The sequence below is a fragment of the Megachile rotundata genome, chromosome 6 (assembly GCF_050947335.1).
Source record: "Megachile rotundata isolate GNS110a chromosome 6, iyMegRotu1, whole genome shotgun sequence".
NCBI lineage: Eukaryota > Metazoa > Arthropoda > Insecta > Hymenoptera > Megachilidae > Megachile > Megachile rotundata.
Genome location: NC_134988.1, coordinates 18,596,438 through 18,809,716, shown reverse-complemented (window position 1 = coordinate 18,809,716; position 213,279 = coordinate 18,596,438). Strand labels below are relative to the sequence as shown.

At 44.1% G+C, this 213,279-nt stretch overlaps 23 protein-coding genes across 68 annotated transcripts; 14 read left to right on the top strand and 9 right to left on the bottom strand.

The window, feature by feature from the left end:
* Positions 1-16,474: 16,474 nt before the first annotated feature.
* arm (armadillo) lies at positions 16,475-22,985 on the top strand. 9 transcript variants are annotated; one of them, XM_012287282.2, is made up of 7 exons: positions 16,475-16,671; positions 17,500-17,563; positions 17,638-19,274; positions 19,344-19,508; positions 19,625-19,927; positions 20,861-20,957; positions 22,231-22,985. In XM_012287282.2, the coding sequence occupies exons 2-7, from the start codon at positions 17,527-17,529 to the stop codon at positions 22,413-22,415; spliced, it is 2,424 nt and encodes an 807-aa protein (XP_012142672.1). In that variant the 5' UTR covers positions 16,475-16,671; positions 17,500-17,526; the 3' UTR covers positions 22,416-22,985. The 9 variants fall into 9 exon arrangements, with proteins under 9 accessions (XP_012142672.1, XP_076388425.1, XP_076388427.1 ...); XM_076532310.1 differs by lacking the exon at positions 16,475-16,671 and adding an exon at positions 16,714-16,760; XM_076532312.1 differs by lacking the exons at positions 16,475-16,671; positions 22,231-22,985 and adding exons at positions 16,791-16,925; positions 21,459-22,214.
* A 524-nt stretch (positions 22,986-23,509) lies between these two features.
* Positions 23,510-34,125, top strand: LOC100883589 (atrial natriuretic peptide-converting enzyme). Of its 6 annotated transcripts, XM_012287290.2 has the most exons (13): positions 23,513-23,941; positions 25,075-25,366; positions 28,395-28,578; positions 30,375-30,588; positions 30,903-31,274; positions 31,356-31,588; positions 31,701-31,907; positions 31,987-32,200; positions 32,276-32,421; positions 32,495-32,666; positions 32,733-32,980; positions 33,370-33,488; positions 33,551-34,125. In XM_012287290.2, exons 2-13 carry the CDS (start codon positions 25,319-25,321, stop codon positions 33,722-33,724), a joined length of 2,331 nt encoding a protein of 776 aa, XP_012142680.1. In that variant the 5' UTR covers positions 23,513-23,941; positions 25,075-25,318; the 3' UTR covers positions 33,725-34,125. The 6 variants fall into 6 exon arrangements, 5 of the variants coding, with proteins under 5 accessions (XP_012142679.1, XP_012142680.1, XP_012142683.1 ...); XR_013038328.1 differs by lacking the exons at positions 25,075-25,366; positions 33,551-34,125 and adding an exon at positions 33,068-33,238 and having other exon boundaries at positions 23,510-23,941; XM_012287289.2 differs by lacking the exon at positions 25,075-25,366 and having other exon boundaries at positions 23,512-23,941.
* Positions 34,126-34,266: 141 nt separating this feature from the next.
* Positions 34,267-35,833, top strand: LOC100878894 (pyridoxine/pyridoxamine 5'-phosphate oxidase). 3 transcript variants are annotated; one of them, XM_012287288.2, is made up of 6 exons: positions 34,366-34,505; positions 34,815-34,963; positions 35,034-35,133; positions 35,210-35,284; positions 35,347-35,549; positions 35,636-35,833. In XM_012287288.2, exons 1-6 carry the CDS (start codon positions 34,503-34,505, stop codon positions 35,763-35,765), a joined length of 660 nt encoding a protein of 219 aa, XP_012142678.1. In that variant the 5' UTR covers positions 34,366-34,502; the 3' UTR covers positions 35,766-35,833. The 3 variants fall into 3 exon arrangements, with proteins under 3 accessions (XP_003704265.2, XP_012142678.1, XP_012142677.1); XM_003704217.3 differs by lacking the exon at positions 34,815-34,963 and having other exon boundaries at positions 34,267-34,505; XM_012287287.2 differs by lacking the exon at positions 34,366-34,505 and having other exon boundaries at positions 34,512-34,963.
* A 307-nt stretch (positions 35,834-36,140) lies between these two features.
* Positions 36,141-51,119, top strand: rudimentary (carbamoyl-phosphate synthetase 2, aspartate transcarbamylase, and dihydroorotase rudimentary). Its single transcript, XM_003704260.3, has 26 exons — positions 36,141-36,420; positions 37,060-37,198; positions 37,261-37,543; positions 37,631-37,947; positions 38,006-38,576; positions 38,639-38,872; positions 38,937-39,581; positions 39,645-40,197; positions 40,266-40,641; positions 40,721-41,147; positions 41,216-41,414; positions 41,503-41,654; positions 41,718-41,822; positions 46,427-46,675; positions 47,010-47,261; positions 47,338-47,502; positions 47,631-47,792; positions 47,864-48,035; positions 48,135-48,250; positions 48,548-48,938; positions 49,021-49,361; positions 49,451-49,592; positions 49,677-49,747; positions 49,831-50,009; positions 50,082-50,286; positions 50,437-51,119. Exons 1-26 carry the CDS (start codon positions 36,300-36,302, stop codon positions 50,632-50,634), a joined length of 6,765 nt encoding a protein of 2,254 aa, XP_003704308.2. The 5' UTR covers positions 36,141-36,299; the 3' UTR covers positions 50,635-51,119.
* Positions 41,849-45,472, bottom strand: LOC105662709 (uncharacterized). Of its 3 annotated transcripts, none has more exons than XM_012287295.2 (4): positions 45,219-45,472; positions 44,779-45,077; positions 42,947-44,709; positions 41,849-42,685 (listed from the first exon to the last, which is right to left on the bottom strand). In XM_012287295.2, the coding sequence occupies exons 1-4, from the start codon at positions 45,437-45,439 to the stop codon at positions 42,083-42,085; spliced, it is 2,886 nt and encodes a 961-aa protein (XP_012142685.1). In that variant the 5' UTR covers positions 45,440-45,472; the 3' UTR covers positions 41,849-42,082. The 3 variants fall into 3 exon arrangements, with proteins under 3 accessions (XP_012142685.1, XP_012142687.1, XP_012142688.1); XM_012287297.2 differs by having other exon boundaries at positions 44,779-45,128; positions 45,219-45,356; XM_012287298.2 differs by having other exon boundaries at positions 44,779-45,087; positions 45,219-45,340.
* A 121-nt stretch (positions 51,120-51,240) lies between the features above and the next one.
* On the bottom strand, positions 51,241-54,991 carry LOC100880009 (uncharacterized). The gene is made up of 3 exons (XM_003704227.3): positions 54,286-54,991; positions 52,241-52,385; positions 51,241-52,171 (listed from the first exon to the last, which is right to left on the bottom strand). Exons 1-3 carry the CDS (start codon positions 54,341-54,343, stop codon positions 52,012-52,014), a joined length of 363 nt encoding a protein of 120 aa, XP_003704275.1. The 5' UTR covers positions 54,344-54,991; the 3' UTR covers positions 51,241-52,011.
* Positions 54,992-55,216: 225 nt separating this feature from the next.
* sing (MARVEL domain-containing protein sing) lies at positions 55,217-57,057 on the bottom strand. Its single transcript, XM_003704232.3, has 4 exons — positions 56,196-57,057; positions 55,941-56,123; positions 55,720-55,860; positions 55,217-55,650 (listed from the first exon to the last, which is right to left on the bottom strand). The coding sequence occupies exons 1-4, from the start codon at positions 56,346-56,348 to the stop codon at positions 55,573-55,575; spliced, it is 555 nt and encodes a 184-aa protein (XP_003704280.1). The 5' UTR covers positions 56,349-57,057; the 3' UTR covers positions 55,217-55,572.
* A 140-nt stretch (positions 57,058-57,197) lies between these two features.
* On the bottom strand, positions 57,198-59,991 carry LOC100881243 (uncharacterized). 2 transcript variants are annotated; one of them, XM_012287307.2, is made up of 6 exons: positions 59,833-59,991; positions 58,737-58,790; positions 58,450-58,586; positions 58,078-58,260; positions 57,899-58,015; positions 57,198-57,792 (listed from the first exon to the last, which is right to left on the bottom strand). In XM_012287307.2, the coding sequence occupies exons 3-6, from the start codon at positions 58,567-58,569 to the stop codon at positions 57,718-57,720; spliced, it is 495 nt and encodes a 164-aa protein (XP_012142697.1). In that variant the 5' UTR covers positions 58,570-58,586; positions 58,737-58,790; positions 59,833-59,991; the 3' UTR covers positions 57,198-57,717. The 2 variants fall into 2 exon arrangements, with proteins under 2 accessions (XP_012142697.1, XP_012142698.1); XM_012287308.2 differs by lacking the exon at positions 58,737-58,790 and having other exon boundaries at positions 59,833-59,990.
* Positions 59,992-60,211: 220 nt separating this feature from the next.
* LOC100882406 (plasmolipin-like) lies at positions 60,212-70,916 on the bottom strand. 3 transcript variants are annotated; one of them, XM_012287305.2, is made up of 5 exons: positions 70,551-70,916; positions 69,831-69,980; positions 61,715-61,882; positions 61,533-61,646; positions 60,212-61,343 (listed from the first exon to the last, which is right to left on the bottom strand). In XM_012287305.2, the coding sequence occupies exons 1-5, from the start codon at positions 70,719-70,721 to the stop codon at positions 61,260-61,262; spliced, it is 687 nt and encodes a 228-aa protein (XP_012142695.1). In that variant the 5' UTR covers positions 70,722-70,916; the 3' UTR covers positions 60,212-61,259. The 3 variants fall into 3 exon arrangements, with proteins under 3 accessions (XP_012142695.1, XP_003704297.1, XP_076388423.1); XM_003704249.3 differs by lacking the exon at positions 69,831-69,980 and having other exon boundaries at positions 70,551-70,910; XM_076532308.1 differs by lacking the exons at positions 60,212-61,343; positions 69,831-69,980; positions 70,551-70,916 and adding an exon at positions 62,283-66,321.
* Positions 70,917-71,088: 172 nt separating this feature from the next.
* LOC100883401 (syntenin-1) lies at positions 71,089-74,073 on the top strand. Of its 3 annotated transcripts, none has more exons than XM_012287302.2 (8): positions 71,089-71,226; positions 71,974-72,039; positions 72,112-72,309; positions 72,382-72,492; positions 72,576-72,811; positions 72,902-73,055; positions 73,129-73,238; positions 73,314-74,073. In XM_012287302.2, exons 1-8 carry the CDS (start codon positions 71,191-71,193, stop codon positions 73,366-73,368), a joined length of 966 nt encoding a protein of 321 aa, XP_012142692.1. In that variant the 5' UTR covers positions 71,089-71,190; the 3' UTR covers positions 73,369-74,073. The 3 variants fall into 3 exon arrangements, with proteins under 3 accessions (XP_012142692.1, XP_012142690.1, XP_012142693.1); XM_012287300.2 differs by lacking the exon at positions 71,089-71,226 and adding an exon at positions 71,397-71,765; XM_012287303.2 differs by lacking the exon at positions 71,089-71,226 and adding an exon at positions 71,409-71,682.
* Positions 74,074-74,222: 149 nt separating this feature from the next.
* On the top strand, positions 74,223-79,016 carry brun (trafficking protein particle complex subunit brun). 3 transcript variants are annotated; one of them, XM_003704267.3, is made up of 12 exons: positions 74,228-75,383; positions 75,485-75,758; positions 75,829-76,027; positions 76,103-76,314; positions 76,392-76,590; positions 76,672-77,086; positions 77,162-77,382; positions 77,463-77,820; positions 77,915-78,071; positions 78,140-78,317; positions 78,391-78,614; positions 78,685-79,016. In XM_003704267.3, exons 1-12 carry the CDS (start codon positions 74,446-74,448, stop codon positions 78,871-78,873), a joined length of 3,564 nt encoding a protein of 1,187 aa, XP_003704315.1. In that variant the 5' UTR covers positions 74,228-74,445; the 3' UTR covers positions 78,874-79,016. The 3 variants fall into 3 exon arrangements, with proteins under 3 accessions (XP_012142701.1, XP_003704315.1, XP_012142702.1); XM_012287312.2 differs by having other exon boundaries at positions 75,235-75,373; XM_012287311.2 differs by lacking the exons at positions 78,140-78,317; positions 78,685-79,016 and having other exon boundaries at positions 74,223-75,383; positions 78,391-78,556.
* Positions 79,017-79,128: 112 nt separating this feature from the next.
* On the bottom strand, positions 79,129-83,031 carry Pif1 (Pif1 DNA helicase). The gene has a single exon (XM_003704261.3). The coding sequence runs from the start codon at positions 81,105-81,107 to the stop codon at positions 79,308-79,310; it is 1,800 nt and encodes a 599-aa protein (XP_003704309.1). The 5' UTR covers positions 81,108-83,031; the 3' UTR covers positions 79,129-79,307.
* A 156-nt stretch (positions 83,032-83,187) lies between these two features.
* On the bottom strand, positions 83,188-104,103 carry LOC100876875 (uncharacterized). Of its 6 annotated transcripts, none has more exons than XM_012287319.2 (9): positions 103,925-104,059; positions 101,341-101,421; positions 92,477-92,637; positions 89,644-89,801; positions 86,565-86,721; positions 86,193-86,489; positions 85,810-86,120; positions 85,342-85,667; positions 83,188-85,226 (listed from the first exon to the last, which is right to left on the bottom strand). In XM_012287319.2, the coding sequence occupies exons 2-9, from the start codon at positions 101,376-101,378 to the stop codon at positions 84,497-84,499; spliced, it is 2,178 nt and encodes a 725-aa protein (XP_012142709.1). In that variant the 5' UTR covers positions 101,379-101,421; positions 103,925-104,059; the 3' UTR covers positions 83,188-84,496. The 6 variants fall into 6 exon arrangements, with proteins under 6 accessions (XP_012142709.1, XP_012142706.1, XP_012142708.1 ...); XM_012287316.2 differs by having other exon boundaries at positions 85,342-85,691; positions 103,925-104,054; XM_012287318.2 differs by lacking the exon at positions 101,341-101,421 and having other exon boundaries at positions 85,342-85,691; positions 103,925-104,103.
* On the top strand, positions 99,257-101,857 carry LOC100883921 (uncharacterized). Of its 2 annotated transcripts, none has more exons than XM_076532316.1 (7): positions 99,257-100,224; positions 100,294-100,423; positions 100,501-100,614; positions 100,694-100,958; positions 101,047-101,232; positions 101,335-101,483; positions 101,560-101,857. In XM_076532316.1, exons 1-7 carry the CDS (start codon positions 99,978-99,980, stop codon positions 101,720-101,722), a joined length of 1,254 nt encoding a protein of 417 aa, XP_076388431.1. In that variant the 5' UTR covers positions 99,257-99,977; the 3' UTR covers positions 101,723-101,857. The 2 variants fall into 2 exon arrangements, with proteins under 2 accessions (XP_076388431.1, XP_076388432.1); XM_076532317.1 differs by having other exon boundaries at positions 99,257-100,228; positions 100,301-100,423.
* A 54-nt stretch (positions 104,104-104,157) lies between the features above and the next one.
* On the top strand, positions 104,158-106,898 carry LOC100879008 (uncharacterized). Of its 2 annotated transcripts, XM_012287313.2 has the most exons (7): positions 104,158-104,292; positions 104,365-104,578; positions 104,640-104,809; positions 104,888-105,136; positions 105,211-105,371; positions 105,447-105,536; positions 105,601-106,898. In XM_012287313.2, the coding sequence occupies exons 2-7, from the start codon at positions 104,454-104,456 to the stop codon at positions 106,675-106,677; spliced, it is 1,872 nt and encodes a 623-aa protein (XP_012142703.1). In that variant the 5' UTR covers positions 104,158-104,292; positions 104,365-104,453; the 3' UTR covers positions 106,678-106,898. The 2 variants fall into 2 exon arrangements, with proteins under 2 accessions (XP_012142703.1, XP_012142704.1); XM_012287314.2 differs by lacking the exon at positions 104,158-104,292 and having other exon boundaries at positions 104,440-104,578; positions 104,705-104,809.
* Positions 106,899-106,973: 75 nt separating this feature from the next.
* Nfs1 (Nfs1 cysteine desulfurase) lies at positions 106,974-109,561 on the top strand. 4 transcript variants are annotated; one of them, XM_012287323.2, is made up of 10 exons: positions 106,974-107,090; positions 107,182-107,408; positions 107,484-107,563; positions 107,632-107,743; positions 107,864-107,976; positions 108,067-108,394; positions 108,468-108,625; positions 108,699-108,970; positions 109,041-109,130; positions 109,368-109,561. In XM_012287323.2, exons 2-10 carry the CDS (start codon positions 107,291-107,293, stop codon positions 109,429-109,431), a joined length of 1,335 nt encoding a protein of 444 aa, XP_012142713.1. In that variant the 5' UTR covers positions 106,974-107,090; positions 107,182-107,290; the 3' UTR covers positions 109,432-109,561. The 4 variants fall into 4 exon arrangements, with proteins under 4 accessions (XP_012142713.1, XP_003704357.1, XP_012142715.1 ...); XM_003704309.3 differs by having other exon boundaries at positions 107,632-107,748; positions 107,839-107,976; XM_012287322.2 differs by having other exon boundaries at positions 107,015-107,076; positions 107,632-107,748; positions 107,839-107,976.
* RabX6 (RAS oncogene family member RabX6) lies at positions 109,520-110,810 on the bottom strand. The gene is made up of 3 exons (XM_003704316.3): positions 110,449-110,810; positions 110,063-110,307; positions 109,520-109,985 (listed from the first exon to the last, which is right to left on the bottom strand). The coding sequence occupies exons 1-3, from the start codon at positions 110,626-110,628 to the stop codon at positions 109,787-109,789; spliced, it is 624 nt and encodes a 207-aa protein (XP_003704364.1). The 5' UTR covers positions 110,629-110,810; the 3' UTR covers positions 109,520-109,786.
* Positions 110,811-111,186: 376 nt separating this feature from the next.
* Positions 111,187-113,322, top strand: CSN8 (COP9 signalosome subunit 8). Its single transcript, XM_003704326.3, has 4 exons — positions 111,187-111,386; positions 111,494-111,564; positions 112,179-112,357; positions 112,569-113,322. The coding sequence occupies exons 1-4, from the start codon at positions 111,330-111,332 to the stop codon at positions 112,826-112,828; spliced, it is 567 nt and encodes a 188-aa protein (XP_003704374.1). The 5' UTR covers positions 111,187-111,329; the 3' UTR covers positions 112,829-113,322.
* A 21,196-nt stretch (positions 113,323-134,518) lies between these two features.
* Positions 134,519-174,491, top strand: Hr38 (Hormone receptor-like in 38). Of its 4 annotated transcripts, none has more exons than XM_076532761.1 (8): positions 134,519-136,589; positions 163,601-163,821; positions 165,454-165,692; positions 165,803-166,306; positions 166,397-166,727; positions 166,815-167,123; positions 167,631-167,865; positions 168,572-174,491. In XM_076532761.1, exons 1-8 carry the CDS (start codon positions 136,334-136,336, stop codon positions 168,826-168,828), a joined length of 2,352 nt encoding a protein of 783 aa, XP_076388876.1. In that variant the 5' UTR covers positions 134,519-136,333; the 3' UTR covers positions 168,829-174,491. The 4 variants fall into 4 exon arrangements, with proteins under 4 accessions (XP_076388876.1, XP_076388877.1, XP_076388879.1 ...); XM_076532762.1 differs by having other exon boundaries at positions 134,520-135,604; XM_076532764.1 differs by having other exon boundaries at positions 134,522-135,654.
* Positions 174,352-187,402, top strand: Fs(2)Ket (Importin subunit beta Fs(2)Ket). Of its 3 annotated transcripts, none has more exons than XM_012287339.2 (6): positions 174,352-174,491; positions 175,058-175,116; positions 175,204-175,386; positions 175,467-175,820; positions 175,884-177,895; positions 187,262-187,402. In XM_012287339.2, coding segments are annotated over exons 1-6 (2,670 nt in total). In that variant the 5' UTR covers positions 174,352-174,430; the 3' UTR covers positions 187,263-187,402. The 3 variants fall into 3 exon arrangements, with proteins under 3 accessions (XP_012142729.1, XP_012142728.1, XP_003704389.1); XM_012287338.2 differs by lacking the exon at positions 187,262-187,402 and adding an exon at positions 178,693-184,954; XM_003704341.3 differs by lacking the exon at positions 187,262-187,402 and having other exon boundaries at positions 175,884-177,899.
* Positions 187,403-187,432: 30 nt separating this feature from the next.
* Positions 187,433-191,741, top strand: CarT (Carcinine transporter). Of its 3 annotated transcripts, none has more exons than XM_076532765.1 (11): positions 187,433-187,572; positions 187,997-188,218; positions 188,534-188,707; positions 189,067-189,170; positions 189,253-189,407; positions 189,495-189,663; positions 189,778-190,026; positions 190,315-190,529; positions 190,805-190,986; positions 191,067-191,245; positions 191,489-191,741. In XM_076532765.1, exons 1-11 carry the CDS (start codon positions 187,516-187,518, stop codon positions 191,697-191,699), a joined length of 1,917 nt encoding a protein of 638 aa, XP_076388880.1. In that variant the 5' UTR covers positions 187,433-187,515; the 3' UTR covers positions 191,700-191,741. The 3 variants fall into 3 exon arrangements, with proteins under 3 accessions (XP_076388880.1, XP_076388881.1, XP_012142723.1); XM_076532766.1 differs by having other exon boundaries at positions 191,067-191,357; positions 191,489-191,627; XM_012287333.2 differs by lacking the exon at positions 187,997-188,218 and having other exon boundaries at positions 187,436-187,572.
* A 142-nt stretch (positions 191,742-191,883) lies between these two features.
* Positions 191,884-198,605, bottom strand: LOC100876283 (uncharacterized). 2 transcript variants are annotated; one of them, XM_076532768.1, is made up of 9 exons: positions 196,776-198,605; positions 196,529-196,679; positions 196,135-196,242; positions 195,829-196,038; positions 194,644-195,138; positions 193,697-193,766; positions 193,461-193,623; positions 192,156-192,386; positions 191,884-192,090 (listed from the first exon to the last, which is right to left on the bottom strand). In XM_076532768.1, the coding sequence occupies exons 2-9, from the start codon at positions 196,544-196,546 to the stop codon at positions 192,063-192,065; spliced, it is 1,323 nt and encodes a 440-aa protein (XP_076388883.1). In that variant the 5' UTR covers positions 196,547-196,679; positions 196,776-198,605; the 3' UTR covers positions 191,884-192,062. The 2 variants fall into 2 exon arrangements, with proteins under 2 accessions (XP_076388883.1, XP_012142722.1); XM_012287332.2 differs by lacking the exon at positions 196,529-196,679 and having other exon boundaries at positions 196,718-198,605.
* LOC100877401 (uncharacterized) lies at positions 195,273-205,120 on the top strand. 4 transcript variants are annotated; one of them, XM_076532767.1, is made up of 10 exons: positions 195,273-195,294; positions 200,446-200,793; positions 201,774-201,981; positions 202,139-202,308; positions 202,656-202,851; positions 203,039-203,193; positions 203,264-203,447; positions 203,518-203,846; positions 204,097-204,292; positions 204,446-205,120. In XM_076532767.1, exons 2-10 carry the CDS (start codon positions 200,551-200,553, stop codon positions 204,526-204,528), a joined length of 1,764 nt encoding a protein of 587 aa, XP_076388882.1. In that variant the 5' UTR covers positions 195,273-195,294; positions 200,446-200,550; the 3' UTR covers positions 204,529-205,120. The 4 variants fall into 4 exon arrangements, with proteins under 4 accessions (XP_076388882.1, XP_003704418.1, XP_012142717.1 ...); XM_003704370.3 differs by lacking the exon at positions 195,273-195,294 and adding an exon at positions 198,802-198,967 and having other exon boundaries at positions 200,475-200,793; XM_012287327.2 differs by lacking the exon at positions 195,273-195,294 and adding an exon at positions 198,802-198,967.
* Positions 205,121-213,279: the final 8,159 nt, after the last annotated feature.

Sequence of the window (213,279 nt, the reverse complement as noted above, 5' to 3'; positions counted from 1 at the left end):
CTGCTCGTGGACCGGGCCCTCCGCCCCGATACCGATGCCGATGCTGATGCCGATGCCGATGCCGATGCCGATGCCGATCCCGATGCCGATGTTGCTCCTGCTGCTGTCCCTGCTCGAGAAACAAACCTTAAGGGAGACGAAGACGAAGACCGAGAAGAGGTAAGAGCGCGCGGACCCATAACGACGTGTCCCGATCTTGCGGCGATTCGGGGACTCGGAATTTCCTTGGCCGAGGGGAATCCTACGGCCTACTCCGACACGACCACGAAATTCGCGTGCGTTACTCTTCGAACAAAGGGTCGAGTTTAAATCTTACGAAGCTCTCGCGACGCAGGTTTTCGTGGCATCTCGTCTCGTCGAATCGCGAAACTCGAAATGATAGATACCACGATCGTCGAATAATAATCGGACGACGATCCGTAAAAAATCGGATCAGGATCGGAAGGTAGTTTGAGAAAGAAAGTCGGCGATGCGCGGCTCTTCGAGCGCGTTTATTGCCAGTTTATCACGGGAAACAAGGAAACCGATACGCAGAAAGAAAACGTAACGCGAAATTAGTGTGAACTGCAAAGTGCTAAGAAGTCGCGACAGGATGGTTAGGTACACCGCTTAATGAAGATATAACGAGCCTGGCGCCCCGTGGGGTTGGCACGACGACGTCGGCACCGAGACGCCCCCCACCTTCATTCCCCAACGCGTCCTCGTCGTTTCTGCGGCAGCCCCTTCTCGCAACGAGTCTGCTGCGGGCCTCGGGTTACGCCAGAACACTCGTCCTCTTTACGATCGTGGCTGGGCATCGTGGCTCGCGAAATTCCGCTGACTTTATTCCCCTAATTACACTCGGGAACTTATGTCACTGCCAGCAAGATTCCTTCTCGCGCGATGCCGCTCCACCGCGTCATTTATTTAGACAGTTAATAACGTTCAACGAGCAAAGCGTTAAGAGCGACGTAACCGGACCGATAATTATCGAATGATCCGCGCGCCCTCGATCCCATCCGACGCGACGCTACGACCCGAAACCTGACACTCGTCTTATCCTTTTCGTCCAGCGGGACAATTTTCGGTATAGAACGATCGCGTCGCCTTATCTCGTTCAAAGAAAAACGCTATAAATTAGGTCGTACGACTTCGATTTCGAAGGCAGTTTGGTTAATCGCGAGGTGATTGATCGCGCCGAGGTTTATCCAGATGAATCCACGCAATACTTTCTACCGTGACAGCGGAGTTCTCGCGTACGGCACGGTCGGTTCGCGGCTTTAGCCTCGGTTTCGCTTTGCTTCTCTTCCCTTCGCCTTCTCCTTTTCTCCTTTTCTCCTTTTCTCCTTTTCTCCTTTTCTCCTTTTTTTCTTCTCGTTCGTCCATCCGCAACCGAAGGAACGAAACCTGGACCTTCTGCCCATTACGATATTCAGTGTCCCGAAGTTGGCGAGAATCGCTGGAATTCCACGCCGCTGAACGGCGTAGAGAACGAAGAATCGAAACGGAATGGGCCGAGGGCGGGCGATATATTTTCCCTCGGTGGCTCGGACACGGCCTCGCGTGTCTACACGCGTGAGCTCGATGTCACGTTGCGAGGAGACAGCGGGTGTCGGTTCGTACACGCACAAGCGCCGAAACGCCGTCTTAATTATCGACCGCGATTATTTATGTCGCGTCGAATCGTCGCACCGTCGTACCGTCGCGACGCGTCGTACCGAGCGGCGTCCGTTCGGCAAACTCGATCGTTCTCCGTCGTCGAAAGATTCTCGTCGGCTCTCTTTTGACCGCGAAATTTGCGAACGACGCTGCTCGAGACGGTGGATCGTGCCAATTAATACCACCGAGAAGCCGTATCGCGTGGAAGAGCCGCATGGTCTCGGAGACACAGAGATACCGCGTAGAGAAGACAGGAGAGGATAGGAGGAGGCGAGTTGCCAGGACTGGAAAAGGGGACCCACGGGGATTGATGGCCACCACCTTTAATGCCGTTTGTATGTAGCGGCGCGCGTAAGCGCCTCGCCTTACAGTAATTAGCTCAACAAACGCGCCACCCTGTCCCATCAATTGCTACCCTACGCTTTCGGTTCTCTCGCCCTCTCCCCTCGCCCCTTTCACTCTCTCTCTCTCTCTCTCTTTTGCTGCCCCCTTTCCTTCCTATGCGTCTCCCTCTGTCCCTTTTTCTCGTTTGCTCGAACTCGCTTGTACGCACGCAACTTCTGTATCTCTGCTCCCTTAGCCCGTGCTAGAGTATCTCTCCCCTCTCCGTTTCACGGGCTCAACACTCTCACGTATCTTGAATTAAACATTCGATGCCTCCTGTCTTGTCGGCGTGCGCGCACCTCTTGCGTCGGGAATGCAAATGCAGAAACGTGGCCGATTCGCGTGTGCGTGCTTACACGTACGATCGAACACGCGTGTAACCGACTGGTCAAGAAGGGGAACGGGTGTTATCCTCGAGCGACGAATTAAAGGATATGCCGAAACCCGATTGAAAAACCACGATGCGCGCATTCGTGCGTGTATACCAGCCTCTTCTTTCCTCTTTCTTTTTCTCTCTCCGTATCTCGATTTCCTCCTTTCTCCGCTTTGACCGGCCGAAATTTCTGCTGCTTTCGGAGGCGTCGTCGTTTCTCGGGGATTTAAAGGCACGTGCGCGCTACACCGAAACCTTTCATCGGCAAGATTGCTCTTCTTATTGCAAGAGGTTCGAACGCGCATAAATTTCTCGGCATAATCTCGTAGCGGTGAACCCAAATGACGGACGGCGCACGAAAGACGCAGGAGAAGAAGCGGCGGTGTATGGTCTGGTCAGTCCGTTCGCGGAGCGGGAGCAATTATTGCAAGCCGGTAGGATGCGACATCGCGCGCGTGTTTGCACGTAATGTACGTCCTGTGACGCGAGGCCGCATCGACGTCACCTACGCGACGACCCCTCCGAGAAACAGCGAGCCATATTGCGCACGGTCTTGATATTTACGATTGAAACAAATCAAACGTTATCAAGCATTCCGGGCTGGTGATAAAGAACACAGAGGGGACGCGGAGGCATTTGCTGCTCCCAAGGGAGATGTCATCGGAAAATCTTCCTCCTGGCATCCCCAGTTAACGCGCCATCATATTTGCTCTGTATCCTATCGATCTTGCCCGTTCTCGGCGATTACATTTTTCGCCTCGACCACCCTTTCCCCTAATTCCTCGTGCACTGTCCCGTCGATACTCGTTAAATCGTTGGCATTCTTTTCGACCACGAACGATTAGCTGGAACGCGCGTATCCGATACGAGCGGTATCGCGAGTCCGCGACCACGATTCGCGGACCGAACAATCAGAGAAGAGGGAGAATCCTCGAAACTCGAAAGCCTAGACTGTTCTCGGTTCCTTATAAATCCATCTTTCCCTTAGACTTTAGACCCTCCGGTTAACTCGATGCACCTTCTGCGAAGCAATAGGAAGAGACCGGACGGGTAAGGAAGAGAAAGGAACGAAAAGGTAAGGCAAGCTAAGCGAAGGAAAGGAAAGGAAGGACGAGGCGTTCGGGCCCGTGGTGATTTAAGGGCGTCGCTTTACGTGTATCACACCGCGGCCCGTCCGTTACGAGAGACCACGAAGAAGACGAAGGTTCGGTGTTGTCTCTGGGACGGTTCATTCGTATCTATCCGTGAACGTTCGTTTGTCTTGGTGAAGTAGCGCGAGACCATAGGTACATTCCGACAGATATAGCCTGGCTACACCACAGACCGCTGAAACACTGGGCCCAAACGATCCAGTTGAGTTGATTTGTGACTACCAGAGAATCGCGGTCGGATGCTTTATGAACCGATCAGCTTGCTTCGAGCGACCACCATATGGGCCCATAAACGTCACGGCATTCGGCTACGAGAAGCGCCGAGCGAACAACGTTACACGCGTCTCGTATTCGATACTTGGCCTCTTTCCCTTCGAGTTCTTTCGAGTTCCGATATTCAACTTTTCTCCGCGCTGCTGGACGCGAAACGACGCGTTTTGTCTAAACGCGTCAGGGAAACGAAAGAATCGCCCGAGTAAATTCGCGTATTCGCGGATGGAACGTTTTCGGAGTCGAATTAGAGCCAATTTAGCATCCTGGTCTCGGTAAGGAGGTATCTTCGCCACGGAGTCGATAATCTTTGCTCGAGACAATTCCACGGTACCTAGCGGGGAACCATCCGCGACAGCCTCTGCTCGATAATATATGCGCCAAAGATTCAGGAGACGATTCGTAGTGCGATACCAGAAGCCGAAGGGGCTGACTGTTCGAGAGTGGTTAAGTTAGGTTAGTCCGGCTCGTCGGTAGAACGCGGATTTCTACGTAAACTCGCTCGCTCGGAGATACGATCTGCGAGGCCCTGGTGCGTCCGATTCTCGTGAACTTCGATGCTCGACCACCGTATACGTGTGTTCCACGTGTGCACGGTAACGTATCGTTTTAGGTCGCTCTCGGGACTTTGCGCATCGACGCGGCGTTTACCTTAACTCGGTTGTACCTCTCGTCGTTCTGGAAAATTCGGCTCTCGATCGATCCTCTTTCCATGATCGTTTCGTAGATGCAACGTTCTTCGCGAGCACGGTGCTCGCGAAGAAAGATGCAGCGAGCGCGGAAAAAGAGAGACGCCGTACATGTCCGAGCAAGGGTGTGCGTGGTCTCGTGACAGGATGGTCACGAACCGTACCGTCTCCGCCCGTTGTCCAGGATCCAGAAGCAACGAGGTAGGTATCTTATTATCCTATCCCGGCAACCACGCTGACAACCCTTATAAGGGCTGTCCTCCTGTGCTCCTCCTGTGCTCCTCCTGCTGTACACACCCGCGAGTTCGAATCAGGTAGCTGCAACACCGACGGCAACGAGAGTACCACCGATCGGGATGTAACGTTACCATCGCGAAATTCGCGTCGATACGCGTATCATGCATTCGGATGGACCGGGACGTTACGTTCTCCTCGATTCGGTTCGCGCGCGAACAATTAACTCGGCTGTCGAAGAAAAAATGCTCGATGCTCGTAATCACGGATGTTCGCGCGAAACGCTAACGTCGCTTTGATCGGCCATGGGTCTCCGAGACGACCTTGAACCTGCTGCCGTCGACACTCGGGTCGACGTATACGCGAGCCGGTGTTTCTACTTTCTTGGGTGTTAATCACAGCCAAGGTCACCCGGACTTCGCTCGCACGGCCGAAAGAAGTTGGAGAGAACGAAAAGAGGGATATGGCCGGAGTCGGGAACGGAAACGGGAACGGGTACGGGTACGGGAATGGGGGCGGGTGCGGAGAGACAAAAAGGGACAACAGACGAAGGATCGTCCGAGAGGAATACGCAGCGAGTTCCTCACGGACGCGGTCTTGCGACGAACGGCCGATCCGTTACGTCGAACACTCTAAAGACCCACTTTAATCATGATCGCTGGAAAGATCGGCGCGATCGTGATCCATCGATCGCCCGGTCGGGACGTGTTTACGTGCTCGTTGGCGTCGTTACCTTATGCTAATCGATGCCTACACCTGTCGGGCGACGTGCTCCGACGTTTAAACGACTCCCCCGTCTGAATTATTCGCGGCCAAAAGTGCCATCGCCGTCTTCCTTTTTCCACTCGGCGCCTTCTTCGCTCTTCTCGCTCTTCCTTCCCGCGACTTCGTGTCCTCCTTTTCTCTCTTCTCGACCGACCATCGGTGGAATCGATGTTTCTCGCCGCATAAAATACAATGACAAATCAAATAAAATTCGTGAAAAAACTGCACCGGCCGAAAACGAAAGTATCCCGGGATGGAATCTTTCGGTACCTCGGTCGCGGTCAAAAAGCTTACCGCGACGCGTACGTTAACGTTACAAAAATAGCTTATAACGTAATGGCGACGCGTCACGTTCGAACGTAAATTCGTTGAAGCGATTGCTCGTTATCGTAAACTTAGCTAACATTCCGACCATGCGTCGTTCGTTGTTCGTTGTCCGTGAAAGGAAGGTGAATAAACGTGCTCGATCTTACCCGAAACGTCGTGGCAACGATCTAATTTACAAAAGCGACGCGAGCCGCGCGTGTTTGGAGAACCGCTCCTAAGCTAGCTTATCGGCTCGTTAGTTTTCGGTAGCCGTGCCGGCATTTAAACGAACGCGGACCTTCCCATGCTGGCTCTCTCTTCGGAGAGAGGCCGAAAGAGGATGCATCGAGGTGCCCGTTGGCTCGGTAATGATCCTTTCGTGGATCATCAACGTTACGCCGGTCCGCGGCGGTGGACGTGCATGTGCGGAGGCGAGTCGTACCGGAGCGGCGTAGGAGAGTAGCAAGAAGGAAGCGGGGCGGAGAACGGTGGCCGGTGCATTATATGCAGAACAGGGTGCACCATAGTGCGCTCGAGCGGCCAGCAGCGAAGTGGCGAAGGGCGAGAAGGGAAAGCAAAGAAGAAGATGAGGGCCGCAGATACGAGAGGGACGGAGGAAGAGGCAGTGCGGCATTGCGATCCACGAAGGAAAGAGATGGAGAACGGTGAACGAAAACGAAAAGATAGAGATAGAGATGAAAATGGAGCCAGAGAAGGTGGAGAAGGATAGAAAGACGAAGGTAGCCACTGGGCAGTCTCCTCGAGCGAGGATTTATATCACGGTGCCTCTACTCGCACACGGATACACCTGACTTATGCAAAACGAGAAGCCCACGTCCCCTTGCACCCAAATAAATGTCACTGGAAAACAAAAACGTTCCTCCTCCTGTCTTTTCTGGCCGTAGGCCCACGCGAGTTCGTACCAACGACCGTTCGGATTCCGCATCGCGTACGATCCCCCTTGCCTTTGCAACCCTTCGCGTTCGACCGCTTCTTCGTAGTCCGTTACTGCTCCGACGAAAAAAGGCCAACCATATTTCAATGACGTCACTGGTACAAAAGCACGCGTGTGCAGGATGCGAGCCGTTCCACTCGCAATCTGGAAGAACCGTCCCAGAACTCTCCGGATTTACTCGCACGGTGACAAAGCACCTGCTGTACTTTCCTGCCTCTTCCTACTTCTTCGTTCTTCGTTCTTTCCGCGAACCGAAGCCGAACCTTTTTTCCTTCGTCGCGTCGTTTCTATTCTCGCTGTTTTTACGAGTCTTTCCCTCTTCCTCGGTTCGGAATTAGCTCTTTCTTTCGAACGTTGCGTCCTATCTTTCGATTCTTCCTCCACTTTTGCCAAGTATTTTTTTTTTTTTATTTTCCTTTCGATATCGTGTACCCGCGAGACGCGGAATCCCGTACCCATAAGAACGTTGCTCGTTCGCTTCATCGCCGTGACGGAGTAATCTATGGAATTTTCTTTCCATAAGATCGAAACTAAAAGACCGGCTATTACGAAGAAAGAATATCGTCGAAAAAATGTAAAGATCTTGCGGGAAAGGAAGAGATGGAAAATTTCCGCCGGATTCCAGAGTACCATTGGCGCCATCTTCTCGAAAGCTTGCCAACCGGTGGATCTTCGTGGCTTACTCGCCTGATGTCCGTTCCTCTTTTACCATGGGTAACTCCCACGTCGCTTTGCCCTCCGTTGCTCTTATTTTCTACGGCTTTACCTGATTCTGACGGGCGATCGAACAGCCACGTAAATATTGAGTATTTCCACGAAACGGCTGCCAAATCCACTCGCATCTTTCCCTTATCGACAGATCCCGAATTCCCGTTAGGGAAACGTATCGCTTCTCGCGACAAGGATCGCGTAAAGAATACGATTTTGTATTTTAACGCCTTCGGAACAGAACGATCGTGTATTACGTTCGCCAATCTTTTATCGATATTTCTTTCGTTAAATAACCGGTCGATTTACATTCTCGATCTTACGCGAAACAAACGTTTTTTTTTTCTTCATCGAACGAGCAGCAGCTATCGAACGAATGGTTCGACGAACGTACGTACGAACGAACGAACGAACGAACGTAGGTACGAGCGAGCGAGCAACCGAAAGACGTACGGGAGCTTCTAATGCGAGCGAAGTTGAGCATCGCGAGGGCTCACGCGGTGTTCGGTACGAGCCGGTGCATCCTCTGATGAAGATAACGCCAGCCTCGTTTGAATTACGAGCCAGGCCCGGCAATAATAAATTCCAGCAAACATTCATTTTCGTACACGCAACTTTATGCCGTCCTTAGTCGGACTAAGCGCTCTCCACCAATGTCATTTAGCATCCCGCTGATGGTCCTAATAGCCGGGTCCTCCCGGTTCAATGGACGGTCCTTTAGAATTTACAGTACACCACCGAGCGCCGGTACATCTCTCGTCGATGATACTTTGTTTGCTTTCCGCTGTCTGTTTGTTCGCCGCTTGCAAAACTTTTTTCGCGAATATCTTAACGATACGAAGCGACGCGACGCGACGCGACGCGACGCGACGATAGGCAGGTGTTTACGCAGCGCGTATGTATTACGCGTTGAGCGTATTGCGAAGGATAATCCCGGCGCGGCGACCGCGCGTAATCGTACAGATCGATGGCTCTATCTACCTCGGGATCCTCCGCCTTTTCGGTGGCTCGAGGGACACCCGGACGTATCGGTGTAAAACGATCGCAATTGGATTTCGATGGATAGCGGAACGAGCCGGTCTCGTTCCTCTGGAAACACGTTACGGGAGGGTCATGGGAGTTAGCCGAGGTCACGAAACACTGGTTCTTAAGATCGTCCAGATCGAATTCTCTGCTCGGTAGTCGTGCATCCGCTGCAAAAAACAGCGGAGAAATGTTTTCGCACTAATTGGAGAGCACTTATCGAGCAAACCGCGGAATCGTTTCCAGGGAATCGTGGATCTAGCAAGAGCCGTTTAGTAGGCTAGCTAGCCGAGCGCAATGAAAAGCGCAACGACGCCTCCCAGATAATGCCCAGATAAAGGCGACCGCGCGCGGGGTTAGCGAGGGAGAAAGCCGGTCCCGATTTTAATTGAGCCCCCAAGAATTAAAAGAGAGATCTTCGGGATGCCGAAGGAGGAGAACGCCAACGGCGACCGAGCAACGAAGGATAAGAGGAAAGGAGTAACCGACTAAAGAAGTAAAGGGGTAAAGGAGTGTAAAGATGCAAGGGAACGAAAGAGGGAAGGAGGAACGGAGGAAAGGACGAAAAGGGTATAGGACCAGAAAGCGTCGGGAACACCCGTGGCTACGGCCAATCGCCTCCGCGGATGGAGGCCTGGCACGATGGACGAGCCAGAATTATGGGCTCCGCTCACGAGAATCGCGCGCGATCGCTCGCGAGACGCTTCAGCTTTTGCGCCAAAACGATTTACGTTCTCCTCCGGATACTTCCGCGAAGATTGATCGATTAACGTCCTTCGAACGCTCGTTCCTTCTCTTATTTCTTTCGGGAGTTTACCCGATACACACGGCCCGATAAATAGAGACGTTCTCTTCCGTTTTTTTTTTTTTTTTTTTCTCCTCGTCTTGGTCGTTCGCGTTATCGTTAGACTCGCGCGGAAACGCGAAAACGAAGAAACGCGACGAGAAGAAAGCTCGTTAGCGCGTTTATTAAATTCGAAGATACGAGCACGCGACGACAGGACGATGCGACGATACGACGACGCGACGATAGGAAGCGCGAGAAAAAGTGGAAAAGAGGTAAAACGGTGGAGAACGGGTGAATCTCGACCGGGCCGAAAATTAAAAGCGGACCGGCACGTACGGTCGACGTTTTAAAGGCATATTACATCGTTGAGAAGAAAATGCAAAGTCACCGAGTAAAGTAATAAAAGAGGTCGAGTGCGGGGCAATCCCGTCGAAACAAACGTTTTAATCCAGAAAACACGAGGGACTTCTCGAATGGAAGCAGTCTCGCGCGCGTGAATATCCCGGGGTAGGTACGCGTGGGTGTTGGCGACGACGTATAATTTAAGGCTGCGAACGCAACGATTCAATTTCACAAGACCACGAAGTACGGCGCGGCGTATAAGCAAAACCAAGGTCCAGCGAGGAGGAAATAATCTCTTGATTTGTGCCGCGAATAAAATCACTCGATTCATTTTCGTCCGTGCTGGTCTTATCTTCGCGCACGCTGGGAAAACGGTCGGAAGTCTGACGTTGTGGTAACTTTTGTATTCGCGATATTGTCAAAAATATTCTTATTCCCTTTACCGCCTACAGCTGTCTTAAATTCGTATCGGCTTTCGACGTCGGAGATATTAACGCGTAAGCGTATCTACGCGCGTACGTGTGCGTGCGCCCGTGTACATGCGCGTACGCGTTTCTCGTATTAGGGAAACATCTCGTATTAGGCGCGAATCGTGGCCAGCTATTCTTTATATTCTCGATCGTTCGCGATCGCTCTCGTAAGACACGCGAACGAGTCTCGGTGCCTTTCGGTGACGTACGAACAAATGGCGCGATCGTTTCGGGGTACGCGTGATCGAGACGAAACGCGCGGACAACGTAGAAAAATAAGTAATTCGATTGGCAGCGGATTCGATTTAACGTGAGAACCGCACCGGTTGCGAGGAAGGTGAGGCATCCGGGGCCGAAGGATCATGTCATACATAGATAGAGGCGGGCGGGCGTGCGAGCTCGCGCGCGCGCCACTCCGTCGCCGCACGCGTGTATAGACAGGTACAGGATATAGGTGTATACGTACGTATACCCAACGAGGCGCTCCACCTCGTCGGAGCTCATATAATTGCTGGCATCCATAACGCTGATGTATTTATGGCATTAACTCGCCTCTTTCTCGTACGCTGCCGCCCCCGACCCACCCCGCCGTGGCCGTGCCCGTACCCGTCATGCAACCACAAGTAGAAATAATTGGTTGAAAACAGCGCGCTCTCAGGCGGCAATATATCCAGCTTACTCCCCGCTGTCGCATCGCTTAGATCACTTCCCCGCCACCAAAACTCGCTGCCAGCCCGCCTCCTTCCTTCGTTCTCCACCTTCTTCGACCGATTCTCTCTTCTTCCCCCTTCCCAGATTCTTCTTCTGCTCCTAGGACGCTTCCCTTTCCCTTTGGCTGCCTTTCTTCTTCGTCATCGTCGTCCTCGTCTCTTTCTTCGTTTCCCTCTCGTTCCTCCTTGCTCTCCTCTTTTGCTCTTTATCCGGCTTCGCTTCACCCCGCTCATTTGAATAGCTCTTATTTATGAAAATTGAATTGAATGCTTCTCATTTATGAAGGTAATTGGTACCTGTCACGAGTCCTGCCGTAGGATATCCTACTTTATACGCGGATAAGCGGCGATAATTATTCTTGCAATTGAATTTATTTCTATAAGTCTCGTTTTCTTTCGTACGCGGTCACCGGCGCGGCGTTCCTGCGTGCCGATCGTTCAAACCGAAGTCGCGAAACGTCGCGTCGCGTGCTAGAGGACCGACCGATGCGCACCGAGAGTACCACTTTTTACGAGGAGGAGCCGCCTTTCGTGGCCGTTGCCTTACGCCCCGCGCTCTCGATCAACGAGAACAACGGAACTAATACTAATCTCCGATAAATTATCGCCAACTAAGCAGTATTTTCTCCTAGCCGAATAATCGATGGTGCGTAATCAATTTCTAATACTATCCCGATAATTTATCGTTAACTATTCCAAGTTTGTCCAACGCGTACATCCCCCGTTTCGTAGCTGTACGCGTTTTCGTACAGATGTGCTCGATATTATTGTACGTCGACGAGTGCAAACGAGAAACGAGGGCAAACAAGAAAGAGAATTCTGGACCGGTAAGCTTAGCATCGAATATAGACATTCGGTGTCGTTCGAGAGCCTTTCCATTTTTTCCTCTATTCTTCGCGTTCGCCGCGTTCTCCTGTTTCGCGATTCTAACCTCGTACCGTAACGCGAAGCGATCGAGCGTAGATCATTACCGATCTTGAATTTTCATGGATAATCATCGATCTGTATCGATTCGCCTCGTTACGCTTACGTAGGTGGAATCGCGATCGGCACGGTCAATTAGGCTCTACGCGGCGCGGCGCGGCGGTTCGATAAAGTAATCTCGAGCATCCGGAAAATCTGTACCTTTCTCGTCGCGATGGCGATTTCTCGACAACACGAGGAAAAGGACACGAGTCGAACGTGACGGCAAAATTTTTGCGAAGGTTTTTCGAAGGTTACGGACGCGGTGGTCCGGTTCGAAGAGAATCGACGAGAACGCAATTAAGGGTAGAAAAGGATAGAAAACGCGTAGCTGGCGCGGAGTTGGCGATAGGGCGTCAAAGAGGATCGAATGGCAGTAGAAGCGCTCGTCCTGGCGTCATCGGGACTCTTTCGTCATTAAGCACACCGGTCGGCCAGTGTCTAATTAAGCGGGACGTTAAGTGGGGGTGTTCGATAAAGCCAAGCCGTCCGATAAATTCGATTCGCCGGACAGCCGGTTAATACCCGGTGTATACGGGGGATACCGGAGGCCAAGATAAACCGCGCGTTTTTCAGGAAGGTCTCGTTTCGCGGACAGAGGCAGAGGATGACGAACCGAGGTAAACGGAGTTCTTCTTCGAGGGGAGGATGGCGGTGAATCGTCCTCTCCTGGCCTTCTCCTCCTCTTTCTTCTCTTCATCCTCCTCCTCCTTCTCCTTCTCCTCCTTCTCGTTCTCCTCCTCCCCCACGAGCCGTCATCCTCCTCCTCCTCCAGTTCTTCTTCTTCGTCCTGTTCGTTCCGCCGGTTCGACTCGTCTCCCTCGAAGACGTTGGTCCGCATAGGAGAGCGAAGGAGCGAAGATATGCAAACGTCTTGCCGCGAGACGGTTGAACATAACTCAGGCACACGTACGCGGCCGAACGACGCACACAGGTTCGTACCACTGAGGACACTATAAACCTCGATACCGGGCGAATAAAATCCTGGATTTACAGTCCTGATACCGAGCGAGACGGTCCTGTCCTGTCCCGGTGCTGTCCTGTTTGTCGCTGTCGCACGGTGTGGGTTGGCTCATCAGTGATGGCCACGTCCCGCAGTATCTTTTCCCTCGGCATCGAGTAGACCGGCCAATCTCGAACTCGTACAGACGCGCGTGCATTCGACTTACGCACACATTCGCGAACGACCGAGGGAGAGTCGCGGGTATTGAAATCGACGTACGTTCGAGACGGTCTCGGATCGTGGCTAGCAGAAACGCTCACACTCGCGTTCCGATGCTTAGCCGGTGGTACGTGTGGTGCACGGCCGCGGCCGACCGCGTGTGCGTACGAGCGGATCGTATGCGTGGCTTTCGCGATACTTAGAGAAACCGCTCCCTCTTATCACCCCTCCCGCGCGCCCCAGCAGAACCTTGTTCGATACCATTTGAGGACCTCCAATAACCTATCCGAGCCATTCCGATAGGAGCTGTCAGCCCGCACCCACATGCTGTGCGCGCGAGGAGCCGCTCCGCGCAGACCGGATAAGCCCGAGCGCAGGTGTGCCGCACAAAATCGTCTGATCGACGTGCCGAGTGCGCTGATCTCGATGACCTTCGCCAAGGGTTTCGATTCGACGACGCCACGGTACACGAGGCACGCCCCGGATACCATCTCGACGAGTTGCTCCGGTACACCACGCTACACGGCTATCCTCTTCTATCCCCCTCTGTATCCCCCTCTGTATCCCCCCTCGGCCCCTCTCTGCACCCAGCTCCTCGCCGATCCACGCTTTCTCGGACACTTTACCACTCTTTGCTATTAGCGTCGCGAATCGCGCTCTCCTGTCCGAGAGGTTCGATCGCCGCGGTCGCCGCGGTCGGCGCGAACAGCGCGATCGACGAACACCGTTGCCCTCTGTTCGATATCGGTGAACAATGTCCTCCGACAAAGGATGATTCGCGCCACTAGATCGCGCGATCGCTGAATTTTTTCCTCGACCGCGATCACACGCGGCACGACTCTCTCGATTCGTTTGCGTCTTGGGAGTAGAGTCGAGTCCCTTTCGTTGGTCCAGATGATGAATCGGATATCGTTCGTCGTCCTCGACGCCGAGAACGTGGTTGCCACCCTCGCTCGACATTAGCCACGAGACTACTCCATCAAGCGCGCCAGACGATACGACTGCGTCTGCGAAACTTCTCCGGATGACTCGTTTCCTTCCCTCGGGGCAAGAATGCTCGTTTCCACGTTTTCGCTGCCCGATTCCTCGATCATCGTCGACGAAAGTTCCGGTAAACTTTGACTTCGCGAAGCCACGACGGATCCACGGGATCGATTCCTGTCCGAAAATCGAATAATCGCCGGAGGAACGGAAGAAAGAAAATAAGCGAGAATTTTTTCGAAGAAGAATTCTTCGTGTTCCGGTTATCCCGGGTTGGGGCGGTAAACGAGGCACCGGTGACTCTCCCCTCGCTCGCCGCGTAAACACGGAGCATCGCGGAATACACGGGCATTAAGCGGAGGAGAGCAGCGCGGATTCTGAGAATGCATATAATTAAGCACGCTACATCTCGAGAATCTTGTGTACGTGCGTGCGTCCACAGCTTTGTGTAGCGACTCGTTCGAGAGGCAACGTGCTCGTGTGTACCTTATATAGATACGCATAAATATATGCCTAGCCATCGTTGCTCCCTTCACCCCTGCGAACCTCTCAGCCCCCGAGTTTCTACTCCCCTCTGCCCCCGTCGAGCAACCCTGCCCGACTCTTCCCCCTTTTCTTGCCCCGCGTTCAACGGTGATCTATGTATCAGCCTGTGCTCGCCGAACCGGGCAACGCGTGTCCGTCCCCCTCGTGTGCTTACTTTATTATCGGGGCTCAAATGAGAATTTATGCAGACATAAACGCTCGTGTCAGCAGCATGCCGCGTAGGTGGGGAGACACACCGTTCAACGGGCATCTGTCACCCTCTATGCTCTACCTGGTCCGCCTTCAAGACGGTACCGTACCTTTTTTTCTTTCTTTCGCGAGATCCTTCGCGAAATTTACGAAATCGACCAAACGACCGAGCGAAACGAAAGCACGCCACGTTTTCTCTCCTTTTCTCCGCTTTCCTTCGCGCTTTCCTTCGCGCTTTCCTTCGGAACGTCCGTTCCGTCTTAGCCGATTTCGTCGATCGTCTTTACTAGGGAATACGAAACGCTCCTTTTTGCCGAAGAAGGCCGGTATCCTCGATACAGCGAAGCGTGGGCTACGCGAGCCAGCCCCTCTCTTAGGCTCGTAAATAAATGAAACCTACGGGAATACGTCGCGGTCGGCTCTCTTACGCGAAAAAAAAAAGAAATACGCGTACTCTCTGCGACGATTGATCGTCGTATAGGTAGGTGTTCGTTCGTTTCGCGTTCGAAAACGATGATTCCGTCGTCGAAACACAGGCTTGATTTGTTTTCTCTTTCGCGATGCGCGTTTCTGTAAACGTATCGTCGGGTTTTTTAAAGTACCGAATGCGCTTGTCACGCGCATCGTTCGAACGCGAAAATTTTCCTCACCGCGAACGAGAACGCTTGATCGATACGCTGTCGATTAAAAATTGATTAAATCGACCAAGGTTTTCTATCCCGGCGACGATAAGCGCGACGAAGAGCCGCTTCGTTGTCGCCCGTTCAAATTATGCGAAACGCGGCTATTACTCGTTATCAATTAAAAAAACGGATATAAATTTATACGAGAAAGGTTCGCACCGATATTTCAATATCGGCACGATGATGTATTTCAAAGCGCGTTTTCCTTTTTTCCGATTATCCGTTCAATATCAGCGTTGACATAAAATGTATCATCACTGTACGGAACGGAAGGAACGGTACCGCCATCACGCATCCGAAAATTAATCGGCGTGGGCGCAGCCGATAACGAATGGTGTTCCCGCCAAACGGCCAGTATATTTTACTTTGGACTCCAGTGTCTGTTATTTTGTGCGCATTCTAGCTGTCCAACTGCACGATTTACTCCCGAACTCGATCAGAAATTCTCGGCTACCGTGGATGGACAAATACCCACGAATCCATTAAAAAATTGCCATGTCCTGGAGAATTGTCTTTTAATTGAAATTCATCTCCTCGACCGCGCGATATTATCTTCCGACCTTCCTATGCGAAAGATATTCGGACATTATTGGCTGCATTGCTAGTTTCATCGTTCAACATATATTCTTATGACGTATCAGCGGTTCGTTCGAATTTCTTTTATTTTATCAAACTCGGTCGAAACGTTCGTTATTCGCACGGCCTTATCGCGATATCGTGCGAACTGCAAAGTAATTCGTTCTAATCTCGAACCGATTGAACGCTGCATCGATTACTTCGTAATAATTGTTTCCGACTCGATACGTGACCCGTAACCTTAAAATCAGTACGTACGTATGTACGTGAATATAAAAGGTGCGGCTTGCGCCGTGCATCGTTGCAATTTATAACGATTTAGTTGCGGGCTAAAAGAAAAGTAGGAAAATGGAAAGAGACGCGTTGCTGACGGAATAAATTTTCGCCGCGAAGGATCGAACATTCGCACGGGGTAAAAATCGATAAATACGCGTAGTACGTAGTTTGCTCGGGACACGTTCAGTTCGGTGCGTCGTGCAGAGTGCACGCGACTCGTGGTGGACGGTCCGCCGCTTGAGCACCACTGCATACTCGGATCGGTGCGGACGACAGGTGGCGGTAGGATCGAAGGTTCCGCGTCGTTTTCCGCCATCTTTAGTTGACGGATTCGAGGCAGGAAAGGCCAAGTGTTCCGTGCGGAGAAGCGATAGGTGGATCGAGCGTCGAAGACAAAAGAGAAATTAGTGGATCGAGCGTAAGGTAGTGAGTCATTCGTGTCTTCGAAGCACGATTCACGAAATCGCCTTCGGTCGATCCTCGCGATACGGTAAGCGGAACAGAATTTTATCATTCGCCATTACATCGACGAACAGGGGAAAAAAATTGTCATTTCCGCGACGGTAGTGTTTACGCTGGGTGTGTCAAAGTGTTTCTTCTCTCTCTTCTTTTCTCGTTCCCTTTCTCTCTTCCATTAACGGATATACCAGTTGTCAGTTGTCTCGTCCCTTTCCGTTTTCGCTTCCCTGCCATTCTCCGCTCTCCGCACTCCGCTCTCCACTGCTCTGGGATCCTCGGAAAATGGTGATGCATTGCATTCTCAGAGCCTTTGTTGTGCCGCACGCCCACGCGCGTCCCTCTACCTTCGGAAATCGTGCATCGTTCGTGCCTCGTGCGTGTCTCTAAATGCGATTTCCTGTCGTATTTGCTCGAATCAACGCGTCCTCGACTCGTGTTCGAAGATAAAAGGTGGAAGCTGCAAGAACGCTTAGAGGAATCCTTCGATCGTGCCCATATTCCGTGCGGTTGCATACTCCTTCCATTCTTCGCGATACACGGTGCACTGACCCTACGCGCATCGTGGCGTCTTCGAAACTGTTTTAACGACACGATCGACCAATACTTTTTTCTCGCCGTGCTTTTTCGCGACTATTCACCCACTCGCGTTGTACCTTATACCATGTTTTTCAACGTCATCCCGACATTCGACACTGAACGCTATTGAAACACCAATATTTTAAAATTCGAATCTTTTTTTTTTTTCTTTTTTACACATACTCGAGCAAGTTCAACTCGTATTTCTCTTATTCTTCGACAGACTTTTCGTTATCAGAAAAAAAGAAAAGAAATTATTTCATAAATTATTCTTTTTTCTCAGGTGTGGATAGACTCTCCCGTAGGAGCCATGAGTTACCAAATGTCTTCGAATCAGACCAGACCAAGTGAGTAGCCTCGTGGAAATTGGTAGAGCAGACGGGCGAAGGGTTTATGTTATTTTGTTCTGTTAATTTTGTAGTGTCTCACGGAAATTATCAAGGTTTGGGCGATATGCCGATGGGTTCTGCCAAAGAACAAACATTGATGTGGCAGCAAAATTCGTACATGGGCGATTCAGGAATTCATTCAGGTGCCGTCACTCAGGCACCGTCTTTGTCAGGCAAAGAGGATGACGAAATGGAAGGCGACCAATTAATGTTCGACTTGGACCAGGGATTTGCTCAGGGTTTCACGCAAGACCAAGTCGATGAAATGAATCAACAATTGAATCATACCAGATCTCAGCGTGTTCGTGCAGCCATGTTTCCAGAGACACTGGAAGAGGGAATAGAAATTCCCTCTACGCAATTTGATCCTGCTCAACCTACGGCTGTACAGAGATTGGCAGAACCGAGTCAAATGTTGAAACACGCTGTTGTCAATTTGATAAATTATCAGGATGACGCGGATCTCGCGACACGTGCAATACCAGAATTAATTAAATTGTTAAACGACGAGGACCAAGTTGTTGTGTCAAAAGCGGCGATGGTAGTCCATCAACTTTCTAAGAAGGAAGCGTCGCGTCATGCTATCATGAATAGTTCTCAAATGGTAGCTGCATTGGTACGTGCCATTTCGAACAGTGACGATCTCGAATCGACGAAAGCCGCGGTTGGCACGTTGCATAATTTATCGCATCACAGACAAGGCTTGTTGGCTATATTCAAAAGCAGTGGAATACCGGCTCTGGTAAAGCTGTTGAGCTCTCCGATGGAATCTGTACTTTTTTACGCCATAACCACTCTTCATAACTTATTGTTGTATCAAGATGGATCGAAAATGGGTGTGCGACTTGCCGGAGGTTTGCAAAAAATGGTTGCACTGCTTCAGCGAAACAATGTAAAGTTTCTAGCTATAGTAACGGATTGTTTACAAATTCTGGCATTCGGTAATCAGGAGAGCAAGTTAATTATATTGGCTTCTCAAGGACCAATAGAGCTAGTACGCATTATGCGTTCATACGATTACGAGAAGCTTCTGTGGACGACGTCGAGAGTCTTGAAAGTGTTGTCTGTTTGTGCCAGCAATAAACCGGTAATAGTCGAAGCTGGTGGTATGCAAGCGCTCGCGATGCACCTCGGTAATCCGAGTCAGAGACTCGTCCAGAATTGTTTATGGACGTTAAGAAATTTATCGGATGCCGGTACCAAGGTTGACGGATTGGAGGGCTTGCTACAAAGTCTCGTACAAGTTCTCAGTTCCACCGACGTGAACGTCGTCACGTGTGCTGCTGGTATCTTATCGAATCTTACTTGTAACAACCAACGCAACAAAGTAACGGTATGTCAAGTGGGAGGCGTCGACGCCCTCGTACGTACCATCATTTATGCGGATAGTCGAGAAGAAATCAGCGAACCCGCGGTATGCGCGCTTCGTCATTTGACGTCGCGTCACGCGGAAGCAGAAATGGCACAAAATTCTGTTCGTCTAAATTATGGAATTCAGGTGATAGTGAAACTTTTACACCCACCTTCACGTTGGCCACTGGTTAAAGCGGTTATAGGATTAATTCGCAACTTGGCTCTGTGCCCCGCGAATCACGGTCCGTTACGTGATCATGGGGCAATTCATCATCTGGTTAGGCTCCTGATGCGCGCTTTCCCCGAAGCACAAAGGGTGAGTGAAAATCCGCGAGAAAACCGTCGCAGGTCTTTCGAGCAACAAAAGTAATCGATTCTTATTTAGCAGCAACGATCGTCCGTGGCGAGTACCGGAAGTCAGCAAACGGATGGCGGAGTTCGAATGGAGGAAATAGTAGAAGGCACGGTAGGGGCGCTTCATATACTCGCGAGAGAATCGCATAATAGGGTCGTCATCAGAAATCAAAACGTGATTCCAGTTTTCGTACAGGTTCGTAAATTCGATTACGTATTCGTGCATCGATCGTGTTTTCTCTTTAATCCTTTAATCGATATATCGCGCCTCACCGTCCGTTCGTACTAGCATTTATTTCTCTTTCTCTACAGTTATTGTTTAACGAAATCGAGAACATTCAGCGCGTAGCAGCTGGAGTGCTTTGCGAACTTGCCGCTGATAAGGAAGGTGCCGAGATGATCGAACAAGAAGGTGCTACCGCTCCTTTAACGGAGCTGCTTCATTCTAGAAACGAAGGAGTCGCGACGTACGCGGCAGCCGTGTTATTCCGTATGAGCGAAGACAAGCCACAAGAATACAAAAAACGACTTTCCATGGAGCTTACGAACTCGCTGTTACGCGAGGACACAAATCTCTGGAACAACGCTGATTTCGGAATGGGTCCAGATCTACAGGTACCGTAATTCGTTGTTTCGATGCATGACCTGCTTATGCCGTGGCTAAATTTATTCCTTTAAAAACACTTTGTAACACAGCACATTTTCTCGTCTGAAAATCATCCTTGTACAATTCGTTACTTTCGAATAGACGTAAATAGATTCCAGCAGTAGTCAGGTTTGTAACTAAACGAATTCGCGAGAAATTCAACGTTAGCTCTTCTACTCTTCGAACTTCGTACGTCCGATTACATCGTGTTTGGTGAATTGAGCCACGGGAATGTACTAGCGATATGGCAGTTTTATTCGACTAGTAACAGGTACTTTGCCCACGTAATCTTCCCGTTCTGTAAGTCTAGAACTGTATCGTTAGATAGTTGCAAATATGAATGTCGTTATCCATTATTCCAGTTCGCACAACTTAGTTACGTTCGACGTTTGATTATTCTTCGAACTAAGTAATCGTATTAGAAAAAAGAAATCAATTATTAAGTTTTTGCCCGTGCGTCGCGATTATCGAACAGACCCGAGTTAAAGTTTCAACGATTCGCGAGATTCGAGTAGATCGTAGGGTCGTGCCTAATGGAGCAATGGAATCATGTAATAAATGTACAGCGATTACTTTATTGTCACCCTTAGTTTGCAACGTAACGTATATGCATGAGAATGCGTTTCATCGCTATTCGTGTTTTATCCCCTATAGGTCGAATAACGAAAAGAGCAAAATTGCGAACTCGAGATTACGTTTCGAACCGTAGAAACATGAAAAACGTGTCGAATACGACGCATATTATGATAGGTTTATATAAAACGTAGTTTTCCTCGCGAGTTATCTGTACGATGCCGCGACAAGTACGTATTTCGATGTATGTACATTCACGCTGGCTGTTAAAGACACGCCTTCAAAAGAAGATACGTTTTGTGTTGATCTGAGCTACCTAATCTCTTCAGGACATGCTTGGCCCTGATCAAGGCTATGATGGTATGTATGGACAAGGACCCCCTAGCGTACACAGCAGCCACGGAGGTCGAGGGTATCAACCGCAAGGTAAGTTTTCAGCTTTTATCCGACTATATTGCTTTCGAACAATCGATCCTGTACATACGCGCGTATGTACGTCGTTGGATTTAGAAAGATGGATTCGTGAATTGTCTTTTATCGCGCGATATTATCGAAGGTCTTGATTTTTTTTTTAATCCTACGAACGATCGACTCGAATTAAAATTTTTTTTTCTTTATCTTCACTTTTTTGTTTCTTCCGTTTCTCTCTCTCTCTCTCTCTCTCTCTCTCTCTCTCTCTCTCTCTCTCTCTCTCTCTCTCTCTCTCTCTCTCCCTCTCCTTTTTTTCAAAATAAACGCATATCTTCGCCGTTTATGCATCGACAATCATTTGACATGGTAATGCAAACTTTCGTGTTCGTGTCTTGTTTCTTCTTCTGCTGGTACAGGGTCTACGTAATTAAAAAATCGTTAGTAACCCGTTTGTTTGTTAATACTCGTCGATAACAAAATGAAAGCAATGCATTTAATTGTATGTTATTTTAACAGCAGCTTAACCCAAGGACTTGTATTAAAGTACAGGCTATCAACAGTAATCTCGCAGTAACATAGGTGACACACACAGTTCTTACGTACCGTTCTTTGCTTTGTTATTAATTGCCAAATGTGTAATGTTTACACGCTTTTATAGTTGTTACTATACTCGTGACGCAATAAGCGTAATTACCGAATTTGTTACATGTACCTATTACGCGCGATGCACGTTTCACGAATGCTTTTTCCTTTGAAAACATAGCAAATGCACCATAGCAAATACTCTTTGTTCCCTTTTTCATAGATTTGATAACTTATTAACTTATTAATCGTGAAATTTGATGCATGCCGTATCTGTGTATTCGTCGTCTTTTCTCTAATTGAACGTACTTTGTGGCGCGGAAAGAAGCATAGACGAGTATTCGTAAGTAATTAGATAAGATGTTTTCTCGAAGGCATCGAGCACGCAGTACCGCGAAGAGAATTTCCTTTTTCGCGCGATTAGTCGACTCTAAATGATATACGTATATAGTAAAGAGATTCGTTTTCGCTTCTCCTTTTCCGTAAGATTTCAACGATTTCGAATTACATCCGACTCGTTTTTCTTTCGTGGGACGAACAGTTGCGTGACGGCGAGATAACGCATATCGCCGAACACTTCGCAAAATTGTGCTTCGACTGGTTGAGAAGGTGTTTTAGCAACGTAGTTGTTGTCGATTGACCGTGGTAATTATAACGTATTTTGAAGGGAACACGCTTGGTTGATCGTAAATTTTCTGCGAAACAGGTTATGACCAGATACCAGTAGATTCGATGCAAGGGTTGGAAATAGGCGGAGGGTCGACATATGGCGCGATGGACACTATGGACGTAGCGCACGAGGGTGACCTGAGTTTCGATCATCTGGAGGAGCTTCCTGCACCGCCGCAAGATAATAACCAGGTTGCAGCTTGGTACGACACCGATCTCTGAAACCGTGCCAGCACCGAAATCTCACCGGAGAAACGGACTCGTGAGGCTCTCAAGTAATTTCAGTACAGACTAGTATCCTCGTTTTACTCTCGCCCTGTTATCGATCTAACTCGAAAGAACTTTGACGAAGAATCGTGGAACAAGAGGTTCCTAGAGTAATCGTAAGCTAGAAGAAATCGTACACGAGCGCGGAGCAACTTTAAGCTTGTTTTTACGCGAAAGAGACAGGGTACGAAAACGTGAAATATATATATATAAATATAAATTACTACGGAATTAATATCATTCTCGAGTATCGGTGAATTACAATCACGTATAAATATAAACGAATATCAATGAACTTTCGCATTACGTATTTTACAGGGTAGTTTATACTTAATTTTTATTATTATCATTAACGTAGTTACGCAATCGTGGCGAGATACCGTGCATCGTGTTCGATGCCCCCGTATGCGCCTCCGATCGCTGTCGATGTATTAGACCTAAGAAAGAGACACGTAATTCGTACACACCATGTATATGTATCGTTTAATTGTCCATACGAATAAACTGAGCGATTAAGTACTCGAATTGTTCATTGGCCGTTCTGTTCTCACACACCCGTATTTTCCTTTCGACGATCGAAATCGCGTACTCGAGTCGAAGCGTTCTTACGAGTTCGAGTCGAACCGAATTTCTCCGTACGATTTCTACCGGTTAGATCGGCTCTCGAGAACGTCCGTCTAAGATCCAACTGCCGTACAAGGCGTTTTCTTCGATAGGCGACGCGAATACGCTTACCTGTTTATGGAAACGCGTGAAATCTTGCGGGATTGGAAAAGTTTTAATTGACGCGCGAGCGAATCGAGAAGAAAGTAAGGCGACACGTTTGTTTGGCTCGATAAACGAAGGGAAATTAACGAGAATAAAGATGCTTTCGATACCGATCGAGATATCGCGTGGAAGAAAGAGGGAAGCATTGCGTGGCGCGTTAATAAAAAGAGAAGAGGTGAAAAAAGAAATGGTTGTAATGTATGTAAATGTAAACAATTAGTCGGTGAACCGGTAAGCGGTATACTTGGAGTGGATGTTGCGACGGAGAAGGGCGCGTGGAACGTTCACCGGGTCATTAATCGACGGTCGACTGTCGAGCGGTGCACATTCGTGCGTGTACCTCGCTACCCGAAGGTTCGGCCGTCGTGGTTTAACGGTTATTTCTTTCTGTGACACGAAGAAAGAGGATCGCCTTGAGGAGAGCGAAGCTGAACTGTCTCGTAGAGTGTGAAAGGCCAACTTAACGTTCCCGCCAGTCGAACAGGGAAACACTTCCGATGCAACGGCAACAGCTGTCATCGCGCGAAAAGATAATAAAATTCTCCGAGTGAAACGAAACGGTGATATCGCAAAAACTGAGGTGAACGTCGTGAATCGTTAAATCGGACAGTGACAGAAGGAAAAGAGAAATGGATGTTACAGTGACGTAAATAATGCCAAGTTATTTTGATCGAGCATCAAAAAAGGTATATCGGTGCAACAGAGATACAGAGGTAAGAGTCAGAGATCGAGCACTTCTCTCTCTATTCGATCGATTTTATCTTTTATTTTATTTTCTTTTTACCTTTAGCCACGTTTTTTACCTACGTTACGTGTTCGTATCGCTAACTAAAATTTAATATATAATATGGGTCACTCGATTAATCGACAAGTATTCGTCTCGGACGATAAGAAAGTCAGTAGCAACGTTATTCGATGGAATCCAGATTTAAACTAGTTACCCTTGAAAAAGTTGCCTCGAACGAGTCGTTTCGGTTGCAGTCAAATTCCTCGAGAAAAGTTGAGGCCATAAGCGGCGTTTGGTCGAACATTCTCTTTCTTGTTTGGATAATCGTACGCTCGAAACGTGACCCGAATTTCGATCGAACGCATCGTCTGCATCACGAGTTCCGAAACTCGTGAGACTACGACATTTATTCGCGCTTTGGAGTTTCGTGATCGCGTTATCAGAGTTTTTTTAGCGAAATACGATGCACGAGAGGCGATACGACGCGGAAACAATAGATGTCGAGGCGTCGCGTCGCGTTGCACAGCGTCGAATCGCGTCTCGGAGAACCGGTAATGACGTGAAAGTGCATCCAGGAGCGAGGGAGCGATCTAGCAAGCGGGCCTCCGTTCCCCCGGCAATCTCTCTTCGTCCAGGACAATCTCTTTGCCTCGCAGACGGTGCCGACTTGCTCGGAGAAATTGTTTTTCTAGAACGATTTTCCGATCGAACCGCTTAATGTGTGGATCCTTGTTCGAATTAAACGCGATTCGCGGCCTTCGCTAGTCCGATCGGAATAAAGCTACCGACGTTCTCTGACACGCTTTCGTCGTCGACGGACCCCGAAGATTACTTAGGAAAAGTGTAATACGCGAGTTTCCATAGATGACGGATTTGCGTGTATCGCGTAGTCGACGTAGTTCGAAAGGACGAAATCACTCGTCGAACAACGTTAAGCGTAGCAGTGTCAAGTGCTTCGTTCGAATCGAGTTTCGAGATATCGCGTTACTTCGTGTCTCGTGCAATGATTTTTTCTCGTCTTTTCTAACTACGATACACGCGATACCGCGTTCCGCATCGAAAGCACTCGAGACTCGTACGAACGCCTCTAAAATACGATCGTTATTTTCTGTTGAACAGATATCGAGAAGCGAGCCGTATCGAGTTTGAGCATAAGGCGACAAACGGTGGAAGCGAAATTATTTCGTTGGAGTGCAGTGTAATCGAGGCAAACGTTTCGACGTAATCGGTGTTAGAGATCGTCGAGAAAGACCAACGACCGACACGAAATTCTGGTTCGCGATGGTGTTCGTGCGTGTTCACGCGGCAAACATACCGAAGGAGCGTTGATGGAGCAGAAAGAAATCGTTTGAACGGCTCGAAGATGACTGTCGCGATGGAACACAAGCGGAAGAGCTCGTGGGATTCGAAGGTGAGACGAATGTGGCGCACTTTCCCCCTGTGTACGCGTTTTCCTCGTTATCTTTTCTCGTTCGAGTCTCGCGGTTAATTAACCGGTTGGCCCCCGTGTGAAATCGGCCGCGAATGAAAACGTAAAATCGACGCGAAACGGTGAACGTCCACAGAAACTTGTATTGTTTTTCGAGCAAATTCTTATTCCTTTCCTTCTCGCCGCGATCCTGTGTTTTAGAAAAGGCAACGGCGACCTAAAGACGATCCGCGATGAAATCGTAAACCGATTCCGCGGGACTCGTTTTTTGCGGTTGCGTCGCAACGATCATTAGCTAAATTACTTGCGCGTACTGCGGCGAGTTCCCGACCGATACGTTGCGCAAACGGGCAAGTTTCGATTCTCTCGGACATCGATTTCGCGGATAGCTATCGCGATGCGCCGTTTCTCCGCAGACGCGTCGACCTTGTTCTCCGTTGACCCCGAATAGCGTACGGATATCGAATAGCTACGCACTCGACGGAGAACTAGGTTGACCGTGGAACAAGAAACGATGCGTTGGCTGGGTTGGATTAGCTTCACTTGGCCCGTCATCTGGTCTTTTCTCGATATACCGTTATTCCGTTATTGGCTCCCGATCACGCGATCGGCATTCCGCTCGAATTACGTCCAACGACAATTATCGCGCGACTCCCCGAAGCCTGCTAAAGTTTCGATTCGTCTTCTATAGTCGCCCATAATCGGTTAACGATGACATTTCGATCGCGAACTTCGAGACGCGTGTTCGCGACTGGAGAAAACTATCGACAACGACGACGCGTTACGATACGAATACGCGCGTACGTGCACGCGATCCATGTATCGGCTCTGATCTAGCCATGAAGTGAGTTAAGGCGAGCAGAACTCGTTCCTAGATTCTTACTCTTTTGGAAAGGTAGTCCGACGTTTGGAGTAACGGTAATAACGGTCAAGAAAGTGACGAGGAACCGGGCGAGCCAATGAAACTTGGTAGATTCTTTCCGTGGGTCGTTGACACCGTTTCGTTCCGCGATCGACGCCCATTCTTCTTCCGAAGAAATTCGATGAATCTGTTCGCGGGGAAAAATGGAACGGGATTACGCGTGTCGGTTAAAACCGGACAGTTCGCGCATCGGTTTTACGAGCCGTTCTTACGGTTGAACGGGTCGCACGAGTCTGTTCCAGCAATAACAGGGGGATAAAACGATCAAAGAGTCTATTCGAATACCGAAGAAATCATCGTCGGTGGAAAACGCTTATTCGACGCGTGCTCTGAAAAGTCTTAATTTTCCACGGACTCCGCGGACAAGGTTTTTTACTTCGAATCAGTCAGAGCGCGTGTCGATCTCTTCGAACGATCTCTATCGCTTTCCTCGTCGTTTACCGACATCGAATTCTAGTTTTCTGTTCGACGCGTTCACCGACCGTTGCCGTTCCGTTAAACAAATCGTCCGATTCGATTCGAGATTTCTCGCTTTGAGAAAACGACCAGTCGTCCCCTTCTCTCGCGAATCGCCTTCTTGCGGCTCGTTTCGTCAGAAACTTGCCGTTCTTCTTACGGGAAAATATCGAGTCCGCCGTGACCTTTTGCGTCCTACGTTGCATCGCTGGCGAAAGAATTACTTCTACCAAACGCGGTTTTCGTTGCAACCGTGTAATTTCGCGGTCGCCTATCTTTCACGATTTATCGCGCGCGATTAAAAATGCTATTAGCCGATTGCGTAACCGGGGCTCGTTAAACGAGCATTTCCTACGAAAAGACCCGGCGAAGACTATTATCGAACCAGGTTGAAGGAATACAAAGGCTTCGTGTTCGAACTTTCATTTGACTTTCGTAACACTCCTGGTCGCCATTGTTCGTCAAAGACACCCCTTCTTGCGTTTCTATCGCGATCGCTTGCATAATGCGCGGTAACCGAATCTCGATTCGCCGTTCGCGCCGTTCGGGGTGAGCTCGAGTCTCCGTTATTCCGAATACCGTTGGCGAAGATTAGTACCGTCGTTAAGAGAGAGAGAGAGAGAGAGACATGGACGGCGAACGAAAGGAAGAATGAAAAACACGGATAGCAGGGTACGGTTCGGTGATTTTGTGCGGGTACGTTCGCGTTAAACGAACGCTTACGGTTGCCGAGAATCGAGCCGATTCGACTTTTAGTCTCGAGATTGGCGAATCCGATCGCCGCGACGCTGCGATTCACCGATTCTTTGCTTCGGAGCGTGTGCCGAGTGTAACATTTGAAAGAGGGCGTAGGCCTGTTCGCGCGCCGCGCCGCTCCGAGCGGTCGAGCTCGTATCGGCGAGGCGATTACACGGACCTCTTACACGCTTAGATGCGCAAACGTCGCAAAGAATAAACTCGTTGCGCTCGACGCTGAACGCGGTTGTTTAACTCCCGTTCGTACACGATGTCTTTTATATCGTGTCACGGTGTTTACCTCGCGATATCTTACAAAGCGTACTCTCGGCCGAACGGTACGCACGCCGTAAATTGCACGCAGCTCGAACGGTGACCGATGCTCGATGCGTGGTGGAACTCGCTTACGTAACTCGTTTCGAGAATTATACGAATCGGTTTACAATTTTGATCGTCGTTGCAAGCTACGAATTCTCGTACGCGTTTAACTTTTCTTCGTTATCGACCGATGCAACGGCTAATTGGGCCGAAACGTATTTCGTTACCACGTACGGCTTAATCGGGATTAAACGTCTTCGACGTCGATTTCTTTCTTTCCACCGAAGCGAAATGCTGTCGCACAGTTCGATTGGGTAAAATCGCGAAACTAACTTGACGAAAAGCGAATTGGCTGTTCGTAATTGTGAATAACCGAGAAATTTGTAGTTCAGCTTCGATTCGAATAGTGCCTCGACGAGAAACCTTTGCGATATTCGATGTTTCGTACCGAAACGAATCTAGCGGCGAGAAAGAAGAGGGAGAGGCACGAAGGATTCTCGACGTCTCTCGAAGCTTCGATCGACCTTTCTTTCGTTCGTTTTGTAATCGACGATCCACGAATATTTCTATTCTTTCCAGATCTCGGTGAGCACCGTAAGCACCCGAAGATTTAGCCGTGCCGGAACACCGAGCTCGATCCTCTCGTCGGACAGCGACATTCGATTCACGAGAAAACTCGGTGGACAATATCGTTGCGGATGCTGCGTGCTGGCTGCGTTTCTGCTCTTTCTTCTGTTTTCGGGGGTATCCATATACCTTGGCTGTAAGTATGACGTCTTCGATCGTAAGTATTTATCCTGAGGCGAAATGGAACGCGAAGATCGTTGGAGCAAAGAACTTTAAACGCGCTCGGCGTTTCTCCTTCCTAACGCTTTCTCCGTAAACTTGTGCGCGTTTTATCGGGCGTGCCGCAAATGAAATTACACCACGGTTAACCGACGATCGACTGTCTGGCAGGCATGAAATTACTTAGAAATACAACGTGATCGCTGTCCGAGACGGATCGGGTCACGGTGCATGAACGTTCCACGGAGTGTGAAGTGCGAATCGACGCGTACCTTTGTTCTCGCGAACATCGGTTCCTCTTTCGCGAACGCGCGTACTTCACCTTGAGATCGAAATTGCGCTCGATCGCGTGGCTAATCGACGCGAGTAAGTAGGTACGCGCTGGTCAGGGTTTTGAATAAAATGCGAAAAGATTTAGAGAGGTTCGCGGTGTACGGAGCGACCGGGAAGAAACGCGAAGGCGAAGGGAAGTACGCACCGGTACAGTGCGTGACGCGTATAAAAAATATCGGTCGGCCGAGCAGGTAGACGCGTGAAACGGAACGTCGCGTTCCGTTGCGTCTCGTCGCGCCTAGCAGATATTTATTTTCGGCCGAAAGAAAAAAAACGAAACGATAGGTGCGCGTTTTCACGGCATTCTTCGCGAACGAGAGAAACGAAGGAGGAAGAAAACGATGCGGCCAGAGCCCATTGAGGTCTTTTCCGCGCGCAAACATAACGGTTCGACCGAGTTACCGACAAAACACCTTTGCCTACTCCGAACGACCGTTTCGTTCGCGCAGCATTTAAACGCGTCGCGTTAAAAGTTACAGCGACCGGCGAGCGAGTTCTATTTCGAGGCAGAAGAAAGCGAACACGGTCGTGGCGAGACTCCTCGAGCTATAATTCATGCTTTACACGGGCAAAGAGAAGCAGAGGTCGTGGAAGATGCAGGATCGCGTTGGGGTCCAGCAAAGAGGCCTTGAAAGTAGCAGAGTTAACGGTCTGACCGAGTTGTCGAGCCATCCTTGCTGTCACCCCCCCAACGTTCTCGACCTCAAAGGGGGGATTCGTGTCCTTGAATCATTTCGATGCCTCGGCGTCGCCGTACTAACCGAATTCCCATTTCGAAAGTATCCCGCGCGCGAACAATCACCGATTCGTCTTATTTTATCGTTATCGTTTGTCCTCCTTTTTCTCTCTCTCTCTCTCTCTCTCTCTCTCTCTTTGCCCGGTCGAATCGAGTCTCGTCGAAAACAAGCAAAAGGAAAAACGAGTCTCGCTGAAGTAAAATGTGTCGAAGTAAAAGCGATCCGCTCTCGCGTCGATCGATGATTCGGCGAATTTCTCGCGAAATTGATCCGCGAGTAGCGAGAAACTGTATCGCGAATCGAAGAAGTAAAGTTTGCGGTGCAAAAATGCTTAACCAAAGGCACGGTGAAAGGTGAGCCCGGAGCCGACTGCCCTCGATTTCGTTGTCGGTGTTTAGTTTATCCACTGATATTTATGTCGAAAATGCATAGTCTCGATCGTCGTTGTTTCTTGCGTCGCGCCGTTATTTTCCTCGCGATACGCTCGAGAAGCGTTCGCGATCGAGCATTAGAAAGTATCATTTAGAAACGCGAGTGACGAATAGCGTTTCTCCGAAGTTCACGGCATGAAAATTGATCGATCGTTTCGAGGTGAAATCCATTCTTTTCCGAAGCCGGTGGGATCTTTGCCGAATAAGCGGTAACATCGTTTTCGTATTCTATAAATCGATTGTTTATCTAATTATTATTCTATCGTTTTCAGACACGTTCCTAACCTCGGATCCTCCTGGTGATCAAATTTTCTTAGCAACGTTTCGAGTTATCGAGGGAGATTCGTTCGCTTCGGAACTGGCGGATCCCTCTACCGAAGCCTTCAGGATACGATCTCGGGAATATCGCGATCGATTGAATCTTATCTTCCGTCGCAGTTGGATGAAAGTCTCTTTCCTCGCCGCGGAGGTATTAGCGTTGGACGGGTAAGCGATCGAACAATTAACGAGTGACGAGGTGCGAACACGAAAAATCCGTGGAGGAATCTTTACGGAAGATATCGTCGAAAGCGGAGCTATCGCTTTGGAAATAATTCTCGATTCCCCTCGAGAAAGACCCTCTCGGGGCTGCCGACGACGATCTTTAAACGGATTCCCCGTGATTTCACGACACGTGTTCTTTTAACCGTGATTAGACGATGCACTCGTTCCTTCCACAGCGATATGCTCGCATGTATCTACGACGTACATTCTACACGCGTATGTGTAATTAAATCGCTCGTCGTTGATTGGCTGCGCAGATCCGAAGGCAGCGATTTGGTAGTGCACTTTGACGTTCGATTCGATCCACGTTACCAAACCGTTACCACCGGCGACGTCGTGGACATCCTTTCGCGGGAGATCAATCGCGAAACTTCCAAGTACTTGACCAACTTGACGATTGATTCGCAAAGTCTCGAAGTTCAGGAGAGCCTGAAAGCTCTGAACGCTCAGGTTAGCATGCAAACGACCGTTTCGACGGCCTCGCCGACGACCACGTTGCCTCCTCCCAGAAGATGTAGCAATTTAGATTTGTCTTATTGCAAACACCTCCCGTACAACGTTACCTCCTATCCGAACGTATTGGGACATCGTTCGTTGGCCGACGTGGAAGAGGACGTGATCGCTTTCAGGTAAAACTTTTTCATCGATTTTGCTTGGTTCCGAGCGAAACGTAGCGGAAATTTATATTGTAAATGTTATTTCCGTTTCAGGGAACTGGTCGACGCGGAATGTTATCGATTGGCATACGACTTTGTGTGCCAAGTGTTGCAACCGGCGTGCGTACCGAATCAACCGGAAGATCTGTTACAGTTACCGTGTAGAAGCTTTTGTAGAGAATTTTGGAACGGATGCGGTAGCAGACTTCCGGATCGAATTAAACGATTGTTGGACTGTTCGAATTTTCCGGAGTACGCGGACCAAGGTGGCTGTAGAGCGAAACCAGGTGAACGAACGCGACCTTTCGCTTGCCAACTTACGCTGAAACGATAAAGATCTAACCCGAACGGGGATCGACTTACGAATTCTCTACGATTAACGAGCACCTATTGTCCTAGGATGCGTGCAAGCGCTTCAAGCGAAAGCCCTGTCGCCGAGAATTTGCGACGGCGTGATCGACTGCCCTGACCTTTCGGACGAGAAGAATTGCGCTTATTGTCGCGACGGTTACATGCACTGTGGCGTAGGTAGAACTTGCATTCCGCGCAGCGAAAGATGCGATGGAAAGGTAGATTGTGCCAATGGCAGCGACGAAAAAGATTGCCGTGAGTATGGTTGTATGGTCGTCGGAAACGACGCGTCGTTTCCGTTTCGTTTATTACGTACTGCTGTTGTACATTTCAGTGTCTTTGGCGCCAAGTATTCGAGCAGCGAAAGCTCAACCCTCGGATACACCGCACGCTGCCAAGTACAACGACGAAGGTTTCGTGATTTTCAACGAGAAAGGTATGGTCGGCAAACTTTGCACCGCTAATTTGAATGCTACGCTACCAGGAACGGAAATAGACGACGTTCTTCAAACTGCTGCTGGTTCACTCTGCAATTTATTAACGTATACGTGAGTACATTCTTATTTTGCTCGCAATAAATGTAATCGCGATCTTTGATTTACGCGTGATCCTGTTTCCCGCAGAGGCGTGAAATCCGTGGAGATTCGAGTTGACGACGAAGAGGACGTTCAGTACGTGCACATGGAGGATCCATCGGCCACGGAGATTACTTTCGTCAGAGCGCCTTGCCCGAGCAAAGAAGTTATGTACGTCCGATGCGGCGAACTCGGTAAGAGAATTGTCCTGGCGTTCGCCTCGCGTCTCGCGTTCGCTCCTATCGCCGAAACACGATTTATGTTTAGAATGCGGAGTACAAGCATTGCGGGCAAGGAGTGGCACGCGAGGCCTTAACAAGATGGCCGAACCAGGCGATTGGCCCTGGCATGTGGCGCTTTTCAAGGAAGAGGTGCACGTGTGCGATGCCACTCTCGTTGCTGCCAGTTGGTTAATCGCCACGGCATCTTGTTTTCAAGGGTAAGTATCGTTCGCGTTAGGTCGCGTTACCGCAAACGAGTTTCGCTAGACAACGTGTAATTGCAGTCAACCAAAGGCGGAATGGTCCGCGAGAATGGGCACTGTACGGCTCTCGAGCACGTCGCCGTGGCAGCAAGAACGTAGGATCGTGGGCATGATTAAGTCACCCGTGGAAGGAAGTACCACGGTTTTGTTGAAACTGGATCGACCCGTAACCACCTTCTCGGATTTCGTGAGACCCGTTTGCTTGCCCTCGAACCAAGATCCACCGGTGAACACGACACAGTGTAACGCTCTCGGATGGGCCAGAAATCGTAAGTAGCGAGTCCTCGCTTCGTCGAACGCCCTGAAACATCGAGGTTACGTTATTTATCCCACGATACGTTATATAACGTATGCAGTTTGCAGTTTACGCTCTCGCGCTCTCGTCTTCTCCGCGCGTTGCATCGGCCTTACGAACTTCGTAACGCATAAGGATGCTTAAGCGCGGCGGGTTATACAATCTCGGTGACAACTTTCTCGACAGCTTAAATCGAAGCGAATATCCTTGAAGCGTTATAAATAGACGCAACGTAAGGTCACGTTGGAATTGCTCGTATTTGTTCGATGGGATGATAGAAAATTGTTGCGTTCGCGTCGATTTTCGTGATGTCGTCGACGCGTAAGTTTTCATCCTTTATAAAAAGAAATTTTCCTCGATTAGGCGATCTGCTCCAGAGGGTACAGCTCAGGCACAGCGCGATGGAGAGATGCGAGAATATTAGTATCGCGTCGGTAAATAGCGTTTGCACGGAACCAGCTTATTCCACCGACGATTGCAACGTAAGTCGCTTGTACCTGGTTCACGCGTTCCAAATGACTAAATTGTCGTTTATTATCCACAGGAAGAAGAGGTTGCCGGCAGTCCTATGTTGTGCCTTCGATCAGACGGCCGTAGATGGGCTCTAACTGGTGTTGGTAGTTGGCGAATAGCGTGCTCGAAAGCCGGCGTTGAGAGGCCTCGATTGTACGATAAAATTTCCTCGAATATCGCTTGGGTGAAATCCACCATCGAATGATCGTGATATTTTCGAAAACGTTTTACGATCGATAAACGTACTTTCATCGACACAGAAATCGGTTGAACGCCGCGTTGTCACCGAACCGATTAGAGCTGAAATCGAGATATCCTGATACTCGACGTAAGATCGTTGGTCTTTTCGTACCTTTTTATACGCCATCGATAGTTTTTTCTTCGTTAGTTAAGTTGTTCGTTTACGCGATTGTAAAATACGTGAAAGTGAAAATAACGCGCAGTTATCGTACTGTATCCTAAGCCACGTATCGTTTCCCGTGAATCGAATGTAAAGTTTGTCGATATTTGTTGTTGTATCGTTGCGCTCGTATAGAATATATGTATAACACGCGTACGTTAACGGCGTTGTAAGGAGAAATGTTTTATTAAAACGTGAACGTCGAATGATTGCGAACGATTTATTTATCGAGCCCTAAGAAATTTGATTTTCTGCCTGTAGAACGAACGATAGGTTCGCCGCGAATCGCGTCTCCGTTCATCGTTGTTACGTAAACGGAGATACCTTACATCAAGTTCAGATTCGACAAGAAACAGTGAATGCACGGACGCGCACGGCCGGTACATTCTATACGTATCTCTCAAGTTGTTGTAAAGGAACAGTCGCGCGCACAGCCTGGTAAAGTTGGTGGGAGGTTTCGAGGAGGGTTACTTAATAAATGTCGAACGCTCGCATACCAGCCGTTGGTTAAGCGAAAACGCTGCTACAACGCGCGACGAGTCGTAGACGCATTGGGTTTGTCCGGCTTAACGGAAGCAAAACTATGGTAAGAATACCTTAACGTAGATCCATCGTTTTCAACGAACCGATCCCTCTGACCATTTCGCTCTCGGTCGCATATACTGTTACGTAACTTTATAAAAACATTCTTTCTTTGAGATTTACAAGGGTGTCGCGTTTCGAATAAACGCAATCGCTCAGGAACGCGTCGTACGTTCTAATTACGAGCAGACGCGTTGATCAATTTCGTTTTCGGCGTTTTATTCGTTTTATATCGTTATCAATGATTGGGCTGGTGCACTGTTGTCGACGCGTCGTTAAATCGATTCTATTACGAGAGTCGTGGTTTGTCAAGGGCTCGAAACAGGGAGTGGATTTGTCGGACTTGGCAAAAATCGAAGAGGAAACGGACAATCCGATCGAATTGTTCCGAATCTGGCGCGACGAAGCCCGAAAATACAATCCCAGAGCGCCGGATGCCTGTTGCTTGGCTACCGTTTCAAAGTCGGTACACGATCGATCGATTCTTCTAACTTCCGTTCACAACCTCTCTCATCTAGGACCTTTATTTCAGGAACTGCGAGGTATCCGCGAGAAACGTGATCCTTCGAGAGTTCGACAACGACGGCTTCGTGATCGTGACTGATAGTCGCAGTAAGAAAGTTCATAATATAGTAAGTGCGTTCGCGTTTCGGCTTTGTCGCGGATGCGACACAATGTTCTCTGATCGATTGATCTTGTTCGTTTTAGGAAAGCGTTCCCCAAGTTGCCATGTGTTACATGTGGTTTTACGTAAACGAACAAGAACAGGAGATAACGCGACAGGTAGGTGAACCAGACGATTCTAATCGATCGCCGACTTAACGTTAACCATCGAATGTTAACAGGTGAGAGTCGAAGGTACCATGATAAGGTTGAAAAAAGAGGAGTTTCAACATCTGTACGAGAGAGAACCGCTTTATTGTAAAGTTCGGGCTCATTTGTGCCATCAAGGGCGCGAAGTATATTGGGAGGAACTGAAACAAAGACACGACGAGATATTAGATTCGGTTCGCAGAAACGATAACGATTTGCGAATGCCGGATCATTTGTAGGTGTCTCGCGTAATTGTCACGATTACATTCGCAACGTTTGCAACGATAGCAAACTCTTTGTGTATTTGTATTGTTTTTTCAGCGTTGGATACAAGTTACTGCCGACAATGATGGAATTTTACTTCGCGAGGGATCACCTCATAGGCGATCGATTACTTTACCGCAAGGATACGCCGAGCGGTTCGTGGCAACATCATCGGATAGCGGCTTAATACGGAAAATTCATGATCGCGAAAATAATCTTGTACTTGTTTTTCGTAATAAAAGCCCTTGAAACTGATTCGAGTTGCTTTCGATTCGCTGCAACGCACTTGTTTCGTTATACATTCCTAAGGCCCTTTCCGAGTTTCGTGTTAGAGCGAAGATTTCGAAACGATACGAACAACTAGTAGACGAGCGGTATATACGTTGAAACCGAAAGCGGATATCGTAAAATGGCGCGTTATCGGATATCGTCGGTTTGCGAAGGAAAGCCAATGCATTCAAACCATATTTTCCACGTGACGTGCGCAGACGTTTGTACGCACAAAAGCGAGTAGCAGCGGCACGCCTATCGGCTGGAGCCGCGTTCACGATGCTACGCGCAGGCTCGAGCCGAATCCGGCAACCTCGTGGGAGCCGCGCACCGAAGATCGACCATCGTTGCGTCGTGCATAACGTGTTCTCGACACACAGTGTAAGTGTAAGCGGTGACACCGGGCCGAGAACACGTTCGCGGAGAGAAGGCCGTTAATCGCTTGGACAAAATGCACAAATATACGGCCGCTCTTGACGCTACATCGAGAAACGTTTATCTCGTGCTCGAAGATGGCTCTGTCTTTCCGGGAAGGCATTTCGGCGCGGAAAAACCGGTCGATGGTGAAGTAGGTGAGTGTTCGCGGAACACGTGCTCCTCGTCCGTCGCAAAGTAGTTAGTTCAGCGCGCGTGTACGAATCCGTTCGCAGTTTCCTGCGAATGGTTTCTTTCGTTTGCAAACGAATTCGCTCGAGCATAAATCGTTGCGTCGTTTCTTGGACGTCGTCATTTTCCGAGATAACGTTTGATGCGTTCGGCGAGAATCGCGTGAACATTCGGTTAGTGAGCACGCGCGATCGGCCAACGAGCCACGTGGACTCGATGTTCTTTCGTAAAATTTTTCACCGCGCACCGTCGATCGCGGAACGTTACATGTACTCTCGAGTTCCGCGAAAAAAAAACCAACACTTTTTTCCGTCTGACTAAAATGAATTGACGTTATCGGTCGTCGATACCGTGTCGATTATCGTTCCACCGACAAACGGTCGTTCATGTTCGTTGAACCGATTTTGACGTTTACGATGGCGTCAAATCGAAACGAATCCATACCCAATGAAATCGTTGCGACGCGATGACGCGATAACTCAGTTTAAATCGCGAACGGGATCAAGTTGTTTCGCGTTCGATAATTAGGTAAATGTCGAAGGAGCGTCGCGCACGTTTCCGCAACGCGTGTACAAATTGTTCACGCTTATAAATTTTTTGCACAGTGTTCCAGACCGGTATGGTGGGTTATCCGGAATCGCTCACAGATCCTTCCTACCATGCTCAAATTCTAGTGCTCACGTATCCGTTAATCGGAAATTATGGCGTGTTTGGCAACGAACTGGACGAACATAAGATCCCACAGTAAGCTTTCGCATGAAAAGTAATGTTTAGAAATTACGAAGCCACGACGCGTTTCTTTGCAGTTGGTTCGAGTCGGATCGAATTTGGGCCGCCGGTTTGGTGGTCGGCGAAGTCTGCGAAACACCGAGTCATTGGCGGGGAACGAGAACGCTGTCCGAATGGATGAAACAACAGAATGTTCCTGGTATATACGAGATCGACACGAGAGCATTGACGAAAATTATTCGCGAAAAGGGTTCTATATTGGGTAGAATCGTTTTCGAGCAACCGATCGCGAATTCTATCCCTTTGGATCCACCGATAACAGATCCGAACAAGAGAAATCTCGTCGCGGAAGTTGTTCAGGTAGCTGATTATTGAATCTGTCTCGATTCGAGTCCGAGCGTAATATTCGTCTTGTCCGTTTGAAATTTAATCCGGTGAAATTTTCAGAGCGCGCAAAGGACGTACAATCCCACTGGTTATCCCCGCATATGCGTGATAGACTGCGGTCTAAAGTACAATCAATTGAGGTGCTTGATTAATCGTGGTGCTCGCGTGGACGTCGTGCCGTGGAATCGCGACGTAAAGGAACTCGAGTACGACGGTCTGTTTCTTAGCAACGGACCGGGCGATCCCAGCAAATGCGATGCGACGATCGCGAACGTTCGATCCGTTCTCGAGCAAGGATCGAGGAAGCCGATTTTCGGCATTTGTTTGGGTCATCAGTTGCTCTGCATAGCTGCTGGTTGCGTAACATATAAGATGAGGTAGGTATCGTCGGTTTAACGACGTTGCCGCAAAACTTTCTATTACTCGTATCCACAGTTACGGAAACCGTGGTCACAATCAACCGGTCACGCATCACGGAACTGGTCGTTGCTTCATGACGTCGCAAAATCACGGGTTCGCGGTCGACGCGGGTCAATTGCCAACCAATTGGGAGCCGCTGTTCACCAACACCAACGACGACAGTAACGAAGGCGTCGTGCACTCGAGTCTGCCTTATTTTTCCGTTCAATTTCATCCCGAGCACACTGCCGGTCCTCAGGATTTGGAATGCCTGTTTGACGTGTTCTTGGACGCTGTGAAAGACGAAACGAACGGAACGGCCGAGATTTCGATGAAGGAGAGATTGACGCGAAAATTGAGCTTCCACGCGAATCTGCCGAACGGCGTGGCCACCCGGCCGAAGAAGGTATTAATTTTGGGCTCGGGCGGTCTCAGCATCGGCCAAGCGGGCGAATTCGATTATTCTGGATCGCAAGCGATCAAGGCGTTGAGAGAAGAATGCGTGCAAACGCTTTTGATCAATCCGAACATCGCTACCGTGCAAACGTCCAAAGGCATGGCCGACAAAGTTTACTTTTTACCGATTATTCCAGAATACGTGGAAGAGGTAGGTTTTTTGCGCGATTCCTTACGATCTCGAGTCGAATATATAGAAAATTTTCGATTCAGGTAATACGCTCGGAGCGTCCTGACGGTGTGCTGTTAACGTTCGGCGGACAGACCGCTCTGAATTGCGGCGTTGAACTCGAGAAGAACGGCGTGTTCGAGAAGTACCGCGTTAGGATCCTAGGAACGCCTATACAATCGGTGATAGAAACCGAGGACAGAAAATTGTTTGCCGAACGTATCGCTCAGTTGAACGAAAAAGTAGCGCCGAGTGCAGCTGTGTATTCTATCCAAGAGGTATTTGTACCGAGTAAATCCTCGTTCCATGTATAATATTTTATAGCTTTCTTCTGGTCCGTAGGCATTAGACGCAGCCGAGAAGTTAGGCTATCCCGTAATGGCTAGAGCCGCATTTTCCCTCGGAGGTTTAGGATCCTTCTTCGCGAATACCAAGGACGAGTTACGTACTCTGGCGCAACAAGCGTTTGCTCACTCTAACCAATTGATCATTGATAAGTCGTTGAAGGGTTGGAAAGAAGTCGAGTACGAGGTGGTTCGAGACGCGTACGACAACTGCATTACGGTCTGTAACATGGAAAACGTCGATCCTCTCGGTATTCACACCGGCGAGTCGATCGTCGTTGCTCCGAGCCAGACGTTATCGAATAAGGAGTACAACATACTTCGAACGACCGCCATCAACGTCATCAGGCATTTCGGCATCATTGGCGAGTGCAACATTCAGTACGCGTTAAACCCAAACACCGAGGAGTATTACATCATCGAGGTGAACGCCAGATTATCTCGAAGCTCCGCACTAGCGAGCAAAGCTACCGGTTATCCGTTGGCTTACGTGGCCGCCAAGTTAGCGCTGGGTATTCGTCTGCCGGATATTCGCAACAGCGTTACCGGTAAAACTACGGCATGCTTCGAACCTAGCCTCGATTATTGCGTAGTCAAGATACCGAGATGGGATCTGGGGAAATTTCATCGGGTCAGTACGAAGGTACGTAAGATTCGCGATCGCTATCGATTCTCGATCGGGTACTCAATCGGTCATCGGTTTCAGATCGGTAGCTCCATGAAGAGCGTAGGAGAAGTGATGGCGATCGGGCGGAAATTCGAAGAAGCCTTTCAGAAAGCTCTGAGAATGGTGGACGAGAACATCAACGGATTCGACCCTTACGTGAAAGCACCGAACGACGAGGAACTGGAAAAACCGACCGACAAGAGAATGTTTGTTCTCGCTGCTTCGATCAAGGCCGGATACACGATCGATCGATTATACGAATTGACAAAGATAGATCGATGGTTCTTGCACAAGATGAAAAATATCATCGACTATTACGTGGTACTAGAGAATACCGATCACACGAAGCTGTCTCACGACGTTTTACTGCGCGCGAAACGGATCGGTTTTTCGGACAAGCAAATTGCAGCGGCGGTCAAAAGCTCGGAATTGGCAGTTAGGATACAGAGGCAAGAGAGCAATATACGACCAATGGTAAAACAAATAGATACGGTAGCAGCGGAGTGGCCAGCCACGACCAATTACCTTTACATCACGTACAACGGGGCTACGCACGACGTCGAGTTTCCTGGCGGTTACACGATGGTGATAGGTGAGTTACTTCTCTCTCGAAGCTTCGTTTACGAAAAGGAATCGCGATTTCCTTCCGTCTTTCCACAGGTTCCGGCGTGTATCGAATCGGCAGCTCTGTGGAATTCGATTGGTGCGCGGTCAGCTGTCTACGCGAGTTACGAAATTTAGGGAAAAAAACGATCATGGTGAATTACAACCCAGAAACGGTCAGTACCGATTACGACATGAGCGATCGATTGTACTTCGAAGAAATATCGTTCGAAATCGTGATGGACATTTACGATCACGAATGTCCGGAGGGAATAATTCTATCGATGGGTGGTCAATTACCGAACAACATCGCCATGGATCTTCACAGGCAGCAAGCTAGGATTCTTGGAACTTCGCCGGAGTCCGTGGACGGTGCCGAAAATCGATTCAAGTTTTCTCGCATGTTGGACGGTATCGGAATTTCCCAACCCAGGTAAGGCTCTCTCCTCTCGTATAACGTTTCTTTTTTCGTTCACTGCACGATTTGATCGCGTTACGATCAACACCCGCAGGTGGAAGGAATTGACGAATCTGAAGTCTGCTATCGAGTTTTGCGAAGAAGTTGGTTATCCTTGTTTGGTACGTCCATCTTACGTGTTGAGCGGTGCCGCGATGAACGTGGCTCACTCGAATCACGATCTCGAGTCGTATTTGAAGAGCGCCAGCGAGGTGAACAAAGAGCATCCAGTGGTCATTTCCAAGTTCATCCTCGAAGCGAAGGAAATAGACGTGGACGCGGTAGCCTACGATGGCGTTATCCTCTGCATGGCGGTGTCGGAGCATGTTGAAAACGCTGGTGTACATTCGGGTGACGCTACCCTGGTTACTCCACCGCAGGACATCAATGCCGAAACTTTGGCGAAAATAAAGATGATGTCGAAAGCGATCGCGGCTTCCCTCGGCGTAACTGGTCCCTTCAACATGCAACTGATAGCGAAGGTAATTGAACGTCGCGTAATCTAAAACGATCTTCCATCTTCTCGAGCGATCCGTTTCTTTCTCGATAGGATAACGAACTGAAAGTCATCGAGTGTAACGTGAGGGTGTCCAGATCGTTTCCTTTCGTCTCGAAGACGTTGGATTACGATTTCGTAGCTATGGCCACGCGGCTAATCGTCGGAGAGTCCGTCGAGCCCGTGGACGTTCTCACCGGCTGCGGCAAAGTCGGCGTGAAAGTGCCACAATTTTCCTTCTCGCGCCTTGCCGGTAAAAGAAGCCTGTTCGAAAACGTACACGATCGCTAGACGACCGTTCGTCGAGAATCTTAATCTATAATTTGCTGTCGAACGCGTAGGTGCCGACGTGATGCTAGGAGTAGAAATGGTGTCCACCGGGGAAGTTGCCTGTTTCGGAGACAATCGATACGAGGCTTATTTGAAAGGAATGATGAGCACCGGATTTCACATACCGCAGAAGGGAATTTTACTCTCGATCGGAAGTTTCAAGGTAATATCGTTAATTCGTGATCGAAAGATTTCGTTGTAACGTTTCGCGTTTTTCGCTTTTCAGCATAAAATGGAATTGTTACCGTCGATTCGAAGCCTCCATAAAATGGGATACAAATTATACGCCAGCATGGGAACAGCGGATTTCTATACGGAACACGGAGTGGAGGTAAGTAGAATTTTACAAATCCTGTATAATCTTTTATAAACGTAAAATATATTTAAATAATTACATAGAAATTGCAACAGGTTTAAAAGCAATTAACGCTAAAGTAAAACAATAAATTACAAATGATTTGTTCAGGTATGAGCAATTTATTTACGAATGATCGAACGAAAGAAAGTATAGAACAACGGATTGAAATGGTCGAAATGTTTCGGTGGGTTCGACGAGTTTACTAAACTCTATGCGTCTTTTCCGATAAATGTTCAAATGTACGTTGATTCGTCTCTCGGTGATTCGGACAATTTGATGCGCGGCAGAATCGATTGAGGAGATTCGCTTTCGCCGCTCGAACTCGAACGCGTCGTCGCTGAATTCGAGGTTATCGTTTCGGTTATTGGGGTTAATATTCGTTCTTTCGAATGTCGATTACGCGTCTCGTGAACTACTGCTGTGGTAACGTTTCGATCGTGATCGATCTCTCCGTCCGATCGTGGTTCCACGTCGCTGGTCCGTGGCGAAGAGTAAATTTGCTCCGACGATTCGGATACGAAGCGATTCTTCAGCGACGCAACGTATACGGCAGTTTCCGCGTTTCTCTTCGGCGTTACCGGAACGTCGTCCCGAGGTTCCGATTTACCCATCTTTTTCCTAAGGACTTTGATCTTGTCGCGGTAAGCTCGCGCATCCTCCTTGAATCTTTGCTGCTCGAACAGCAGGATGGAGAGTCGATCGGCGTGATCGAGGTAAACGGTTTTTTGTCGATAGGCACGGTATTGATTACAACGTTCGGCGATTTTGATGAAGTGCCGCACAAAGAAGTCTAGGAGAACGCATAGCCTCGGCCCTTCCAATTCCTCGCATCGTGTCTGAAAAATAACGGGCGAATGAAACGCGTTTCGTACCCATCGTTATTGGAGATAATATACAGATCGTGTATCATAGATCCATAATTAACAAATCGTGGATCATAGAATATAGATAACACGTATCGTAGATAAGATTAGAGAACGTTCGAGCAGAGATACGAATCGATCAATTTCTATCAACCTGTATCTCGCGTGAAAACTGATAAAATTGTTTCGTTCGGTTTTTCGACAAACAGAAGAGAAAAACATAGAGATACTTACCGTGATTTCGATGATGCAGTCGGTAGCTTTGCGCGGATTAATTAGCATTTTATGGTTGACCGATTGAACGGAATGTTTTTTCGGTTGGTTCTTGACGGTATCCCAAAATCCCATTTTTGCGTATTTGTCGTCGTGCGCGGCTTGTTCGTTCCTGGGTCGCGGCATTGGCCGCGAAACACGTTGAGTTAATGCCGGATTGACCAACGTCAGCGTATCCGCCGTCAATATTTTTAACAACATCTCGTAATCTAATCGGGGGAAAAAGTTGTCGCTATGACGAATGTTTTCCATCGCGTGGAAAACGTACATCACCGGATTCTCGATGATACGTTTCAATTGCTTTTGCGTGTGCAGCAAATGTTCGCAGGGTACGCGTTGAAAAAGGTTCCTGTCCGAGATAAAGTAATCCTTGAGCGTAGGTTCGTTTTGGCTGATGTTATGATACAAGGAGTTCAAGAGGAACAGCAAACACTCGCCCATTCTGGTATCGGGCCATTTCGACGGTCTGTCGTTCTCCTCGATCATCCAGAACAGTTTGTGTCGAATGTGAGCAGCCGTCATACCGAACATGGTGTCGAAAACGGGTCTGATAAAAGTCTTGTGAAGCATCAGCGCGATGAAATACACTTGTACCTGAGACTGAGTCATGCAGGTTTCGAGATATCGTTCGGCCGTTGGAAACGTTAGCTGCCATTCGAGATCCGCCATGATATTACTGTTCCCTTTCTTCGGTACGAAGCCCTCCGGCACCACGTAGCATCCAAAGTCTTTGATTTTTTCGACGTCGGCGTAGTCGGGCCAAGTACTTCGAGGTCTGTCCAGCCATTCCTGAGCGCAGTTGGGCCATTGCAGCCAAATCGAAGGCATGATCTCGTATTGCTCTATTCGCCCGTACTTGAACTCGTTCGAAATCATAATTTGGTCGCAATAGAGAACGCAACCCTCGCGTCTCGTGTCCTCCAGGGACTCCTTGTCGAAGCCAAAAGATTCGCCCAAACGATTCACGAACACGTTGATAAAGTGTTTCATGAATTCGGTGCTGCTCGCGTAAAACAAATCGTAATTGTGACGTCTGAGAGCCAACTTGATCCTTCGTTGTTTACTGTTCACCAGCTGTTTCTTTTCTTCCCTAGGATCGTAAAGCTTCCCATCGGCCGAGTACGTGACCTTTTTGAAGCAATGATCCGGTAATTTGGCGCTCGTGATCAATTCCTCCAGCTCCTCGTCGTTCAAAGTTTGAGACAATCGGAAGTTTCGGTTCAGATTGAAACTGCTGTCGCTGTCTAAATTGTCGGATCGATAACCGGAACTGTTGCTACTGGTCGTTGGTTCTTGGACCGAGGATTCTTTCGTTCCGATTTGCGACGATTGTTTGTTCGATCGTCGATTCGCCCGTTTGCTAGATTCTCCCTTCGACCATGCTCTCTTGTTTCTCGAGGTTCGTTCGTCGTTCGAGGAATCGTTCTCGTAATCGGTCTCGGCTTTCACGCTGCGATTGTCGGACGGGACTTGTTCCTCGTGCAAATTAGGCAACGATTTCGCGTGTCCGTAGTTGGAACCTTTGTGGAATTCCTGCTGGGATTTTCCGGAGGACATCGAATAGTTGGACGCTTTCGGTCGTAATCTCAAACCGTAAATGCTCTCGCCGTCGCTGTAAAATTCGTCGTCGTTTTCCGCTATCGAGGATAAATCCATCTCGTCCTCGTTTATCGTCTTTCTCTTCGACATTCCGAAATCGTCGAGAAGCTGCAGCTGCACGTACCCTAACAGCGTAAGCGTGTTTCGTTAAATCGCGCGATTAAAGGAAACTTTTGTCGCGAACGTTAACTTACCTTGATGATCAGTCGGTTTCAACAGTATATTGTACATGGTCGAATCGTTCACGTTGCTATAGTGCGACGAATAATTCTGCTCCGTGATATCGATGTTGTCGTGAACCGTGTAAATTCGAACAGGATGAAGCGGTTCGATGATCGGTCGAAAAGTCTGTCTACTCGAGGTAAAGCCGACGTTTCGCGAGATGTGTTCTTGAAGAACGTCCGGCAGTAGAACGTGTTTTTGCGGTGGCAGACGTTCGTTCAGTTTTGCCTCCTGGGACGAGACCATCGTCTCCTTCACGTGCTCGATTTCTCTAACAAGTCCTTGTCTCGTTAATCGCGATAAAAACTCTTAGATCGTGATACTAAGACGGGGATGGGTGACAAATTATGACGTAAACGATGCGAACGATTCGAAAGTAAAGAAAAGAAGGAAAAAAAAAATGATATCTTACTCTTCGTAATTGCCGAAAAACTGAACACACATCATTAGATTGTTGAGCACGAAACTTTCCGGATCTCTGTCGATCGCTCTTCTCAACAACAGTAGTTCCGTGTCTTCGTATTCCTCGCCTTGATTCCTTTGATGTTCATCCGCGAATCGACCATTGTGTCCCGTCTTTCCGCGAATTTTCCCCCGCGAACCAACCTTGATCTTCGACTTTGAATTTCCCATGTCGATTAAGTTTTCCGTCGAATCGGCTTTCTAAAAACTATTCACAACGTTCGAGTATCACCTGTCGAGTAACATTTCCTTGCGCGAAAAATTGATTCACCGACGAACGTAAGGGGCGATCAAAGTACGCGAACATGACACGTAGAAGCGCGAAGCTACGCGTGTAGCTCGATCAGTCGGACAGTATCTACCTATGGTCTATTACAGTCCGATAAATACCTACCTATCGTTATCGTGCCACAAGGCAGAATGTTTTAATCGGTACTCCGCTATCGATTATCGACGAATAAGTTGGCCATGAAGAGTTTTCGTGTTGGAATACCAGCACCTCTACGATCGAACTACGATAACGTTCTTTGTCATTTTCGCTAACTGAACTCTCTCTTTCCGATCAATTAAATATCATGTATGACGAATTTTAGACCACTTCGAATCGACGAAAGTGTTTTTGATAATTTGCGACGGGTCATAACGCGACCGCGAAATAAGTAAATCCGTTTCATAAACTTTCATTTCTATTGCACTTATATTATCTCGTGTATAGTCGATTCACAGGTTTGACGTCGATGTCAGAGATAATATCGTGTTGAAGAAACTTCATCTGTATCTAATCTGAACGATGAACAATGTCGACGTAATCGCGAATCGATTCTTCCCTCGTAATAACATAATGGACAATATAAAATTTGGATCGAAAAGACTTTGTACATTTAGAACCGGTAGGCGCACGTTTCTAAATATGTATTAGCTCATGAATTATATCTTCTTTATCTCCTTCGATATAACCTTACGGAATTACTAATACTCGTTCGAAGATATCATCGGATAGAGATACGAGAAATTCCACGCTCCGAGGGAACGTAACGTCCGGAACGATAAGTGAATTGGGGAACGATAGCGACCTAATTTTTCGGATCTAGATAACTGGTCGAAACGACAGATCTTAAAAAAAATAATATTCGATCAATAAACTTTTTCGATGTACAGGTAGAACCGGTGCAATGGACCTTCGAGAACATCAGCATGAACGAAGATTCTAGTCCGAGCGAGCTTAGACATTTGGCCGATTTTCTCTCGAAGAAGCAATTTGATCTCGTGATTAATTTGCCAATGAGAAACGGCGGTGCACGACGAGTCTCGAATTTTATGACTCACGGATATCGCACCAGAAGACTCGCGGTCGATTATTCCGTTCCTCTGATCACGGATGTGAAATGTGCTAAATTGCTCGTCGAAGTGAGTATCGCGCATAATTGTTCTTTCAAAAACTTTTTATAAATTCTGCTCCCTTCGTAACGTCGTTAATCATTCTACCGATTATTAATCATCGAACATTGTTTTCTTATCGTGAAACGTGTTTAGTCACGTTATCCGCAGAAATAGTCGCAGACTGAAATGACGAAGTTGATGATGTGTCTCTGAAATGCATCTTCGGAACAGGGGTAGATACGTAGTATTTTTATTTCGACGATTGTTCTCGGTCGAACAAATATTCTAACGCATCGTCGAACCGACGTGTACTCTTAACGATCTAAATGTGATCGTAAACTGACAACGATTTATCGCGCAGGCTATGAGGATGCTCGGTGGACGAGCACCTCGCATGAAAACTCACACGGATTGCGTATCCTCGCGAACGATGATCAAGCTTCCTGGCTTGATCGATGTTCACGTACACACGCGCGATCCTGGAGCAGTTTACAAAGAGGATTTTGCTTCTTGTACCGCGGCCGCGCTCGCCGGGGGTATCACGATGATTTTCGCGATGCCCAACACTTATCCTGCCGTCGTCGATCACCAATCTTTCACTCTGGCCAAGGAGGTAAGAAAGTAGCTTTTCTTTTTCAACGATATTTCCGCCTGTCTTTATTTTTTTCTGAAATTCGCTGTCGCTACAGCGTGCTGTTTCCAGCGCGAGATGCGATTACGCAATTTTTGTCGGTGCTTCGTCGGATAATTACAACATAACAGCCGAATTGGCTCCGTTGGCAGCGGGGCTTAAAATGTATCTCAACGAAACCTTCACTACCCTTCGATTGACCGATTTAACCATATGGATCAAGGTATATCGCAAAAGACCGAATTGAACGTATAGAAACAACCGTACACCACGATAATATTTTTGATATTCGACTATTTGAACAACGTTACGTTTTACGAATACGATTTACGAAATGCACGTTCGTTTCAGCATTTTCAAAGTTGGCCAAAACGTTATCCTCTTTGCGTGCACGCCGAGGGACAAACCACGGCCGCTATACTTTTGCTTGCCGGTTTGCACAACAGACCGATTCACGTGTGTCACGTAGCCCGAAAAGAAGAAATTCAAATTATACGCGCTGCCAAGGAAAAGGTACCTAACCGCTGTCGGTTGCAAATTTTCTTATCGTTAGAACTCGACCGATCTTTTCCCGATCTTTTCAGGGAATGGCCGTTACCTGCGAAGTATGTCCTCATCATTTGTTCTTGTGCGAGGAAGATCTCGAACGAATAGGCCACGGACGAGGCCAAGTAAGACCGATATTGGGAAGCAGAGAGGATCAGCAAGCACTCTGGGATAATCTCGACGTGATCGATTGCTTTGCCACCGATCACGGTAAGATGCGCTTTCGACTTGCGTGCTCCACGATCAAAATCTTTCTGATGCGTTATGATAGATTCGTCATCGACGTTGTCTGCGTTTTTAATGTTCCAGCACCGCACACGATACAAGAAAAGTCCAGCGAAAAACCACCGCCTGGATTTCCTGGACTCGAGACCATGCTTCCGCTTTTATTGACAGCGGTTCACGAAGGAAAATTAACGATAGAGGTATAGTTCGCGTCTAGATTCTCTAGTTTTCGCGAGAATCGGAGTGTGCCCCTATCACTCTGATTCCTTCCGAGATACTTTTTGCTGAGTAGTCGCGGCAGTTTGACCGATACAAATCTAAATAATGCCTACTTGTATATCGAACGAGTCGTATATCAAATGTATCGATAATTTATGATTTTCACTTAAATGAGGTAGCGACGTTTCCTTATCTGTTCGTCGTATTTACGATAAGCGTCGACACGATTACGAAATAATGATTTACATTAGTTTTACGAAATACGTGTGCGTTTTCAGAACGTGGTCGACAAGCTGTATAGAAATCCGAAAAAGATTTTCAATGTGCCTGATCAGGCAAATACCTACATCGAGGTAGATCTCGATGACGAGTGGGTGATTCCGGAAGCGATGCCTTTCAGCAAATCGAAATGGACTCCGTTCGCTGGAATGAAAGTTCGAGGGTCGGTTCACAGGGTAGTTTTACGAGGAGAAGTCGCTTACGTCGAGGGGCAAGTTTTGGTGAATCCTGGCTTTGGACAGGATATCAGAGAGATTCAAGCGAAAACGAAGCATCAGGTCGCGACAACTGCACCGGCCGCGATCGTCGACGTCGTCGTTAGTCGACCAAACTCTGCTTTGGACGGTTTGTTGTCACCGAATTACGACATGTCCGAAGAAGAGCAGAACGGTAGGCAAACACTTGTTCGATTTACGATAGAACTTTCTTATACCGAATTCGAAAGATGGAACAAGTTCGGCGTTATTTTCAGAACCGTACGCGCAGTTGCTACAGTCGACGACGCAAAAGTCGAACGTTCACTTTGCCGTCGACGTGGAATCTCGGGACCACCCGAAATTTCCAACGATTCAACGAAACGTTTCGCCGCTTCCCATCAGCAACGCGACCAGGTATAAAAGCGACAGCAACCCTAATCTTCTCGTGACAACCGTGGCACCGGTTCCTTCGGTTCACACTAGCCAAAATTTAGTCGGCCACAACGTTTTGTCCGTAGACATTTTTACGAAAGAATCGTTGAAGGACGTATTTAATCTTGCCGAAGTCCTGCGCGGTGCGGTTAGAAAGGAACGATCACTGGACCATATTTTACGGGTAAGAATATTTGCTTCCGATCGCGACGGGCTTAAATCGTAGAAACGAAAACGTACGAAACGTAAGTAATCAATCTCGTTCTCGAATAGGGAAAAGTGATGGCGTCGATCTTTTACGAAGTCAGCACGAGGACTTCTTGTAGCTTTGCGGCGGCGATGGAACGACTTGGCGGTCGAGTGATATACATGGATGGCTCGACATCGTCCGTAAAAAAAGGAGAGACCCTGGAAGGTTCATAATCTCGAGCATTAAACATTCGTTCGCGGTTAAAAGCGATTGAAATTAAAACGATCGAAACGTTTCCGTGCATTGCAGATTCCGTGGCGGTGATGGCTGGCTACGCGGACGTCGTGGTACTTCGTCATCCAGAACCAGGAGCGGTATCGGTGAGTGTTTCGCGAATATCTTATAAATTATGGGAAGTATGTGAAATAAACCTGCTTATCGCTATCGCGGTCCATTCGTTCAGAAAGCCGCGCAACACTGTAGGAAGCCGTTACTCAACGCTGGCGATGGTGTCGGTGAACATCCGACTCAAGCGTTGCTCGATATTTTCACGATCAGAGATGAAATTGGTACGGTGAACGGCCTTACCATCACCATGGTTGGAGACCTGAAGCACGGTAGAACGGTTCATTCTTTAGCAAGGTAAGTACCCTTCGTACGCTGTACTTTTTATTTGCTCCGAATCGATGTAATCGAATATACGCCGTCTTACAGATTATTGACATTATACAACGTGGAACTTCGGTACGTATGTCCTCCTAGCCTTGGCATGCCCGACCATGTGGTAAAATACGTGTCCGAACGTGGAATCCCGCAGGAAAAGTTTAGCACGCTCGAAGATGCTCTTCCAGACACGGACGTCCTTTACATGACACGCATTCAGAGAGAACGTTTCGCAACACAGGCAGAATATCGACAGGTAACTTGTTTCGACGAATCAAATTCCATTCGGTTCGACCGATTTGGAACGCGAAACTTGATCGCGTCAAGCATGTTCTCGTGACCGAAAGAATAGCGTCCCTGGACGTGTAACAAATACGTAATTTTGAATCATTTCTACGCGTTGCAGGTTTGCGGTCACTTCGTAATTACCCCGCAACTGATGTCTCGAGCGAAAAGGAAGATGGTGGTGATGCACCCGTTGCCCCGCGTTTTCGAGATCAGTCCGGAATTCGACACGGATCCTCGTGCCGCATACTTCCGACAGGCCGAAAACGGTGTCTACGTTCGAATGGCTCTGTTGGCAATGGTCCTTGGACGCGTGTGATTCCTAGAGAATCCGCAAACTATACGTATATGCACACGGCACATGTGGATCGACATCATTTCGAATTTGAAAAGAAATAGAACGATGCAGGAAATACGGCTCGATCCGAACCTATTTCCAGTCAGACTGTGATTCAAGTACGTTGTTTTATCTTGGATGAAAGGAGCAAAGAGTCGAAACGTATCTCACGGATGACGATAAAGCAGCTGTGGTAATAATATGGTTACACGAAATATTATCCGTCAGTTTACGAAGCAAAATTTTTTCATTCCTTTATAAGATAAAAGAACGATTTTTACGAAACATTTGACGCGCACCTAATTTCATACGAATACTTTTTGATCAAATTTTATCGCTATGTAGCATAATGATCGTAATGATTAAATATACGTCACGCGACGCGATTACCTGTTTGTTCCTTTACGGGAGAACGACGTATGAAGTCGCTCGTGTGCAAGAAAATAAAACTTGTTATTTTTCGATAAGTCCAACTGTATATACTGTTCTCTGTACCTATGCGTATGATACACGCTTACACACGAATACTGGTGTAAAGTTGATACGAAATTTTTAACGAAAAATCTTTAGGATTATAAAGCGTTCGCGTTTAACATCCAGAACTTCCTTTATTCGAAGTTTGTAATCGTGTCACGAATATCCTTAGCATCGAACAAATTTCGACAAAGGATTCACGATACAATTACTTTTCTGTTAACACGGTGTTCCAACGTTCGCTGATCGTTACAAGGACGATGTACGATGACTAGACGTTGAAATTGTCGTCGTGGTCGCGAATTTGGCGAAACATGTACGTACACAGCCGTTTTCGCAGACTCGTAAACGCGCGTAATTATATGCGCGTACGTTCGTAATTATTGTTCGAACAAAGATTCAAGCTTAGGTTCGTGATCGTGTTACTGTACGTTTCCATTGCCTGAGAAATAAGAAATATTCTGATTAACGATATATACGATATCCGATCGATACAATCGGGAAATTCGAACGATTCGTAGAATGAATAGGAATAGGTGAATCGAGGTCGCGCGAACAGCGCTAATCTCTGGTAAAGGAGAAAAGAAAAGGGAACAAATTGTTCGCGATGACGTTCGTGATGTACCGGTTTATACATATAGTTTCGTCGTGTAATCATCGATGTCGCGATCGTGTTCGCTATTGGGTCGAGGCCATTAACGCGAACTACCGTACCGCTTCTTTTCGCGTTATCGTTACAAAAACCATGTTCGAACACTTTGTTTGCCCAGTTTCTTGAACGTTATCTAGAAACCACTTCCTTTCAACTTGACGAAGAAGTTCGATAAAATTCACCGATGTTCCCAGACTCGTTTGCCCGAAGAATGCACGGTATCGTGGACGATGTCAAACTATGGCATCCCTTGCGCGGAAACCAACGTCGCTGGAACCATTTGGACACATGTCCGATGCTAACGATTTCGCATCCTCCTTTTGAACTTTCCTCGCGCGAGACAACGGAGGCATCTTCAGTTTCAACTTCTTTTTCTTCAAAACGTTCTTCCTTCTGTAACGAAATAAAAGATCAGCTATCGTTTCAACTTTTAAGAGAGGTCTTTCACGTCTTTACGCGTACTGAAGCTTGCAGTCGATGAAGATTCCCATGGAGAACAGTATTACTATAGCGGCGATTACACCGATCACGACTACTACCAGCGTCACTATCGCATCCTCTTCTTCCGGAGTAAAGGGTTCCTCTGTCGTTGACCACGACGCTTCTCCTGCGACACGAATCAGAAAGTTCTCAGATATCGATAAAAACTCGCGATGAGATTAATTTTCGTGGTAACGAAATAGTTTTGTTATGACGAATAGTTTCGTAATGGTAAAATATTCCGCGCGATTTTAGGTTCGCTTTGCAACAGAGTTCGACTTACATAAATTTGTGGTCAACGACCCAATGGTGGTATCGCAACCTCGTACCGTGTACGTTCGCAAAAACAATGTCGTCAACGTATTCGAATTCTACCCGACGGATATCATTTTGGACAGAGAAAATGAATATGAAAAAATGAATCGATCGTTTTGTCGATTGACGTCATTGCACGTTACGCGTTCTTCCTGAGAAACCATGGGTGACGTTCTTCGCGGCACGTACGGACACCCCGTTGAACGTTCCGTGACAGCGCCAAACAGGAAATGGGAAGGGTTTCAAGTATTCACGAAGCCAGCCCTACGAGCGTCGATCTTTAAACGAAAATACTTACGCTGCATAAAAAACGATTCGTGAAAGTTATTTGCAACGACAAAGATCGATCCACATTTTTCCAATAACGCGTTCGCAGTACAAATCGAAGCGCGAATGAAAGAAAAAAAATTTGTTGCGGAAAAGTTTGTTATACCCGTTGAACGGTTCGCCCTAATCGGTGATCAACGATTTAATGCGAGAGGCGTTGACGATGCGCGTCATTGATATCGCGTAAAGAAGATAATAAACAGCAACAATTACAGTAACGATAGAAAACGTTATGTAATTAATTTTATACGTATAAATATTTGGCGCGGTGATTTTATTTGCCCGTTCGCGAATAAACGGGACACTGTTTGTCGTCGTGACGATCGACGCATTTTATCACAATCGCACATGCCTTTAATTCGTACGAAATTACCTGTATATTCGATTCAGTTAGGACGATAATTCCCGTTTGATCGCGTCGCTTGCCAATTTCATCTTAACAGGTTCATAAACTTGAAGATTTTATCGACACCTGTTACATACCAGACCTCCCTCGTCCTTTCATCGAAGCAGGAGTTAGTACTGTATAGTAAACGGTGTACGGCATACGGTGTTCGCGTTACATCCTTTCTCGTCTGTCGCAAAATCAATATTGGCTCTCGAATTATCACCAACTAATCTGTCGTACCGCCTCGTTCTACCGTCGAATTAAATCTAATCAATTTCGTTCTCAAAAATGATTTAATTATCGTAATTACAAATGCTAATCGGCATAGAAACTATCGCGATAAAGGCGATTAAATGGATTTATATTAAGAGTGAAATCGGTCAGTTGCATTCGCGTTGTAACTCGGAGAAAGTATCGCGCGAATTCGGTGTACCGGTATAGATTGCTTTTTCTTTCGCAGTTACATTGCAACGAATTACCACGTAATACCTAGTCTGTACTATCGCGTTGCGCAAAATCCAGAATAAAACACGGTGCAACGGCGCGACGGTGTACGAGGAACGAGAGAAGAGGGACATTCGTGACTGGCACCTGTTGAATTTCACGCGAGACATCGGAGAATACGCTATAGAAACGCGTTTAGAAGACACGCTAAACAAAACCGTACGTTTAACCAATTCGAGGGTGAAATTTGTCGCTTCGCGTCCTTCCCGCCGGAAACAGCTAATGAATAGAAGCGTTGTTTAACCCTTTGAAAGTTCTACGATTTTTGCAAAGATCCAATGTTACGGAATTCGCTGTTCGTCGCTTGGTTGCCAGAACAGACGAAAGAGATATCGTGCAAAAGCTTTGTTTGGACACCTTTCGCTTCTCAAGTAATACTTTGAAACAACGATTCGTTTTATCGCGTTTACGCCGTTATTTTTAACACGAGCAACGCGAGGCAAACGGTTAAAGCCGCGTATATAAGGTAAAGAAAGAAGAGAAATAAAATTACCTTTTATCGACGACGCTATTCTCGAGGTATCGTTGATGCTTCTGTCGTGCAACCCCATATTATAGCAATAAGGATTTTTCTTGCGCTTTAATTACGCTTGATCGCGAGCAGTGTTCGAAATTGTCCGCGAATCGACCGGTTCGAGATCCCGAAGTAAACTGTCGTCCACATGCCTCTCGGTCATGTGATATGCTCGGTGAGGCTTCTACGAGAGTAACAGAAACCGCACGCGTGAAACAAAGACAGAGATTAAAGGCCAAAAGAAGAAGAGAGGAAGAGAGACCTGGCTACGCTTCAGGGATCACGGGAAGGGGAAGGTGGGGCAAAGAGGAAAGAGAAACCTCACGGTCTCCGTCGAAGAGTCCGTGAGGACCGACGCGTATAACTTCCATTCACTATTCACTGTCCGGGATCCACGTATACCCTGGTACGTATTGAAACGACTTGCACAGTTTTTGTACAGTCCTCTTCAAAATTGTACGTCATTTACGTTCCAATATCGCTCGTCTATAAGGATCGTGAATATCGCGTCGAAATCGAGAAGCAACTTTCGCCAACCTTTCTTAATATCGTTACATCTACGTATTCGTTTTGTTAGAGTTTTCTTTTTGCGCCTTCCACACAGAAAATTCCTTTTCGTCTAACTTTACCTGTACCGAACTGAACGCGTAGTCGAGCGCCTTTACCTACCCTACAGTCGGGTCAAAATACAGTCGTTTCAATTTTTGTTTACAGTATCGTACCAGTGTGGAGCGTCTAACTATTTCGAAAACTGCACGAGACACGGGTAAAATTGTTTATACGAATCGTAAAAGTAAAAGTACACGAAACAGCGGGACACTCTTTTTCCGCGACGCGTGCAAAGGACCTTAAAATAAATTTGTGTTAAATGCAAGGTTGTTCCGCAAGAATAACGCAACGACGAATCAACTAAATTTCGTAAATGTTTATTGAAAAATACTGTTATATGCATATCGCTGTTAATGAAATTACATAAAGATTAATTAAGCATAAAATCATATCGATTCGATGCGCGACCTTGAGTATCTGAATCGTGATCAAAATAAACCGAACAAAATAATGTTTACCTCTATTTGTTAATTGGTCGTCGAAGCTCTAGTTTTATCACGGGGTCGATTTTATCGACCTATCTCGCGCATCTTTGCGTCTTTTCAGATTTAACAATGGGTTGGTCAGCATACTTATCGAATATTGTACGCAACGATACGCGTTGCTTGCCTTTTATCTTTTGATCGATATTTTCCCGAATCCGATATCTCTTCTTCTTCATCTTCCGGTTCGATAATGAACGTAAGAGAAATATGCATCCACACCGTGTAGTACTCCCACGAAGCCGCTCATAATCTGTGCAAATGAAATGAAACTATAAAAATCCAAAAATCAAGTACAATGACTAGAAGTAGGCGCGCGTACGTAAGCCGCAGTCATTGCGGGATAGACGTCGAATCCTGGTCTAATATAATAGTCAGGGAGAAGAAAGATCTTCGTAGAGAACGCCAAATAAGAGGCTGAGCTTAAATACAAGAAGGAGGCTAAAGCGTTAAACATCATTTCCTGCAAAAGTAAAACGCGAAAATAAAATTCTGATAGCCAGACACGACGTACGTCGATCGATGATAACAGTTTTTACGTACGAAAAGAGAGGATCTGATCATCCTGTATGATTTTTCGGATACAATATAGCAAGCGAGTAACACCGCTGACGTCAAGAAACAAGCGGACGACGTGGTCAGAGATCCTTCGAAAGCCGAACCAATCGTTGTACTGTATTTCAGACCGTAATTAATTAGCAAGCTTTGTACCAGACCACTGATAATCTACGCACAAATATATGACCCGTTATTTAAGCCGTGCATTCTTTATACAGTCGTTTAACCGGTCGAACTTACCGTTTCGCACAGCTTCAATACTCCGGGCATAGTTTTCAGAAATTCGATGTGTATGCACGTGCAACACCTACAGAAGCAACATTCGACGCCTCCGGCAGCATGAGTGCTCGCAGACGACATCCTGATCACAGGACCGACTCCGTTTCTACCCATGAGGTCGTGGATTCGTTCGAATCGGTTTAAGTCCGCTTATTCGATTCTGCGTTCGATTGTCGAGAATTTCGCGAAAACGTATCCGCTACCAAAGCGTAGGTGTCCGTCGAGTTCGTTAAACCGTCTCGTGTGCAGACCCCTTGATACGATCGTTCTAATTGATTAAACGACGATTGATTCGCATCGTTACGAGGTAGACGTTGGATCGACTCGCACACACGGAACAGAGACCGACGATTACTCGACGAATAATTTACCGAACGCTTACGGGAGAGACAACGATCGCATTCGACGAACTCGTTCGAGCAAACTGAGGACCGAGGGTGTTGCACCAGCCGATCCAGAACGTTTAAATGTCGTTACACCCCCTGCGTCGCGTCCGAAACAAGGGATACCGTCTATTTCTGGCACGTGCCGCATCGGAACATACGCCCGGTTGCCGGTAGACAGGAAATATAAGAAAAAAGAACGAAGGAAACGGGAATTGTACGCGCGCAGATATCTACGTTGGACCGCGATAGGAAGCAAGGGAAGCGAACGTTTCAATTTCGTACGTCACCATATGATTCGATCATGGTTCAACCGATGGACGAACACGAAACGAACCGATCGCGGAAATTCTGCGTAATGCAATTAGCATTATCCTATCTTCTTTGTTTGTTCGGCTTCGTCCAAACTCCTCTCGCGCGATACGTTGCTACGCGCGAATCCGCGCTATGACAATGGTCGTGCGAGACTCGAGTGTTCTGTCCACTCAAATTTTCTGACTCATAATAATTACGTCGGTCTATCGATGACGTACATAAAAAACAAGGAGCGGTAGGACATTGTTTTGAAAATAAATAATCGTTCGGAATTCGGGTAACGTTTATTTCATCGTGTGCCATTGCATATCGAGTTACAATAATTAACACTGTGTACGACTACTTGGTATATTTTTTTCGTATAAACGTTAGATATATGTCAAATAAATACATGTACATATAGACGCGTACATACACGCTTTTTTGTAAATACGCTTCAGAAACAATTTGTGCGAGTAAATGTATATGTATAAAGGAACCGTATAAAACACGCGATATCTGTAAAACATACGATCAGGCATTCGATTAAGCGTAAATTGTTTGTTGCGTTTCTGTTTGTGTCGATGTTACAAAAATTTCATAAAAATAACAAGTACAGTAACAAGTACACGCGTAGAAAATATAGAAAATACAGTAAATAGTCTCGAAAAAGAGTTTGGTACAGTCACCAGTTAGATAAGATGTACGATCCATGTCCAAAACTTGAATGGTTCGCGAGATACGTAGAACGAACAATAAATACGTACGATTTAAGAACGATCATGAGAACGAACATTTTCGGGAACTCAGATTCCTCTGTATGTCCGAAGGGCAAAGATAGTGCTTAGAAGATACAACGTGGAATTTACCAATCCGCATATCTAAAAAAACAACACGATAAACGGACAAATTATTAGTAAATATAAAGAAAAAGATACAAGTACATCCACTGATTGTGAGTGCAATGCTCTCGTTCGCTCGACTTACCGCAGCAGCCATTAATACTTCGTACTCTTTGGAACGTCTCATATTCGAAACGTGCACTATAAAAGTTAACGATGCAGCCAAATATAATCCAAATGCTATAGCATGAAAAAGAAGTTCCTAAAAAAAAAACGTGGTTACGAATATCTTGTTATATTTGCGAATATCTTCCTGATACTTACGAAAATGGTTTTCGCTATAATAGACGACGTCGAGAGAGACGCTAAACAGCTTACGAGTAGAATAAAGCTGGAGATCATAAACGTCGTCGCTATTAAAAGGAAAAGTAATTCTTCGGTATTTCCGTATGAAGCGTAGGTAGCGAATCGATTGCCAATTATTGACACGCAAACGATTCCCAATGCCTGAAAAACGGTTGCTCGATGGAGAGGGAAGCAAAGAAAACATAAGACGAGATTAAAACCAACTCGTGTATCGCGCAGACCGCAATTTGTTAGCGGAAACGGAACAATGTATCTGATAAGAGAACCTTGCTGTGTATATACGGTTTTTCGAAAGGTTCATTTAACGTTACGATATACGATAAAGCTTACCACTTCCAATAGTTTTAAAAGACCGCTCCACGTTTTCAAGTAACCGGTGTTAACGATGATCGCCGTGGAGCCACTAGTCACGGTTTGCGTCCTGATGGTTACCGAATGCGACATTGTCATTTCCTTCGTTGTCGGTTCTGAAACGAGCGCGTTTCAGCGCGTGAAAGTAGCGCGTTACAACGAAGGTAGAAAACTGTGATATCATCCGCGAACGATGCAACCATCCTTTTTCCACTTGGATGCTGATACAAGTTCTCGATAACTGTTGTACGCTGCCGTAAATTTACCTTATAATCCAGGAGTGGTTCAACGTTTCTTCTTTTTTAACGAAAGATCTTGTTCTTAATAGGAAAAAAAAATTATCAACGCGTTGCAACGAACATACTCGATAGAAAGCGACTCCAGTACGAGGAAGAGGGCCAAGGCCAAGATTTCAAGGCGTGGCCTACATTTTGCGAACTACCTCCTCCGGTTCTCGATACCCAAAAATAGTCATCGAGTCTCACGCGTTTTATTTTCACGAGAGAAACTTTAACTTCCGGTCTCGATTACCATCTCAGGTTTCTCGCGTCATATACGTTCGTCTAAGCGTTCGAAACCGAACGAAAGATGCAAACACGATGTTTTGACGTACGAGCACGATTCGACGAGAGGAAAGTCGTGAACGTTTTCGCTTTCGTTTAGTGTACATATATTGCCGCGCCCCTGAACTTTGTCGCGGATCGATAACTGGAACAGTCGTCTGTAATCACTTTCTCCTTCTACACAACGACGAAGAAAGTATAGCAACGAAGCAACTAAAGAAGTATCGCCTGACTGATTATAACGAAGATTACGATAGCTTATCGAATAAGCGGAAGCAATGTTTTATACCGAGATCTATATGCATATAATAGATCGCGAATCTCGGGAAAATTATTGTAAAACTTGCCGGTATATCGTGAATACGCATTAACGATCCTGTGTACAAACTGGTATCACGAATATCCCAGAATTAGTGCGACGACGAGGTAACAAACACCCCCGAAATGTCGTCACTGGTTATTTTTAAACGAAAGCATATCTTCGAATAGAATCAATAAGAATACGCGAGACAATCGTGCTTTGATAACGCGTTTGTGCCCTGTTCATTGATAGGCGGATAAATAGCGGTCAAACGCAAAAAATGCGAATGAACAATTTACTTCGAAAACAAACTCGGACGATAAAACAAACGCGTATCGATGTAGTTTTTTCGTAGTGTACGCGTCGTAGAAATTTCGATGAAGAATTCCAGGATATTGATCGAACAAGTATTCGGCATCGTAAGCGTATAACACGGTATACGATGGATTCTGTCTACCGACGAAAGCAAGCAAAAATCTGTACCGGCTTTAAACTGACCTTTTCGAGGTAGATGGTCGCGCGGCGAGCGTCTGCGACTGACTGAGGCGTACGCTTGCGTTTCGAACGCGGTGCCATGAATGACGTCACTGGTGATATCATTGTCGAATACACACGTTTTCCATGCAATATCCTCTTCGCAGAAACGCGCAAGAGTTACTCGTAATCATCCAACGAACTCATAAACAATCTTTTCGTTTATCTAAATGTCGTTATTAATCGTTCCGAACAATTCTTTATCCGCTCGTTGTCAATTAATCATCTTAATTTTACGATCGTAAACCACATCCGACATGTTCTTACCTTGTATCGCTCTCGTGCGTACCGCGATACGGTCGTTGCAAAAAGGATAAACCGTGAATCGTAAGCGAACGCAATGTCGAAAACGAGCATATATTTCCATGGTAATGTGTACAGAAGAAATACAATGTATTTAAACACGTTTACGTACCAACGAACTGTCCTTACGTTCACGAACGTGAGTCGTACGCGAGTCCTCTTACGAAACAACGAAAAATATTAAAAAGAAAAGAAAAACGAAAGAAACAACAATGCGCTGCATCTGAAATTTGTGCAAATATATTATCTATATGAGACAGATACGTACATGTATATATTTACCAAGTGTATACATATAAATATAAAAAGTCGCGACAACGCGGAAAGGTACAATTAGAAAAGTGAATTGGACGGGAGAGTACCGTACGAGGTAGGTACGGTAACACGACCGAGAAACTAAACGCGACTGTAAGAAAGTTGGGAAGATTGACGTCCAATATGGATTTGATCGACCCTGAGCCGCGATTCGCTCTATCGACGTGATCGCTGTCAACGTTCTTTTGGTACTGATATCTTTGTCCGTATCGCGGTAAAATTTAAAAGGAGAATCTACGAATCTCTCCCTCGAAACGAAAAGTTGCGGAGAGTCGTTGGTATCTCCTATTGGGCGCGCGACGCGATCCGTTTCAGGTTAGCCATTCCTGCATATTTGGCTAACGAGCGATCGTCGCTATCGTAGTCATCCGGAATGCTTGGTCATTCGAAACTTGGTTTGAAATATAAAAAAAAAAGAGGCGTCGATAATTTCTATCGATCGTAACCTCGAGAATTCGCGAGGATTCCAGACGACGACGGGAGCGATCGAAGAACGATCGTCGATCGAGCAAACTAATTTTAAGGCACATAAATTACAGAGTCTCTCTGATCATAAGCTACGATACACGATTGGGAAAGGACCTCGCTGGACTAGCTTCGACCCATCGATCTCGTTTTCTAGCCTGGTGCTTATTTTTGCGATCGAACTCGATGATTCGGCGACGGTGTATTGTGGTCTCGAGTAGTCGTCGAATGAAGGGAACCCAAGTGTAGTAGCTTCGTCGTAGGTGCTCTTCAGGTACCTAGATTTCTTTCGATACCTCCGATCTTCTTCACTGCGTGTCGCTGCTCTTCCACTCGACGTACAGGAAATACGCTCCAGCGGCGTACGCTAGCGTGTTGAATATTCCGAATACCTGCGCATAAACGGTAAGAGAGAGATTTTAACGATCGTTTTTTCGCGATATCGCTTGAACGCGTTCCCGAAGAGACAAGGAAACGAACGTTCGTCAACTTTAGTCGAAACGTTTCGTTCGCGTCCTGTATTGTTTTACTTGACGCGATTAAGTCGAGACCGATAATACGTAAAACCCGTTTATTCTTACCCCTGCTGCGATGTTCCTCGAGACGGACGGATAGTTCACCGCGCTCCATACCGACAATTGCGCTATGAAGGCTATCATGTAGAGTATGGCGAACACCGTAGTATTCAGAAGTTCCTGCAAAACGCGTGTTCGATGAGTAATCGAATATCGTTGCTTTTGTGTGATCGCGATTTTTCGCTTACCGTCAAAATCCAATTGATGGGTAGTTTAAGCGCCTCTCGAATCGACAATACGTAAACGAAACACCATAATAAAGAGGCGATGAAAGCTGTCACTGCGACGAAAAGAAACCAGTGGGTTGCTGCTAGCCACGCAGGAGACGCGCATGCCATGCATATTATACCAAGAACCTGAAACGTAAAAAAATGCATTTCATTATATACATATATTTCATTTTCTCGATATCCTTAACTGTGCCGTCGCAAATACTTTCTTGCGTATAAATAGAAGAAATATGTCAATCGTTCAAAAACTTCGAATTGTTTGCAAATATCTCGTTAGCTCGATCGCGTATTTCATTGAATTTCTCTAAGTAATCGACTACGGATTTCTCTTGTTCGACCGGTCCTTTGAATTTCGACGATTCGTCCTTCGTTTCGAACAGTTCCGGAAAATCGACGAGCAGTTCGTTCGAAAAGTATACTTCCTGATTGGCAACTTTGTCTCGAGCTTTTTTCAACTTTGCAGCCCTTTCGGTCTGCGCTACAACGAGAGGCAGTCTTTGCGCTTGGAGCACGTCAGGAATCAAACCTTTTTTACTCAACAGAACACTTTTCATTCTGTGATATTCCTTCGATTTCCATGCAACATCCTTCGGCAGCGGAGCACTGCGCACCCTTTTCTCGGCTTTCGATTTCAAACGCGTTTCCCGCTCTCTCCGAAGCCTTTCTCTCGCCTTTTCCTCTTCTCTCTTGCGTTCTTCGTCGTGCCTAGTTGCTCGCTTCGCTGTCATGACCGGATCATTGGCGAGAAAATCCTCTTGCCAGCCGCTGAAAACTCTCTTTCTACGTACTTCTCTCCATATGTATTCCTCGAACCAATCCATCCTCTCGACCGATGTCTGACCGCTACGAAAGATCTGTGGTTCTTCGAACACGCGAAAATGTCCATTTTGATCGCCTGCGCCGATCATCTTCGAACCTTTAGACGCCGAGTAATCCAACGTGATCAAGCTACTGATCGATCTGGACGATACGACTCGTGAGAACACCGGCTGATTCGGTTCGTTTTTTATATCCCAAATTTCGAGTATACCATCGACAGTGCCGAGCACGAAAACACCGGGTTCGTTGGCCCAACAACAAGTCGTATACTTGCGAGCTCTTCTTCGAAATACGGGAGAATCCAAATAATCGTCCCTCCAAATGGCAAACACTCGACCACCGATCGTTAAAAGAACGTCTTGATGATGAGGAGACCTCGTGATTTCTGTTACTGGGCCGTCGTGCGCGTACGAACGACTCAAGATTTTACATTCGACCGTTTCTACTGTACCCTCTGGCTGCTCTTCCCATCTACACTTTATCAATCCTTCCGTGCAACCTATCCACAAACTCTTCGTGTACCGTGTTCCATTCGAATTCGACCGATCGTGCGAGATTTCTCGCGAAGTTTCGCGAAGATCGCGCTCGTCCAAAACTTTGATCGATGGAAGGCACAAACATAACAGATTAAAATTCCGTGGTTCTTGACTCGAGTTTGGAACTCTTAAACGAAAAACGGGTTGAAAAATCTCGTCGCCGCGAACGATGTGTTTCGAGCGAACAGAAAGATTCCAAAAGGCTACCGTGCCGTCCTCGGAAGCGGTTAGAAACTGCGCGCTCGAGGAAACAGATGATTTTGTCAACTTTCCATTTGGCTCTATCCTATAGTTGGCAGGTATCCATCGAATCGTTCGAACAGGTAGGCAATGAGAACTATGTTTATCCGAAACAATAATTGGCCGAACTACTGGCACATTGTTTCGCGATGATCTTCGAAATTTTATATATTTATCCGTTCGATCGTTGCTCCAGTACTCTCCGATATTCCAAACGATCACCTGACCGCTAGAACAGCCTCCTATCACTAAATCGTCGTCGTACGGGCAAAAACATACACGGTAAATCTCTCTGTGGTCCTGAAGACTGAGACGCGGACGAAGCGGATCACGAAACGTCCAAAGAAGCACCCTAGACCGAAATTCGCGTTCGTTCATCATTTCGTTTACCGAAATTCGAGTAGAAGCGCTGATGTACGAGATCGCTAGGTATTCCGTTAGCTCGGAACGCACGCAAACGTCCGAGATAGTTTTGTCGACGGCGAGATCGAAGTCGCTGAACGAACAACGTTCCTGGAAGGTATTCGTTTCGGAAAGCGTTTCAATTTTATGTTCGAACCGGGATAAACTTTGAACGTCGTCCACGTACAAATTCATTGCAGCGTTGTACCTGATAACATCGATCATCATCGGCGATCGACTCTCAAGAAATAATTCCAGTGGTGATTTGTCTCTGATTGCTTGTTCGATGTCCTTGTCTTCTCGAGATCGCTCGTCGACGTTCTTATCCGATTTATCGTCCGATTCTCCATCCTCTTCGAGACCTTCTTCGCCGACAAGTGCATCCTTCAAGATGTCTTCGTACACGTACTGTGTCCACGCGTTTCTAGGATTCTCCAGACACGTTTGAACGAAGGCCTCTCGAGTCGGAAGATGCGTTTGAACGACTCTGTCTATGCATTTTCTTTCGACATTTTCGAAATTTTCGTTCGCGTTCACCAGTTGCGCGTAGCTATCTCTAGAGTCGTTCGAACTTCTGTCGCACAATTTTCGATTCGTACCCAACAATCTCCCTGGTAATACAATTTCCACTTCGAACAATTCTCTAGTATTTTTCACGAACGTTTCGTCTACTTCAAACTCGCTGCCCAAACATCGCCACGGTTTCGCCTGTTTTCTCACTTTATTTGCAACTTTGTTCCAGATATACTTGGAAATATCTCTGTTTCGTTCGGAAACCACGCGCTTCGCGTCTTCGCTGAGGCAAATCACGAATTCGTCGGAAATCAGTCGAGTCGAGGAATAACCTAGAAGAAAAGTATCGGCTTTGTACGAATGAATTCTTTGTTGAAACCTTGCTAAAGACGATTCCGAGAGGTTTGAGAGATACGTAACGAGATCTCGTTTCACGTACGCCCACGGGTATTCGAGAAACACGTGCTCGCCAACAAAACAGCCCAGTCCTCGTTGCATTTCGGGATCCAGCTTTACATGCTCCACATTTTCGATATTTTCGTCGACCAACGTCCAATTGGACGGACATTTTCTCGACATCTTGCTTTTCTTTACTGCCGTGTCGTTAACTTCGAACATCACCGACATCGATCAAACTTTCATCCTAGAAACGGTCTCGTTGTTCCAGGCACGCGTTCTCGATTTTCCTTTCTCGCGACAAATTCTGCTAATAGCCACGCGTCCTTGCGCGTTTCTCCGAAATATTCAAACGTATTCAAAATGTCGAACGAAACGTGATAAATCAGCGAATGCAGATAAAACGCCGAGAGACAGGAATGCATGAAAGAGTGAACGGGCGCGAAAGTGCGAACGATTGGAACGCTAAAACCGTGTACCGAAGATAGAATTTCACTTTCACCGTTTGAAAACGTCGTCGACCGCGATAAATGCGCCGCTAAGAATTTCTAGCGTCAATGGTTCGTGCAGTGTTACACGAATTATCAATAGTTATCGAAGTAGTTCGAACAGTATAGGCATTGACGAGACATCGCTTTCAGCGAACTAATCAATTTTGTCCGTACTCGCTGTGTCTCGAATACTCGCGTACAACCTAGGTTACTTACAATTTATCTCTCAATTATTTTTCCTCTATAAAATTACTGAGTTAATTGACCTTTTGACGGCAGCACGTTTAAGCTAACTGTTCGTACTCGTCGCTAAATATACGCGCGTAAAAGAGCTGATGGAAATCGCTTCTTCTGACCAGCTAACAGGCGATGTCGCGTACAAAGTTTGTCCACCGTTCTCCCGATTCGAGAGCAGAGAAACGACGGTGCCTAAAATAACTTTATGGAGGAGAAATAGCCGCTCGAAAATATAGGTCGGGGTTCTGCGTTATTCATGGGGGGCAGTATACGTATCCGTGTGTCGCGCCGATGCATCGCTTCTAATATAACTTTAACGACCGTAATAATGACGATAGTCGAATGTCGTTCGCAAATTGCCCGTAGAATCAGGATCGTAAGCGAAACGAAACACGATAGATATTGTTGATCTTCGATCTCGTTTTCGGATGTTCGTTGTAACGCATTCGATCGAGTTACCCGAAGCACAGAATGGACGCGAAAGCACCGATGAAACAGACAGAGTGCTCGAGGAGACGGTATCGACTCTAAAATTAGCAACCAGCATTCGAGATCTATCGTCGAACGATCGTTCGTGGCGTTTCGTCAACGAGGACAAGAGTCACTGGAACATCGCGTGAAACAGATTCTTGGTTCATATCGTCAAGGGTCAGATGAATTTATCAAACGAATGTGGGACAAAACGAGAATGCAAGAACAGCGTTTAAAATTATTTCTGACGCGAGGTAAAAGTATACGCGATCCAGAGACGAATGTAACGCTGAGCTACTCGCGCTTCGTAACGCGACCGTGGCTATTCGTTCGCGTAGAGAACCGCTTACTTCAATGAAATTCTGAGCACTACTTAAATACATCGAGACCACGCAGAGATAAGAAAACTCGAAGAGAAACTTTACGACCCATATGCGCTATTCGTACACTATTACTAAGTACCTACCACTTACAGCCTACGCTGATAACTCGTGCGGCTCTGTCAACTATTCTCACGACGCTGCTCAACTATTGTAATGCCTCGAAACCGATGTAACTTTTCTTTAAATTCCTTTTTAATAAATCGTTAAATGGTGAAGTAGTTTTGGCGCCTTCTCAATTATCCTCTGATTTAATTGCGACAGTCGGTTAGTAGATTCTCGAAACAAGAAATTTAAATTATGCAAATCGCGAACGTTTATCCGTAAATCTGAAGCCTGACAAGTTCTTTTTTAAACGCTATGCGATCAAGTTTAGGCAATTTTTATTATTGGGACGATGACGTAAGTCTACTTCTTAAAAAAGCGATGACTCCGACGAGATACGCCCTGCTTTATCTTAACTTTCCGAAAATAATACATTTACGATCGCCATCGGATGACCGTTCTGTCTGGTCTATAAGTTTATTCCTATTGATCGCTCCAACTACGGTACTAGTCGAGTTACCATTTCGTTCTTTGCGACAACGTAATAGCATCGGACGGTGCGAATAGCAAGGATTCGGTAAATTGTTACAAGATTCATGGTACCGAGTAACGTGTTACAACGTCTTTTCTCTTAAGAGAGTATCGTTCGCTTACAAAGAAGCCCTCTTTTTTTTCTCCTATCTGCTAAACAATTTTTGCAACGTTGTGATTCATCGAACGATTACAAGGAATTCACGTACGTTGTAATACTCGTAGGATCACGGTGAAATACACGGTGTAAATAACGGTTACAGAAATAGCTAGGTAATCGCAATTAAATATAGTTCAATTAAATAAGATTTGAGATTTTGCGTCGACGAACACGATATGTACGTGCGGCGATAAATACCGACCACTCGAATTAGTTTGTATATCGTTAAGCATCGTATAGAAGTTTTTGGGTTCGTGAATCACGATTCTTTCACGGGTATATCGACGCTGACCATTCATGAACGATGCGTGTACCTGCTTCGCTATTCCATGTAATTTTCTTCTGTGTACTTTCGTGTCGTGTCGCGAGCACGGGACTGAAAATAAAAATTACTGGCACAACCGCTCGTTTATCGTTGATTGGCTTTCAAGTAGTAATCCGACGAATAATATTTACATAATATTCCACCTACGATATAACGTAAGTGCAACGTTCTTAAAAGGCTAAATTCTTTTATGTAAACGCACGGAGAAAAGTTGGAACGCTAACTCGCTAAATAACGAGCGAACACCCTCGACAAATCCGACAATGAAATTGGTTTAACCGATTGGCAGTATTCTCGCGAACGCGAAAGAATGATCGCTCTTATGAGCTATTCGCGTCGACTCTACCATACCGCTTCAAGTCCATGTTGCGAGGCGCGGCTTGTCCTTGCGTATAAGCTACTTGCGTGCAATTACCGCGATGCATAACTTGTTGCACCAGCCGATATGCCTGCTGAACAGCCTACACACCGTAAGAACTCGTAGCACTACGACCCGACAACCACTAGAATAATTGGAATTGCGTAATTCGGTGCGTCGCTCCGAACTATACTGTAACTGATTAAAATTCGCGATTCTCGAACAGCTAAACATTCACTTTTCCTAAAAAATAACATTTCATCGAATTTATTTAAAGGCTTTTAGAACATTTCGAGTCGAATTACCACAGATACGTGCTATTATATCCGTAAAAAGGATTCGGCAAATGTATCGAGAAGCGTTTATTTAGAGAGATACGTACGTAGAGAACTTTAACGCGTTACTTTTTCGCGCGTTCTCTTCTCACGGTTAATAGACGACGATTACTGATCGGAAAAGAACGTACGCCTATTATTGTGACCGAGATTCTCTTTCACTCTTCTCCCCGTCGCGTCTCGTCGGATGATTCGCTTATACACGCACACGAGTGATTCGAAATCTGAGGCTGCGAATAACAAAATCTAATAAACGCAAAGTATTCGATATTATGAACTATAATAGAACGATAAAACGATCGATATTCGACGAAAGATGCAACGATCAATTATCAGCCGATAATGCGAAACGCGTCGCAACGAACGAGTCCAAATACTTTATAAACACTAGGAAAAGTGACGAGCTCTATGCTACCGACGACCCTGACAAACGCTTGAGTAGATTTATTCCGTCGGTGGGTAACGCGCGTACGGAACGTAAGATTAAACTTACATATACGCGATACACGTATGTACGCGAAAATAAATATGACATACACGAATGACAGGAAGGGTACATAGCATTTGTATTATGCCACTTGTATCGTTGTTCCATTTTTCTTCGTCCCGCAGACAATTTCGTGACAACGAAACCTCGTTATTAATTATTCGATCGCTCGAGGTTTGTCTATTTCGATTTGCGTAAGAAACGAGATCGTAGGAGAGAGGACCGACGAAAAAGCTGAAAACAACGTTTTCCAAAGATTTCGATGGAATGTGTCGAGTGTCGCGCGCGTGGACAACCGGTAGTACTGGATCGATCGCGACATAATGAAAATCATCGTCGAAACATCAAGGACAGCTTGAATTGTTAATGAATCGTTTCGATACCGTTGGCGCGGCCTGAACGTGTACCAGCGCGGTGGAACTCTGAGTATGTGGGACGCCACGTATGGTCCCGGTCATCAGGATGAACATGTATGGTCATCGAACGTGCGTCTAGTTCGTAAGGACGCGTTCGAGTGTATCGAAACTATGCCACCACACCAGCCAACTTTTTCTTCGATTATGCACGATCATCGTTTTTTACTAAAAACCGGTTCTTCGGTATTCTTTAAATATCATTAACGCTCGTGTAAATTCGGACTCCTGGCATCGCGAGAATCCCATCTTTCGTTCGCGTCCAGCTGAAAAGGAACGACTGACGGACGGTGCATATTCGAATACTCGAAACTCGTTAACACCGAAGTGTGAACACGAAATCTGCGCTACGGTATTTTACACGATAGATACGTGCCAATCAATAATACATATACCCTCCGCAAAGAGGACGGCAAAAGCCTCATGAAATAACAGCGAGCTATATTTGATTTCTATCTGTCGGTAATTCAATCGGGCCGTTGCTAAATCATCGTTCGTCACGCATGCATTTTCCCACTTTTGTACATTAGCGAAGCAAACTATTATTTACTAAACATCGAAGAAAAATTAGAGGTTTCGTCGGATCGATGTACGCTCGTGTCTATTTCCAAAAGATTTACGGGCGTGTCTTCGAATGCACGTGCGTGAACCAAAGAGAACCGATGTTGATCACCTAACGGTACCATCGTGTCGATTTCGACCAGAAACCAGAATGTCGAGGAACATCGAAGGAAGTAGAAAATGCGCTTAACGTTACCGCTTAACGACATTTGCGCTTAACATCGCGATTTCATAATTAAAAACTACCCTTTCTGTCCCTTGGAGAGTGCATTGCCGACCATTCCGTAAAGAAACTACCGTTACGCGTTTATACCGTTGCTCGTTTAAAGGCTCAGTGCAAACCGTGTAATTCGAATGAAATCTTTGTTGCTTACGATACAGCGTTTCTCAAAGTGTAAGCTGGTATTCTCTCGCGAGAACACGAAACTACGCGATACTCCAAACTCCAAAGGATGCGCGTTCGGAATAACAACGTCGTATAAAAGATAGAACAACAGTCGTAGCATCAAAACAATGATGGATGTCTGCCAAAATATAATAAGATTAACGATATCGTAAAAAATAAAATTCTACGGAAGATAAGATTATTTTCGTATCGATGAATTGTAGCAGCATTAAATGTTATTTGAAGAAAGGAAAAAAACTGCATCAGTGCATATCGAAATGTATCCTAAAGCGCAAAACATGATAATCTTTTTCGTTTAAAAATTTCGTCTTTCTTCTTCGTTTCGATTTACGAGACGTACCCGATGCTAGTAATTATTAGTCATGGAAGAAATTCTGTTCTTATTGAGATAATGCGTGATTGAATTACATAATACTATGTAATCTTTTACTTTGAAAAACAAGTAGAAGAATTCCGAAAAGTTAAATTGCTTTTGTGTAAATACTATTTGATACTTTTATTCTGGGTAACCGATAACGAAAGCTTCGTATCGATCGTAGGAAAAGGTACAAAGCGAAATCGCGTTCTATAAAAGAGCAAAGTATACTTTTCTCGGGATCTTTACGTAGATACGTTTAATTCCATTGTCCAACTAACGCTGCATATAATCATCGAACGAGGGAAATAACGATTTATGTAATTTACTTACCAATTGCACGAGTTTTATGATACCGGGTATGGTCCTAAAGTAGGGCACGTTCAATCTAATGCTAGCCAGAGGGTTTGGTTGACCCGGTTCTGTCTTTACCGTAGGCACCTGTCGAGGATTGCTGGTGTTGTTGCTGGAACTGTCCATTGTCACAACGGTCTCCGACATCATATTACGTTTTCTTTACAGCAAGTATACTAGAGATAAATTCGATGTATATTCGCGAGTGAAAGGCGCCGGTGTAAACACCGCTAGAAAATGAAGGGAACCGGTATCGCGAAAGCCAAGCTCGAAACACCTGTTGGTTCACCACGGCCCGCACGGAGGCCACACCACTGAATACTACCTACGTATTAGCCAACGATCCGCTATTCCCCTACCGCATTCTATTTCTCCCCACCTTTATTTCATTCCTTCTTTAACTTGTCAACGAAGTTGAAGCGCAAGACTCCAATCGCCACGTCATGTACACAGAGTTTCCGGTTCTTCCGCTTCCTCTTCGTTCGCATTAGCAACAGTTAATACATATATAGTTTTCTTCTTCTTAGAAAATATGCACGAGTCTCTTATATCCTTTCAATACATTTCGGTATTATTTGATGCTGAAAGTTTCGCCCAACGAACGTTTTAATGTCTACGGATGATTAATGAATGCAACAGTTCAAATATAATATTTGTATGTAAAATACGTTTTTCAGAAAATCATATAATCGCGTTACAGAATTTTATTAGAGAAAGAACAAATCTTACAACGATGAAATTTCAAACTGAGGTCATTTCGCGGGGTTATAGGGGAATAACTAAACGGATTGGTGCACATAGTATTAGGCGCTACGCGTAATGGTACATGATCAAAGTATCGAACCAATCGTCTATGGGATGAAACACGATATATACAACGTTTTTGACCAACCGATAAATTGCTCTAACGGAACTGACGTTAACAGTATCCAGTAACGTGGCTGCGTCATTGTTTTACTCATCATTTGTGGCTTATCAATAACAAGTACTTCAAAGTATTGTTGGTGACGTTCAAGTCGTGTGACTTGATTCTTTTTACGTAAAGTGGTGCAATTTTTAACGCACAACCTATCACGATACAATTAGTGTATTTAACTTATTATTTTAGAAGGTACAATATTAATGTGTTTATTTGTTGATATACATATTTGTACAAGAATTTTTCTTAAGCATTACAGTAAATTCATCACATTGGTATGCGGCAAATCTCCGGCTCATTTTGACACATTCAGTATTTCAAATTTTTTACACTTATTTATGTTGTATACAATATTTTTACTGTATGTCGTAATAAATGGATTAATACTTATTATTGTTTACTCAATTAATTTTCTTAACAAAAAATAACATTTCATGGTATTTCAAATATATATAGTATATATGTAAATGAATTTACTTTCAGAAAAATTTATACAAAATGTCTCTGTATCCTACTCTCGAAGATATGAAAGTAGATCACATGATTAAGGTAAACAAGAAAACAATAGTATACTCTTTAAATAATATTTCTTCTTAACTCATTGTAACATTTTATTTATAGGTTCAACTACAAGCGGAATCACAATATAATGTTGCACCTATACCTATATCGTGTGAAAAAGCTACTCCTTCTGCACCAGTCTGTAATTCTTCCTCTGTCCCTTTGTATCCCTCGTTGGGAGAATATATGGGCCTAGAACTTACAGAGGAAACAATAGCAAAAAATATGTCTGCATATTCTCTTGTAAATAGACAGAGTGTAGGTAACATTTGGAATTTAAATTTTAGTTGAAAGCATGATCGTTACGTTAAAAGATAATTTGTGTATCAGATGACGGTTGATGTTACTGCAGCATCAGGACCTTTGGCAGGTATGATTGCACCGATATCTGGACAGTCTTTAGGTCTACAAAGAGCTCAAGTTACAAATGGAATAAGGGAGGTAAATATAATATACTTTGTATGATACATATATATATATATATCTACAATGTTCAGATATAAATTATCACTTCGCTGTTGTAGCTGATCCTGTGTAAAGATAAAGATGGTAAAATTGGTTTAAGAGTACATGCTGTAAATAATGGCATCTTTGTATGTCTTGTAAGTCAAAATTCTCCTGCTGCACTTGCTGGCTTACGGTTTGGGGATCAAATCTTGAGTATCAATAATGTTACTGTTGCTGGATATACTATGGAGCAAGTTCACAAGATGTTACGAAATGCTGATATTAACGACATTAGAGTAGTAGTACGCGATAGGTTAGTTATATTTGGTCAGTCGGGTTGTATAAAAATTCAGTGTATTTTATTGCTAATTTAAATATTCTTACAATATTCGATTTCTTTCAGACCTTTTGAACGCACAGTTACAATGCACAAAAACAGTACAGGATACATCGGGTTTCAGTTTAAAAATGGGAAAATTACTGCTTTAGTTAAAGATTCTTCGGCTGCCAGAAATGGTCTCTTAACAGATCATCAGATACTTGAAGTTAATGGAAAGGTAGATTATAAACTTGCGAACTTCGATACCTAACATGATCGATAAATACGTCGAATTTTACGAAATGTTTTAGAACGTGATTGGTATGAAAGATAAGGAAATTACAGCAGAAATTGAAAATGGTGGGAATATTATCACTATAACGATCATTCCATCATATATTTACGATCATATGATTAAAAGGTACGTTCACATTAATGCCTAACGTTTTGTATGACTTGATAAAATCGTGAATACTAAATGAAAATATTTCTTCAGTATGAATAGCAGTCTACTGAAAACACTGATGGACCATTCTGTACCAGATGTTTAAAAAAGTAAGTTTCAAATCAACTTCGGGATATAGTTGAATATTTTGCTATAACGGTGTCTGTGCATGACACTTCGTATTTTATTATCAACAGAACATGTTGCATGCATAAATATTGAATAATGGATATGAAGTTACGAAATATGTTTACAGTATTGATAAAAAGTTTAATTAATTAATGTATAACAGTTACACTGTACTGTTATATCGCGGGTTCAAGAAATAATTCATTTTTCTGCCATTCTTTCATCAGATTCTTACAGTTAAGACAGTTTTTATATTTACATAATAAACGCATATTTTATCGGTTCTGATACAGTTATCATTTATATATAATATTATATTGTTAGGATTAAGATACTTTTGTTATTTGAATAAAAATACTATGATATTGTTAGCCTTTTGTAAAATTACTGTAATTGTTTGTGCATAAATGGAAATACTTTGATGGTTAGTTTTTACATACGATGTACCATACATACATGTATGCATACTTTTAAGGTGTCGTGAGATTGAAATTTCTAGTTTATGTTGTAAATATTTATACATATATTCTACTTTTTTGTATCATTACAATGTTTACTACGTTAAGTCCAATTTTTACGATTAGAAAATTTTATTTCATCCTTATTTGGGAATGTGCCAATTCTATGAAATGTAAATTGTGTATCTAATGAAGATAATAATAAAATATTGTATACAAAAGTATTGTCGAATATAATTTTATGTACTTTAAAATATATCAGTATTAATTTTTACTTATGAATGTAGTACATAGTATTTTAAACGCTCTCCATAAAATACTGGCGATTATTTATTACTATCAAATTTCCGGTTGCGCACGCGTGTTTGATCTGTTTTACGTATGACGATCTTTCTCCCATTTGTCATTGCTACCGCTTCGACGGGATGAGATTTATCAAAGTGAAGTGTAATATTATACAGTAGAATAATGAAAATAAGATTTAATTATTGCATTATAGATTTATTATATACTTACTTATTATAGCGTGGCAAAAAAGATTATCATTTATGTGAGCCTAGATACTGTGAGGTACTATTAGGTGGAGATTGACATAAATGCGCTCGGCTATTAGCGTTATTTTGTCGAGTCCAGTACCCGACAACAAGATGTCTCATCCTGATTACGAGCAAACCGCTCACGATCATGCTGCATTACTTTTACTTTTGAGACCCATTGGTACACAAATCAAACAGAAAACTGTTACCAGGTTATGTGAGCGTATAATTAAAGCGGGTAGTAGATTTAGTGTGACCGATTCTTCGGGTGGAACACGTGAAATACTTGCTAGATTCGTCAAAGAGCACCCTGTTGAAAACAATGATTGGGGAGATTTCCAAACCCATAGAAAATTACTGGGCTTAATTACGTTTGGGAAATATGACAATCAAGCAGAACTAAATGAGTTGTGTAGAGTGCATGAAAGTCTAAAAGTAAAGTATACCGCAACATTGTACGATTCACGTGCTATATTGTTCGGGCCATCGGAATCGAATAATGTTCATGAACCACCAGCATCATTCAGCACACCTTCCAATTTCAAAACTCGAGCTATGTTTTATATTGATGAAATTTGTCCTGATCTTGAAGTTCATATTACAGAATGTCTGAATTCTTTATTTTGGATTTTAGAATCCAAAAGATTAGAGCGGTCAAGAGAAAAAATAGACAGAGTTTCTCTTTTATTGGCACCTTTTGAAAAGAAAGATTTTATAGGACTAGATCTGGAATCTAGGAATAATAGAAAAAGATGCGTGGGTCGAATGACAAAGCATTTAGGTGATTTATGTCTTCAAGCTGGACTCCCAGCAGATGCTTTAAGTAATTATAACTCTGCAGCCAGTGTACTCCAAGCTGTGAATGACTGGCTGTGGTTAGGTGCAGCATTTGAAGGTTTATGCGCTGCTTCTGCTTTAGTATTATATCCAAATATGTGTAGAAGTCTTCCATTGCAAAGAAATTCTTCTCTTCAAGAAGGAAGTCCAGGTAAGCAAAGGTATGTATAAATTACCCTTTCAATTTGAATATACAATGATATCATAGAATTTGAAATGATAAATTTGTAGCAAACAATCAATAATAGTTCATGTTATTTAGGAGGGGTTCACAAGCTGTTGGTGCTTTACCATCGCCACCAGCTATAGACACTGTAAAAAATAGTATGCCACATATTTTGCTACCTGAGGAAATATCAAAGAAATATCGTGAGGCAATAGTTCATTATAGCAAATATCAATATGCTGGTATAATTGAAACAGAAGCCAGCTTCAAAGCAACAAGAATATCGATAGAACAAAATTGTACTTTGCAAGCTGCTTCGTATTTAAATAATGTTATACTTATAAACTTACCATTAAGCGAACAAGAAAAAGTATGTAATTTAATTGAAAATATTATCAATTCGTTAAGAATAATGTAACTAAATGTGTCCATAATTTTAGATCGATAGATTTACTACATTGTCCGATTTGTTTACGAGCTTTGGTTTTGTAAGAAAAGCATCCTTTTGCTTAAGATTAGCCGCAACAAGGCATGTGTCTCAAAATAATCCCAATCCAGATTGGCAGCAATGTTATAATTTAATGCTACAAGCCACTTCTGGATTTAAGTTATCTTTAGATCCTGCTGATATGTCCCCTGGTAATTTTTAATGTGAATGTATATCGCATTTGTGTGTTGTAAAGTAACAGAATGTAAAATAATTTATTTACACAGAAAATCATCGAGGTTGGCCAGTTATTCAAATTCAAGTAATAAATGATCTTGTTGCTGCTGCTAATCGTATGGGTAATCCGGCACTAGCAACAAGGCATATGACATTTTTACTGCAAACGATGTACAATTATTTGACTCTAAACGAGCGCAAAGAAACAGCTTTGCAGCTTCAAAGTGTATCCCAACAATGCGAGGGTGCTCCCGTGCCTCTTGTAAGTTTTATCGAAATTTTATAAGATGCATATAGATACTTTTACCATTGAGAAGAATAAAATTTTTCCTTTGCCAGGTTTTAGATTCTGGCACAGTTATACCGCCTGCAAATTTAACCAATCTTCCGAAAACAAAATCGTTCGTTTTAAAAAACATGCAACCCCATCTTCAGCCTCAAAAAATCGAAAGGGTCAAAGAAGATCATGGTCCCTTTCTATTTACTCCAATTAACTTCGGATCTTTAGAAAGAAAAAATATATCTAAAAGCAAAGTTGGTGCGTTTACGTATCGATTTAGATATTGTTTACAGGTTTAGGTACGTGTTTGTTATAAAAAGAAGATGTAAATGGTTACAGATTATTTATGGGTAGAGGGTGACATTTGTGAAGTGTCGATGCAACTTATTAATCCTTTACCATTTGAACTTCACGTTTCTAACATGAGACTTCTTACAAACGGGGTAGTGTTCGAATCAATTCCCGAAAGTATCACGCTTCCTGCTGAATCAGGACCTATCGCAGTGACCTTAGCAGGCAGACCTAAAGAAGTTGGAGATTTAGAAATTCTTGGTTTTAGTACGCATACGCTAGGAGTGAAATCTAATTGCAGATTAAGATACATGGAGGGAATGGTTCATTCTCAATATACCGTTGAGGTGGTTCCAGCATTGCCAAGAATAGAAGTGGCTACAAGTTTACCTCAAACTGCAAGCTTTAGCTCTGGAGATAATATAGTAACAAGTGCAAGTGTATCATTGTATGGCGGTGAAAGGTAGATTTCACAGTATTCTAGCATCGCTTAAATGTTGTCAGTTCAAGTATAATAATCTTCGCTGTTATGTCGTAGTGCCGAGTGCACCGTAACTATTACAAATAGTGGACAAATTCCAATTGAAACGATTGAAGTATCTGTACAATCTACATTGGATACGATAACCGAAAACAGGATATTTAAATGGAGCGATGAAAACTTAATCACACAATTACCATTGCAACCTGGAACTAGTGCCAGTCTTACTTTATATTTGTATGCGGCCACAGATTTTATAGCACCCACGACTAGAAATGGTAATGTCGTCAATGATGTTTTTTATGTTTGTTCGTTAAAAAGTTTCAGTTTTAATCGATCGTTTCGTGTTTTTTTTTAGATATTAATAGCAGTACATATCTTAGTCAACCGAGCAGTTTAATGTCTCATTCAGGGCACAGTTCATTACCTTCGAGATTAAGTTCTCCGTCGCATACGAAACGGCAATCGGAATTAACTTCCTCATTTAGATCTGGCTTAAGTTCTCATTCCGGACATTCTTCCTTGGCAAGTTCGCGTTTATCGAAACTTGCTGTTCCTCTACACTCGTCAAATGTTATCGAAGGTCAATTAAAAATAAAGTACTCGGGTGGCGCAGGTTTAACAGCGGGTTACTGTCGTATATCGTCGGTCTTTGTTACCATCGAAATGTTACCTAGCGTACAAATTACAAATTGGGACGTACTTCCAGCAGAAACGTAAGCAACAAATAGAATAATCTCTATACATTGGTTAGAATGATCACAGCGATCACAATTCAGATAAATACATACAGTTTATGTTTCTTCCTAGGCCATCACAATTTTATCTTGTACTAGATTTAACGAATATGACCAATCATGAAATGGAATTGCATTATACACAAACTAAATGTATATACATGGAGGGTAAAGAGCCGTGTAGAATCCCTGTGCCGGTGGATAGATGTCCACTTAGTAAATTATCTATGGTAATGAAGAATTTTATGCACTTAATAGGACGAGTTTGTAAACATTCCTGTTCGTATTTTATTGGTAGTTAAACGGGGCTGGTGATATCGGAGAACTTCAGAAAGTCTGTTCTGAACACATTGCTTCGTTAGTTGATTTACGCTGGCAATTGTTAGGTACAGAGTCGGTCGGCAAAGCGACCCTTTCGGGTATTACCCTCACTCAAGATATGTTAGATCTTGTTAGAATGAGTCCTTTACAGTGGGGTACGTTTTAAGTGGTCATCATTTTGCCTTAATTTATTTTATTCGTTTAATAATTAGCGCATACCGTTTACAGAGATAAAAATAAACGACGCAACCGTGAAAGCTCAAGATGAACTCACTTGTACTTTAGGCGAATGCGTTAGCCTCGGCATAGGAATATGTAATGCATTAGAGCATCCTTTGAGCGATCTTGCGTTATCTATCAATTTTTATCAAGATCATCATAACGGTGTAAACAATTATCAGTTAGAGACGAGACTATCCATCGCTGGTGCGAATAAAGTTATGCTTCCAGCAGTGAGTTACTTTAGCGACAAAAATACCGCAATAAACAGTTTAGATTGTCGGCATAAATATGGATTTTTAGTTACAGGAATACGGGAGAGTTTACCATGAGTGCCGGGTAGTATTCTTTACAGCAGGACAATACAAAATTGATATTCGATGTAGCAGTAAGGAGTCTGCACCGAATACGCCAGTACTTTGTTCAGAATTAATAAATGCTGGACACACGTGGCGTTACATACCGCCGATAGAAATAACTGTTGATGATTAATGACACACGCGAAGATATTTAGTGTGTGGCTTTGTAATATTTGTAAAAGTATAAATACATCTATGCTTTGTTATGATAATTATACGTGACGAAATTTAGTAACTGGAACTTTTACTTTTTTTAATAAAGTATCAAGAAAACTACCAAGTACTTTAATCGTTTAATGTCGATACTTGATAATTCCTGAAACCACTAAATTATTACCATTAAACTAACGACGGATAAAAGTGACCTGTATTTGTGTGTTTCTACGAGAAAATTTTCATATAGTCGAAGAATACTTTATTCTATTAGAACATATAAAAAATTATTTTACATTTATTTAATACTACATGTATATGTATATATATATATAGTTTAATAATACTACATATAATTTAATGTTTTCTTTTTAATATTAAAATATTTTTTTACGCATAAAGAATATATTTCAATTATGTTTTTTGCTTTTTTGCTAAAGGTATCATTTCCATTTCTTGCAAATTTCGTCTAAATTTCTTATAAAACACAAGGACATCAGGATGAGCCCATACTTGTTGACTTTCAAAGTCCAAAACTCTTAAAGATTGTAAACTTTGTGCCCTAGAAAGTGCTACATAAGATTGCCCAGCATTAAACACTCTTGCAAGGCACATTTCTACGCAATCCAAAGTTAGACCCTGACTTTTATGAATGGAAAAAGCCCATGCTAATTTCAATGGAATTTGTTTTCTAACGATTACGCTACCCGCATTTGTTTTTAAACTCCATTTTTCTATTTTTGCACGATATTGGATACTCGATTTAAACTGAACTAAGGGCATATTATCTACGAACTCGAGGACTACGCCTCTTGCTCCATTTACTAAACCATTAGAAACATTTATGTTTTTTAATAGCATCACTTGTGCACCTATTTTGAGTACTAATTTATCGGGAACAGTTAGTTGTTTATTTAATGTTGTTGTCATTGATTGATCAGAGTCTTGAGCTATGTAAACTTTGGATTCACCTTTTAACTCGTTCAGTTGAAATTCATTAATTTCCTCTGCTTCGTTCACGTGAGAACAAAGGGTCGTTGCTAAAATTCCATTATCCTCTATCTTTTGTTTAGCTGTTGCTTTAAGAGTTTCCGTTATCTTATCTGTAATTCTACCGATTCTGATATTATTTAAGATGCTCACAAATTCCGGATCTTTTTGCCTATGAACAGTTCGTAATTCAAAATTAAGGTGGACACATTTGTCCCACACGTTACTTTGAAAACAAAATTTTGCTTTTCTGTCTTTTGTCGAAATAGGAGGTAATTGAAAAAAGTCTCCGCACAAAATCAATTGAATTCCACCAAATGGTCTTTCATTTTTACGAAGATGTCTGGCAACAGCTTCAATTTTATCAAAGTAATCTGCGTCTATCATAGAAATTTCATCCATTATTAAGTATTTTGTTTTTCTCCACATAGTAGCAGAATTGCGTGAAGCCATTTGGTAGCATCTATCTAAATTTGCTGTTCCCAATCCGATTCCAGCAAATTGATGTAAAGTTATTCCACCTATATGACATGCTGCTACGCCAGTACTTGCTGTAGCCATGGTAACATCAGGTGGAAGAGCCCCGATTATCTTCTTCAATAAAAACGATTTTCCGGTACCTGCGCCTCCGGTAAAAAATACATTTTTCCCGCTAAGCACTGCATCTAAAATTCTCTGTTGTTCCTCCGTTAATTGTTCGGTTGAATTGTCGTAAAGTTTCTTCGCGCATGCAAGTTTAGACCCGTCTGTATCCGAGTGTTTTCGCTTGTTAGAAATTTTTGCTTTTATCTTTTTCACGTCAGTACTCGTGATGGGACTAACATCTTGATAAGTATTCGACTGTTTATTAGCAAATCTTTCCTTCAATGGATTTTTTTTCACGTCTGGCGACTGACCTGTGATCTTTACATATATTGTCTTTAGGAAATTAATCAATTGAACCGTTGGTGCATTCGACAGAAATAACGTACAGTTTTCCTCGTTGAATTTTATAGAAGCTTTTCCTTCGTTCATGAATTTGTTGAAAACATATACAGATTTTAATAAAAGTTTCGTCGTGAGATTCGATTTTTCTGGAACTATTTCGATAAATATTTCACGAGGATTGTTTCGAATTAAACGCAAACTCGCAGTTCGATGATTTACTTTCTTCAGGATCGAACCTCGCGAGTCGATCCATTCCATTGTTACCGAACATATCACTGAACAATTATCTTGACTCATGTTTACTTATAAGTAGAAAAGGAATACACGAACTCTGATAATTAGTTACAATGAAATTATTAAATTTTCACAGAAGAATATTTACATTCTGCTAACTTCTTTCGTCAACGCCATAACTGTCATAACGGAATTTACGCGGCAAATACTAGGGACATTTTTGTTGCTTATGGTAAATATTCTACGATAATGATTGGTCGGTTGATAATAGACATTCTATATTATTTGTAAGAAAAACAGATAAAGGGACAAATAAACAATGCTATTTCATTCTTTTTTGGCAGGAATTGAAGCTTGTTGCTAATTGTATTTCAGAATCCGTATATAAGCATCATAAAACAACTGCTTCTTATTGTATCGAGGCAAAATATCATAACTAAACGATTCAAGTATTTAAATTTGATTGTTCTCCATCGAGTTGTTTTTCAGAGATACTCGCTAACAAATTACACGTATACCTTTTTTGTCGCCATATTTATAAAGTGTCATTAATGTCGTAATTATTCACTTATATGGAAATACACGAATACATGTACATACAATATACATATATTGTCCGATATTTAAACATAGAAAAATCAGATCGTGGGTTGTCTGTTTTAAAGGCTTACTCGTTAAAAAAATACTGCATTCTGTGATATGAAATTTCACTGGAACAAGACGCGATTTATTTCTCTTTCTATCGACATTATTCAAATATAATACCGCCTTTGAACGAATGTGATTTTTACCTGTGTCGTCCGTACGACACGTAGCCATCGATAACACCGAAGAGAAGCATAAGCCAGAAGATAACATGGCGAATATTAGCCAAAAAATCGTTTGTGTCCAGAAAAATACGAAATGCATATATTTGCATAAAATAGAGGCACTCAAATCAGCTACATTGTTATTTTTTTTCATCATTTTGGGAACTGACCCACGTCTTCGAGCTTATACTCTGAATCTTGTTAACGAGGCATAACATTTTCAAAAGGCTATTTGGCAACGGATATATTTAATGACACGGTTATAATTGACTATCCGATCGTGTTTTAAATACCTACAATTTAAAACGTAAATATCGTAACGCGGAAATATGAATGATTTGAAAAGCGCGTTGCTCTGCTTTTACTCTCGTTTGAAATCATTAAAGTTTACTGTTAGTGGAACAAAAAATGGTATATAGTCGCAAGCGCTTTTGGCTACGCTAAATATTAGACAGACTGAAACTTAATTCTTAGGCGGCATACCAGTGTCTTTGATGCGTATAACTAATTAACTAACTATTGCTAATTATGCGAAATGGTCAAGATTATGGAAGTAATCATACGCGAAACACAAAAGTGGGTCATGGATATTATCGTATGCACTAAATGTGTCTGAAAATGAACAAACACTACGCTAAAGGATCCTAGAGAAGGAATGATATTACGAAACATTTACCTTAACTTTTGTACACTGAGATGTTAAATTGACTAGTGCTACGAATGGAAAACACTGATTTTTTGGGTGCTTGCGGCCTCTAGCTGAATATTAACGCCTTTAAGGTTACTAAATACGACACTCCAAATAACGAATAATAAATATCTGCTTATGTACGTATACCTTATCCGTATTGCACCTGCCATTTTAACAAAGAAATCTTTAGAATTTTATAATATTATACGAATGAAAGCTATTATTCGAATAAATACTCGTACAAACGTACCGTTTGTTAGTTTAACATGAAATTATTACAAATTATTTGTTAATATTCAGCTTACGAGATGCCGCATTGACCTTTGCTACTTATGGATGGATTACATGTATTGGGCCTTTGTGGGCGTAAAAACTCTACATGAACAAGAAATCTCCCACCGTACTTTACCACTTCTTCCACTTACGATATATCTATCGAAACTAATATGCTATCTTTATAAATCCAAAATCCAGTCATAGCGGAGACTCTCGATCTTGATTTTGTAGACTCAACGAAAAAACGTCGATGATAAATGTTTTTGTCTCGGAACGCAATTTCATTTATATCGTAATCTAAATGGTGCACGATTATCAATGAAATTTCATTAAGAATCATGTTTTTATAAAAATCTAATTTCGACAGAATAATCGAATCGTAGTTTAATTATTCACAATTGGACACAATCACACACTGATCTCCATTAATATTCAAAACGTTTTAAACGTCATATCAAGCTTATGGATATTAAAGTTCTACTTAATAATCTACGGATACTGAATTCACAGTCGATGGCAGTTAAATGCAAGTCGAGCGAGTATTTTTTAATCTAGTATCTATACGATGTAAGCACGGCAGCTTACTTACCTTTAATTTCCGAGTTGAAAAGTTTTGGTAGTTTACAACTTTACAAATTTTTCTATCTACAACGGTATGAAAAATTGGGTCGCTTACGATAAATCTACAGAAGGATTCGTCGATCGTCGTCTACGGTGTACACTCCTCTTGAATCTGACAGGACGTAAACGATTATCGATAAAAGACTATTCGTTCGACTCGCTTGACTCGCGCCTTGATACGAACGTTTACTGTATTAGTTTCTTCGTTTAGAAATTAAATCGCAGGACAATCATCTTAACTTAATCGGTTCAATATGAACTCTCGTATTCGTTTGCAAGTATATTAGAAATACGAACGTTTTGTGTACAGTTGCGTTAGTTAAACTAAAATAGCGAAGCGAACAAATCAATTTGAAATTACGATTACTCCATATATTGATAAACATGCACACGTTATCTCGAAACGATTTATTCAAAGATATGCCATTAAGACGCACATAAACGAAGAATGAAAACTTACGCGTTGTTTTTAGAACCACGATAAAATACAATTTATTCTTGTTAATAGTTTTAAAGTTGAACGTGATCATAAAAGATCATTAAACGGAACTTCGATAAGAACCGTGAATTAATGTTGCACGACGTTCTTATGTCTTGTTGAATAGAATCAGAGCATCGAATCCAACATTTTAAGCTCGAGTACTTTCATGTGCTAATCACAATAGTCGATATTGCACCATAAAGTTGTATATTTTAGTAAAAAAACACATTTATAAGACAAGTAAACGTATGGCTAATCGAACAAATATTCAGTCTTCGAGACTAAAAACAACGAAAAAATGTATCGCTTAAATAGATAAAAGATAACTAGAAACGATAAAACAACCGTTGGCACTCTAGAATCGCATTTGTTAACTGCTTGTATAAGTAATATGTGACTGATCGCTCGGATCGACGAGCCCTTTAACTCGCACAATTATAAGAACGAAAGAATAGAATTCTATCGTTTTCGACGAACAATGAGCAACAAACGAAATAAACGCGATAAAGCTATTATGTAATTGCAGGACTATGACCGTGACTTATAGAACGATAGTTAACGGAATTGAACACCTTTAAAAAATATGTGGTGCTAATTGGAGTTTCCAGAGGGAAACAGGTCTCGCGAACACGGTAACTTGACCCTTTTCCTTCCCGCCAACTACGAAAACGTAGAGCGGTGCTGGTCCATACGACGGTGTTTCCGATTCATTGATATCAGCCGCGGCAACTTTAGCTCTTTGTCTTTCTGCCCTGGACGCACTAACAGCTCTTCGAGAAGGAGATCCTAGCGGCAAACTTTTCGGCGGCACTCTGGGAACCCTTTTGATTTCTTGAAGCTCCAACAGTTCCGCGAACGTTTGCGAGGCAGATCTGCCCGGTTCGTCTTCTAAAACGCTATCCGGCGGGCTATTCAACAATTTTGCATACTTCCCATCTTGAGATTGTTGCTGATGAGAATGATGATTCTTCGTGTCGTCTAGCCCAAGGTAATTTGGATTACAGAAACCGAATTGACCTTCGCGAATCGTCGACGGAGTAACTATGGGACGATACTGTTTGCACTTTCGTCCGGATGGCCAATCATCGTCGGCCAGAGGATCACCAGGGCTTCTCGCTTCTATACTCGCATAATCTGACGTCGATTCCTCGCCCTCTTCTAAATCAGCGAATCTAACCGACGCGGACGTGGGTATTTTCGTGGTGGTTGGTGTTTTCGGAGTTTGAAGCGCCGCTTCGTAAAGATGCGAACTGTAACTTTCTCCCCGACTGGGTTGACAGGCTTGATGCACAGCCGCGAAGTCTCTGAAACAGTCGGCAACCCGCGTATAAAGTCTCCAGTTACGTTTTCAAGCTATGTAGAAGCTTTCCTGTGTCGCTACCGCTACAATTAGATGCAGAATGTAAAAAGCATACTCACCGTCGTTCTTCTTGAACTTCTATTAGCCTGGATGTAGGCGGTTCTTTTCGTTCTTCGTTGTCGCTGTTTTCGTCCGGGTCAACGAAAACGAGTCTGGCTGCTTCCACGGGTGTTAAAACTGGGGTGGGTAAGGTAAGCGCACGGAAATTTGGTACGGAGATAGGATCTCTAGTCATTCCAGATGTACCGGTCGCTGTGTCGGTGCTGTTAACGTCCGATGACTTGACCGTGGTTTCCGCTGGCTTTTGTCGTCGACGCGCCAACGTGTTGGCGCTTCGAGATTTTACCATCCCCGTAGATGGCTCCACCACTTCGGTGTCCACTTGCTGAAAAGGATAATACGAATTCGCCTGCGGGCAGGCTCAATTGTCACATGCGTTTCGTGCGCATTTAAACTTGTGTACGCGTGCATTTGAAGGAAATGGTTATTTTCTGTGTCGTACACAACATATACATAAGACGACGTACCTCTTGAGGACTTTCTTCGTTGTCATCTTGACCACTCAGAACGGAATAACTACATTTGGTCGGATGACTCAATCGCGACAGATTGATTTGTGACAATTTCGAAATTTCCTTGAGAAAACTTGGTCTAGCTGGTGCTTCGTTCGGCGATATTCTACTGTTACAAAGTCTCGTTCTTTGATTTCTTGGCTTCGGTTTCGAATTGTCAATGTTGGTCCCGCGAATTAGCAATTCGGAAACAGCTAGAGCAACGCTCTCTGCCCTTGGTTGCGGTTTAGGACCTGGCACCGATAATTTCTCCCACGTTTCTGTACCTGTTAAAAAACTTGAAGTCATATCGTTGCGGTTACGCCTAGCGGTGTTCGTCGATGAGTTTGTTCGGTTACCGAAATGAAACCTCCAGAGTTCGTTCGTAGCTAAACCACCGCTTTCTCCGCCGAAAATTAGCATACAACTGGGAAGTCTACACGCCGCGTGTCCGTGAAGAGGTCCTGGACCTGGTTTATTCTTCAGCAGACACCAAGAAGCTGTGTTGACGTCCCATCGCCAGCAGTCGCTTCTTTCTTGCAGATCGGTCATCCCACCGTAAATGTACATCGCATCTCCGTGTAAAACAGCGGAATGTTTGTGTCTCGCTGCTGGACCACTTTCGCTGGACGAAAGCAAATGCCACGATTCCGTTTCTAAACGATCAGTCGGTTCGTTATATTTTTACGTGCACGCGTTTGAAATGAGAGTAATCATTTGATTGTCTGTACCGAAGTGAAACGCCCATAGTTCGGGAGAGCTGCCGCGTAAATCTTGATAACCACCGTAAATGAGCATTTGACCACGATGAACCAAGGCGGTATGGCCTCTCCGCCCTCTAGGAACTGCACAACCCCGCTGTGCTCTTACTTTTCTCCACGTGTTTGTCTAAATACAAGCAAAGTCGATTAACCATAATTTACCTTAGGTATATGTTCATCGATCTGCGCTATTGTAAAAAGAAATACTCATCGAATACTTTTATGGTGATTAACCTTTGGGGATAGGTAACAATAGGCTCGAAGATTCTCTAATCCCAGCTAGACCGAAGTTTTCTGAATGCCGAATATGACTGGGGTTGTTCGCGACAAAAGGTACGGAACAGCTCCAATTTGTCACTCCCTTATTCTTACCCTTTGAATAGGTACCAGTTTAATACTCGAGGCTTAACGCGATTGTAAATTACACCCTCTCGAATGAGGAGGAAACATTGTAACGTGTAAAAAAAATTATATGGAATATTATTGATTTATTAGCCGCATCGATCTATTTTTAACAGTTTACCTTGATAAAATACTTGCAAAAAATGTAGAGCACAGGTGTGACGCATGATTTGTTCAAGAAGGCTTTCCCGCTTCTTCCATAGGTATATACATAATTTTATTTTTAAACAATCGACGCGTGCTTACAATTTGATCCCATGCGACGTTATCGGTAGTCCAATAACAATCGGGTCAAAGTAAATTTCGGAGCAATTTTCGTTCCTATTAACGCGATCGATAGCTGTTTCGTTTCTGAACACTTGTATTCGCGGTGTACGAGCAGTGCACGAAGCGAAATCCTCGAGTAGAATGGACATTGATAATTCTTTCTATGCATGGTGGCAATCGTACGTCTTTCGTTTTAGCCAGTCATACTGGTAAGAAGCAAAACGAGAATACGTTGCCTTATCCACGAGTTCGCGATCGTACATACAAAGCAGAAAAGATGGAAGAAAAGTATATAAGCCGTACACCAGGGGTGCTGAAAGTAATTACGTAACTCGAAGTACGTGCCTAAAGTTGATAGGTCTGTACAGCCACTTGCGTCTACCCCGTATTACGACACGAGGGGGACGCAAAAGGGTAGAGTACTAGCTAAATTCGCCATCGACGTTAAAACGTTGTAAAATTAGCAAGAAAACGGTTATCGTCAAACATACGGACGTTTCTGGTCTTGAAAACATTGACCCTTATCTTCGAATTTGGTGGAAAACATATTTCCCTTTAGATTTGGTTTTCCGATTTTTAAATTTCGCCGAAGACGAAGCGAACAGAAAATTTTAACGAGGCAGGAAACGAAGACGACACAGTAGAAAGGGAACGTATCTCGAAACAACCCCTCTGGTTTAACCAATCGGGTTTGCTGGATGCATTTCTAACGCGGATTTCAATAATACACAACGAAGAGAGAAGCAACGGGGTAATATCCCTAGTCTCCGACATGGTTCAGGGAATAAAAACAAGCGTACCTAAGGTAACCATAGCGACACGACGAAGGAACAAAATTTAAACCCTTGCAACCCTTCTCGTTATAATCTTTTAACCTAACCTAACCAGCGCAAGTTGTAAAGAATACTTTTCTCGTTCGCGTGTTATGTGTATATGTCGGTAGAAAGATTGGTGGTGAATCGTTGACGCGAAAATTGATACCGTGTTTCGTGCGTGTTTCGGTTTATCAATTTTTAATGGCGAACAGATTCGGAAGAAGAGCCCTCGAGAGGATAAGCGCTACTCGGTTTCGAGGGTACGAAACAGAAGAAAATGGTGTTGACAACAGCTGGCTACCCTCTACATTATTTAAGAAACGTTACTCTTGAACGGACACCGAACAGCATATGCGACAGTAAAAGATGAGACGTTATCGTATAAAGGAGCATTCTATTCGCAGTTTCGGTCCACGTGCATTCGTGTTCCGGTAGATATCGTGACAATTTCAGCGAATCATCGACTAAGGGAAACTGGTATAAACGCGTCACATTCGACGGAAAGTGTACGCGTTCGATAGCTGATCTCTGACAGTGACAAATGAATCTCGCGTTAATCATTAGCCATCACGGAAATGACGCGATACCGGGAATACGTAGACGCGTACACGATTTTGATAATGCGATCATCTGGTTGACTCGTATGATTTGCGAGACAATGTCCGTTCGGGATTTGGGAAGCGGTTGAACGTCAACCCTTCGCGTGTTTCTTAATAACGATCTCGTAGTTCGGTATCGCATCTTGCAAGGGAAACTCTTAATGATCTTGCTCGTTCTGCAAGGGAGTACACGGTACACGGGGTCGCCGATGAAGAAGAAGAGACAGGGGCGAAAGAATCGCACCCTCGGGAAACCGCTAAATCAATAGGAACGTCATCGGGTACAACCAGTTTTACACGAGAACATCCTATCCATCTCCGAAGAACAGAAGAGGGTTGAATTCAGCGATCGGTGACACGCAACGAAGGACGACTATGAGACGACCGCATCGAACGATTCTGTTCTACCGTTATTCTCCGTGAACACTCCTAAGGACTCCTTGGGGAAGATAATAAGCGCGACATCGAAAAGGCGAACGAGAAGTACGTATTCACTGTTTTCTATTTAAAATTATCGCGTTAATATCATTATACCCGCGTGTATACATATACTACTATATCGAATTACTCGTACGTTCGATTAACGAACGAGAAAGGAAAAGCGTCGAAGCAAGATATTGTCAATCAAGACCGATACGTAGTTTCGTCTGGTCGGCTAAATCGAGGGTGCTGTGACCCCTCGTTGTGATTCCAGAAACGTGGCGAGAGTAAACGCCTACGGGCTATCGTGGCTTCGGTAGATCGAATCATGTAAATTTCGATGAAACTAACCTTCGACGGAACGAAATCTTGATAACGAATTTACGCGCGCAACAAATTATACCATAAATGAAAATTAAACGGATGCGAAGCGCTTTCCAGAAGGGAATATCGCGAATTAAAATATTGCGTTTTGTCTCGCGTAAAAAATACGAGTATAATTTATCGAAAGAGTGCAACGTAGGTTAGATTAGGGTGATACGTTACCTTGACATTGTAGACCCAAAGCGGAGTTTCCGTGCCCGCGGAAAAGCCGAGTTCACCCCCGAAAACGTAAAGGCAATCCTTGTAAGCTACCGCGCTGTGTTCCTGAAGTGCTGGCGGTCTTTCTCCCCCTGGATGCAATTCCTCCCATTTGCTTTCGGCTGTAAAGAAAAATAAAGAAGGGGTTAACGCGTCGGCTCGTTATTCCAAACGTTTTCATATTCCAGTCTCTCTTTGCATCGGCTAGGATAAACAAGATTTATGCAACCTCGCTTTTCTGCGTTTACGCGAGGGGAGAATGTAGCTGCGGCGGAAAAAACCGCAGACAAAAAAAGAAAAATAAGGAAATATCAAAATGAACAAAGGGGGGCTGGTCTTATCTACATCGCGTGTACGCATAGAACGCTTAATTTACTGCATGCGGTTGTTGCGATTTTTAATTGCCTATTTTCACTGCGGCGACGCGCATTTAATTGGCCCAGTTTTCGCAACGTCGAGGAATACCGCAAACACGTTAGAAACATGTTCGCGAACTTGAACGTTGATCGGCGTCGTGTCGTGCCGAACGAATTTTCGGCAAAATTTAAACGATCGCGAGTTCATGGATGCCGCGGAAGTTTTTTTCAACGCGTTAAATCACCCGCCCATACAATTTACTGTTTCGTAATAAATCCCCTCCCCCGCTGTATTAAGGTTTCTTGGAAGCAGAGGGAGAACGAAGAATATAAGAGGGTGAGTTAGAATACTCGCTAAGCAGTGACTAAGGTACAGAAAATGACGAGACGTTCGACGGATAATGGTATCGAGTCTTAATACTGTCTGTTGAAAGAGAACAAAGGATAAGAAAAATTGTTTACATTTCGCCGAAAATAATATCACAGCTCCGATAGAATTTGATAAATAGATTCCTGACTTTTACACGAAAATATAAAAGGAAAGATTAAATAAATCTAAATTGTTTTAGCGGTAAGTTAATGTTTCGACGAAGGGAACGTTGAAGTTCTTTATTGCAAGGGCTTAGGAAGACAAGGGCGGTCTTTACCCTCGGGAAGTTTTACGAAAAAAAGGAAAGGGATGCTCCCCTAATCTGTTCAGAAAAATTAAAGCGAAGAAAGTCGGCGCGGCATGAAGTTATATGTATGTATATTGTAGGAACGAAAGAGAAAGAAGGAACGAGATTTTTTTGAACGGTATCGTCGCGTTTGTAAATATCGTGCGAGATTTTGAAATGTAATTTCCTGGCGCGCCGAGGGATAATCCATATTTCGTACAGATTAAGTAGCCGGGTGATAGTTTCGTACTGGAACGTGCTCAAGAACAAAGCCTACGAAATTTACGTAAGAGACATAATGGCTCTGGCTAAAGTACTTGCAACTCTCGTAGATCACCACTAGAGATGCCCGACATTGATTACGTACACGTGTCGTATCTAGCTGGCTACGAAGCAATGCACTCTTTTGTTTAAAAGTGCTGCTTCCGAACTAAAATTACCGAAGCTTTACGAACGAAAAAAGCGAACAAACGTGACTGGCGAACGATTGTTCGTCGCTTCGGATCTCTATCGCGACCGATACCGTCTTCATCGATAGCGCAGCAGCAGCTTGTATTCGCGATCAATCGATTCCAACCTTCGTGATTTGCTTCGAAGCCTGAAAACGCGTTTCATCGCAGAAGTTTTAAGAAGAAAATTTTTAGTGTCGCGATAGGGATCCATTTAGCTTGATAGGTCATAAGCACCGGGAACCCCTCGAAATCAGTACCGGTCGAAGAGAAGGGTGAAACAAAAACGTTCAAAGATGAAGTACACTCGTGATTCTTTGAGTTATCATAATATTTTTGCAAGTTCAAGTATCGACAGTGGTAGGCTTTTAAAAATATACCATGGGGTCCCTGGACAGTATTTGCCCCAGGAGAGAACCTCCGCCACGTTTTCAACCCTTTCGACGCTGCTTTAATATTCACCCGAACACGCGGTCGAACAATCCCCGCTGATTAATAGAGACTTCCGCGGCCCATCGGTCCACCAACATCGATTCTATCGTAATTACGTACGCGCTATATTTTCTCGCGAAGCGTCGAATCAAACGCGTCTAAATAAAAAATCTAGATGGTCGAAACGAACGTTTCTGCGAATTTCGAATTCTCTAGCTATAGGTTAAATTATTCCGCCATTGAACGATCGAGCCTACAGGGAATACGTTTAAAACGCTGCCAGTTAGACGATCGAAACTTGGCCGAGTTCAAAGTGGTCAGCCATTTGAACCGAATAATCCTCTAGCGGATAGATTTATTTTGCTCTCTACGAGGTGGCTTCCCGCGCGAATTTTTTTCTCCCGAATGGCGATAAAAAGCGACGACGTAGTTATAAATGTACAACTCGTTAACAAGTTGGCTGACGTGTTCGTATAAACCGCTGATTATCGCGAAAGGGTGCAATTCGTTCGGTCACGTCTGATCTTCGTGGAAACGTACGTAATTGTGGAGTATCGTCTGTGGATTTAGTTGATATAGGTGGGCTTTAATAATGGCGTATTATTGATCAGACTGAACCCCGTTTAAATTCCGTCGCGCACCCTCGTTCGCGAAGCGAGACGATATGGGGTGCGTCGGTCAGAGATGTTGATCGTGTATCGTGTAGCTCGGGGTACTCAGACATCGTGTTTTATACATACAGCATCGCCTTCCAACTACACGGATTTTCCCTGTTCGCGATTTTCGCCCGCCTTCCCTATCCATCGTTTTCCCTAATCCAGTCGACGCGTTACTCTTGCGTCGTGGCTACGCGTGCGCGTGCTCCGATGAGATGAAATTAAAAGCAACGACAATTATCACTTACCCAGACTGTACCGCCAGAGATCCTTGAGGGGAAGATTGCCGTTTCGTCCTCCTAGTAGGTACACGTGCCCGGCGAGTAAAGTAGCACTGTGCTTGCTTCTGGAAGGTGGTGCGGGCCCGTTTTCAGTGCCAGCCGCGGTTACCGAGCTCCACATTTTCTGCCTGTATTAGTGAATCCTCGAATTAGTTCGGTACGAAGAAACGGCTACCGACTAGAGTGTTCCAGTTCTAACGACCATTCCAATTTAATTCGTTCAATAGCATCAAATATTAAACTGCGATTCGATAGGCGCTTGAACGTATCTTTAAATCTCGAAAAGACTTCGTTGGATAAAAGTAACGTTATTTTACTACCGTTGTCCGATCGATCACGAAACGACCAGCAAATAAAGGTCCGCTGTCTCTGTTTCGTGCCGTTCACGATACCGCCTGTTTGTTCGTTTATCGTTTACCGACGAACATTCGACTAACGGTAAGGATCCCCATTTTTCACCGCAGAGGGTGTAACGTAGGGTTAAACATTTACCGACTAGAACTCTTAATTGATCGGCCTACTTGTCTTTACTTCCAACAAACAACCTTCGACATTTTCCCGCTTTAAACGTTAAACTATCGAAATTTATTCATCCGTAGTATTCGCTGACGTAGAAAGCCATAGGTCATTTTGATCGCGCGTTTTGGAAATTATAGCGGTTAATTGAATTTATTGTTTCTCTACCGCGCGAGTCTTCGAGTCAGAAAGAAAGATGAATTATATCGTTCATAATTCACTTTTCTTCTCGATATAACGGTACAGAGAAACAGAGTGACAAAACGATATCTTTAAGTGCCGTGTACGCTGCTTTTAAACTTATTAGCGACCACATGCGTCGCAATTGAATCGACGAACCTCCGAAATCGAGTTTCCGGTAAACGAATGCACCCTCGCGTATCCCAAACACGAGTACGCAAATACGGTTGCGAAGCAATACGCTCCGGTAGAACCAGTAGACGCGTCGATACAAATGGGATCCCTCGTGGTTCGTTGTATTCGTAAAGAAATTTGCGAAAGAAACGGTAGAAAATAGTAGGTTCGTGCATGTTCTAGCTGTGCATTGCCATAAGAAGATTCGTAAATAAAACATGAAACGTAAGAGTAGAGAAATTCTTGGGAATTCGGTAAAAAAGTAGCGCGACGCGAGAATCACGCGAATAAAATTTCGTGTAGGAGGCAGAATTTTTGTGGAAAATACGATAGCCACACTTGGAATTTCTAAATTCATTTTGATTTTTTTCGTAATGGCCATTAATTTAGCTCGTACGCGCGTGCCGTGGTAGAGTTTCCAAGCTGGAAAAGTTTGTAATTGACATTTTAAATTACGATGTTCGCTTTTCGTTCCTCGCTGCTCGAAAGTAAATGTAACTAGGTTACGCTTATAAACGACTCTAAACGATACACTGCTCCGTTTAACGCTGAAATCGTAATTGCTTAATCGACCATTAACTGAATTTTGAAAAATTCCAAGACCAAACAACATCGACAAACGAACCAAATCAACGTCAACAGCTTCGACTTGCTAAAGAAATTAGGGAGAGAACGTGGCCCTCGTAGTGGGCGGACTAATTCAAATGTATGGAAATCCAAGTCCCCTATGACGTTGCGTTTAAATACACGCGCAAGTTTCTAAACAAGTGCTCTCGTTTGGTAAGTTTCAGCATGGTTTAACGCATGAGAAACAGAATACGAATTACAGGAACAATACGTGCTAAATTAGGAGAGTGTGTACGTGCAATTCGGGTTGCATCGTAACGCGCGAAAACGAATGGAACAACGTGGACAACAATGTTTTCGTAGTTTCACCTTCCGTTCAGTTGATATTAAAAGTGCCTGAATCGAAAAGAAAGAACGCGCGAAAAGAACACGGTCAACGTTCCATCAGCTCTTCTTACTTTTGTCAGTATTCCCGTGCATCATTCTAACGACGTTCTAAAGCCGAGTTTGTTTCTTTCAATCTCTTAGGTTGCTTCGATGGTAGGTTCGCGTACATCGAATCTTAACAAAAGCGACGAGAACGCGTAAAAGTTTTCATCCTAGATGGAGAGTACTGTTCGGGCGCTTACAGTCTCTTTGCGTAACGTTTCCTCGAAAAATATCACGTTCCTTCGTAATTGTATAATTACGCAGCATTATTAGCAGATTATTGCGTCGATAGGGGTTTAGATGGCCCAACGAATGACGTACGAGTACCTTTTGTCCGATCGAAGAAAATCGAGGAATTTCGACCGGGCATATTTCCCGAACCCCCCTTCCTTTCTCGAGTATTGTTTTACCGTAGCAATATTCGTTCGCTCGTCTGACTCTCGAGTACTCGACGATCAAGCGTTTTCTTCTTTCAGCCCCCGACGGAAACCGTTGCGTTATCGACCGAGAAGAACCGCGTGACGGCGGTGGTGGCAATTTCATTTTTTCCAGCTTCGATACGCCGCGGATACGAGCGCAAAGATTCGACTAGATTTTCATCCGTCGATTCGTGCCCCTTTTCGTTGGAAAGGCGAAGGGTGGAATCGTAGGGGAGAGGATGAAGCGGAAAGCTTTCTCTGTCTGTTTAACTGGAGTTACGAGGGGATGCGTTGCCGCTACCAATTTCCCAAAAGGGAGCGTACTCAGACAATTTCCTCCTCCGAGTGTCAAAGCTTCTCGGGTTCCTCGCGATTCTCCATTATGCAGCCCGATGCTGCTTTCGCGGTTGTTTCGTTGTTTGTCCAAGGATTTCCTTACTTCGCGTAGTCGTTACTTCGTCAGCTTCTGATCGCGAAATTTTTAACGCGAAACTTTCGACTCGTTTACTCTCGGGAGGCGAACATGATTATTCGCGGCGCGACTGTTTCGACGCGATCTTTCAGCCGGATATAATGCGAGGGGAAAAATCGAGTGTAAGATTCTATGGAACGCGCGCGCGACTTTCCCATGTTTTGTAACGAAATCTACGATTCTTTCGTTTCGACGCATACGAAAATGTTTCCGTTTATAGAAAGACGCGCGATACTTTTGACGATACAGCATAACGGTATCTTTTGTAACAAGTTCCGTGCAAAGGTCATTAACGCGTTCTTACGTGGTGGATCAAGGCGGGCTCTCATTACACTGGGTGCACATCCAAAGAACCACTTTTCATCGTACACCTTCTTTCCGCGTAGATAATCTTTTTCCTTCTTTTTTGTCCCTCGGCTTTCTTCCGCATTTTTCTGTGACAAGCGGACGTCGTCTAAAAGTCATCTCTACCGACGATACACGGCCCAGCGGAAGAAAGAAACTAGCCGCGTCTCGCGGCGATCCGTGGAGCCTCGTTGATTCGCCGAGCCGAGAACGAAACGTTCAGAATTCAAATACTAAATGAAAAGAAAATTCGAACTAAAAGAAAATTTTACGTCAAAGCGTTTCAAATTCGAAGTTTGGTGTAGCGTATCGTTTCGTTTTCTTCGAAAGTTTCGTCGTTGCGAGGAGAATGGCGCGACGTAAAACGTCCCTACCAGTCGACGCGCGTTTTCAATGACATCCACTAGAAACCCTCCACCGTGTCACTAGTATCACTTGCGGTAAGATCTGTGTAACCGCGACGCATTCTCTGTACAATTACGTTTCGCTTAAATCCCATAAATCAGACCGATAGATTCTTATCCGAATCACGATGGATACATTTAACGAGTCGTTTCCTTTTTCCAGGACATCGAGTTTCCTCTCTGCCCGTTCGTCGATTTACGATCGGTAGCTGAAAGGTCGTCTATCGCGGTTCGATTTCTCGCGTCAACGTCGTACACGAATGACCAGTTAACACGCGCATAACGCAAAATGAAACCTTAGAACGGAAAATAATGGATACAACGCGATGCGAAGCGATAATCCTTGTTGCTTAATACTCGCGGTATCGGTGTCCCTGAGTAAGGTATTAGGCTCAGTTAGGTTTCTATAAATGAAATTAATGTGTCAACAAGAAAATCGTGGGTATAGACGATGGCGATAGATACCGCTTCACCCGTATTTTTTGGCGCGATGCAGATATATCGGCAGGTATAGAAAGGACCTCGAACAACGTTTCTATCGCACAGATATTTGTATGGACCGCTCGCGAGGCGAGCGAGCTCTGATCGTTATAAAATATTTGCTTATCGAGTCCCTTTTACACAGAAAGAAACGATATTTTCTGTTACGCGAAATATAATGACCGAGAACATAAAATAGAGCACAGCTGGTTATCGTTACGCGAAGAACATTGATTTCCTAGGAGGTTATGGACACCGCAAATTGCTAGTACCACGTGATCCGAACCATAATCGATCCGATAATTGATAAATATCTTTTTTTCGGTGCATTATTTATACATCGCGGTCGATGTTTTAATTCCGCGATCACGCGATCGTTCGCGTTGTCGCGGAATCGGAAGATAAGATACGAATTAGATGCACGCGTTCGCTAAGTTTTCGGTTACTTCGACCCATACTGAATCTCGAAGAACCCTGCCGAAAAACGTTAAAAGAAGAGGGAATAGATGCAAGGCAAGGCAAGGCAAGGCAAGGCAAGGCGCTCGAGGGTAACGCAATTTAACAAGCTTACCTCTCTACTCGGTAAACCCTCTATCCCGTTAGCTTTGGCGAATGCTACTTGTGACCCACATGCGAGCGACGATTAAACGCGACTAAGCTCGCTGTTACTCTGCTAAGAGTGGTTCTTCGACAATTAATCTTCGATTTACCGGAAATGCATCGTTCAATTGTCAGACCTTGAACGTTGCCGGCCGACGGCCTTGGTCCATCACGAATACTTTTAAATATTCGGTGATTCGTTTCCGAAACTTCAACCTGTTGTTCTTTACGAGAACGTGACACGACGAAAGTAGGAAAATATGTAGCGATGCAAGATGTCAATCGGTCGTCGTACTCGAGTCCACGCGAAGCATGTCGTTGATAAAACAGAGACGGTTCATCCTTGAGTTGGTTCGTCGCAACACATCTATATTACCTTTAAGTCTATCACTATGCTCGGTATCTTGCAACGTTCACGATATAAACGTACGTTCAACGTTCGGCACATCACTCGAATCGTTCGAAAGTGTTCAGAGTCGTTTAAGAAACGTATTTCATCTTGCCGCGATTTCGAATCATTGATAAGCCCGAGTTCGAATTTATCGGATATTCCGCTCGTTTACGGGTAACCGAACGATCGAGGGTTGGGGGCAACGTCTCGTGGCTGTTGCATGAAACTGGTCGAACACTGGTCGATTCCGACGTATTGCTTGATCGGACAACTTTAGCTACGTGTCGTTGTTGCTACGAGCGAAGACGAAAGAAAAAGCAAGATGTGTCACGAGGACGGCACTCTGCGTGCTCGACGTTTCTTCCGTACTGCGTCCGGGTCGAGCACCTACCTCGTCGAGTCGTCATCGAGGACTCGACGCAGGCGCTCGATGGAGAAGCACCCCCTGTTACCCGCTAACTCCAACACCTCTATCCCCTCTGACTTGGCCAAGGGGTGAACATCCGAGAGTCGAACGCTGCACCGTATTCTACGGTGACAACGATAGAACACCGGATGACTGTCCTCGAGGGAACATCTATTTCCCGTATACCTAGCTTCGTCTTTATCTTTTTTATGTTTTAGCTTAAAAATTTGGCTATCGTCGACGCGTTACCGCTGCCAGCGAACGACGAACACGATCTACGTAATTGATTGATCGCGCCGAAGGGGTAAGATGGTTCAGTTTCGTGCAATTTCGTGCAATTTCGTGCAATTAGGTGCAATTAGGTGCAGCGATCGAAGCGCGTGGAATTCTGGGAGCAATCGAAGGGGATTCGAAGCTTGCCGATTAAACGGTTCGACGCCGAGAGGGTAGGCGTGTATGGAATGCTCCGCGCTCGACTGCCACGGAGTTGTATCTGAACGAATTTCTATGACGGTACAACGTTGCTTAGGTTGCACATGCGCCAGCGTCGGTCCCCATGGAAACGGGATGCTAGCCACCGCGTGTGAATGCGTATTGATTACTCCGCTCTTGCTCCATTCCGCGATCTCTTGGTCCTTGTCGTATCTTCTTCTGTCACCTTTCCGCGACCCTGCTTCTCCTCTTCTCTTTCTCTGCCATGCTACCTCCTCCTCCTGCTCCTCCTCTTTTCTTTCTTTTATCTTTCTCCTCTTTCGTGCAACGAATTTTCTCGTTCCATCGACGACCTTTCCCTCTTTTTTTGCTTTAAATTAACTCCGTGATGTCTGCATGCTCTCCAATCCCTTTGCATAAAACACGGATTTTTTCTCCTTGGACTTTTTTACTTTACAGCGAATAATAAATCTATCTTCTCAAAACGCGTTGCTCGCTCGATTCGATATAAAGTTTATCCGAAAAGTAAACTTACTTTCATAGGAATTGCACGCTTTCGAAAGCAGCTCGAGTCGTTTTCCTCGTTACGATAGGTCACAGTTTCGGAATCGCGAGTTTTCTTTTCCTTCAACCTTGCCAACGATTCACGCACGATAGACAGACAAATTTTTTAAGTATGTTGCAACGGGCTACGACATGCGATTACTAGATTTGATAGCCGGTGACATCGTAAACATCCAGGCGGAACAAATTGTTCTATTGTATTTCGAGCTTCCAGCTATATCTATGCTCGAAGGATACAATCTATTGTATGCCGTTTTTCATAAATCTAGTAAGATTCTTTTATATGTATACTAGTTCGATCCATGAATCTATCAATAGCGAAAGCTATAAATTTCGACCAAGATTTTCTTTCGATGGAAACAAATTGATCCGACAGAAGGGCGTTTTACGGGAAATCAGAAAATAAAGGAAACGTACCTACATGTTACACGCTCGTTGAACTTCCGACAAAATACGGAATTGGCCAAACGTTAATTAGCGGAAGCATTGACGGGAACGCGGATACGATCTGGCAATCGTTCCGATTTTCGAACGCTAGAACTGTCGTTTAACTCTCGTTCGTAAAATAATGTCATTACAAATTCTTCGAGATGCGAAACTTTGCATAGCACGTAGTTACGTTAATTGTACTCTTAGCGTGACGGTACGAATGTTGGCACACTGGTGACACTTTTCTTTTCACCGGCACGCTTCTACTCATCCTTTGGTTACGCTTCGCGATTTACAGGGACGCAACCAAACTCGTCAATATTTTCTGGCCAGACATTTCTTTAATGTTTCGTTTCAACGCATTTTGCGATGCACAGGCGCAAAGATCGAGCAATAAATTTCTATTATAATAAATTGATTCAAAAAGGTACTGTCGCGTCCGTTCTTCGGCAAGTAACTTCGATCGATGAAATGATAACGAGAAGAAAGTTCCCGGTCCTGAAGGGCAAATACGCGACGATATTCCATGCGCGACAACTATATAAAAAGGTGAAACTACGCCATGGGAAGAGTCACTCTAGCTTCGTGTTTACTTCGAACCGTGTCTAAAAAGCTTGCTTTCGTTTCATTTATTTATGACTAGTTACGTATAACGTTACGATGTCGTATCGATTTATTTGCATTCCGTTAATAACTACTCTAGTATGTTGCATTTTCTCGGAAAAAGCTGCAACCACTGAACTCGTTAACAAACAATTCATCGATGGCAATCAATTAGCGAGTATAGTTCGAGCTAAAAATTCCTCGAAGATATCGTACATAAAGAGTAACGACAGTGTGACGAACGAGAAAAATTTGGACAAACAACCGAGAACAGTGAACCATCGACCGGAGTCGGAGTCCAGAGATAAGTTAGATAGTAAAAAAACCTTCTTGTTCTCGAAACCGTTCCATTATGAAAAATGATAACGTGCAAGTTCCAGCTGTTGCGGATCCAAATACGATTCTAATTTTTCTACACGGCCTGATTCTTACTACAATCATATTCCTACAATTATTGGCGGTCGATATTCGTCCAAATACGGCGAACGTTTACCAACCGATAGGTAGTATCGAATAATTGAACTCGAGGGATACATCGAAACGCGAGTTCAGCAACGAACGATTAACCTCTACTCTCTAGGTACGGATGGCAGACGCAAGGACAACCTCCAGGTTGGGGCGGAAGTACAGGAAGACCCGGAAGTGAAAGCTACCTTGGAAACTCGTTATACCAAGGGAGTCAAGCAGGAGACAGGTAATCGATTATTATACAATCGAGATTATCCTTGACAATTTTGCGAAACTATTTTAACGCTCCTTCCTACGAGCGACAGATTTGCTTCCCGTCCAAAATATGGAAGCGAAAGTTCGCGTAAACCTGGAAGTTACGACTCTACGACTTCTGGAGGATACGATTACGGTGGATACGGAGCATACGGAGAATATGGTTTTAACCGACCCAAGGGCTACGGAGGGTCAACTAGTAGTGGTGGTTATGGAATTTCAGGCACTTTCGCTAATGGCGATGAATTCGGAACTGCAGAGCCAAATTACCCAGAAGGAAATGCATCCTTGCAACCAAATATTCAAGCACAGAAGGTGCTGATTAATTTTCGAACGTTTTATCGCGTTTTCCTTGTTTACGGCGTATCGTGGATAACTTTTTATACGATCATTTCTATATTAGGCTGTAGCCTTAAAAGCGTTAGCCGGTGTCGCTTTGATCGGAGCAGCCGCGGCTTTGGCCGCAAATCCTGTTCTTCTCCCGATTGGTATTGTGTCGGGAAGAAGGAAACGATCGAGCCTTCCCATCGCACGTGACGATCTTTACATCGATTATCTTCTAAAAGCCTTGAAAATTAACGCTACCAAGGTACATTCCTCGCTCGTATTGAATACGTGATTTTCTTCGTAATTTTCTACGAATTTATTTCGAACCAATGTCACATGTATTGTTCTATGTATTATTAAATAGGCTTACGATAATGAAGGCGGACAACAAATTTCTCCAACTTGCATCGCCAGAGTCGTTTGCGAAATTCAGAAACGTTATTGGTCCGACCTTGAGAAGAAGAACAACATTTTTAAAAAAGGAAAAGAATTGGAGAGTCATTTTACAAATTTGTATATATCTTTTATTATTATCATGATTTATGAGGGAAGTTATAAAAAAATTGTGTAAACCATGATATCGTTACAGGAATTCAGACAACGTACTTGAAGCGGAGGCCATCAATGAGCGCATTAAGAAGTTAATAAAAGCGGCAACTGTTGTTGCTTCGAATGGATGGCATTGTAGCATGTTTACGTGTACCGTGATAAAAACTACAGAAGCTAAAAATAGATTCACTTTTAAAGTTTGAAAATGAGTATACTGTGTACGGAAAAAGAATATAATAATAGATGTCGCTAATAATTGTAAACAAAACAAAATAAAATATAACATAACTGAGCGAGCAAGCCGAAGGCGAGCGAAGCTCTTATACTTGACTTTGCAACTTCTTTGTCCGCGTTTTTCTTTTGCACCACTAAACCAATTCTCATCAAATTTTGCACGCACATGCATATGTACATCCAGATGGACATAGAAAAAAAATTTTTAATCGGACTTGCCACGGAGGAATAATCACCGAAAAAACTAATCCTCATAGACTTCGGCGAAACGGGTGAACTAAACCTAAAAAATGAGGGTCCGAACGCGCATATAAGGAAAATAAAAAAATGAATATTTCGGCACTTTGGCGACGTAGTATGGTTCCTGAGGCCTTTAGAAACAAATTTCTATTAGGGTTTGATGCGTTTTGATGCCTAATAAAGCCAGAAAATCAATTTTTGTAGAATTCGGTCCAAAACGGTACAGGTGGCGCCATCTAGCGGCGAGCGGCGGAACTACGAAAAACTAAAATTTCGATTTTCTCAAAAACTAGGGACTTTTCCGCAATTCTGAGATATACAAATTGTTCCTTGTCGCCTACGGAATCGAACGAATCTAATTATAGCCTGCTAGGACCATTATTAAAGAAAATAGAAAAATAGCCCATTTAATGGACTAAAAAATTATCGTCCATCTAGCGGTGAAAGTTGGAACTACAAAAATAGAAAATCTCGATTTTCTCGAAAACTAGGAACTTTTCCGAAATTCTGAGATATACAAATTGTTCCTTGTCGCCTACGGAATCGAACGAATCTAATTATAGCCTGCTAGGACCATTATTAAAGAAAATAGAAAAATAGCCCATTTTATGGACTAAAAAATTACCGCCCATCTAGCGGTGAAAGCTGGAACTACAAAAATATAAAAATGCGATTTTCTCGAAAATTAGCGAACTTTGAGTACTTCTGAGGCTCAGAAAGTGTTATGTGATCGCATTAGACGCAAAATAATGCAATAAAAGCTTTCTAAAGGCTGTAATAAAGAAAATAAAAAAAATGGCATTTTATGGAGAAAATTTGTGGCGCCATCTAGCGGCGAAACTGCGAACTAAAACGAAAAACCGTATGCCCGAACACGCATTAAGGAAAAATATAAAAAGAAATATTTCGCAACTTTGACGACCTAGTATGCTTCTTTAAACATTTTAAAGCAATTTTTGTTGAATAAGTTATTCATTTTTTTACCTATTAAGCCCAGAAAATCAATTTTTATTTGACCCCTTTACTGCGTGTTCGGGCATACGGTTTTTCGTTTTAGTTCGCAGTTTCGCCGCTAGATGGCGCCACAAATTTTCTCCATAAAATGCCATTTTTTTTATTTTCTTTATTACAGCCTTTAGAAAGCTTTTATTGCATTATTTTGCGTCTAATGCGATCACATAACACTTTCTGAGCCTCAGAAGTACTCAAAGTTCGCTAATTTTCGAGAAAATCGCATTTTTATATTTTTGTAGTTCCAGCTTTCACCGCTAGATGGGCGGTAATTTTTTAGTCCATAAAATGGGCTATTTTTCTATTTTCTTTAATAATGGTCCTAGCAGGCTATAATTAGATTCGTTCGATTCCGTAGGCAACAAGGAACAATTTGTATATCTCAGAATTTCGGAAAAGTTCCTAGTTTTCGAGAAAATCGAGATTTTCTATTTTTGTAGTTCCAACTTTCACCGCTAGATGGACGATAATTTTTTAGTCCATTAAATGGGCTATTTTTCTATTTTCTTTAATAATGGTCCTAGCAGGCTATAATTAGATTCGTTCGATTCCGTAGGCGACAAGGAACAATTTGTATATCTCAGAATTGCGGAAAAGTCCCTAGTTTTTGAGAAAATCGAAATTTTAGTTTTTCGTAGTTCCGCCGCTCGCCGCTAGATGGCGCCACCTGTACCGTTTTGGACCGAATTCTACAAAAATTGATTTTCTGGCTTTATTAGGCATCAAAACGCATCAAACCCTAATAGAAATTTGTTTCTAAAGGCCTCAGGAACCATACTACGTCGCCAAAATGCCGAAATATTGCACTTTGCATGCGTAATAGAATTGACATAGACGGCTCATGTACGTATCGTAATGCTGACACGAAATAATTAATTACTCATTACCCGTAAATTATTTATGAAGTTTTATTATCGTACCATGTAAATAATGCATTGCTGACCATTGTTCAATCATGAAAGTGCACAAAATATATCCACAAAACGTATAATTAATTATTCAAAATGACCTCGTGTGTACCGCTTGTCACCGTATTACCAATGCGCTGATACTTCGCAGGTGGTAGGGACCTCTCGGTTCCTCTTGGTTGCCATTTTCCCCAAGAAAGTCAGATTTGCTCTTTTGTGTTCGTAAGCTTGGCAGGCCTGGTATTATTTTTTACCAATAACACCGGTGATGGTAATGGCTAGTTTTTTCAATAGTCTAATACACAATGTAATGACAGCGATGTTTGATTTTAAGTGTTTTGTGAATGTTTAATTAATACTTAAGGATACCACTGTGCAATGTAATATAGTTTCTTGTATTAAGCGATAATGAGTTGATACTAATAAAATTATTTACTGTGTATAACTTACAGAAGAGAAAAACTATGAATATATCGTTGTTTTTAAAATTATAATTTTAATTAGAGTAAAATATTTTAAGTATAAAAGAAATAGGAGAGAAATGGAAACAACAGCAACTGCTGAATCTATGGAGGAGAGCCTGGAAAAGATTCAAACAAGTCCTCCTATACAAGTTGTACGGGTACCAGTAAAGCATGCAAATCTTGGGATAAGAAGTCATGCCATGTAAGAAAAGAATATTAGAAAACATTGCTTATGTTTTAATTAATGATTACGTATATTTTAGGGATATGAGTACGATGGTAGAACTTACTTCTTTTAGTACGCTTGGAAAAATACAGCCCTTTTTAGTTACAGTAACAACTACTGCAGCTTTATTGGTAGATTTGCATTGCCATTTAACGGATAAAGAAGTATGCGGCTATCTAGGTGGCCATTGGGATATTAATTCGCACAGTAAATATCATTTTTATAAAATTTCATGTAGTTAGTATTCGTTTCTATTACTTAAATATCATTTATTTTGTATTTTAGATTTATCCATAACAACTGCCTTTCCATGTAGATATTCTGGCAAAGATAAGTCAGCTGCAGCTGCAGTTGAAACAGAAATTGCCAGAGCTATGGAATGGAAGCGTGTTACTTTGGTTGGATGGTATCATTCTCATCCTAGATCTCATGCTTCCCCTTCTCTTCGAGATGTAGATTCTCAATTAGATTATCAAATTAAAATGAAAGGACCTAGCGACAATGGATATACGCCGTGTGTAGGATTAATATGCTGTTAGTACTTTTTATTATAATTATTTTAACAACTTCATGCATAAAACTGACAAAAGAATCATTCATATTTTTAGCACCTTACAACACAGATGGTAGCTGTTACGAGTCAAACTTTAATGTTTTTTGGTCTTTACCGCCTCCTGAAAATCGACCTCACGAATATCCAAGGCCAATGCTTTTAAGTTACACATTGTCCCAGGAACACTTTCTCTCTCAAGACACGTTAGAAGAGATTGTATGTACATGCCAAAATTAGCTTAATAATCGATCCGATATTATATATTAGTTCATTATGTATCTGCTATTTCAGAGAAGATGTATAGAATATTACAAAAGCGAAGGAGGTATTGATTTTACTGCAAATTTTAACAATAATACAACTTACCTCGAACGTTTAAGGGTAGGTATACAAAAATCGATAAAAAATAGTGCAAACGATACTAAAATACACGTAATATTAACAGTCTTCACTGGCGTCTAAATTACCTGGACGCAATCGATCTAATGGATCTTATTGGGATGTAATTAGAGAAATGATCTGTCCTGGATCTGAAGATGGAACAACACCTGAATTTCTTGCCGTCAAATTTCCGCTCGTACCGGCATCAGAATCTCTTGTTCCTTCTGCAGTTCCACCGGGAGTTGGTCTTGCACCTAACAATGCTGCGGTCTTCCTCACGCCCGTAAACTTTAAACCAGACGGTGCCATACTTACTCCTACATCGAAATCTTTTGTGATGCAACCATCTACTTCGAGAGATAACATTAAGAAAGATAATATTATAACCACGGATACCGCATCGATTACGCAACTGAAAGACGGAAGTTCTGCGACATCGAAACAACATATACCTTCATCGGAAGTGATACCTAGTTTTCAATCCGGAGAACTAACTGTTTCCGTAAAAAATACAAAATGTGATTATGATTTTGCGCCAACAGATTTTTCGAAGGTATCCAATACCCTTGTAACGGATACTGGTATCAGTAAAACGCGGTCGTCTACGGCATCCGATTTTCCTTTAGCCGACATAACGCAACAGATCACCAAATTTTCAGATTTATCAAAATTAGCCAATTTTTCTACTGCAGACCTGGCAAAGCTCTCTGGATTTTCTATTGCAGATTTTACAAGAACGTCGTCACCATCACCGTCTGCGTATATGCGAAATATAGCCAATTTGTTCGGTCCAATCGGTAAAATTTCTCCAGCGAGAGATATAGAAGGGAATGAACGTAAATCTAGCGATTTTTCGATGATTGATTCTTTATCATCGCAATTCAAATCAACTACGGGATCTTCAGAATCTTGTAGAAATTTTTCTGTCACTGCAGAAGACTATTCAACCGATCGAAAGAAAATAGAAGTACAAAATGATAATACGAAGCTCAATCGATCGAACGAGTATCAAGGAACCGAAGATTTATCAATTTCTAAAACAGATTTTGGAGGAATGTTGGATATGACAACGATGCATAAAAAACAGCAGTCACAAGCAGATATCGGTGATTCGCTAAATCTATCGAAAGATCGTCAATAGGTTTAATATGTTAATCAGTATTTCACGATTGTGATTATTTCTATACAGTACAATGTACTGTATGTCCAAAATTGTCTATCTATATAAACATATTTAATGTAATTTGTACTTTTATGTCCTACTACTTACACGTCGTGTACATGTGCTTTAAGTTATTTTTTGTACTTTTGGAAAAATCTGAAATAATAAAAATAATTTTCACATTTACTGTAATTAATAAACTATTGTCTTTTCCCTGTTGCCTTTCTTTACCTATAAAGATGTAATTCATTTCTATCTTTATAAATGATACATCTATATGTATATATGTTATGTATATGTATATGTATAGATAAACATGTGAACAGAATTGCACCACTTTCTGTAGTAGTTCTGATGCGAAAATATACTCCTGAATCGGTGAGCGTTAATAAGTACGTAATTATCAATCCTGAGAGTACCAACTACATCGTATTCGATATTAAAAAAGATTAGAATACAATTACCGTATTTATATTCGTATAGGTAAATGGCTAGTTAAACAAAATTACGCACAATAACAGATAGGTTACTTAAGGTTAGAACATGTCATGTTGCGGAATTTATAAATACTGAAGACAGATCTGAGTTTTATATGAAAATTAATATGTTTCGACCGACGAGAAATTTATTAACAACCTTGAATCGTGTCAAGGAATGTCGTGCAGTACACGCTAGTAGTCAAATTTTATCAGAAATAACAGACTATGAATGTAAGTATTGCATCTTGTAAAATTATTATATATATTGTATTAACTATTGTATATAAATTTATATTTGACTTACAGCTGTTATTACCGATGAATACAAAAGGGGTCCTGCCGAAGGCAGAGCTATTTACTTAGATGCTCAAGCGACTACACCAGTGGTAAATATAATATAAAAGATTATGATCTAACTTAAGTATTTATAATGAAATTTATAATTTTTATGCAGGATCCACGAGTATTAGACAAAATGATGCCTTATCTTATTGCTTACTATGGAAATCCACATTCCAGAACACATATGTACGGTTGGGAAACGGAAACAGCAGTTGAACATGCACGTAAGGTTAATATCCAGCATTATTACATTTTGTTGCATATGATATTACAAGTTATGATTTGCAAAGACAGTAATTGGATATTTTATTTTCAATAGCAAATTGCAAATTTAATATGTGCAGATAAAAAGGAAATTGTATTTACATCTGGTGCAACAGAAAGCAATAATATAGCTGTAAAAGGTGTGGCAAGGTTTTACAAAGGCAAAAAAAATCATATTGTGACGACTCAGATAGTATGTTAAGTTTAGTTAAATATTAAATATATTTTGTTAATATTAAATATGTTTTGCTGCATTTATTTATATATAATTTTCTTGTTTCAGGAGCACAAATGCGTATTGGATTCCTGTAGAGCCTTGGAAGCAGAAGGATTTGAGGTGACTTATATTCCAGTGAAATCAAATGGTCTTATTGATCTTAATCAATTAGAAGATGCAATTAGGCCCACTACTTCTCTTGTTTCTATAATGCTGGTCAATAATGAAATTGGTGTAAGACAACCAATTGAAGAAATTGGTGCTATATGTAGGAAAAAGAAGGTGTTTTTCCATACAGATGCGGCTCAAGCTGTTGGAAAAGTGCCAGTTGATGTTAATGCTATGAACATTGACTTAATGTCGATCAGCGGTCACAAAATATATGGTCCAAAAGGTATTTGTCTAAGAGTTATAAATATTTGTTATATATTTCATGTTCGTATAATTGCAGCTTATTGATTTTTCAGGAGTTGGTGCTTTGTATGTAAGGAGAAGACCAAGAGTTCGTGTAGAACCAATTCAAAGTGGCGGTGGTCAGGAGAGAGGTATGAGAAGTGGTACTGTTCCAGCTCCTTTAGCTGTGGGTTTGGGAGCAGCCTGTGAATTGTCGCAAACAGAAATGGAGGTAATTCTACTAGAAACAGTATTATGTATTTTGTTATGTACTAGATTTTAAATAGTTTGCTGTTTTCTCCTAGTATGACCACAAGTATATCACAATGCTTTCCAATCATTTGATCGAAACAATAACGTCAAATTTACCACATGTTATACGTAACGGAGATGCCGTTGCTTGGTACCCTGGTTGTGTGAATTTATCTTTTGCATATGTGGAAGGCGAATCCTTATTAATGGCATTAAAAAATATTGCTTTGAGCAGTGGCTCTGCTTGTACTAGCGCCAGTTTGGAACCGAGTTATGTATTGAGAGCAATTGGAACATCAGAAGATTTAGCACATTCCAGTATTAGGTAAATTACGATGGTGACTTAGTATCAAATGATATTAACGTAACGTTGTAACGATTCCTTATTTATATAGATTTGGTATTGGCCGGTTTACAACGATGGAAGAAATTGATTTTACCGCAAAAAATACAATTCAGCATGTTCAGAGACTTCGAGAAATGAGGTACAGTTTATCCAGTTACATTACAAACATTTATTTAATGCACAAGCATTGGTCAATTATTTCACGTTAATTTTATTTACGTACTTTCGGCTAAGAGTATTAAAAGCGCGATAGTTATAATAAACGGAGGGAATAAATTTGTTATAGGACGTTTTGTGATTTGAAGTATATAATCTTAATGAGTACCTTAAATATTACTTAAATAATAATAGTTAATTTCAATTATTTATTTTGCAGTCCATTATGGGAAATGGTTCAAGAGGGAATTGATTTGAAAACTATCAAATGGACTCAACACTAATGACTTGTTCTACCTCATAGTATGAATTAAGTATGCTATGATATGAACCGTAAGTTTTAGAAATAGTTCAAATTCAAATCGAGTAAAATATTGTTCAATATGTAATAAATCTTTATTTGAAATCCTTTAATTTTGGGAATCTTAAGTCTGATTATAATTGTACATAATATTACATATTAATATTTTCCCCCTTTCCCCATTTTTACGCTCGCAGTGTTTTCCATCTTAGGAAAATCTTTAATGGTAATAATTGATATAAAAAGATACCTTTGCTCTTCACACTTTACAACCGTGTGTTGAGTTTATCCAAGTTATAAAAAATGTTGCTTCATTTACACTTGTTAATGTTCAATATTTAGCACAAGCACGATGGGTCTGTAGCTTCGTCGATATATGAAATTTTAAACCTATCTTTATCCATTTCATGCAATTCCATGCGTGACCTGTTAGCCTCAACCAGATGTTGTGCTATATCTTCAAACATTTCGTGTATTCCTTCTCCAGTCTTACAAGATGTTTTATATATACCAGATATTAGATTGTGACATTGTTCACTGCAGAACATAATGTGTTAGCGAATTTTGATGTACACGTATCGCATTAATAATATCGCTTAAATTATAGAACTAACCAGAATTGTTCCATTTCTGCATCCGTTACTTGTGAAGCCGTGCTTTCGAGGTCACTTTTATTTCCACACAGAAATATCTTTGCGTTCTCAGCATATGTAACAATCTCGAGCAAATGCTGAGATAGTAAGTGAAATGAACTCGGATTGTCTAATGCAAAAACTAAAATAGCAGCTTCTGCAAATTTATAGTAGCTCGATGTTACCGATGCAACTCTTTCCATACCACCTGTGTCCCATAATTGCAGCTGCAAAATAACAAATTTAGACATAGAACAAAGAACAACAATATCGCAGCGATGACAGACGTTTGATATAAATGTTTATGAATCATTTATTTATAAAATGAAGGCTAACGAGATAACAGCATACGCATGTAAATACATTACTCGTATTCGTCTGTCTTCGACAACATATTCTTTATCGATATTATCGAGACCAAGCGTTGATTTTCGATCGTTACTTGTTACGAAAGTATTGTTTGCAAAACGCCTAAATATAGACGTTTTTCCGACACCGTATTCCCCGCACAGAATAACTTTTTGTTCGGTTACTTTAACAGTGGCCATATTCAACTTATATCACTTCGCCGGTTATATAGAAGTAATACCACTAACAACAAGTCATTGTAATTATTTCCATTTTTTGCAACTATGCACTATGTTTAGTGGTGTTTCTCTAAACACTATTATCAGTACGATGACAGTCGTGATAATAGAAATATTACACTAGTGACGGACCATAAAATACTATTGTTATAGAACTTCTGTGCACATCGGTGAAGTGCAATAGAATCTGTAGCGAGCTATAATAATCCCACAATCTATTATATGTTTAACACTATTGTGATTAAATATGATGAATGTAAATATTGTAATCAGAGTTCAATAGGAATTTTCTAAGTTTTATAGTATTGAAAATATAGTGTACGTGTTTTAGTTTGTTGGGAATTTGATACGTATAACGAAGAAAATCTTTTCTCGAAGAAAATCAAATTTATTTATAATCAGTCTTCAACAAGGAATTCGAAAACAAGTAATTTTAAATAATCACAATAATAATCATTTCAAGTCGATTTAGTCGATTTATTAAATGCTGCCCTCTATGATTAAAAAAAAAAGATTAGTCCGATAGTATGCGTTGTGTATGCGTTCAGTCCTCAGCTGTTTAGGTTTCTTGTTTGACATTGCTTATTTCAATGTTGGCGTGTATTCTTAATACTATAGTATCAATATCGTTTTGTTCGCTGTGGAAATAACAAAGTTTCGTCATGATACTAAACGACGTGAACAAACTTCTTCAAGAATTAGAAAAAACTGAATTGGAAGTAAGTGCAGCGTTCAATTGCTATTATAGGTTATACCGACTATGATCAATTTTATTAAATTCTCTCGAAATTCATCATCATTTATGAACTCGTATATTTCTGTACAGGCTCCAAGTGGAGTTGCAACAGCACAGACGTATGCACAGTTATTAGCTATATATCTTTATCAAAATGATCTGTAAGTACAAAATTCTAACCTCCATCGATAGTTTTAATTATTTTTGTATTTAATTATTCAGGCGCAAACTATAAAAATCTCGTTATCGTTTTATTATTTAAGTTTACAATGTACGACATTATCTCGTTAATTTTGTAATAAAATTATTATTTGTATAGTGTACGCTGGCGCCATCTATATATGTTATATTAATTTTGATAAAAACAATTATTTTGTTTAATTATATTTTGTCAATTGTAAAATATTATAACTAGTTTATAATTTAAGTGTATATTATTTATAAATTTCTTTTTTTACATTATCCTCTTTACCGGCAATCAATAGCGGGTAATTTAAAATTGTCATTTTCTTCTTTTTCATTTATAATTCGTTCGGTAACAACTATTTCCGATTTGATTTTGTATCACACGATTTCATGTTTATTTTGATTTAATTGTTGTCACTGGATATTAAACGCATCTTTTATTTTAACGTTTGGATATTATCTTTCCCTTTTTAAACGAATAAGAGATTTCGAGAATACATTTAGTTTCTGTTTTTGTTTTGACCGTGCCCTTACGAAACGCGTACAAGATTCGATCCATATTTATTTGATCGAAAAATCGCCGCCGTAGATGCAATGCCAAGTACCTATGGAAACGAATACCATCGGACTTGAAGAGCGGAAGTGCGGAGCTTAAGCAGATATGGGTGGTAGGGCAGCGCATGTGGCAAAGGGATTGGCCCGCGGTTCACGTTGCCCTTAACGCAAAGTGGAGCGACGACGTGTCCGATATTATGGCTGCTTTAAAAGGTACATGCATCGCAGGGCAGCCAGAACTATCCTGATTATATTGACATTCAATCTCAAAGAATTATCTAAAAATAATTTTTCAAAGTAGCGTTTGAGCTCGTTCCGGGCTTATCTAACGGATGCTTTTAGATTTAAATTGAATCGAAATTATTGTTCGAAATAGGCGAATAACAGAAACAATATCTGTACCGATTGTCGATAAATCTTTCAGATAACGTTCGAGAAAGAGCGATCACCCTGATATCCAAAGCGTATTCGTCATTGGGCTTGACCGTGTTCGCATCGATGACGGGTCTGTCGTTGGAAGAAGCTCGTCGACTTGTCATCGAGAGAGGATGGACCATAGACGGAACGATGGTACAACCGTGCAAGATCGAGAAAGAAGAAGAATGCAACGTGGCCAGTGAAGTTGGTCTCACGGAGGATCAGCTGCGCAAACTCACGCAATTCGTGTCCTTCTTGGAGAACTGAACGAACAACGTGTCGTCAATGACGAGACACTCAACATCAAGACTCGATCGACAGTACTTTAAACTTAGTCTTACCTCGTAATCGTATTATATAAAGGAGGAAGTGTGCTCGAAAGGAAGCACCTGTGTTTCTACCCTAAGTATACACCGCGATCTACCTACGCGTCCTGTCTGCTCAATCGGAAGAAACGATCCGATGAAGCTCGTTGCATGCGTGGAGTCAACAACTCGATTAATCAATAATTTTATGCCGTTCACGGAGACTGGTATTTTCTAGAAAAGAAAGACTCTTTGAAGAGAGGAAAAAACGAATCACAGTTTCCAACGAGTATATTATAGATATCTTGACCCATCGGTGTTCACTTTAGCATTAAATCATCGGAACGAATTGCTCTGTGTTGTATAGAAAGAAATAATAATAATAATTACGGACGCGATCATTACCGTCCCGATACAACGCTTCACCTATAAAACATTGATTGCCTTATCATTCAACGTTGTCTGCTTATTTTTACTTTCTACCTTCGTCCCCCCCCGCAAAGACTCATCGATTCTTTGTAATTCTTATCTTTAAAATTTACGTAAGAATTGTAAAAAATTCGGAGCAAATAAAGTCGCGGTGGTTGAAGGTTGTCTCGAAAAAATGGCTTAGCATGGAAGCAAACGGGTGCTCGACGAGGTCGTTCGAAAAATCTACGCGAGGAGATCCTGCCGCGAGCATTGCGTCATGGAAATCGAAATTTCGCAGATCAGAAAAATCACGGACAGATAGGTATTCTCAGTCGGCTCAGGTTGTGTAGTCTCGTTGCTCACTCCCCTCGATTCCGAGTAATTCTCTATGAAATCGATTCTGACCGTCCCGCATTGTAAACGCTACTGAATATGCACAATCGCAGCGCGATTGTGTAACGTTCGATATTCTCAAAGAAATCGTTTCCACCAGCCAGCAGGTAGCCGGTGTTCACCCACCGTCATTGGTGTCCGTTGCTCTTTTTTGGCTCCACTATACTCTAGAAAGTTGTTGCACCGGTATCACTAATCCTACACGATACGCGAGTTTCATATTTTACGCGTACGTGCTGTTGCGCGTTAATTTACCTGGAAATCCCTGTTAAAACGTGGTAGAAATCTTTTCGTACATAATATCCTTTTCCTACCGAGTATCAAGTAATTCGTAAACGCGAGAGGCATCATTCAATCGATGCGCGTTATAATTTTCTTTTAATTTTATTGGTTATTGGTTATAAGTTGGCGAGCTGTTCTCGCGCGGTAGTTGGTAGTCATACCATTTAGAGTATGTTATGTGCATGTATATTCGTTAAAAAATGATTTTGATTATCGATTACAGTAAATTCACTGGTACGGATACGTGGGAATAAACGAAAAGAAAAGCGTTTAGACATATCTTGAAGGCGTTCCCACGCGTTCGTATCACATTAAAGTGCCTATCCTAGACACTGTTTACATCAAGAACGTGCGATCGGTGCAATAATCGGTATCGAAAAATGGCGTTCGGTCAGCGGGGGGTTGCAAAATGGTTAGGATGTAGCCTAGAACGAGGATGACGATGCCTTGCTCTACGTACAACACTTTCGTTTCCATATTGTACTCGGTGTTCATCGTGTCTTTGAATAATGCAGATTCATCATCGTTCCAAGGAACGATGATTGCATCGCGATATCGCACCGATTCTTCTTCTTGCGTGTTTTTTTTCAATCCTCTTTCTTTCTCTCGTCATGATTTCTCTAGACAACGGCGAGTACGATCAAGAGGAGAGGACGATGTTACCTCGGAAGCAAGAGTAACGATGGGTATCTGGAAATTAGGTAATCAACCAGCAATGCGTGCTCGTCCGTGACTATGGTACATCGCGAATGACTTTCTCGAACACCTATAGGCTGCCATAGAGTTGAAATTTCGCTGATATTTGGCGATATCACGCGCGCCGTTGCACGCGAATAGAAAAGTTTCGGATATATCGTTGCGTATGTGAAAAATAAAAAAGTTGGAAGAGAAGAAAACCGCGCACGGGGGTTGTTATCTACAGCAACGTGTTTTCAGGGTTAAATTTAAAAGGACTATCGTTTTCGAGCGGAGCGTTTGCACGGCCTCTCGAAGCTTGTGCGCTCGGTTACCATCGGGTATTACTAAACAGACGAGTACTAGTTTGCAACATAAAACGCGAAGGTGAGAGGCAAGAGGGAAGAGCCGGGTTACCAGTTACCTTACCTGACCTCCCCATCTTGTAAGAGTACACGCGGGTGACTCGCGTCTTCTTTCCCGAGAGCGTAGCTACGCCGCGGCCTGTTGCGGGTGACCTTTGCACGTCGCGGAAAACGCCGATGCTCCGTTGAATAGCGAAGCGAGTGGCACGAATCGAACGCGACTAGTCGATTTCGAAAGTCTGTTTCGCGGCGGAAGAGCCGTCGGTACGAGACGCAGGGGACGAGGAGGATGATGATAATGACGAAGAACAACTAGAAGGCCGAGAACATTCCCCTTCGTTTTATTTAACTATCGACGTTTCTTGTTACGATGCTGATGGATCGCTTGTCAGGGATAAATAGGGGTTGCGCAGCGAGATTCATTTCGATTCTCAATTTTCCGCTTACTTCTGTTCGAAACAAGGTTCTACGCGAATACGTGTATCTACAGTACATAGATGTATGCGTATAAAAGGGGTGTAGGTATGGCGTGGTTATGTCACGAAGAATCGACTGTACTTCTACGATGGTTTTTTAAACACTTACGGAAGTTTGACACAGATGTATAGCTCATAAGAAGTTAACGTTTAGTAATGGAAATGAACCGGTAGAGGTAAATCGATTCGTGCGATACCAGGAGGAACAGCCTCGAGTTCAATTTTTCACATTTTCATTTTGTTTGTACATGGTTCTTTCGTATTCAACGCGTATTCGGGTGATTAAAAAATTTGTGGACCCATGGAAATCTTTCGCGCGTTCGACTCGGTATCATTTTCACCCCATCTTCGTCTCCCCCACGGTCTGTTCAGACCGTGAAGATCGGCTAACGCAGAAATTAGTAATTACACGGCAAGAAGGAAGCCTACCTGCGTTCGAGGTAAAAACCGTTCGAATTGTCTGGAACAATGAGCTCGCGGGACCATTCTCTGCGGGGGTTGTACCGTTAAGAGTACCAAGACGTGTCTGTGGGTCCGAGTAATTCAAGGAGAGAAAGAGAAGCAGAAGCGGAGGAATGAGATGGCAGAGGCACAATTGAATGTTGGCGGACCCGTGGGCGGAGACGCGGTTCGATTGTTTCTTTATCGCGATCATCCTCGCTCCTTCTTCTACGACGGGCAATGGCAATCTCACCACCGATTCGCACACAATCGTTCCCCCGTGCTCGTAGATTTCTATATCGTGGCAGTATCATTGTCCTTGTTGCGTCTCGCGACGCGTTGGTTCGCGCTCGCGCGAGCTCCTGGTGGGTGCGCTCAGAATGCACCTTCTCCGCGGCATTCCACACGGAAAAGAAAACCGATCGTTACCTTTTGCACAATTGCATCTTGCGGAACGTAACGGTGATCGAATCGGTGGATCATCGATTCGTCTCGATCGGGACACCCCCGCAGAATCTTTTGCGAGATCGTTTTTGATCTTCGATTCGTTTGTTCGTCGTGGCATTTTACAACAATAGGCTCGTGAGAAAGAAGTTTTCGGGTGTATCCGAGCAAACTGGCCACGCGAAAGCGAAACGCTACGCCTAATGGATTTTAGTAGAACAATAACAACGCAGACGAATGATAGTTTCGCGGTAGAAACGGAACGTTAATGCATTGTAAAGGCTTTCAACGCTGGATATCCTTTGTCTGGGAATGTCCGATCGATGTATTCCCAACCTGAAATCTAATACGCAACAATGCTTTCCCGTGGCCCGCATTCGTTCGCTACGGCCAACCCTTATTCCAGAGACGGCCAGATTACGGCCGATCAATGATAATCGAATTACCTGTGCCTACGAAATATCCTAAATAAGGAGACCAGCATGGTTTCCGAGACGGATAACGCTGTTCGGTTATGTAATCGCCAACGAAGGAGGAAAATAGAAACCCAATTTAGACTATATCGGGAATTCGTCGCTATCGAGAGTAAGTTGACCGCGATTTAGGTGGTTGTGAAATTCGTGAAAGCTTCGTTATCTCGGTACGATTCGGTCTGACAAAACGAACAAAAAAGAAAGAGTAAAATTGTCATCACGCGGTTATACGATGACAAACGTGAACTGTTGTCGGACGGTCCGTTATCCGAGTATTTAGTCGGTTGTTAGCGATTAAAGGGAAAGTTCGGAAGGGTGCTCCTTTCCCTTCTGCACCATGGATAGGGATCCAAAGGAATCGTAGGTTGCGCCAGAGTGTACTTGCACGTAGCTCAAGTTTGATCGGTGGCACGCCACGAGGCGGCTGCATAGCGCAGCGTGCGCGCACGGCGCGGCGCGGAGGGCGCAGACTTCTGGGATTTCGCAAGCGGCACTCTCGCCACTCCGGAGATAAAGAGAAATACCTGAGAAGGTGCAGGTGAGGTAAGGCGCAATGAGGCGGCGAGGGGGAGAGGAGGAGGAGGATAGCTTCTCTAGCTCTGCGACCTAACACAAGAGAGTTTGCAAATGGAAGAGCGAGAAAGGAATCGAATGGAAGAGAGACAACGGAGAGCGTTCAACGGGAGAGAAGGCAGAGAACGGAATATGGGATCACCTAAGGTTAGGGTTCGCGATGCTGCGCCCACGTACCTATTGTCTCTAACTTTCGTGCGCTGCGGGAAAAAGGACGCGAGTTGCCTACGGTGCAACGCGCTGCACCACGTGCATCGTCGACCTCTTCTCGCCCTAGGATGCTCCGATATTCCATTTCCTTGAGAGACGGAGAAATTGTTGTAGGTAAAAGATAGCTCGAATCGACGATTCTCGATGGAGCATACTTTACATTCAGGTTTTTTATGATCGAACGCGAACGAAAGCGAAACTTGTCCGGGAAAATTGTCTTGCGACGCGATGACCAAAAGTTCGATATTTATACCAAAAGATATCTTGGCTTTCTCTCGACAAACGGGGAAAATAGAAAAAATAAATATTCTATGGACGATCAGAGAAAAATGTTCGTCTAATTATACATGCAATGTTACAGATACTTTCCGTAAATTTTTTCGTGCCTTTCGAAAATAGTTGTCCGCGATTTATCTTTGGTTTGCAATCGGGCAAACAAGTCGACAGGTGTATTGGGCAGATAACACGTACGAACGACGATAACACAAATTACATCGATCGAAAGCAGGAAAGCTCGAAGGATATTTCAGGTTGTCGATCTCGTGCTATTATAATCGTTGACCTACCGACGAATCAATTCTCCTCTTCTTTCTTTCGCGGTTATTGCATCATCGAGGCTTTTTAATTATGACGTGTTGCCACGCTACTCTTATCGAACCAGCTGGAATCTGGTTTATAACGTCATCACCATCGTATTTAAAATATCGGGCGAATTCGTCACCGTCGCCGGGCAGAGCTGGTTTAATAATTGCAAACGAATTCGATATTTTTTGCTCGGTTGCATCAATGTTATGTCGTGCGCTATCGACTGTTCGAACGAGTAGCGCGTTTCTCTTCTATGCCCTTCCGTCAATCGTAATTCGGTTGGATGGTTAGACATTTTTGGATTTCGGTTTGTCAGATTTCAAAAGTAAACAACGACGGATGGTATATGAACAGAATGCAAGAAAATATTGGTGACTCTAGCCGGGTGGCGGCCACCAACGTTGTGCACGATTCCTCTCGATGGTTCCCACCTAGCCGCGCGATCGTCTGCTCTAAACGTATCACAGTTCTTTAACAATCGTCCCGAAGCAACGTGCTTGTAATTAGACACGATATTCGTGTCAAACGCGAGCTCGAAAGACTTTCACGTAAGACGAGAGGGTCAGAACGTGGCACCGGTGTTTTGCAACTTGTCGCGATCATCCACTTTGATCTAATCAACAAGTGGTTCGTTTACCGTTCCGTTATGCACGTTTCTGTTCCATGGTACTTAACCATCGCTATCGTGCTACATTTTATATGGCTTTTCGAACCCCGAATACTCTTTTTATTCTCATCTTCGTCATATTCGAGACACCGATTTGTTCGTTTTACGCGACCGCAAGGAATCTCGAGAATAAGAATATCGAAAAACTATATCTCGGGCTTTTTCGAAAGTATTTTAGTCGATGCGTCGTCGCACAAGTATCATAAGTCTGGGTCGCGACTGGCTCGGTCACCGTCGTTCCAGGGTTAAAATGAGAGATCAGTTGACATTTAAATGTTGCGACAGCTGTGTTACTCTATTTGAAGAAATACCAATCGACACGAAATAATCAATGTCGTTCCCGTACACTCCCGATTTCTTCCTTTCAGCTGGAAATTATCGTGGTTCGATCTTGCGTCTGCCACGAACTCCGCCTATCATCGATAGGCTAGCGTGAATTTAAAGGGGTTCAAAGACTTTTGAAAGTCTCATCGGTGACGCTATTCTATGAACCGTTAAGTGGCGAACGCTTATACACAATTGTTCAGCGGTGCTTCGATCCGCCCTCCGTTGTTCGGCTCGATTCTTTAAACGATCTTATTGTTCGGTTTCGCTCGCGTGTTACTTTTACGAGAGAAAATAATGAACCTAGGCACACGTAGTTGCATCATCGGTAGATATGCTTCTAGCCACGAGTGTTCGTTTTTTTTCCATAGGAATTCGATGGGGTTACGTGACGTTTCGTAATCGTGTAACAGCAGCTTAATTTCGATTCTTTCGCGGGCTAGCGTTAGAACGGTTGTTTCCGGGTGTGCTTCGTGAATCGTGCCTGAAATCGCGGATTCGTGCTTCGTGACTGGATTCGCGGTTTGACTCCGCCGGTTATCTGGAATCTAATCAGTTAATTAAGCTTTTAACGGGATGGGCATCGCGCGGTTGAAAGCAAGGACGTCGTTAAGTCGTGAAAGCGGGGAACCGTTCTTAATCTAGATAAAATTATTCCTGCTACCCGCGATCTCTCATAATCGTCTCGCGGTGGGTTACAAATTGTACTTGGGTCCTATAGACGTACGGGTCCGGACAAAATGCTGGTTGAAAGTAGCTTCTTACGTTAGCGTTTTATTTCGCTTTAAATACGCGACGACTAGGAATCGTAAATTTCTAAATCGTAAATCACCGAACTTTGTATCGTATTGATACTTTGAACGAGCAGGTCCTCGTTCATCTAAGCGAAACGATTCACGGATGATGCCTTTTTCATCGATCTGTCCTGCGCTCCTTATCCCCGATATTCCGTGCTCCTCTCTAATCGTTCACGCAGTAATCGTTTGTGTCCCACTTAACTTGGATAGCGTGGGATAGGCCCTTGGGAGATGATAATTACACGTCGCGGTGCGGGTCGACCTACGGGTATACCGGCACGACCGTATCGTACCGTACGTTACGACCGTGCACTCTCACCGGTACTCTCTTGTCCTCGCCTCTTTCTCGCTCGCTCTCTTCCCTGATCTAAGCTGTTTGTCCCGTTCTGGTCCTGGGAGCCACGACTTAAGGCGTTCGAAACCGTGCGGTACTCTCTGTACTATCATCGCCGGCCGTGCCTGTCCTCGCCGCGTATAGTACCGGTAAGAGAACCGGGGTCGAACGCGCTCTGCACCGGTACGACCTCCGTATCGCGACTATCGCCGTGCCCTCGCGCGAGTAACGCCGCGATTAGCGCGTATAATCGAAGCTCGAGACCGGGTTCGTTTCTCGTTGACCGCGTCGACGATAGAGCATGCTCTTCCGAAGATTCCGAACAGGACTCGGAAGAGCGCACGAAGCCTGAGAAATATAGGAGTCGTGCGTTTCGCGTGAATTCCCGTTACAACAACTTTCGAGGTGGTGTCCCTTCGTTTCGCGTGATAATCGTCCGTTCGTCGAGACTGTCGCGGATTCTCTACGTAGGTATACGTGTACGTCGCTGATCGCGTGACCAGCAGCCAAGCGAGATGGGTTTCGGCGCGATTTCGAGTCCCGTCAGGATCGACAACGACGCCCGGCGTCGTCGCACGGCATCGGCACGGTGAATTGGCTATAATATGATAATAGCGGTAAGGCACTCCCCACGGCAGGTCCTGTCTATATACGTTCGCCTTCGTCTTCGAAGTGAAAGGCGGGCGAGTCGCGGCGAGCACGCTAGTTTATGCCTGCGCTAACCCTATGCCTATGTCTATGCCTATACCTATGCCCGAGCTATGCCTGAGCTATGCCTGAGCTATGCCGGCACGGCACGGTTGCCGCAAGGACCCCGCCGCCCCTCTTCGGGTCAGAGGTCGGCTCACCCACTCCCCTCCTGGCTCTTCACCTCCTGTCCTCCATCCTTTTGCCTCTCTCGACTCTCGACTCTTACTCTCCGACCGAGCTGATCTCTCGCGTTGTCTTTTCGCTCCTCTCCCGTTCTCCTTCTCTCCCTCCCTCTCTCTCTTTCTCTCCCTCTTCTTCTTTCTCTCTCGTCGTTCTCACCGTTCTATTCATCTGTCTCTGCCACTTTTTTTCCCTTCTTCGCTACGCGTCTCTGTCTTTGTTCCACCGGTCGAGATGCAGCCTCGTTCGTTCCCGTGTAAAAAAAAACGGGCCAACAGGATCTAGTCTCGCGGACAGATGCGCGACTAGTCACCCGACGAGACCGAGAGTCACAGTCGCAGATCCATTTCGACGATTATCCTCGACGCATGGACCGCGAGTGACTGGCACGCATCGACTCGGCAAACTTTCCCGAATGACCCAGTCGTTATCGATGATATTACGATCGGTCCACGTTCGCAGATTTTCGCAATTGACCATTCGATCGAGCCTTTTTCCTTCGGCGTCTCGACCCTGCAGCTGCACGGAACCAGATGCACCGACAACTTGTTCGTGGACGCGCTAGTGCGTTTCTAGCATTCTTACAGCGGTTTACACGCTCGTTCGTTATACGAGCGCATTTCGTCGAGGGTGCACCCTCGTACACGCGTTGCATCCCGGATACCGTGCACGAACGACTGTGCGTTCTTTGATCTCCGACGAGATTACTAGAGTCCTCGAAGAATCGGTCAACTTTTCATGTCGACCGGTCCACTAGAAATTTCTTGCAATCCCGATAACGCACAGAAACTAGGATCGAGCAGTGCAAAATTTCACGGTATAATTCTAAAATGGTTTATTTTTTAATAAACAATTCACGGTGAACTTTTCCCAAATCGAATTTGACCGAGTATGCGATATAATAAAACATAAATATTGGATGTTTCTCGATATAAGCGACGTTCTTAGCGGACGAATGCTAGGATCGATAGATCAAGGAGAGGATCCCAGAACGGCTGGATAAGATAGATGGCGTCGGTTCGAGTAAAAGCGCGTTATAACTGCGAGGAATAAATATTGGAGTAGGTACACGGGCGGTATTACCATACAATACGCATACCGCGTAGAGTGATTTTGCGGGCCACGCAAGGGTGCGACGCTCGATGCTGTTGCTCCTAGAACCGTTCCTGCACACGCTCGGTCTCGTGCCGTCCACTCTTTCTCTTTCTCTTTCTTCGTTTAATCGCCATTAATCACCGCGATCTTCCACCCAGTCCCACGCGAGCAGCCTCGCGAACACGATATCGAAATACCGGAGAATAGGTCTTACCCCGACACCGAACTTATCGCGAAACGCGAGCCTATGTACTGTTTAGGTTTCGAATCGCCATGGAAATTGTTCTACCGCGAATGAAAATTATCGAGCCAGAGTGACTCGATCGGTTGTTTTTTACTACGTCGCAAACTGGAATCAGCCAATGCATATTAGGAATACAGGATGAAACTAAGCTTCGAATTGATTGCTGTGGCAACCAGCTATTTTGTATCTAAGTAACATCGATAACGAGATTATCGAACGAGTTTTCTTGGCGAGCGTAATGATGCGCGAACGTTTAGCAAGATTCAGGTACCCCGATTCCGGTCGATCTTGGCGTCTGCGCGTCCTTTCGTTCGTCGCCCGAAGCGATCGTCCTCTCTCTTTCGTTTCTGTGCAGGTGACAGGTGAAACGACCTATACGTGCAGGACAGCGAGGTCGTGCACCGTTCGCCGAGGATACCTAATTCCGGAGAAAAGGAGAGAACCGCGATCGGGGACTCGCGATGAGAACGCTTCAAAAGCGTAGGAGAAACTGTTGCTTCGATCAGCCACGAACAACGAATTTAAACGGTGAGAGGTGCTAAAACTTCGTGGAAACAACAGAAGAATGATCGAATGTTTTCGAGTTAACGACACGCTTTCGAACAGACAAAAATGTTATGATTTATCGTACGATACTAGGAAGTTTATGTCCCCCCGGTCGCGTTCAGATATAGAAAAGTGTTAAAATCGTGATGTAGTACCATTTACGCTCGCTATCGGTTCTATCTGGTATCTTGTACGCTGTCGCGAACGGACCAGGGTGAAATGTGATTTCGTTCGCCTTCTGTAGGCCCCGATATTATGTCGATCACTTTTTTCGTCGTTCCTCTGACAAGATACGTGTCTAGATAGTAGACGGACGTATTTCGTGACAACGTTCACGCGTTCCTATTATATACAAATTTTACCTATGTACGAACAGCGATGCAATTAAGTACTAATTAGGGATTTTTAAGCGGGTACCATCGTTATGCCGGCAAATCGCAGTCAAAGCGAAAAATGCATTCCTTTCCGTATCCCTTTGAAATCATGAACGAAGAATAATGTATTCCGGTCCAACGTTCGAAGATGTAAACAATGATTTTCCTATATCTATGGGTCGGCATCAGCGACAGATCGATACGTGGATGCAGCGCCGGTTGATTAACAATCGACGCGTCGAGTCGAATGAATTTCCCTGTTCGTCTCATTAGATTGTAATCCAGTCGGTTAAAGATTATCTTCCGTCGTAATTAGAGAGGCGAAAGTGGTGGGTACGAGCGTCCTCGTAAACGCATAATTACCGCGTGTCTCTGCGTCGGCACGATCAGAAGTCAGCGCACACGAGGAGGAATCTCTTACGATTACTTAATGCAAGTAATTGGCAAGAGCAGCAATAAGTAATATTACTTAACGTAAGTTAATCCAACGGCCGGCGCTTTGAACTATTTGCGACACGAACATTCGAAATGTTGTTTTATATACGTTAAATCGATAAACGTTGACACGCCGCTTGCGAAATCGCTAGACGCGCGCTCCGTACAGGCTACGAGCGCGTACATCCAAATAGCGTGTAGAATATTGCGTGTCGTGGTTGTTGTTTGGTGGAAGGTTTATGGTATTTCATTTTTGAACGGATACTCGAGCAACAAAGAAGCTACCGATCAAGGTAGTAAGACACCGAGCATTCGTTTTCATCGGAAAGTAACTTCCATCAGAAAGTATGTACCTCGTTAAAGTGTTCGGTTGCTCGCACCAAATAAAAAGATCGATCGGTTAAGCGAACAGGAAATTAACAATTTGGATGGAAGCAACGGTTTTAAACCGATATCGTTTGATAATAAACATGAACGATCGAATGCGTATCGATCCCATTCTATGTTTCAATCGCTTCTCGTATCGGCGTTGTTCGGTCCAATTAGAAAAGAACTCCATCAAGGTCTGCCTCGGACCGAACGAAAAATCGCGAGACAATCATGGATCTATGGCGACCACTAGACGCATAAAGTGTTCAGAGACAATGACAAACCGTGCGCAGGAGTCACAATGTGGATAGGAGGAAGTAGATACGGAATCTAAAAAAAATGTTCAGCCCGTTAACTATTCCTAACCAAGGCCAAGCTAAGCTGTTAACGACATCGTAGGCTCGGCCAAGCGTTGCTCGCTGCCGCGGTTCAACATTAGTCATCCGTCAAACACGATGAAACCCGTATTACGTGCATCCGCGAGTCACCAACAGTCGAGATCTCATCTCGTCGTTCCTTCGTCTTTTTCTATCTTCTTTCTTGCTACTCGAACGTCTGTTACTATAAACCTATATATCTGCAATTTCACGCAATCGCTTTAACGGGCTTTCTTGTCCGTTTTCCCCTCGTAGCTGTGTAGCGACCGGTCGCAGATCCTTTTGTTCTCCGCCAGATGATCGAACGCAGAGACGATAGTCTCGAGAGAGGATCGTAAATCAGCGAAATTACACAGTGGCGTAACGGAAACTTAAAACCCTGCTTCGGTCAAAACTGGCGTATACGTGTATACACGGTCTAACCGATCGTACGGTTTTAGTTACGCGATCGTGTACCGGGGCTACTCTTTCGTGCCGGAACGAAACTTTATTTTCCTTCTCTTCTCTTTAACGATCTTTTTATCGTTCGGATTCGTTTTTATCTATACCGTGTTTAAGAGAATCCAATTATTTGAATAAGTAATTAAACCCATTAATATCGCGAGTCATCGAACAAAGTATGCATAAATCGTGTTGCGTGAACAACGTATAAATGAACGATTCGGATATAAATGTTACTGTTCGGAATCTAAGTATTCCGGCGAACGGTGTCGGGTTTCGAAACGGCGCACTCCGTACCGAGAAGCCAGTAGAACATCTACGTTACAGAGCCAACAACGACCGCTTCCTAACCCATTCAGCTTCCAGAATCGCGAAATCGGATCGGCGTTAACGGTACCCGGACTCGCGTTAACGATAAATTCCCTGCATCCTTGTGTCGCTGTATTTTCCCTCGTGCAGTCGGTAGTTTCTCGGACCATTGACCCATCTAAACAAGAAGCAGACTCCTCTCGAATCCGCATCGTCGAGCGATGTCCACGGTGGACATAAACAATCCCGGTACAAGTCTCGGAAGATCCTGTACGAATGCTGGTGGATGTGCAGAGGTGTTGTAGCCGGTCGGTGCAGGGAGCCATGCAAAAGACGACACCGAAAAACTATAGGAGAAAGTACCTGTGTGTCTTCGAAGGCTGAAGGGGGACGACCTTCTCGCGATTCTCCAGCATCGTGTCCAACCGCGTCTTTCTCTTTCCTTATCCCCCTCTTCTCTGCCTTACCGATTCCTTCCTTTCTCCCCCTCTTTGCCGCCCCTTTTCTTTACTCTCCTCACCTGATCGTTGCGCGCCTAAGCAACCGACGCACAGTCTATTAAAATAGCCTTTTGACCGCGAAAAAACACGTTTCACCAATTTCTTCATTTTTTCATTTTATTACCGCGACAGTCACCGACTACTTTCGTTTCAGAATTTTCGTAATCGAATAGGGTAAGTGTACAAAGACCGTGGCGCATCACGATAAATATTAACGTCGCACGAGTCGTTTAACGATCGACTCTTCGGTAAAAAATCACTTCTCGCGACTTAAAGTAAAAGCGTCGATTACGGGTGTACTGTCAACTATCGATGCGTGCAGCCTAATCAACCAAAGGAATTTGTAAAGAAAACAATAATTTGACGTTGTAAGTCGAAACACGCGAGCGAAACATAACGAGGAGACTCGTTAACGACTTTACGTAGATCGATGTTCGGTACATCGAGTCTTGTATTCCCTTTTCCATCTTCCTGTTGGCGAAGGATCGTCGAGGAAACGAGAGGAGGCGAGCTGGTGATTCAAAGAAGGTACAACCCATCGGTGACCCCGCGTGTGACCTTATGACTCGACGTCGATTCTCCGTATATGGCGTTATAATCGTGACCGCGGCAACAACGGGAAGCTACCGATTGCGAATAGAAAATCCACGATATGTCGGACGTTAACTGCTCCCGAACGTCGAGCAGACCAGGAATCGAGATCCGTTGCGGGTTAAAAGCTTCGGGGTCAAGCGCAAAAGTCGGTCGAGCGAGGTGAGCGCGGAACGTAATGAACAATCGATGTCGCGATTTCAATCGGATATTTGTCTTCCAGGATCGTCGAGCGATAGCGTAGGCGGTTGATTTTAAGGACGACTTCCTTCTTCGGGTTTCACCTCGCTTCGATTGACTGCTAGGTAAATCTACGAGAACGTAAAATCGTTTCGAGTACTACCCGTGTCTACATAGAGAACGATCTGAAAAGCACTCGCAGTTCAACGAGTTGTCGACGAAAAGAGAAATTATGAAATTTTCAGCTTCGATCACAGATTTAATTGATTCTATGCTTAACGCGTAAGTATAAACGGGAGAAGATCGTTACCTCGTAACCTAATTGTACATCTAGTAAAAGTCTGGATGTTCGCGTTATGTAATCGCGTCTCTTTGCTTACGATTATTTCATTGTTTGAAAGAATGATACATACACGATTCAACGTGTAATAAGTAAATGATTTGACGCCTTTTATAAGTTTCACGGACCGAACGTCTACGATTACGGGTTAACAATTAGATTTCCTATACGTCTGACTACACATGTCCGTTTTCACTGCGGCAGTCGATGCACTAACGATACCTTTCAGGGATGTCTGACGACGTCAAAGGATAAATCTAAAACAGTGCGACAGACTTAACGATTAATAGGAAAGAGTGGACGAGGAAGTTGTCAGGACGCATAGAAGGAAGTTAACCGTACGCATCGATTACCGTCGATGAAGAGAAACATGGATTCGATTTGTGTGTTCGAGTCTACATTGATCGACAATGTGTACTCATTGTTTTTGATTTTAACACGATTAACGAAGATGGTTTAATGGTTGTTAATGATCGAAGCGGTAGATATCGGTGTTCGTTATTCGCATCCGAGCAGTCTAAAGTTCGTTCGATCAACAAAGTCGAGGCTCGACTGTCTTTCGAATGGTTGTTCGTAGCTCATCCGAGGAATGGTCTTGGTCTTCGACGCTCTCTCATTAGCATAACAACGCGGAAACGCAGCGGTACGCAATGGATGCACGCATGAAACTCAACGTGCCAGTCTTCGTAATTCATAGAGGAGGATTCTGCGTATAATCCTCGATAATCGCATTTCGAATCGATCATCGGTGTCGATAGCTCGAACGAATCGTAGAAACGTGCCGCGACAACGCGAACAACAGTTGTCTCCACGCGACTCGGGGATGTCGAGCGCATCTGAAATTCCCGCGAAGAAAGTACAGCATCTTTGACGCGCCTCGAGCGTCCGAGCTATTCAAATCGACTAGAGACTTTGCTCGAACGGTTTCATTATCTTCGAACGCTTCGCGATACTTGCACCCGTTGGGAAAAACGATGCCTTTCGGGCGATTGGTTATTTCGATCAATCGAACGATCGTAATTCTCGCGGAGGTTTCGCGGCTACCTCGCAATTAAATCATCTTCCAAAAAAAGTTGGTCGAACGTCGTCGAGGTCGAAGGAGCTGGACGAGGGAAGTGGACGCGAAATAAAAAGGAAAAGAAAAAAGAAGAGAGACGCGAACAGATGGTCGCGCGGAGAAAGAGAGAAAAGGAGTGGGCGCAGGAGAGACGACGAATACATTACGTACGGAGGAGAGAGTCGTTTCGAATCGTGTGCCGGGTCTCGATCGTCCTCCTCCGTGAAGTCGACCGCTCGCTTTCCCTTTCACACGCGGCGCTAATCGCCCATCGTTCTCTGATCTATCGGGTGGGAGGAAGAGAAGAGAGAGAAGGAGAACGAGACGGGACAAAGAGGAAAAATAAACGGGCCAGAGAAGAAAAAATGAGAGAGACGGATAGACAGGAAGAGCAGGAGACATTGAGGAAGAGAAACAGGTAGACGGAGAGAAGACACAGTTCGAAGAGCATCTTGGTCCAAACCGACGACAGCCAACGACAGCGCTTTCGTACCGAAAAATAAAGAAAGACAACTACCCTCGCGTAACTTTCTTCGTCCGATGCTCCTCGAGTATTGTGTTCGACGAATTTATGAACGTATCGTACAGAGAAATCGAAATAAATTGTGTATAAAAAGGATCGTGTCGAGCGGGAACCTCGTCGCAAATTGTGGGATAATTTTAATTGGGGAAACTTTGAATCATCGTTCGTGACACACGGTAACGTGGCTGTTGTTTCTTCGATTAGTTCGTGCATCTGCTAGCGAACAACTTGATATTTCAACGCATACGCAGAACATATGGACAAGATGTGCGACTAATAATCAGATAAGCACTCGAAATGACACCGAAATTCGATGAGGCAAATTAATTGCAAGTTTCGGCACGGATGAAGCAATTGTTCACCTAACGATCTCTTAGATCCCCGGATCCTCTGAATCCCAATATTTCTAGATCTCTACATCTTTCGATCCCGGACTTCCTATTTCACGAGTCGATTCATCAAATTTCCGGTAATTTCCCTAAAGCGTTTTCCTCAACGAGACCAGTGGCTGTTCGAATCGCGTATAGTATACACACAATGCTCTACGCGCGGTTCCGTTAAAAGGCTGCTCGCCCACGCGGTTTGTCGCACGCTCGAAACGACGCGGAGGAAATATCAGAGTCCCGGAGAAAATGAAAGTACTTTAACCGCCTGCGTTAAGCCATTATTGACCGGCGATCAGCAAGCACCGGTCGACGTGCCGCTTTATTAGCATTTTCATTCACGGGCAAACAAGGATAGACGGAATTAAACGTCGATTTACGAGCTAGGGGAGGGAACCTCGTGGAAAAATTACAAGGATAACGAGTATGTTGTGCGTGTATTATAGTTTAGCGGGACGCGTGTATCGCTACCGATCGTCGACTGAAAAACGCTCACGTGTCGATTGAATTGTGGAGTGTAACTCGTAACGGTGCAACGACTCACTATTTCTTCGCTCGAGCTATATGTATACTGGCTTGGGAAGTTCATCGAGCATGCAATTAAAAGCATTTTTGCCTAGTTCGAAATGGTAATTAGATCGATTATTTCGCCTAACAATCGTACAATTGTATTCGCCTTACATCTGCTACTATTAACCAAACTTACCCACACCCGGGATAGCTAGACTATCTTTGTCAACATTTTTCATCGAATTAGAACGGTTTTTTATTTCTTTCTTTCTCGATCAGGAATGGTTGCATATGGTTTTTTACAAAAATTTATAGAACGGAAAAAAAAGATGTCGAAAAAATAATAAGAAGGATTGTTAATTCTCCTTGACGCACTTTACGTTCTCGAAGAGTATTTTCGCAGCATTCCGTTGCACCAGAAATGGAAATAATTTGCTTGAATTATAGCCGTAAATCTGGACTCGTTCAAAATGAATAAGTTGGTACGGCAACGATACTTGTTACCCGTTTGTGTACTTTACATTTCCTGTAATAAAAATTCAATTACGAGGTTACGCGGACGGTTAAACGATAAGGCAGTATAATATCGCGATACAGTTCGATTTCTTCGAATACGCCGATCGAGCGTGTCATAAATAATAATTATATCACGCGGTTGCATCTTACCGGTTAAAAGTGTTTCTCGATCACGATGATCTCGTTCTTTCTTCTTTCTCCGTTTTATCTCCGTTCGTCGATCTTTCGGTATACATACGAAAGGCGAACGTTCATAAATAGCGTATAAATGTGCGTAAACTCTCGTTGCACGAATATCCGTACGACACTCTCCTTTCGTCGTGTAACCCGACGTGTGTACGGTTGCGTAATATCGGCCGTGTATAAACCTCTCACCCTCGCCTGGTTCTTCCTGACTACGGTAGAGAGAACCCGTAACGACAACCGGTTCCTCCTTCTCCTCTTTCTCCTTGTTTGTCCTTTTTTTTCGACGTCTCCTTCGCCGTTCGCATCCTTCGTTACCCGATGAAACGGACTGCTCGCGAAACGAGCTCTCGAATTCGTTTTCGAGGCTATACGATGCATGTTTTGCGATCATCCTTGAAACAGCGACAGTCGAGTAGTTAATGGTGAAATTTATCTTTTAACCGGTAGTCTACGAGGTCAAGATGAGCCACGTTGTTCTTTCGAAGCGGACCACTGATCGATTACTATGTGTCCGTTTCGAATTAGTTTCGTACTTGACCGCGCGAAACTGAAACCGTGCTAACGGTGGCATTTTCTTCTTTTCGAAATGTCGTAGGTAGATCGATTACGGTAAAATGTCTAGCCGAAACTTTCTTCTTGTAAACTGTAGTTTGACGTTAATCGACGCGTGAAAAACAATCTAGAAAGAAATTCTAGCGAACTATATGTGGCTTCTACGAAACGCGAAGAATAGATTGGATATTGGTCTATTATTTAATAATCGATCGGAAGACATAATATCGCATGATTAATGTTCCTCTTCGAACGTACGTAGAACTACGAATGGAAACAAATTAATTGCACTAATGGAGATTTAAGATTAGATAACGTTTAAGTAATCGAGTTCTTTTCAAGTCTTCGCTGCGGTAATTCAAAAGTGTACGCCGAGTTTCGATAGAAAGTTCAATAAAATATGTCCCATCCACTTTATTAATTGAGGCCAAATTGATCCTCCTATACCGGTTACGTAACGCGCGTTTCACCCCAACCGGTCGAGGGTTAATACGTAATAAGCAGAATCCGAATTCGTCGCGATGCGATGCTATTGCATTACGATCGTAAGATTTTCGATCGAACAACAGGAACGTTATTAGGAGGTAGGGATGTCTTGCAAGATTCGTACAGGACGAATCATCGAATCCCGTTTATCACGGATAACTTTCTAAAAGGAAAAGAAAAAAAAAATAGCAGAAGAAAGGCTAGTCGATCCTTCGAAATCTCCTTGGATAGAAAGGCAGTGTTTGTTAAAGCTGGAACGGCTCAGGTGTATCGTACACGAGAAACGATGGCCACGTGCGGACTAGCAGCGTGTTGAATTTTCGAAGAGCACGCGTTAATCCGTCTCTGACTGCGTTTTACGCAACGAACGATTACCTGAATCCTTAAAAGGGGGAAAAAAAATATTAATTGATCTCTCCGGTTGCATCGTAACGGGAAGTCTAGGTAGAAGAGTGAAAAGCAATATCCAGGGAGGGATGCGACGAGAGAGTGGTTCACTGGCATCCCAGCTTTTCCACCGACAGCGCATTACACGGGAGAAAGGTCATCCCACAATCTAATAAAAAATTATCCACCGTACTGCTCTCGAGCAACGTTATACGGTACAATGATCTTCAGCAGGTAGCACAAAGCGGTGGCTAATTAAAGAAAATGAGTAAATAATTCGTGTCGATCGCGTGTCGATCGCGTGTCGATCGCGTGTCGATGAAAACAAGCCATCAGGGAAGAAATCGTACTCCGCGTGCCATAACTAGGGTACTACCCTTCAAATTGTTTAATTCCGAGCGATACGTTTTACGGTGAATTAACTTTTATCGTGAAAGTGGATCGCCTAGAAACGACTTTATAACGTACTAATAACATAATAGTAGGTCCCTCTTTGGTCGCGGTAAGTTAAAAGATTCGATACGATACGTAATCGATTATTGTTCTTTAATCTTGATCCATTTACACGGAATCGTGCCTTTAACTTCGATATAGGAGAATATTATTCGTCGAAAGGACGTACGATGCATACGAAACGACACGATGTATATTCATGAACGATCGAATAACGGCTGCTCCCTCGATTTCCTTGAAGTTCAAAAAATTCTAAATCTATTACCCAGTTCATCGGCATGTCGACAGAGCATGCCGAGGCAAACAACTTTTTCGCTCGTTCAATGATGATCAAAACTCCTCGGATGCTCTTACGCGGTATTTCGTGTCGACGGTCGTCTTCGTAGCCGCGACGACCTTCGCTCGCGAGTTCTTCACCGGAAGATTCCGGCCTACGTATCGATCGTACGAGTTTACCCCCCTCGGACTATCCTAGATCGGTGCTCGATTCTTCTTGGATAGTCTTGGTACTAAGTTATCCTTCGACTCTTGGTCGAATTTAAAAAAAAATTAATTCGATTAATTCGGTCCTTCCCTCGTCTATTAACAATTCATCGGCGAACAACGAATCGACGAACCCTCGACAAGAGTAGAATCTTGATCGATGCGCATCGGCGCCGAATCTCGCGAAATTATTCACGTCCTGTCGAAGAACTGGCCGGTTGCGGCTGAATTGTTGGCAAAGAGTTCGCCTAGTTGGCGAACCGATCGAACGACCTTATCCTTCTCTGTTGCCTCTTCCAGATCATTGCTCGTTTCACAGGTGGCCGACACGATACTGGCGTGTTTCGTCACGTGTCGAAGCAAGCTCGTCTTACGGGTGATTAACTGGGGCGACGTCGACTCATGCTCACGCCTCCGCTCTGGCACGCGTGCACCAGTCACCAGGCACCGGGTCCGCCTGTCGGAGACAAGGGGAACGGGGCTGCTGGAAGCGGAGGGAGCTGCGGGGTAGCTCGAGTGATGCATGAATGAAGGTTGCAGAGGTGGTGGAGTCGAGAACGGAAGAGAGGTAAAGCGACGTCGACATCCCTCGACAGCGGCGAATCGTAGTTGCATCCTTCTCCGTTGCGCCGTTCCGCTGCTCGAGTCTTCTTTCTCTTCATCCCTCTGTCGGTTCGTCCTCGTCCGATACGCGTGTCTCTCGTCGTTGGTCGTCTCTGTCCGTCGGTGACCCACGCGCATGTATACGGATCGCGATGGCGCAACCGATACACGATGACGTAGTTGTGATACAGTTCCAGAAGATGCGAGTTAATTAGCATTATTTCCAGACCGATGCTCGTCTAGAAGCCGAGGATTTCCGCGTTCGCGAGATTGCGCGTCCGTGCGTCAATCCGGCTGGTCCGTTCACGGATTCGATCGACAAACGGAGATGAATAATTGCGAATCCTATCTCGCGAGATAATCGAACAGCGTCTACGGTTAATCACGATTTGTCCGGGAACGAGGTCCAGTTTCGACGATGTTCGTTTCTCGTCGAAGCCAGAAAGTTCCATCGGATTGATAAATTTCACGAGACAGGAAGACGCGACAGTTATTTCGAAATAGCGACGTTTACCGCGAAATAGCGACCAAGCGTTTTCAGTTTATCTATGTATCGTCCTTCTTTATCTACAACTGTTCCGTTCTAACAAGCTACGATTCCAATTTACGCGATACGTTTGGGCGACACAGTAGAATCGGCGACTGCGCTTTAGGGGAGCTTCTCACGATCAGCCGTGGGCCACCTGTTTCGTTGCGTCACTTAACCATCTCAATGATTCATCCGCCAAGTATCAATTGAAATATCACATCGCGAAGAAGGGGGTTAACAAACGACATAACCCGACCAACTTTATTTTCATCAATCGGTTGTCACTTCGCAGAATCCGTTTTTATCCTCGCTTCGTCGATAATTTAAAAACGGTTATCGGTGTCAGCCAGTGGCTCGCAGCCATCGGTAGAATTCGCGAAATCAACGAAAGTGAGCCAAGAAACAGAGACGAGCGTCGAAAAGAGAAGTCGTCGGAGGATGAAAATAAACTGAAAGAGCAACGGAGACGATTCGGGAAGGACAGAAACGTTCGAAAAGCGGAAGGAGATTTTCTCGCGGAAATGTAAAGCTGTGTCCGCACTGGCGTACGCGAAGATACGCGTGTCGATACTTTGAACGCTTTTATGAACCGCGAACGACTCGTAGGGAAAGATGCGCGCCGAGAAAGTAGCCGCGACTCGAGAAGCAAAAAGAAAACTCGTGGGAAAAAAAAGAAGGGCGATTCGCGAACCGACGCGACGTAGACACGGGTCTCGGAAGTATCGAACGACGATCGACAAGTATCGGTAATCGGTTCCGAGGAGCCGAATAGACGCGGCGCGGTGGTATGAACGCGACATAAGAAGAAAGCAACGGTGATCCGCGTGCCGCCGTTGTTGGGTCGGGTCGGGTTGGGTTGGTTTGGGTCGAGAGTTACGCGGGGTTGGATACGCGGGATGGAGGGAGACGGGTGGATCGGTAGGTGGTGTGCTGACGTCACCGTAGCGGCATCGTCAGCTGCGTGGGCCAATAGCGACGCTCACTCCGAGCCAGGTCCATCGATCCAACGGCTGCTGTCGTGTGTATCCCCGGGTTATGACGTCCGAAGGTGACGTCATCGTTAGCGCCGTTCGCCGTTCGCCGCCGCCGCCACCGCCGCTGCCGCCGCCGCCACCGCCGTCGCTACACACGCTACGGTTTTAATATAGCGGAGGAACGCGCGCGATCCGGACTCAGTTACGCGGCGGCCGGCCACCCGTGCGAGAGCGTATCGCTTTCTTGCAAAACGTGTCCGTGCTGTTTTCTCTCTTCGCTCTCTCTCTGCCTCGTTAATCTCCCTGTTCTCTCGCACCGCTCTTTTCTTTCGGTAACTCGTGTTCGTTGTACGTCCAGGGAAAAAGGAGACCGTTCCCCGTTTCGGTTTCACCGTGTCTCGTGTGCGAGTCGATCGGTAAACGTGAAACGAGTATCAAGTGAAAAAAAAAGCGGGGGATTATACACGCAAAGCCAGGAAGAAAAGGTGTTGCAGCCAAGGACGTTTGTGTTTGAGTTTCGCGTGACCAACGAGAAGAGAGGGAGAGGCGCAACTGGCACGTTCGAACGCGCGTGGTTTCCGCGTGCGGGACTCGGTGTGTCTCGTGCTACGTTCAAGCGGCTTCCCGCTGAAATCGTTCTTTTGCGAACGGATCGGACGAACCGACGGGAAAAGGTATATTCGACGCAACGATCGAACAGGTGGACATTGTGCAGCGATCGATGCTGAAGGGAGTCGATCGTGAAATTCGGTTGACACGCTCGACGATAAACTTGGAGAACGTTGCGACGATAACAGCGAGAACGATGTCGTCCGTCGTGACGGAGGACCGATAATCTCGAAGATCTTGAAGTTCACAAAACGGAATTCTGCATGCGAGTACCCAGGACAGAAGTGTTCGGGCCGTTCGGTGGAGCGCTCACCTCCGAAAACGTAGTCTGGAAGGATCCGTTTAGCCCTACGACCACGCAGACAGGTTGGTGATACACGTGTGTCATCACTGTTTTCTTCATCCGTGTGTTGTGGGTGAGTTGTGTGTGTGCGGCTTGATGCGGCTGGATCACGTAGAGCACGAGTACTTGTTCCGCTTCTCATTTTCATTCGCGTCGATAATTATACGGTCGAGGAATTTCCACGTTCCGTTACCCGATATCGTCGGTGTTTACGAACCGTGAGAATCATCGGCCGTCAATTTTCGTCGACACGATTCTCCATTCGCATTCGCCTTCGCTTTCATTCATCGTTCGTCGTCGACGTCGTTCTCGTTCCCCGACAATCTCGTTCAACGTCTCGATAATCGAAAGATCGAATAGAAACTGTCGTCGAAATCGTTATCGATCGTCGTACGATCGACGAAACGCATCGTCGAGGCAACGATGATCGGATCCCGAATTCCGTTGCTCGATTCGCGTTATTCTATCGAACGTTGAGATCAAATTCGGACTTGACCCACGTGCAACTTTTCGAACTCGCTTCTCTCCGAGTAGCTGTCCGATCGAGCACGTGCGCGCGTGCGCCGCGTACGAAGAGCGAGAAGCTGGCCGAGAAAGGAAGCAAAAGTAGAAAGAAAAAGTACGAGTTCTGTAGGATGGTCGCGATCGACGCGGCCATCGATCCTCGTTCACGAGTCGAGAACATTTAAGAGACACTTGTCGGTGAATGAAACGTGTAAAAACGAGGCGCGATAGTGCTGATCGTACGTGCGATGCGTACCGTGGAGGACACAGCCACGGAAGCAGCCGCGATTCGTGCTGCGACCACCCATCAGCGTACCACGACTGGCAGGCATCTAATCGTTGATCACGAACACGATCATGATCAACGAGATCGATCGACGACGATCCATCTACCGACTACACCGTACCACCAGGTCACCATCGCGGCGGACACCAACAACAATCATGATCATCATCGGAACTTCGAGCATCAAGGGGCGCAACGCCACGATCACTGGAATAAGTGTAAGTCGCTTCTAAAACACAAAACGACAACGGAAAGGCTTTGGGACCGTCCTACGTTTAGTTTATCCTCGCGTACAAAGGATCGTACGTGCTCGTTGACGACTGACAGGTTGTGGTTGAAAGGTGGTGGTGATGGTGGTGGTGGTTGTGGCGGTGACGATGATGATGGTGGTGTTGTTGATGGTGGTGGTGGTGGTGGTGTCGGTGGTGGTGGCGGCGGTGGCGATCGTCGCATCGATGACGATGACGGCCATCGATCACGAAGATGGATCGAAGCGACGAATGTATTTTCCTTTTTTATCATTTTTTTTTCCAAGTAAATTGCTGTAAATTAAGCTTGTCTTGTTTTATCTACCTTTCTATGCTCATCAAATTATTACAGAGACGTGTACAGTCTCGATGTCACGGGCGAGACGTCCACAGAAAAACGAGAAAAGATAATGGGTATGGGTGTTGCGAAGACGAGACGTAGCCAAAGAAGGAGACGAAAAATCTCGGGACCGAAGCAACCAGATCACGAATTTCTTTATGAAAATTTTATCCAACGATCGACGTTTCTATTTTCGTTGGTAACCGCTTTGAAATTTCGATTTATTTTTATCGCACATAATCACCACCATATCTTCGTCATCGTCGTCGTTTTCTCCTCGAAACTACGTTTCCTCCATCTTTCGAATCCTGCTAGTTTACGAAGATAACTATACGCTTTCGTTTCCGTGAACTTAACGACAGATTCCACGTTCGATACGTGGCGAGTTCGATCGGTTATAGCTTACGAGCCTAGAAGTACTTTTTACAGGTGTAATTGGCACGTTAAGGTAAATATAGTCTGGCAGGCGGCCGAGTGCAAGGCAGGCGTTTCTTTTCCGCGTACATACTTGGCCCGCACGAGACCTGGCCACGCAGGAAAGAAGAGAGCGCAACAACGAACAAATATAACCGCGCGTGAAGCATAGTGCAGGTGCGGTCACTGGTACCGGCGTATTGTGTTGTGTTCGAGCGTCGAGAGCGTGGTCGAATTGCGAAAAACCGATTGTCAGGTTCGCGAGAATAACGGCCGTGACAATGTAAAGTAAATCAATGCTTATGACTTCCGTGCGTTAAACACGATTACCCGTGTTCCCGGTATCGTTTCAAAGTTTCCCTCCTGTCGACAATAAGTTCGTCCAGTAGCTTGTTACGACCATGTTATGTGGCCATGTAATTGCGATGCATGTAAGTTTCACAAGGGGAGGGAAAAATAAGCGTGGCCGATAACCGTGCGAGCAAGTGGGGAGACCGTTTGATAAACATATCGATCGAGAAATCTAATCAGTCGGGATGACAGCTTCTCGTTTCCACGATAAAGAGGGGGAGAGAGAGAGAGAATTCGAGAACGGTTTCCTCGTGGAAAATCGTCGATTTATCGTGTAAGCCTGTGACACGTGTCTTTGAAACGGAGTACGTTAATAGGTCTCAAGTATAAACGCGCGTAGTTGCTTCGGTTGGTTCGCTGCCGCTGCTTCAGCGCACAAGTAGATAGGTGCAATCAGACTCAGACATTAGCGAGACGCGCATCGGAGGCCGTCTGAGCTGGCACGGCTTTAACTACTTAATTCTTTTTAAGCGCGTGCCGCGTATACGCGCGCGCCGATACTTTTCTCGTCGAACGCGTCGTCCGCTACAACGAATACGACACGCTACAATTCTGATTATTCGGTATTACACCGCGCCGTATTTCCGCTCGACCCCTTTGCTCGCTGCTTCGTACAATCGATAGAATATTAGAAATTATTATTCGATTATATTAAATTCGTAATGTCGAACGTCGTTTAACGGCGATAACGAAGTATGCAACGTATTACCGCTCGTAATAATTGTCGCGTGTCCGTTAACGTAAAACGGTAACTGTCTTGGAAAAATTGTTGGCGTTAAAATCCAGCGTGTTACGCGTAGACGAAGAGTAAAATTGAATAGTATTTTGACGGCGAGCACGCGTGGAACGAGCAGCGCTTCCTAGAGGCCAATTGCATTGTTTTACTGGGCAAACTAAATATACGTGCGAGGCGGACGATCCGTGGCTGCTTGGCAGGGACACAAAGGGGGTTAAAGAGATGACTACGACATCGAGTATCACGTGCCTTTACACTTTTCACGTTTTCGGCGTGCTAGAACGATAAACGGCCGACGATTTATCGCGAAGACCGATGTCCATGACTCGGAAATGCAAATCTTAAAAGCAATTCCCATAGCGATTCTACCTGTAAGAATTTACAGAAATTTCGACAGTTTGGATCCTCCGTTCAGGGATTAGGTGTAAGACTTTACTCGTAATTTACTCGTAATCGACGTTGAAACATCGAATCGAATCGAATCGAATCGAATCGAATCGAATTGAAGAAGTTGGGCGATGACAAGTTCCTGCTCGATTCCGGCGATAAGTATTTCATGAGCTTACGGTTGTTCGTGGCAAGGGAATAAGCCTTGTTTCCGAGGGCGGGACACGCGATCGGGAAGCGACCGGAACACGAGGTGTAAGAACGAGGATGGAAAGAGCCCGCACCACGGGTCCCGTCGATTCATATTGCATAAATGCTATGCCGCTTCTTCAATTATGTAACCGTTTCTTCGACGCGATTCGAGCAAAATACGAGACTTTCATCGAGCTTGGCCAACACGTTTCCAGCCGGCCGTGGGAAGGAAAGAGGTAACCTGGCGATAATTATAATTAATCGAAACCGATACTCGTCGATAAACATCGATCGTCGAGCATACGGTAATTTCCTCGTTGCGTAACGTCAAATTACTCGTCGTTTCGCGCGCGAAGAAAGGAAAAAAGCGAAAAGACGAGCATCGCCGAACGGTAAAACGGTCGATAATCGAAAACCGCGATACGAAGGAAATATCATTGTCACGACGTCTTCTCCTGCCAAGTCGTCGGCCAAGAGAAGCTGATTACCTCGACAGAGAACGTGTTCGACGGCGAGAAAGAGAGATTACTCGAGCTCTGAGTAATGAGATTGTGACTCGCATAATGACTGTAGGATCGATAAGTGACGTTGATGCATATGAACGCGCGTGCCAACGGTGAAAGGGTCAGTAGTCAGACGGTGGCGCTATAAATACCGGGAGGACTCGATTCGTTGTGTTTTAACACGCTTGATTAACAGTAGCTCGATAATGATCGCGGCTTCGAAAGACAGGCAAAGAAACGAAACAAAAGTTGTTGGACAAAGGTGACAGGAGAGAAAAGGACGGATAGAGAACGAAAAAAAGGATAATTACGAACGCCGTATGCAACGCGTGTAACGTTCGACGGTGGTGGCCGCATGCTCGACAGGTTTATGGTAATTCGGGCGAACCGAGCAAAAACTGTGTAACGCGACCGGCTGACGCACGGCCTTGTTTCACCTGAAATAGATTTCACCGCGCGGAAGCGTATTCCGCGCGAGTTTTCACGCCGCGCCGCTCCGCTCCGCTCCGTAATTTCTCTCCTCTGTTCGCCGATCGATCGGCATACCGAAGGAATCGGCGTGCCGTTCGAAGAATCGATTATGGTACGCAACTTGGTTTATCCGAACCGGTCGCGAAACAAATAGTTCGTGCCGTTAGATCGTTCGTAGACAGCGAAAGTACCGAAAACGGTGCAAACACCGTAACGTTCGACTTCTGTCCTCCTGCTGTCCTGGACTACGAAACAGTGCATCAAAATGTTCTCGCGCCTCGGATTTTCACGAATCGTGGTGGCAGACGTTGGATGGTCCACGTCGGTTGGACACGATCCTTTGGATAATTCGCGTAATCGACGAGAAAGGAGATTCCGGTGAAAGGATATCCAACGACGTCGGAAGTTGCACGAGTATTCCATCGCGATGGCTAGTTCATTCAAACTTGACGCACGACACGGGTTTCGCGCGCAAACTCCGTGGCGTCGCGACGCTACCGTTCTCTCCGTCTCTCTTCGTTCCTTTCTGGCGTTAACTCTGACGTCATTACGCCGCCCCCGTCCGTCATCGACCGACCGACGGCATAACGACGTCACACGTACCGCCAAGGACGACGCTATTTCGGGCGTTATGCATCGCCGTCCTCGTCGCCGTATTCGCCGTCTCCTTCGACGTTCTCGTTGTCGTCGTTGGCGACCGATGCCGTCGATATCGTTTCGCTCGCCCATTCTGTTTAACCACGAGATTTTCTCTTTTCGCGTCATCGTTGTCCGCGAATCGTCCGCGCGCTGTTACGCTCGGTCGTGTCCGTTACGAACGATGACGCAGTGAACGCGTTCAAAGTGTTGGCTCGCCAAGCCGGTACGACCAAGTTCTGAGTGTTTACCAAAGTTTCGAATCAAAGTGAACTAGAGTACGACATGAAGTCGGTGTCGAAGTTTACGCGCCTGTCACGGGACGACTGTCACACCGACTCTTTGCTGATACATCTGGCGTCACAGGGATATCCCGTTTGGTTGAAATGAGGTAACGAGAGGGTTGCTATCGACCCGAAACACTTTTATTTCGAACCACCTTTTTCTCTTATCGATTACGAAGAACGTTCCGACTCGGGCTAGGTGGTATCGATCATTTTCGGTTCGTTCGAAGTCACACGGAATGGTGTTCTTCAATTCTTCCGATCAGCAAATATTTGATAACCTCGCTCTCGTAATGCCGAATCTATCCGAATTATTGTCACGGACACGAGAAATTTTTGTCGAAAAATCATGCTTTTAGTAAACTATACGGTGATGTATCGTGCAAATGTGCACCTATTTAGACCTCGATAGTGGACGCGTTAGTTTAAACGACGCTCCAAGTTTCAGCTTCCTACAACGTTCGTTAAAATTTTCCATTTCTTATGGTTTTCGTTGAAAACGATCGAATCAAAATATGCTCTGCCACTGTCGTCACTGTCGTTATCCTTCCTTTCTTATCCTTTTAACGTCGAAAGAAATTGCGTTTTCCTAGAAGAGAAAGGAAATCACTGTACGAAAAGATATTCGCGAAGAGTGGCGCATTCTGTTCGCGACCTTGAGAGACGCGGTCGTCACGTGGCGTACGTAATTTTTGCGGAGGTGTCACGGGCGCATCGTCGCGCAATCGTTTCCCGGAAAAAGCCGGCGAAAACAGGGGGAAAAGCGACGAAGGGAGGAGAAGAGACGTGGAACTACCACGAGATCAAGCTACCCGTTTGCTCGCGTAATAGCCGGCGTGGCAGTGGCTAAATTTAATGCGCGCGAATACGGCTAGGCTCAAGATTTAGACTGTCGGGACTAGGTTCCGCGTGACGTTGCCGCGAGTTAAAACGACCAGGGACGTGGCGGAGGCGAAAGGAAAACGGTGACCGATGCCAAAACAGAGCCGTGACGAGCGTGCATCGCGAGCATGCTTTGACGCGAGCTTTTTACATCGACTCGAAACGTAAATACCGGTCTCGGTGCCAGTCTTTGGTGAATGACCGACCAGTGGAAAAGAAATTTCTATCGATTCTGCCTTGCGGAAATTACTTCTCTTCTTTTAAAACGATCGTAACCCTTCGTGAACGTGTCCGTTGCAACGTTTGCCAATTATTCGCAACATGTCAAATATTAATGATCGAATGATCGTTCAAGTAGTTAGTAATAGAAATCAAATTTTCAAAAAAAATTGAATTTCGAAAAATAATTACCGAGCCGAGCCGACCCGAACTACTAGCCCTAATTAGAGTAGTAATTAGAGCGGAGTAAGGTTAAGCAGTAATTAGAGATTAGAATAATTGGAAGGTAGATAGTCGAAAATGTCACAATAATCCGGAATGATCGTTATAACAATGATCATTAGGCTGGTTAGAATACTTCTCACCTTCGAGTCTCCGCGTAAGACCTCTTGTGAATAAATTGCAATTATCGATACGGTTGTCACCCTTTCTCCACCTTCTCGTTGTAAATATAACGGTACCTTGATTCGCCTCGAAGTACGTTCTGCGTGAAGTCATCGAGCAGAAATGCGAGAGCTGTCAACGGAAAAGGTGGAAAGGTTGCCGCGGTATCTCGAAGCTCATAATCCGTGTTGTATCTTTGGCAGATGCGGAAAAGTTTCTTCCATTTATGAGTAGATAATTGATCGACTCGAATGCGAGAAAATCGGAACGGTTGTTAGGTAGTCGGTGGCACCGACAAAACGGCCTGTATCGATTGAACGCAGTAATCCGGTTGGCTTAACAAACTTGTGAATCAAGTATTTTTCGTCGGCCAGCCGAAGTAAGAGATTTTTAGACTGATCACGAAAGTTTAATGCCGTTGAATAGTCAATGAAACGGCTGATCTCTGTCGAATACAAGAATAATTCTTCTCGTTAACCGGAGGATTTTGAGTTGTTTGATCCGTCGCCTACCGGCGTGACCCATTTCCTTGCTTTATTTTCGAACTTTTAATTTTAACGCGTTGCATTAAGATATAATAATGTTTAAGAACGGACGAAACAAATAAATTTGTAACGATTAACCTTAGGAACGAGTTAATGTTCCTTCGCAATAAGTGCATTAACAACGCGTCACGCAATTTTTATTAAAGAAGAAAGAAGTGTCGCTCTCTTGCTTTACCGTGACCTCGCTGGAGAATGCACGGGACAGTTAGTTGAAATGTTGTCGATTAGCTAGCATGCAGATAACGCTAATAAATTCTTGCGCTTTTCCAACCTGTCACCCCCGCGTTTCATTTATATTGTCGCTTCGATCGCGACAAGTATCGTACCGGTAATGATCGAAACTCGAGACTCGTTTAATCAAGTTCACCGAAACGTACGCGAACGATCTTACGGAATCAATCGAGTACGTGAATTCTCTGGGACAACCGAAGGACGTCGAAACATTGTAGCAAAATCACTGATCGAGTAATCAAAATCAATCAGACATCAAGGCGAAACCGATTCCTGAACACACGAGGCCATCCTTGAACAGTTTTCACTCGTGTCATCTCGAATTTCAACTCGATTCCGTAACCAAATTTCCTATCAACCATGAATCGCGAAACTCTCGAGCGACTGGCTTTGAACACGCTCGAAATATCCTCGGATCGAAGGGTGATCGATCAATCGCGGATGTTTATGCGAATATCAATTTTCACCCCCAATAACGGAAAACGAGTAAATATTTTGAAAATGTTCCAGACGAGAAAAGTAAGACCTTCGGTATTTTCTAATTCGTCAACTCGACGGGCCCTCGCTTTAGCTTTATCGGGGTCAAAAGTACCGCTCTATCGTGTTTCACTTGGTTACGTCGAACCCGCGATTATTCCACGTGTCGTAAACGCGTGCAAAAAAAAAAACACGGTCGAAAGAAAGTCTTCGAAGTAGTACGTTACTTCGCAGTCGTGGAAAATAGACGCGATAAAGCGTATCGAAACGGGGCACCCGATTTTCCGCCCCTGAACATGCAAAGGAGGTGGGCGTCGATCGATGAACGGAACTGCGGTACAACAATGACGTCATCGACGACGTCGCAGTATGACGTCACTAGTTCAGAGGGTGGTAAAAGGCGGACGAGCGGAGGTTGAAAGGGGTGGAAAGCAGCTGTGCGAAGGTGGAGTGGGATTGCGCCGGTGAGGGACGAAGTTTCTGTTCTGACTCCGTGCGTTGACGACCCACACCGAGGGTGCAAGGGTGGTCGTTAATGTACGTGTGCAAGCGAGTCTGTTTAACGGGGGCGAGCAAGGCCGCCGATTAAAGGGGATAGACCGGTGCGATATCGAACGTTGAATTTTAACAGGTGGAAGCCGTAGGGTTGCTCGTATTCTTCGAACATTCAATGTTGTCTTTTTTCGCCCTTTTACGGTTATATGACGGCCGTTTCGTTTGAAACGAGACGAGATTGTAAGGAACGAAGGGAGGACGATGGCAAATGAAAATAGTTTGTCATTTTTGAAGGTTGATAGAACGATAGACGCAACGTTCGCCCGTTAAGTCGACCATCGGTGGTGGTTGGGGAATGGCCTCGCGTTCGATTCTTTCACAATGAATCGCGCGCAAACTCGGCTACCTATTGTCGAATGCAGTTTATCAGATGCATTGTCGTTGTTCTGTTTTCTAGCTCGAACATACGTCTAGTCGGTTGATTTGCAACTTTGATTAGATAAATTTCGTGGAATCGTGCTACGCGTGCCTTAATTTACGAATCGAGCATTCTCTTCTTTTCTACGGTTTCGCGGACCCACCTGAATGTACGCGCAAACTTTGCGGTATATTCTCAAAATCGTTTGGAATCATAACTTTTTAATATCAGAGATTTTTAAGCGCTTTAAACTGTACGTCTGGTCAAGGGTAGGTAAAGAATTGCTGTGATTCGACGAATCGAACGAGACATCGAGCGACTTAAAATCGTTGACCTTTTCGCGACAAATGACCACGTGGAGATTTGTACACGATCTTCGGGAGGAAATTAACGAGAAGCGATTCTCACCCCGTAATCTTGCCTCGCTCGGACGTAACGCACAATTTGCAAACATTAACATTAACGACGGATATCATCGGAGGCGGCGGTTGGTAGAAGTTACAGCCGATGCGCGTGTTCGTCTGTCACGACGAAGAAAATCCGCTGGAAGGAGCGAGAGAGAGGCACGAATTGGCTTTACGAGCTCACCGTCCTTGAGGCCTCGAGGCCCAACGGGGTCTCGATCCGTCCTGAGTCGGTCACAGTTGTTCGGTATGCGGACCTCGATCTAAGCGACTAAATCACTCGTTTGCCTGTTGCACGCTACGCCACTCGTGTACGAACGAATCCTCTTGCCGGCATCCTCGTTAACTTCCACCGTTCAAGATTCCTGGATCGTCCGATTCCAGGATCCCTGTTAGCTCCTTCGCCTCCGAAGTTTACTCGACACACGACGACACGCAAATTGCCGGACAACTGGCCGATCGGCTGTCGATACTTGCGGGAACCGAAAGATAATTTCTGCTTCGAAACGAAAGAAAACCGAAGCTCGTTAACGACGTTATTAACGAACATCTTTTAAATAGTTCGTCGCAAACGTGTTCGTGCCTAAACGTTCGATGGGGATAAATAAGGAAAAAACGAGCTCGTTAGATTTTCAGGTATTTTGACCTTAGCTTTTGTATTTTGCGTTCCAAAGTGCACTCCGTGCAATAAATGGATCACAAAAGCCCTTTCAGCACTTCGTATATCGGTTAAAAATCAATAAGATACGTTGACAGGGAATAAATGGACCGCAAAAGCTCTTTGAGTGACAAAGTCCTTTGGTAAAAACTTAGTTCGAAGCATCGAACATTTTGTTTCTGCATAACGAAATGTAAAGTAAATGAATTCGCAGAAATCGATACACGTATGGAAAGTTCGTGTTAATGACATTTTGTCGAATGCATATATGCACCCGAACGGTTTAATAACAGTTTAGTACCAGGAATTCTGCTACCGATTGTTCAGGATATTATCGTCGAAACGACGTACCTACATGATACCGAGGCGCGATAAGTCTGAACAACCTGTACTTTTTCTTCGTTTTATGTGGCAGATTTACTCGTTGAACTGTTAATACACCGCCATGAATTATGATGTAGAATAGCTTGAAATTAAGCGTGGGTGACTTATAGTCGGGCGAGCGTGAATGTTCAACGAGACGCGAAAGAAAATAAACTATTGCTTAATTTAGTACCAAAGCCAAATTAAATTTGGTACTTTCTCATGTGTTCTTCGACGTTTCTCCACTTTCCGCCCACGTTTCAACTACTTTCGTGCCGCTTCTTTCTTAATCCCGTTTTCGTTTTGGACATTCGAAGAGATTCGAGAAAGATGCTAGGAGTTTTTACTCGATGCGTCTGCGAAATCCGTATCGCAAGACGGGGTCATTTTACGTCTATCGGCCGATTTTTACGTAACGAGTATTCTTATTCCGACACAACCAGTTTGCTCATCGGCCAGCAGATTATCCCGTCGTGTTTTCACGATGATTTACGACCTACCGTCTCGATTCGATCGCACATTCGTATTTACATACAATTATGCTCTCTCGTGGATCCACGCTCGCCCGAAGCGAGCGTTATCGAAGTGTATTGAACGCGTGACTGTCGAAGCGAGGGTAAAGCGATTAACGCTTGCCTCGAATTTCCACCTCGCTCTCCAGTCATTAGCAGTCATCTCGGGATAATTAGCCGTTGCACGGTTGATGATCCTGTTCGATTGTTGCCATTCTTGCCAGTCTATAACGTCGTGTTTCCTATCGTCGATGCACAGAGGACGCGCATTGTTTTTCAACGGCGGTTGCCGTGCAATGTCAGCTCCGTGAAATATACCCTTTTCGAAACGGGAACTAATTAGTTTACGCTCGTTTCGTTGCCTTCCATAGAGAACGACCATAATTAACACCGACATGTAAGCGTAATTAATTTATGCCGATATCGAAAACACGGAGTCACGTTACTTCCTGCCTGTGGACTGGTCCTCGACGATGGTAAATACCGATTGAAAATCGTGCACGATATTTTCTGGCAACAGGACGAATGGTAAATGGTAATGGTTTCCCCGTCGAACGAAGAAAAAAATTTAACGACCTTCGAGGGAAACGGTAGTTTAATCAAACGGAAAAGAAAAGCGCTATTAAGAGTTGTTTTGTACTTAAACGTTACGAGAACGACGAACAAACGGCGAAAGATCGATTATTCGTTAAAACACGACGGTGTGTTAAAAGTAATATCGAGTCGCGATAAACCACGATTCGACAAATGACACGGTCCATAGGAAAATTGATAATCTCGATTGCCGATAATGGAAACCTACAAGAAATCGAATCGATTCGGTATCGCGCGTTCCGGCAACATAAATTTTCTTCCGAGTTGAGCTCGTTCCAATTTCCATCGAGTTGGCCAAATAGAAAGCCCAAACCTTCGTTTCCCGGTTAGCGTGTTACCTTTATTTGATTTCTCGCGAATCGATCGGGGCACCGGTAGATACGTAAGTCTCGATCGGTAATGAAGCAGTTAATATTCGTTAATTGCGGTCGATGCTTATCAGTGAATTAGGTACGGTGAGGAATAGCTGGCGATCGAGAATGAGCTTTTCTCCGAGCGGCTATCAACGAGAGATTGTGTACCCGGTTTCGGGGTCACGGAACCTGCAGCTCGTTTCCGACCACGGTATGGGTGTCGCGTATTGCCCGCTCTGGCGCATACCAACCAGACAGATCGTATCTAGCGCGTTGTCGCGCCGACACGCACGCACACGTGCACGCTACCTCACCAACCGAGACTTGTCCCCATCCTTGCTGCTACTGCTGCTGCCGCTTTGCTGTTGCTTACTGTCTTTTCCTTCTCGATTCTTTTTTTCTCCCTCTCTACTGCTACCGTCACGTTTCCCGTTCCATCGGGGACCTCGATCGCACGGGATCACCGACAGTGGAGAAATTTCAAGGAGAAATCGAAATCGGACGCTGATCGAGCCTGAAAGCGGTTCTCCGATAGCGAATTTTCTTCGAGGACGTTGTCCTAGATTTACCGTACGACCGCTGGACATTCCTTTTGTTCCTTCGTAATGATAATTAACGGAATCGCGTACCGTCCTTCGCTTATCGATTCGAAAGCGAAACGGCTGAAATCAGTGTCCGAATCGAAAGAAGTTGCAGAAAATTTCAATAAAGTCATTGTTCGAGTGTTCCTCCGTTGGCCGAGGGTTCGTAGTAAGACACTGAGCAATCGGTATAATTAGATAGGAACCAGAGTAGATCGTCTGGATCTAGTCGTCAGAGATCAGTAGGAATTACAACCTAATTCCTTCGCGCTTAATAGTAGCGGACGCGTATCGTAAATCTGCGAGGTCGAACGACGGTCGCGTTCTATTATTTGGCGCGAGTTTTCGACTTCTCAGAAAAATCTCGTTCGCGATCGCTGATTCCTCGACTAAATCACCGCTGACATAAAACTTTGATCGTAGTTGCATTCCACAGCGTTGGCAACGTTCGAATTTGACTTCAATTCGACGAAGGAACGTTGATTATTCGAAATCAACCGAGTCCTTTCGGTTTCGTTCGAGAACGATACGTGGATTTTCGTGGTTCGCGCGTGAGCGTGGGCACCGGAAGATAGAGTTACCACGCAGTTTCTTCACGCTTCGGAAGACTTTGGTCGCGCCGCGCCGATACAATATACCTTTGAGTATCTCTTAACTGGATTATCTCAACGACTTTCCACTTGGATTAATTGTGAATAAAATTTCAACCATGTTCGTGGAGTGGGTTTGGTCGGATAATAACGCGTCGAAGGGATCAGCAACAGGTTCCCGCGGGTTGGTTGCTTTTCTTCGTTAACGTTGGATGCCAGATTGCCGTTGATTAATGAGACTAATAACTCGCGCCGATTTATGCGAACGACGTACGCTATTTCTCGAAATCGTTTGACAGGTGGCACGTTGCGTTTCTTAATTTCCATTGATTCCGGTGATTAATGAACGACATAACTCATTCGAAACAGTACCTGGCAGTCGTGCGCGAGCGCCGCGCGTTAAGAAATCGTCGACTCTTCCTTGGGCCTGAAATAATCTGGTTTAATATTAGAACTTTGAATGAACAACCACGGTCATTGACAACCTAGTTGTTTCGATGTTCGTCCGATGAATCGTCGTCACTCGAGATAGTAAAATGAAATCTCGTTCGAAGAAGCTCTTTAAAAAATACGAATCTTCGAGATTGCCTCAAAAGACATGCCAGTACAGTTTCATTTTTACGTACGTAACGAGCTCCAGGTAACCTGGTCATCGATTTTTCTCGACAACGAGCAAGGACGATCACTGAAGACGATTACCGAATACTTGTATCACCCGGTTGCAACGCTCGTCCTTCACCTTCAAGCATTTCACTATGCTCGCGTATCTCGCCACAACCCACCACCAGCTTCACCATCGATTTTCGTCCCCAGCTCTCGTACAACCTTCTCCAAGGGCATTCCAAGTTTCACATTTACGATCTCTATGCTTTCTTCGCACTTTACGTTACCATTTACACCGCGCGCATTCTTCCTTTTAGCGAATCTCTTGGGTGCGTATATTAGGCAAGAAAATTGTTCGTTGCCGCTTCCTGCATTTTCTGCTAATTACACAAGTAGTAATCGGTTCTGACTTCCTTTATTATGCATCGTAGCCTTCGCACTATGTGCTATTTTAAAATGAAAGAAAATCACGTTTCATTAATTCGTCGATGATCGAACGAATTGGTAGATTCGTTTCTCCGATGAACATAAAAGGGCTAAGGGTTATTAAAAAAGGGGATAACTCGCGAAGCAATAAGGATCGAGGCAAGAGAATGCGTCCAGCATTCCGGTACACCGTGCCAGAACGGTGATTATGATATTAACGGTAAGATGCAAGACGATAAGCGATAATAAGCAGCTTCGTCGGTTCAGAAGGGCGGTGGTTATTCGTAAAACGAGCCGTCGCGTCGATGTATTAATTGGCTCGCGGGTAGGTGGGTCACGCTTAAACGTTTCACGCGAGGCGTTTCGTTATTTCAAAGAAACTCGACAACTGGTGTAAAGATCGCGAATGAAAAGTCTGAGACTCTCACGCCCGGTCACGATGATTGCCCACGTGTGCTGTTTAGATTTCGTAATAAAATTGCGGCCGCGACTATAATTTCCCTGGCGATGCACTGAGCCTTTATCTGCTCGCATTCATCGCGTTACGATCGTGTCGGATGGGCTTGAACTATGGTCAGACCGCGTCTGCATTGTGCTGAACGATGATTATCTTTCGGTTTAAGCTCTCTCTCGGCGCTGACAGAGTTGGCGTTGGAGTTGTTAAATATTTCGTTCGACGCGTCAACTTGATGGGAACGCTGTTTTCTCTGGTAAGAAGTTTAACAGCTTCATAAATAATCGTCGAAAGACGGAGTATGAAACTCGAGAGTGATAAAATTTGATGAAACGATGTTATTTGAAGAGGAATTTGAGCATGTATAACGAGTCGATCGACACCGCGAAAACGGAACGCGTCGTTGAACTTTCTAATCGTTGCTTCTAATTTGTTGCCTGCATTCGAATGGTCAGTCAATATTTTGATCGAGTTTCGAACACGCGGTTAACATTCTTCGTAGGAACATGACAAAAAATATGGTGCAGTAATCATTTTATCGCGTTAAGCTCGTGCTAGACAATACGATAAATCATTCGCGCTTCCAAGAAGACATTCCACTACCGAGTAACAAGTATCTCGATCCTTAAACCGGATAACAAGTACTAAACATTGCATTTCAGCCTTGTACTCGAACGCCTGTCCGCCAAAGTGTTACGTTATTAAGCCACGTGTATCAAATTTCCTAATAATTACAGCGATGGCTCCTTATCTTTCTACAATGGAGCACCGATCGTCTAGAACGACCCGTATTTATCGTGTTACACGGTGTCGGAGGAATTTGCCGATCACAGATCGAACGCCCTGTCTGCATTTCTGACAAGCGATTGTCTCCGGTGCTCGATGTAATATCACCGTCCCGTTGTAAGAATAATACATCGACGTCCGCTAAAACGTATCACGTACAGGTACGTACGTGTTAGCCACTTACTTGCCGCGTATACGATCAACGTCCCTGCAATTACTCCGTCGTGGCGATTTAACGTATCATTAGCGCGAGTTACGTGAGCAAACACGTTCGAGAGGTTGCTAACGTTCAGATATCTCGTTACTTAGCTCGTGGTCCTGTCACGGGCCACGTGTAGCTCTTTACTTTTAAGTCAAAATTGCTCCGTTGCCTTATCTTTCTTCGTTGGAATCGAGCTACCGAACGTTCGTTTCGTTAAATCTGCACTTCTTTCCGTTCGTTCGAGTTTCACGCGATTCGAGTCGGCGCGATCAAACGAGAAAGTATGGTAATCGTAGATTTGACAGACCTGTACGCGGCCACCAAACACGAGCCGTCGATGAATATTTATGCGGATGCGTGCGTTCAAGCAGAGAAGGGTGTAGGCGAGTAGGGGAAAAGCGGTAAAGAGGGCAAGGGGAGAAGGGACAAAGAAGAAACAATCCATGGGAAATGTTCGGCCCTTGAAGCATGTTTCGTAGTGTGCTAGTGATTTGTTCGAGCGCGCAACCGAGCGAGCGATTCTTCGCCGCGGGCGGTATAGAAAGCTGGATAGGATTAAGGTACCTATTACGATATTCCTTGGATTACGTCTACCTGTTCGTCGATTTCCGCACTCGAATTCGCCTAGATCGGCAGATGATATTCGACTGGATGTTGGGTAGCTCTCGAATCATATCGTGAAAGCTGTTCTTCGCTTATATAAAATGTAATAATAAACGAATTAAGCGAATAATGTATTCGCTCGTTTAACGATTTGTAATTTCAACCGTATTTTACCCACTGAATATTTATCGATTGTTTTGTTATTTTTTCCTATTGATCCGATATTATATTTGGAAACGCCGTTATTAAAACCAACAAGATGTCGCGAGAGTTATATATTTGACTTATTTACGGCGAAACTTATTTTTGACGAACGAATTAAATAATAGGTATTCCGTTTTCCTCGTGTACGATTATTTCCAAATTCCGTATTTCGCTGCTTTGCACGTTTCTGAATATCGTGCATCTTGTATCGAAATACCCTTGGTAATAAGTTGACGTAACTCGAGATAATGCTTCTAATTTTGGAGGTTAACTGATTAGGAAGCGCGAATGAATCGAATGACGGCTGGACAAGAAACTAATTGTCTGTAGCGTAGAAGAGCGTCGAAGAATAGAGGTTTGCCGCGGGAACGCGTGTCTGACTAGTTACTACTCATTCTACTACTGTCATTATATTATTATCATAAGTACATACGGATCTAACGTTGCTATACAATATCGTTCTGTCCGACCACGAGGGCTCTTTATTTTCCTTTCTCAATTATTAATACGTTGATTGCTACGGGGATCAACAGAACCCGCCTTATACTGTGCTCGAAATTAAGAAAATATTAACTCTTCCGCCCATGGACATGTTCAACTATATTTTATTTCTACGCCTAATTTGCATCGAGTTACCGAATTTAAAGCGCGATCGAACGCGTTTCTCGAACGACATTCGAAGCTGTTGGAGTTCCTGCGTTGTTCCAGGTTCAAGCAATTGGTCATCCGGTTCTGTCAACTCGAACCGATTCCACGTTTGGCCGCTTTCTATCCAGCGCGTTATCGTACTTATCCTTAAAGTCGTCGCGCAACTAGTTGGCGTAAAAAGGCGTGAGGCGATTTCAATTACGGTATCAAACGACCAGCACGATTTTCTCAAGCACGAAGCAACGTTAGAAAATAGCAACGGGGGAAAAACCAGCTAGCTTAATCGATCTTTGATCGCTTAATCGAGCGCACCGATGCTACCGGCTTGCGACATTCGACAAGCAGAACCAGCCTTGCGCAGGGATCGAATCGAGAAAGGCCTTCGAGCGTTTCTTCCTTCGCGATGACTTTTTGCCACGAATCGTCGATCCATCTCATCCTATTCCGTATCGCCATAAGCGGTTGTCGGCGCGTTTTATTTTTCCAGCGGATCATCGGGAATGGCAATCGTCTCGTCTATCTTGTCTCGTCTCGTTTCGCGCGGACAACCATTAGCGACGACGAATTTTTAATCGACGCAGAATCGCACGGATCGAACCGCGAACGCGGAATCCGTTGGCTACGAGCCTAGATGGAGGATGAAGCATCGCGAGAGAAGATCGCGCGGACCGATACGTTGCAAGCGTTTCCCACGAAGCGTTTCTTCGTGGCTGGAGATTGGCTGTGTTGCAGGTAATACCGCCGCGAAGAAACCTGTCCGACAAAGTTTCTTTCTGATCGAACACATACGCTTTAGCCTAAGTGACCCTATTAGTCGGCGGTTATCTTCGTCGTGACGGGCCCCGCGTAGACGCGGTGACCCCGGTAAATCCTTTCTCTTCGACGTGTCGACCGATTGCTGCCTCCTCTCGCAAACCTGACTGCAAGGTGGCAAGCGTGTCCTCCTCGCGCCAACCCGTGTCGCGCGCCTATCTCATCTACGGGAACCTCTTGCCTCGAACATCGAACGTTCCTTTTTGACCCCGTGCGCGTCGATTCGTTCTGCACAGTTCGTTACTCTTTACCGATCACAAATTTATTCGTCCCCGCAGCCTCGTGTTCGTCTCAAATTTATAATTCTTTATCTCGCTATGATCGCTTCCTCTCGACTCCCGCTTTCAGGGTACTGCTCTCGCGATATCCTCGCTTACACGCGCGTTTCGTTTCGCGTGGAATGTCCCGTACGAGCTGTCCAGAATATTGGAAAAACGCGTTGCTCGAATAAAACGATGCAACGTATAGCGATGTATAGAGACATTCGACGAACGCGCGCAAAAACGGGAATTCCATCTTCGGCGTTGATCGTTTAATTTTCACGAATTACCGTTGCAGAACATTGTCTTTGGCAGGAAGAGAGAGAGAGACAGGGGAGAACAAAAAGTTGAACCCTTCCATGATGAAGCAGCGTGAGAGGCGTCTTGATGAAGCGCGATTACAGCCTCGTACGGCGTTGATTGAATCGATAGGGATCTCGTCGGTGCTTTTTCAAGTCGACCATTCGCGACAGAACTCCCGTGGATCCGTGCTGTCCCACGACGATGGGTACTATTGCACGTTCGCTCGAGACGAGCTGTCGACGAGTAGTTTGCTCGACGCGAACCTACAGGATCGCGTAATTGACGGAACGATTCGCACTCTGAAACCTTTGATGATCGTCGCGCGGATAAATTCCCGCGCGTGCCACACGGTGGCACACAAACTGACGCCTTTTTTTTAAACACCGATTTGTACATCGATTGCATGATCGATTAGTGTAGGTCTTGCTCGTTACATAATCAGCTGAGCGCTTTGAAATTCAAATTAAGATTACTACGATCGAATCTGGATCAGGCTGATTCAAATTTAGTCGGAACATTACGTCGTTTGATATCGATTAATATTTGGCGTGTTATTATTAATTATGTTATTTGAAAGGGAAAACGAAAGGAAAACGTAGTGATCACTTTGGCGGACACTTGATCTATTTGTTGCGTCGGTGGTCTAACTCACGAATTTTCCGAGTTAGATAGATCGTCTTTCCTTCGTTGTTCTTTTTATTTTTCACGAACATCAGATCCGTCGGAGACGTTGCAACATCTCGAAAGTCTGCAACGACTAGCACCATAAATATTTCTCGCGTCTCGACGACGAGCCGAACGTCCAATTCGCCGATCGTGCGGTAAACGTTAATTGGCCTGACACACCGACAACCAGAAATTCAGAGTCGAAAGCTGTCAGCGTTCTCCGTTTCTTCCCGAACCGATTGAAATTCGTTCGTGCATCGAATTCGTCGAAAGTACCTCGTTTCTAGTCTCCGGTGTGCATGCGTATATCATCGGTATCCGGTGAACGAGAGTGAGAGGACGAGCAACCGGTACCGTACGTCGAGGCGGGGAAAGGAGACAATTCGACACGAATATACTCGAGCGACGCACGCAGACATCCGAAGTCTCTGGCCGGGAATGCGGTACCACGGTTTTTCAGAAGGCAAATTCGCGAACGGTTCGTGTGAACGCACGTGGACGTCGCATTTTATGGAGAAGAACGACGAGTTCGTGATCGTCCTTGGGTTTCGCGCCGCAGGAACGCTCGAGGACGTTCGATCCAGCATCTGTCGCGTGGGACGATGCGTTTTATTTCTGGTAGTCGATGGGTTAACGCGTGACAATCGTAAATTATTAGCGGTCGCGAGTCTGTTCGATATCGAAGGTGTCTCGACGGTAGTACAAACGCAACGTTTGCCTCCCGGTATTCGTTAGAGAATTACGCAAACGGTGGAATCTGAGCGAAAACGAAGAGAGTAGATGCTCGCACATAAATCAATCACGTTGTTCGATTTATCCTCGAGAGAAATTCTGGAGGATCTTACCGTTGGAGGTTTAGCCTCGATTGCGACAAAAGTTTGTCGAACGATTATGATAAAGTAACGAACATGCGTCGAATAACTGTCAGTTAGAATACGATCGCGAGATATACATAAAGTTGAGATCAAGTTCGCTAGATAAACTCGTGAATTAGACTCTACTCGCAATGTAAGCATCATTTCCTACGAATATTACCCAGAACGAGTAGATGCCCGTAGAATTTTGTTTGCAACACGCTCGGATCCCATCTGTAGTTACGGTATATCGGCTTCGATAAGTTCAGCATCGGGAAACTCAAGGTGTAAAACATGATTTGAACGTTTAACTCGCGAAGCGTGATTAAGGAGAGGTAATAGCAGTCCTTTCACCGTGAACTCTCGATTATAGAGTTCCTAGGAATGAACAGTAATCTTCCTTAAATGATAAGAGACTCAAAGCATTCGTGTACTCGATCGGGCGAGAAATTTGAAGAACTCCGGTTCTAGGAGAATAGAATTTTCACGAAAATTACAAGGTCGAAGATCGAAGCGAAGAGTGAAACGTTTCTCGGTACCGATTGCTTTTCATTACACTTCGCTAAGTCTCGCAAAGCATGGTGCAGACGCGTGCCGGTAGAAAATAATTTATGAATATTCAAAGAGAGGCCCACCAAGTGTCTCGCGCTTGTTTCTAGCTCGAATCGACTAGTTGTCTGAACAAAGTTGTCTGGGCAGTTTGATTGCAATTAAGACCGGTCGAACCTGCCAGAGCGGACGCGTCAAATGTGGCCTCTTGCATAACTGTCCACCACGATTTCGCAGAGATGCGCGATCTCTGCAACGTTCGCCTCGTAATACTCCCGTTTCTCGCCTGTTCCTCTTAATTTTCTATATTTCCAAGTATTCGACCGAGTAGCGATCCAGCAACTTTACTTTCGAAAAAGTGACGAACTTTTCAATTTGTTTATGTGCTACAAGTTTTTTAAATCATCTACGTCATCACGATTTCGCAGGGTCTGCGATTTCTGTGCAATCTCGCGACCTACTCGCCTGTCGCCTTCATTTTTTCTTTTTTTATCGAGCTAACTCTTTTCCGTATGCTAACGGAAACTTTTTTCTTCCTAATTATATTGTTTTTCTTCCTGTATTCGCTGTCTATGACGCCGATGTGCTGATGTGTTATAACTTAATTTGCATCGTGATTAATCCATTAACGTTTAAGCGACCATAGGAATGCCGATTGGTTGTTTCAATGGAAAACTTACAAAATGGATTAAATTAGCGATACAAGACACGGTTTCTGGTAGAAAGAAATCTCAAAGGTTAATGAAAAAAGAATACGTTTGAATCGAACAGGGAAGGCTTTTTGTTCCGTCGATAAATTTCGTACAATTGATAAATAGTTTCCGTTATCATCTTGATGGTGTGTACGATCTTAAGAATCGGTTGTAGTTTCGTGAACGTAAACGAAAGTTGACGTACCGCGAGGGAAAATGACGAAAATGCAGGACAGATCCGGAGATCTCGACGCGTGTCAAGGCACGTGCCTCACAATACCCTCTGCTCGCGTTCTCTCTCTTTTCCTTCTCTCTTCGTTCGCTTCTCCGTAAAGAGGAACCAAATGATCGATATACGAGAGCATGGAACACGCATGCGAGAATCAGGATGTGGGTGGAGCCATTTCGTACAGCCATTTTGCTTGACACGCCATTCGATTCGTCACGCGAACTTCGTTCAAAACTAATTTTTCGTCGATACGTAATATCTCGTTGGTCGAGCTAACGAAATTACGTTGCATTTCACAAGCAGATGCGCTACTGGAAACATAATTGCTACGCCGGCAGTGAGCGGCTCCGGCCAGTTTTCTATTTGCTTATTCTTTCGTTCGAGGTATGCGCGATGATTGCTTACGCGACGCCTAGAAAAAGTTGCTTACATCGTTCGTACCTTGTATCGTTTTTTTTTTAACTACACTGATGGACGGACAGAAAAAGTTATCAGAAATCTGTATGATTGTGTAGTACCTACGTACTAGAGTGACAGTGTCTGTCTGACTTTTAAGTCTGAGCTCAAGCGTTCAAACGGTTCCTCGTAAAATATCGCGGTCTGTAATTATGATATCGTGGTTTTTACGCTTATCGTTGATTTATGCACGGCTCGTTCTCTTTCTCGTTTATGGATCGTCGATAATTTAATGGCCTGCCAGACTCTGCAGTCAAACAACTATGACGATGGTACACAATCGCATGGTCAGTGTTAACATTTTTTTTAGCGAAAGCTTTACGGCCAAAACTTTCGCCGCGGTCTATGTCTCTTAAAATACACGATCCTGCTGAATGCTCGTGAATTCGAACGATTCCCTCGCGGCTTTGCATCATGGTCGAAGGTAGGTACCTACGGCAACGGGAAACAACATCGTTGCAGATACTTTCTCCTATCGTACGATTAGCAATCGGGGATATCCAAAAGTCATTAAACTCCATGAGAACGTGTATTTTTAGCTTCTCTACGATTACTTAGCAGGATCTCTTGCAGTTTCGAATTCGTCTGACGGTCAAAAACCGTTTAACTTTCTCCCAAAAGTCATCGATAATTTCTATTCTCGTTAATGGCACGGAGTAGATGCGAAAACGAATTATTCGAGTCACGAAACGAGTAACGTACGGATAAGATAGTTGCACGTTTCCTCTGTAACGCACGACTTCGTTTCATCTATTTCTTAAAAATTATTTTAAGCCAGTTCACACTTTGCTAGCCAGGATTTGCTTAACGGATCGTTTAACTTCGACTATTGTTAAATTGTTAAATGAACGCGAATCGATTGTAAAATCGTGATACACCGTCGGTGATCGGTGATTTCGTTCGAATGAAAATTCTAAAGACATCCATAAAGCGTCCGCGAACGAACGAACGCTTTAATCTCGTTATCGAAGAAAAATGTCGAGCGTAAGAAATCGGCGAAGGTGTCTGGTAATAACCGAGAAGGAAAGGAGGCAGAAAATCTCCCAAGCGAAGCCTCGAAGCGTGTCGAAGCGCAGGCACAGCAAGGAATCGTCGTGAACGCGAATCGTGCTTGCGGCGGTTACGAAATTCATTCCATCGTTTCTTCTCTATCCAGGATAATCCTGGCGTGCCATCGAAAAGCCCTCGTAAGCATCCTGTGTGTGCCACTGAATGCAGCCGGGTCACATTGCAGCTGCACCCACGAGTCACATCCTTCTCCTTCTCCTCTTCTTTTTCTTCTTCTTCTTCTTCTTCTTCTTCATACGTGGTGTCGCGCCACGTATCCTTCCCACTTCTTTATTCTACGGCGCCTGGCTGCACACACGCGTGTAAATACGTGTGTGCATACGCGGTGCACGCCAAGAGAGCAAAGGAGAGTGCTCCGAGCGGAGCTAAGCCGGTCTCACGGTAGTTCTTCGGGGTCAGGGGGCGATATACCTACCTACCTACCTATCAGCCTGGTTGCTCGAGCCTGCGTGTCGCAAGCAGCCTTCTCTGTATCCTCCTTCTCTCTCTCCTCCCTCGTTGCTCGACGTCGAACCTCTTCTTTCACCTCGTTCGACACCGTAAGACCGCACTCTAACCCGGGCCGCGACCGACTACAACTTTTGCGAGTCCTTTGTACTCGCTTGCTGCCTTTTATCGGCAGAGGTCAATTCAACGCGAACTTATCTAATCTTTCCAGGGTATCTGGACAATTTGTTTCGCTCGAGTTTCCTGGTCCAACCAACTTGCTTTCACGGATTCTCGATTTTAGTCTAGTCAAATCGGGCCTGTGCTTTCGCGCAGAGCTCCTTAACAAACTCTAAGTAGCTAGATCGAAGATAATTACGGCTAATTGTATACTGCGTAAAGTGACTTTGAAATGTTTGGCGGGAAAGATAGATCCTTGAGAAATGCGCCTTTCTATGTTCGATTTGCGCGCGACAAATATTTGATAAAACGATTATCGTCGCGTGTTACGGGATTTTCGTCTTCCGATGCCTTTCTCGAAACCGAAGGTTGTCGTGACCGAATATGTTACGAGGCTAGCGATAACTGCTACTCTGTTAACGGTTCGATGAATGAACTACTAATGATCGGTGGACAGCGATGATATCAACTCGTCGAAGGAAACTGTCGCGTAAACGGACGAGTCAAGATCGAGACGCGTTCTCGTAGTCGTAATTGCAATTACGATGTCATTAATCTTTCGCGAAATTCAACGAAGGAGAAAGCTGCACTGGCTTGCGTTCGTTGGACCAGTTTTAGACTGCTCGCTACTTGGAGACTTTCAAATTAACTTATGCACGAATCGAGGAACGTGAATCGAAGCGATTCACTCGATTTTATAATGTTCTATAATGTTACGAGACGTTAAACATTACGAAAATTTTCGGAGAGTTATCTGTTTGATCTTGGAACGATCCTTTCAATTTTGTCCGTAATCGTACTGAAACAGTTCGTCGATTCTTTCGATTCGTTTTAAAGTATTACAAAAATTTGTTCAACTACCAGAAAATCATTCCCTTTGTACACGAAACATGATATACAATTTCTAAAAAGCACGTAACATGGTATCGTTGCAGAACGCGGTGTTAATACTAATTAATGGCCTTTAACGGCGATTAAGAATCATCTTTTCCTTCTTGCTTTATAATATATTCTGTGAAATTGAATTCGTAAATGCTGGTCGCCGAAGACCACCAACGCAGTCAACGCGTCGAACCACCGTAGATTACGTTAATTTTTCTCTTCGATTGAGTAACGAGAAGCACGGTATAAATATTGCAAAACGAGGCAGCTGAAATAACCAGTCCAGTACCAACCAATACAGACTATCTCCACTTAGCAGTGAAAGGGTTAATTACGATCATCCAGCTGGATGAGACTTCCAACACGCGTGGGCGAATCGATTGCGAGCTTAAATCGAAGATATCTCGGTATGCGATTATGTGTCTCGTACGAGTCTCAGAACCACCAAGTCCCACTTTCTCTCGCGCGTTCGCGAACGTATCCACCACCTAACGCCTGTTGTTAGGTGTGCCTCTGTATAGGACGAGCCGATTGATCGATTCGATCTAACGATCCTCGAGACGCGAACGCGACGACCACGGAGGACACTAAAGAAAATTTATCCAACCTCTATAAATAGATTCGATCTTTTTCTCTTTCTGCGTGACTGAGGTTTTTCTCGCACGCGTCGCGTCGCGTTGAAAAGAAACTCGTTGATAGGATGAATTATTCATGAAGGATATCGCGGTAAGCGCAAACGTACTCGATCGCGGAAAGGAACACGAGGCGGGACGATTGTTACGATCAGCTGATCACTACGCTCACCTACTAGTGCCGTTACATTTTTTGCAAATTTCACGGAAATGGCCATTTTCTAAGGTTGTTCGATATCGGTACATCGATGGCCTCGTTTTCGGTAGGAAAGGGAAACCCGTTTCGTCGATAAAAGTTTGCCAAATTCTTCGCGATTAACATCGGATCTTGTGACATTGCCAGCAGGTAACGTTTCGCAAGCGTTGAATTTACAGGATTCCTCGAAGTTACACAACCAACAGATTCGGTAGCGTTTACCCGATGATCTGCAACAATGCGAGTTTCACCTTCCGTAACGCGGATACTCGCGCATGGGTGCGGTTTCCAAATAACCTGAACGATGTGCAAACAGCTAGTAACGTAATCGCGTACATGACTTCCACGCTGCGTGTGTCAATGCACTGTTCGACGATTTCTCGAAGACGATCAGCATCGCGGTAAATTACGATGGTTAGAAAACCAGAAGACAAGTAGTCGTTTCATGTTCGATGGTAGTTCGATGTCCGATGATAAAAGAAACGATGAAAACGAGGGAAAATAATTGGTTGCGTAATCGTTAGAAATGTCCGAAAATTGTTGTCTTTCTTTGTAGCGTTTAAACATGTTTTGCGAGGTTGTTTCGTGAAAGAGGGTGAGGAACGCGGACGAGAAGAAGGGAAGAGCGGTTAATTGATGAGAATGCGTGGAGAAGAAAGGAAGCAAGTGGCGGTGTGCGCCGTGCTGCACGTGGTGGCACGTGGAGAGGCGTGGTTCGTGGGAGGGCCGTGTATACCGCTGTAATCCACTTGGCACACGCTGTTCGGCTAACCCTACTCTTTCTCGTCCGTTCGCTACCCTACCCTGGGTTACCTCTACCTTTACCCTACCTACGGTCGACCAGCGTTACCGAACTTAATCGAGTCCTTCCGTGCACGTGCACACGCGGCTCTTCAGGTGCAGCAGCCTGTTCTCTCTAGTATGCGTTCTCGTAGGTGGGATCGGTTCTTCCACTCGCGACTCTCCTGCGCGGATTCGCTATCCGATGGGGTTCATTGTTTAGAAACGAACTATCTTAATTGGCGACAGACACCTTGCCTTGCCTTCGACAGGTTACGCTCGCCGGAAGGATATGTTGGAGGTAAAAAAAAGAGATAAAGACTATTTTTTCTTTTTATTAGAACTTAACAACTATGCATAATTCCATCGGATGTTTATAACGGCGCTCGTTTACGCTTCCTTTATTTCCTCGCAAGGGTGTCGTTATCGTATCTGGTTGCTCCGTACCCTGTACATCCCTTCCTGATTATTCCTCGCTACAGTGACATCGTTTACGCGCAGCCTGAAATATGTTTTACGACATGAAAATCAGTGGGTGGTCCGTTCGCGCTAGTCGTTGTGAAATTAAATCGAACAGAAGATTTGGAGACCGTGACTATCTACGATTCGTATCTTCGTCGATTAGTGGAAGGGTTGGAGGATACTCGAGAGGGATACACGCATCTGTTTAGTCGGTATATTTTGTTCATTCGCTGTATCGTTTCGTTTTGCACGAGAAACTGGCTACATTCGAGACGCATTTCACAGAATTATCGACCCCTGTAATTTTATACGTCGGTTCGTATCTAAAATTGCTAGACTGATATTAAAAATATTCTGTACGTAGTAGTGTTTGCCACAGTATGTTCACTTTTTAAACGAAGGTATAAACTGAACTCGATTGAACGATACTAGAAATATTATGCGTGACTCGAAAATGTTCGTTTAACAGGTTTTATAAAGAAAATCAAAGAAAAAGAAACGGCAATCACAGTTCTCGTTGACAGAAACGTACTCATCCCCCAGACGGTAGGGATAATATCGCGTAATAATAATAATCGAGCAGGGGCATGGTGGCTGTCCGTATAGAATGAGCTAGGTAGTATTTTAAATGCCAATGATTTCATGTCTCCCCAGGGTGTCGAAGCAACCCTATATAGGACGAAACGTCGACGTCGCGGACCTCAGTCGACGTCGAGGATTCGACGACCGATAAGTCGATTTTGGATGTTGTTCGGAACAGAAATAACATCGAATCGCGAGAAGAAATCGATTTGGCGAAAGTGTTTTTGGAATTTCAACGGCTGCCAGGCCAAATTTTGGCCTGGTAGTTCGAACCTGGTTGTAATTCGCAAAATTTGTTCGAGTACTTGTCGTTCGATCGCAGAGATGATCACCATGGACGCCGGGCATTCTCAGTATCGGAGATATTGTACGTGATTTGTCGAAAAAAGAAACAACGATCGCGGTATCGTCGACGACTAGAAATAAACCCGCTTTCGTATCCAACGCTTCAGAACTCGCGTCAAAAAGTTTCTTTTCCCGTCGAACATCCCTTTTGTTTCATCGTAGACAATGAACGAGACTGCACGTTTCAAATACTGCGGAATCCTGTTCTCGATACATTCTATGTACGAGAATACTGTTCTACCATCGAAAGAAAATAAACGAGACGTTATTAAAATCGTTTGAAATTTATATTGCCGATGCGCAGTCATTGAAGAGTCAGGGAAGAAACGTTCGTTGACGTTCGGAATTGGTTAATCTTTTCGCTGTTATAGAGTAGCGTTTTACAGTAGACTCGTTGTGTCGCCCCGAAGGGGGCTGTAAATTGTTGAAACTGGTAACATATCGGGTAGATTAAGTAATACGGCACGTTCTCGTGGATCTTTACGCGTTACGAAACATCGCAAAAATTCGATAGAATTTTTTACGTTGAATCTAGACCACAACGTATTTGGCGTTCATTGAAGAGGAAGTTGAGCGTTGAAGTAAATCGAATACGGTCAGCAACGCCGGTTTAATACTCCGAACAAGACCGTTTCTTTAGATCGTTTCATTCTGTTGCAGGGCAACTCCATTCGCCGAACGGCGACAGCGACAACAGCAACGGTAGCCAGCGTGCGGTGGCCATTACACGGAACGACGTAGATCAGCAACCGCATCGCCAACGGCAGCAACGTCAGGCACCAGCTACCGTTCCAGTTCTCGCCTGTACGAATCATTCAACAACCACGACCACCACCGCGTTCAACGTAGTAGGCTCAAGTATGCTACTGCTTCAGGCACAGGTGAGCCATCCATTCATCGTATTCTTTCATGTTCGCGCGAAACTTTCCCCTTTATTATCTGAATAAAGTGTCATCGGTTAATTCCGAGACAGTACCCTTTATCCCTTTTTTCCTAGCTCATTCTCGTCGACCGTGATACCTACCGCGATCGATAACGCAATTCATTATACTCGGACTCGGTGTTCGTTATTTAACGATTCAATTTCAATAATAATAATAATAATAATCAGACTTTAATATTATTATTTTAAACTCGAGTTCTATCGATAGTCTGCAAGATCAGAATAATCGTTTGCTTTGGTGGCGAAGAGCAAAGGATGAACATTTTTCAGAGATACTTTTCCGTATAACTATTCGTCAGAGTGGTCGAGCAACGCACGGTACTTTCACTATTTCACAGTATCTTATCTGTCCCGGTGCTCTTCGAAGCGGCGAGTTTAACTCGACCCGCAACAAGATCTGCCCTCCTACGTTCTCGATCGTCATCTGCATTCGCTTATCGTGCACCATCTGCATTCCTGCCCACGTACCCGGATCTCTCGAGTGTCGTCCTACCTGTTTCTACCCCCTCCCGTCGCTGTCAAGCCAGATTTTCCGTCTCGGTTTCACTCGTTGGAATCGGCGAGTCTCGTTACGCGTAATTAAACGGTCAACGTTTAGTCCAGCTTGTACGCGAAATTACCTATCCACGATATTAAAACGACAGCCTATACGATATCGCGGTTGCACGGTGGAAGTACGAACAGAGGGGCGAAGGGGTGTCGGTGATTTCGGGAGGCCGTTTAGAAGGACGTAGTCAGGGTTGCGAAAGACGGAGACTTCGATCGTCGGTTCTCGAGGGAGCGATGAACGAAATGTCAGACCAGAAGCGGAACCAACCTGGCAAATTGAATATCCGCCCCTCATCCTCCTTTCCGCTTTCTGATATCCTCCAGTAGTCCATTTGTAGACGTTCTTTTACGAGATTTTTCCACTTTCTTTTTCTTCTTCTACTTTTTTTATTTTTATTCGTGTATTTTTATTAAAATGTTTTCGGTTGAAATTTTGATCGACATTAATAGCACGCTCTTCGTTATTCATGAATTATTTACGGCGTTCGTAAATATTTTAGGTTGCAAGGAAATTGAACTATTCGAGTCTGTCGATGGTCGCGAATCACAGTTGATGCCTCGTAAAACGAATTGATTTTTCATAAGCGCAATGGCTTTGGATTCGCGAGAAACGGTTCGTAGAAATCTCCGGCTGCCCGAAGGTTTAGTTATAGACAACACGCGATACAAACCCGCTTCGCCAATCCTCTCCGACATCCTCACTGCGCACCTCGACTGTACATCGATGTCTCGACACGGCTCGCAATTGTGGTCGAACAATGTTACCGCCTTGCAGTCGAGTACTTCGATTTGCCGCTCGCGCGGCTTGCCGAAGCTCGTCCGACTTTGTCGGAACAATAGAAAAAAGCTCCCTCGCTTGGCTACGGTGTTCCCTCTATTCGCAGGACGACGCCTAACGTATTTAATAATTCACGTTATCGCTATTTCGAAATTGCGAATACGGTCACCGAACGGTGATCGTACAGTATTTCGAGGGATTAATTTCGAACGGCACAGGGTGAGTTTAACGTGGTTTTTTCAGAACTCTTACGGTGGCGCTTTGGCGGACTTGTTCAACGTCCCTTACGCGGATACCACGGATACGGGTAGTTTGCCAGGAGAACTGGATCCATTTCCGGAACTGCAACTGGGCAATCCTCAAGGAGTATCTACGGCTGACGAGTCGGCTCAAGCTCAGCAAACGGTGCATCATCAACAAGCACCGCAACCACCTCCGTCGGCACCGCCACTTCCGGAAGACGTTCAAGCCGATTCGCATAGGTATAATACGTAGGCAAAATTTAACGTTCGTCCTCCGAAACGAAGCGAAATCGGTGCTGAGAGAAACGCGAAGGGCCATCAACGTTTAAATTTCGTATCGTTTGCCGCAGTTCAACACCCTTGCCGAGCTTCCAAGAGACCTACACTCAACGGTACACCAGACAGGAGCTCCAGGTGCTCGGCATCAAAATGGACGAGGGAGAGTGTTACGATAACTCGGTATATTCCTGCCCCACTGGCCATTATCCTGCCGAGTTCTCGCCCACGTTGTCCTACCACGATCATCAGCAACCACCGCAGCAACAGCATCACCATCCCCACCAGCAGCAACCGGCACCGCCTCCTCAACAACAACACCATCATCATCATTACTTCGCTACGGAGACAGCGCCGACACCGACCACGGCCGTTCCTTCTCCGTCGAATCATCGGCAGGATTCACCTTACGGCGGATCGGTCAGCGTGCCCATCGTGTACGGGCAAGCACCGGCCATAACCGGTGGTGCCACCGCCGTCGCGCCGACGGATATTTGTCCGAGCGTCGACAGCGTCGTCGTGGGAACACCTCAACCACGAAGGCCGTCCTTGCCCACGCAGAGGTCTGAGTCTGCGAGGTAATTAATTGATCGATAGATCGTTGTTTCCGCTGCAAAAGCGACGCGAACCTTCGATAAACAAACAAAAATTGTGTTCGCCAACGACAGTAGTGGCAGCACGGAATCGCCGAAAGCGCGTGGCGGTAGCGGCAGTACCGGAAGCTCCGTCAATTCCCCGTCGCCCGGAAGCGGAGCCAGCAACGAACGAGCACCTCCGAGCCCGAGTCAATTGTGCGCCGTTTGCGGTGACACGGCAGCCTGTCAACACTACGGTGTGCGTACCTGCGAAGGTTGCAAGGGTTTCTTCAAGAGGACGGTGCAGAAGGGCTCGAAGTACGTGTGTCTCGCCGAGAAAGCTTGCCCCGTCGACAAGCGTCGACGGAACCGTTGCCAATTTTGTCGCTTCCAGAAGTGCCTGATGGTCGGCATGGTGAAAGAGGTAGGATACTGTACCGCGGATTAAGGAAATACACGCGTTTTCGTTCGATTCTCCGCGACGAGAAAATTTATACCGTCTATTCGACAGGTTGTTAGGACAGATTCGTTGAAAGGGCGCAGAGGTAGATTACCCTCGAAGCCAAAATCACCGCAGGAATCGCCTCCCAGCCCGCCAGTTTCTCTGATCACAGCTTTGGTGCGTGCGCACTTGGACACGACGCCTGATCAAGCGAGCTTAGACTATTCGCAGTACCGACAACCGAGGCCCGGCGATCCACCGATCACGGAAGCGGAAAAGACCCAACAGTTTTACAACCTTTTAACCACTTCCATCGACGTGATACGAAACTTTGCCGATAAAATTCCCGGTTTTACGGATCTGGTGCGAGAGGATCAGGTTCGTAAAGTATTTTTCTCTAGATCGTAAACGGTCGATGATCAACTACGAGCATGCAGTAAATATTTTCAAGTGGCAATTAAGAAAACCACTTTGCTGTAAATAATTTGTTGTTTTCATTCGTGAACGTACAATATGTTTTACGCTCGAATACGATCCAAATCGCTGTATCGTTATGCAAGTGTATACGAGTCACTTTAGATATTTATTATTATGTATCCGCGTCTAGACGTTATCCGTGAAGAAGCTCTCGTTAAAGAAAGATCGATAGCTTGTACATTTTATAAAAGGTCAACCCTGACGAACCTACGACATGCCTAATCGACGGTCTGATTGGCCGATTGTCTAGTAGTCTCGAGACCTCGGTGAAAATAACATTTTCTCGCTAGAAAAGTTGTTCGTACACGAATCGTAACGTGACTCGGACGACCCGCAGTCGACAACCCTTTCGTAACTAATCAGTGATCGGTTGTTCAACGTTGTTTTCGTTGTTGTTCCGCCTCGTAGGAGTTACTTTTCCAATCAGCCAGTCTGGAATTGTTCGTTCTACGGTTGGCGTATCGCACGAAACCGGAGGACACGAAGTTAACGTTCTGCAACGGTGTGGTCCTGGCATTGGAACAGTGTCAGCGTAGCTTTGGCGATTGGCTTCACAGCATTCTCGAGTTCTGCAGGGCTCTTCATGTTCTCGACGTAGACATTAGCGCTTTCGCCTGCTTGTGTGCTCTCACTCTCGTTACCGGTAAGTTATCGCTTAAACGGTTTCGTTTCTTCACGATTTCATAATATAACTCGCGATATCGTATACGAATTCGAAGGCGAATATTTCGCGAGAAATACCACGCAAACGTTGCGTCGATTTTCTTGACAAGAGCGATCGGTTCTTCGTTGGGACGCACAATGGATATTCGCTGCGACCGTAATTGTTTAGTCGAAGAAAGAACTATCCATTTTGTATCGGAAAATACCGATGAAACGTTTACGAGGTAATTTTCGTCGGATTTCGAGCTTCGAAATGATATATTTTTGTGCGATCGGATCACGAAGAACCATTTAATATTCCGCGATCTAACTAAGTATATAATTTAATGATTTTCCCTTTTTTCCGTTTGACGATTCTTCATTACGCGTGGCCGTCTGCGAAATGAATGATTAATCAACTAGTCGATTATTGATACGACGACGAAAGGAAGTTGGATCGTGCGTCGCACGCGATACTCGTACACGATCCTGTTCGCGCGTTGCATGCGCGTGTCCCTTCTTCCCCGTCACGACGCCCTATGAATTCGATTGCACGATCGAGCCCACGATCGAGTCGAAAAGAAATCTGGAAACGTAATTCGTGTGACGAACGATGACGCTCGAGTGGCTCTCGAGATCGAAAAATCGCACCGTGGATTGATGGTTGACTGACGGAAACGCGTGTGTTTTTCTGCTTGGCATTACAGAAAGGTACGGCCTGAAGGAACCGCATCGCATGGAGCAGCTGCAGATGAAAATAATCTCGTCTCTTCGCGATCACGTCACCTACAATGCCGAGGCTCAGAGAAAAGCTCATTACCTGTCCCGCCTGTTAGGTAAACTACCGGAACTGAGGAGTCTGTCGGTGCAAGGACTCCAGCGTATCTTTTACCTGAAACTGGAGGATTTGGTGCCAGCTCCGCCGTTGATCGAGACGATGTTCGTCGGTAGCCTACCCTTTTAAAATCACCTTCGAACCAACCGAGCCTAAGGCTAATCTCGCGTTGAACAATTCATCGTGATCGCGCTCGAGACCGATGCGCGGTTGCGTTACTATTCGATTAAGTTTTCTTCTTTAGTTCTGTACGTATACGTATGTAGCTCTCGCTATCTTGTTGCGTGTATCCTTGCATGATCTTCGCGAGTGTGTCGACGAGCGTGAATTATCGTTACGCGAACGACAGTTAGCTTCGAGACGATCGAACAAAGACGATGTTCTCGAGGCTGAGTCTCGACGCTGACGAGTTTCGAGTGTCTCCGTGGAACGGGTGTGCGTGTGATCGAACGTTGTGCAGGATTAAATTTAAGACAAAGGTTCCCTGTTGCGAGTGTACGCGATTCGAGAGAAGCGTGGATGGTCGGCCGCGTGATTCGACGATGTGTCCGAAGGCGGACGCGTCTGCCCGACGCGACAACTGTTACTATTGTTACTACTATTATTACCGCTATTACTATTTTAACACTGTACAATGTAACGATTATTCTTGCTATCGAAAGTACAGACGAAGGCGAATCACGTTTTCTTGACGGATCATCAATCACGCGGGAAACATCGACGAAACGAACGATAGATTCTATCCATCGTTTTAGAAATAGATGAAACTTACCTACCGCGGAGTGGTCGCTAAGTATCGAACTATTTTTCGCAAACGTGCACAAACGAGACATCGTGCGAATACATTGTCATTTACACGCGCGCGCACACACACACACACATACACACACACACATACATGCACGTACACACACGTAAATACACAGGTACATGAATTTTTATCACTTTTCTACCTACTTTATATAAATCATCGCGTCAACGAACACTACGTTTATTTCATCGCTGGTGCTAAGCGTAATCGACGATCCGCCAAGCAAGAGGATTCCCTTCTTACCGCGAACGAATGTACTTACTTATCCGTTGGAGAGAAGGAAGAAACGCGATGACGGTTTACAACATATCAAAGCAACGACGGAAGAGCGCACGTAGACGTCGTGACTTAACGTCGCTGATAAATTCCCTCCCTTTCCCATCGTGAATTTCGCTCTTCCGTGTTGACGATTTTAAAAAAGAGGAAAAACTCGTGATCGTGATCATGCTCGAACGTCGGCGCGATGATGCTAAACAACGTGTATGTTCTTTCGAAAAAAATCCTTCGTTTCCTGTACTAGAAAGAGTTGATCGGTGCTGTATCCTCGCCCTAATTTAGCATCGTCGTAAAACGTACGAGTGTCTTCCGCGTCACGCACGGTCGGGACCGTACCCGCCCAAATGAACCGCTATCTTTGCGTTAATGTGATTTTAGACAGCTAAGGGAGACAAGATTGAAGTAGGACCCGAACACAGCCAAATCGATCGCAGTGCTAGGAATTTGAATGGGAATCGAGGTCATGCGTGTCATCGCGGTATCTTGATTCGGTAAACAGAGGCTTTGCGACGGGTCCGGCATAAAGTTACCTATTACGTTATGACATTTATTTTTAATCAAACTAACGTAGGAAGTCCCTATTTATACGTATACCGCGCCGCTATCATTACTACTACTTATACTACTATTACTTGCTACTTATTGTTACGTATTACTTACCGCTAGCGTTTACGATTCTATGGCGTTTACCGATCGCCTGTCATTACCACTACCGTTACCATCCGCTACCTTCTTACCACCACAGCCGCCACCTTGCGTTACCATTGTTCGCTAAACGCGTAAGGCTCTCCGTCAACGTTGTGCACTCTTCGCCGCTCTACCGTATCTTTGGAATGACGAACGTCGTCCTGGAATTCGATCGACCTTCGGAAGATTGCGTCCACGTTGCCTGGAGAGCGAATCGATGGAAGAGGATCGTCCAATTTACCGATCAACGATCGTTGCTCGTCGTTCGATCTCCAGCAGGCTTGTCCTTATCGTTCGGCGGAAAATGTCTGCTCTCTGTTCTCTGTGTTATTTGTCGACGTTAAAAGAAAGAAGTACACAGCCCAGTAAACCGGTCCAACCGATGCAGCGTTTAATATATTCGATAGTATCACGAAGCATTGTCTTTTAATGCACTTAACCGACGAAGGACACATTTCGCGTGGGAAATTACCTCCCTGCACCCGCGAGAAACACGTTAAAATACATGTATATGTGCACAATAGGTATAAAAAAATAATTACGTGTGTATACGTTACTCTTTAATCGACCGTGTGTATCCGCAAATGTTCGACATTTCGTAAAGGAACGCGTCCAGATTGGACATTACGATTTTTCCTTCCACTCTCGATCTCCGTGCAATCATGGTTCCTTTCGAAGATCGAGCATCTTCGATTTAATTTTATTTTAACGCGTATATCGTTTGTTTCGCAAGAATCATCGATAGTCGTATAATAACTCGCTATCGAAGACGAAAGTAATGATCGCGAAGAAAATTTCATTTGCCTGATCAAAGACAGTTGAAGACAGTGAACGGCAGTTTTCGTTAACGCGAGAGCTTTGCGGATGGATACGACGCGAAATAAAAATGCCCGGCAAGAAAGCAAGGTACGAACGTACGCGAAAAGAAGACACGATCGAAAAGTGTTTCCTTTTCGACGAAAATCATACGAAAATCATACGATACCGCGAGAGAAGCGATCGCTTCAAAATTTAGAACTCGTTTCACGCTCGACTCGATAACGACGAGCTTCTAATCAACGATAATGGTTTCTCTACCGAGCTCGTCTAAATATTTTACGAAGATTCGGCAAACCAAAGTCGCTACCTCCGCGTGACAGAAGCGAATCGAGTCCAGAAGAGATTTAGAGGCTGAAGAAATTCGTCGAATTGAACGGTGCTATTAGGCTAATTACGATGAACGAGCGCTCAATGAATTCGAGAGTTCTTAAGTTTTTACCTCGCCGAGGGACAGAGAGAGGTTATTTTTGTTCCTAATAATTAAGAAAATTAAAGGAAGTTTCTAATCCCTTCGTGAAAGTGGAAACGCGTAACGTTTAACTCGTAATCGACGTACTTCTCTTTCGATTTCGTCGGATCTTTCCTGGACTCAACGCCGATCAATATTATATTATTTTTTACGATGTTACCATGTTAAATTCGACAGGGAAACGACGATGCGTCGAAAAGAATATGTTAAAGCGCGAGAAAAATGAATCCCCTTTACCGGCGGGAAAGAAGAAATCTCGGATCGTTCGAACGTAGAAATATCTTGCAGAAGAACGAGTTCGGGTATTGTTGTTACCGATTAATTGTCGTAATCGCTGTAAACGAACAACGGCCAATTCCGTTAGGTGTACCACAATATTTTTTTCCCCTCGATGTAACAATAAATGTTCAATCAACGGCTGTTTTCATCTTTTTTTTTTGGTTTGATCGTCTTTTGTGACCTAGCGTTTTCGATGTTCCACAGGAATCATGGTGTCGCTCGATAATCGAAACTCGTTCCCTTTCCGTCCAACGATCGAGCGGAATAAAATTTCTTCATTCTTTTTCACGATCGACATTTTATAAAAAAACAAGGAAATAAAGAATCACGTGAAAAAAAAAAATAATCTATACAATTTAAAGAGAAAAGAAAGCGAAATGTATATGTATCTACGGGTATATTCTCGTTTTCGTACGGACATTTCTACAACGATCGATCCGTACTTCACCGTACGAATATCTGCGGATACAGTCACAGACACTAGCTGCACCATTACAAAATACATACCGGAAGTGATGGTCGTTGCATCGAAAGTAAATTCATAAACTCGCGAAGGATACTCGAATCCTCTTTCGAAAGATATGTATATCGATGAATCGCAATGATTGCTTGCGTTTGAACGAAGGATACAAAAGAGAAAAAAAAGGAAGAAACAAGATACGGAAAATATAAGAAAGGAAGAACGACGAATAAAATAATGTCGATCGATCGTCGATACGTATTGACGGCCGTACAATTGAAAAGGAGGTGCGAATCGTTGAAATCGATCGATAATTCGCCGATGATCTTATCGGGTCAATCTGTGTTCTCCTTGCAATTTTGTTCACGACGACAATAAAAGGGAATTGCAAGGGAAGTTTCCCCATCACCGGCCTTTTCACCCCTACGACCGTCGATATTTAGCATCGTTAACACTGTTATTAACAATTTGTAAAAATATTCTATTTAAGGTGTTTTACACGCGCGCACATTCACGAAACCTTCTTTCCGCGGCCTGATTCGTTGTAATTCTGTGCCGAGCCTCACACAGTTCCCTCTCGCTTGATTAATATATAATATATAAAAATAAAATAATATATTGTTATTATATATACATACTTATAAATATATAAATATGATTAATATAAATGAAAGAAATAATATACTTTCGATATGCGAACGAGAAAGCAATTCAAAGGAATCACGTAATAAAATATAAAAAAAGAACACATTGTGACCATTATATTTTATAAATAAAAAAAAAATTGACATGTGATATAGATGGTAAGGCACGCGGACGATGCGATGCGATGCATTACGAAAGCAAATGTATTCTGTATATCGTTTCATTAAATCTATTAAAATAACCGACGTCTTTTATCACTGTCGTATCCCCGGTTGTTGCTCGTGAATCGAAAAGCAGGTATTCGAAGGATCGTCAATAGTCTGAAGGGAATCCGACGGTTGTCAAGGGTCCTGCGACTTTGCATAAAGCGCACCTGGCGTTTAATACCAGTCGTGAAACCTGAAATCCAAAGAATGCTTTTATTCGAATTGCAAAATATATTACGATTAACAGTTTCGTTTTATAATTCCTTTCAGGACAAAAGCTGCGAAGAAAGAAAAACTACGAAAGCGAAATACACTTATTGTATATATATATATATTTTTTTTTTGTTTTTTAAATATACTTTTTGCAACGTGATAAATAGTCTTTTCGATTCGTCTAAACGTTGCATTCCTGGAAATGCATTCTTTTTATAATTTGAAACGCCTTTTGTGATCGCTAAGTCGAAGTGGCCAGTAACGAGCGCAAACAAAGCATAGGAACGTGAATCGCGTGACAGCGTGCAGCTGCAAAGTGAGCACGATTTCAAAATTAACCGGCATAACGGTTATGTTTGGTGCACATGCGTCAGAACGTTGGGGACAGTCATAGATGGCGTTTACGAAACCTTCTACACATGCGCAGAAGAGGTTTTGCACAGCGCACAGAGAAAATAGTTCGCGCTCGGAGAGACACGACGATCGCTTCGAGAAACGTGACACTCGTGACAGTAGTTTTGCAACGTTTACGCGATTCGGAATAAAAGTTTTAAGGCTGATCGATTGATAGGAGTCGTACGTCCGGGGTATATACTGTCCCCGTGTAACGATCAAGAGATTCATCTCTGTGTAGTAGGCGCGTGAGTAGTAAAGGGCGCGGATATTGCTGCGCTGCACGTTGTGGAAGGAAGCAGAAATCGACTACTAGCAGGAAGTGGGTAGAAGGGGGGTACGTCGTTGGAGCTAGTTGATTCGGTGGTGGCTACATGTGGCTGTCCGCCGGTCGCGACAAGGAGACATTTCCTATTTGGGCATAAAAATTACGTTTCACAAGAATAAATCGATAGCCGAAAGAAGGTGAAATCATGCAGATGGACCCAACGACGGTGCAACTGATCCAGGTTCTCGAAAGGACCGTCTCGTCAGGTGAGCCGTTTGATTAAACGAATTCGAGTTATTGGCGACATCGTGGGATTCGAATTCTTTTTTATTGGTTACTTTGTTCCCCTTGACCTTGCTTCCGATCTTGTTTCGCGAAACATATCGCTTACCGAATATTCTTCTACGATTTTCGTGACATTGTCTGTAAAAGTAAAGTCCCACCGCGTGCGCGTCCTTTACCTATTCTTTCCGGTATGTTCTGGGAGCAATTGATATCGTGGTGGACCGATGCTTTTATCGATTTCTCCTAAACTTTTCGGCACGAATACGTTAATATTTGAACAGAATTTCTCGTTTGTACGATAATACGTCGTATTCTGCTCCGTTTGGCTGTTGCTAGGGGCTTTGTTCACCACCGGAAAAGTATTGTCCGAATGTGACGGTTACTCCTATTGCACGTTCCCGTTGTCGGTTGGCACGTACGAGTGCATCGTGCTTTTCTAACCTATAAACGTTAATACCAATTCTTGCTTTTTGTCATCGTTGAAACGATTCGTTTAGAAATCTATCATATTAATCGCTCTCATTTTCGTTTTCGTTTTTCGTTTCAGAGAAAAATGAGCTGGAGGCAGCTCAGAATTTCTTGGAGCAAGCAGCACAAACTAATCTTGTAAGTTATTTAAGCTTAACGACCCTGTTTCCTTTTGAACAGAGGATCGTATCTTGAAAAGATTACAGCAAATTTTATATTTTTTAGCATGAGTTTATGCAAAGACTCAGCGGCGTGCTGGTTACTGCCGCTGCAAGCCCGGTTGCCCGTATGGCAGCCGGTCTTCAACTCAAAAATCAACTTACATCCAAAGATGGTCAATTGAAATATCAATATCAGCAGCGCTGGCTTCAAATTCCAGCAGAGAGTAGGGAGTTTATTAAGAAAAATGTAAGATTTCTTTTTGTCTATATACGTGTCTGTATTTTTGGATGAGCGTAGTACGAGTTTGGTGTGTTTTGAATTTAAAGATTTTTGGAGCACTCGGAACAGAAAACAATAGGCCAAGTTCTGCGGCACAATGTGTCGCATACGTTGCAGTTGCTGAATTACCTGTTGGCCAATGGACCAACATTATTCAGTTACTAGTGAACAATGTTGTTAATCCAAACAGTACGGAAATAATGAAAGAGGCGACTCTAGAAGCCATTGGTTATATTTGCCAAGAAATAGAAAGCGATGTTTTGATACCTCAATCTAACCACATTCTCACCGCTATTATTCATGGCATGAAGGGATCTAGTACTTCGCATCACGTACGGCTTGCGGCTACAAGTGCACTCTACAATTCCTTGGAATTTACCAAAGGAAATTTTGAGATAGAGGTTGGTATAATGTAAAAATTCTATTCGGTACATTGGTCTTAATTCGATTCTTTATATCCGCAGACAGAGAGAAATTTCATCATGGAGGTGGTGTGCGAAGCGACACAGTCTGTAAATACGCAAGTCAAAGTAGCTGCTTTACAGTGTTTGGTGAAAATTATGTCTTTGTATTATCAGTATATGGAGCCATACATGGCTCCGGCACTCTTTCCTATTACTTTAGAAGCCATGAAATCAGATATCGACGAAGTTGCACTTCAGGGAATTGAGTTTTGGTCGAACGTATCCGAAGAAGAGGTAGATTTATCCATGGAAGAAGGGGAAGCTTCCGATGGAGGTCGACCTCCCGTTAAAGTATCAAGGCATTATGCAAAAGGAGCTTTGCAATATTTGGTACCTGTTTTGATGAAAAAACTCACCAAGCAAGAAGAATTCGACAACGAAGACGATTGGAACCCTTCGAAAGCCGCAGGAGTGTGTTTGATGTTATTGTCCTCTTGTTGCGAAGAGGCGATTTTCCCTTACGTTCTTCCCTTTGTTAAGGAAAATATCGAAAGTCCAAACTGGAGGCATCGAGACGCTGCTTTAATGGCTTTCGGTTCGATTCTCGGAGGATTAGATCCTGGCACGATTAAGCCATTAATAGAACAAGCGATGCCAACGTTAATCGAATTAATGTACGATAATAGCGTCGCGGTAAGGGATACGGCTGCTTGGACGTTCGGTCGTATTTGTGAGATTATTCCGGAAGCAGCGATCAACGATACGTACTTGAAGCCATTACTAGAAGCCTTAATAAACGGTTTGAAGGCAGAGCCTCGTGTGGCGGCGAACGTTTGTTGGGCGTTTACGGGGCTTGCGGAAGCCAGCTACGAATCTGCGGAGACTGTCGAACCCGGGCAGCAACCGGAAACTTACTGTATGTCTCAGTATTTCGATTTTATTATCCAAAGACTGTTGGAAACGACGGATCGTCCGGACGGAGGTCAAGCGAATTTACGGTCAGCTGCATACGAGGCTTTGATGGAGATGGTGAAGAATTCCCCACGAGATTGTTACGTGACCGTACAGAAGACGACGATGGTGATCCTGGAGAGGTTGCAGCAGGTACTGCAAATGGAAACACACATCCAGACTCACACGGATCGTGCTCAATACAATGACCTGCAGTCGTTGCTGTGCGCCACTTTGCAATCTGTACTACGTAAGGTTACACCGGAGGATGCGCCGCAGATATCCGACGTGATCATGACGGCATTATTGTCTATGTTTAATTCGAACTCCTGTAAGGAAGGTGTACAGGAGGATGCTCTCATGGCCGTTTCGACTTTGGTCGAAGTGCTTGGAGAAGGATTCCTCAAGTACATGGATGCGTTTAAACCGTATCTTTGCCTCGGTTTGAAGAATCACGCAGAATACCAGGTTTGCTGCGCCGCTGTGGGCTTGACTGGCGACATTTGCCGCGCCTTGAAAAGCAAGATGTTACCTTATTGCGACGAGATTATGACCCTGTTACTGGAAAATCTTAGTAACAACACGGTTCATCGTTCGGTGAAGCCTCAGATTTTTTCGGTTTTCGGAGATGTCGCTCTTAGTATCGGTCCCGAATTTAAAAAATACCTCGACGTGGTGCTGCAAACGTTGGCACAAGCCTCGCAGGCAAATGTCGACAGGACCGATTACGACATGATCGATTATTTGAACGAATTACGAGAGGGTGTCTTAGAGGCTTATACCGGCATCGTGCAAGGATTACGAGGCGACATGTCAAATTCTTGTCCGGATGCTGCGATTGCTTTGGTCGATCCTCATGTACCTTTCATCATTCAATTTATCACGTCGATAGCTCAGGACCGTGAACATTCTGAAGGCAACATAACGGCTTCGGTGGGCTTGCTCGGTGACTTGGTAACTGTATTTGGAGTTAAATTGCTACCGGTGGTAGAGACTGAACCGCTCACCGAATTGCTAACCAAGGCGAGACGATCGCGCACTCAAAAGACCAAAGTCTTGGCCAGCTGGGTAGCCAAAGAGATTCGAAAGCTTAAGAACGTTGCCAACTCAACGTCCAGTTGGTGAGTAAAATTTTCTTTCTTATTTCTCTATTTTTTTTTTTCTATAATTTTCGTGTGAACGATGTGTGGTGCGTGTATTCAATTGATCCGCCCGTATCGTCTTTATCGTTTATTTGTCGAATCCTTTCATCTTATTATTTGCAACGCCCTATTCTATTTTATGCTATTTTTCGCTATGTTCAAATTGATCCGTTCACGGAGATCTGCTTTTCGACGAACGATATTCAGTGCTACAAAAGTTAGGACAAAGATGCAAATAAGAGATAGAACAGATTTGGGTGGGTGGGTGGTGGTGGTATAGGACCAACAGTATTCCACAAAATGGATTTTAGAAATTGGAGAATAAATCTTTTTCTTGAACGAAGATCGGAGAATCATAGTCGAGCAAAACTTTACAACTGAACGAATATTATAATTTAATTGTCATTTATGAGATTCTTACAGAAATTGCTTTCTGAATATACAATGTACCTTCACCGAGGTTTTTTTTTCTGTATCTTCTTTCTATGAAAAAGACATAACTTAATTTTAGGATCTACGACTATTCTATGCTATACAGTTTCGTTTTGTTGTTGTTGTCGTTATTGTTGTTGTTGCTGCTGCTGTTGCTGTTGCTGCTGCTGCTGCTGCTGCTGCTGCTGCTGTTGCTGTTGTCGCTTATCGTTCCCCCTGTTGTAGCCACGATACGCGTAAACACGGAAATCGCATAAAAAAATTGAAAATTGAACAATTAAAAATTCGTAAGAAATCCGGTAAACGACGGTTATTGATGTTTGGCTCGCTTTTGTTGTTTACAGATCACCCCACGGGTTGTACTGTCGTGCAATTTAATTTGACTAGAAAGCTATCGAACACAATGCAAAGACAACAAGATTGGATGGTGCGGATGCGAGTTGATGGATGTGCGTGAGTTCCAAAAGCGATGACGATGATGGGGTGATGAGTCTGCACGTGTCCCTGCTCTGGCGACGGTATTCGAGTACCGGCACGTCAAACGCAGCCCAATTGGCCGACAAACAAACAAAAACAAAACAAACAAAAGCAGAATAAAAAATTGAAAGAATACCTGTCTGCCGGATGTCTGCCGACAACTGAGGAGTGCAAGTGGATTGTTGCCGATGAATGAGCCAAGGTCGAAGCCTGCCTGCCGAGATGATGTTCCGGTGATGCAAGTATGCCTGTTAACAAGCCTGGGGCTTCTACCCGCGTGATTGAGAAGTTGAACCTGAGGAAAGGACGACTTCGATGGACAGTGATCGTGGCCAGTGAGAAAGAAAGCGAGAAAGAGACAGATGAATGAGAAAGAAGATTAAAATGTGATAGAGAAATTAAATGAGAGAGAGAGAGAGAGAAAGAGAGACTGTAACGTTGATAAGAATGTGGAAGCAATTGATAGAGAGAATGATTTCCTATATGTATGCGTGTGTGATAGTCGTATATAATATGAAATAAAACGCCATCGAACGGACGACTGTACATCGTCTCGCAGAAAGTACATTTACTACACGCGTTCGTTGTAAAGCTTTAGCTTTCCCCCTGCCACTGTAGCTTATCAACGAAGCGTGTAACATCTTTTCGATTCCTCGCTGAACGATCATCGTCGCTCGCTAGATGAGAATCGAATGATTGTTGGCGTGATTCGCAGTTAACGAGCGAAATAAATGATCGTCGAAATGCTGATTGATATCCGATGCAGCGAAATGTTGCGTGAGTGCTTATGGAGTAATAGAAAGAGAGAAAGAAAGAAAGAGAGAGAGAGAGAGAGAGGAGTGAGCGAACGAGAAAAGAACGTGAGAAATACTGAATGATTGTACAAAAAATAATAAACGAAACAAAAAGGTCGGAAAGATTCGAAATACTGGTGACCCCTGGTCCCCAATCATGTTGCGCGAGAATCCAAACGATCCGTTGTAGTACGATGATGCGTATGTTATTTTCCCCTCGTATGTGAATGTCTGTTGCTGTTGATAATTCATTAAAATTAATATTTTGCTGGCATAAGTTATTGAGTTGTACCGAAATCCTCGTCCGGTCTGAACGTTCGCGAAGAAACACACAAGAGCATAAAGCAAAAACAAGAAAAAGAATACGATCGAGTGACTAGCCCCACCCTCTTGAAATATACATATACTCCGTTTGTTGGTTGTAGTCCCGCGTTAGTAGATACTAAAATGATTGCACACGATCACTGTATGTTATCCTTAAAAAGAGCTTATTAGAGATCTTCGACGAATCTTAGAATATCAGACGAGAGCTTTTTCGCACTGCCAATTACATATATCGTGGGACAGTGTTGGTATACTCTTTGTCCCAGACATTTTCTAATCTCTCGTTTCTTCCTTTTCGAATTTCAATATCCTCGAGAAAATATTGAATCGATTCGAGGTATCATACTGTCGAAGAAGTCGTCTTCCTGGTCTTTCTGACTTCGTTATAGAAGGGCATTCGTCGAAGATCAGGTAAACCATTCGAGCAGTATTACTCGTTCCATTCGTACTATGTTTCGGAGTTTGTTGAATACAGTGATCGTGTAAATCGTGGCCGATACTACGTGAAACAAAGGTAATTGACGTGTAACCCAGTTTAGTGTATTGCTGGGATATACTTCAAATGTCTCGATTCGCGGAGACTATGGCAACTTAGGATTTTGCTTTTGTACTATCTGATTAGACCTCTTGAATCCTGAAACGAGCGTACATAAAAAATCAGGGACACCTCTGAATCGGGTAACCCTTTGAGCTGTTCGTAACGGTAGTCACCCGAAAGTATTAATCCTGTTCGGTCGATTATAAATACGACGCATTCTTACTTTTTTAATGAATTGGCAAATTGCACCGATCAAGCGCTACGAATTAATCGATGTTGATATGCTTATGATTTCTTACGAGTCTATTTACATTTTGACGATCAACTATCATGCTTTGTTCTACCTTGATGAAACGTTCGGGCGCAATCAAAGGGTTAACGACGCAGAAATAAGTTTAGTTTTGTCCTTTGCTCGTAGTATTCCGGCCTCGCGGATGAGATTCCTAATAGATTGTTATTCAGCCTCTATTGGAGGCTTCACGGCGTGTTATTTAGTAAGATTTCAAAGAAAAGATTAAACGGACAGACGGACGGACGGACGGACGGTCGGTTGGACGCCTCTAATAATATAATACATAGTTACGTCACGTTACCGAAAACGTGGCCGTGGTTAGTGCCATTGCATTCCAAATACTTTTGCCAGCGGAAAGCACTCTATATTAACGTGCGAGACCACCGTTCTTTCGCGCGATTGCCGGAACTGTATATTTTATAGCGTTTTCATTAATAACTTTACTTACACACTTTTCTCGAGTACGCCTCGTTTTTACGCGAAACTTTTACGTATACGGACACGATATAAAGAGATGTTATTACGAAAATCGAAATTAACACTCGGCTGATGACGATGATTATGATGATGATGATGATGATGATGATGATGATAATGATGGTCGTGATGGTGGTGGTGGTGGTACGTGATGAGCGATGGTTTCTTTCTCGATGGAAACCATGATAAAAACGGGACAAACGTGTTTCGACGAAATCAAAATGGAAAAATTAAAAGAAAAGAAAGAGCGAGGAACAACATTGGCGTATAAAAAAAAAAGAAAGAAGAGTCATACGAAAAAAAGGACAAACATAGGGAATTGATGAGACACGATTAAACTAAGAGACTTTTTATTAAATTGATTATCTTTTTTACAATTTTACATATCGAAGGATAACCGATGTGTCAGCTCCACGTCTGGATACAAATAAATATATATATACGTATATAATTTTTTTACTGTTGCGAACGATATTGCCAAACTTAGCGTATAAGGATGAAAAGTTTATCTAGCTTTTAAAAAAATGACTAACCAAGAAAGAAAATGAAGGGTTGGTGGGAGGGTGGGATAAGGAAGTTGTTTCGGTTCGAGCCGCTCGTTATGTAGACTGGAGCCTAAACCTTGATCTCTTTGCAGTACACGCGCATAAATTCTCTCTATAGTATTGGGTCGATCGGTGATTATTAATATTTGAATTATTTTTTAACTATAAAGTGCGCGGTAACAAGTCTTTAAATAATAAGTCACTTTGATTTTTTAACCTTTTCGCTATCGCAATTTCTGTCTTAAATTTATGAATCTCGATAAAACAGAAATTTATACATACGGAAATGTTGAAAGTCAACACCTGTATCTGTTGTAGTTTCGAGAATGATCGTAACGTTAACGATTACAAGACCGTTTCATGTATATCGCTTTATCTTTTCGATTTCCAAGACAGAACGAAATTTCAGCAGACGAAACACGGTGTCTTCCAATCGCGACAAAATTTTACCTCGTTTACAAACGCAGCTTTGTCTTACAGTCCACGATAACGTTTGTCGAACGTTATCGATCTACCAAAGTCCGTGCTTTGACGAGTCTTATAAAAAGAGAAAATAAAAGGAAACGAAAGTTGTTGTTCCGAGTCCAAAGAAGAAAACACGCAAAATGCCGAGGCGCAAAATACCCTGTTTTTCTTTTACATTCCACGTAGCGGAGAGAGTAGAGAGAACGAGAGAGAAAGAGAAAAAGTGTGTGAGAGAGAGAGGGAGAGTGAGTGAGAGAGAGAGAGAGAGAGAGAGAGAGCGAGCAGATCGAAAGAGTGAAAATTAGAGTGTAAGAGAGGAACCACGACGGAGAGGACAGCGGGTGCGCGTCTTTTTGCGTCTTGATAAAGAACTCGATCGCTCGCCTGTTCTTCTGATTCGCAAACGATCGAAAATTGTACTAACGATGCACTCACGATTATTCAAAGCGTTTCGGAAACGGATGAACAATTTTTCTTGATCGTTGATCGTCCGTATCTGGTATTTTCGAGGCGACACTAATCGTTTGCGAATCGCGTTATCTGGTCCACAGAGAGAGCCTAAATAGAGAGGAACGAAGCAAACAAAAGGAAAGAGAAGCGAAACGCGAAAAAGGTAGGAAACGGTCGTGGAGAAGTAAGAGATTTTTTTTTTAACGCGAGTAAGCCCAAAGGGTAGGAAACTAGGAAATGAAACGCCGGCCGTGCCGTGATCGAAGTAACGAGTTACGGAGTGAAAATGAGGAATACAAATGAAACAAATTATATTATATACGCGACTGTGATTTTTTGGAGAGACTCTCGTGTGCGAGGGGTCGATGTTCTACCCTAAAGGGAGCGTGTCTCTCTCGGTGTTCTCGAATCTCGTCTTGACATACATTTTTCGATAAGTGCAAAACTATGCAAAAGATTACGGGTTTGGTCATTACGATTTCATTTGATCTGACTTTAACATTTGAGAGCGGTTAATACCCTCTTCACCGAAGTCGCCTTAACGCGTTGATTATCGTGGGAATGAAACGATGATCGATACAGCAAATAGACTAACGAAATCGATCTCGATAATCTCTTTCTCGGTATAAAAGGAGATGTAAACTTACAAGAGCCATTGATGCCGTGAAACACGCGACCGTCAAAGTATCTGATCGAAACGATCGACTAATCTTGTCTTTAGTAATCGATGTCGTAACGCGGTAATCGACGCGTTAACTGTAAAATCGATTTACTCCGGTGATCCAGAAATCATCTTCCCTCAAGTTCGTCTATTTCTTGAACGAACACAGGTTCCAGTCTAACGCGCACACAGAAAACAAATTATACGTACGTGAATTGTAACGAGAGATCGAGACGCGATAGACACGTGCTCCCTGAATCAAACTCATACACGATAATATCTTTTATCGAACTATTAGTTGTTAGCCTTTTCATCGTCGAGACTCCTAGAGTGCGTGCGATGCTTCAATAGGGAACGTAAGTGAGAGCGTATTTAAGTGATAAGTATATTAAGAAAAATAATAGAAAAAATGAACAAAAAAAAAGAAGAAAGAAAGGAAAAAAGCGTGTGCATTACGCTGTATCAGTGATGATGTGCGCTGTGAAGTAAACTTTAACTGATCGGGTGTGTCCTGTATCGGTGTTGCGAGTGATAGAGAGAAAAAAAGAAAGAAAGCGATATTGCAGAAACGCGAGAGAGAGTGAAAGATTTGATTGTTGGGGGATGGAGAGATTGGGTTGGCTCGTGATTCGACGTGAATCGCGGCGTGTCACCGTTTGGGATGGGACGAATCGTCGATTTGTAAAAAGAAACAAAGAGAAAAGATGGAAATAAGTAAAATAAAAAATAAAAAAGATGTTATATAAATTTTGTATCGTGACGCGGTTAAAAAGATCGGAGAACCTGTCTCTGAGATCATCTTGTTTGAAATTCTGATCAACAACCTGAAAAGAAAGACAGGATTTAACCAATCAATTGCTACACGAACCGAACAATAATTCAAATTGCACATGATAATTATTAATTTTCTTCTTAAAGACTCTTCAGCTGGGCTGACAGGGTGTTCGAAGGCAGAATTCTCCGTTCTTCGATAGATTCGCGGTTGCCGTTGTACGTACGAGACAATATTTTCGATAATATTTTTTCAATCGTGATCGAGTCGCGAAACACGAGGCCAACGCGTAAGAGCTGTTGTTGTTCCAAAGCGTCAGAGACGTTGCACGGTAATGGAGGGAGAGAAAGGGGTGAAGATCGATTGTTCCGTGAGATGCCTATTTTATCGTTCGTGTGACACGGTTCCATCCGTATCTTCGATATTTTTGTTCCGATTTTCGACTCGCGAATGTCGAGAGCGCCGTGCCATTGCCGTGCACGTAATCGTGTGATTTAATTTAGAAAATTAAGGGGAAGCAAGATGAACAAAAAAACTAAGAAAAACTAACAAAAAAAAAAAAACTAAAGAGCGTAATTATAGTAATAGAGTCAGCGGAAAAGGGAAAAAAAGATGAGCGCGTGAGATGGACGTTTTTTTGTGATGACTTTGCGAACAGATAGAGAAGAATGCAAGAGTGGTGTCGAATGCTGCCGATCCGATGATCGAACCGAAAAAGAACATAACTTACGCGTGTGAACGAATTTGGGCGATAAACGTGGGCAAAAAGAAAGAAAGAAAACGAATAAACGAGAACACAAGTTGGATGAAATTCTGTTTAGACCTTGCCACGCTGTAATTTGCTCACCCTCTCCGATCTTTTCTTTTCGTTCCTAGAACTCGATTTTTTCAAAATTTCGAGTCAGACATTTCACCTCTAAACTATCCTCCTTTAATTTAGTTCTTCTCTTTCGATCTGTTCGATTGAAATTTTTCATTTATTTTGCTATATCGCGTTTTCTTTTGCGACAAAAATTATGTAAGCTAAAGGAACGCCAAAGTTAATAGGCTAACAATGTAAAGTAGAAGAGTACATTGAAGAACTATCGCGTTACGCGTTGTCATCGGTGAATGACATTACAGATTAAAAGTAATAGAGTAAGTAAACGAAGAAAACAATCGATGAAAAAACGCCGTTATTCGCCTGAATTTCATCCGTAAGAATAACTAATTACAACTAATTTTAATCAATTGAGAGAGGGTGCGGTACAATAACGTAGCGCGAGACACACATTATCTTCGTTTCATTACGGTTTGGAGCAGTCTCGTGATATTTGCAAAGTCTGTGTTTCAACGAAAAAGATACAAAACGTGCGTGTATAATCGGTCACATTAATGGATTGTCAAAAGTTTGTTTATCACAACAAGACAAGTGGAATGATTAATTGATTAGCAAAACACGCGTGTTCGATCGATGGAAGTCCAAAAGTCGTATACAATATACGTGATTCGCTTCTTTTTTACCCTGCTGATTATTTCCTTAATCTGCAGTTTGCGCTTAACCTTGGAAAAGTTTTGTAAATTTTTCGTTCTTCTAGATAGTAATGTGGCTGACCATGTATCGTTGTCAATGTATGTATACGAGACTAGAATCGTTTGAATCGGTATCGACACGGTTAATTGACTGACATTAAAGCGCGAAGAAAAAGAAATACTTTACACTAGATCGGTAGATCTACACGTACGCGTTTCATTTAAAAAATCTTTCTTTCTGTTTTCGTTCCTACCATTTGTTTCCATCGACGAAATTGCCCAGAATAAATTCAGTACTGAAATCTATGTACACGTAGTGACGTCGTTATTACTAATGATCGATCGTTTGTTCGTTCTGTTCAATGATCGCTTACCTTGACCCGTCACTCACGATACGATACGTTCGCGTATGAATCTGTCGCAAAAACGCGTCTTGACCTTAACTCGCGCGAGCACCGACGATTATCGGATTTTTTCAAAAGTTCTCGATGCGATTTAATATCGAAGTAAAAGCTTTATGCCGTGGAGATCGGTACGAACGATGAAAATTTGACGAACAACTCGATACTATATGTCTCCTTATACGGTCCTTTGCTTCATCAATTAGATTACTCCGGTTTAAAACGGAAGCCGTATACCTCTCGATACCAAGAAGTTCCCGTAATTTTCGATATCGTAGAAAAATGCCGAGGTCGCCGGTAAAACGATATCGAAACATTTTCATCTTCTCGATTCTTGCAATTTATCTGACTAAATTCAAAGTACACACGGCCGGTTAATTTAATGCGCATGGAAATGCGATAAAGAAAAAAGCAAAAGAAGTTTGCGCCGCGATTATAACGAATAATACAGGATTGGAAAAATATTGAGGAACGACTAAAAAAAATAACGGGTGCTTGGATATTTTGCAAATACCTGACGCAGTGCGTTCGAAAATTGAATCGCACGCTGCCTGGTAGCATGTGTCAGCAGTGTTCCTAATCTCCGCTAAGTACCCTTAACCCAATTGAATTAGAAGGGCACAGGTCGTGGCACACGTCGCTAAACTCGTTTCGCCTGCATTTCCTCGATTCTCTTTTCCACGCGCGAAACGCGGCCGCGAGTGCGTACACGACTCCTTTTCATTTTCTTCGCGATTAACGCGAATGTATCCTGGTGCGCTCCTAAGTTCCCGAACGATCGAATAACCTCGCTATTTTCCTCGAGGAAAGTTGCGAGATAAGTTATCCGATAATCGATCGCTTAATTCGTTATTTCGACGTAATATGTATATTTACGCGAATTCCGTTTTATTCCGTGCGATTAACACGACCGTAACTTCCCGGTGTGCTTTTACGTTTCCGAACAAGTGAATAACACCGTTATTTGTTTAGATTCCTTGCTCCGACCATTATCATTGATCTCTTTTCACCTATTTTTCTTCCGTTTTGCTCCTTCCTTTTAACGATGACACGTAACAAGCTCGAGAGAGAAGAGTAAAGACTATCGATTGTCGAAAAAAATAGCACGCTTTGTGAAGAATGTTGAGAGCGATAGATTCGATAAAGTGACTGGACTCGATTAATCTTCTAACTGATTGAATCGTTTTGGATTGGTGTCTTACCAGAACTCGGTAAATCTCGTGCGACAAGGAGACTGCTGGAACGCGGATCTAAATACTAAATACACTCTGCTCGGTCGGGGTGGTTCGAGGACATCGTCGCGGTCATTGGTGGCCAAAGAGAAGATCGTCGCTACAGGATGGAACGAACAGCATATTGGTCGCGCAAGCATCGGCAAGGAGCTAATGCACGTCACGTAACGCTTTTCTAAGGTATCGGCGACGTTTCGGTAGTCTAGACGTGGGCTAAGTGCACGAGGATGGACGATAGTCAGAGTGCAGGAAACGCCAAAACCACTGGGAACACGGACGATGAAGTAAGTTGTTCGATAGCGATCCCTCATCGACCCTCGATCTTTCGTTAATCGGATTAATGAACGAAAACGTGGCCCTGTCAGAATATTCGGGCCATTTTTAATCGTAATCGTGATTAAGAAATTCCTAATGAATATTCGCGGCAGTGCGATATCGATGACGAATCGTAAGCTTATCTAAATCTGACTCTTTCAAATATTCGAATAAGTTAAATGAAATATTCACAACATTTAAAAAACTCGAACATTCCTGATCTCAAAGTCCATTCCCGATTACGATATGTTTATTCGTTGAATAGCTCGAACGTAATCCGTATTACCAAATAGAACAGATAATTATTTGTTAACGAGACATCGAGAAAATCGTCTACGGATCAACGTATGGACATAAAATAAAAAATGAAGAGACAAAAGTTTCGTATCGTAGGAAGGTTTCGATCTCGACGATCTTCTCCCGATCGTTGGAGAATTCGGTCGTTACCAAAAACAACTTCTTTGGCTCGTGTGTCTTCCGGCGTGTCTACCCTGCGGGTTTTGTGCCTTCAATCAGCTTTTCATGGCTGACACGCCACCTCATTGGTGCAATGTGCCGGGATTAGAAAATCTGGACGTCTCTCGTAGAAGAAGACTAGCGATTCCAACTAGTCAGGTGCAATTGTTGTTCTAGGTTGAAACTTGGACATGTAATATCGTAGAAAAGTAATTTCGAGTATCTTACGAGATACACCGATGCTAGTCACCCGAGAATCGCGGATACAAAGCTTATGGCTTGCCAGTGTCCTCTGTGTCGATATTCCTAGGTTTCTTCGCATCCGGAAGCAATAATTACAGCGATAATTACCGTTGTTAGTTTTCGCTTTCTACCTGTTTATCGTAATCTCCGTTGTTTGTAGATATCGCTTATGCTAGCTGTAGAAACTTAATATTCTTTTTGTACTATCGTGACGATAACTTTCATAATTAGGACGATAACGAAACGTACAGTCAATGCACACGATACGATATCGATTGGACAGCTGAAAATATTTCTGTCGTGACGACAGCTTCGTACGTACCGAATACTTCGTGGCCTATTGTACCATGTGACCATGGTTGGGAGTACGAAACCTCGGAAGTCACATCTTCCATCGTTATCGATGTAGGTTGCCCGTTTTTTATTCAAATTTACCTACGCTTTCCCATTACGTCGGCTTACTGCACAGAATACGATAGGCCCTCGTTACGTTGCTACGCACGGGGTTGTAGCAGCGACAAATTTTCGGTAATACCAATATATCGGATTGGTAGAAAAATGTTCATCGAAAGCGTACAACGAATCCGTATAATAGTTGGCATTCTGACGAGAAATTACCATAATTGGAAAGCGTGCAACGATCAACCTGTACAAACCTAGATTCGTGCATTAAACCTACGAGCGTAAAATAATGGGAAAGGAGAAACTTTTTAAACACTGTATATATATTCGATATTACAATTAATGATATTGCAACGTTTCAGTTTAACCTAGTGTGCGACTACGCGATTTATCCAACGATCGGTTTGGTCGCCTTGAACACGGGAGGACCCATAGGCGTATATTTGTTCGGTACTCTAAACGACAGGTAACTAAACTAAAATTATCCATATACATGTAAGATTCGTGTACGAATGATTGTGCCGTCAAATGTGCTCTATGTTTTGTAGAATCGGCAGAAGGTTATCGTTTTTCACGTGTTTGGCGACATTAATCACCGGTGGCTTTTTAACATCGATATCCAACAGTTTCTGGACCTGGGCTGCTACCCGCGTCGTCGTTGGTCTGACAATTCCAGCAATATATCAGATACCGTTCATAATATGTAAGACTCGCAAACATCGTAAACATAATATGTACATGAAACGATTCTTAACCGCGTACCGATCTCTGTTGGTTCTTCTCGTAATAGCTCTGGAATTGGTTGGACCGAATTATCGGTCCTTCGTGACGGTAATGACGTGCAGCTTCTATACAATGGGTCTGTGTATGTTGGCTGGTGTGACCTATTTGATAAGGGATTGGAGAACACTAGCCGTAACAACGAGCGCACCTTTTCTCCTGTATTCGCTATACTGGTGGTAAGTCGATCGCTTTCGCGCAAGATTTCAACTCGTTAATTAGAAATCGGTGCTATCTAATCCGACAATTTGTAGATTCGAAAATAGGGAAAATTACGTGTAAGAGTATTTCAGGTTTCTACCAGAGTCGCCTCGATGGCTGTTGGCAAAGGGTCGTCTAATCGAGGCGAACGATATACTCGAGAGGCTCGCTAAGGTAAACGGGAAAGAGTTACCAGCCTCTTTTACGCAGAAATTACGTCAACGAATGATGATGTCACGGTCGAAAAGCGAAGAGGAACGATTACGTAGTGGACCCGGTGTTTTGTCTCTCTTCAAGACACCGAACATGCGTCTGAAAACATGCCTGATCACTCTGAACTGGTAAAATCACAATCCAAACAATCGATATGGCGATAACGCATATTTGTGTTGTGACTGTCGCGAATACAAAGTAATCAACTACCTTTGATCGTTATAACGGCTGTTGAGAAATCATTTTAGCATAGTCATCGCGATAATTATATCTTCTGGCTTGAAAGTTGTTCGCCGTTGTCGTAATCTGCCAGTGTTTTCGTCTTTCTTGAACTGATTTGTTTACCAACTTCGATGTTACGTAAACCGAGTTTTCAAATAGAATGATCTGTTTTTTAAATGTACTTATTTCGTTAGGTTTGCCAATAACATGGTGTACGTGGGCTTGTCGTACTATGGGCCAGCATTGGGAAACGAGGAACACTTGAGTTTCTTTTTCTCGTCTCTCGCAGAAATTCCAAGTTACATGGCTTGTTGGGTCGTAATGGATCGATGGGGTCGCCGCTGGCCTCTCTGTTTATGCATGGTCGTGGCTGGGGTCTCGTGCATCGCCACCGTTCTCTTATCGCCGGGTACTCGATTTCACCTAATCGGTTACTTTCCGACTCCTTGTCGTTTAACACGTTCGAGTCTAGAGTAACAGGTGCAGCTTGGATCGCTTTGAACACTTTCTTTTAATCTAATCGGCTGTTCGATACGCGTAAATTTATTCGTATAGCCACGAACGTGTTAAGCGATCCGCTGAAGCGTCTCGTCTCGGTGTCGAGGCGATTCCTGTATCGTAGTAGCAGCATTTCTATCGATTTTTTCTTTCTCTCTAATCTCTCCGTTTCTGTTTTCCTTTCAGATGCCGTGGTGACTACGTTGATTTTGTTCCTCCTATCGAAATCCGCGATATCGGCCTCTTTTCTAATTATATATCCGTTCGCCGGTGAACTTTACCCCACGCAACTGCGCGGCGTAGCGATCGGTTTCTCCGCTTACATCAGCGGTCTCGGACTTATCATCATTCCTTTTGTTACGTATCTCGTAAGTGATCGTAAATAGGCTTATCCCGCGTTACCGCCGTCGAACGTATCATCTGATGGCATTTACGTCATTCCATGCAGGGTAAGGAGAACTTGGTATTGCCATTAGTAATTCTCGGCGTGGTATCAGTGATCGGTGGACTGTCTGGTTTGCGTTTGCCCGAGACGCTTCATCATCGATTACCGCAAACCGTGGAGGAGGGAGAACTGTTCGGGAAGGATTGGACTTGTGCGGACTGTTTACGTTGCGTTCCAATCAAGTGCGAACCATTAATCGTATTATGCGATAACCTTTCGATGTCTAAGCTTTCTTTGCAAATTTATACCAGTAGGGGTTGAAGACACGTCGCTTATCTTTAATGGAAAGTGGAGGTACGAATGTTCTCAATTTCGACTCGTCTGGTACCACCTCCAGTTTCCATTTACGCGAATCGTCTTCGATGCTTGCCTCTTGAATTACGTGAAAAGTCAAGCACCGATAGTTTATTTTTCTTTGTTTCTAGACCTTCGTCAGCGGCAGCTTCGTACGAAGACCTTTCTGCCAGAGAGACGGTGGAGATGCACGAGGTACCCGAGGCTCCTATTCCTCAAAGACTATTAGAAGAACAACAAAGACCGAGCGGCGCTAGCGTGCGTCGGCTGGTACGTCAATCTAGCGTAATGGACACGCAACGAGACTCGGATGGGTCTATCAAGATGACTTACTGGTTCTAGAAAGTCTCGAGTTTCCAAATAAAACCGAAATCATGAAACGACTATTTTCCCCGTTCTGTACCAGAATCGAGTCTTCCGCTCGTTCGTTTAGCTTCGTGTTCGTTAGCTCCTAGAATTCGAGATCGATGAGAGTGACCTGGTATAACGAGGAGTAACCGTACGGGGATTCGAATAACGCGAGTCGTTTTATCGTGTACATTTTGCAATTTATTCCCACAGTTGGTATACAAAACACGAGGATCAGGGATAGGAGAAACAAAAAAGTATCTCAGAGGTCAGCCGTAGGACCGATTGGTGGAATGGATCGAGTTGTCCGTGTTTCCTCGATCGATTTTCTGCACATTTTTCTCCTAAGTCTTCGATTCAAAGTCGCGTGGTTCTGTTGTAGCAGCTGCAAACGCAGAGAATCGATTCGTATCGTATCTTGTATGCTTTATCTTTATTTCGATTACGTACCTCTCCAGTAATCGCCGCTTTAGCTCGGGTGGATAGGCTACGTAGATATAATGATCGGGCATGTCTTCGTTCGAGATCGGTAAATTCTCGTCCGCAGGTTCGACTTTTCTTCTGTCGCTGGATCTAGTCTCGCCAAGACCACTCGGATCGTGTAACGGCGACGTAGCCGTGTAATCTCCATCCGTGTAGTCCATACTTCCGGTCCCGTCTAGTCTGTCCTCCTCCGCCGAACTGAAACGTCGATAGCATCTACACTCACGCTCAAAAACCGCGAAATACCGACCATAACTTTACTTCTTATCGAGATACTTTCATTCTTAGAACATGTATTCGTAAGTACTTTCGACAATAAAGCTACGTAATTAACCTTTGGACAGCGGCCAATCTAGATAGCGATAATTTTGATTTAATCATAGACCCTTTGTCGTTTTCACTTTCGAAATGTTAGGCTATTCCTTCGTATACTACTTGTACGATATACGAAAGTGTAATTTAAAATAAAAAATTTAGGTAAGCTGGTTTTAGTCGAATCACAACCGAACCAGCTACGATCAATTTTTAAAGGGCGGCTGTACACTTTCTGAAAGAGAAACACGATTTTGCGACGCGTCATAATAAGAATAGCGAGAACAGCAGAGGATCGCGTTGATGGAGTCGAGCGAAAAATCTGTTATGATAAACGCTCGATAAGAGTAGCGCGAAATATCCTCGCGACGGGATACAACAAAATACTGCATCGAGCTCGAGCTATCTCGTGTACCGCGTCGAGAAAAATGATATGTTAACAATTTACGAGGGAACGAATTTTTCGGATTTCTCCGAATACATTTTTTTATATCTTTGGCGATCAAAACAACGTATCAACGATTTTATCAAAATGGAACACAGTTGACAATACCGGTTTATCGATTTCGGTCGTGCAAACAGGCAAGTAATCTAACGTTGAAGATACTTTTGTTCTTGAAGCGAAGAAAAAACAAGCAAGGAAGAAAAAAGTGAATTAACATTTGGAATTGCTGTTCGCGCCGGCAAAAGTTAATGTATTTTCCAACGAGAATATTAATAAATGAATATTATAATTTAAAATAAGACGTCTATTTAAATATCGTCGTGTTAGAGTTAAGGAGACGCTTAAAGTATAATTTCGAATCGCTGTTCGTAATTCTTTCGAATACTTTACGGTCTGTCAATTCTCATCGGCGATCTTGCGACTAAACAATGTCGTTTATCGGTGCATTTCAGTAAATAGAAGCAGAAAAAGATAAGCGAATCGCAACGAGATAAAAAATGATTGAACGTACGTACTTGAACAGAACCCAAATGACATAATAGCAAGCGTATATCGACGACGAGAGTACGACCAGAAAAATGGTCAATAGGTACCAAGGTGTATGCCTTTGTTGTCTTTTAGTGTCTTCCCAATATCTGTCACAGCTAAGGTACCAGCATATCGCGCGATTTAATTCACCTGTAAAACGACCAACATTTTTTAATTCGTGACAATTCGCGCAATGTCATTTTCATCGTAATTAATTGATTACCTTCGATCTCCTGGAAATCTCGAACGGATAAGTTCGTCAAAAGTCCAGCGATGCAATCGCGAACCAATATCTGTCGATTACATCGGACAACAATAAGATTATTATTTCAATGGAACTAGTCGATTGTATTATTTAGAAGTAGCGCTTGTTACGTTCATTCTAGGTTATTACTTTACACTATCAACATACTGTTTACGCCGATTAAGTCGACGCTAGCCTACGAATTCAGTCGTTCGATAACAGTTATATTGCGATACTTGTTTGGGTTTTGAAAATGTTGCAACCATATCTCGTAGATACATTACCGCGGCGAATTAGCAATTATCGCTCGATGACGTACATCATACGTTTGTTAGTATCTGTGCATAAACTAAGCGAAAGAGTATTAATTCTGCTTGCAGGGACGCCTCTAGGAAAAAAAATGACAGTCGACTATCGTTAATTCGTTATTGGCGAGGCTGTAGGAGCGGAAAATTCTCGGAGTTGGTAACGTACAGTAGGTACTTGTATATTGTAACGCTTAGCGATAGAACATACAACGCGTATGTCTATCGATACCACGAGCACCTAGTGTACATAGTTGCAAGGTTAATGGAAGAAAATTATACTTAAAAGTATCAAGGTTGGTTTATATTATTCCGTATAATATAAATCTACCTTCGAAGGAGAAAGATCTAATTACAAGATTAGTAAGAGCATACTCGACAGACCCAAGCGTGTTAAAGAGAATTGCTACTTTGCACTGTAATCTTACGTCGATTTTTAGCTGTTCGGGGTCCACGGAACGTCTCGGAACGTTCGCGAAGATACCTATTATCTCTAGAGAAAGAATCTTTCTTGTCCTCCATCGTACACCGTAAAACGAGCTATCGCTCGAACTTGTCTACGGATTTATCGAGAAGGCTTGGTAACGACGGTCCTATTATTTTCTCAGGGGGTCAACTAACTTCGCACTGTAGCTTCAGCTTTTGCAGCTCTTCCGGCTTGCAGTTGGACTTGAGTTTCCTCAGGTGCAGCCCTTTGCGTCGCTGCTTCTTGTCGACTGCAGGTAGAGCCGCTTCCACGAGGTTTTCCTCGTCGTCTTCGTCGTCGTCGTCGTCGTCGTCCTCGTCCTCGTCCTCGTCCTCGCTGTCGCAAGCGTTACTCTTGTTGTCGGGACCAGCGATCTCCACGTGATACGCCGTACCGGGTAAACGATGATTCTCGAGCGCGCCGCTGTCTTCTCGATGACAGTACAGTTGGATGTTCGATCTGGAGAGTCCTCGCGACTCGCACGGCATCACCGAGGTGGAACGTTGCTCCGTGTTCTCCTTCCATACTTGGATATCCGTGGTGTGATGGGCAGCCTCGTCGTCCACCAGGGAACTTTCGAAGTCTCGATTGCCCAGCACATCGCATCTCATGATGTCGCAGTAGTCCGCGAGACACACCGCGTCCTCCGCCTGCCACCGACCATTTCATTTATAATTGACACACTTGGCAAACTAGCCTTCTCGTGCATTTTAATCGTCTCCGTGTGTTCGTTCGAATCGGTTCGCGTGAAAATTAAAGGCGTTTCTGCCAGGACAATGCCATCGAAATCGTGACTTTCGATGTAGGTATGTAGACCGTTAAGCAAATTTTCCTTAAATCTGACCTATCTTTCGTCCGTGGCTAAATTTCGAACGTTCCTAAACGGATACCTAAGCCAGCTAAACGGTAAATTAACGAGTTGCTTTTCGCAAAATTCATCTCGAGCAATGACATTGACGCGTAACTTATAAACGAATCTTATCGCGATTCTGCTATAGCGGTATACATTTCCCGGCGTGCATGCTAACTATAACGGAGCTTCGAATTTTTCGTCGTTTCGTTATTCGCTTCGAGTCGACGGAACGAAGTCTGCTTGATATAACGTTGAATGTACTGCATAATGATAAATCGTTTCAGAGTTGGTTTACTTTGCATTCGTTTAAACTTTTACCTTCGTCATCTTACATAAATCATGATTACTTATCATACAAAAGGTACTCTTCGCAGTTGTTTTGCGAATTTAAAATCGTTGCACGATGACACCTTTAATTTAACACGGTAAACGTCCGAACTGGCTGACCTTTCTTCGATTCGTTGGAAAATCAACACGTCTACGTTACCGTGTTGACGTTGCTCTTGTGTCTGTTATCGAAGTGGGCATCCAAATGTTTCTCCGCATAGAAGGACTTGCCACACAGGCCACACGTCCATTGCGATGGTCTGTGTTGGTGTTTCGCCTTTTGCTGAGGCCGAAAAATGTCTCGACTCTCGTGAAACGGACACTCCAATGGCAGCTCTACCTGATACTTCTTCAGAATGGGCATCCATCTCTGAAATTTCGACAAAAATCAATCGCTTCGTCAATCGAATAGCGCGCGGTATTCTTTCGTTGTTAACCCTTCGAAAGTCGAACAAAGTTTCGTTACCTTCTGTACGATCCTTCTCACCACGGATGCACGATCACGGGGACATGATATCTTAAACACGCTCGGTCCTGGCCAAGGGATTACGGATAACAGTAACACTATCAAAACCTGCGAAACACGTAAAACATGAACGTTCAATCATCGACCTCCTTTCATAGTCTAACGCGCGCGTTCCGTGTACGTGTGCGTGTACGTGTGTGTGCGTGCGTGCATATACGTATTCGTTAACGAAGAAACGCGTACATCGATACACGCTAATCGTTCGAAATTCTTATGTCGGTCTTCGATGTCTTTAGCCGAGTCATTAATTAGGTATTTCGTAGGATCGTACGACGATCGCAGCATACATATATAGATGTACAAATTAACGGGCATGGGATAAAAATTCACGCACTCTGATCGTTTTGCTCATCCTTAGCTGGTGCCCGAGAGAAACCCCTATCGTTCCGCGAGTCCTCGTCCAATCTCGATGACACGAAGGAAAAAATTGATTCGTAATGACGCAATCTGGCCGATGTGACGAATAAACGCGATGACCATCCCGCCTGTCGATACACAAACACTTGTCAAAAACTGCGATTACCTCGAAATGGAAGGGTTGGGTCTTCATTCATAGCCCAGATTCGTCTAGCGAGAGTGACCTGGTGCGATGAAACCTGGTTGCGGTACGAAGATCCTTTACGCGTGTTCCTCGGGATTCACGGTCAGCTGGGGACGTAACGGGGGTGGCAACGAGGACGAACTACAGGGATGAACGTCGACATGGCGTCGTTGTCGTCAGCTTTCGTTACCAGGGATGAATCGATCAGGGGTGCATCGACGTCCAACTTTCACAGGCCGCGAGAGACTATAGGAAATTCGAATCTACCGAATTTTCTCGGACGATTGTACTCGATTCGAATCGAGTATATCGCGAAACAACAATTATTCGAAACGACACAAATTTCCATTGAAATTTATCATTTCGGTCCTAGCGAGAACCAACGAATCGAAGTATATTCGAGCGAGCAGCGTTTATTCGGAAAACTAATTTCTTCGTAAAAAACGAATAACCAAGTTTATTTTTCTACTTGGCGATGCGCGTCGACAGTGAGTCGTTCGCGTGCATTAATATCAATTTATAGGCACGAGCGAGAAAAGACAGACCGGAGTAGCGAATCAAGGTTTTATAAATATATTACACCTCTCCGTTACGAGTTTTTCGGGCACAACTCGTGCCTCGCGTAGCTCATCGTACGGGCCTGCACGAGACGTTGGAGTCGGCGTCGGCGTCGATGACGATGCGCCGACGCGTCTCGGCGCTTCGAAAACGTGCCGGGCGCAATCGAGTTCACCAGTTAAATGCGGTTACCGACTACATGAAAAATATTTTTTCCATCGGTACGAACGTCACGATGCGTTTTAAGCATGGCACGGTCCCGTAACATTAGTTATTCGTGTTAGCAAGTAAATCAGTTTTGCCGTTTTTCTCTTATCTATTTTCTGTTTTTATAGTTATATACGTCCAGGTGGTACATTCTTTTCGCATGGAAAAAATAAATTACTGCTTCTGCGATCGTCGTTAATCGTCAAAGTGTCAAGGGGTAATTTGTGCCCGTAGCTGATGAATTTGCTATATCTTAGAACGAATGATATTCGTAATTCGCGAGCCTGTTCGTTCCACTTTTACAGACGCGATCGCTGCGGAGTTAATCGACTATTAACCCTTTCGTTACTAAGGGTGACTAGAATCGTTTGCAATGAAACGACCACCATTAGGTACCAAATGCCACTACGGTCGTTCGATGTAAGAACGAAACAGCTCGTGTGCGGCATAAATTTTCAAATGCCGATCGAACCTGAAAACCCTTTAAGGGTTGTCCTCTTTTCTCGAAGACGTTGCTCTCGAATCGTGCCGATGACAAACAATAATACCGCGCGTTATCAATTTTGTCGCTAGATGGCAAGGAGAGAAATGTTACAGGTAAAGCAAACTCTGCAATCGAGTACTGATACGTGCAGAGTTAAAACATAGCTCTGTCTGAATCGGTAAAAGGAAAACAATCGAGCTGGCTGTTTAAACAAAGTGCGCGCGTATCGCGTTTTCGTTTAGAGATAGAAGTGGTACGGTAATTCGAAAGATTCGGTAAAAATTTTTCCCTCGTAAATACCTCACCGATGCGACGTTTATTCTGAGCTCGAAAATGGTCGATTCGCGGATGAAAAACAGACATCGATTATATAATAGGAGCATCGGAAAATCAGCCTGCTACAATTACATAACTCGAACGCGGTTGCATTTAACGAGGCTCTATGGTTAACTCAGGAGCGTATGATAAAAGAGCACGCGAGTCGTGTAGTTGAATCGGGTCGCCTCTTTGTCGAATCAGTTCGAACGCAAACAAGGCTCGTGTCCGGCGATCGGTCGCGATCTCGATCGTTTACGTCAATTCAAAGAGGCGTACGCGGATACATCGTTATTAACAATTCAAGTATTCGTGCGATACGTGAATTTGTATATCGTTGACGTTTCGCGTAACCAACCAACCAGCCAAGCCGTCCTCGAGAATGCGAAATCCTCTCTTCTCGAGCACCTTGTATACGCCTCCTCTAGCGAGCATGTTCGGTGGGGGAACAGTATCTACAGGCTGGCTGAAGTTAAACGGTTTGCCAGAGAATCCCGTAGTCTGTCAGTGAAAACCGTTACGCGAGCGAGGTTCGTCGGTTTCGTTAGTGGAATTCCGAAACTTGTGGTGTTTTTGTCGTGCCAGAAGGTCCGGGACCGACCAAAAACGATCATCCGTGACCTAGCCTCGTATCTTGCGCAGCGCGTTCGAGAAGATCTCATATAAAGGTTCGAATCGTTTTCATACGTTTGTACGCGAATAGTAGAGATCGATCCGATCGACGGTGAATCTGTTCAATAAGATCGCACGGGTTGACCGTTTCGAAACGCGACGGTACACTTTCACCCGTCCGTTTACCACGATTTTCTATCGACACGACCGGTTTTTCGCGCAGCCTTTCGAATGCAACAGGTTACACTCTCGGGTTACCGGTATCGTGCGGAAAAAATCGATCGGCGAACGGAAACCGCGAAATTCCGTCATCGAGTCGACGATTTTACGAGTCGGCAAGTTTTATTCTTTAGCCGCGGTTAATCGGATACATCGAATCTCGATCGATTCATCGATTATATTACGTTGCATGAGGTCGTCCGAAACTGTGGACCTTATACTCGTAGGTCTGACTGCAGAATACAATTGTTTCACGAGTTTATCGCGAGAGTCCTCTCGCATACTTTTCTCATTCACGACAGCAAGATAACACGGGAATGAACGCGGCGGAGGAACGATATCGCGACCGACCGGTTGCAGAAATCGAGAACGAAAGCGCGCATTTGCTGCCGGCATCGGAATAAAGTCCCAGCCGGTGCTGGGAGTGAACGTACGTTTCGGTGAAAGCGTATTTACGTAGAACGTTATTTAAAGGCCGTTGCTCCTATATAAACCGTGAACGTCCCACTGTTGCGAGAGGAGACGCATTTCCTCGCGCATGCGCGACAAACCTAACGCCGCTTGTATAAATGCAAATAAATAGATAAAACAAGAGTCGCCTTGCCTTAACTCGTAACTTTGCAACTCGCAAATTTCTATGATTTCGTTTAAATTATGCACGGCTGATCAAAGTATATTTTTATCTATCCGTTTACCACTTTCGCGTTATATTCGTTGTATTTACGTTACGAGCAAGATAATACGAACGAGCGAGGTGTGTCAACGTCGATAACTCGATGAATCGTACTTTGAACTGTTATTTATTGACCAGCAATTCTTCCTCAACGATTAGTGCTACTAGCAAAGATTCGATGCAAACATTCCACAGACGATAAACGCTATACGTTTAACGCCGCGCCGCGGCCTTCTCTTCGAACCGTGTATGTACATAATTTTTAACCGGTTTGCAGCTCGTTATCTGCGCTGGTGAATCGCCCTTGGCATAATTATTGGGAAGAATCGTATCAAACGGAGCTTCCACGAAAAATCATCGCGAACGTAACTTATCTATCGTGGGAGAGGTGTTATCGTGGCGCGATTAACGTTGTTTATGTTGCTGTTAAAATTCTATCTCCGTCGAAACGTTTTCTATGATATTTTCCGGTACACCGTATACGCCGCGTTATCGAGGAAACGCTTCCCTTCTTTTTCCCTCGTTGCTGTTGTCATCGATGTTTACGACCTATTGGCTTACATTGCACGGCACATTATCTGCCTAACTAGAAAGCCGCTTTCGCGCGCGCTAACCTGATAGCGGGTATTGTATGGTTTTCAGGGACCGTAATTGCCTTAATGAATTGCTAGGATCACAGACACGCGAGTATATAGACACAACGAAGAGAAGGAAGGAAGAAGCGAAGAGGAAGAAGAAGTTGGAAGCATGACGACTGTGAGGCAAATTCTCCGCTGCACCCGAAGGCTCAGCCAAATACAAGAGAGTGGGGTGAAACTTTTAAACCGGTCTGCTAGATGCGCGTCCACCCAGGCACGACAAAAAATCATCAAGGATGAAAACGGAAAAAAAATTATCTCGTCGCCGTATGGCGAATTCACGCCTTCCGAGATGAGCACTCAAGAGTTCGTATGGCAAAACGTCGACAAATTCGCCAATAAGACTGCTCTGGTAACAAGTTCTACGTATACCGCATACTGAACGTATCGAAATCGCGATCAAATCTTTTTCGAACAACTCGTATCGAAATGTTATCATAATTTTCGAATTTCGGTCTTTCGAAAATTCGTATATTAACTTATATCGTTGCAAGAATTTTTTCTGAGAAACTTCAGTCGGCGTGAAATCGCATGCAGCTATTCTATGTAGCGGAAGGAATACTTAATTCTGCTTGCATAGTACGAGTTGTTCTTACAGTACGAAGAATCACGCTAGTCGTTACAGGCGACCGATATTTAATCGAATATAGTACTTATATCGAACGTACGCGGACTTTGTGATTACCTCTTTTTTCAACTGGATGACGCACAACAGAATGAGTAGTACTTTCACGGTCATTAGCGGAGGTACACGGTGATTCAAAAATCATGTTATCGGTTTTCGCAGTAAAATCATGTACGAGTAAACAATGAAATATTCGTTACTAATGCATTTTTTAATATTGATCGTCGTTTCTTTCCATACAGTAATATATTGCATCGTTTTTAAAGTTTTTAAAGTTTTTAAAGCGACACGAAAAGTCCGCTGTACGACAGCTTAGGCTGTTCCGTTTAAATTTTAGACAACTAAGCAAACAGTTGTCACGAGATCAAAGAGACTCGCACTCTCGGTGCAGACGTGTGCACGTATACGCGGAAAGCATTACCAAACAAGAGATCCCTTGCTCTTTTGGCCCTATTCGTGACATAGCAAACGTTACCGTAAATGATCTCCTATTTTTCGACGCTACTCGTTCTACCTACGAATTGTGCTTCGTGCCAAATCATTCGTATACTATGTCTCCGTACATTCAGGTTTTTTTCTACAAATTAGGTAAACGCGCTTTCTACTGTCGACAACGATATGCAAACGAACGAAATAAAGAAAGAACAGACGAACGCATAATTCTTTCGTAGTAAAATTACGTGACCGTTAATGCGACATCGTTTTAGGTGTGCTCGATAACCGGACGGACGTATACGTACAGCGAATCGAGGGATGCAGCTAATTATGTGGCGAGAAGTTTGTCGAACATGGGCCTGAAGAAAGGCGACGTGATTGCCCTGGTGGCACCCAATTATCCAGAATCGATTCTATCGTTTCTTGGCTCATTGGAGGCTGATCTCGTTGTGACCACTGTGAATCCATTTTATACAATTGGTGAGTTAATTGAACCTTCGTGTTTACATAGACAATTATTATTATTCGAAAATTTCATTGGACGTTGGCAAGTTACTACTTTTTACGTCCTATTGTTACGTTATGAATAAAAAGATAGCATTCAGCTTGAAATTATCCGATCGCGTGTTTCGAGCAGATGAAATTAGGAGACAATTGAAAGATTCTGGGTCGAAAGCGGTCATTACCGTGGCAGAAATTGCACGATCCACGTTCGAAGCAGCCAAGGGTGCTGTTCCACCTGGATCGCCCATCATAGTTATCGATGATGGTACTGGACCAATTCCGGAAGGTACTATACCATTTAAGGTGAGAAGTATATTATAGTAATTGACGAAGAAGAGCTGCAACAATCGAGTTCGCGTACCCGAATGTGAACATTGGAAAGAAAGAATCTGTTTAAATATTAAACTTCGGTAGAAAGAATTTATCAACGTGCCTGGTTCACTCAATTGATAAAGTGGTTACCCGGTTAACGAATCATCCGGTTCGACGATTCGAAGAGTCGACACTGTTCAGGTTATCTCGGTAGCACGCTTCTTGCTTAGTTTCTCGTAAAAAAGTTCCATTACTCGTATCCGAGTAATCGATAGCCAAATGAAAATAGTAATATGTAGCTGTTTCGTTAACAATTCGATTTAATGGAATTTCTGCAGGATTTGATCGAGCGTGGCAAAACTCTGCCTCCTTTGAAGCAATCTCAAGTATCCATTAACGATGTGACGATCTTGCCGTATTCCAGTGGAACAACCGGTTTACCAAAGGGTGTTATGTTAACGCACAGAAATCTTGTATCCAACATGGAAATGGTGGAGCATACGTCAAAAGGAGTATTGTGGGATTCGGCGACAGGTGAGCAGGGATTATAGGTCGCTTCATAACGATAGTTGTTAACCTGCGGTAATAGTATTTATTTGGTGGCAGCGATTAGCCGGCAATCTTCGTTAATTTAACGCGTTTTGATTGTCAACGACTGTGTAATTAAATTTGCCTCATTACCATTACCATTAAATTAACGTGTCATATATTTAATTCGCAGACGACTTCCAAGAGGTGTTGCCTATGGTATTACCGTTCTTCCATATATTCGGAATGAACGTTGCTGTTTTGCCCCGTCTCGCAGAGGGCACGAAAATAATCACTATCCCTAAATTCACACCCGAACTATTTACTACCACTTTAGCCAAACACCGGGTAAACGATTGTAAATTATCTCTAAGAAAAAAAGCATCGAAAGTGTTTTAATCCAGTGTTTAATTTATAGACGACAGGTCTGTTCGTTGTGCCACCGATACTTTTATTTTTAAACGCATCTCCGTTTATTAAGAGGGAATATTTGGAGAGCATTCATCACATAATCAGTGGAGCAGCACCCTTATCGGATCCAGATGTCGAAAGATTCTACGAGAAATTCCAAATAGATTCTAGTAAATTGAAATTCTGTCAAGGTAAGTGTGGCAATAATACTTTTAGTACACGACGTTTTCGAAGCGTAATTTGAACGGTCGAATTGTCAAGGATACGGGATGACGGAGACCGCGCCGGTCATATGCATGGAAACAACCGGACTGAAGGCAGGCAGCGTCGGAAAGAATGTAGCCGTGTGCGATTTGCGATTAGTCGATCCGATTACCAACGTAGATATATCTAGTCCCGAACAAACCGGTGAAATCTGGGTGAGGGGTCCTCACGTTATGAAAGGGTACTTAAATAACGAAAACGCCACCAGGGAGATAATTGTCGAGAACGGCTGGCTGAGAACCGGGGATATAGCTTACTATGACAAGGATTTCGATTTCTTTGTCACGGACAGATTGAAAGAGTTGATCAAAGTTAAAGGGTTCCAGGTAAGAGGAAAGAACTTCCGCTTTTACGCGTTAGCTGTCGTTCATTCATCTTCCATTATCGGCGTAACTTAATTGATTCTTTAAGTGACCTTTGCGTGACTATAATTGTACGCTACTCGAAATCTGGCTTCTAATCTTGATCATTTATCTGATAGATGGTTCATATTTATCGTGGTTATGGAAAATTATTTACGTAAAATTTAATCGTTTCGAAGAGTGAGCGTCCAAAATGGCTAAATCTGTTTTACAGGTAGCACCGGCGGAACTGGAGGCGTTGTTAAGAATGCATCCGCAAGTACAGGAAGCGGCTGTGGTTGGTATTCCGGACGAAAGGTGCGGTGAAGTGCCAAAAGCTTTCATATTGCCTGCGAAGAACGCGAAACTGACCGCCGAGGATATCCAGAATTTCGTGAAGGGAAAAGTTTCCGAGCACAAGCAGCTTCGAGGTAGAACACTGCTTTGTTCTTTGCTTCATTTTAACCCTTTCAATCGGACACATCAATTTTTCCTCGATATCGTATCGATTTTCGTGAATCTCTCACGATCTTAATAATTGCTAACTGATCATAAACGATCGAGTAATAAATTTGTTATTTCAGGAGGAGTCACATTCGTGGATAACATACCGATCAGCGCGAGCGGAAAGATCCTGCGAACGCATTTGAAGAATAAGTTTACATAATAAACGTATCTTAATGCGCGTTTCCTTTAGAACAGATCAATTTCAAGAGTCAGACCTTGATTAACAGTTCACGCGTTAACAATCGCAACAAGAGTAGCGACAACATCGATAACATGGTTATAAGTGCCATTCGTTGAAAAGTCGATCGGTCGTGAATCGTGTGACTGTTATTCGAGACACGGAAGAGGAAGCGTTAATTACGCTAATTGGCAAACAATCACGCGTGCAATCGATATTTTTATATGGATATTTTACACGATGTTGCATTACGTCGATGATATACTTTTCTCGTCGCATCGAACAGAGACCTTTATCGTTTCCGAACGATGACCTAGAATTTAATGCGACGAACGTAAACATCGAAAAAGCAAAAAATATGAAAAAAACAACGGGTTAGGATTTGATGGATATCTTTTTATTACTATTTGATATATTTTTTAACGTTTATCCATGGTGCTATTTTTGACAATGCAATTAATTCTTAAGACACGTATTTTACGTAATGATATAACGATACGTAATTTTTATAGGCCATTTGTACCATAAAGTAAGACAGTGTTTTAAGCAATAAAATCTTTTACAACAGCGTTAACGCACCCTTTAGGGTGTTGCGTATTCTATTCATTTTCTTATAGAATCGTAAACCCGTTACAAATTTGCTCCTTCTGTTTCACTTATTAATTACGAATTTTTCGATCAGACGTTGTTCAGGATTCGATCTCTTTTTCAGTCTTATCTGTCATCGGTTATCAAAGTTTCAGTAGTTCAGAGTTCTTGATAACAGATGGCATTACGGTATTATAAAGATACCGCATACTTTATTTACAACACGGGGCTGTGTTCCTTTTAATTAATGGAGTAGTTGATTAATCGGTGATTTATCGCGGTAAAAAAATTTGTTATGAACATTATGCAATATTAATCACCATTAATACCGGGCTTGTAAACACGTACTCCAGCATCGTACCAGTAATTTAATATGATTAATTAATTAAAGTAAATAAATGATTATATCGACCCACCTGTGCTACGTATGGCCCCTTGTATTATTAATTCTGTTGGTCCGATCGTTAGAAACGGCGTAGCGCGAGCAGAAACGGACAGAAATAAAAATTAATCGAGACGAAAGAAACGCGCTAGACGCTTCTAGCCATTCAGCCTGACTCTTCTTGATCTCTGTTTTTCTTCGACAAACGACGGCTAGACGAGGCGGGTGACGGTGGTTGAAAAATGAAAAATAGGGACGAGGAGGTTGCAGCAACGTGCCATCCATTTTTTCTCGCCCTCTATTCCTCAACCGCCTTCTTCTTCCTTTTTTGTCTCTCATTTTTTTCTCTTTTTTTTACTTTGTTCTCTTAGCACTCTTGCGACGTAGTCACGCTCTACTAACGACGGACGGTCTCGTTTCGCGTTGGACGACGGTAAAATGTGTCCAGTTTGGACTCTTTTTTAGCCGGTGTTATACGATTTAACGCGTTTTCAAATTAATTATCAGATTGCCGATAAACTCGTATATTTTTGATTCATGTTACAAGTTTCGAACGTAAATGTATAGTACGAGCAGGTAAAAGTAAATGGACTTAACACAGCCGAGGAAGAAATAAAGCAACAATAGTCTCGTATAATAAAATAAAGGTAAAACGGAGCTAAAGTACAGTCGCAAACAAAATACAACGGTACAGTGCGTTAAAGCGACGATAAATGAATTTCGTTGATTCTCCGATTACAACTTCTTTCATCAGAAATGCTCAAAGAATTTCCAAGAGAATCTATTTAGAAGAAATGAACGCAGCTTGGTCGGTTAACTCGTGCGTCGTACAAAAAGCTGTATTTAAGCTTTCGATCGGGTCGGTCTTCAAAATGGCGCGGTGTTCCGGATAAATGTAAGCGTTCTCGCATGCCGAAAATGCGATCCTCGCAAAGGGATAATGGAGGAAGATCTCGGTAAACAAATGTTCTCGTTTGTGGTTGGAATTCATTTCTTAGCTGCTCCGCTTCTTTTTCCAGGTGACCCGCGGCGTTGTGTCAAAGGCAGTAGAAAAAGGGAAGAGAAGACCAGAGGAATCGTGAGAAGAAACGTGCTTTCCGGGTGCATACGAAACGTGCCGACACGAGGCACGGAAAAAACGTGTACGTTGCCGTTTTATTCGGACGAAGTGCAAGCCAGATGTTGTCGCGCCCTTTTTTATTAACACCTCCAGCTTCGCATCGTTCCTCTTTTCCATCATGCTATTCACAGTTTGCTTTCGAATCGGCTCGAAATAACGAAATCTTTACGTTCGCAACGCGTTGTTAAAACGGAGAATCAATTTGAAAATGTACTAATAGAATGCAACAAATGGTCGGCAGAATTCTTCTCGACTTCGAAACACGTGGGTCAATTAGATTTGGCCGGAAGGCAAAAAGTCGACGCGATCGATCGCATCCGCCGGAAGTTGTCTGTGTCGGATCAGCCGAGGGAACGTTTCGAAGGAAACGGCGTGCTTTGAGCACGAAAGAAAGAAAAAAAAGTAAAACCTGGATGGACATAGTTGAAGCGAAGAAAATAGAAAAATGTCGTGGTATATGAGCCAGTCCCTCGGGAGGATCGTCGAAAAGAGTGCACGCGTGGATACGCGACGTCACGAACAAAAAGAGACAAAAGGGTGGAATTGAATTCGTTGTCGGTGAAAGAGGGTGGCACCGTGCCATTATTAATTTAGGAGGATCAAAGGCGGTGTCACGCGACGCTAATTAGTCCGGTGCAACGCGAGGACCCTGTGCACGTTTCGAATGGTCGAATGTATTTCTGGGAAGTACCGAGGGAAAATCTAATTACGAATCGGACCTCGCTACCAAACTGCTTTTAATGATTTCCGGAAAGTAGTCTTCCTTATGCTGAACAATTGCATCTTTCGATGCACCATTAATTACGGAATGATTATAGCTTTCGAGTTGAAATTTCTAAATAGGTCAATCTATATTTTCTGAATGTTGGTTCTTGGTTTGTCTACTATTCTCCTCTGAAAAGAAAATTGCAGCAACTTGACGGTGCAAGTATCAAGACACTAACTTAGGAGTATTTTGACGTGTTCAGATGAATCCATTGTTATTTGAAATTCTCTTGCCGAACCTTTCTCTGCCGGAAACTCAAAGACCCTGTATCTTGCACGGCTTGATATATTACGGCCGTTTGTTGGAAATGTTCGTACAGACACCCTCAGTCACGAACTGGAGCCATTTTTTAAAGGATTTTCAAACTTTAACCGGCATTATGGAAGTGATGTTTATGAATTTTTGTACTGCTCGTGTCCAAAAATTGATATTTTTAAATTTAATATACGCGTATTAGTTGTACTCGATATCGTAGAATCAAACATTTTTGTTTAAATCAATTTAAATTACAGCTAGCTTCGAACGAATGTTTTCAGAATGTTTCCGAGGAAATCTCGGATAGCTTTTTCCAGTACGATCGTGATTTTAGATAACGAAGGGAACAGATCGAACGGAGTAATAATGGAGCCGATCAGGCCGACAGAGAACGAAACAATCGAGAATTTGTTGTCTCTCTGTGCTTTCTTGTTTTTCAAGCTGTTACGTTTGGAACGGGTGTACCGGAAATTACAACGTGACGCCCTTCGATTTCTTCCATCTCCGGTCGAGTTGCGACGGTGTGAGTTCACCCCTCGGTGGCCGGGATAAACCACACTGCACAATCTAAGAAAATGAGAACGAGACGAGCGCCATGTTTCCTACGCGAATTCGTGTCTGGAGTTCTCTTTTCGTTCTCGTATCATCCTCTTCGTACATTATTTTCTTCGGGTTATATTTCTATCGTGTAGCATTTTTCTATGAGTCACGTCTCTTTCGAGTCTGTACTTTTTCTTTTCTTTAATAGAATAAAACATAACGTTACGTAACCCGCTAAAAATCGGATAAAAGCTTTGTTCGGACAGTAATATCACGAGTTATTATTTTCGTTTATCGACAAAACCAGCGATAGTATCGTTGATATTTTGAAAATTTTCCAGAAGAACGATAGCCTTTGGATATCAGTAGTCATTTATCATCAACTGTTCCGATAGTATTCAGGCGGCGTTGACCAGTCCTGAACGAAGTTGAAGTTCACGAATACTCACCCCTTCTAATAAATCAATATCGACAGGGATGTTATACATTTTTTTTTTTGCTTCCTTCGAGATATCTTCTCTGAAAGTACGAGATACCGTTTTTCATCCGTATACCCATCTTTCCTTGCTTCCTTTTTATCGTTTATAATTTTATTCCATTCGCGTTTGTTCAATTAAATTTTGAAAATTGAACCCTTCATTACGCCTAACTAAGTATTCGTAATTTGAATGCTTAACTTTCTAACGAGACGTACACTTCCGACGGAATATGCCAGAAGTAATTCTTCCGAAATTGAATTCGTTTCGTCCACTTTGGTCCACTGATTTTCCAACAACGATTTTCATTAAACGAACGTCCGTTACGATAAGAGAAAACGTTCACCGATGACTCGTATTAATTTTCATAATTGCAATATCAGGAGGAAAAGTGCGCTGGCAGCGACAACCGATAATAAATTACCGTCGAACGAGGGTAAGATTATAAAGATAGACACTCGGTTTTTGCAGATCCTTCCGGTGAATAATTAATTCGTAGGATGGGATGGTTGGTCGAACCGGTCCAAAGACATCCGGGAACTCGTTCCCGTTGATGCAAAAGGGAACCTCGCTAATTCCGGTCGGTCCAACTTCCACCTCGTTCTGCATATAATTTGCGACTTCATTACTTTCTCGTCTAACTTTACAGAATTTGCATTGTATCGCGCGTTAAGTTAAATGAATAGAAATATTTAAAAGGACAGACCCATCGTTCTACTACTCGTCGTCGGGGACAGTATGTATTTTTTCGAGAACTTTTCAACGATGTCGCTTGTTACAAACTTCGTTAGCATATTGAGTGGGACAGAGTAGCAATTTACTACTAGTTCAGTACTAGTTACTGATTAGTCGCTAAATCGAAATTTTAGTATTTCGATCGCTGATCGAGACGGTATACGCTTAATTTTACTTGGAATCTCGGCTTTTCTCTGAAATTACGCTTATTCGTTTATCGAGCCAGCTATTCGAAGCTTATCGAAATCGGCTGAAAATCACATTTTATCGCACGAGGAATTCTAACGCATCTGCATAGTGATCGATATCACTCTCGATAGGAGAAAATCCGGAGTACCGTCGCGACACCAGCTTCGTCAACAGTTCTTGCCAGCAACGAGGCAGTAAAAATGTTTTTTTTTCCTGGCTCGACTCGATAGCTTACGGAAGCGGAGGACCGTTTCATTATGTCCCATTGTGTCGGTGCTTTCGCGTTCCGCTGCCGTTTCATTTGGAGGCGCGACGTGGCGACCCTTTGCCCTGAAATTTCGCTCTAATTGCAGGCAAATTAATGTCACCGGACGAGCACGCTTCACGCCGTTGATTGGTACGTTCGCCCCGTATCCGGAACCAGAAACGCGAGACCCGGCTGTGCCAAAACTGCGCCGGTTTCAGCACGGCGAAATTGCAAATTAATAAATCAGATAGTGAAAAAGTCAGCACCCTGCAAGCGAACGAGGCAAAGGAACGAGATTTCATCTTCATTGTTGGTCCAACGTGCAGGCGTCCTAGTGACGTTTAAATTTTCAAAGTGGAAACACGCGACGAGACACGGGGCGAATACCAAGTGGTTACCAAGATAAATTGATTCGATTCAAAACGGGAACAGAGGCGAGCGGGGACGAGTTTCGTGCTCGACATTTTCCGCTTCTAAGTTCTTCGTAAGATTTTTCTAAATAATCTTACGATTCTTTCGACCGTTTCCTTTTCTTTCTGTCCGCTGGATAAGTACACCGTCGAGATTTCGGAAATCGTTTCGTATTCGATTCTCCAGCCAAAGGAAATTCCTTAAGAAGCTCGAACGTCGAATCGACCGAGGCTCGAATCGTCCAGCTGGTCGTCGGCGGTTTAAGGGTCAGCGTGACGTCACAGAATGGACCACAGCAAGACGATGGTCGGTGTACGATGAATAAATAACGAGGACAGTGACACGAAACCGGCGAGATGAGTAGCCGAGATAGTGGACCGGTCTATTTTTGAACGTGGTCCGACCATCTTTACGCTGATCCACTTTTTCTATTCGCGCGGCAAATTATTCCGCCATAATTTCAGACAAATATCTACTTTCTGCAACTCACGCTTGTTTCGTTGCTTTCTTTTTCTCTCGTCGATTCGATCGAAATAACGGGTTGAATCGATGATGCATTTTTCTCTTTCATCAAAGTGTTATATCTAACACTTTGATCGACAGTAATTTCCGGTGGAACACGCTTTTGGACGTTCATATATCAAATAATGTGCATATGGACGGAAATAAGATAAGTTTGTTCGTAAAATTTGATTTGCAGCGAGGTGCTTCCGACCTATGGTACTTTTACTTTTAATTGTTTGAAACCTGGACGCTTCGCAGCTGGGTATAGTTATCCTCGATAATGAAAGGATTAACGCGTAATGTATATCGCAAAAGTTAGTTCGCCTCATAGGTAGCGTAAAGTTAGTTTTCTATTAATTAATAGATTGACAAATTTAAAAATATTTCTTATTTTCGTTAATCGTAAGATTACTTTGGACAAATCTATGATCAAAGATTTTCGTATAAATTGTAGAATTTTTGAGCAATTAAGTAGTCGATCGAAACGCATAGACCACAAACGCGTGTGTGAATTCGATCAGCATTTGGATCGCGTGGCAGTTGATAAATTTCGTAATTGGCCAGCGATAAACATACGCGTGACAGTGTGTCTCGTATAATCTGTAATACCCGTTTTCCGTTGCGTAGCATTAGTTCATTTCAATCGCGGCGAAATCAAATTACGAGCAACGAATCGCGATTGAAACTGTACGCTACGTCCGACAAATATCCGAGAAGTTAATCACGTACACGCGATAAATTTGCAGTCGATGGAAACCATCGTGCACAAATTTCGAGTTCAATCTTTAACCTCCCACCTCTGGCCCGGCGCTGGATCCATTCAGTGGCGGAGAAGAACGTAAAAATTCGCGTTCGCAAACGATAAATAGTAGGAAAAAGAAGCGAATACGTGTTACGTTACCTTATCCTTGAGCAGCTTTATGACTGTCTGTTCTCGGAGGGGTTAATAGCCATTAACGAAACAACGAGCGAAAGAAAAAGCGGAGAAAGAATTTTCTTTCAGCCCGTAGAAGATAACGGAATTTTTCTCAACGATGGCAAAGGAAAACACGGGAGTCACCAGCCAGATTTCGCTCGGTGTTTATCCCATAATTCGTGTCTCGAGCCTTCATCCTTGTCCCGGCAACAGCACCCGTTTTCTCTTGCACTAAATCACAGACGACGTAGCCAGCAGCGAGCAAGTGACCCAGAAATTAAAGTATTCCATCCGGCGCACCGTCTTCGCGATCGCTTTATTTCGCTTATTAAAAACGAACGCTTCGCGAGATTGCCCGCGAGAGATGTTCCGTTCCTCGTTTCGCGTCAACCGAACGCGGTTTCGTCTCCAGATTCGTTTGATAGAACTTTATCGGACGTTACGAGCCTGATGTTCCTTCCGGTTGCTCTCGAGCGAGCTCACCCAGCCAACGCGTTAAATCATTGTTAACCCGCTTGTCACGAGTGACCCCGAAAGTTATAGCGTTCGATGCACGGACGAGAGAGCCGCTTCGTTACGATATACACCGAGTAGCACAAGTATTTACACATTTCCGATTAGCATACTGAACGCGGAGTAAATGTAGGTTTAAATTAGAGTCACGCCGATCTTGTAGGAAATTCGATACAATGACCACGTACGAAGTGGGCCAGAACGATCGATGTACCGGCGAACGCTTCCTTAGGGAAAATGGGGATGTAAGGGATTTTACTACCCGCGCATAACTTACGCATAGCCGGCCATTTAAATTAGACACAATCTCCTATCCCTAAGCTCCGTAAGCTCCTCTTAGATCTAGCCGGGACAAATGTTCAGAAATTTCCACGAAACATTCGCATGATTCCTATCGAAGAAGTGTCATGCACGTTCACTGGCTAATTAAGAGCATGCGAATACTTGTACGAGTCACGGTACGTGCTCTTCCGTATTCTCGTAGCAGCGGTGCATCAACGTGTGCAGCAAGCCAACTCGTTTCCTGGGCGAACGAAAGCAAGCAGCGGGAGAAATCGATCCGGTGTAAGATACTTCGAGACAGATACGTTCCTAGGCTGATTCAACGTACTTTGAGAAAGTTTCCTCTCGGGCACACGATGTTGGAACGGGAAGGAAAAGTGTCGTTGCCGTTGAGAGAACGTTACGAGACTCTTATCTGGACGAACGTTTCCAGTTGGCACGATAGCTCTTCGTCCAACTTTCTTCTCGTACCGTGGGCCCAGAGACGCATAATAATTTACCCGGTATTCATATTCATAAACGGCGCATGCATATTCACAATAAATTTCCCCGCGGAACCGGTTGGGCGGAAAGTGTAAATTATTTCCTTGGCAAATTGAAAAGCTGCTGCTTGGAACGTTGCGTAGAAGATCGCTATTGGAATCCTCATCGTCGTCGTAGTCGCCGCAGTAGCCGTCAACGCCTTCGCTGCGCGGAAACCGTCGATTTCGAGCGTTTAGATGCTTGACCTGATGATGGTGCATTTGTCGCGTCGTTGAAAGTACTCCTTTTCGAGAGTACTCCTTTGCGCCCGAGACGGCTTTAGATGG

Bases quoted from the DNA above. Each gene is read 5' to 3' on its own strand.
- LOC100876283 (XM_012287332.2), bottom strand. From the start codon at position 196,744: ATGAAGACCCAACCCTTCCATTTCGAG. The intron at 196,039-196,134 runs GTAACGAAACTT...TCGAAATTTCAG, and splicing joins TGAGAAGGATCGTACAGAAG to AGATGGATGCCCATTCTGAA. The intron at 195,139-195,828 runs GTAACGTAGACG...GGTCGGTGGCAG, and splicing joins ACAAGAGCAACGTCAACACG to GCGGAGGACGCGGTGTGTCT.
- LOC100880009 (XM_003704227.3), bottom strand. From the start codon at position 54,343: ATGGGGTTGCACGACAGAAGCATCAACGATACCTCGAGAATAGCGTCG. The intron at 52,386-54,285 runs GTAATTTTATTT...TTCGTGTCGCAG, and splicing joins AATAGCGTCGTCGATAAAAG to GAGAAGCGTCGTGGTCAACG. The intron at 52,172-52,240 runs GTACGCGTAAAG...ATTTCGTTACAG, and splicing joins TTCATCGACTGCAAGCTTCA to AAGGAAGAACGTTTTGAAGA.
- LOC105662709 (XM_012287295.2), bottom strand. From the start codon at position 45,439: ATGGGAAATTCAAAGTCGAAGATCAAGGTTGGTTCGCGGGGGAAAATT. The intron at 44,710-44,778 runs GTAAGTTAACGT...TTACGCTGTTAG, and splicing joins GAAACCGACTGATCATCAAG to GGTACGTGCAGCTGCAGCTT. The intron at 42,686-42,946 runs GTAAGTATCTCT...GTTATTTTTCAG, and splicing joins ACTGCATCATCGAAATCACG to ACACGATGCGAGGAATTGGA.
- LOC100877401 (XM_076532767.1), top strand. From the start codon at position 200,551: ATGACGACTGTGAGGCAAATTCTCCGCTGCACCCGAAGGCTCAGCCAA. The intron at 201,982-202,138 runs GTGAGTTAATTG...TGTTTCGAGCAG, and splicing joins GAATCCATTTTATACAATTG to ATGAAATTAGGAGACAATTG. The intron at 203,194-203,263 runs GTAAACGATTGT...TTTAATTTATAG, and splicing joins CCACTTTAGCCAAACACCGG to ACGACAGGTCTGTTCGTTGT.
- brun (XM_003704267.3), top strand. From the start codon at position 74,446: ATGCGCTCGGCTATTAGCGTTATTTTGTCGAGTCCAGTACCCGACAAC. The intron at 77,383-77,462 runs GTAATGTCGTCA...GTTTTTTTTTAG, and splicing joins AGCACCCACGACTAGAAATG to ATATTAATAGCAGTACATAT. The intron at 78,072-78,139 runs GTAATGAAGAAT...TTTTATTGGTAG, and splicing joins CACTTAGTAAATTATCTATG to TTAAACGGGGCTGGTGATAT.
- CarT (XM_076532765.1), top strand. From the start codon at position 187,516: ATGGACGATAGTCAGAGTGCAGGAAACGCCAAAACCACTGGGAACACG. The intron at 189,664-189,777 runs GTAAGTCGATCG...AGAGTATTTCAG, and splicing joins CTGTATTCGCTATACTGGTG to GTTTCTACCAGAGTCGCCTC. The intron at 190,027-190,314 runs GTAAAATCACAA...TTATTTCGTTAG, and splicing joins TGCCTGATCACTCTGAACTG to GTTTGCCAATAACATGGTGT.
- LOC100883589 (XM_012287289.2), top strand. From the start codon at position 23,882: ATGCCAAGTTATTTTGATCGAGCATCAAAAAAGGTATATCGGTGCAAC. The intron at 30,589-30,902 runs GTAAGCGATCGA...TTGGCTGCGCAG, and splicing joins GAGGTATTAGCGTTGGACGG to ATCCGAAGGCAGCGATTTGG. The intron at 32,201-32,275 runs GTGAGTACATTC...TGTTTCCCGCAG, and splicing joins TGCAATTTATTAACGTATAC to AGGCGTGAAATCCGTGGAGA.
- arm (XM_012287281.2), top strand. The intron at 19,509-19,624 runs GTTCGTAAATTC...CTTTCTCTACAG, and splicing joins TGATTCCAGTTTTCGTACAG to TTATTGTTTAACGAAATCGA. The intron at 19,928-20,860 runs GTACCGTAATTC...TAATCTCTTCAG, and splicing joins GAATGGGTCCAGATCTACAG to GACATGCTTGGCCCTGATCA.
- Pif1 (XM_003704261.3), bottom strand. From the start codon at position 81,107: ATGAGTCAAGATAATTGTTCAGTGATATGTTCGGTAACAATGGAATGG.
- Hr38 (XM_076532761.1), top strand. From the start codon at position 136,334: ATGCGTACCGTGGAGGACACAGCCACGGAAGCAGCCGCGATTCGTGCT. The intron at 163,822-165,453 runs GTGAGCCATCCA...TGGTTTTTTCAG, and splicing joins TGCTACTGCTTCAGGCACAG to AACTCTTACGGTGGCGCTTT. The intron at 166,728-166,814 runs GTAGGATACTGT...TCTATTCGACAG, and splicing joins TGGTCGGCATGGTGAAAGAG to GTTGTTAGGACAGATTCGTT.
- LOC100883401 (XM_012287300.2), top strand. From the start codon at position 71,694: ATGTGTTTATTTGTTGATATACATATTTGTACAAGAATTTTTCTTAAG. The intron at 72,310-72,381 runs GTAGGTAACATT...TTTGTGTATCAG, and splicing joins CTCTTGTAAATAGACAGAGT to ATGACGGTTGATGTTACTGC. The intron at 73,056-73,128 runs GTAGATTATAAA...GAAATGTTTTAG, and splicing joins TACTTGAAGTTAATGGAAAG to AACGTGATTGGTATGAAAGA.
- LOC100881243 (XM_012287307.2), bottom strand. From the start codon at position 58,569: ATGACAATGTCGCATTCGGTAACCATCAGGACGCAAACCGTGACTAGT. The intron at 58,261-58,449 runs GTAAGCTTTATC...ACCGTTTTTCAG, and splicing joins TTTTAAAACTATTGGAAGTG to GCATTGGGAATCGTTTGCGT. The intron at 57,793-57,898 runs GTAAGTCGAGCG...TTGTTTTTTTAG, and splicing joins AAGTATTAATGGCTGCTGCG to ATATGCGGATTGGTAAATTC.
- rudimentary (XM_003704260.3), top strand. From the start codon at position 36,300: ATGCACAAATATACGGCCGCTCTTGACGCTACATCGAGAAACGTTTAT. The intron at 39,582-39,644 runs GTACGTAAGATT...CATCGGTTTCAG, and splicing joins TTCATCGGGTCAGTACGAAG to ATCGGTAGCTCCATGAAGAG. The intron at 50,287-50,436 runs GTAACTTGTTTC...TACGCGTTGCAG, and splicing joins CACAGGCAGAATATCGACAG to GTTTGCGGTCACTTCGTAAT.
- LOC100883921 (XM_076532316.1), top strand. From the start codon at position 99,978: ATGTCGTATCGATTTATTTGCATTCCGTTAATAACTACTCTAGTATGT. The intron at 100,615-100,693 runs GTAATCGATTAT...TACGAGCGACAG, and splicing joins GGGAGTCAAGCAGGAGACAG to ATTTGCTTCCCGTCCAAAAT. The intron at 100,959-101,046 runs GTGCTGATTAAT...TTTCTATATTAG, and splicing joins CAAATATTCAAGCACAGAAG to GCTGTAGCCTTAAAAGCGTT.
- CSN8 (XM_003704326.3), top strand. From the start codon at position 111,330: ATGATACTAAACGACGTGAACAAACTTCTTCAAGAATTAGAAAAAACT. The intron at 111,387-111,493 runs GTAAGTGCAGCG...ATTTCTGTACAG, and splicing joins TAGAAAAAACTGAATTGGAA to GCTCCAAGTGGAGTTGCAAC. The intron at 111,565-112,178 runs GTAAGTACAAAA...TCGCCGCCGTAG, and splicing joins TATCTTTATCAAAATGATCT to ATGCAATGCCAAGTACCTAT.
- LOC100879008 (XM_012287313.2), top strand. From the start codon at position 104,454: ATGGAAACAACAGCAACTGCTGAATCTATGGAGGAGAGCCTGGAAAAG. The intron at 104,579-104,639 runs GTAAGAAAAGAA...CGTATATTTTAG, and splicing joins GGGATAAGAAGTCATGCCAT to GGATATGAGTACGATGGTAG. The intron at 105,137-105,210 runs GTTAGTACTTTT...TCATATTTTTAG, and splicing joins GTGTGTAGGATTAATATGCT to CACCTTACAACACAGATGGT.
- sing (XM_003704232.3), bottom strand. From the start codon at position 56,348: ATGGGTAGAAACGGAGTCGGTCCTGTGATCAGGATGTCGTCTGCGAGC. The intron at 55,861-55,940 runs GTACGTAAAAAC...TTACTTTTGCAG, and splicing joins TGATCAGATCCTCTCTTTTC to GAAATGATGTTTAACGCTTT. The intron at 55,651-55,719 runs GTACGCGCGCCT...TCATTTGCACAG, and splicing joins CCGCAATGACTGCGGCTTAC to ATTATGAGCGGCTTCGTGGG.
- Nfs1 (XM_003704309.3), top strand. From the start codon at position 107,291: ATGAAAATTAATATGTTTCGACCGACGAGAAATTTATTAACAACCTTG. The intron at 107,749-107,838 runs GTTAATATCCAG...TATTTTCAATAG, and splicing joins CAGTTGAACATGCACGTAAG to CAAATTGCAAATTTAATATG. The intron at 108,971-109,040 runs GTAAATTACGAT...TTATTTATATAG, and splicing joins TTAGCACATTCCAGTATTAG to ATTTGGTATTGGCCGGTTTA.
- LOC100882406 (XM_076532308.1), bottom strand. From the start codon at position 64,893: ATGTCGGTGATGTTCGAAGTTAACGACACGGCAGTAAAGAAAAGCAAG. The intron at 61,883-62,282 runs GTTTGATTCCTG...TTTACGTTTCAG, and splicing joins TGTTCTGTTGAGTAAAAAAG to GTTCTTGGTATAATATGCAT.
- LOC100878894 (XM_003704217.3), top strand. From the start codon at position 34,279: ATGCACGGACGCGCACGGCCGGTACATTCTATACGTATCTCTCAAGTT. The intron at 35,285-35,346 runs GTAGGTGAACCA...GAATGTTAACAG, and splicing joins AACAGGAGATAACGCGACAG to GTGAGAGTCGAAGGTACCAT. The intron at 35,550-35,635 runs GTAGGTGTCTCG...TTGTTTTTTCAG, and splicing joins TTGCGAATGCCGGATCATTT to CGTTGGATACAAGTTACTGC.
- RabX6 (XM_003704316.3), bottom strand. From the start codon at position 110,628: ATGGCCACTGTTAAAGTAACCGAACAAAAAGTTATTCTGTGCGGGGAA. The intron at 110,308-110,448 runs GTAATGTATTTA...GTTATTTTGCAG, and splicing joins TCGAAGACAGACGAATACGA to CTGCAATTATGGGACACAGG. The intron at 109,986-110,062 runs GTTAGTTCTATA...TATGTTCTGCAG, and splicing joins GCAGAAATGGAACAATTCTG to TGAACAATGTCACAATCTAA.
- LOC100876875 (XM_012287316.2), bottom strand. From the start codon at position 101,378: ATGCAAGTTGGAGAAATTTGTTGTCCGCCTTCATTATC. The intron at 89,802-92,476 runs GTAAGTGATAAT...TTTTCTTTACAG, and splicing joins TCTCTGGCGGTACAGTCTGG to CCGAAAGCAAATGGGAGGAA. The intron at 86,121-86,192 runs GTAACCGAACAA...GTTTTTTAACAG, and splicing joins ACTCTGGAGGTTTCATTTCG to GTACAGAAACGTGGGAGAAA.